Here is a 248,153-nt window from a genome sequence, read left to right on the forward strand (position 1 = left end):
ACCTGATCCAAACAGTAAGCCAATACTGAAGTGAAAATCTTATAATCTAAATTTAATAAAGATGTTGGATAACAATCAACTGATGTGTGACCTTTAAAAGGTTTTGGGATTGTTACAATTTTGGACTGTTGCCACATCTAGCAGAGGGGCACTTTGCAGTATGTCATTAAATAGCTTAGCAAAATGGACCGAGGAGGTCCATGAAGTAAAAAAAGTCTGTGAACCTGTTTGACACCAGAGTATCTTATGTTCAGGCTGTATATATGTGTGAATAAACCATATATCCTAAAGACACCACAGTCTCTGCTGACCTTCATTCCAAGGAAACCAAACCTGGATAAGTTCAGGAACCTCTGGAAGTCTCACACTCTGAGATTGGGGTGCACACAACCATATGTAGCAAATGGATCAATGGTATAAATTATATGCCATTGACTAAGTGAGAACATTCCAAGATGATGTAGCTTTCAGGCCAGGGCTTTTGGGTCCCAAATATGGACAAAGTACTAGTGAAGGATTTTGTTAATTAAAAAAGTTAGAGGCCTGCTGCTTTACTTTGCTGTACTGCCTAGAAATTCAGGGATTGTGCACATGATCCAGAGAGACCTATGTTAGATGCTCATAAACTTTGTCCGTGTCCAAGATCACAATTTGCCACACTTTAATTTAACCCCTCCACCCAGTATCAAATTTTGCAATCGACTCTTCTTTCTTAATGGGTGACACAGTTTATTACTCCTGTGGCTAGCTTCATGTGTGCAGTGGGGCTTACAGTGAGTGAGCATCACAACTGGCTCTTTGAACTAGTGGGAGCTTTAAAGCCATTTAAAGTGTGTGCAGGGTGGAGTGGTTAAGAAAATATGATGAAAGCCATACTGGACATGCAGAAGACCTTCTGCATACCTAAATGACTGACTATGTCACAGCTGTTTGTTTTCTGTGCTATCCAACTTTGGCTATAATCATAACATTTAGGTTAAAATCAGGAACAAAAGGCATTTACTGGCCCACAATAGTATAATTACTGACCTGCTCTTTACTGCATGCATGTCCATGTTCAACTGTTACTGTATAATTGTGAGAATCAAGAATGGTTATTAGCACTACCACTAGCTAAACTGGAGTGCTGCTGAAAAAAATATGACTGACTCATTTTCAGGATACACCCTTTTTTGGGAGTTAGATTGCATGGAATAAAGACTCAAGAGGATTGTGGGATTTCAGCTTTAGAGTTACAAAGGAAAAAAAGATTTCTGTTTACAATTAATTTTCAGTCTGGAACACTGAGAAAGATTGTAGATTCCTCCCCCCCGCCTTTACTTTTGTCCTGATGGCAACCCAAGGACAAATGTATTGCTTGTTAGCCAATCTAGCCATACACATACACAGACAATAAAAAAGCAGCAAAATAGGTACAGGCAGGTCCCGCTTATATGGCAGGTTCTGTTCCAGACCCCCGCCGTAAAGCGGAAATCGCCGTAAAGCGGAACACCATTGAATATAATGGGGTGTGTCGTGCGAAAATGAAGCAAAAATGCAGCAAAATGCCACAAAAGTGCAAAAATCGGCTTTAAAACGGGGAATGAAAGCCCCCGTATTAGTGGAACGCCGGTAAGCGAAGCGCCGGTAAGCAGGGCCCTACTGTACATACAAAATGCATTGGCATACTAAAATATGAAATACTAAATTATGAATATATAAAATTATACCATTAGAACTGGCTGACATATATTAATGCCCATGAGTCCCTCCTTATGCCCTCATATGCCAATAAAACCAAAGATTTATTGATATATTCTGAACCAACATACCCACTGAGTGACAAGCTGTTCCTCGTTGTACAATTGCCGTAGAGGTGGATCTGGGTACCCTGAAAACTTTAGATAAAGGCTTAATGTCATACTGATTCCAATACCACAATAACTAAATGGCTCCACGCAGGTGCTCCATACAACATCTGAAGGAGTATTCTAGCTTTATAAAGCTCTTACATGGCAGCCACCAGCTTCCTGCCTGATCCTACCGAGACAGAAAATAGCATTAGTAATTACATTGGCTGTCAAAGCTGTTGCTTTCTAATGTGCAGACCAAAATCTTTTAAATGTCATGCATAAATATTTACACATATCTATTTGTTCAAGCAGCTGCTTATCCAATTGCCATCAATATATCTTACTCCTTTCACCAAAACTAAGATTTTTGTTTAGGCATGCTTAACTGGTAAAGATTCTCTGGTGCAATAGGGACCTAAAGTCAACAAGGACATAGGAATTAACATACAGCTTGAGAATAACATTAATAGAGTGGCAGCCATGAAAGCCCTATTAACCTATCCGATTCATTCATAAGGTTTGAGCATGCCTAGAACTGTTTCCTTGCAATCTCTGTCTTTCAAATAGCAGAACAAATTCTACTGAGAGCAAGGAAGCAGTGTGTTAGCCAGCTTCTCTGAGCAACCAGCCTTTTTTCTTTGTTTAATTAAGAAGCCCCCTGGGCTGCACTCCTGCACAATATCTTTTTGAAATTATCTTTAAAATTATTTAGAACATGTTAACTATATATGAGTATGAGAAATGGGTCTATAGGTTGATATTTTCATGGAATTACCCTATTTGATTTTTGGTGTAAGAACGAAAGTACTCCAGATTTTCCAAATATAATTCTTTAAAAAAAACTTATAATTCAGTGAGGTCTTGCTGATTGGAAAGTGATTCTGAAACATTAAAACAATAGGGTTACTCTGATGTTTTTATGAAATAGCTAAATATCCATGCTGTGAGTTTGCAAAGCAGAAAAAGATTTGAGACACAAATTGAATTAGGGTGAGATTCAGATGTCTAAATTCTCACCTGAAATATATAATGCCAAGAAAGCACAGCTTGGAAAGATGCCTCTCACATCTAAAGTTAAAAAGAGTTTTTAGCTTTGCACAGCTTCAAACTATATCTACAGCAGTCCTTGAAGGAACGTACAAGAGAGTTCTCATGAAGACTGACAATTCCTACCTTAGTCAGTTGAAATACTGGACCTTTTCTTTCAAGGAAATAAAAGCAAATTTGGCTTTTATTTGGCTAGTAGTATACAATAGGTTGAGTCCAGACCTAGAGCTGATCCATACAATAAATGGGATGTAAGGCTGCAACTTACTTGGGAGTAAGCCTATTGAATCCAATTGAGTATGTATGTTCATATGTTAGTAAAAGTAATATACAAAATACCTTACATTAGGAACAATTGCTTCCAAAATGTGTACATTTGTCAAAGCCGCATACAAAATGTGTTTATTAGGAGGAATTCAAATTGAAATGGATTTGTTTTAAAAAAACAGCAAATTGCTGCAGAAATGTGTAGAACTGAATGTGTGAACCACTGAATTTAAGATTGGAAAAATTAGAAACAAAGAGAATTTAAAAAATTATCCATCCCTACTTCTGAGTAGACATGGATAGGATTGCACTGTAAATTAGCCATAGTCACCTAACTTAAGCTGCATTGATTTCAGTGGGCTGACTCCAGCATAATTTATGGATTCAAACCAATAATTCTAGAACTGGTTTTAGAAAAGCAAATGTTGTATGTGTGTAATAGCACTTGACTGAGTATTTTCTTACACTTTGACCAATAGATAGTTTAACCTGTTTTTTGATGTCTGAAAGATAATTCCCCAGAAAAAAATGGGCCTCTGGTTACAGTTTAACATTTTGAATGGAATCTGAATTAGGAATCGAAAGATCTGTCAATTTTGGTTCTCTCCGTTTCTCATTTTTGCAATCTTAAATTCAGTTCTCCACATTTCTGCAGCAAAAAAAATCCTCATGAAAATTCTCCAGCATTTTAGTGTGAATTTCTCCTAATAAACACATTTTTGTAAGCAGTTTTAATTTACACATTTTCACAAGCCATTTCTCGTTATATAATGCATCCTTGCATGTTATTTTCACTCAACATATATTCATTTTTATGCACACTTTATCCTAATATATGCATTTTTGTAAACATTTTTGGTTGGCGAATTGCATTGCAAAATTCAAAAAAAGTCCAACTTTGGAAGGATGGCTTTGTTTCAGTTCTCCTATTATGTTGGAAAGTGCAAATTTGATAACTTCGGCTTGAAATGTAAACTGAATTGAAATTCTCGTACATTCATAATCTGAATGCAGCAAGATGTTTCCCCATACCTTTGCATGACTTATCTATTTATTTATTGCAGGGTTTTAATTTAATTTAGCAAAGGTTAGATCTAGTTTATATTGGGCTCTTGTTACTGTAAGCACATATGTGATTTCAATCACATCTTCCTTTATTTCCAGTGTTCATTCTAAATCCATGAGGCACCTCAGTATATAAGCCATATTAAGTTTCAAAACCAGTGTGTATATGCCTAAAAGAAATGGCTTCATCATTGAGGAGCAAGGACTTCACCTTCATCAGAAAGTGGCAGATAGAAGGAGGAAGGCCCCTGAATGAGAAGCAGGGAAGTAGAAATCTCCCAGGGTGAGAGACTGGGGGAGGAAAGGAAAGCCGCCAGGTGAGAGCTGGGGTGGTCTGTCATTTTCTGAGAGTGAAGGTGGGGATTAAGAGCTACTTGTACATGTTTTAAATGTAAATTTCTATACTTTGCTCCTGATTTTTCCTTCTCTTATTTCTTAGGTTGTTGCTGTATTACATGTAGATAGATAAATAAATAAATAATAAAAAGTTTAGATAATAGCATGGTGATGGGGAGCTTTGTCACTCTTGCTAATGACATCAAAGACAATAATGAATTGGTGCCCATGATGTGTTTACAATCACAATAGCTATGGATAGGCTAGGTGGGAAGAATAGCACACCATCTGGGACTTGGGAAAATACGACATGCTTGCAACTTGATGGGATGTGATAAGGACTCCATGTTTGTTTGTTTGTTTGTTTTATTTAACGTACTTACATAGGGCAAAGCCCTCTGAACACAGCTGATAAAAGCCAATTCAAAACATAAAAATGAAAAAACAATTAAGCAATCTAATTTCAAAACAGCAGCAGTTTAAAACCCAGTTTACAGCTCTATGTAACAAGGATAACAATGGTGCATTTATTTTGCTAAAAGTGATTACTGGAAAGGCCTGTAGAAAGTGAATTAAATTATAGCTAACTAGGGATGAAATACTGAGCAGATCATTCTAGAGGTAAAGCTAAAGCATTTTAAAAATGTAATCTCTCTCAAGTAATCCACTCTATCATCTGTTTGCTCTGCGGTCTTCTGCATTGCCCACAGCTGCCTGCCTAAATATTTGGCAAACATCAGAAGGCCAAAGGAGTTGGTTATTCCCTTCTGTGAGCTGCAAACCACAAGTGTTCCACTAGAGCATGAAAGCAGACAAATTTGCCTTGGGCCCAAGCCATGTCGTCTATGGCACATTTTCAAGCCTGCAAATGCTTTTTCAAGTGTCCTGTCACAGGCTCCTGGAGGAACTCTTTTCAGTGTGGAATGGAAATGAAATCACCTGATTGTTTCCTCTGCTGTGTTACATATCATACAGCTGTTTCCTTTCATTATGCACGGAAGCAACTTTCAAGAGAGGCATTTCTTCTGAAAGCTTAGTAGTGAGGGAAATGGATCCTTCAGGAAGACAAAATCTTCACTCCAGTTTAACTCAGGCCAGGATTCTTCTTGGCAAAGAGAAGCTGAGGCTATGATTTTCAACAACCAGTTTTGTGAGTCTCAGCGTTTGAGGTCAGTGCCACATAGGTTACTAGATTACAAACTGGCCAGAAAAGTTTCTATTTTAGAAGAGAATTTAGTAAATAAATTAGTTGTAGACCACCACCCCACATTTGACACATCAGCATTATTAATTATTTATTGGATTTTTTAACCCGTCCTTCAACCTAAGGTCCCATGTTGTAAAAGCTAAAATGGCAACTGGTGGGGAGGAGGAGGAAAGAATACATTTATGTATTTATGTATCACCTAATACAAGATGCCTCCAGACATCTTACAATTTAGCCATAAATTTACAATGCCACAAATGCATTTTAAAGACACCATCAACAAAGTCCCAGTTCATACAAAAGCCTAAATAAACACAGAATCCCTGTTCAGAGAATAATAACTGCAGGGAAAACCACCAGCTGAAAAAATATGATAAACTCTAGCACAGCAATCCAACTGCCGGGAAGCCAGCAGGGGGGGGGGGGCGAGGCAGTGGAGGAGCTGGCGGAAAGCTCTGTTGGATCCCCCTCCTGCTCGGGAGCTGGTGGCCTGGCTCAATGCTGGCACCATTGGGAGGATTATGTATGAGTCGGCTGGGAAGTGCCAGCTCTGGCAAACAGGCTTTCCAGGGAGTAAGCGCTCCCCATAGACCTGAATTGGAATTTAAAACTTTTTTTTTACTCCATCCCTGCCACACCTCCAGAACACCCCATTTTCGGAGCCACATCTCTGCCACGGTGGCGAGGTAAGTTGGATTGTGCCCAAAGAGTCTCCTGAAAAAAACTCCTGAAAAAACCTTCCTTGGACCCAGAGGACTTTAACAACTATAGACCAGTGGCAAATGTTCCATTCTTGGGCAAGGTCTTGGAACGAGTGGTTGCTGACCAGCTCCAGGCGCTATTGGATGAAACCGATTATCTAGATCCATTTCATTCGGGTTTCAGACCTGGTTTTGGCACTGAGACGGCCTTGGTCACCCTGTGTGATGACCTATATCGGGAGAGAGACAGAGGGAGTGTAACTCTGTTGATTCTCCTTGATCTCTCAGCGGCTTTTGATACCATCGACCATGGTATCCTTCTGGAGAGACTTGCGGAGTTGGGAGTTGGAGGCACTGCTTGGCAGTGGTTCTGCTCCTACTTGGCGGGCCGTCTCCAGAAGATAATACTTGGGGAACATTGCTCGACCCCGTGGGTTCTCCAATATGGGGTCCCGCAGGGTTCGGTCTTGTCTCCCATGCTCTTTAATATCTATATGAAGCCGTTGGGTGCAGTCATCCAGAGTTTTGGAGTGCGTTGTCATCAGTACGCTGATGACACGCAGCTCTACTTCTCCTTTTCATCTTCTTCAGGTGAGGCGGTCGATGTGCTGAACCGTTGTCTGGACGCGACAATGGACTGGATGAGAACTAACAAACTGAGACTCAATCCGGATAAGACTGAGATGCTGCTGGTGGATGGTTTCTCTGGTCAGATGGTGGATACATACCCTGTCCTGGACGGGGTTACACTCCCCCTAAAGGATCAGGTTTGTAGTTTGGGAGTCGTTTTAGACTCTTCCCTATCACTCGAGGCCCATGTAGCCTCGGTGGCACGGAATGCATTTTACCAACTTCGGTTGGTAGCCCAGCTACGTCCCTATCTGAGTAAGGAGGACCTTACATCAGTGGTTCATGCTCTGGTAACCTCACGTTTGGACTACTGCAACGCGCTCTACGTAGGGCTACCTCTGAAGATGGTTCGGAAGCTACAGCTAGTGCAAAATACGGCGGCCAGACTGCTAACAAGAACTAAGCGGTCTGAGCATATAACACCTGTTCTGGCTCGCCTGCACTGGCTTCCAATATGCTACCGGGCCAGATTCAAAGTGTTGGTATTAACCTATAAAGCCTTATACGGCGTGGGACCATGATACCTGCAGGAACGCCTCTCCCGTTATGAACCTGCTCGTACACTACGGTCTACTACGAAGGCCCTCCTCCGGGTCCCGACCCATAGGGAGGCCCAGAGGGTAGTAACAAGATCTAGGGCCTTCTCAGTGGTGGCCCCCGAATTGTGGAATAGTCTCCCCGAGGAGGTATGCCTGGCGCCGACACTATTATCTTTTCGGCGCCAGGTTAAAACCTTTCTCTTCTCTGAGGCATTTTAATCTAAGTTATTTATGTAAATGTTGTAATTGGTATTTTAGATGATGTACTTTTATATTTGTTATATTGATCTTGTAATTTTATTATTGTATATGTTTCTATGTTTGCCGCCCAGAGAGCTGTTTGCTAGTCAGGCGCGATATAAGCTGAATAAAATAATAAATAAAAATAATAAAAACTACTAGACTCTCAATACTACTAAACTGCTAAAAGTTTGCACCTTGCCTTGCACCTAAAGAGTTGCAAAGTAATTAAAAACATTCTTAAAAAGATTAAAAACAGGAGTAGACTAAAAAGAGATCAAAACACATCAGCATAATGTGTGTCTGGATAGGCCTACCTAAATAGAAATGTTTTAAGCAGACTCCAAAAAGAATACAATGAAGGCGCCTGTCTGATATCAATAGGCAGGAAGTTTCAAAGTGTAGGTGCTGCCACACTAAAAGAACAATTTCTTACAAGTGAGGAGTGAGTATTATGTGGCACCTATAACAGTGCCAGTTTTGCAGATCAAAGATGTCAAGTGGGCACATATGGTCCCAAGCTATTAACACTTCCCTTTGCCCATCAGTTTTCCTCTGAATCTGCCCTCCAGGCCATTTCCCCACCAGCTGGGTTTGAGTCTGAGGGAAATATACTCAGTTGTGGGGAAAGAGATGTGGGAACGTGTGCTGGGGAAAATTGATGGGCAACCAAAGGGTTAAGTACCCTTTCCCAAACACTGATTGTCCTCTGCAAATGCCTTCTGCTTCATTCAGGTTACCCCTGCAAACAGGGGTTTGGGAACACCAAATAATGCCTAGCTCCACCCTAAAACCACAGACAAAGACAATTGGCCCCATGAACAAGTTAAGAAATAGTGGATGTTATTAATGGAACATACAATATGTAGTAAAAGTACAATACAATATGAAGTAAAAGTACTATTTTTTTTAAAAAAAGTGAAATAAATTACAACAATGGTACATAAAAACACATGCAAGATAGACTCATATTGTAGCAAAAAAATTACTGAAGTGAAAATTCAAAATTCCCCTTTGAAGTGGAATCTTAGATGAGAATATTATGGACTTGTTGATGAGATCTCCAGACTATACCTTGTTTCATTGCTTCATCAGAACCAGTTCAGAAATGAGGAGTTTCTCATATTTGGCAGTTGAAAATAACCCTCTGGCCTCCTATGTATCTCTTCCAAAACATGTGATTTTGTGGAAAATATGAATACAAACAATTTCATTAGACAGTTAGCTTGACTGCTCAATTTAATTGTGGAGGATGGATCAGATAGACTACCAATGTGAATTTAATAACCAATGTAAATCATCCAAAGTAAGTTAACCAGCCGAATTTCCAAAATGGGATTTATTGTTCCCCAGAAGTTGTAATATAAAATAATTTTCTAAATGTTATGAATTACCAATAGATAACTAAAGCTTTTGTATAAAAGTACTACCCTTCAACACAAATCCCAAAAGCGGCACTAGGCTGCTGCTTAGAAAACGTAACCAAGCAAAGGTATTATATAGGGTGATTGAAATCAGCTCTGATTCTATGTTATCCAGATTAAAAGTAGCAGCACATACATTTTCATTGGCTACTTACACATGCAAAAATGAATTATATACCCACAAACCTTTCAATTAGAAAACATGATCCTATCACTTGAGAAGAGCTTTATTGTGTACAATCCACTGAAAGCCAGGAAAATACTGAGACATTTAGAATAGGCAATTAGGAGACTTTCACTGTTTCTTTTGAGTGAGGGGGGGAAATCTACTTAATATTTGATCACCACTTTTCACCTAGTCTTTCATGCCTAATCTTAATTGAAGGCAAGGTGCTTATTCCTTCTCCATATTTGTGTCTGGCTCACACTTTCTTCATTCTGCTAAAAAGTAAGGAATGGGTTGCCCATTAGATATCATAGAATCATATGGAGGGAAAATACTATAAGATCGTCTTGACAGACTCCTTATCCTGTGTTAATACAGCAGGGTTGGGGAACCTATTACTCGGGAACCAAATTCAGTCCTCCAAGTCTTTCTATTTACACCTCAGAATTCTTCCTAGGCCATTGGTATCTTCCACTGCCTCAGAAGGTTGCCCATGAAGGAATGCAGCCCTTGGGCTAAAGAAGGTTCTCCACCTCTGTAATACAGAATAAAACTGTTCTATTAACTCTCCCAAAAATTAGTTCAAGCCAGCCTAGCACCCAGTTTAGTTGAGAACTTTGCCCCATGTTTAGGAACACTTTCTGTCTGTCCACAGAATCAGACAGACTGATACGCAAGTGGACATAGTGAGACAAAGAGGTTGCATATTCAAATTGTTTCTAAATAATGAATGAATGAAAAATATATTTAAATGTTTTAATTGTTTTTGTCAGTGGCCCTTTCTGAATGTTTTAAGTCCCTTTACCCCCCAGTATGGAATCAAATATTAGTTTGATGGGGAGTGGGGAGAGAGAATGTGAAGGTCCTTGGACTATTAATAAACTTGAACGTAAATGCTTCTCCATTAAAAAAGAACTCCTTTTACATGTGAAGCTGCTAGCATGCCAGAGAGATGGGTTCTACCTAGTTGTCTTTCTGGCATGCTAAATTTCCATGTACACACTTTTGTTGCTGGGGGCAGGGGAATTAATATTCAGACGTGCAATCAATCACCTTCAGACTGAAGTTGTACAGTCCAGAAACAATGTTATCACTTAATTCCACATATAGTGTTAAGTTGACCCCTAGATCAGGAATGGGGAATTTGTGGTCCTCCAGATATTAGACTACAACCATTGACCATGCTGACTGGGACTGATAGAAGTTGGAGTCCAACTATGTGTGGAGGGTCACAGGGTCCCCATCCCTATCCTAAATAGTATTAGAGACAGCAGCGTGAGTTGAGCCATAAAGAATGAAATTATATACTTATGGAGGTCTGAGTTGTCTTTCTTATATAGCTAGCAGAGATGTATTTTAAGAAGTTTAATTTTTCAGGTCTTTTTTCACTGAAACTTTTGGTTCTCCCATTAAACTATATCTGAGTAGAATTATAAAGTATTGAACAAATAGTCCAGTCACTAATATTTGTTCCAGTACATTTTCTTGAAATATCATTGCACGGCTGCACCAAATGTTCTCCTGTTTTGATCTTCAGGCTGAAAGTAGTGCATTTGGAGGAGCAAGGGAAAAATATTCCCCCATATTTTAATTATAAGGGTTTCCTCTTTTGAGGATCTTGATTGCTGCTGTTATTTATCTTAAACATGGCTCCTTTGGTGCCATTGTTACGAAGTGGCTTCTGCCTAGATTAATCATACCAGCAAATCCCAGACAATTCCAGAGACTATATAGTGTGTGGGATGACTCACAATGTTACACAGACGATAAAATTTGACTACATGCTGATGTCATCACAAGTAAGCTACATCACATTCAGGACACATTGCCTTCCCTCAAGTACATATCAGAAATTCAGGTTTGTGCAATTAAAGTAGATTAAAGCACTCTGTTGCCCTAGTGTAGGGACGGAAATTTTGATTCTCCCAGTTTCTCATTTTTCTGGTCTTACATTCAGTTACCCATATTTCTGCAGCAACCTGCGATTTTTAAAAAACAAATCCTCATGAATATTCTCCAGAACTTTAGTCTGAATTTTTCCTAATAAAGACATTATTTAGTTTTGACTAATGTACACATTTTGCAAGCAATTTCTCATCACATAATGCATTTTTGTATGTTACTTTCACTCAAATATTCATTTTATGCACACTTTTCTTTAAGATACACAATTTTGTAAACATTGGTTGGCAAACTGCATTGCAAGATTTGAATAGGTGCAAATTTTGAAGGATGGCTGTGTTTCAGTTCTCATATTGTTTCAGAAAGTGCCAATTCGAGAGATTCAATTTGAAATGTGAACTGAATTGAATTTCTTGCCCATCCCTACCTTAGTGCAACAAATCCACTTTAAAAACAATGGACTTATTGTAGTTACAAAAGTGATGGGGAAATACACTGAATTTGGGATGAATGTGTGGGATGAATGAATGTTTAACGGGAAGACATATAAACACTCTGCAAGGAAATTGGAATGAATGCTTACTGCTATATAACTGCCCTGTAAACAAATCAGAATGAATGCTCAACAAAGGCCAAACATAGCCTGACCTTGCATAAGCTTTGTGCAAGCAAATCAAGATGAATGCTCAATAAACAAGTCATCTGGAGCAGCTCTGAATAGGCAACAACCTCCAACTCCTTTTGAAGGTGTGTGAAGAAGGCCTCTGAAAAATTGCAAACAAGGGGGAGGGGCTTCCAGGAAAAAATGGATCACAAAATTATTCCCCTTTCAGCTCAATTGTACTACACCATTGTAGTGTCTTTGTTAAACCAGCAAAATGTGAAGAGAGGTTGTAGGGTTGTTCTAGGAATACCACTGATCCTATATGCCATATCCTAGACTCTTATTTGCTGGCACAGCAAGTCTCAGGATTGAACTGTTGGCAAAAGAGGATTTGTTCAAAATAAATTTGGCCCACAATGAATGAAAACAATGGTCAAGTCAGGAAGCAGAAAGTGAGAACCATCTATGCTGAGTGGAAACTGCCTGTTTTACTTTCTACCTAGTGAAAGACAGCTTTTCCCATCTCCTCTGTTTCTGAACTTGCAAAGTACATCAACAGAAGCTTAGTAATGCAGTAAAGGATGAATATATCATTATGATGGAGTAAGTAAATCCACTGTTGGAAGACAAAGCAAATGGTGATCATACAAAAGCAGCATAAGCTATCAAATGGCGACTCTGGATTACATGTGAAGCCATAAAGTGCAGAGAGAGAAAGAGAGAGAGAGTGCAAACATTTTATAATGCAGTCTTGTTTTTTTATTATTATAAAAAGGCTGTTACTAGATTTACATGTAGTAGGTTTTGGAATGTAATCCCAATTGGTATGAAAATTGTATTTCAGAGGCTAGATGCTACCATAAGCAGTACATTGCAGCTTTCCAATCTTTCTCACTAGTCATTATAAGACTTTGTAATCACACATGTTCTAACTGTACATATTTAATAGATAGAATAGGTATTTTAATACAATGTATGCTATCCAGGTTATTGCTGTACATCAAATTGTACTTTGCACCAGATTGACTAAAGGTGCTCTGCTTCCTTTTCTCTGAATTAAAGTTTTGTTCCAAGGAGCTTACAATCTGAAATTTGAGAATGAAGGAAGACTTTTACTATCAGAATTTAGTATCAGATCTTATTACTCATCTTTCATCCAACAATTTAAAAACAACAATTTAAAAATATATAATTAAAATCAGAGCTCGGAAAAGTTACTTTTTTGAACTACAGCTCCCATGAGCCCAATCCAGTGGCCATGCTGGCTGGGCTGATGGGGGTTGTAGTTTTAAAAAAGTAACTTTTCCAAGCTCTGATTAAAATCAGTTAAAAACAACCCAAACAACATCACAGAAAAAAGGGTGGGTCCTGAAAATATACATCGCAGGTGCTGAAGACCAGGGTAAAGAGGTATATCTTCAGCATTTGCCAAAAGTTGTACAATGAAGTTGCCAGACGCATCTCAGCAGGGAGGGAGTTCCACAGCTTAGGGCTGCCACAGATAATGCCCTCTCCAGGGCCACCCCCCTGAGAGTGGTGGAACTATCAAAAGGGCCCTCTCTGCTGATCTCAACACCAGAGAAGGTCTGTAGGGAAGGAGGCGGTCTTTCAGTTATTTGGGACCTAAGTTGTTGAGGGCTTTAAACACTAACTTGAGCACCTTGAACTGGGCTCAGAAACAAACTGGCAACCAATGCAGTTATTTTTAAGATAGGGGTTATATGAGTTCTAAAGGGAACCCCAGCCAGTAATTTGGCTGCTTCATTTTGGAGCAGTGGAAGTTTCCAAGTCGTCTAGGACTATGCAGAACTGTTCTTACTTCTAAAGGTTTGTTAGTCTTGTAAAAACTTTTGGATTTCCAAAAGTTCTTCTGAGCAAGAAGCAACCAAATTCAAATTGAGCAACTCTATCCCAGGTCACACCAGCGTTGCCCATTGCATGGAGTTTCTCTGTTGGCTCTGAAGACATCTTAGGTAGTTCATGTCGGTGAGAGGTAAATGCAGGTCTGGCTCCAGGCATGCCAGGGCACTTGGGCATCAGCTTGCCCTGGGCCCTGGCCTGTGTGTGTGTGGGCGCACGTGTGCGCACGTACGCACATGCACGCACCCAGCCCCCCACGTCCTCCACCTACCTGTCTGCTGTCTTTTACCATTGCCCTTAACGAAGATGGCGGCCGCGGTTTTCCTAAGGGGATGCCGCCTCCGCCACCATTCTTGTTGATGGCACACGTGTGTGCTACGTGCACACATCTTCAGTACCTTAGGGAAACCGTGGCCGCCATCTTCGTTAAGGGCAATGGGAAAAAACAGCAGACAGGTAGGTGAGAGGCGTGGGGGGGCAGATCGCAGAAGGGGAGCGGAGGGGCGGCTGAGGGGGCCCCTGTGGCTCCAGGGGCCATTGGACCAGTGCCCCACCTGGCCGCCCTTTAGAACTGGCTCTGGGTAAATGACACACACACACACAACATTGCTTGACCAACAACCTGAATGAATGTTTCTTTGAGAGCCTAGTGTGGGTGCTTGTATTGCTAGATGAAGAAACACACAAATTGCACTGTTTTTCCTCCAGCACAGCTGATGGGACTATATACACACAGCCTTGTCAGAAAATTGGCAAACATACCAAACCATCTGTCCATGAGAGGGTTGAAAAGGCTGGATTATTGCTCCCAAATCAAAGGTATTACTCCCAAATGCATCGTCCTGTTTTGCCATTTTTAAAGTAGGAATTCTGCAGACTTTTTTTTTTAAACTGTAGCTTCTGGAACCTATTCCTAGAATTCAGGGGACTGTAGAACTGATCTAGAATTCTCCTGCAGTGGACATAATTGGACTTGTGCTGAGGCCAGATGTGTCAGTGGGAAGTAGTGACTCCATCGATTCATATCAGCATGCCAGGTTTAATAAGGCACAGCACACTGTTGCTTACACACCCTCTTTTTCTTCAAAGAGAAATAGCATCCTTGAAGTGGTGGCAATGGGAGCCCAGGCTAAGCCTGTCTTGAAATCAACCTGGGCTTATGCAGGGGGAGGTGCTCTGATCTAGAAATACTGTGGACCTACTGGGGACTCCAGGCAATATGGTGGAATGGACCCAGATTATTCAGAGAAATAATCAGTGGAGCCTGTTGTCAATGCATTAAGTTAGGGAGGAAATGAAACTAGAAATTAGTAATGCAATATATTTAATTGAAGTTTTACTTGACAAAGAATTGGAGAATTAATGAAGACGTGGTTACACTTTACTAGATGTGGTTCTTATTCTAAATCTGATCCTTTTCTTCAGCAGATTTATACAGTTACTATTGATTAAGTATATGTTCAGCAAGCCTGAAATCTTTTACAAGCAGATTTTTTAGAAAAACAACAATGACATATGAATATTGAACTTCAGAAACTGAAATAGACTTAATGTATGGCATTCAATTACTCTGCTGTTCTGAGTGGAGGCACCAGGGCATATACGCTTTGTGCTTTTTAAAAGTATTATTCTCATTGCTATATGTAAAAATCTATTCTCATCAGCTGGATTCCCAAAGGGGTTTACAAACATGGAGTCTAGGTTTACAGGTGCTTTGAGAAATTCTTCTGCCATCTGTCAGAATTGGCTTTCTTCATTCGTACAACGGCCAGTTACATTCCCCGTGTGTTTTTCTAATTTGTAGTATGTGAATGATCTCATAAGACAAGCTTGGAACAATCTCTTTCATAGGACTCTGGTTTCCAAGCAGAAACCAGTAATCATCTGGGAACTGGAATTAATAGAACTTCTTTTCAGCTCTATTTGCCACTGCTTTGTATGCCAGAACTTTGTATGCACTTGGCACAAAAGTCTGGCTATCTGGTATCTTTTAGTTTGCTTCTCAAAACCGGTTCTCACCAAACCATCTTTGGTAAGTCTAATCCTATAGACTGATTCTGCGTTCCAACCTCAAGTATCTTTAGTTGGGAGCATATTGCCCATTCTGCTAGAGTAAAGAGACCTTGGACTGAATGTCTGGCAGGAGCTACTCATTAATGTACTCCATTACGGTACCCTAACCAACAGAAATGACAAAATATGCAACAAATCACATTGCTACCTTGTAACAACTCAAAATATAGCTAAAAACAAACAACTACATTTCATAATTCATTTCAACAGTATTTTGAGATATCAACAAAATAGCAGCAAATCACTCCATCAAGTACAATACAGGTATATCATCAAAAAATTAAGAACAACCAAGACCATATCAGCAAGAATACAAATACACACAATGCCACATAGTATGCAAAGATCAACTAAGCAGCTAGGTCACTTCCCCCCCCCCCCATCCTATTGGATCTATTTATCCACAGGATGGCTATGTTACCCAAACCTCTCTCATCTTGAGGACATAGTATTTGCTCCATAGATTCAGAATTTGCTAATTATTTTGGGATTGTTAGTGCCAGATCCGGAGACCATAACGAGTATTAAGAGCTCTGGAGAAGTGAGAGAATGTGGAACCAAGCCAGTTGCCACCCCTACCCTGCTACTTGCTGTGCTGTAAAAATACAATCCTGTTTACCTCACTTCCCTGAGGTACTTAAAGCCACAGGAATAATTTTTAGGTCTAGAACTGGCAACCTTCCCTTATTCTCCTTTGGATGGATCCAGTATTCTCATGAGTGGAATTCATCTCACAGCACACTCCCACTGGAGAAAACTATGGAGGCAATTTTTGCCGATTCCTGCTTTCATCTTCAACCCTTTGTACTTCCTAAGAAACTACTCTAGAGTGGCAGGTGGTGCAAGGAGGGAAGAACTGTATGGGAAAAAGGGAATTGACCAAAATTGCTCCTCCTCCTCCCTCTAGTGGATTCCAGTCCTTTCCATGAACAGAAGGAAACATTCCATTCATGGAAGGGCGAGTTTAGGTCTAGCCCTTTGTATGTCTGTTCTTTATTAGTTTGTTAAAGATACTCATGATCTACTAGTAAGGGAGAAGTCTCCCTCTCTCCCAAACATCAGCATAGTTCATTTGTGTGTGTGTCTGTGATGTGGGTGACTTGTATGCAAAGTATCTTGGATAAATGAATGGCGTCCTTGATAAGGAACTACCCCCTTCTTAGTCTTTATTGTAATATGCATGCTTCTCCATGCTTTCTCATTTAAAGAAAACTGGCATGTATTATTTTTGGAACCACTGTCATTTTGTAGGTGGTGAGCCCTTTGTTCTTTTTCTCTTTTCTGAAACTAAGCAAATCAAATCCAGTTAGCTGAGTTAATGATACATGCTAACTTTCAGAAGGTGGCCAAACCTTGTTCATATGGTTTTTGTCAGTGATTTCCGCTCATTAAGACAGTTTTCTCAGACATTCCTTCAAATGAAGGATACCTAGCCAGTGAGTCAGAACTTTGCCATATTTGGCCTTTTTCATTTATTTTCTCTCACCAGTGGCTGACAGTGTTTTATTCATACCACACAAATGTTAAAATTTTTTGTCAAGGGAAGACAGACTGAAACATGACTCATCCCAGCAGTCTGGGGTTTGGTTTTGCTGATGTCATTTTAGTCTTTCCAGTCCAAATCCCCAAAAGTTATAATCAATCAATCAGATGGTAATTCTGGTTCTGTTAAGCTAAAACAACCTTATATAAAGGGAAGGGACATTTTAGTGATCGAGCTGCTGAATTTTGCCTCACAGCCCTTTCACCCTCTTTCTGCCAAATTCCTCTCTCTTTACTAGGGTAACTTATATAACATATAATTACTTGGGAACTTGCAGCATTTTGCTATCCTACATAGGAACCAATGCTAAGTAGGAAAAAAGGCTGGTTCAGGACAGGGCCATAGTTTGTAAATTCAGTCAGGAGCTTCTGTTTTATATGAGTGCAGGGCCTAGGTTGCCTCCAGCTTTTAACAATGGTTTAATTTGAGCCAGAGATCACTGGGTGCTCAATCTGAAATGGTTTATAATGGCAACTCATCTTTGGAACAAATGAAGAAAGGACGAAAGAAAAAGACTTCACAGTTAAGTAATAAGAACCTGCCTTATGTGGGTTTCCATGTCTGCTGAACCTCAGCACTTCTCATAGTGGAAACTCAGCACTGCTGCCTAATATATATAGGTATCAGGTGTATATCTAGTGTCTGTGTCTTCCTAATAGCTATATTCTGACTAATAGCATATAGAATTTCTCTTGCAGATAGTGGTTGTTGTGTTAAATGTGGGTTTTTAAAATATTTTTCATTTACAACCCTACCCAACCTGCTTGGGTTACTAGATCAAAGGGGGTCCCTGCTGGTAAGACCCATATTAGTCCAGCATGCTTATTCACCCAGTGGCCAATCAGATGCACCTGGGGTTCCAGGTGCAATCCCCATCATCTCCAGATAGGGTTGGGAGAGACTCCTGCCTCAATCCCTGAAGAGCCACTGGCAGTCAGTGTAACGATACTGACTGAGATGGACCAATGGGCTGACTCAGTATAAAATGATAAAAAATGATAAATAAGATATTGTAAGAGTGTCTTTTTAAAGAAACAATCGCAAAGTATAGTCAGTAAAAGAAGGCATTTAGCATGTATCTGTCTGTGTCTTGGTTTCTGGATATCCCCCCTCTTCCTTGCAATTTGGGGCATCCTTTCCCCTCCCAGAGGAGCCAGTGTGGCGTAGTGGTTAGAGTGTCAGACTGCGACCTGGGAGACCAGGGTTTGAATCCCCACACAGCCATGGAGCTCACTGGGTGACCTTGGGCCAGTCACTGCCTCTTAGCCTCAGAGGAAGACAATGGTAAACCCCCTCTGAATACCGCTTACCATGAAAACCCTATTCATAGGGTCGCCATAAGTTGGGATCGACTTGAAGGCAGTCCATTTCCATTTTCCCCCTCCCAGCAAAGCAACTTCACAGATTGTAGACAGCTCAGTCTGCATCTGCTGCGTTTCTGTTCATAGAGACTGAGCTCTTTGCCAAAGACAATATTCATCTGCTTCTCTATAATTTACTACCTCACCAAAAGGCTTCCTGTAGTTATACAATGGGTGTGTTAAGCTGTGCACATTCTTTGGTACTTTCCCTTAGAATGCACAGGGTTTTTCTTTGGTTTTGTGCCACTTTTAGGTTTATTTGCAATACACCAGGGAAGTATTAACCAATCATAGTAAAAAAGAAAAAAATGAATTTCCGCAGCCAGTGCTTTGGATAAAAAGCTCAGCTATATTTCCCCCTAGCACCTGGTTTTTGTTATTTCACTGCCAGTGGGTTTTGCGTGACTGAATGTGTGCTTCACCAGCAACTTATTTTCTGGTCTTTCTCCTTCTCATCTGGTTAAGGATATGAAAGGAGGATGCTTACTTTCTTAAAATGAGAGGGTGGGGGTGTTATTTATTTTTTAACATGAAGTGATCGACTGGAGATGGATGATTGCTCAGTGACAGAGTTCCTGCTTTGCATGCAGCGGGTCTTGGGTTTAACCGCAGGCATTTCCTGTCAGAAAAGGATTAGGTAGCAGGTGATAGTGAAGACCATTGCTGAGATCCTGGAGAACTGCTGCCAGTCAGAGTAGACAATACTGGGCTAGATGGACAAATAGTCTGATCTGGCATAAGGCAGCATCCTATGTTTTGTTCAGCTGACTACACAATCATATAATAGAGCACTTCCCATATATGATCACTGTAAACTGCAGAAAGGATGGGTTGCTTGTTTGTTTACATGTTCCATACCAACAAGCTCCCTGGCTGGGTGTAGAAAACTGGTATAGGGAAAACTCCCTTAGGTGGAGTCAGACCATTGGTTCATTTAGCCCAGTGTTGTCTACAGTGATTTCCAGTGGCACTCCAGGGTTTCGGATGGAGATTGAAACAAGGACTGTCTGCGTGCAATGCAGATGCTCTACCACTGAGCTGTGGCCCTTTCCCCCCATAAGAGCAATGGCATAAGAATGTGAGAGAGGTTCCTCCAGTGTAAACATCTTTCTGATAGGTCCTGCCTCTTCCTGTTTGCAATTTTGATTGTTAGTATTTGTCATTATTTCTTGCTCAAGTCTAAACTGAGATCAGAGACTAGCGGGATGGTGTCACAGTAGTATGTTTGGTTCCCCCCTCCCCAAGATGAACTTCATGACAGCCAGAAAATGTAACAAACACAGCTTTTCACAATTTGGAGCTAGTGGGAGGTATCTAGTTGGCATCCCTATGCTGATGGAAGGTATCTATTAGTAGAACAGGGAGGGAGAAAATTTCCAGTGATTCTCCCTGTAGCCCCTGCTTTCTCAAATCTGCTCTGGAGGATTGGGGGAACCCTATGTGCAGATCTGGGGAGCACAGGGAGAAGAGGAATCACTGAAAAGTGTTCCATTGACAGGTGCTTTCCATTGGCGGAGGGATGCCACCTGGATGCCACCCAAAGTGATGGATAAAGAGTAATCTGTTGAGGTCATGCACCTTTTGAAGACAATTTCTTAAAGGATAAGGAAGCCACAGTATCTGAGAAATGTTATTCAGGTTTTAAGATCCATGCTCCAGTCACATTTCCAGGATTACTTCTGTGCACACACACACATTATTTTTGCATACTTTCCCCTCTTCCAATATTGTTCTGTAGTATAAATTAACAGATAGTAAATCTAATTATTGAAGCACTTAAAATGCACTTTACAGTCCAATCCTATGCATGTCTGTTCAGATATAACAAAGCAGTCCCAAATGGGGTGGGAGATTATATGGGGGGAACTATGTTACATTCCAAATCCTTCTGGGATGTAACAATGGCCAGGGTGGAAGGTGGGAAGATGGTTTCACTGAGGATTAAACTCCTTGGGGGATCTGTGGGACTGTGGATCTAATAGATTCAAAGGACTCCCCAAAAGCATATATTATTTTTCCTTAACTTGTTTTCCATGTCTTCCAATTTCAGTCATATTTCCTTCTCCTGACATTTATAAATCATGTACCTGTGTTTGTCAGGTGAAGCCCAACTCCATGGCTGACTTGCCATAATGACTGTCTCTGTGAAACTAAATGCCTATGATTTGGCATTTAGGTTCTTTCAGTTAGGGTTCTTTCAGTTTAAGCCCTTAGTTTCACCATAACCAACAGTTTATGTTTTTGAGAGCCACAATGGATCTCAGAGTTCTTGGGGAATTACGTGGGAACTTGGCCATCTTGCCACCTTCTAGCAAATCTTCTCTTGGCTCACCTTTCTTTCTAGTGTCAGTTGGCTGGAAGTATTTTTAAGGTACTTTACTGTTGCTGTGGGCCTCTGAATCATCTGCCACCTGATTTTTACCATTTTCATTATGTAATAAGATCTTGTATGTTGAGATTTTATACATCTAAAATCCAAGGCTGGAAGGGAGAGTCTAAGATGCCAACCATCTGCCATCAATGTGATGCTGTTTTCCCCATTTAACATTAATGTCATATTCATCAAGGCTTTTCACATCTGTATTAAACAATTACAAACTTTCCCCCTCTTGCAGTGTTTGATCTTTGACTGATGGAGAATATAAACCCTAATCTTGATCAATTCTCCTAAACACATCAAAGTTACATGGAAAGTTTGCGCTTTCAGTACTGAATCCTACTGCAACAGAGATGTGCGATAGATTTTTATGTTGATATACAATTATAGAAAATTAATAAACCTGGAAGTGTGATGTTACATTATAAATTATAATGGGCTCCTACTGAGAGAAAGGGTAGGATATAAATCTAATAAATAAATAAATAAATAATCTTCAACAGACAAATGAGCAAATATGCATTATCTGGAATTTCCTCCATGACTGGGTTGAAGGATTCCATTGATTAGTCTTAAAGAAATGTTTCATATGAAAAATAAATGCTTATTGATTGTGGGCTTACTGTAGTTTTCTAGGAACTTACTGTACTTGCAGGTCTCATACTTGTTCCAGTGAGAAATCGTTTGAACTTTGGATTAAAATATGTGATATATTTACTGCTTAGAAGTATTTGCTTTATTCTATCACACCATTTCAATAGAATGTTCTAACAAGAGCTCCTGATTCATCCTAGATGTCCATAAAATTACTTCTCCAGAAATACCAGAAGGGCAGGATTTGACCTTCCCACTATAGAAATTGGTTTTCTCTCGCTTCTATTTAAGCGCAATTGTTTCTGACTTAGGTTAAAATGGATTGTGAAAGTTGGCTTTCTGTTCACTACATTTAAGGTCCCTCCACTCCTAAACATTATCCAGCTAATTTACAACCAAATAGTTTTAGCTCATTTTATCTATCTGAACATTTTAGAAGTTTTAAAGCTAGTGAATGTGTTGGCTGGCTCCATTGAAAAGGATTGTGCATGAAGTGATCTGAACTTTCTGTGGGCTTTGATGTAGTGGTTCATCTACACATTTGAATCACCACTTGATGCTTTGGTGGTCAACTGAAGAACACGTAGAGATGCATCAGGAAATTGGTTTTTGTGAATTCCAGTATCAACTGACCTGATCTGCACCTTGCAGACTAGTTAACCACAAGCTTTCACACTTCTTGAATTTTCTGGTGCTTTAAAAATGTATCAAAATAGATTTAAAAATGCAGATACTGAGAGAATATATTTAGGAATGCTTATTTTGAGACAAAATGCATGTAAACATACACATTTATATGCAATTTTTGTAAGCTTTTATATATATTTGAGAATAGTGCAGAAATGGGATGGAATGGACTTATGAGTGAACATGTGCAAAAGTGACATAGACAGAAATAGATAGATTTGTCCTTCCCTAAAACTATACATAAGCGTGCCAGATGTAAGAATTGCCCTTCTAACACTCTTAAGACAAGAATGGGGAATCTTTGGCCCTCCTTGTTGGACTCTTAACTCCCATCATTCCTGACCATGGGCCATGCTGGCTGGGGCTGATGAGAGCTGAAGTCCAAAACATCTGGAGGACCATAGGTTCCCTATCTGTTCTCTAGGCCAAGGTTTTTAAGTTTCTTCATTAGTTAATTTTTATTTAGCTCTTGTTCAAAATATTTAAAAATTTGAAAAAGTTAATAAGAAGAAATTAGGCAACAAAAAGCAAAACTGATTCATAGCATAAAATTAAAATAAAACATCACGCTGAGCTCCCCCAAGCTGATTGAAAAATATGACCTGTTGCACTTTCTCTGGAGATTTGTTCCGCATACCATTTGGACCACAATGGAAAAGGCCCTCATTTCACATGTGAAAGTGGACTGAAGTAGGCAGGGAGAGATGCTCTATATGCAGGATCCAACCACTGAAGGGCTTTATAAGCAGACATCAGCACTTTGAACTGGACTCAAACTAAACAACAACTGCTGCAAATACTACAAAACTGGTATGCCAACATCTTCCTATGTTCCTTAGGAGGTGAGCAGTGGCAATTATAGCTAGATTGGACTGTAGTAGTTAATCTTTGGAAATCACAAGAGCATGGGTGATTAAGGCAAGATCTTCATTCTCTAGAAAAAGGTATAGCCACCTTAAATAGTACATTTTTTGAAAGATGGAGTACAAAACCTTATTTTTGTTTTTAAAAGATGGTCAGATATATTTATTATTATATATTAAATTTGTTTCCCACCCTTCCTCCCAGAAGAAGCCCAGGGCAGCAAACAAAACACTAAAAACACTTTAAAACATCTTAAAAACTGATTCTAATAACTGATCTTAATGTGCTTCTTGTCAGAGATGCCACCCATTACTTAAAAAGTAATACCTTGCATCCATTAGGTTAGCTCTTCCTCCTTATAACAACTCGTACACCGCCAAGGATATCAGTATTCCCCAGCAGCAGCATCTGCATCTTGTCTATGTTTAATTTCATTCTGTTAGCTACATCCAGTTGATGACAGCATCCAGATACAAGTTGCTCCCAGCTGTTTCAAAATAAAAATATAGACTTGGGTGTCATCGGCATATTGATGACACCATGCTGCAAAGCTCTGGACAATCTCACCCAGCAGCTTCAAATAGATATTAAACAAGATGGATGATAACACAGGACCACTGAGAAATGCTACATGATAGTCTTTGTGGGGTTGAATAGTTGTCTTAGAAGGCCACCCTTTGAGTCCACTCGGAAAGCATTAGGAGCAAGACAAATGATGAAACTGGCATAGCAAAATGCCATGGCTCTACACTGCACAAAGGGTGTAATTAAAGAACAATAGTAGAGCATATGTGTTGCACGCAGACTGTTCTAGATTCAATCCCTGGCATCTCCAGGCAGGGCTGGGAAAGATTCCTGTTAGGAATCATGGAGTCACTTCCAATGACTGTGGAACAGCAAGGCGCATCGGGCTCTTCACATGGTTGCCCCCGAGTGCCCTCTCCAGCATTGTGGAGCCCGGTTTGCACCTTGGTACACCAGTGAGCTATGGGCAATGAAATAGGCTGGACGACGGCTAGAGCACAAGTGGCGAAAGACGTGCTGTGAGGCTGATCGGGCACGAATAAAACATCATAACCGTGCCTACTGTGTGGCAGTCTGGGTTCAGGCCTGGTTATGGGACTGAATCAGACTTGGTCACCCTGAAGGATGACCTTTATCGGGAGAAGGACAGGGGGAGTGTAACCCTGTTATTCTTACTATCAGCAGCTTTTGATACCATTGACCATGGTATCCTTCTAGGCCGACTTGGTGAGATGGGTATTGGAGGCACTGTTTTACAGTGGTTCCAATCGTATCTCCAAGGTTGTTCTCAGAGAATAGCATTGGGTAACAGTCTTTTGCCCCCTGGCAGTTGTGCTGTGGGGTACCGCAGGGTACCATCTTGTCCCCCATGCTGTTTAACATCTATATGAAGCCCTTGGGAGCGGTCATCAGGAGATTTGGGGTGAGGTGTCAGCAGTATGCTGATGATACCCAGTTCTGTTTCTCTGTAACATCTGGATCAGGAGAGGCCGTGTAAGCCCTTGACAGCTGCCTGGACTTGGTGGTGGGCTGGATGAGGACCAATAAACTGAGTCTGAATCCTAGCAAGATGGAGGCACTGTGGGTTGGTGGTTCCCGAGTTCGGATTATAATTGGTAGTTGCCTGCTTTGGATCATAGAATCATAGAATAGTAGAGTTGGAATGGGCCTATAAGGCCATCGAGTCCAACCCCCTGCTCAATGCAGGAATCCAAATCAAAGCATTCCCAACAGATGCTGTCCAGCTACCTCTTGAATACTTCCAGTGTCGTACTCCCTCTGAAAGAGCAGGTCTGTAGTCTGGAGGTGCTCCTGGATCCATCTTTGTCGCTAGAGGCCCAGGTGACCTCAGTGGCTAGGAGTGCCTTTTACCAGCTTCGGCTGGTAAGACAGCTGCAGCAGTTTCTGGACTGGGATAGCCTGACCACTGTTGCCCACGCACTGGTAACCTCCAGGATGGATTACTGTAATGCGCTCTATGTTGGGCTGCCCTTGAGATTGGTCCAGAAGTTGCAGCTGGTGCAAAATGTGGCAGCAAGATTGCTCACTGGGGCAGGGTATCGCCAACATGTCACACCACTGCTGAGAATTGCACTGGCTGCACATTTGCTACCAGGCCAAGTTCAAGGTTCTAATTCTAGTTTTGGTGTACAAAGCCCTATATAGCTTGGGACCAAGACACCTGAAAGACAGTCTTATCCCTTATATACCCAGTCAATCATTGTGCTCTGCAGGTGAGGGCCTCCTGCAGATACCATCTTATCAGGAGGTCCATTCCGCACGACATAGGAAACGGACCTTAAGTGTGGCGGCACCTACCCTGTGAAATTCCCTCCCCTTAAATATTAGACAGGCGCCATCTCTGTTATCTTTTTGGTGCCTATTGAAGACTTTCCTCTTTCAACAAGCCTTTTAAGTTGAGACCTATCCCAGTCTGCATCTGTGTTGGAATTGCTTTTTAATATTTTCTTAAACTTTCTTTTTAAAAAAATGTTTTTAATCTTAGATGTTTTCATCTTTTTTTTAAGTAACATTTTTGAAGATGTTCTGTTTTAATGTGTTTTAAATTTGTTTTTATGATGTTTTAATGTTTTTAGTGCTTTTGTTTGCTGCCCTGGGCTCCTGCTGGGAGGAAGGGCGGGATATAAATCAAATAATAATAATAATAATAACAACAACAACAACAACAACAACAACAATAATAATATGTGTGGGTGGGATACAGAGGCCAGGAGGGGAGGAACTAAGACCTTGCCAGGATAACAGATGTAAAACCTGAAGATGCAGCTTTGCCACAAAAATAAAATAAAGCAACTGGAAACCAATCGTATTCCCAAATAACAGGAACTGATTAAGTAAGGGGTTGTCAACTTGGTGCTCTCTACATGTTGTTGGACCACAGCTCCCATCATTCCTGACCATTGGCCATGCTAGTTGGGGCTGCTGGGGGTTGTAGCCCAACAACATCTGGAAGGCACCATGTTGGATACCCCTAGTGTAATGAACCTTCAATAATAGTCAGCAGTTGAGAATTTCCCCCCAATTATTGCTCCATGTCTAATCTCATGTTCCTTGCCCCAGAAAGGAATGTCTACAATACTTTGTTGAAAAGACATGTTTGATCATTACAATTTAGAAATTTACTGGGATATAACAACAAGGAAATTTGATTCATTCACAGCAAACAACTCACATCAGTGAAAAACATGTCTGTTCTTCATTTGGGTCCCTAAATTTGAGCATAGAATGCTGAATGTCTTCTCTGAAGGATATGATTAAGTGAAATATTGCTTGGGAGACTGTTTATTATCTTGGATTTGGAGTCCCATCTTTCATTTTATGATTAAGTTAGGGATAGCTTCCTGAAAAGCACTCCTCTTGCTCTGAACTGATGATCCCTCGTGTGAGAACAGGCACTGCCGTTCACATTAACGTTGTGGAGGGGCAGTTCTGGATGGCCAACTGGATGCAGCCGGTGAAGTGACTTATTCATTATTTATTTATTTATATCCCTCCCTCCTAGTAGGAGCTCAGGACGGCAAACAAAAGCACTAAAAACACTCTAAAACATCACAAAAACAGATTTTAAGATATATTAAAACAAAACTTATTTAAAAACATGTTTTTAAACAAGCTAAAAATGGAGAATGTTCATTCTGTGCAAGCACTGCAGAATCCATCATGCTTTGGATTGGAGTGTATGTCTAAAACTGTAGGGTGGAAAGACTTATGTGCACCCCTACCTGTGAAATAGATACACTTCTGTTTCTGCAGTTGTGGCTTATCAGTGTCTGTATTACAAGCAGATATGTGTGTAAATCTCTTCAAACAATAAAGCCTTTTCCACAAATAATATCTGGTAAGAGTGGCTTGTAGCAAACAATGCATTTATAGCCTGTAGTTAACTAAGTTCTCTGCATTATGTAATGGGTACTCTCAAATCTATTCAACCCATTACTGCTACTCAAATAAGAAAAGTTTATATAATCCAGTTGAATGCTAAATATAAAACCATGATTGCAAGAGAAAAATGAACATTTTCTGATGTTGAGCATCATACTAATTTTATTGTATGTTAATACCTTCTCTATTATGACGGCATGGTGGAAATATTTATTAAATATGAGCATGGAGAAATGAGCAAACATTAGCTGTAATGAGTATTGGAACTGTCATACTTGCATATAATTCAGCAAAAGCTCTCCATATTGTCTGTCATGAATTGCTTAGATAAAAGAAATGCATTTATCAGATTCACATTTCACACAATGACAGACTCAGTGGTTTTTGAATAACACAAAATGAATTCAGCCACCCACTTGAACAATCTGAAAGTTAAATAATTTGTGATTGTCCTCTTAATCTTCAGTATTCCCTTTCTCCCAATTGCAGATTTTAGTTTGAATTGAGGATAGGATTTGAATTAGGTTACATCCCCACCAGACATTTAAAGTGTCCTCATACCATTTTAACAGGCATAGCTTCCATTAAGTATCCTGGGAAGTGTAGTTAGTTAAAAGGGTACTGGTAATTGTAGCTCTGTGATGGGTCACCTAACAAATCTTAATAAACTACAGTTTCCAGAATTCTTGGGGGGAAGCCATGACTTAAAATGGTATAAGAGTGCTTAAAATATATGATCTGGATGTGACTTTCATGGGGGAGGTGGGCACCACACATGGAAGCTTAATGGATTTTCCCCAGTTCTCCACTTTCTTGAGGTGGAAGAATCACACAAGTTGGGACTCTGCATACAGGTTTCTGCCATTAGGAAGAGTGAGTCAGCTGCCTTAGGCTGCTGATTTTGGGTGTTATGAACCTGGGGTCATGAAAGAGCCTTGATAGCTCTTGGGCTCCCTTTGGGAGGAAGGGCAGGGTATAAATTTAATAACAACAATAATATCTTCTGTGTGCAAGTTTCATTGGATTGGGCTGCATAACTTTACTTGCCTGCAAAAGTGAAATAGTCCTAAAATATGCTTCATCTTGAAGAATGTTCCAAAATTGGCCTCTGATGGAAATAGACTGCCTTCAGGTCGATCCCGACTTATGGCGACCCTATGAATAGGGTTTTCATGGTATTCAGAGGGGGTTTACCATTGCCTTCCTCTGAGGCTGAGAGGCAGTGACTGGCCCAAGGTCACCCAGTGAGCTCCATGGCTGTGTGGGGATTCAAACCCTTGTCTCCCAGGTCGTAGTCCAACACCTTAACCACTACACCACACTGGCTGATATAGGGCTATAAATAATGTGGAAGATTGTCACCAATCTATGCCCATTCTCTTTTGCACTGGGAAGAAGTGTTAGCAAGCAAGGAAAATACCCTCTGGATGGTGGCCTGTCCAGAAACAATGCATTCTCTATAAACTCTCCATATATATTTTAGTGGGAGCTGACTTTGTGTCTGCTAACCCCTTTTTTGAATTCAGTAAAGTTTTGGAATTCAATGCAGGCTTACGTGCAGAAGCTGATTGTGTGGGTGTGTACCAGCTTTTTAAAGCTTTCTTTGTGTTAGTGTGTTTTATTGTGTAATGCACTTCCACTGGCACAGAATACTAACTGAAAAAATGATAGTTTTATGTGAATACTTATGAAAATAGTAAATTGAATGCATGTGGAAACACTAATGCTGGGAAAAATGCCAAAGAACTTAAAAGGTCAAAGTTTGATCGCCTATTTCAAAGGAGATGACAAAGCAAGAACTCAGCTATTTTCTGGATTCAAAGTAGTAGAATGCACTGATTTATCCGTGTCAAGAGCATAAGCTGATGCACGCCATGGGCATTCAGATCAACAGGCAATTTGCTACTCTCTTTAGTAGACTGATGTTTGTACTCATGTCCAGAACTGATGTCTGCTTTGATAGATTTGACTCCACTGGCTTGTTTCCAAGGAGGCAAATGTAGTTTCAGCAGAGCTTGGAAAAGTTACTTTTTTGAACTGCAACTCCCATCAGTCCAGTCCAGTGGCCATGCTGGCTGGGGCTGATGGGAGTTGTAGTTCAAAAAAAGTAACTTTTCCAAGCTCTGAGTTTCAGTAAAATAAACTCATGATTATCAACATTTCTATATTCAGGAATACCTTCACACATCAACATTTATCTGCCAAGGACCTCCCTTACAGAATCTACCATGGAATCCCTGCATATTGCAAAGGATTCTTGTATTCACCCTCAAATGCACCCAATATTCTTGTGCAACTACAAATTTCAGGGGAAGAACAGTACTGCAGGTCAATAACTTCAGGAAGCTTTCCTGTCCTTATTGATCTTTCCAGTGAAAAACCCCTTAATTCATAGAATCATAGTTCATAGAATCGTCGAGTTGGAAGGGGCCTATAAGGCTATCAAAACCAATCCCCTGCTCAATACAGGAACCCAAATTAAAGCATACCTGATAGGTGCCTGTTCAGCTGCCTCTTGAATGCCTCCAGTGTTGGAGAGCCCACCACCTCCCTAGTTAATTGGGTATATTGCCGTATTGCTGTAGCAGTTAGGAAGTTTTTCCTGATGTTCAGTCAAAATCTTCCTGCAACTAGAGCCCATTATTCTGTGTCCTGCACTCTAGGATGATCGAGAAGAGATCCTGGCCCTCCTCTGTGTGGCAATCTTTCAAATACTTGAAGAGTGCTATCATATCTTCCCTCAGTCTTCTCTTCTCAAGGCTAAACATGTCCAGTCAGTCTCTCTTCATAGGGCTTTGTTTCCAGTCCCCTGATCATCCTTGCTGGCCTCCTCTGAACCTGTTCCAGTTTGTCTGCATCCTTCTTAAAGTGTCGTGTCCAGAATCGGACACAGTACTCAAGATGAGGCCTAACCAGTGTAGAGGGGGACCAATACTTCATGTGGTTTGGAAACTATACTTCTGTTAATGGAGCCTAAAATAGCATATGCATTTTTTGCAGCCACATCACACTGTTGACTCATATTGAACTTGTGATCAACAACAATACCAAGATCCTTCTCGTGTGTAGTATAGCTGAGCAAAGTATCCCCCATCTTATAACTGTGCATTTGGTTTCTTTTTCCTACTTTGCACTTATCCCTGTTAAATTTCATTCTGTTGTTTTCAGCCCAATGCTCCAGCCCAGTGTTTCCCAAACTTAGGCCCCCAGATGTTGTTGGACTACAACTCCCATCAGCCCCAGACGGCATGGCCAATGGTCAGGAATTATGAGAACTGTAGTCCAGCAACATCTGGGTGATGACTCAGAGCAAGCGTTTTTAAGAAAAACGCACAGAAGAGAAACTAAATTTTACAAGGCCTAGGGAAGTCACATGCTCACTGAAGCTTATCAGTAAATACGTGCTTGTAAGCTGCTGCTGTAATGGCGAACTTTAATGCAGATATGGGAGGAGAAATTAATGTGCCGTGTGCATAAGAAGAGGAGGGCATAGTTAGAAGATCAACCAATGGAAAGGTGACAAGTTGGCACTAAGAGGCCAATTAGAATGTGCCATGAATTTTTGCTTTGCAATGTATAAAAGTGTAGCACCCCCATAAGGGGTGTGCTTGTTTTGTGAATTATCGCCTTGCACCTCTTTCTGGCCAGAACGAAATAAACTTGTTGGACCCTTTAACCTGGGTGAGGTCATTTGGCTGTACTGCGCACCGGGCAACGAACCCATTTGGGAAACAACATGGGGACCCAAGGTTGGGAAAGGCTGCAGTCCAGCCTATCAACATCCCTTTGAAGTTTGTTTCTGTCTTCCAGGGTATTACGTATTCCTCCAATTTTGTATCATCTGCAGATTTGACAAGCAATTCCTGCACCTCCTCATCCAAGTCATTCATAAAAATGTTGAACAGCACTGGGCCCAGGACTGAGCCCTGCGGTACCCTGCTCGTTACCTCCCCCCCCAGTTTGAGAAGGAACCATTGATAAGCATTCTTTGAGTAGGATTCTGTAGCCAACTGTGGATCCACCTGATATTTGTCCCATCCAGCCCACATTAGCTAGCTTGCTAATCAGAATAGCATGGGGCACTTTGTTAAAAGCTTTCCTGAAGTTGAGATATATTATGTCCACAGCATTCCCACAGTGTATGAGGGAGGTTACCCAATGAAAAAATGAGATAAGATTAGGATTTGTTCTTGATAAATCCATATTGGTTTGTAGTAATCACTGCATTGTTTTCAAGGTGCTTACAGACTGACTGCTTTACAATCTGCTCCAGAATTTTCCCAGGGATCAATGTCAGGCTGACTGGTCTGTCAGGTTCCTCCTTTTTGCACTTTTTGAACATAGGGACAACATTAGCCCTCCTCCGTCATCTGGCACTTCACCCAATCCATGATTTTGCAAATATAATAGACAGTGGTTCCAATAGTTCTTCAGACAGTTCTTTCAATACTCTAGGATGCAGTTCATTGGGCCCTGCAGATCTGAACTCATTCAAAGTGATTAGGTATTCCTTGACCATTTGTCTATCAATTTCAAGCTACAATCCTGCCCCTTCAGCTTCATGTTTCCCAGGAGGGTCATAGACCCTCTTTTGGAAGAAGACTGAGCTAAAGTAGGAATTGAGCACTTCTGCCTTTTCTTTGTCATCTGTTATCATTTTGCCATCCTTATTGAGTGCCTGTACCACCGCTTCTTTTCTCTGTCTATAGATGTACCTGAAGAAAGCTTTTTTGTTGCTTTTGGCATCTCTCGCTAACCTCAACTCATTCTCAGCTTTAGCCTTCCTGACGTCATCCCTGCAATTCCATACTACCTATCTGTACTCTTCCTTTGTGGCCTGGCCTTCCTTCCACTTCCTGTATGTGTCCTTTTTTGTTTTCAGGTTATCTCTAAGCTTTCTGTGAAGCCACATTGGCTTCTTCTTCTGTCTTTCCCCCTTTTCTCCTTGACGGAATTGTTTGCCATTGTGTCTTTAGAATTTCCTCTAAATTCTAATTATTGTATTGGAATGGCCTGTTCTTCCACCTCCTGTACTTCTCTTTGCTGTTGTTGTCCCAGCGTTCTGTCTCTTTGTCCTCTATTATACTCTTCAGTGTGGCCACCCGCCATTCCAGGCCCCTCACTTTTTCTTCTAACAGTGCCACCAGCTTGCACTTGTTGCACGTGTATGCCATGTTTTTCTCAGCCAAGAAAACAAACATTGCACACACCCTGCAGGTCACCACCACTGGAGTGTCCTTCCTGTGCATAGTCTCTACTGCATTTTGTTTCGTTATTTTTACTTGTATTGGAATGGCCTGTGCTTTGTCCTGTCCTCTCGTAAATAGGAGAGTCCCACCGGTATGTGGTGCACCGTACAAGGAAAAAATTGTTTTTTTTAGGGACCTCCCGCGCCAAACTCTTCTGCCAAACTCCTGTTAGCTGTCCCTGTTCACTCACTCTGTTCGTTCCCTCTCTGAGAGCTGACTCGATCGTATATCCTCTGGACCAGCTGACATAGTTCCCTCTGCTCTGCTCAGGTAGGAGTCAGGAAACAGTCAGGAGTCACCAATCTTTTTGGACTGCTGGGCACATTTTCAAAGTGCTGTGTCACAAAATGGCTGCCATGGGGACATAGCATAAAACAACATAGTTGCCACAGGGGGTATGGCATGTCACAATATTAGAGAGAGTACAGTCATTGCTGCTCCCCCTCCGGACGATGTCACGTTGGTCCTGATCATGTAATATTGATCCCCCCCCAATGATGCTGTTGCTGTCTAATAACAGCAGAGAATATTTCCAAGTATCAGGAGAAATATACAAAGTGGCCACACCACATTCACTCTCTCCCTCACTTTCAGCACACACAAGCATTTACTGCACACATACAGACCACAGACAAATCTCTCTCCCTCTTTCTCTCACACACTTCACATATACAGAGCCACACATACATCGCTCCCTTTCTTTCTGCCCAAGTGCATCCCTCTCAGTCACAACCCCCCATATCATATTTGAGCACCCACACACATTCAGAAAAGGAAGTGCCTGCCATTAAAAATAAAAGATTTTTTTAAAACCTCACCCCCCCAACAAACAAAAAGAAAAAAAATGCACGAGGGGAGCCAACCTGGTGCTTGCAGTTTTCAGGACCCATGTCCCAGGTTATGGTCTGAAAGGTGCATGCTGAATAGGTCTGGTAAGTACCTGGAGGGGTGGCTGCATGGGAACCACATGTATGCTGCCTTAAGTTGCAGGATGTAAGAAAGTTGAGATATAAATATAAGAAAACAAATACATAAAACTGCTGAAATGCATTCATAACAATGATGCCCTGGATGCAAGTGTTGTGCGGAAATGTTTCTTTAAGATTTAAAGATTTAGTACTGTTATCTGCTTTGAGTGTCTCTGGGCTCAGCATACGAGCATTTGAAATAGGAATAGATTAAAGTGCCTTGGAGCAGATGTAGACTAGGGCATTTCCTCATATTTCAGTAGAGTATCTATATGTAGTAAGGATTAGGAACCAGGAATTCCAGCCAAGAGGCTGCTAGTTCCAGACAGAGTCCTGTTCATAGGTTCAAAGGGAGCTGCCTCATAGCCAGCAGTGCAGTGGCAAATTCAGAAGTGCAGGGTCCCTTCATGATAGTCACAGCCATGCCCCCCCTTTTGCTGTTGAGTTGAGAATGAGATCCTTGTTAATGTCTCCTCTCATAACAACAGACATCCCTAGGAGCCAATATGCATGGAAGAGGAGTCTTAGTGGCTGACTCACTTCCTTTCATTCTGATTGGGTCCAATCAGCAGGAAAGGACAACGAAGCATGTTAGAAGACTCTTCTCAGTGGCTAACATGCTCCCCTTCCATGCTGATTGGCTCATAGGATGCTGGAGACACAGGGACCCTGCTTCCAAAAACGTAGGGGGACTAAGACTCCCCCAAGACACTGGACAACTACACCCCTGCTCATACCAACCGATACTAGTTGTCGTTCTAGTCTAGTATTGTCTAGTCTGACCAGTAGCAGTTCTCCTAGGTCTCCACCAGCATGTGGGGGGTATCCAACACTACTACTCTGCTTGTGGAACGGAACTTCCTTTTCCTCTCCTCCCCACTGCAGACTCCTGTGCACCTTTAGAATCTGCTCAAGGAGATTGGGGGACCCTCTAAAGCAGATTTTGGGGGTGGAGGGGGAGGAGGAGAGGAAGGGAACGTTCTGCTGCCTGAGTGGAATTCCTCTTGTGCAGCATTGGATACATGTTTATTTATTTATTACATTTATATCCTGACCTTCCTTCAAAGGAGCCAGTGTCTTTCAAATCACCTGCTAGCTAATCATTTTAACAGGAGATGCCAGGGATTGAGCTTGGGAATTTCGATCACTGAACCACAGTACCTCCCCTGGCATCTCTTTCTCTAGAAATTAAGTATTTTATTATTATTATTAAATTTACATCCCACCTTTCCTCCCAAAGGAAGCCCAAAGTGGCACCCAGGGCTGATACCAGGCATGCCGGGGCCCTTGGGCCCCAGTGCGTGCTACGCGCGCGCATCCCTGCCATCAATCAAGATGGCAGCAGAGGCATCAGGCCCTTAGAGAAACCTCAACCGCCATCTTGGTTGATGGCAGACTTGCACCTGCAGCGCAACGGGCCCCGGCATGCTTGGCGCTGCCCTGGTGACCAGCATTTACTTCTAGAGGTAGGCGTAGCATGTTGCAGGTGGCTGTTGCTGGTCTGCATGGCAGTGGGGGGGGGTGCCTCGGAACTCCCTCCCATGACCCACTCGCAGATCATGGAAGCTACCGCTACCCACCCACCCTAAGGAGTGGACTTTCAGGGGCCCCTTGGGACCCAGGGGCCCTCGGCCAGGGCCCAACCTGACCAACCTCTGGCGCTAGCCCTGGCAGCACCAATGGGAGTTTTTTTGCTCTGAAAGTTGAGTGCTAGGTAGTGATAGCACTCATTCATCAGTTGAATAACTGAATAATGGTCACAGATCAACAAAAGGTGATACAAACAGAATAAACTACATAATCAGAATGCAAATAAATTCACAGAGGAGGAAAGGGAAGTTCTGATATAACTGTCCGCTTCCTAATTTAGAAAGAATTTAGCTACCTTGCCAGTAATATAGAAGGAGTAATCTCTTCTGCAAACTGTTAAGTAAAATTCTGCCTACAAATAACAGATGCCATTTTATTTGATTTAACAAACCATTTAGATTTGATTTGTCAAATATAAGTGTGACAAATATATAGTAATTTGTACTTTCATTTAGCCAAAACACCTCTAACAAATCTGCATGGTAACAATGTACCATATCATCGAGCCAAGATAAACAAGCATTTCTTCCATTTGCTACTGCTTCATGCGCATTAAAATTCCTGAATCCACCTAGAAATCTAGCATGATAAACATTCCTATTATGTAGTGGCATTCTTGCTGAAAACAATATTTTATTCAATGAGATTTTGCTACAAGGTATGTTAATTCTAATGTGTATTGAAAATACGCTTTCTAATTATGCAAGTCAGGTTTATAATTAATTGCAGCTGGTTTTTCTCATGCTCTTTTCCATTCCAAGAGGCTCATGTTTAAGCTTTGGAGGAAAAAAACCTGCTTCAAACATATGTGAGAGATTGTTCAGTGACAGGAGAAGCTGCAGCAGGCAGAAACTTCCCTTCCATAAACTCTAAAAGGTATAGGACCTCTCGGAGGGTGAGGCCTTTGCCTGCTTGAATCACAGACTTGATCATCTGGTGGTTTCATCTGTCCCTGTCAACAGTCCCTCCTGCCGCTTTCTGAGTTTCTTCTGAAGCCCCACTTTCTTCTTAGGTCCTCCTTTCTTCAAACCTGTGTCTCCATCATACCACATTCCCCTTCTTTTTTCAGTTCACTGAATTTTCCTCAGCTACCTGACTTTTGGCCTTGCCTCCCCACAACTCCTGCTCCAACATACACCTTGCCAACAGCATCTTCTCTCCTTAGGCATTGTGTAATGCTTCCCCATAGCCCCACTTCCATGGGCCCCTCCTTTCCTTAACTTCCTGTCTTCCTTGATGTTCTTTTCTACCTCTTTTCCTCAAGGCTCTGGCCACACCCACATCTGACATTTATTCCACTTTAAACAGTCATGTCTTCCTCCAAAGAATCTTGGGAAGTGTAGTTTGTGAAGGGTGCTGAGTGTTGTTAGAGAGTCCTATTCCCCAGACAGACCTCTAATGGCCAGAGTGGTTTAACAGTCAGCTCAGCCCCTCTTCCCAGATAATTCTGGGAATTGGAGCTCTGTGACGGTAATAATGGTCTCCTAACAACTCTCAGGACCTTTCACAAACTACACTTCCCAGGATTCTTTGGGGGAAGCCATGAGTATTTAATGTGGAATAAATGTCTGGTGTGGATGTGTCCTCTGTCTGCTTTTGCCTCAGTAATCTACACCCCATCCCTCAGCCACTCCGCCACTCTTTTACATTCCCTATCTCTTTGGATTTCTTTCACTTTCCAGTCCTTAGCCTGCCTCCTAACTCTCTCTGCTCCTAACCTCCCTATGAGGTTCTCCCAAAAAGTCTGACCTCGATTTTCCCCTCACAGAAGCATGATTATTCATCATACATATTATATCATTGAGCATTTCACAGCCCTGGTAGTTAGAATGATTGTGAATATCAGTACCTCAGGGTCAATCTATTCAAAATGCTTAATATATAGCATGCAGCTACATCTCTTTTTTCTTAAACTAATTATAGCTGCAGGGACCCTCCATTTGCTGTCAGGATCACAGTGTACAGAGAGGGGAGATGAGAGACCCCTAAAGCTCCTTGGATCCTTCATAGAATGGAGGACTGGCAGACCCACTGGAGGACACTTGGTTAGTATAGCTTGTGTTCTACAGGGTGGGTGGGAGAGGATGATTTCACCAGAATAGAGGTACTTCTTGGCTGGTTCTAATTCCTCATTTCCCTTGTTGGGGTCCCAGACAGAGGAGGGATCAGGAAAGTCAGGCACCACCTAATCCATTCTGGAGCAGGTTGCCTCTTCAGTAAGGATTAGTTCCAGTCTAAGTCGTTGGCTTTTTTCACTCCCCCCCCTCCTGATTGGAAATAGATGCCCTCTACCTTCCACTGACACAGCTGTTGGGACACACCCACACCCACACCCAGAAGCAAGATCCCAAGTTGTCCTCAGCCTTGTCATCACAGCTGGATCACTCACTGCCCCCCACTTCTGAGGGTCATCTTTCCCCAACCTTCCTTCCTAGGTTGAACTCCATACCCCATTTCTCTTTGCACTGCTGCTTAGAGTTCCCCAAGATTCCAGAGCTTCCCCCAATCCATTCCATGCACCTTTTCCCACATCCAGGACTCCCTCTTCTACCCCTTCTCCCTGGAATCAAACTTTCCTTTGCTCCCTCTTTTATTTCCTCTTTTATAGACCTGCCCACTTAGTAAGCTACAGCTGGAGCCTCTTCCACATGCCGGGCTGACTAGGGGGAGTGTGGTGTCCCGTGTTATCTCCTGTCATGGATGTCGTCCCCTGCTGATGTCCTGACATGGCCGTCATCAGGGCCAGCAGCTGTGTAGGCCTTTGCAGCCCCTCAAAACAGGGAGATTCCTATGTGATCAATAAAGCACTTTAAAATACTTAAGGCTTAAATGACTTGAAAGTTAGATTCTGAACCAGCTCCTTTTAGGTAAGATAAAAGTGAACTGTAGTTTAATTAACATAACATGTCCTTTTACCCACCCCCCTTTGATCAGCAGGCGACCACCAATGAGATAAGGTGTGTGACAGATTCATTCATTTGATTTGAATTGGCTCCAGCTACCTGGGTCTGAAGAAAAATAATAATCTGGGGTTTAACAGCACGCCATGCCTTGAATTTCTCCAATAAAAGATATAAGCTCTCCCCTTTATATATTATCCATCTAAAAGAGAATTCACAAGTAGAATGGACAGTGGGGCCATGCCTCCATGGATTGAGCATGTCTGAAAAGGGGAGCCCTATGTGTATTGTGAAATCTGGAAATCCAATTGCATAGAAGCCTCTGCCAGGGTAGGCTTCCCCTCTACCCCCAACACATGGATGTGGTGGTGGTGGGAGTTCTGTGAAGTTGGGAGCAGGGCCACTAGTGCAGCTGTGCTGCCACTTTCACTCGTGGAGCCTCTTTTTTGTCGATAATGTGTGAAGGATGCTAACTTTGCTTAATCCATGATCTGCTTCCTAGGGCTTGTCCAAATGACTGTATAATTTGCGATTTGATCGCTTTGTGTTATCTTTAAGTTTCCATGGTCCATATGATGTCATCCGTTTTCGCAGATGTAATCGCGTTTAAATCCGCATCTGCAGTATCACAAAAAATGCAATTTGCCATTTTAAACTGGGAATCATCCGCTTTGCCATTAGGCGCTCGGATGCAATACAGCGGACTTTACCGATGTGTAGGAGGTCCATGGGCGGTCCTTGGGTGGTTTGCCATGCCCCTTCCCCATTTCCATCCAATCCTGTATTTTCACTTGTGCGCATGTTCGCAAATAACGTGGGGAAAGCCCAGGAACACTGAATCAATCACAGCAATTGGATATACTGCACAGATGCGGAAATGCGCATTAGTGCAGAAGAAGCTACAACAGTTGAACCTAACAGGTAGTGGAGAAAGCTTGTGATTGCCAGCTTTTGTGCATATGCGTTAATACAATACTCTGAAAGGTTTCCCTTTTGCCATCATCCTGCCGCCGCCGTAATAGCTCAGGCTAGATCCTGTCAGTTAGTGTTCTGTAAGGTAAGATGGGTCCCTGGGCTCTTGCATCCCCCCCTCGCTCCCCCTCCAACCCACCAATCACCACCCTTTCCTAGCTAAGTAGTGTGGTGTGGCTGCTGCATCCCTCAACCCTTGGGAGCTGCATTGCGTTGCGCAGGAGAAGCTACAACAGTTGAACCTTACACATTGTAGGTAGTGGAGAATGCTTGTGACTGCCAGCCACTTGCCTCTGTCCACTTTTGTGCATATTCGTTAATACGATTTGCTAAAAGGTTTCCCTTTCCCCATCATCCAGCCTCCGCCGTGATAGTTGAGGCTACATCCACCGCCGCAAACCCATCCCAACACTGGTAGTGTGAGGACGGGCCAGGTGATTCCTCCCGGTGGCGGGGTGGCAGGAGCGTTTGCTCAGGTCAAAGGAGAAGGGGCCAAATGCTGCGGTCTGGGCAGGAAGGGGGCAGAGACCACTGCAGGCTGGGTAACAGCAAGACAGAGGGGTGTTGGTCGGGTGAATCCTCTGCATCCCGGCATGCCCCGCTGGATCCCTACTAAATGTTTTTGCCATCTTTTTCACTGTCTTTTAATTTCTTTTTCTTTTCACTGTCTTTTACTATTGCCACCAACCATGATGGCGGCTGCGGTTTCCCCAAGGGGACGAAGCCTCTGCCACCATCTTTGCTGATGTCAGAGATGCATGCTACCCAATGCTAGTGGGAAGAGGAAAAGACCAAGCAAGGCCACCAGGAAGGAAAACAAGGAGCACCCCTTAAGTCCAACAAGACCTTCTGCCCAGGCAAACACCACAAGGCAACAGCATTTTCATTTGCCACCGTCTCCTGACAACTGCATGTATTCCAGCGCCTCGTCTGACGATGAGACCATGATTGATGTGGAGAAATTCTCTTCAGTGTCACAAATCAGGCAACCTCCAAGTCCCATCGGTGGCAGTGTCAACAAATATTGCACTGAAGTGTGCGCATCACAGTTGGTGGCCCCATCAATCGCACCACTTACGTCTACCCCGTGCGACACAAAGTTGCACGCTAACATTAACACAGAGAATACCCCCTTGAATTAAAGCAAGTAAAAGTCCCCTTCCGTAACCTCAACGTTTTAACGGTGAAGTGCTTGTGCACCTTGAATCAAGTCCTCAGTGGCTTTCAACCGCTGGTCCATTCCAGCAATTGAAATGTTGCGCATTTCTTTGACGAGGTCCTTCACGACATTCAGTCTGTTCTCCAAGTGCTGTGCTGTTAAAGCAATGGAAACATTAGACGTTGAAGGTATAGCAATGCAAAATGCAAACAGTTTCCCTTCATAGGGACTTCAGGGAGTAGTAGTGCTTTTCCACTGTGTGGATGTTAGGAAAAGTTTGCGTAATGCAAATCTTTGGTAATATAAATAAAACTCACCTCTACTGAAAAATTTGCATTCCATAACTTGGATTCTGGACATGACATCATCAATTCCAGTGGTCTGTGTAGACGATGTCACCTGCTCAGTTTGTGTACACATGTCAACGAGGCTCACTGGTTGCTTCTTTGCAAGGATCTGGCCTTGTGGTGGGAATTCTCCTGCAATGTCACTAATACAGAGAGCATCATTTAATGTTCCACTCAAGCACAATCGATTGCATGCAATGCATTTTGTTTTCTGTGGTTTGTGGCTAGATATCCTTCACGATGATAGCAAGGTATGTCAAACCATATTTATTTTGGGTATGGCATGCATGCAATCCCAAGCTTTGTAGGGGAAGCTTAATTCTGTTTAGGTTTCACATTTCAGGGCAATGCATCAGGTCCTCAGCCGCTTGCTATGGCCTTCTATGACACCCACAGCTCCAAAATGTGTAGTATCCTTGTGCAGCACTGTTATTTCTGGGACAACAGTGCTCCTTCGGTCTATGCACATCTCCCCTGGACAAACTTGTGGCACGCCATATCCCCACATATTAAAAAATTGTTTGGGGTGGGATTTGCGTGGGCCATGCAACCCTGCCAACTTCCACAGCCATTGAAAGCCAGTACTATAGGAGCAGTTCACCATTGCACTGTTTGGTGTATGCAATGTTTGTGTACTATAACCCCTCCTTTTTTGGGATGCCATACTTTCTGAACACCCTCAGTGCTTCAATGTCTAGACATGACATAAATGAAATGGCCTCCCTGAAGAAGTTTCTCCCTGGTGCGCATTGTGTGTTTCTTCCACCTCCTCCTCTCCCGACGACAATGGTTCATGTGGTGGATGCACTGCAGGTTGACAAGGCAATTGTTAATACACAGAAGAATAAACCCTGTCATTACATTACATGCATTGGAAGGTATATCTGCTTGTGCTTGGCATAGCAGCAGGTAACAAACCCCCAGATAAATACCTATTGCCATGGTAACAAAATCATTCACTGTTTTCCCACAAATAGTTATTTGTTATTAATTGTACTTCTCACCGCATGAACATGTCAACAAACATCCAAACCAGCACAGGGGTCATTCTTGCAGAGCGGAACAGAAGCAGTTAAATGACCTGTTCTCTTAAAACTCAGGTAAAGCTATGTTATTGGACCTGCTGATATCACAGGCGCATATACACACCATATAGTTTTAAAAGTTAGCTTTATAAAGTTTGCTTACCAGCCGGGCGTCGATCCTGCCACGAGGGACGCCCCCCTTCCTTCCACAAGCTGTAGAGCTGTTTGAAGTAAGGTGGTCTTTTCTGGGGCGGGGGGTGTCCCTGGAATTTCTCCATGGCACAAAGAAGTCCGCTTTCAAGCACTTCAAGCATGAGCGCACCTGTGGGCCAGTGCCGGCTTCCCCAAGCTGACGTGCCACCACCCTAAAAATAGGTGCTGTCAGCAGGAAGGAGCTCCCCATCAACCGCTCGGCTTTCCTCACGTTCTTAATGCAAGAAAGCATAAGCAGTAGCTCCTCAGCTCGCCAATACCTCCCCTTACGCATGGCAGTGAGAGGCATTGCCGAAAGGCAGGCCAAAACAAACTTTATGCTGAGAAACACGCTGGGCGTGCAAAGCAAGAAACGCGTGTTTTGATGGGGTGTACGGGCCAGCCAGCACCATAGAGGCTGGCGCTCTACCGTCCTAGACAAGACACGTCGTTACTTTATTGCAGTTGCAACCAGTGGGATCACATGCAGTGTGTTCCCCCGGAAACTTTTATTTGGTAAAAGGCAAAGCAGCATACATGGCTGTTTAACAATATGTCAAGACTGGTGGTTTATCTTCCTAGACATGACACATTGTTACTGCTTTGGGGTGCATTGAGAAACACATGGAATCACAGGGCAGGTGGTTTGCGAAAAGGAAAAACCACATGCATTCTGTTTTGTGATATATCGCAAATACAGGAACAATGCAAAACTGCACTGGAGCCGAGGTCTGTGCTGGCGGGGATGGGGAGTACATATATGGAGAGAAAAACAGAGCGTGTGGGAGCGCTCAAAGAAGACTCTTGAAGGACAGCCTGCAAAAGGCTCAAATGAACGACCAGTTGAAGTGCAGAAGCTCCCTTGAAACCGTTCACTGTACGGTATGGTTACAGGCAGTCAAACACACACATAGGCACAGTGGCTGTTGTGCCATCCATCCTACAGCTGGCTTGCATATCGGCCCCCCCACGCCTCAGATGCTGAACAATGGATCTCTTCCCCCAAGCAGGCGGGCAGCCCCAGCCGCTGTCGCCGTCCTAGGAATGCCTCCCCACCCTGGACACGGTTACCATCCCTCTCCCCAAAGGACGGAGGGGGTGGTGTTTCACCCGTGAAGTAATCGTTAACCGTCGTGTGTATCTCCCAATAGCTTAATATGAGGAAAGAAGGCATTCGATTTAGCGCAATAGCATTCGATTTAACGCAATAGCGCAAATGTGAGCAAGAAGCACAAGTGCAGGATGCATACATTCAATTGAGCGCAATAGCGCAAATGTGATCAAGAAGCACAAGTACAGCAATTCTTTGCAGATAACTGGTTTTGAGGTTTATTTTACCACCGGGAACACTTGAAAGAGGAGCAAGGGGAAAGGAGGTAAAGGAAATATAGAGAACTAACATTGATCTAACATTGAGGGTGGGACATATTACTCAGACATTCATGTTGAAGGAAGAAATCCACTTTAAAATTGTTCTCCATTATAAAGCGAGTGATAGCAGCTCTAACCGCATTCCCCCTGCACGCATTCGTATTGTCATTTCTGTGGAACTGCTCCTCATATGCCGGAAGTTCCAACTCATCTGACACGTCTAAGTGCTCGTGGAGAATATGTCCCCTGCTCTTGCAAATGTTGTGTAGCACTACACAGGAAGTCACAACACTTACAAAATTTTCCTCTGCGACAGGTAGGCGTGCAGTAAGACGTCTCTACCTAGATTTTAAACGCCCAAAACTTCTTTCAACCACATTTCTGCAGCGGTTAAGATGGAGTTACAAGCCATCTGGAAGTTGTCCAGATGTCCCCCATAGGGCTTCATCAGCCAACGGTGCATTGGGTAGGCAACATCTGCAAGGATGAATGGAGGCACTTGAACCCCCCTGATTGTTGTTGTGGGGTTACCTGGGACGAACACCCCAGCATCCATTGCTTGAAAGATAGCTGAGTTGCGAAAAACGAAGGAGTCATGATTTTGCCCACTCCAGCCAACCTCAATGTTAATGAAACGACCAGTATGATCACAAGTCCCTTGCAGTAAAATCGAGTAAAAACCTTTGCAGTTGATATATTCCTTGCCCTGTCCCGCAGGAGCCATTATAGGGATGTGGCAACCATCAACAACACCAATCACCTGTGGAAATCCCATTCTCATGAAGCCGTCCATTACCTGAAAATTAACCAGAGGCACTTTAATGTAGTTGCGTTTTTTCGCTTTTGTGCAAACCAGACATACTAATAGTGACACATTTAAAATAGATACCTCCTGATGATTTCCAATATTGACAGTTCTTGAAAGAAGAACATGCTCTATAGCCAGGCAGACCTCCACCACAATGTCTCCCACGGTTGACTTCCCCAGTCCGAAGTTCACCGCTACCTCCCGGTAACACTCCATTGTTGCCAGCCACCAAACAGTCACAGCAACCCTCTTCTCCACTGGTATTGCATCTCACATATTGGTTCCCTGCCTTTCCAGATGGTGTCGAAGAAGGCCAGCTATTTCGTATAATGTTGCCCTCGTAATATGAAAGTTGGCGAGCCATAGATCATCATACCAGGATTGCAGAACTTTGCAGTCTCCCACCAGATTGCAGTCTCCCACCAGAATCTTGCATGATCTTGAACCCAAACTCTACGAGGGATATCTCGTTTTAAGGTGCTACGGGCCATGACAGCCAACTTCTTCCACAAAGGTGAACGCCATTTCTTTTCCTGGTTCTGCAGTTGCTTTCCCCTAAGAAGCAACAATCGATCGCGGCTTTCTTCTGATCTCACATCATCATTCTCCTCACCCACACTTTTTCGTGCCACCAACATGAATTGAAGGGCAACATCCGTCAGCTGAACAAGGCAGATATGCAATAGTTGCAGGTGGAGCTGTACAACAGCCAAAAACTCGGAAAACTCCATTGCGGCCACTACTACCAAACTGTCAGGAAATTCTAGAAATTCAAACTTTAGCGCTCTTGCGTTCAAGCGCAAGTGTGTGGGCTTCGGTGACAAGGGGGAGAGGAGCATATGTCATATTTTGCTGACCAATTGTATGATAGGGGGTGGTGTTACAGGAGGGGCTGGGAAAACAAGAACAGCTCGTGAGCATCAGTTTTTGCTGACCAATTGGATGCTAGTGGGTGGTGCTACAGGCGGGGCTGGGAAAACCCAAATAGCTTGTGTACGTTCTCCTGCTGCCCTGTGCAGGCGCAGAAACAGCGGGTTTTTTATATTGGGAAACAGCGAGTTAACAGGCGAGTGGGGACTTACAGATGACAACGCGAATATGGAAAACATGGATTATCCAGGTCAGTTTGGACGAGCCCCTATTTAGCATTTCACTGTTTCAATGTACAGGTGGCCATCCATTAGACCAAAACATACTTCTGACGTTTCCAGAAGCTTAATAATTATTTAACAATTCTGAGGCTCCTGGGTATATGATACATGTCTCTGGCTATTTCCTGGCCCTTTCACCATACCAGTGAGGGCCAGGATCTCTTCTTGATCATTCCAGAGTGCAGGACACAGAATAATGGGCTCAAGTTACAGGAAGTCAGATTTCGAATGAACATCAGGAAAAACTTCCTGTTAGAGCAGAACTATAATGGAACCTATTATCTAGGGAGGTGGTGGGCTCTCCAACACTGGAGGCATTCAAGAGGCAGCTAGACTGCGCCTTGTCAGGTATGCTTTAAGTTGGATTCCTGCATTGAGCAGGGGGTGGGACTTGATGGCCTTATAAGCCCCTTCCAACTCTACTATTCTGTGAATCTACACATTTAAGGAATGAAGGCTGAACTTCTCTGGCTATTTTCTGGCCCTTTCACCATATCCATTTAATAAAGAATAAAGGTTGAACTAGATGTTAGAAGGCAAAACATGGAGTTCCCAACCCTTGTGTTGACATCTTAAGGGAAGCAGGGGATGTCTGACCTTTCTTCTTATTTATTATTTATTTACTACATTTATACCCTGCCTTTCTTTTCATGATTGAAACTTCTTCAGTGTCCCTCTTGTCCCAGGGCAGTCCCCCCACTCCAAGCTGGTGTCAATCCCAAAATGTTGAGGAGCCTGTGGGACCAGTTTGGGGATAAATTATGTGAGTGGTTAAGCACTCCCTTGTGCCCACCAGTTATCTCTGAATTAAGGTGAGCCAGCAACAGATGGCACAGAATGATTTTGGGCTATTTTTGTGGCTTCCAAGGTGCCAAACAGTAGCCACATCATTATTTAAAGCACCTGGCTTCCAGCAAAGCATCCTGGGAACTGCAGTTTGATTAGGGTGCTGGGAATTGTAGCTCTGTGAGGGGTAAGCTACAGTGCCCAGGATTTTTTGGGGGAAAGCCATGTGCTTTATATGTACAGTGTGGATATAAATGGAGAACCATGGCACTGGATACAACCACTATAGGAAGCTGCCTTATAGTGAGTCAGACCTTTGGTCCATCTATATTGTCTCCACTGACTGGCAGCAGCAACAGATAAGCAACCCATCCTTCCTGCAGGTTACACTGAGTTTATAGGAAGTGCTCTATAATATGATTGTGTTGTTAGCTGACCAAAACATAGGATGCTGCCTTATACCAGATCAGACTATTTGTCCATTTAGCTCAGTATTGTCTACACTGACTGGCAGCACCTCTCCAGGGTTTCCGATGGGGAACATTCCCAGCCCTACTTAGAGAAGCTGGGGACTGAAACTGGCACTTCTGCATGAAAAGCAGGTGCTCTACCACTGAGCTCTGGCCCTTTCCCTATATAGGGAAACAGGCTTGCTGTTTGTGTTTTTGTGTCGTTTTGCGCAGCAACCTCAGAGCAGAGCAGTATAAACCAGTGAATACCTAAAATTTCAGCAGCAGTTAACACTTAAAGGCCAACAACCTTTTTCTCACTCACCCGCATGCCAAGTGGTAGAGAGGAGAATGGCACAGAAATGGGACCATATGAGGAACAGATATGACCACTTTACGCACTGGATTGCCCTACCACTATCGAGAGAGCGAGGACTGACAACTTTATGGTCACCTAGGCAGCCGTAGAGAATGCAGCAACCAGAGGGGCAGAGGAATAGTTAAAACTCCCCAGCAGTCATTAACAGTGATGGGGGCAAAGCCTCCACCCAGAAGCTTGGAGGGGGGTGGGTAGCTTCCCTTTCCCTGGCCCCTTACCATATAATGAGCGTTTTAGCATCTTGGCGTCCCTTCTCCTCCTTCCAAGAGTGTGACTAGTAGAATAATCTGCTCTCCGCCAAGTATGTTCTGCTCCCAGATCTTTTCCTGAACAACAGCAGGAAAAAAAAAAGGGGGGGGGAAGAAACAAAAAGGAAAGCTCCTCTAAAAAAAGGTGGATGTTAAAAAAAAATAGGGGGAAAAGTTTGAGGGGAGAGCGAAGCTAGTTCTGATTCGGTTGTTTACCATCAATCACGCTATTCCTTGCCAGGGACTGGATGATTATGAGCCCGAAGAAAGCGAAAGGGGGCAGGAAAAAAAGTGGAGGCAGCATTCTTCCTATTTAAAGCTGCATCACCGGGGGTGGGGGGGGAAGTGTTTGCAAGTTCTGCAAGAGCAAAGTGTGTTAAAAAAGGAAGCAAGGATCGGGCAACTGGCAGACTTTTCTTTTTTGCCTTGCGTGAGTGCTGAAAGGAAAAGAGTTGACTTCATGGTGTACAAATAATATTTTTACACTTTTTTGCACTTTTTCCTGCCCCAGGAGGAGGATATGCGTGTCTAATATTTAGACATGATGGCAACCTGGACCCAAAGAAGAACTTTTGTCACTCTGATTGCTTTTCTAGGATGTTTGGGAACAATACGGACGCAAGACGAGGAAGAGTTTGAGGGGGGTGAGTTTTTCCCCCCTTTTGTAGTGCTGAGTGTGGCTTGCATACGTTGAATAAAAGTGGATAGAGAAGCTCGCAATGCACAGATGACTGTGTGTGCGTGAGTGTGGGGTGTGCGTGTGTGTTAATACTGTGAAACGGGGGAAAAGAAGCGGAACAGTAGATAAGTGGGAGATGGAGTTGAAAAGCTGAAGATTCTTTGCCTTCTGAGCACTGTTCTGCAAACACAGAAGAAGTGAAGAGCAATGAAATGTAAAACAAAACAAAACCTGTGCAGGCATTACGAATAAATCCTGGTGTTGCTTGGCATTATCTCTCTGCAAGGCAGCGGAAAATTTTATTTTGTGTGTGTGTGTTTTGCAACAAAAGAAAGTGGTAGAGATGAAACTGTTGGAGATTCGCCTGAGCGTTCTGAGTGAAGGGAGGGAGAAGTAAACACAAGGACTTGGAAGGGTGGAGTCCTTATGCGCTGCCTGAAGTACATCTGTTTTATTCAATTCTTTGTTTGAGGGAATTACATAGAACTTATCTTTTTATCTGCCGTTCTCTTTTTTTAAGCGCGTGGGGGCAAAGAGAAAGCGGGTCTTTCCCCTGTTGCCAAGTGACTTGGCTTGATGGAATCCAGACTTCTTTGACATACTGTTTTCCCACCCGTCTGACTTTTGTGTTATCTCAACATTGGTATTTTGTTCCATGGTGTTAGAGAGGACAGGAAGTCAGGAAGCTTGGGTACTTGTCTTCGTGGCATGGGGATGGATTCACCGGCCTTTTCTTATCAATTAAAATGCAATGTTCTGGAGGCTTTCCTAATAGTTTTTGTTGCAACACCCAGTCAGGTCCAGCTGTCTTAATATATTTTGGCTATATAGAAGTATCACCTGCAAATTACTGGATTGGATTATTAAAACAGCATGGGTGGGGTACATAATTCTTTTTTTCCCTACAGCCCACAGTAAAACATTTGATATGTGATCCAAGTTTGAAACAAGTCAAAAGCTTTCCCCCTCTCTTTTCTGCAAAAGAAGACAAGCATTTTTTCAATTCTGTACATTGTGCAAGCAGACCCATAGAGGGGGCGCTTTATGCAATCTTCTCAGCAAGCTCAAAATGAGTGAGTGTGTGATTTGCACCAGGGTTTCAGACAGAATGATTGTGAAATGGGAAGGCAAGGCCACTGTGGTAACACATACTGCAATCCTAAGCAATCTGTACTCCGAAGTGTCATTAAGTTGAGTGGGTTTTACAGAGCAATCCTATGCATGTTTACCAGTGAGTAAGTTCCACTGTTTTCAGTAGGGTTGATTCCCTAGTAAGCATCCTTAGGAGTGCAACCACAACACCACTTTGCTGAAAGAAGAAAAGAGAACCTCAAGCACAAGATCTTAACTTCAAAGTAAATAAAAAAGCATGCTTCCAGCAAGAAGTCTGAAGGGTTAGGTTAGAACATGCCATTTGTCTGTTTATTTCTGTTATGGAAACCCTGGGGTGAGCCAGTGATGTTGCATTGCAACATATTTTCTAATGGATATTACATGCAGAGATTTCAAACTGAACAGATGAGGATGACTTATGGCATGACTATATCCTATTCAGTTATTGTCCCTTCTGCCTAATAGTTTTACTAAGTTTTGCTGCTGCATTTAAAATTGTATGAACCCCTTGAATTCAAGACCTTGATGAGCCCAGTTGTAATCTCGCTTTCAGTAGAAACACCAGCTTCTTTTGTGGTAGGGTTTATCTAATGACATGATCCACTATTCAGAAAGCATGTGTTTCATAAGTCATTGTAATAATTTTATTTAATGTGGGATTATACCCTGGCCAGCCAATGCATGGCATATTGACCAGCCAGCTGTTGAGTACTACTGATTCCCTAGCTGGCCACTTTTGCTGCTGCCTCTAGAGTATTATGTACTCCTCTAGGTGGTGTGGTGCCTAGAGCCAGCATTGAGAGTATACTCAAAGGAGAGCTCCCATAGGAAATGGAACCTGGAATCCCTAAAGCTTCCTCTTGACACACATAGGGCAAGGTTGGTTCTGAGTTTTTTTGGGGAGCTTCCTCTCTGCATGCTTTCAAAAGTGCCTGAAAGGGCTAAAGTAGAACAGAGTGTTCCCTTGGATCAGACAAGTTGTAAGATGCGCTGGCAAGCTTTTAAGTTGCTGAATCTTTCCTGACCTCTGCCCGTGCTTCTCAACTCTAGCTAGGCTAGCATCATTTTTTTCTGGACATTTATGTTCAATTTCATTTAAGCCATGAACAAAGTCTTTAGCCTTGGGAGGTGTCTTCACATTTGTGCCCACACAAAGCCTGTCAAGTTTGGTAACAGGACATAGGGCTCATCCAGATGACTGCAAAATGTGTGACACGCCCGCTATGTGTGTTCATTATTTTTCTGTTGTCCAAATGATGTCTCGTGCTGTTACGCATTTTCGCGGGTTAAATCCGCTCCTTGCAATACCGGCAAAAATGCGGGTATTGCAAAGAATCATCTGCTGTGCCTTCAGGAGGTAGGATGCAATACCGCGGACTTTACAGCTGATGGGCGGTTCTTGGGCATTTCCCCTTGCTCCTTCTCCTCATTCCAGCCAATCTCGTATCTGCACTTTTGCGCATGTGCGAGAATAAGCCCGGGAAAATTGAACCAATCATCACAATGGTGGGGTGTTGGGGGGGTGTCTGCAACTACTGTGCAGATGCATTTTATTTTTTGCCAGCCTGCAAACTGGGCTGCCGCTCTGGGTGAGATCTGCAATGCACAGCAAGGGAGAAAGGGGCTGCTAGTCAGTTTCATGCCTGCCTGGGGAAAGCTTTGTCAATTTCATTCTACTGGCTGGGGTTTTTGTTTCAAATCATTTCCCTGGGGGAAGGAAAGGGAGAAGGAGGGGTGTGTGACACATTTCTTGCTTTTTTTGAGAAATAAGTGCAAATGCCAGGTGTGTATCTCCTTAGAGACTGGAAAACCATAGAGAATGAAATTGACAAAGCTTTCCCAAGGCAGGTGAAACTGAGGAGCAGCCCCTTTCTTGTTTGTATTTGCGATATTTCGCTTAAAGGAATGTATGCTTTTCTGCCTTTATGGATATTTAAGGAGATACACATGCTGGCAATTGCACTTATTTCTCCAAAAAAGCATGAAACGTGTCACCCCCCTCCTTCTCCCTTTCCTTCCCACAGTGAAATGATTTGAAGCAAAAACCCCAGCCAGTAGAATGAAATTGACAAAGCTTTCTGGAGGCAGGCTGAAACCGACCACCGCCTCCTTCCCCCTTTCCTTCTGCGGGGAGAACTCCTTTACAGCCATATTGTGCTTCGTTGCAAAGGGGGAGAGGAGCATACATCATTTTTTTGCTGACCAATTGGTTGATAAGGGGAGGTTTTAGAGGCGGAGCTTGGAAAAAGCAAAAAGAATGTAGGGGTCTTACCGCTGCGTGTGCGGGTGCAAAAAAGCGGTTTTTTTAATTGGGAAAGAGCAAACTAAAAGGCAAAGTGAGGACTATCAGATGACAAACCGAATATGGAAACCGTGGATTATCCCGCTCCGTTTGGATAAGCCCCTAGATGTATTTATTTTATATGTCACCTTTCTGCCCATCAAGGTAGCTGACAGAAAAACAATAAAACAATTTAAAAATAATCAGAACCTTAAAAATATAAATGGGAAGGTCAATGTTAAATGGGCCCTGGCAGCAAGTTCCACTGCAGAAGTAGAAAGTATGCAGCTGTTTAAACACATAGACATTATAGAATGAAATGGTCTTTAAAAAGACCATGAGGTGCTAACCAAGATATCTTGTTCAAGAACTTGATCCTTCTTCTTTTAGTGATGGTGCGCTGAGAAATAGCACAGAAATGGTGTACATTGGAGGGTCTTTCCCTGGACTCAAGGTATGGTCAGGTTTGGACTGTTGCTTTACCTGAAAATTTAACTTGTTAATTTCAAAAAGCACAAAGATGCACAAAAACAGACAATTTCCCCATCACCTGGTATCCATTTATTCAGTTCATCAATTCATTGGAACAGAGGCAACGGTCACATGTGGAGAGACATGCTTGGATATTGATTTATATCCCAGATTATTTTTGGATGTTCCCTGCAATATTCTTGCAATTGTCTGTAATTGCCATGAGGTTGCTGGCTGGATGAACTTTGGGCAGAGAGTTCCACTTTGGAAAATATTTGCTCCCTTTCACCATCAGGCTGGCCCCAGAATGTTGAGGCACACAGGCTAGGGTATCCTCAGATGATTTTGGGACAATTCTTGATATTACACTAAATGCATGGCTGCCACTGAAAAGGCAGCCATGCCTCCAGCTCCCCCATCCAGTGTATTCATGCAGTATCCATGTTCTGGCATCATAGTATTGAGTTTCCCCACTTCTGCTCAACATCATTGGCTTGCACAGCCAGGAGCCTGTGACCTGTGGACATGGCTAAGTTCTGTACATCAGAGGTGGGGAACCTTTAGCCTGCAGAGCCTCCCCATTCTGTCTGCAGCATCCCCTTGCAGCAAGTCTTGCTTTTAAAAACCTTCCATTAGCTCCAATGGGAAGCTGTTTCCAAGCCTAATTGCTGTATGGGGGGGGGAGGATGGAGACTGCGGCTGGGAAAGGAAGGGCTGACCATTCCTTCCAGTACACTGTGATCCCCACAAATATCACTCCCCTCACTCAGGAAATTAGGCTCGAAAAAGCTCTTGCTCTGTGTGTGTGTGTGTGTGTGTGAGAGAGAGAGAGAATGGTTGTGTGTGCGAGTGAATGGATGGGCTGATATATGCTATATGTGAGAATTGATGATGATGATATACTGCTTACATGCTACAACAGCTTCTAAGTGGTTTACAAACATAAAATCAATTATAAAATCCATACATAATTAAAATACACAATAAAACAATTCCATTAAATATTAAAAATGCAGATATTTAAAATATACAATAAAACAAGCCTGTTAAAAAGCATAACAATCAAACAGTTAAAAAAGCAATGAACAGTTGGATCAAGAACTTCATATTCAGGAGAATGCTTGTCTAAACAGGTGTGTTTTCAAGAATTGATGGAATGCTGACGGAATGCCAGTACAAGTTGGTCCTGTCATATTTTAATAGGGAGGTCACTCCACAATACTGGTGCCACCAGTGAAAAAGCACACCTCCATGTTACCATAAGCTGATAATCATCAGACTGTGGCAAAACTAGCCAGGTTTCATTTGCTGATCTTAATGCCCTTACTAGGCAGCGGAGGGGAAAATGTTTTTTCAGGTGCTACGTGTATATGGGTGTTAGGTGTAGAGGTGAAAGAGTGGAAGTGGTCCCACCTACTGCTAGCATGTGGCCCCCGGGATGTTAGCCAGAATGGAATGTGGCCCTACAGTTGAAAATAGGTTCCCTGCCCCTGCTATATTATGTCAGGGATGTAGATCTATATGTGGAGGAACATTTTTGGTGGATGTTCATCATAACGCTTAGTTATGTTTACTGTAATGAAGAGCAGTGACTCATCAAAGTATAGGTACTCTCTTGAATGCTGTGGTGAAGGCTGTTGATGTAATATGGTTTTCAAGGTCAACACCAGTGCTTTGAATTACAGCTGGAATTAACTGGGAATCCAAGAATCTCTTGCAAAATATAACAAAGATCAGACATTTGTATGTAAAAAATGAAAACGTATTTTCAGTCATAAAATGCTGATTGTGGCAGGATCTTTGCAGGTTGCCACTTTGTTACTGGGTCCAAATTAGTGTTTAAAGCTCTAAAAGTCCCAAATATCTGAAAGACCGCCTCCTTCTCTACAGACCCTCTTGGGTATTGCGATCAGCAGAGGGGGCTCCTTTGCAGGGCCTGCGTCAAAGGGCGGTCAGGTTGGGCCCTGGCTGAGGGCCCCGCAGCCCACAGGCCCCCCTGTAGAGCCCCTCATTAGGGTGGGGGAGTAGCGTTCCCCTTCTGCGATCCTGCCGCAGATCACAGGGAGGGAGCTTTCAGGACACCCACCCATTTGCTCGTTCCACTTACCTCTCTCTCCTGTCTTCTGAGGCTGCGTGAGCTGTGCGCACAGGGTTGCCATCCACCAAGATGGCGGTGGAGGCTTTTTTAAGGGGCTGATGCTCCTACTGCCATCTTGGTTGATGGCAGGCATGTGCGCGTGTATGCTCGTAGCATACCACACCGCATACATGCCATTAACCAAGATGGCGGTGGGGACATCAGCCTCTTAGAGAAGCCTCCACTGCCATCTTGGTGGATGGCAGCCCTGTGTGCGCAGTACGTGCAGCAACAGAAGACAAGAGAGAGGTGAAACAGGCAGGAGACGTGCGTCCGGGGCAAGCTGGTGCCCAAGGGCCCAGTCATGCCTGGTGCTGGCCCTGCTCCTTTGGTAGTTCCACTGTTCTCTGTAGCTCGGGGTTGTTGCCTGGGAGAGGGCATTTTTTGTCAAGTTGTGGAACTCTCTCCCTACCAGCGTGCGTCTGGCAACTTCATCGTACAGTGTTAGGCAAATGCTGAACATGCACCCCTTTACCCTGTCCTTTGATACCTGAGATGTATATTTTTTAGGACCAACTCTATTTTGTGATTTTAGGTTGTTTTTAATGCTGTATTTTACAATTGTTGCAACCTGCCCTAGGATCTTTGGGCAAAGAGTGGGTAATAAATGATGACGATGATAATAATAATAGAAAATTTTTCTAGTCAATATTGTTCCTTTAAACAAAGTTACAGTATTCATGCTTATGCCAGCATTAGAAATAATTATGATATAATGAATATCATAGGTTTATGCCATTTATTATATCCCAGGCTATTGTATCTGGCAAGTGAAAGAGAAAACAGACATAAGCCATGGCCAGTAGTAGGTCAATCAGCCATCCAGTACTAGATTGTGTGATAGTATGAACAAAATTAATCAAATCGCTTTGAATTTGGCATAGAGTGAAATGCAGCTGAATCAGTTCATGCTCTGAGGTTGGATTAAGTATAGCCTGGAGACCCCAGTTCAACTGGAGGCCTTGCTTAAGGCAAAATGTTCTACAAGCTTCCCTTCTGTAAAAAGAATACAGAAATTACACTGAAACATTTGGCAAACTATTGCAATAGATCATGACTTTTACTAATGATTTCCAGATCCAACAAAGAGAAGCAGCAACAGTTGGAAAAATGTGCAATTCCTGCTTTTTCAACAATGACTCCTCTGAAGGATCTCTTTCCCATGGAAAATCATGATATAATATAACTAGGAATGTATTTTTAAAACAGTATGAAGCTAGTGTTGCTGGCACATGTGGGAAACAAAAAATTAATCCTATGCAAACCATATCTATGCAAACCATATCACAGGCCCCATGTCTTTCTGAACATTGGAACACAGGAAGCTCAGCCTTTTTATCCATCTCACCCGGTATTGTCTACTCTGACTGACAGCATTTCTAGAGAGAAGCAAGCTGTTTAAAGTTTTTACTTCCTTTTTTCTCTGTGTTGCTCGCTGTATGAAGAATCACTACATTGTTTGAAGGTGAATGAGGAGGCCAGTGGGCAGACAGTGCCATGTAGATGTCTGCAACTGGTCTTTCCAGTGGACTGTGACACCTGTCAGAACCAGTATCTATCTGGAGGCCTCTAACCAAATGGGTGCTTTTTAAAGGCTGCCTATGTGAACCTGTCCAAAGTCTGTATGACATGTTAGTGCAGTCTGACAGGATTTGATTTTTAAAAAATGTTGAGGTACCATATCATATTTTTTAAAATTCAAATCCTGTCAGACTGAACCTGTCATATAGACTTTGGACTGGTTTAAAAAATAATGTTGAGGCACCTTGTCATACCTCCTCTAGGATGCACACCTTAATGTGGTGAGGGAGTTTGAGAGTGTCGAAGAACCTGAGAGCAATGCAGTCAGGAGTATAGACCAAGAAGCCAGACTCCTAGCAGGGTCACCCAAGGCGGAATGAGACACCAGACTAAGGTGCATCCAGACTTGGAGGAAGGCAATGGTAAACCACCTCTGAATACCTCTTACCATGAAAACCCTATGAACAGAGTATCCAAAATGCAACCAGAGATAGTGCTGGAAGATGAGACCCCCCAGGTCAGAAGGCACTCACCGAGCTACTGGGGAAAAACAATGGACAAATATGAGTAGTGCTGTGACTATTGACGCAGCTGGGTCAAAGCCGAATGGAAGCCCAGGGGCTGATGCACACAGATGTGAAAGGAGCGTCCGGGGTTATACGACATACACAATAAGAACATGGAATGTGAGAAGCATGAATCAGGGACAGTTAGAAATTGTCAAGCAAGAAATAGAATACATCAACATTACAATGCTTTGCATGAGTGAATTAAAATGGATGGGAATGGGACAATCAGGCAACTATAAAATATTTTATGCAGGAAATGAGAAGTTAAGAAGAAACGGGGTTGCTTTAATAGTGAGAAGTGATGTAGCGAAAGCAATTAGGAGCTACAACACAAGGTCTGAGCGAGTTATATCAATGAGATTAAATGGGAAACCTATTAACATAACCATCATCCAAGTTTATGCTCCAACGTCAAATGCAGAAGAAGAAGAATTGAAGAGATTTTATGCAGAAGTACTGGAAGAAATTGATCACACACCAAAACAAGATATGATGATAATCATGGGGGACTGGAATGCAAAAGTAGAGAACAGGGAAGAACTAGGAATTGTGGGGAAATGGGGCCTAGGAGACAGAAATGAAGTAGGAGAAAGACTTATTGAATTCTGTGAAGCCAATCATTTGTTTCTTACAAACACATTTTTTGAGCAACCGAAAAGATGACTGTACACATGGACATCACCAGATATAGGAATCAAATTGATTATACAATTGGCAACAGAAGATGGAGAAGTTCCATACTTTGTGCAAAAACAAGACCAGGAGCAGACTGCGGTATAGATCATGAACTGGTCGTATTGAAAATCAGAGTAAAGCTAAAGAAGAACAAAGCAATCATAATGCCAAAATACAATTTAAATAACATCCCAGAAGAATATAAAGATCAAATAAGGAACAGATTTGAGGCTTTAAACTTAGTTGACAGAGAACCAGAAAACTATGGAGTGAAGTCAGAGACATGATCAGGGAAGAATGCACAAAGACAATACCTCTAGTTAAAAAGAGAGGAAGACCTCAATGGATGACTGAAGAAACTCTTAAAATGGTTAAAGAGAGAGGAAAGCAAAAGCAAAAGGAGATAGAAACATGGTCAGAACCCTAAATGCAACAATACAGCGACTAGTACGTAGAGACAAAGAAAACTATTACAATAGTTATTGTATAGAAATAGAAGAGGACAACAAAAGGGAAGAACAAGAGCCCTATTCCAAAAGATTAGAGAAATGAAAGGGAAATTTAAACTAAGAGTAGGGATGTTGAATAATCAACGGGAACACACTGACTGACCGAGATGAAATAAAAGGAAGATGGAAGCAATACACTGAAGAACTCTATAAAAGAGATGCAAGGATGACAGATTCATTCATGGAGGGACCGTATGATGAAGAACCAGAAATTTTAGAATGTGAGGTGAAAGCTGCTCTTAAAATACTTGGAAGAAACAAATCACCAGGAATAGATGGCATACCAGTAGAGTTGCTACAAGCTACTGAGACTGAATCTCAGTATTTGACAAACATTTATCAAGAAATATGGAAAACTAAACAATGGCCCACAGACTGGAAGTGTTCAATATACTTCCCAATTGCAAATAAAGGGGATCCCAGGGAATGCAGTGATTATTGCATTATTGCCTTAATATCCCATGCAAGTAAAGTAATGCTCAAGATTCTACAAAGGCTCTTACCATATATGGAGCAAGAAATGCCAGATGTCCAAGCTGGATTTAGAAAGGGAAGAGGCACCAGAGATCATATTGCAAACATACACTGGATAATGGAACAGAGCAAGGAATTTCAGAAGAAAATCACCCTGTGCTTTATAGATTACAGCAAAGCCTTTGACTGTGCAGATCATGAAAAACTATGGAATGCTTTAAAATAAGTGGGGGTGCCACAGCATCTGAAAGAGAGCCAGTGTGGTGTAGTGGTTAAGGTGCTGGACTATGACTTGGGAGACCGGGGTTCGATTCCCCAGACAGCCATGAAGCTCACTGGGTGACCTTGGGCCAGTCACTGCCTCTCAGCCTCAGAGGAAGGCAATGGTAAGCCCCCTCTGAATACTGCTTACCATGAAAACCCTATTCATAAGGTCGCCAAAAGTCAGAATCGACTTGAAGGCAGTACATTTACATTTTTACAGCATCTGATTGTCCTGATGCGCAACCTATACTCTGAAGAAGAGGCTACTGAAAGGACAGAATATGGAGAAACGGATTGGTTCCCAATTGGAAAGGGTGTGAGACGGAGTGTATTTTATCACCCAATTTATTTAATCTATATGCAGAACATATAATACGGAAAGCGGGATTGGACCAAGATGAAGGAGGTGTGAAATTTGGAGGGAGAAATATCAATAATTTTAAGATATGCAGATGATACCATACTACTAGCAGAAACCAGTAATGATTTAAAACGAATACTGATGAAAGTTAAAGAGGAAAGCCCAAAAGCAGGACTACAGCTGAATGTCAAGAAGACTAAAGTAATGACAACAGAAGATTTATGCAACTTTACAGGACAATGAGGACATTGAACTTGTCAAGGGTTATCAGTACCTCGGCACAGTCATTAACCAAAATGGAGACAATAGTCAAGAAATCAGAAGAAGGTTAGGACTAGGGAGGGCAGCTGTGAGAGAACTAGAAAACCTCCTCAAATGCAAAGATGTATCACTGAACACTAAAGTCAGGATCATTCAGACCATGGTATTCCCGATCTTTATGTATGTATGTGAAAGGTGGACAGTGAAAAAAGTGGATTAGAGAAAAATCAACTTATTTGAAATGTGGTGGTGGAGGAGAGCTTTGCGGATACCATGGACTGCGAAAAAGACAAATAATTGGGTGTTAGAACAAATTAAACCAGAACTATCATTAGAAGCTAAAATGATGAAACTGAGGTTATCATACTTTGGACACATCATGAGAAGACATGATTCATTAGAAAAGGCAATAATGCTGGGAAAAGCAGAAGGGAGTAGAAAAAGAGGAAGGCCAAACAACAGATGGATCGATTCCATAAAGGAACCCACAGATCGACTTGAAGGCACATGACAACAACAACAAACCTTGTAATATCCCCTTCATTCTATGGGGGGGGGGAAGAACAAACAAATTTTATATGCTCTGCTTTTCTGAAAGGGTACCATGCCATCCAATGCTTGCTTGGAAATTGACACATAATGGTTACCTGAAGCAAATAGCCAGCCCATAGAGTTTAGGTAGTGAATAAATACAGCAGAGGGGTGTTATATCAAGGAGCTTTCCCAAGCACAAGCAGTGAAACTGGTCATGTGAATTCACTCACCAAAGCTTGTGATTGACTGAAGCCAGGTTCTTCTCAGACACTAAATTTCTGTCGGCTTCTTGTTTCAACCTTGCAGGCCAATTGTACGTACTTTATTTCTTGCCTTGTCAAATTCTAACCACCCGTATTCAGACCAATTTTATTTTTTAAAAAATTAACTATGTTGGGTGGTATTCAATTGTAGTCCTACTCATAATAGACTCATTGAAATTAATAGACATGGCTGTCTTAGGGTCATTAATTGTAATGGGCCTTCTCTGAGTAGTACTTAGCTGACTTTACATCATTATTATGATGAAAAAAGAAAACGGGATGTAGAAAACAGAGGCTTCCCCATCTTAGGATCACCACCTCTTGCTTTAGCATATAAAGGGTATTTTATAATAGTGAGATAAGACAGGAGAGGAAAGTAGAGTAAGATGTGAATAACAGAGATCTATAGCACAATCCTGTACAGCAGGGGTGGGGGACTTGTGGCCCTCCAGATGTTTTTTGGCTAAGACTCTCATCATCCTTCACCATTGGCCACACTGGCTGGGACCCAGTTCAACAACATTTAGAGGGCTAAAGTACCTCTACATGCTTAGTTAGAAGTAAGTCCCACTCTGTTTAGAGGAGTTTGCACCCTGGTACTAAGTTCAGGAATGCAGGTTAATGTGGAGGACCAATACATGATTAGTCATTTAATGTATTGTTATTGTATTCTTACTGCAGAGGGTGGGAAAAGGTGCTTGTGGGATTTTCTGTCTCATGTGACTTTTCTTTGGGGGGAGGATGCGATTTGCCAGTCCCTGTCAGGGAGCAAGACATCTAGGGTTGGCTCTGGTATTTCTTTTGGGCTGGCCCTGATCATGAAAATCAAATCTATCCATATGCAGGCCTACACCTTATTTCTTCCTCACAGGATGATGTGGCGATGATCAAATTTGATGGTGGATGTTTTTGTGGCTATGGCAATGGAGACCCTGTAGTTGGTTGCAGTGGTTGGCTTGTGTATTGTTTAGTTGTACTGGTGGCACTGAAGTTTTAAATTATTTTTTATTGTAAGCCACCTTGGCATAGGTGATTAAGAAAAGTAGTTTACCGGGCCCAATTCAAGGTGTTGGTATTGACCTTTAAAACCCTATATGGTTTCAGCCCAGTTTATCTGAAGGACCGCCTCCAGTATCACCAATTAGGCCGCCTTACAAGATCAGCCACACAGGACCTCCTCTCGGTCCCACCGGTCAAAACAGCTAGGCTGGTGCGGACCAGGGAGAGGGCGTTCTTGGTTATGGCCCCCACCCTCTGGAATTCTCTCCCTTATGATCTTCAACATGCCTCCTCCCTGATGGGTTTTCGCCGAGCTCTTAAGACCTGGCTATTCAGGCAGGCCTATATAAATTTTGGGGTAGCTTAGCTTTTGATGTACTACTTGATGTTCTGATGTTAGTTTTAATGGATAATTGTGTTCTGGATTGTTATTGTATTTTATCATGTTACTGTAAGTCGCCTAGAGTGTCCGTTAATTCGGACAGATAGGTGACTAACAAATAAAATTTTATTATTATTTATTATTATTATTATTATTATAGAAATGTAATAATAATAGAAGATCATATGTTACCTATTCCTGATATTCTTGACAGAATATGGTGGCCTTTTTCATAATTTGTTCACATAGCAGAATATGTAATAAAATCAGTAAATGCTAGCAAAATAGTGAAATCTGATCCACCCCTCCCTCCAGTGATGACAATCCTACGTGGATCAAGAAGGAAAAAAGGAAGACTAATGGAAGAGACAAAATTGCAAGGTTTTTCATGCATCATTAATTTGGAAGAATACTGGTTATAAAATCAGGTTAAAATAAAAACTCCTTGCGCAATAAATGCCTTTAATAGGACTACAAGCAAAAGTAATGGTTACTTATGGGTTAAAGTTATTTCAGTTTACATCCTTAATAGATAAGCCTACAGTACAGAAAAATACAACCTTACAGTATTCACAGGAGTGCAATAAGTAGGCTATAATCAGATACCAGGACATGCTATAAAGAATAAGTCCAGGAAAACAAACCGAGATGGTCCAAGCCAGAAGACAGTGTCCCATGCTACTGAGGAAAGTAAAAGAATCCAGTTAGCCTCTACTCTGATTTCAGTGAAAATTATTTCCTTAACATTATAGTAGACCAATTTGAACATGGCTCTGTTTCCTTACTTCCTGTTTGGTGTGCAGGAAAAGGGGATCTGTGCAAATCCAGTGTATACACAGAAAGCATGAAGGAACTTTATGTCTATAACTATGTAGAGTCCCTTGTTACATGCACCAGGCACGATTGATGGGGATCATGGCTTGCCTAGCCTTCCTAATGTGCTCTTTGAGTGAGTGAGGTGGGTATCATTTGAACCCCCTAAAGATTCCAAAGGACTAGTTGTTTTAGTATGTTGCAGTGAAAAGGACAGAAGAGTCTATGTCACCTTAAAGGCAAACACCTTGCTTATGGCTAGTGCCCACTTCATCAGATTCTTAAAGTACTGTATTGTCCTCACTTGCCACCCTGGGCTCCTTTTTTGGAGGAAGGGTGGGATATAAATCTAATAAATAAATAAACTTTGGCAGATTAGGCTGCAGTCTCTTGCACATTTACTTGGAAGTATGTCCTGTTGAAAAGAGTGGGATTTACTAATGAATGAACCATTTGGGCTGAAATAAGGGGTTGTTGTTATGTGCCTTCAAGTCGATTACGACTTATGGCAACCCTATCAATCAGTGACCCCCAAGAGCATCTGTCATGAACCACCCTGTTCAGAACTTGTAAGTTCAGGTCTGTGGCTTCCTTTATGGAATCAATCCATCTCTTGTTTGGCCTTCCTCTTGTTCTACTCCCTTCTGTTTTCCCCAGTGTTATTCTCTTTTGTAGTGAATCGTGTCTTCTCATTATGTGTCCAAAGTATGATAACCTCAGTTTCATCATTTTAGCTTCTAGTGACAGTTCTGGTTTAATTTGTTCTAACACCCAATTATTTGTCTTTTTTGCAGTCCATGATATGTGCAAAGCTCTCCTCGAACACCACATTTCAAATGAGTTGATTTCTGTCTGATCTGCTTTTTTCACTGTCCAGCTTTCACATCCATACATACCGATTGGGAATACCATGGTCTGAATTATCCCGACTTCAGTGTTCAGTGATACATCTTTGCATTTGAGGACCTTTTCTAGTACTTTCATAGCTGCCCTCCCCGGTCCTAGCCTGCTTCTGATTTCTTGACTATTGTCTCCATTTTGGTTAATGACTGTGCCGAGGTATTGATAATCCTTGACAAGTTCAATGTCCTCGTTGTCAACTTTAAAGTTACATAACTCTTCTGTTGTCATTACTTTAGTCTTCTTGACGCTCAGCTGTAGTCCTCCTTTTGTGCTTTCCTCTTTAACTTTCATCAGCATTCATTTTAATTCATTACTGGTTTCTGCTAGTAGTATGGTATCATCTGCATAATTTAAATTATTAATATTTCTCGCTCCAATTTTCACATCTCTTTCATCTTGGTCCAATCCCACTTTCCATGCAATATGTTCTGCATATAGATTAAACAAATAGGGTAGATTTTTTTAAAAGACATAATGGGCTCAAGTTGCAGGAAGCCAGATTTCGATTGGACATCAGGAAGAACTTCCTGTTAGAGCCATACGACAATGGAACCAATTACCTGAAGAGGTAGTGGGCTATCCAACACTGGAGGCATTCAAGTGGCAGCTGGACAGCCATCTGTCGGGAATGCTTTGATTTGGATTCCTGCATTGAGGAGGGGGTTGGACTTGATGGTCTTATAGGCCCCTTCCAAGTCTACTATTCTATGATTCCATAGGTGATGGAGATTTATATTTATTTTATCTCATGCATATACCTAAGATGTTTTGGCTAATGCAAACATTACTCTTTTATATCTTGACGTTCCTTATATCCTTTCTTGCCTTAAATGTTGTTACTGTCCAAAAGTGTACATTAATTGGCAGCAGATATCTCACAAGATATTCCTAGATTTGTGGGATATATGCAACTGATTAATGTTCCCTTTTATTAGCATGTAATTTAGAACATAAGAAGAGCCATCTAGCCCAATTATATTGGGCCCTGCTGCAAAATGTCCTGTTCATATTATTTTCCATGCTAAAAATAATTAAATAAAAAAAATGCTGGAAAAATAAAACCTCTGCCAAAAAGCAGCTATTTGCCATTTGCCTACCTAGGAAAACCCAGCTCAGAGGTTGCGTCTGGTTTTAAGTATAATCCACCCAAATTTCCAGTTGAGCTAATTGAGCCACAGGACATTAAATGATTAACCATGATTGGGATTAGAACACCTAGCAGTGCTTGTTTTCACTCTCTTGGTTATTGAAATGATTAGACCACACAGGATCTGTTGCTTTATGAGACATCATTTATAATGTTTTCTTTTGTGGAACGTATGTGTTGGAGAGAGAGATGAAGGAGCTTCTGGATGCAAAAACCACTGTTTACAATGTGGCAACTTTAATGCAACTTGTACCATAAAAAGGGGTGATAAAAAAGGCACACCACTAGCCAACAAGCATCTGTCTAACACTAGATGTGTGTTTTGATCAATTTTTAAGTGGTTTTCTATGTGGCTGATGGTCAGATCCAGAGTGTACTAACTAGCAAAATAAATTCTGACAGAAGCACTGTTGCATGAATTGTTGTGCAAGAGATAGTGGGAGATATGTGACATTATTTATATTTAGATGAGCATGTATAAACTGCTTGATCATAAACTATCCAAGTGGTGTACATAGAAAGTACATTAAGTAAGAAAGTACATATAACAGTTTTAGAACATATTCACTAATAGGCAAAAAACCTTGCGGTTTAATAACGTACCTATAGCCCACAGATCTTTCTATCAAACTTTAAAAAGCAGGGAAACTGGGTAGCTGTAGGGAATGCACCAGGGGAGCAGGCCTGACCTCCTCTCTGAGATATTGTACCGCCCTACCTATTTGTCAAAATGCAAACACAATTTGGGTTGATGTTTCACAGTCCAACCCACTTCCTGTGTAGCTTGTAAGAATTTGGTAACATGTGCCTCTGAGCATATGGTGAGTGGTGGCAACACCTGCCATCTCGAGATGGAGAATTACATTTTTTGAATGTTTGTTGGTCTCCTTACTTTGCTTCTTTTCTGTGTTACTACTGTTTCTATAGAGAATCTAACCTAGAAAATTATATATATCTCATTATCCATCATGGAAATCTGTGTCAAATTTATTTTTATTAATTTCAAAGCCTTTTTATTGGTTGATGTCATATGATGGTGAAGACAGTCTTTTTTGTTTCAAACTGGAGGTTATGCTCTATTTCTATTTTGGGTGCATTAACAGATGAATTTGAAACTGCGGTTTGATGTAAAATCAGATGGATTACAATTTGTTGCTACTTAAGTAATGACTCTAGCTGTTGGAAAAAACAAACTTGGCCTGCTCAAGATGCATGTTTTCAGTCTGCTGTGCTTAAACTACTCCACTTAAGGCAAGGTGGGCATGGTCAATTAAAAACATAGAGCACACCTAGAATTTTGCTAGAATATATTTCACCTTCCTCTGTTTTATCTTGTGCAAACTGAGACACTCCTCATGTCCATTGTAAACGATTCTGCAGAACCAATGCTATTATTTCACAATTGTTTTTGGAGCTTTTTTTTTAGTGTTGCAAAGTGTTGCTGTACTTCATATATCCACAGAAACAGAAGCAAAAGAGAATGGTTTACTATAGGAAACTTCACTAAAATTGCAAAGTAAATCCAACATGTTTAAAGTGACTATCTGAACTATGTCAACTGTTTTAATATAGACGCGTACTCCCTGCTAAAACAAGATCAGCATAGCACATGTCTTGTTTCTGTTATTTGGGCTGACTGCAGGTGTTCCCACTACTCACCATATGCTCAGAGGCACATTACCAAATTCTTCCAAGCCACACAGGAAGTTAATATATCATTCAGCCTGCCACTTTTTGACACAGGTTCCTGTCTCTTTCAGATGCATATCTTGGAGATGCTATTTCTTTTGGTTATATGCTGATTGTTAATAGTATCAGATGTCACAATTCACATGTTACTTGCTTGGTTAACTATGTCTTCAGGCACATTAAGCAGTATTTAAATGAAAGTACAAGAGTGTTAGTATGAGATCTAGGTGATGGCAGAAAATTAAGGTTCATCAAGTGTTGTACGGCTTGCCTTTAATGTTTACTGTTATTTTAAAGAAAATAAGTTTACCTTGCAGCACCGTGATTTGCCAAAGTGAAATGTGTTGTGTTATGAAATGTATTGTTAAACTAATGTCTTACTTGGTCTTGAAGGAAAATAATCCCCCCCCACCAAAATAAAATGGAGACAGTGGTGAATTGAAACTAAGATTTTTTTTAAAAAAGTGATGTGTGGAGGTTCAGTGTTTTGGAGGTATGTGTGTTAGTGTTTTCTGATAGGGGTTGGAGTCACCTTGTGGGACTTCAAAGAGAGTGAAGACATTCTAGGTCTCTCCCTACCCAACAAGCATCCATGAGAGGATTCTTGCGTCTCCATATAAACATCAAACCATGGTTTGCAGTAATAAGTTAACACATAGCTTTTGCTTCCAGATGTACAAATTATAGTTAGCACTTCTTGTCTGCTTTCATTTACATGCATTCACTCCTGACACCATGGTGTAGTAGGCTCCAGAGGAAGAGCAGTGTCTTGTAGCCATGGTTTGTGAAGTAGGATATCATGCAAAGCCACTGTTTAGCACAAACTACGTTTTGTAAACCAACCTCAGCCATAATTTCTCTTTTTAGTTTGTTATCCTTATGCAAAGCATGATCTGCCTATTCATTGTTTTAACTCTAAACTATAGTTAAGCTATCTTGACCATGGTTTGGTGGGATATCTGAATTGAACCAGAGTTTGAGGAGTTCATATAACATGCCAGGGCTAAAGGTGCCAAAATGGCTGCTGTACAGTTGCCTTATGAGATACTCTATGGGGCACCAATTTGGTATCCCTACTTTAAAGGATCACTTGAAGGAATTCAATCCTTCTTCCTTAGACCTGTTTTTGGTATCCCAAGATGTGTTTCTGGAGCTACCCTTAATTTGGAGGCTGGCCTTAACTCTTTAAAATGCTTAGCTTGGATCTATGTCATTCAATTCTGGCTACGCTGCTGTCTTATGCTCACTCAAAACTCATTTACTTCTCAGGTAATGAGAGACCCTCTTAAACCATCTTGGACCAAGGTGGTGGTGGATAAAGTTGTTTCAGTTGGCCTTTCTCCTTCTGACTTGCTCTCTACGGAATTTGGTAGGGCCAAGGCGATTGTTAAACAGTGGCTAGTGGACATTGACATCCAAGAGCTTCTTGTAGCTGCTTTGGGCCCCTGTTCCGCTCAATCACTGGGTCTAACAGGTTTCCCTTGTAATGATGGGATGCTCTACCTAAGTTGGCTATCTGTACCTAAGTACAGGAGGGCATTTTCTTTGGAAGATTCAGCACTCTACCTTCTAAACTCTTGGAGGGTAGATACGACAAAACTCCAAGGAATAATACATGCTGCCCCTGTGATAATGCTGAAGTGGAGTCTGTTTTACATGTTCTGTTTAATTGTAGGTATTATGAAGGGGCCAGAAAAGATCTTTTATACCCCATTATGCAGTCCCTTCCAGGCTGCTCCCCTGAGTCTCTTCTGCCTGTTTTACTAGAGGGCTTTGACAAGGCAATTACCGTTCAAGTGGCCAAATTTCTGTACTTGGCCATTTTGACCAGACCCTGTAAGATTGTGAACTGTAATTACTTTTATCGTATTGTTTTAATGTCTGCCATAGCTCTGTCACCAAGTAGTCTCATGTTAATATTTTTATATTGTATTGTGGTCAGTTGACTGAAATAAATTTAATAATAATAATAAAAAGAGTACAAAATTAAGGCTTGATTTAAAGATCATAGTAGGGAATGGCTTTTTCAGTGGGGGCCACTGTAAAGCCTTTTCTTATTATGATGCTTCTGATATCTGAGATAATGTTTAATCCATCTGTGTTGCTTTGACTGCATGCTCACAATAAGGAACTTTTAAATATGGCCTCCAGGTGCTTAAAATTCCTCTCTGCCTGTCTTTAGTAGAATGTTGAAAGGCTTCAAAAGCCTCACTTTTGTACCTGTAAGAGACTATTAGATGGACCAGACTAATAGAGAGTTACCTTTTTTTTTTTAAAGTGTGATGAGGGGGGGTAATGGAGCCAATGGAGGTCAAGGCAAATTGAGATTAAGGGGATGGTGAGCGATGAGAAAATATTTTCCGAAAGAGAAATTCAAGGGATCTGATATAATGGGATGGCTGTGCTATTTATGGTGAATGGATTCATAGCCTAGGGTGATTCATGATTAATCAAAGTTAATGCCTCACAGCCTGGAACTAGAAGGGCATCTCTTTGTTGTTGTTGTTTGTTAATGGCATTATGGTATCCTAAAGAATCTTCATAGGAACAATGTTTAAGATGAATGCAGCATCTGCACAGTAAAAATGATGGAGGAGGATTTCCAGATGTTTAAATGCTTGTCTTGGCAAGGAGAAGGAATACTAAAACACATTATTGGCTGAATAAGAAAAAAGGAAGTGAAACACTGATGTACAAGGCACAGAGCTTAAAAGAGACTGGCACAATGAGCAGAATATGCAAAACAAAGGAACACATGCAGGGGTTAGGAGCCAGCAGAGTAATCTGTGTGCCCAGAATACATGGACTGTTACAGCTATAATTGATATTTGATAACAGAGAATCATTGCTAGTCTATCTTTAGTCACATCTTTCATTCGAGAATATAACCACAGGGGGATCTCAAAGACGCAGGCTTGGTCAAATGTCTCCTTACAGTTCATTCACACAGGATAATGCTGGTGCCAAGTCTTCTTCTGAGTGATTAATGCTTTGTGCTGAGGTAATGCTTACATGTGTAGATCTACAGTGTGATTAAGGATTGGCCGCAAACCAGGATATGTAGCCATGGTTTTAAGTGGGTTTGTTAACTCTGGTTTGCATTAACCATGACTGCTACTTCATGTTACACACAGAAGCATGTAACTGAGGCCTGACACCAGTTTTGAAAAAAGCCAGTTTAGGAAGGGGGAATTTAGAGTAGCGAAATTGCAGGAGAAAGTGGGTGTGCTTATCTTTCACTACTTGGTATTTCTCTGCTCCCAAATACCCCTAAAGTGGCTGCTTGCAGTGGGCTTCCAAAAGTATGTTTGCCCTAGCAAAGGGTTAAGCATCATCTGTCACCTTCACTTATCTAAATTCCTCTTTTCAAAGCAGGGTTTCATTAAAAACAAAAACACAGCTTCAGCACTCAGAGGCCAAACTTAATGGAGCAATGAATACAAAATGTACCTTCTGTACAACAGGCTAGTTTCTACAGCCACTCTTTCACCCTTTCTGTCCTCCATCCAGGCAAGCAAGAGCCATCATCAGATGTCAGGGGCACGTTCCAGCCAGGCCAAACAAACCAGAAGATGTGAAGCTAGGTTGGTGAGGGCTGTGACCTGGAGAAAGGTGTGGTTGGGGAGGGCATATAGCCTAGGGAGAGTTCCAAGGGCTGGAAAAAGAGGCCTGGATGGCTGCATTCCCCTGTCCCTTGAACCTGACGTTCCCCAGCCTTGCCTAAGGAGAATGAGATGGGGAGAAAACGAGATGATATAACTTATCTTTCCCTCCACAGTCACAGTTGCCAGATACCATACAGCCATTTCAACTTTCCCACCAACCTCAGTGCAGTACTATGACTAGACCAACTATAATGTATAGACTGATCAAGCTAGTCAAGCAGAAGAAGGAAGCTAAGGATGACTGAGCAGCATGGCTGGCTCAGGACTTGAAGAAGTTTGGCAAGGCTTTGCAGAAGGCTACTGACATTCAGTACAGTAGTCCAGCTAAGGGCAGGTCATGATTCCCATTTTTTTCTGGCCTTGCAGTAAACTAAAGCTAGCCCAGAGGTGATCTTCGATGCACCCCTCTTCTCCTGAGTGTTAGTTACCTTGGGTTTGTCTCATGATCAAAATGAACGGCCCATCTACAAAACTCCCACAACTCCATGGTGGCTTTCAAACCGCTGTTGGGCCAAGTCTCAGTTTCTACAGAAGCTCTGTTTTGCAGAGTCTCCAGTTTCCTGTTTGCACCATCAGGAGAAGCAAGAGGTATGAATCTGCCATGACCCTGCAATACAAGAGTAGAGGAATTTCTCAGTGAATGTTAACGAACTGGCTGGTTTCCTGCTTTTTGGTACTTTGTTTAACTTGACTCCAGAAGGTCTGGACTGAATTTCACCCTAAGGGCTACTTCAAACATTTCTGTGTGGGAAATGTGTCACATTTTTTCCCAACTGAGGGTTCTAACTAGATTATTGTCTAGGCACAGGTTATACAGTTTTTTTAAAAAATACTTAATGCATCCTTTTTATTCTCTCTTGCTCCCATATTTTGCTTTTTTTTCTTTGTGGAAAACTTTGAAGACTTTTATGTTTTCTGGAATTACGTGGGATAGTTTTCTAACCTACCCCCTGGGTTTAATGTAAATCCCAAGTGCCTGGTGATCTTGGGCTTCAAGCATTCAGCCTGGACATATCAGGGCTCAACTGGGGAGGGAGTGCATCAACTCCACCCTCTACACTGCTGCGTGCACCCTCTCCACTCCCAACCTTGGCTTGTTCAGTGTGAAGGTCTGAAGGGGGCTTGTAAGCATGTTCAGTTGCCTCTTCTGGGTTCCCTATTGCAAGGATGCTTGTAAAAATAATCTTAGATACTCACAATGACATTTCACTCTGTGATGTGTGCAGACTTCTCCGCCTACGGATAGCCTACTACTGTGTGGGTTGGGAGTTGGGAAACAGACGGTTTCAGCTTAGAATCTTGTAATGTGGCTTAATATTTACTGTACAGCACAATGCAATTTATTTTGGCAAAGTGGATTGACCAAAATGGAAGTATGCAAAGATATGTGGCAGCCATAAGATGATACTTAATAGTGGGAATTTCTGCTGCATTGCTTGATTACTTTGTTCCACAATGCACATCTTTGTAGAGGAAGTTTGCCAGTAATGACCAGTGTTGAATTTTTTTATGTTTACCTCATCCAGCAAGCAATTACAAAAATTATAGCAACCATAACAACAGAGTGTACATATAAACTATATGTTGCAGAAGACATATAAAGAGTTTGTGCAGCAGTCAAGCTCAAATTACAGAGTTGTAAAGTCTATATCTCATTTTCAAACATGCTACACCCTATGTTAAGCATTCCACAGATTGTACAGTCTGAGAACTAGGCAATGTCCAAGAGCTGTTAAGTAACTGGATAGTAAGGATGCATTTACATTGTTACTGAATGGCTGGAAATATTTGCACCATTCATGAGGGAAGCCCAAAGAAGCCTTTGTGGCATAGTGGGTAATGTTATGTTTGTGCCTTGGCGATCCAGCTTCAAACATCTGCTTACTGGAAGTCCCCTAGTGTCCCATTTTCTTTCAGCTATCTTTCTGTAGAACTAGGAATGACAGTGTATCACTGCAGTGGATATATGAATGAAATATGGAATACCAACTTTGTTACAGTTATGGAGCTTTGGCCAAGCTAGTGTACTGCAGGAGCAATTATGTAAGAAGGCATTATTTCCATTCCGGAATCACTTGAACTATACATTTGAAGTACTATTATACCACTTGAAACAGTGGAACCTAGAGGGGTTTAACAGTTAATCTCTCTTCCCAGGGAACTCTGGGAATTGTCATTCTGTGAGAGGAATAGAGATCTCCTAACAACTCTTGGCATCCTTAACAAAATACAGTTCCCAGGATTCTTTGGGGGAAGCCATGACTGTTTCAAGTGGTATGATAGTGCTTTAAAGAGCAGATGGGGTTTCTGACCCATGATAATCACATGTAGCTCTGTTTCTGTTCTGCTGCAGTTTGGCTTCATGCAAAAACATTATTCATCTTTCTGTCTGCTGTGGCAGAATTTAACATAATTATGTAATTAACTCTGTTATTACATTAATTCCACACCATTCATTTAAATGCAAAGGGCATTTGTTTAATGGAAACAAACTACAAATGGGGGGATTAGGTGTTGTTTGGATTGAAAACAACAGCAGCAGCTAATATTCACGATTGATTTCTTTTGTGGGCATGGGACAAAAAAGTGAACATCGGTAATTTCTGCTCCTGTTTCCATTTCCATTGGAATTCTATAAGGAAGCATTTGTGGTATGGAGGTCAAACAGGTGATGTGCTGAATAAAAGACCTCAGCCATGGCTCCTATAGTCCATATTGGCAATTTTCTGGTGGTTTTTATATGTCCTTCAAGACTTGCTCGTATTATATGAGCCAGACTTGGATCAGGTAAACAAGACCCAGGCATCATCCTGGTAGGGCAGGGCTTTTTCTTCTCCACTTTCTGTATTTCCAGGAATCAAGGAGAGGATGAAGTTTGTTTACTCTGCTTTGCCTGCCTCAGAATTTTTTGTCCCTAGATGATGAAATATCTTCATGCGCAGTTTACTAAGGCCACATCCACACTATACATTTAAAGCACTCTTATACCAGTCATGAATTCCCCCCCCCAAAGTATCCTGGGAACTGTAGTTTGTGAAGGGTGCTGAGAGTTGTTAGGAAACCCCACACAGAGCTACAGTTCCCAGCACTCTTAACAAATTCCACTTCCCAGGATTCTTTGGGGGAAGCCATGACCGTTAAAATAGTATGATTGCTTTAAATGTGCGATGTGGGTGTGACCTTGATTTTTTTTTTTAGTGTTTTAAACTGAAAGTGTAAGGGATGAGGGAGTTGATTCTCCAGAGCTTCTTGTAGCTAGACTCCAGAGTCTTACTTCCTGCACCCCTATCAGTGTTCTAGCATGTCCTTCAGCTAGGTATAATAAACTCCGTTGAGCCAAGGGACACATCTAGGCTTCAGTACCCACCTCAATACTGTCAGCTGATGCCATAAACCAGTCAGGATCCACCAGGCCCTATTAAAGCCTAACCTGAGTAAGCTAACTTGTAATTGGGAGAAATTGCTGGACAGACTTGTCTTTTCCTGCCTGCTCTAAAACCCGAACACCAGCTCATATTCAATGGCATCCATTGTCTCTGGCTCTTTCAATTTTGGTCTGCCTGCTCCAGAACTCTACAACCTGTTGTGGCCAGTGGCCAGAAATGCAGCGAGACAATTTTCATTGGGTGGGTAAAGACAAAAATGGGGGGGGAGGGAGAAGGGTTGGGACATCAGTCACTATAAAAGAGGCTTTTGGGGGGGAAGTTTTCATAGGTAAAGACAAAAATAAATCCCAATTTATGTATTTGAATTAGGAACTATGACTTGATAAGTTTACAAAAAAGCAAATCAATTTAAAACACAATATTTTCCACATACAAAATAGCCATGTAAACTAAATGACAGTGACTAGGAAGTAAATGTATATTGTGCAAGTCATCCTATGATAATGATCTGAACTGTTAATAAAGTCTAATGCACTGTGATTTCTCAGCAAACTTGCAAAGGAACTGTTCTCTTGAAATTCATTCAAATATGTTACTTTCAGAAGCCAATATAAGTTTTCTTTTCTCTGGTGAAGCATTGAACGCCTATATAGTGTCAGCACAGGTGTCAAAGTTGAGAATATATGTGTGGAAAGGCTTCCTTGTACAATTTTTTTTGGTTAATATTAATAATTATAATAGTTGTGTAATGCTTTCACAGTGTGACAGCCGTATATCATATGCAGAATCAATCATGGGAAGTTAATGAAAAATTTAACTAGTTACAGTTAAAAGTTAGCCATTTTTAACCTTTTAAACTAGTTAATTAACTAGTTAATTCCCATGGCTGTGCAGAACTAATATATGTAGTTTATACTGTATTCTATTAATTATGTTTTACTACTTTTCAGAAAAAAGGAACAGCCCACAGGATCTTTCCGTATAGTCCTGTATTCTGTTGCCAGCAGTGCAAGTGCAACACATGTAGCAATCTGCCTTTGTAGAAAGACTGTGTAAGGTGGAATTTGTGAGCAATGTACATTCTGGCTGTGTTCTGCTCATTTTTCAATCTTAAATTCAGTTCTCCATATTTCCATAGCAATTTGTATGTGTGTTAAATCCTCATGAAAATTTGTCAGCATTTGAGTGTGAATTTCTCCTGATAAACCCATTCTGATGTAGTTTTGACTAATATACATATTTTTGCAAGCAGTTTCCCTAATATAGATGATTTTGTATGTTGCTTTCAGTAAGATATGCATTTTATGCACACTTTCTTGTAATGTAATTTTTTTATGTAACGCATTTTTTATACATTACTTGGTTGGAGAATTGTATCACAACATTCAGAGAAGAATTTCATTTTATAGCTGTTTTTGATTTGTGCATTGGTTTGTGAAATGCAAATTAGGGAGTGTCTCATTAAAATGCAAACAAAATAAAATTCATTCCCCATCCCTACTGTATCAATTACCACCCCCCAGCACCTCAAAGAAGGGGAAGGGGTAGCTAACAGGGGACTGAGGGCCAAAAATGGGGGTTGTCTGCTACCTGGATGAGGGCACATGTGTTCATGGGCTTCCCCAGAGCCCACATTTTATCTCTGGAGAACGACCATGAAAAGTACATTTTCATACCCAGTAATAGTATGATTTTTTTTTAATCCAGTATTCAGCACTCACAGGAGGAAGATTATTCCCTTTGTACAAGTATAACATGTGGGATCCAAAGAGTTGCTTGCATGAATGGAAGATACTTCTGCTTGCGCAAGAAGGAAGTTTCCTGACTTCCACCAATTCCCCCCTCCACCTGCAGCCCTCATTCCACATTCCCACAGGAGTGGCTTTCAGGATGGTGAGAAGGCTCATTTGCTTAAGCAGAATGCCTCTTATGCTTCTCTGGATTCAAGTCAATAACCATGAGCAGTACTCTTTTGGTAAAAAATGAGGTGCCAGTACTCACATGTTGATAAAAAGTACTGTGGGTGCCAGCACATAATGGCTGGCATAGGCAGCAAAAATGAGGTGCCAGTACTATGTACTGGCGAGTACTGTCACAAAAAAGCCCTGACTGTGGGGTACCTAATCACATTTGAACAGTAATAAGCCTATTTTCCATTGCTACAATTGGCAGTGGGTTAAAAGGAGATGTTTTGTTGCATGTGGAAGTAAGCTCACAACAATCATTCTATTCCATCAGCTTGTGACCTGCATGTGCTATTTTCAGGTAAATCTTGGGAAAGTAGCCTGCTGCAAAAGATTGGCAACATGACTCAGTTTGAACTAAACTTCAGGCTTTATCCCATTTGAGAAGTACAAATATAAATGCATTGCTACTCGGAAGATACTGGTGCAAATGTCAATCTAAATGAGAAGAATTTATTTGATGTAATTATCTTCGTGCTACTTCAACATTCCCCGTGAAGACCTTTGCAATGAAATCTATGAGTTCCCACATGACATGTTACACCAGAAGTAGGGAATTAGATGTGCTTCCAATTGGCTTTTCTGTGTTCTCAGCTTCTGGTGGATTCCTGTCTGAACTATGGCTGCTTTCACACGTGGGGCTAATAGCGCTAGTTTAATGGATTAAAAATCTAGCGCTTCGTTCCGGATTTCAAAAATCCCTTCCACACTGCAGTACCAATTTAGCGGCATTTCACACAATGGTCTTTCATACGGCACTCTCACCTACCGCGGCTGTTAGAAGACTGCGTTTTTCCCCACCTTTTCTATTCAAAAGCTCTGCTGTTCCTTCTGCGTGGGGGGGTTTATAATAATAATAATAAATAATAAATTTAATTTATGTGTCGCCTATCTGGCCAATGGCCACTCTTTGAAAGAGGCGTGATCGCGATCAGCTGAGAGGTGTGGCAGCGCAGCAGCAGAGGCTCTGGTTGAGCACAGCAGCAGCAGCACAGGCTGAGTGAAGGCTGCATGCTGGGAGGGCTGTTGGTAAGGGCAGGAATGCACTGCATGCTGGGATGGCTGTCACATGAGCAGCGGCAGCTAGCGCAAAACTCCCGCAATCTTCCATGTCCCTGGCCTTGCTATCGGAATTTTTCTGGTATCATTTATTGCGGGAATTAGCGCTAAACTTCCACTATATTCCGCCAGAACTCCATTATGTCGTGTGAGAGCTCAAATTTTATGCGCAATTTAACAGGAAATAAATCGTCAGCATAACGGAATAAAGTGCAGTGTGAAAGCACCCTAGGTCTCCAGCTTCCTATCCACAATTACTGCTCTGGTGACCTCTTGGGAACTCCTCCGGCCACAAGGGCTTTCTCGATCACTTCAGTGGAAGGAAATAAACAGAGAAGCCTGCTTGAACGGGCACTCTGGATTGGCAGTGTCTATTCGTAATGAGGTGGCGTTTTTCCTGCTTAATGCTGTGCCATATTGATTGATAGATTATTATTTTTTACATTTGTTGGTGGGTAGGAAACACACCCCTCCCAAAGAGCAAATGGGAAAATCTTTGGACATTTTCAGGAGGAGGTTGCTACTTACGTAATCTTAAAAGGTGGCCAATGCTTCCTCCCTCCTCACTTGCTCTTACAAATTACCACCCTTCTATAGGCATGTGCCGCTCACAATGATGCAATCAAAACTCTCTGATCACTCGAAAGTTGAATTTAAGAACATTTGACTTTTTTAAAAAATGGGTAATTAGGATTCAAGGAGCCATCTTTTCCCCGTCAGATACATGGTTCGTCTACCATCACTGTCTACTCTTAATAGGTAGTGGCTGTTCAAGTTTTTAGGCAGAGGTCTATTTCTGCTCTCTGTGGTCTTTTACCTGGAGGTCCTGGGGCTGGCCCTGGGACTGGATATGTGCAAAGAATGTATTCTATCACTGAGTGATGCACTTCCCAGTTAGTAGTACTTAGGCTTGAGTCCTGTACCCCATGGGTCACCAATCTTTGTGAGCCAGTGGGCATATTCAGATTTTTTTTGAGAGAACCATAGGCTCCAGTCACAAAATGGCTACCATGGAGGATGTGGCATAACAATAAATTGATGCTCTGGGTTGTGGGGCATAACAAAAAATGGCTACCATATCTAAAAGTACAGAAAGAAGAGACAGGACCACAAAATGGTGCTGGCGTCCCCCCTTTCCTCATCAGCCACCCTGTCAATGAGGAAATGCTTGCTTATAGAGAGAAGCTCTTTTGCATTATCTCTGCTGCTTAGAAATGAAGGGAGGGGTATGCAGTCCTGTCATCCAGTGAAATGTGGGCAAGGGCCAGGTATAAGAAAACAAGTATCAAGCAAACGGAACACCTAAGCAATGAAAAGAAAATGCCACACAGCTCATGTCTTCACAGTTCAGCTGGCCCTATGTAACAGCCTGTTTATTTAAAAAAAAAAAGAATTGTAGGAGCAAAATTATGGTCATGATGTTACGTCCCAAGAGATCATTAAATTGTCCTAAAAATGTGTCTGTGCCAGATTTCTCTTATATAGACTTCAGTTTCCTTTCTGAGTGGAGAAGCATCTGGTCCTGCTCAGCCCCAACTGTGGTATCCTTCCTCCACATCAGCAGGGCAGGCTTCCAGCTTCAACTAGTCAATGTCATCTGTGTGCTTCTTGCAAATGTTTTGTTTAAACATGCCAGTAGAGCTGGATGTGAACGAAAGCCTTAGAACTCTGGACTGTTAAAAAACCGAGCATGGCTACAGATGTTACCGTATGAGGAGGACGAGAAGACCATGCAGCTTTTTTGTGATCTCTAAAGTGGAAGTTGCACATCAGTCGCTGTTAAGCGAAGCGCATGTTCTGAATACAATCAGTGCATGCAACACCCCGTGGGTGACATATCACACCTTGAGCGGCTGCAAACATATATTTCCATGCAAGTTAGAGTCCTAGCTAATCTGAACTGGTATGTGTGTTGATATTGGCCCTCGCTGGTAGATTTGGAAAGGAGGTTTCAAAGTGGCCTCTATCCTCGTTACATCCAGAAACATTTCTGATATTTCAGAGGGCTTGCTTGTTATTTGCTCAATATGTTGGGGGTAAATAGAAATTCTTCCAGCTATAAAAGCTGTAAGTTGTAGTTGGCTTGAGTGTACTAAATGGTTTTACATTTTCTCACACTAAAGCTGGTCACAATCAAATTTTTCATACATTAAGAAAACAACAAAAATATGCCATCACTGAAGGCAACTCACAAAAGGAGCAATCTTATCAAAACTTTAACACAAATGGAAATTACTGCATATACACTTCTCATATTAATACTATAATTGTGCTGGAGATCCCTGAATTTAGCCTGAAGGAAAGCCTTTGCAGTAGGGTGCCCGCTCCCAATAAAATCCTTTATCTTAAAAAGCCCTTTATCTGACCATCCCGAGTATTGGCCATATTTGTCCCAGTGGCAAAACTCAGGGTAATTTAGAAAGGGAATTGGGGGGGGGTGGAGATCTCCTAGTGCTGCTATTTCTTGCTATCTCTTCCACATCTGCACTGTGGTGTGCAAGAAATGGTTGGATATTTTATTTAAGATGGGTCTGCGACAAGTGCAAAAGGGACATTGCCTGCATAGATGGAATAGAGAGTTGGAGTTCTAGCTATTCCCATGGGATGACCTTTGAGCCACTGAAAATATGAATTAGGTGTTTCTGTTGGAAGAGGCCATAGCAGACGTTTAGATTGGGCATTCCCAGACTGCGCTTCTCTTGAGGCCTATACAATGCTGGGTTGCCCACCTTATTGTGTTTCCCTTTTTGTGTGAATCCATTAAGGAGAGTATGATATTTGTTGAACCAGTGATCAGAAATCTAGCCTCACGCCCTGACTGCAGGGTGCTGTTGTGGGGTAGCACATGGCCCCTGGCAGCAATGGGTAGGGGGATTACCCTCCTGCTTGCACTCCAGGTCTCACAGGATTGCCTAATCCTGTGAGCGATCCCACAAGAGCTCTAAGGGGGCTGGGGACAGGTCCAGGCCTATAAGTGGCTTCTGCCTTCCTGTTGCGAGCCTGTTTTTTTCCCACCTGGCCTCCCTTAGTTTTAGTGCATCACTGAGCTGTTCCTAAAAGGGTCACTGGTTGATGGGGCCAGATAGGAATTTAGGTTGAGTAATTGGTTGTTGTTTTTTGCCTATCCCTCAGTGACTGCTATACACTATGTTAGGCGTTCATTTGCTTTTGTCACAACTTGAGGTGGAGATGGCATTGGGCAGGATCAAACTTAAGAGGCTTAATAGCTCTCTTCTTACAAGACAGTGAATGTGGCCAAAGTTGATTTTTTCAGCACCTTGGACAGCTCCTTGAAAGTTTGGACTAAAACCCGGAGCAGATTCCACTGCTCCTCTGACATGGGGCCAGTAGTTGCCACTGCTTTCAATTGTGCCATAGCGTGGAACTGCTGCAGAGTCTGTTTCAGTGGAACTATGGTCTCTGTTAGTTCACTCAGCATCACCAAAAGATTGTTGGCAAATGTGGCTAACCTTACGCTTGGCCGGAACCCCCCCTTAATTATATTTGTTGTTATGTGCCTACAAGTTGACTTCAACTTATGGCGACCTTATGAATCACTGACCTCCAAGAGCATCTGTTGTGAACCACCCTGTTCAGATCTTGTAAGTTCAGGTCTGTGGCTTCCTTTATGGAATCAATCCATCTCTTGTTTGGCCTTCCTCTTTTTTATGGGATCTGATTTTAGAGGTCAATACCAAATTAATTAGCGCAAACAGGAAGGGTGAAAGGGGGCATCCATGCTTGATGCCTCTGCCTAGAAGTATGCTCTCATAGTCGATTTAATGTAGTCTTTACTATTTCCAGGGCAGAACAATTGATACTCACTTTACTCCAGCCTGGTGCGTGTGCACATATTGGGCACAGGTTCCTCTGCTTAGCCCTGCCAGCTTCCATCAACCTCCTGCTGGCCACCATCTGTGGAATGATGCTAGCATCCCCACCAGCAGCAGCCAGTGGAAAGCCCTGATCTGGACTGGATCACTGTGCCAGCTCTAGGGTGACACAGCCTGGTCCCTTAAGTTCCATACTTGCGACAGTGCATGGAAGGGCTATGGATGTGTCTGTGGCTCAATCACTCCATACAGCTCCACCAGGCAGATTGAAAACCATGTAATTATTAAAAGAAAACAACAACAAGGGCATGATTTAGTTACTGTACCTGCCACCTCCCCACTCTATTTCCTTGTCTATGCTGCTCCACTCATGGGGGTTTCCTGCCACTGACCTTCCATCAGCAGCTCTCCCACAAGTGGACAGCTGTAGTCGCAGTAGGGCTGGTTGTATAGAAAAGCAACTGCATCGGCCACCAAGTGGACAACGTATATTAAAGCAAATGTACAGTGTTTACTAAAGAGTGCATACTTTCAGGGAGAAGTGTGAAGTTCAGTTGGAAGAATGATACTGAAGAGTAATCTGAAGTATGTAGATTTCTTCTCTTACTGCCAAATTCCTAAACATATGCTACAAAAACAGAGCTATGAAATATCGCACAGGGAGTGCCATCTGTTTCAAATATAGAGTATTGGCATTTCTAGTAGCCTTTATTTATGTAAAGACACAGTGAGATTATAACCTTTTATGTGACTAAGTGGCCTCTGACACAGTAATTATTCTTATTCTTATTATTGATTTCTTACCCACCTTTCACCATGTGAAGTTCCATTATTATAATGGCATTGTTGTTGCTGTTGTTATATCCTCCCTGCAAGACTATATTTTTATGTACATAAACATAATATATTTAGTAAACTATTAGGGAACATCACATAAGTGCAATTTTGCTTTTTTCTGTAGCACTTCACATGGTATCTGTGGGAGCCACAATAGGAGTTTATGCCTCAAAGAAACATAGCTAGGATATGATATTCTCTATGGCAAAGATGGCTAACCTGTGGCACTCCAGATGTTGTCAGACTCCAACTCCCATCAGCCCCAGTCAGCATGGCCAATGGTCAGGGATGGTAGGAACTGTAGTCCAGCAACAGCTAGAGGGCAACAGGGTAGCCATCTTTGCTCTGTGGCATGCACTCTTAAACATGTGGTTTTAAGCACTGGCTGTTAACATTTTTAGTGTATACAGTAGACTCTTATGCAGCCATACCTGACCTGGTGCCTTTTTGATGTTGTTGAACTCCAACTCCCATTAGCCCCAACCAGCATGGATGATAGGAGCTGCAGTCTAACATCTGGAATGCACCATGTTAGGAAGGGCTCTAATAAAACATATGAAGCCTTCTATTCCATGAACAAATGATATGGGGAGAAACTCTGATTACTGATGGAATACTCCATGAACAGATACGCTCCATGAAAATTCTAGTGATCTGCAGCCTACATACAGTCAATAAGTGCTTTTTGGAAGATTAAGAGAAGAGATGGCCACTGGGAAAACACAGATTGCTAGTATATACTGTATTATGTGATGTCATAGCCATTTCCTGATCACTATGGAAATACATGTGCAACCAATTAAAGTTGTATTGCCAGCAAGAGAAGAGGGAACATTCCGAAATGGAAAGCTTGAACAACACAGACCAAAGGCAGGAGTCTGTGTTGCCAATAGAGCAAGTAAATTTGGATGATGTAACTGAACTGAATTGTTGATTGTCTGCTTTTGGAAGATGATCCTTAGTGACTAGTCTGGTTATTTTTTTTATGAAAAAGGCACACTTTTGAATACTGTTAGGAAAGCATGGTTGGATGAAGCAGCTAGTGCCAAAGAATGGCTGTTATTAAGACCACATTGTAATGTTTTTGTACATTTGTTAAATTTTAAAGAACAGTACATTAAATCCAGCCAAAGTGGAGGGAAATGTTCCCTCTAAGTCAACGTATCATGCATACATTAATATAGCAGTGACAATTAAGCACAGTTAGGGTACAATTCTAAGTCTAGGGGCAATTGCAGCTGAACGCAATTCAAAAGGAGCATTATATGGAGTATCTCAAGCGATGGGATAAGACTATTAGTCATAGCGACAACTATAGCCATAGCATTTGAGAAATAAGACAATATAAGTTTGTTATCCACCTTTTGACTGTTGGACTATTCCTGTCCTGTGAAGTAAACATTGCCAGTGAATATCTGTGAGAAAATATCTGTGAGAAACTTTTCTGTAAGCCTATATTTTATCATCTATGACTCAGCAACTTTGAGTGGAAGAGGAAGCCAACTTAATATCACCAAACAAGAGAACCGACACAGGACAGCTGCGTTGCTTTACTCCGGCCATTGCTTGGCTGGATTATATCAATGAGATTCTGTGGAAAACCTGCTCTTCTTCTGCTTCAGCTGATACTGGCTAACCATTACAGATTCAGGCCTCAAGAGATATCGCTGCTGGAGACTCCGTTGCTGTGGTCCATGCTGCCGCCATTGCTGCTGCCTGCCCGCTTACGCGCGGGGCGTTGTCATCTTCGCCGAGGTGCTGCGTTGCTGTCGGTGGACCTCGCTGTTGCGGACTGTGTTGCTGCCATCGCCGCCGCTGGTTGCGGGCGTCTTCATCATCGCTGAGGGCCGTGCCGTTGCCCAGGACACTATCACTGCGGCGTATATCTTTGCCACCTCGCCGCTTTCTTGCTCGCGTGTGGCGCTTCTGTTGCTGCTTGGGGCTGTGTTGCTGTCCTGGTGTCCTTGCTGCGGCTTGCCTTTGGATGGGACTTGAGACTGCCATCGCTGCTTGACGAGGATTAACTCATTTTAATGTTTGTTTGGGTGTGTGTGGGGGCTAATGTGGGGTGAATGATTGGTATGTTTGCTTGTTTGTGTGGTTTTGTGTATTTTTAACATGTGCCTGGGAGATAAGATTCCATCCTTCGTGGGGGGGCTCTCGGGGGCCCCGATTAACGTAGTGATGGGTAATGGGAGGTATGGCGTTAGGAGGAGAACAGGCCAGGTAAGGGGAACTCGTCCCAGACAAATTGTGTCTGTGCCTTGTTCTGGTTCTCCTCATATCCACAGGATTGCTGGTTGTCCTATCAGCCAGCTCTCGGATCTCCAAGTGCTGCTTTTGAATGCCAGGTCGGTACATAATAAAACCTCACTTGTCCATGATTTAATTCTGGAGGAGGGTGCTGACCTGGCATGTATAACCGAGACCTGGGTGGCTGATCAGGGAGGAGTTGCTCTTTCCCAGCTTTGTCCACCCGGGTATTTGGTTCAGCACTGTGGTAGATCTGAGGGCCGGGGAGGGGGGGTCGCTGTGGTCTATAGGAGTTCTTTCCCTCTCACCAAGCACCCTGTCCAGACGGCGACTGGTTTGGAATGTCTCCACCTTGTGTTGGGCCAGGGAGACAGACTAGGAATACTGTTGGTGTACCGTCCACCTTGCTGCCCAACAGCTTCCTTAGCTGAGCTGACAGAGATAGTCTCGGAGGTCCTTTTGAGGTCCCCTAGACTTTTGGTACTGGGGGATTTCAACGTCCATGCCGAGGCTGTCTTATCTGGCGCAGCTCAGGACTTCATTGCCTCCATGACAACAATGGGGCTGTCTCAATTTTCTACTGGCCCAACACATGTGTCGGGATATACTCTCGATTTGATCTTCGCCACTGGACATGGAGATGGTGATCTGATGGTGGGGTGTTTTTCATCTACCCCATTGTCATGGACAGATCACCACTTGCTGAGATTTAGACTTACAGCGGCTCTTTCCCTCTGCAAAGGTGGAGGATCTATTAAGTTGATCCGCTCCCAGAGCCGGATGGATCCTGTAGGTTTTCAGAGGGCTCTGGGAGATTTTCCGGCTGATAGGACTGGTGCTCCTGTCGAGGCCCTGGTCGCACTGTGGAATACGGAAATGACCCGGGCTATTGACACGATCGCCCCCGCGTGCCCCCTCCGCTGTAGAGCTCATACAGCTCCGTGGTATACCCCGGAGCTGAGAGCGATGAAACATGAGAGGAGGAGGCTGGAGTGCAGATGGAGGAAAACTCCCAGTGGATACAATCATGCCTTGGTAAGTGCCACCAATAAGTTGTATACAAAAGCAGTAAGGACAGCAAAGAAGCTCTATTTTGCTGCCTCTATTAGATCATCTTTAAGCCGCCCAGCGGAGCTTTTTAAAGTCGTGCGAGGGCTCTTACACTCTGGCCCCCACGATACTATGGAAACATCTGAGACCCGCTGTAATGAAATTGCTGGACACTTTCAAGATAAGATTGCATGTATCCGCAGGGACCTTGACTCTGATGTTGTGATAGATGAATCCATTGAAGTGTCCGGAGCAGGGCCTTGTCTTTCTTTATTGGATGAGTTTCAGTTGGTGCAGCTCGAGGAAGTGGACAAGGTGCTTGGAATGGTTCGGGCGACCACGTCTGTTCTGGATCCTTGCCCATCTTGGCTAGTGAAAGCTGGCAGGGCTGGAACCACCGGTTGGGCCAAGGAGGTGGTTAATGCCTCCTTGAGGGAGGGAGTGGTCCCTGGTAGCCTCAAGGAGGCAGTAGTGAGACCTCTTTTAAAGAAACCCTCCTTGGACCCAGATAATTTAAACAACTATAGACCGGTGGCGAATGTCCCTTTTCTGGGCAAGGTTTTGGAGCGGGTGGTTGCCAGCCAACTCCAGGCGCTCTTGGATGAAACCGATTATCTAGAGCCGTTTCAATCCGGTTTCAGGCCCGGTTTTGGCACCGAAACAGCCTTGGTCGCCCTGTATGATGACCTGTGTCGGGAGAGGGACAGGGGGAGTGTGACTCTGTTGATTCTCCTTGATCTCTCAGCGGCGTTTGATACCATCGACCATGGTATCCTTCTGAGGAGACTCGCGGAGTTGGGTGTCGGGGGCACTGCTTGGCAGTGGTTCCGCTCCTACTTCGCGGATCGTCACCAGAAGGTAGTGCTTGGGGAACATCACTCGACACCATGGACTCTCCATTGCGGAGTCCCTCAGGGGTCGGTTTTGTCCCCCATGCTTTTCAACATCTACATGCAGCCGCTGGGTGCAGTCATCAGGAGTTTTGGAGTGCGTTGCCATCAGTATGCTGATGACACGCAGCTCTATTTTTCCTTTTCATCTTCTTCAGGTGAGTCTGTTGATGTGCTGAACCGTTGCCTGACTGCAATAATGGACTGGATGAGAGCTAATAAACTGAGACTCAATCCAGACAAGACCGAGACATTGTTGGTGAATGCCTTCCCTGCTCAGATGGTGGATGTTTACCCTGTTCTGGATGGGGTTACACTCCCCCTGAAGGAACAGGTACGTAGTTTGGGGGTTCTTCTTGACTCTTCCCTGTCTCTCGAGGCCCAAGTGGCCTCGGTGGCATGGAATGCGTTTTACCATCTTCGTCTGGTAGCCCAACTACGCCCCTATCTGGACAGGGATGACCTCGCCTCCGTTGTTCACGCTCTGGTAACTTCAAGATTGGATTACTGTAATGCGCTCTACGCAGGGCTGCCCTTGAAGACAATTCGGAAGCTTCAGCTGGTGCAGAACGCAGCTGCCAGACTACTGACGAGGACCAGTCGGTCTTCGCATATAACACCTGTCTTGGCTCATCTGCACTGGCTTCCTATTTGCTTCCGGGCGAGATTCAAGGTGCTGGTTCTTACCTATAAAGCCTTACACGGCGTGGGACCTCAATACCTTGTGGAACGCCTCTCTTGATACGAACCTACCCGTTCACTTCGTTCAGAATCTAAGGCCCTCCTCCGGGTACCAACCCATCGGGAAGCCTGGAGGGTGGTTACTAGATCTAGGGCCTTTTCTGTGGTGGCCCCTGAGTTGTGGAACAGCCTCCCCGAAGAGGTACGCCTGGCGCCTACACTTTTATCTTTTCGGCGCCAGGTAAAGACCTTTTTATGCTCCCAGGCATTTTAATTTTCTTAACCATTTTAATCTTTTAATCCGTATTTTTAATTTTTGTCGTATTGTGTTTTTGTAGTGTTTTTTGTTGTTTGTTTGTATATGTTTTTATGATTTTTATTATGATATATTGTATTTTATCTTGTTTGTTCACCGCCCTGAGAGCTATTCTGCTAAGGGCGGTATATAAATTGAAATAATAAATAAATAAATAAAAATAACATACACATTTACCTGGGAATAAATTCCATTGAAATCAGTGGGACTTACTTCTAAGTAGACATGCCTGGAATTGCACTGTTAGTGGGATGGAGATGAATTATACAGCCACAAGAGTGGCTATATACTATACTCAGCGGGGATTTTTCACATTCCGCAATGTTAAATGGAAAATATCCCCCCATGCCATTCTGAGGCTTCCCATAAACTCATTTCCCAGAAAATGGCGTCCTGACAAGTAAGCTCCGTAACAGCTCCAGAGCTCTGAGGTTATATTGCCTATTTACTCCTTTTTGCCATCCCCTCTGAACCTTTCTTAGTCTCAGTCTTATCACAGACTCTTGATTAATGACTTTTGGCTCCTTGCCCTGTGCTGCATTTAGTGGAATTGTGTCGTCTTTTAAGAACCGACCTTTTATCAGCCAAGGCCGAAGCTTGAACGGCTAAATTCTCTCCTTCTGTTTTACTCATTGACTGTTTTATTTATTTTAATCTTATTTAACCTTTTTATTGTTTTGGCTGGACCATATTCCATGCAGTGATATTATTAGTTGCTTTTATCATTGTTTTACTTTGGAGAGACTCTGCACTTAAAGATACCCCACACTTAAAGGGATACACTCATCTCTAAACCCTCAATTATTCGTGCTAATTTTGGACTTTGAATGGCTTTGACGAGAAACCAAAGGAAGGATTTTGGGATCTCCCTTCAATCCCAACCTCTGAAGAAAAAACAGAATAAACAGGAAAAGAAAAAGGGAAAAGCTAAAGCTCCTAATCTACTGCATCTTCATACACACGTTACCAAATTCTTCCAAGCTACACAGCAAGTGGATTGGACTGTGAAAGACCAACCCAAATTGTGTTTGCATTTTGACAAATTTGTAGGGCAGTACAATATCTCAGAGAGGAGTTCAGGTCTCCTGCTCCCCTGGTGCATTCACTATAGCTGCCCAATTTCCCTGCTTTTTAAAGTTTGGTAGAAATATCTGTGGGCTATAGGTACATTCTTAAACCGCAAGGTTTTTTGCCTATTAGTGAATATTAATAATGAACATTAACCATTTAGACGTATTCTCTTGGGGGGGGATTTGCTATTGTAATAATACCAAGAAGGATGTATGCAAGTGTGTTCACCCCCCCATGGTCATTATGCAATTGATTTCAAATATTTAGTCAAGGCTATGTGCTTATACGTGTGTTGCTAATGCATTTAAACAATAACACTGCTAAAAGAGTATTGCAAATATAACAAATACTGCTTTTCATCACCCGATGCAATTTGTAGCATTGGGTATTTTTATGTGGCATGGTCCAGCCAAAGTTAAGCATTTTGGAGTAGAGTGGGACCAGGTGGCACTTTGTGTGTGTGTTTATAGATTAAGGAACTGGTCTCTGAATCATGCAGCAAGAATTTTTAAAGGAAGTGGGGACAACCAACTGCGTTCCTCTTCAGTCAGCAGAATGCCTTGACCCAGCGTTACTTTTGGAGTCCAATGAATTTTAAACTAAATGAGTTAAGTATGTTATTTTCCATAGACATCAATAAGGATTAAAAGTGATCAACATTGACTGGATCACGCTTAATAGGTTTGTGAGCCCAAATTGTAGTAGTAAAGGATAGGAATGGGTGAGAATTTTGATTCAGTTCTCATTTCAAGCAGAATTTATCAAATTCGCAATTTCTGGAACAATATGAGAACCAAAACACAGCCGTTCTTTGAAATTCGCATTTATTAGAATGTTGGGATGCCGTTCGCTAACTGAACAACATTTACACAAATGCATATATTAGGGGAAAGGATGCATTAAAATGAATATATGAGGGAACATAACATGCAAAAAGGCATGAAATGACGAGAAATGGCTTGCAAAAATGTGTACCTTTGTCAAAACTGCCTATAAAATGTGCTTATTTGGAGAAATTCGCACTAAAATGGTAGAGAATTTTCATGAGGATTTTTGTAAAAAAAATTGCAGATTGCTGCAGAAATGTAGAGCACTGAATTTAACATTGGAAAAATTAGCAACTGAGAGAACTGGAACAGACAGATACAGGATATAAACTGGATTTTGAGTGGAAGTGGGATAACAAGCTGCCAGGGCACACTGCTGTTTACAACAGTTTTGTAAGACTGATTGCTATGCAGCACCTAAAGCATTGGATAGGATCAGTTGAAACTCTGATTTGGCATCCTTGCATATAACTATTGAAGCATGAGCTGTATAAGGTAGAATGTTATGATACATCTGATGAAGTAAATAAAGCAAAAATAAATGCATCTCAATGTTCTACTAGTTCTCATATATCTTAAGCTTAAGGAAGGAGGTGAACACTAATACACACACACACACACACACACACACAAAGGTGGTTTTGAACTTACTTTTTTATTTGTATCCGAAAGACTTGTTTGCTTGCAGAAAGCTAAATTACATTTTTTTATGTTACATTTTCAAAATAATGAGAACATTTCCCACAGACTTAAAGTTGTTGCCTGGCTAATAGTGCTGAAGGCTCATTGCTTTAATTGCTCTAAAGTCCACATAAAACTGAATTCAGCTCAAAATTTGGGGTTCCAGTATTGCGGAATAAGGTGTTCTGAAAATGCAGGAAGATTGATCCAAAATCCTCATCGCTTTTTCAAGAATGCACTACATAAAGCGAATGTCAAGGGCATGTATAATCTTGATGGGCTGATGTATGACTCCCTATATAAACTGCTGCTAGTGAAGAATGTGGCACCTTGCCTCTTAATTGGGATAACTGCCTAACATTACATTGGCATCGATTCCCTGTTGTTTTCAGACTCAGTTCAATATGCTCATCTTGGCCTATAAAGCCAAGCTGGGCCTCCCATTAACTTACTACCTTCCCCCATACTACTTTTGAGCATCTCTTCCTGTTTGGACAAGAAAGACAAATAAACAAGCAATTCTAGTGGCTTTTCCATAACTGTGAATGATATATGCTGGCTTCTGAAATTTGTAAAAAAAAAAAGACAGGGCTTATCTACACGGGAGCATTAGTTCACATAAAAGACACTGTTTTTTACCTCTGTTTTCAGTTTGCATTGTCCACAGTAAGGGCTCAATTCTAGTTTCAAACATGTGCACTGGGATCAATCCCATTAGGTAGGGGCAGAGCAGCCTGAAGCTGATTGTTGCAGAGCAGCCAGAAGTTGCTTCTCAGCCCGCAGGAAACAATATGAACAAAGGGAGGAGGAGGGAGTGGGCATGGAGAGGGGAACGATTAACACACCCACCTAAAAGCATCAGAGCAAAGTGCCTACAAGGAGGAGCACAGCGCAGTTGAGACGTTTTTTTCATCCCCTTTTGTATTATCAGCGGATTGGGTTAGTACAGATTTACATGGGGAAGACTGCATTTTGTTGGCAGGTAACATCATGTGAACCAAGCAAATTAAAAAATGTGAGTAGCATCAAACATACACTAAACCACCATGTAGATGAGCCAAAGAATAATAATTCAGGGCAAATATTGGGCTTTTGATAATTCAGAATTCTTTTTTGAAAGATCTGATCACCTTACAAAGATCTGCTCTGTTTTCAGTGAATTGGCCACATGTTCTGCCAGCCAAGGATATTTTCTTTGTCATGCTTGCTTCCCAACAATGTATATTATGTCTTACTCAGGGATGGGGGAGAAATTTGGTTCAGTTTGCATTTTAATGCAAAACTATGTAATTTCTACTTTCAGAAACTACTTTCAGAAACAATACACGAACTGCAATGCAGCTATTATTTACAATTCAGACTCTAGTTCTCCAGCCAAGTAATGTGTACAAGACCATATCTGTACCTTACATTTAAAGCACTATTATACTACTTTAAACATTAATGGCTTCCCCCAAAGAATAATGGGAAATGTAGTTTGTTAAGGGTACTGAGAATAGTTAGGAGGCTCCAATTCTCCACACAGAGCTACAGTTTTCTGAGTGGTTTAACCATGGGTCATTCCAGTAGATTTCACCAGATTTGAATATAAGTGGGTGCTGCACCATTTAAAAAAATAAACAAAATCATTCCTACCCATATTAAGACACCAAAAACACAGTTAGAAAAATCTTGTGGCACCCCTGATTTACAAGAGGATCATCTACAAACTGGCACTGCAAGGGTTTGTGCTATCTATTAATTTTTCTGCTTCTATAAATGATATCAACTTCAACCATAAACCAATCAGTCATAACTTAGTCTAATATAGTTTAATTATGTACTGGTGATATTGAAATTAAGGGCCTTATGAAGGGGTCAAAGTTAGCACAATTCCTTTTCTATCTTTACTTCCTTGCTGCTCACCCTGTATTTGGTAAAAAGTAGTTAACAACTATATCAAAATGACATCCAGACTATGGTGAATAAAACCTTTTTTGGTTGAAACTGTGTTTTTGGTGTCTCAATATGGGTAGGAAATGTGTGTGTGTATATATGTGTATATATATGGTGCAGCAACCATCCCCTGGTGAAAGTATCTGGACTGATCCCAATCGATCCCTCTTCCCAGGGAACTGATGCAGAAATCTGGAGAACAGAATTTAAGATTGGAACAATGAGAAACAGAGAAACTGGAATTGACAGATTCATACATCCCTAATCTTACTACAATATTTGCACTATGAAATATTTTCCTGCTTTTGCATAAAACCATCACAGTATTGGCTGCGACATCATCTTTTATGATCTCATGAGATCCTGCTGTATTACTTCTATGCCAAGACCTATTTAATGTTCTTAAACTTCTCTTGAACAATTCACTCACATCTCATTCTGGATTCCATGAACAAAGAGTATTCCAGGAGCTGGAGCCTCTGTGAGCCACCTGATTGGCAGATTGCAAACACTCTTTGATCTATACTGTGTGAACACTTCAAATTCCAAGATGCAACGTGCCTGGGTATTTTCCAGGAGCGTCAGAAAATGAGGAATAGTAACAACTATTTGATTTATTTTTTGAAGTTGTATGCAGTCCCAAAACATATCATTGTCTGGGCAGCTTACTATAAATAGTAAGAAATCATGTAAAGCCTTGGACTGGGGTGTTTTGGGGCAGAAGCAGCTTTGGATCCACTGGATCCAAAGCCTTATAGATGCTTTAGCTGCGCCTGCCTAGAGTTGTTGCAGGGATCAATATGGAAACCCTCTCACCTTCTGCCCTGGTCTGCCTGAGCGGGAAGGGCTTCAGATGAGGCAGTGGTCATGCTGCTCCCCAGCCAGGGTTTGAATTGCTCTGCTGAGTAGTGATTAAAAAGAAAGAGGGAAGAGTTACTTGCTTGGTTTGCATTGGAAGGAAAAAGGTGTTGCTGAAACATGAGAATGAGGTAATTTATATATCTCTCATAGTTCGTGTGTTTAAAACTTGTCACTATTCACAACAGTAAGGTGTCCTGTTACATAATGTAATTAGGAACACTCCTCCTGATATCATAACTCCCTCTTCACTGTTTTTTTCTTTTCCTATTAAGCTTGCAGGTTGAACCTGTTTATGTGTTAACTTTTGCACTGTGTCCAGAGTTTTGAGGTGTTTATACATAGGGATCCAAAGGTGCCCTTTTGCTCACAGGAATCCTTCCATGAGTTGAAGGGTGCCTTTGGATCCTATTAGTGATACTACTGTTGCTGCTACATAACCTGTGCATAAACATGCCTTATTCAAAATACAGGGAATCTGAGAAGATGTTACAAAGTAATTTCTATGAAAGCTTCTGCCATAATAAAGGTCACATCCACACCATGCATTTAAAGCACATTTACAGTTCCCAGGATTCTTTGGGAGGGAAGCATGTGCTTTATATATGTGTTAAATGTGCTTCAAACGTATGGTATGGATGTGGCCAAAGTTGTTAGTCTTTTAAAGGTGATACAAGACTCTTTGTTCTTTGTTGCAACAGATTTTACACGACGGTTCCTCTGGAAATTATTACAAAGTAAGCAATTAGGGTTGAGAAATTTTAGCTTGTCCATAATGATGGGAATGCAGGTCACATTAAAGAAAATAATAAGCCCTGGACACAGCATCTGAAGAGATTTTGAACTGGGAGAGGATATATGGTTGACTGAATATATATTTGTACAGTGTGTTCTGTTTTCTCTCTAAACATACTTTGACTTACTGATATTTCTGGACCCTTTTTTGAACACAACTATTAGCCAGGCAGTAAGCTAGCATGTTAGTTCTATTTGGGCGTATGGAATACATTTTGCAATGATTTGACCTTGCCGAAAAGAATGGGGCAGCACATGAATCCTCTGCTATGGATTTCTTGCATCTATTGCCATATTAGGAGATTGGAACCAAATGTTTGTCTGTGCTTCAGCTGCATGAAATGGAGGTCATCCAGCATTAACTTTGTGTCTCAGAGTAAATCTGCTCATCACAACAAAGAAGTTTAAGTTTATACTGATAATTACTTTAATAACTGGGTAAGCTAAAATATTTTAATTGTGATTTATTGAGGGGAAATATAATTCTCCAACACAGTGTGAATCCTGAGTGCTTAACATCCACAATTTGGATCCAGTTTTGATGCAAATAGTTGAATACGAGGAACAAAGATAATTTACGTTCCTTCTTGGAAATCCACTGAGGATTCCGTGAAGACAATACCATTTAAAGTTTATCAACTGTTCCTAATATATGGCTATAAACATTGTAGTAAATGGTACAGCACTGTGATATTTGGGGTAAATGCTTAACGTTGAATGCCCCTCCCCCCATCATGTAGCTGATATATATGTTGATGTCTTCATAGGGATGGGCAAATCTGTCAATTTCGTTTTCTCATAGTTTCTCATTTTTCCCAATCTTAAATTCTCTACATTTCCACATCAGTTTGCAATTTATTTTTACAAATTCATTAGCAAATTTCTCCTAAATTTGTTTGCAAGCGCTTTTCACTAACGTAATGGATTTTTGTATGTTATCTTCACGAAGACAAGATTTTTTATCTACACTTTAGCCTGCTATACAGACGGGCCCCGCTTATACGGCAGGTCTGTTCCGGACTGCCGCCGAAAAGTGGAAACCGCCGAAAAGCAAAACCCATAGACAATAATGGTGCGTGTTGCACAAAAATGACGTGAAAATTGCGTGCGACGAGAAAAACCGACATAAAAGCGGAACAGGCGCCTTAAAGTGGGGACTTTCCGCATTTGCGCAACGCCGCATTAGCAGAACCCTGAAAAGCAAAGCGCCGTAAAGCGGGGCCCGCCTGTATGCATTTTTGTACACATTACTTGACTGCAGAACTGTATTGCAAAATTTTGAGAACTGCAAATTTTGAATGATAGCTTTGTTTTGGTTCTCATATTGCTTGGGGAAGTGCGAATTTGGTAGGTTCACCTTTAAATTTCTTCTCTATCCTTATGTCTTCATATATGAAACTCAGTGCTGTTAAGTTGAAATGTGGATTCTTTCTTCAGACAAAATGCTATATTAATTTTCCTGGAATGCATATCTTAATTAACTTAGTTAAAAGTAGATATGTGAAAATTTATTTATTTTTTATTTATTTTATTTCATTTTTAAACCGCCCATAGCGAATAGCTCTCTGGGCGGTGTACAAAAATCCTATGTAAAGGTCCCTACCCCCAACCCAAGCTGTGGATTTCTGTGAAAAATCCAATTATCTGTTCAAATGTTAGTGTCTTCTATTTGCACTGCCATTTTTCACTGTTGTGAGGTTTTTAATTTGCAGATGTAGGTCATCATAGGGGTTCATAAATTTAGAGGTGCATAAAAATTCTGCCCCATGCATATTCTCTTCTATGTAGCAGCTGATATTATAGGATTAGGTGAGATTCCAGAGGTGGTTTGATACAAAAAGTTTAATGAAGGCATTGCAAGAATTAGAAATATACTGGAGATATGTTGGATACATGCTGGATAAATTCAGGAGGGATATAAGTTGCAGTAAATGTGTCTGCAGTTTCGGTATGGTATTCACTTTGATTGGTGCAACTTTCCAAACACAGCTTTTGGGAGAATTAATCAGCATCTCTAGTTCAAAAACTGCTCACAAGGTTATCTACAGTAGTGTACTGGCAAACTCAGAAGTGCAGGGTCCCTTCATGATAGTCATGCCATGCCTTCTTCTAAGGTTATACAACCTCCTACAATTATACAATAAAATTAGCTTTCATTCTCTTATTTTCTTTGGAGGACTTTCCCTAACTGCTGTATTGCAATGATCAATGCAGACCTCCATGTGCTGCCTTTCAGCTAGATCTACACTTTTCTGTGCAACACATGGGCAAATGTACTAAGATGCTGTAAGGTAAGGAGCTTCCTTTCCTGAGTTTTGCTTCTTGTTTATCAGACTAAGAGTAACTCCATTTGGGCAGAGCGTATGAGGAAGCTTAAGCATGGAAATTCCTGAGCCTAACCTCTGGTGTTGGCTGTGACACACACTCACACACACTCACACACACATTGTGTGTGTGTGTGTGAGAGAGGTATATTCATTTTCATTTCACCTTATCATTCACAACATATATAGAACATATATCATATATAGAACTTAATTAAAAGATGAAACACCATCATACACACATTCTCCCTCTCCCCGTGAACATACTTTTCTCTTTTCCTCTCCTCCTCTCCTACTACTTCTGGCTGGAACAAAAGCACACATCTTTCTCCTCCCTGCCCCTCTTTTTTGCTGCTGGGTTGAGAATAAGATCCATGTTAACAAACAAACTGGAGGCCATGCAGCAGAGCGAGAGCGACAGAGACCTTCAGCCCAAGTTCTCCCTCTTTTTCTACTTTCCCTTGCTTGCTTGTTTGAGCTCTGTCATTGTCTCCACACTTCTCAGTCCTTCAGCGGAGAATGATCTTCAGAATGATCTATGAATCCTATCTCTATTCTTTAAGGGTCTGTGGATGTTGATAGGCAGTCTTAGATTAAATAAATGACAAGTGACAAAAACATAAAACTAAATAGCAGAGTAAAGCAAAATTCCAACTAAAATGCTATATAAAGTGTATGGGCAAACAAGACATCTATATGTATGCTCCCACTTTTCATTTGCAGTGATTGCAGGTCATATTTAAGCAGACAAACATTCACTGCTGTATCTCTGAATTCTAAAACAAAATTTGTTTGCAGTTGTTTATACTCATGTAAATGTAGGCATTTATTAAAGCTTGGACGTTCATTGTGACATACCTACCAGCAAAAAGCTTAATTTGCTGATAAATCATTCACATGGTTGGAGGACTTAGTTCTTCAGATTAACTTTCAGACAATTGGTGATATCCAACATCAGTCATACTCAGGGTAGATTCATTGAAATCAAGTCTGTTGGTTTCAGTGGGCCTACCCAGAGTGTGACTAACATTGGATATCACCCACTGAAAGTATTCTTCTGTAGAAAATAGTTCAGTGGCTGCCAGCAGTGATGTGTGTTTTCTGGAAAAAAATGAATCGGATTTTTTTGTTCAGTGGAGATCTGCTTTAGAATATTTATTTGACTTTTGAAGTATTGTTTATGAAATGTATGCCATGTTCATTTTAAGTGCTGAGTAACAGAGCAATCCAAAGTGGGCTCTGAAATAGCAAAGCAGAGATGAGAAGCAGATCCACCGTCACATCCTTAGCTCTGCTGGCCAGGGCAGGAGATGGGCATTTGTTTTCCTATTGTTTGCTACAGGTGCATCTGTGGATTCAGCATATTCAAAATCAGCTCTGCTCTGTCCCTGACCTGTCTGTGTAATGCCTCGTGTCGAGGCTCTATGTTTGCTACCACCAGAGGTGGTTTTCTATCGGCCAAACTTTCCACATCTATAACTGGGATCTTAGCAGTGGCAACAAACACTGTCCAACAAAAGAGGCCAGCAGACAGACACCTTTGCTGTATCCTAACCTCCTTCATCCGCAAGGTTTGAGATGTTAGTATTACTTCCCCAATATCTGAAACATTTTTTCCATAGGCAAAAGTGGTTTAATTGAAATACTTTATTTGGGGGGGAAATCAATAAATTGCTCTTAGGGTGGTTAAATATTGTACTTAAAAAATCCAGAGCTTGGCTAGAAATTATTTTTTATTGGAATGCTAGAAAACATTTCGAGAAATGACAATGGAAACTTCATAAAATGCCCCTACATTGTGTTTACTTACTGTTTTGGTCTATCTGTCTGTCTTAGTGCCATACCAAAAATGTCTTCTGTGTTTTTTTAACCATTCTCAATCAACTACTGATAAAAGAAATGACATTAGAAAATCAGTATGTGTGTATGAGTGAGAGAGTTTGGTGAAATTCTTATGGGTGGGGAACAGGATTTTTGTTGCACTTACATTATTATTTTCAAGTTGGTTGAGAGTTTTTGTAAGTGTCCATTCTTTCACTATACAAGTAATTTCTCTGGTAGTCTGCATTTTACAGCCTTCCCAGATGGCTGAAAAGTGACTTCTCCTCCAATGAGCTTTTCTGTAAGCACAGGAAAACAGCAATAGCTGATAGGGTGGTGGTGCTCATCTGTCCTCCTGACAGCTACGTTGCTGCTGCTTACAGGAAATCTGCCATGTGCCTAGCAAATGTTTATTGTTTTTTTTCCCCAGTGAAGTTTTTTTTTACTTTTAAAGAAGTTAGTGTGGAATTCTTTGTATAGATAAAAGGAAGGACTTCCCTTAAAAATCAGCAAATGGGCTGATCTCAGATGCTTAGTAGCCAGCCTCTGCAGCTGCCTGCACTTCAGTTAGTGCCCAGAGGAAGTCATAATGAAGCAGCTCCTCCCATGCGGCTTTTTCAGATCAGTGAGTTTGGGCAGCTGGGGAGACTGCAGAGCACTGGAGAAACGTTTAGTGGAATTAAACACACCCACTCTCTCCCCGTCAGTCTCTCTTTGTATGCAAAAGATCCCTCTGCTATTTTTGGACCTCCAGCGTCTTTTGTTCCTAGACACTGACAATGCTGAATTTACCCTACAAAAATAAAAAACAAACAAGTAGAATGGTTCTAGATAAGCCTTTTTATACTTTGCTTCTCTGGGAAGTCAAATTTAAAAGGCTATTTTTATAGCTTTTTTATAGCTATTTTTATAGTTGCTATAAAATATTTCACAAGGAAAGACGGTGCCCGGTCCAAAAAAAGGAAAATAATTTTAGGCCCGAAACAAGAACTTAAGAGTCTGAAGAGCCAGTGAACTCCAATATTTGCAAGAGTGCACCCATAATCATTTACCCTGTTATTGTCTGCAGTTTACTGTTTAGATTCTGGTTAGGCGACTTTCTGATCCACCTAGCTTAGCACTGATTTAACCATTTATATAGCCCAGGAAGGGAAGAGGGAGTATTTTTTTTAAAAATCAAAACTTAATTGTATTCCATTCTAATTCATACTGGTGGCTTTCTTCCATTAGAATAGCAGTGTCATTAAAAAAAGTGTCAATCTACTTAAAAAGTAAAGGTGTCCCTGCACTTATAGTGCGAGTCGTTTCTGACTCTTAGGGTGACGTCTTGCGACGTTTACTAGGCAGACCGTATATATGGGGTGGGATTGCCAGTTCCTTCCCCGGCCTTTCTGCTTACCTACCCATTAAGATTCATATACCTTAAGACAACTTTAATAATGTTCGTTATTCTACAGTGAAACCAATGGGAGTATTCAATTTGCTTAGAGCGGATGTGGGCAGCCCATAGGTCACATATGGCCCTCTAGGGTCTTTCCTGAAGCCCCCCAAATATCCTTCTGCTGCTGTCAGAAATATTACCATTTCTGAAAATGTGAAAAAATCTATAGAGGCTATGGATGGAAGATCAGCAGCTGGGATGTCTATCTCCGCCTTGAAAAGTTCATAGAGTTGAGGGAGGAAGTGGGAAGGGCGCAGCCTGCTGGGCATTTCTCTTTCTCCACACTGTCGTTGTCCACAGTGTGAAGGGAGTGACAGGCTTAAAGAGTATGAAAATAAATCAGGAGCACATTGCTTAAGGTGTCAGGCTTTCTGGGAACAAACAGGCGATGAGTCTCACAGAGAGGCAGTCTGTCTGGCAGGCTTAACTGAGGGGTACAGAAGTGACTACAGAACCACATGGTGGGTTTATTGATGATGATGATGTGTGTGTATGACACACACACACACAGAGAATGAATGAATGAATTCATGAACAGGAGAACAGAAGAACTCCAAAAGCAGAGAACTGCACCAATGCCATTTTTGTATTTATTTATGTTCATACTGAATCAAGACACAGTACACAGATCTCCTGTATAAAAATGCATATAGCTGAAACTAGAATTACCTGAAAGGCTTTATCTGGCAGTGAAAGAGAGAGGGGAAAGGTAGACATTAAAGCAGAATGTAATAGTTTTTTAAAAAAATTGTCATCCAGATCGCTGTGTTTTGAGATGTAGAGAACCATCACTACTTCACATCATTCAGCATCATTAGTGAGGGGTCTCCTGAAATGAGATTGGCACGACATATGCTTCCTTGAGCTCCTTGAAGGAAGGTTGAGATACAATATAAATGTGATAAAGAGGAGGAACCTGTAGCCCTCCAGATGTTGGCCTACAGCTCAATCCACCCTTGCCCATTGGCCATGCTAGCTGGGGCTGATGGGAGTTTGAGGGCCACAGATTCCCCATCTCTGTGATAACTAAATGCATTATATGGGGGAAGACAATGTTCAGTAGCAAATTAATGTTGGTCAGAAAAGCTTTTAACACTTTTCTTTTAGCAGTGGTGCTGTGATTGTAAGTGGTGCAGTGCAGCGCAATGGGGCTTAATCCCAGCAAAGTGGTATAATATATGTAAATAAATAATCTTTATTGCATGCTTAGCCATGGGCCATGTGCAAGAATACATGTTAAAACATACAAACATACATTGATACGTATCACCTTACAATTTACATTTCTTTGGGTGACTCATTCATGGGGGAGACACTCTTAACATAGGAATCTCTCATTTTTTGTGCTGCCATGGCAAAATTGGCAACCGCTAGTGATACATAATTACATTCATCCAATAAAAGCATTATAATCTTTTCCCTATCTGAATAAGGCATTAAAAGGTTTAAAAAAGTGGATAAAAATTTCCGCCTAGGATTGTCATAAAGTGGGCAATGGAGTATGTAGTGTGTAATGTCCTCTATTGCCATGCATTCAAAGATGCATAGACGTTGAGCCCCTGGTATGCCTCGATATCTGCCTTCCAAATAGGCCGATGACATAACTTGAAAGCGCAGAGCTGTAAAGGCTCTTCTAATGTGGGCTCTGTCAAGTGAGTCTAAATAATTTGCTAACGTGTGATTAAGTTTAATATGAGGGTACCATGTTGAAAACCGGGCCATCACAATTGAGGCTCGGTCCTGGGCTGCATCACATTCATAAATCCAATTGCGGAGAGCCATTTTGCTTAAGTCTAAAAGTTTATCTAATGTAAGGTCGTATTTTATGAGTACTGATTGATATTCCTTCGCCCAACCTCCCTTCGCCATTTGTTCCTGCCAACATTTCTTAGTCACAGATGTATTATTCATATTAAGAATTTGAAGAATAAGAATTTGAAGCCAGGACTTCCGGGAAGGGTGACTTAGCCTGTGCCTGCTTTTGAGACGGGCTCCTGCCTCAAAAGAAGCTTATTCAGATATATCAGTCAGTTTTTTCTTTTTTTTTGACTGATTAAACTTCTCCCGGGTAGGGAGAAACGAAGAGATTAACCTCAAAGCCTATTTTTGTTGGGACGACCAGATCTCATTAATTTATGGGACGAGGTCCAGCCGACGAAGGTGGGACGGATTTTCAACAGCAAGCTCTATCTGATAAAGCGAACGTTCACCTTATCTTCTAAGAGAGAACGCACTAACAGGCAAGCACCCTTCTTTCTATATTTTTCTTTTATTTGACTTAAATTGTTGCTGTTTAAAAGAGATTTGCCAGATTGATCGGTTTTTGACATCTCACTGGGGAGCCATAACTTCTCTCTGCTACGCACTAATTAATAGCTTATCTCTGTTTTTGTTGCAAAAAGCTGTCCTGGATTTGCATTCTAAAGATATACACAGAAGAGGGATTTCTATTCCAGATTTTTATTTTGAAGAATATTATATTGTCTGAGACTACTCTCTTTTTGGTCTATTTTTTTTTGACGAATCTGTTTCCTGACGACTGCCATTAATTGTTTCGATCCTGGGAACTGCATTTTGTTTACTTAACTATGGAGAGATAAGGCTGTCTGCTCTGTTTATACTGTGATGTCACCAAGTTTGGAGTATTAACCCAATTGTTGCTGAAATAAGAAGTGGTTTTCCTATATTTTTCTTTTAAAATGGCAATTAAGAAAGTGGCTGAGAATCTGGAAATAACTATGTTTCAGAAAATAATGGATGAGATTGAGATAACGAAACAAAACCTGCGACAGGGTTGTAAGGAGCTGAAAATTGAATTGAGTAAAATGACGCAGGAGATTAAAGATATAGGGGTCCCTGTGAGAGAGGTGACCCTGGAAGGGGTCCCTGTGAGAGAGGAGACCCCGGAGATTGGAACAAACGTGGAACAGGAAAAAGATTTGGAGTCTATGGACTTTAGAAATAAAATCTATTGTTTGGAGACACAGGAGATTAAAGACATAGGGGTCCTTGTGAGAGAGGAGACCCTGGAGACTGGAACAGGGGTCCCTGTGAGAGAGGAGACCCTGGAGACTGGAACAGGGGTCCCTGTGAGAGAGGAGACCCCGGAGATTGGAACAAACGTGGAACAGGAAAAAGATTTGGAGTCTATGGACTTTAGAAATAAAATCTATTGTTTGGAACTCAATGTTATCTCTGAAGAAATTAATGAAGATTCTAGAGATAAAGTTATCAATGGCATGGATAATCTTCTGGACTGGAATGATGTGATGGAGCCCAATATAGAGAAAATCTATGGAATTAACTGCAGCCATGTGACAATGGAAAAACTTTCAAGAGATGACCCAGTGTATTTTGAAAAAAAGAACAGAGATATGATTTTACAGCAGTATTTCAGCAACCTATTCAGAATGGATGGCAAGAAAATATTTGGGATAGAGGTAATTCCCATCAGACTCTTACTATATGACTATGGCTTTGACAGCAAGATTATTATGGAATACTGATAATGGAAGATTGGATACCGAAATTACTGGACTTAACAAGACTACTGAAGATGGAAGATGGAAAATGGAACTAATAGGGATAATAGAATAATGGCTACTGAAATTACTGAACCTAACAGATTCTGATGTGATGGATTAATTGAAATGTTTATTTTTACTATGGTTATGACAATAAGATTATCATAATTAGTAATGAGATGGATTAATCGATATGCTTATCTGGAAAAAAAAATTGATAGATATATTTCTTAAAGAATTGAAACCTCTCTTTGACTTTTTGTGGAAAGAATAAAGTAATGTTTATGAGATTTGATGATTAAGTAAGATAACTATTGGAGGAAAGTGATTTTATAATATGACTTAAGAGACAGGATTGTTATATATTATAGACTTATAACTGATCTGATCTTTGACAAATGGGAAGTCAATATTTTACTCTTTATTTTTTATTTTTTATTTTTATTTTTATTTTTATTTTTTTTATTTTTTGTTTAACTATTTTTGATTTTGTTTTTTGTCTTTGAATGTTTTATGATTTCGTCTTGTATGTTTTATGAAAATTTGAATAAAAATTATTGAAAAAAAAAAAAAAAAGAATTTGAAGCCAGTATCGTAGGTATGCCATATCTATACGTGCCCTTACTGAGGGGAGTCCCAGTTCAGCTCTCATGTGGGCAGCCGGAGTGCCCGGGGGGAGGCCTAACACTATCCTCATAAAGGCGTTCTGGGTGGGCTCCAAGGTGGATCTAGCGGCTGGGCCCCATAGTTCTGCGCTGTATAGTATCTTAGCTAAGATTTTAGCCTTTAATATTTTAATCATAGGGGGAATCAATTGGCCCCCTCGCGTGTAAAAAAAACTTTTTGGCTATACCTAGGGTGCGTGCGCCTGCTGTGGTCACTGCTTTTAACTGTGGGGTCCAGGAATGGTTATTTGTCAGCAATATGCCGAGATATTTATAGGAATTAACCTGTTCTATTGGGACCCCGTTTAGTGACCAGGAATTCTTTGCTTTCATATGTTTTCCACTCACCATGACCTTTGATTTAGAATGGTTTATCTTAAGTTTCTGGGACTGACAATACTCTTCCAATTTATGTAGCATTCTTTTAAGGCCTATTTTGGTTTGAGAACATAAAACCACGTCATCAGCGTATAGGAGGATGGAGATTTTTTCTATTCCAATAGAGGGTAGGAAGAAGGAGGGAGATGATAATGCATCCACTATGTCATTTATAAAAAAATTGAACAAAAATGGAGCTAATAGGCACCCCTGCTTTACTCCTCTGAATACGGGGATTTTCGTTGACAAGATGCCTTTGATCCCTTGTCGAACTTGGATGACGTTAGATTGGTAAAGGGCCCTGATCAACCATAGCAATCTTTGGTCTATGTTAGTACGGGCCAATTAATAATATATTAATTAATAATATATGTAGGCTAAACCAGTAAGATGCAAACAATAACTGGGTTTATTTCTTAGGTTCTTTCACACAGTTCTGTTTTGAATCCACCTTGGAACCACACCCTGAATGCACAGGCCCCAGGCATGCTCAGATCCAACTTTTCTAAAAAAAACACGTTACCTTTTTGGCCACTAGGTGGCAACCACATGAACATATTTTATAAGTGGGAATATTGGACTGCATCATAAATTTTGCAGTGCATTTAGGAGGGGCATGTCTTTCAATTTCAGAATGGATTGCCATTCATTTGCCTGTTGCAAAATGTCATTCATTTGCCTATTGCAAAAGTTTTAACTTTGCTTCCTTTCTAAACGAAGCAAAACAGGCTCACTTAACAAGATTATATTATGCCGATATTACAATCTCTTATTATTCATTATGCTTATAGCCCTTTTGTTGTGAAGAGTTCCTAACAATCTTTATTTTGACTTCACAAAATGCTTGCAACGCAGTTTACCCCATTTTATAGGCAGGAGCTAAGAGACAAATAATTTTCTCAGAGCCACTCTGACAATCCAGAAAAGGATTTAAAGCCAGGGCCCCACAGGGCCAGTTTTAACTCTGCTGCTTTTCACTGGCTCTGAGTTGGTTTCAGTGAGAGTGGGGAACTACACCTGGCCAGTGGGCTGGATCCTTATCTCCACCTCCAGTGGGCCAAGTTTGACAGGTGGGTGGGACCACCCAACTCTCAAAGCACCTGACGGTCCAAGGATGTCAGGTGACCCATTTTTGCCCAGGCTGATAGGCTCGCATAGCTCCTGCATGGTAATGCGCAAGCCCCAATGATCAGAGCTATGCAAGCCCCAACAAATCAGGTGATTGTCAGGTCCTGTGAGTATAACTTAGTTCGATACCTGAGAGGCTCTTGATTTTCCCTTGTGTTTTCTGGGGTTTTAGATATAAATGAAGCATAGCTGTTTATAATCTCAGTTATTCAGAAGTGTCTGGAGTTCAGGAGTCAAGGAAAGTTCACAGATAGTAAGGATGTAACCAACTGCTCTGGAATGTTCTGTTGATACCCACAATTGACCATGGGAGAGTTAGTGGGCGGAGAAAGGGGAACAGCTGAAAGTGATGATTCACCCACCAACTAAAAACCATTGAAGCAAACCGTCTGCAAAGACGTGTGGGGCGGAGTGGAGCTGTATTGTTCTAAACTTGTCAGCCGATTGGTTAGTACAGATTTATTTATTATTTGATTTATATCCCGCCCTTCCTCTCAGCAGGAGCCCAGGGGGAAAACTGCATGATAGCTTCTGTTTCTCAGTAACGTCATGTGAACCATGCAAATTAAAAAGAGATGTGAGTAGTACCAAACACACACTAAATCACTGTGTAGATTTAAAGGTCTCCTTCCTGCGTTATGTAGGAGGTTGTCGCCTGGAGAATGCAGTGATCGACGGTATATAAGAGGTAAGATGGTCTTTCAGAAGCATATTTTTTTAAACATCCTCAAGCATGAGCTAGCCTCTCCACTCCATGGTACTGGGCTTCCCCCTAGACCACTGCCACTTGGATCCTGTTTTTGGTAGGTGTCACAAATATATTTGGAAAATATGAGATAAAGCACAGCCAAGTGATGCTGTAGTGCATCTGCAGCCCCCACCCTCTGCCTTGGATTTATCCGATTGAACTCAGAAACATTACAGCATGGAAGAGGAAGGCAGGAGTGCAGCCTTGGCTCTTCATTCATGGGCCCTCCTGCTGTTACCTTTAGAACCTGTGCCTCACCTATATATCACATTGGCCACTGCTGCGTTACAGGAAAGCGGTCTGAAGATTGCAAACTCAAAAACTGCAGATGCAAGGCCCACATTTCTCTTGGAGTGATGGATTAATCACCTCTATACACATAATAAATTCACAAACAACCTTCCTGTATGTGTGTGTGGTTTGAAATAACATAGAACATTCCTACAGCCTATAATTTTAGGCTGGAAAATTCTTACCAAAATTAGCACAACAGTGTTTCATATGCAGAGTTTCTATGATCTCTTGGAGAACAAGCACACACACAAACACACACACATTCTAAACCAAACTGCAGTTCCTCCTTTGGTTGTCAAAAGCTTTACAAGAAGGAACTCTAGTAATGGAGGGTGGATGTGGCAGGAAGCTGCCACTTATATCCCCACAGAACGGCTCTCTTATTCTTCAAGAATAGAAATGCAACGTGGCACAAAGACCTATTTGTGTTTCAAAACTGGCATCTCTTGATGGATGGGTACAGAATTTGCACAAAAATGGTTATCATGGAGGGATTTCTTAAGGCAGCGAGCATTCTTTAGACTTGAGGACTGAAGTGTCTCATGGTTTCTGAAGAATGCTGCATTGTGGAAACCCTGACACCTTCATTTAGTTGCAGCAGGTTGTAGGCTTGTTTTTGTTTTATTTTAGGCCCACCATAGGTGGCAAGCCTAGCATAGCAAAACCCTGAAGTAAAATATGGTATTGTGAAATACATGCTATATGTCTCCTTCCTGACTCTACTATGAACATTTGTAAATGTGATTTTTTTTTTTTACTTTCGTTTTGCAAAATTGATTCTTGCAGTTCAGGGCCTTGGAGTATTGTGAGACAAGCCATGTGTGCATAGCTAAGTTGTGCCATAATCTTCTCACTCACTCCACAGACACCTCTTTTATAAATAGATACTTGTCACAAGGTCTCTGAGTTAGCTGTTGTTTTTGTTATAGAGTTGTCCAGTTTGAGTTAAACAGAATATAATATTTTAGAGACCACACTCCATATGACTCATTTTACAAACATTTAGAAGACATTATAAAAATTTTAAAATGTCATTATATTATATTATATCCTTAAACTTTGACATAATGCTATTAGTATTACTATATAGTATTATGTCAAAGTTTAAGGATATAATATAATGACAACATTTAAAATTTTTTATAATGTCTTTTAAATGTTTGTAAAATGAGTCATATGGAGTGTGGTCTCTAAAATATTATATTCTGTTTATGTTTAAGACCACAGTGTTGTCTCCACTATATTGATTTTGATAAGAATAATGCCCCAATATTTTGAATATTGAAAGGCTAAGGCCCGCTCCCAGATCACAAGGTTCCAATAAACCTGGAGGCGACGAAACAAGTATAGGTAAAATATGCCAAAGTTTATTAGTACACTTGCAAGTGGAGAAGCAGCCAAACTGGTTCTGCCTGCTGGACGCAGCCAGCCCCTTTTGTAGCAAGTAGATTATGACGTATAGAAAGTATAGCATAAGCCCCTACCCATTTCCCCGAAATCAGCCCATTTACAGGAAATCATATACGTGTGGTTTCGTTTTCTCCTCATGGAGGGCCCCTGTCTAGTTTCCATTTTCCTTATATGGTGTTGTTTTTCTTCTTTAGGTTAGGGCGTTGGTGGGGGTATAGGCGCCATTCTTTAACATAGGAATACAATGCCTAAGTAAGTTAAACATTATATTTTACTAGATAAGCTCTATCACACATCCTTTCTGATGTTGCAGGATTCCCTATAAGGGCAAACCTTTTTGGGTATTTTCCAGAATGATGTGGGCATCTATATCTTTTGATATGCTAATAAACAAATTTATTGTATTAAAATCATTTTCCACAATTTGAATCTGTTTTAATGTTTGTAGCTCCTGAAGAAGGACAAGTTCCAAAATGTGTCGAGCTCACAATAAATTTCATCTAGCACCAGAGCTTGTCTCTCTTTCCTGCCCTTTGTTTGGTGCTGTTCCCTTTTGTTTCTGCCATTGATCCATAAAAGGCCATCAATTATCCACCAAGATACTTAAATGCTTAGAGAGGCAGTTTCCTGTTCAGAGGCAGTATGCCTCTGAATGCCAAATGGTGAGGACAAACAACAAGGGAACACTGTGAGGATCATCTCACATTCTTATGTAACAACCAGACCACTTATGACTCGTTTCTCTGTATATACTGAAAATATTTCCTAAGGCTCTGTATGGATTCAAGTTCTTACTTATGCCAGCTCTTTTGGTCACAACATTTGCGTCTCATTGGAGTGAGTCCCACATCCCCCTAAGTCCTGAATCTGCCCACATTTTTCTCCTCGTGTGGATGGTGTCCTGCTTCTTTAGGGATCATGTTCAGGTATATACCACCAACATAGCCATGGTCTACTGCTGGTATAACTTCTCCTTGCCACCAGCACAATGGAATATAGTAGCAATTCTACACATGCTTTGTAAGCAGTAGCAATTGGTGGGGCAGCCCAAGGTGGCATTGCTCACCTGGCTTCCCAATGTGGAGGTTGCTGCTGGTGGCTGAGAGGGGGAGGCGGCAGGAAGTTTGGCTTGGTGCTAGTGCAGTGGCGGAACCAATCTGCTACTCCTTACACTGTGCCTCTACCGTGTCGACCTCTCCAGTGCCTCATCCCTCTCCCTTTCGGTTACCGGCAGTGATCTCCAACTGGGGAAGCCAGGTGAGCAACTCCGCCTCACTCCTCTCTGTCAACTGTTACTGCCAGTAAGTGTTAGCCAGGCACAGGCTCACACTGTTGTTCCATGGGCAGACTAACAGCACAGTCCAAACTTTCCTCCTTCCCTGCTAACAGGGCTTTATAAAGTGATGGGGTCACTGTTGCGCCTTCAGATCTGCTGCTCAATGTGGCCAGGGTGGAAGGTGGCCAGGGATGAACTAATCTGTCCATTTCGGTTTTTCTCGTTTTTCCAATCTTAAGTTCAGTTCTCCACATTTCCACATCAGCTTGCAATAAAAAAAAGTCCTCATGAAAATTCATCAGCATTTTAGTGCAAGTTTCTCCTAATATACACATTTTTGTATGCGATCGTGCCTAATACACACTTTTTTGCATTATATTTCCCCTTATATAATGGCTTTTTCTGTCATATTTTCATGTGTATAGGCACTTTTATGCACACTTTACTCATATATATGCATTTTGGTACTCTTTGCTTGGAGAGCTGCATTGCAAAATTTGGATAAGTGTGAATTTTGAAGGCTGGCTAGGCTTCAGTTCTCATATTGTTTCAGAAAGTGGAAATTTGGTAGATTCAACTTTAAATGCAAACTGAATCAGATTTCTCCCCTATCCCTAAAAGTGGGGGCAGTGGGATCATTGTGCAATGGCAGTGAAGTGAACACGTGATCAAATGGATCCTGGGCTGCCTTAGCCCTGCCCTCAAAACACCCCACTTTAGGGCTTTTGACCGGCTGCTGCTAATGAGGCTCCCAGATGTGTGGCAGTGGCTGGCAGGAGGCTGCCTTAGGTAGGAGAGCTGGATAGAGAAACGCCTCCATTCCAACCCCCATCCCTGTGTAAGAGGGCTTGGGTTGCTTTTTAAACTGTTATAGAACAGGACAGAATGTAGTGTTTCATCTCATTGATTTTTTTCATTGTTAATTTTCATATACGGTGTTGAAGGCACCTTCTCCCTGTCCCACTGCAATCTCAAAAGTCGAATCCACCAGGAGAGAAGAATGTTGACAATAGTTTTGGAGTGTGCAAAACATACGAAGTCTTTCTCAATTTCTTATGCACACAATCTGCTTTTCAGTTTTGTTGGCTAGTCTCTCTCTCTCCCCCACACCACATCACACCACATCACACCACATATACACACACACCTATTATGTTCTCCAGGCTAATGTTTATTCAGTGTTTTCCAAGCTTATCATTCCTTGAGTGAGAACTTGTTGGTAAGATGCAGGAATTGTTACTGCCAATTTTTAGAGCACAGTAAAGATTATGCGTATTTCAAAAAAGCTGACACAGCTTTACCTATAAAATAGCAGCCCAACACATCTGTTTTCTATAAGTTCTTTGTTATCTTTACTGTGGAGCTTAAACCATGATGTTATTTTTCCTGTCCTTTCACATATGACATTTAAGTCTAATTCAAATGCTCAGAAAAAGGACATGCTACAGAATTCTTGGGACTGTACTAGTTCAGAAAGCAAGTGGGGATTTATGCTCTCCCATCCCAAAATTCCCAGCATGTGGAAAGCCAGAGTTTTAGCCTGGATTTCTCCCTAAAAAACTAGCTGTATGCTTGCAGTTTCTAACACCAGGAATCATTCAAATAAGTGATCCCTCACATGCACTCTGAAACGATTCAGGCCTCATCTGTGCTATACATTTAAAGCATTATACCACTTTAAAGAGCCATGGGTTCCCCCAAAGAATCCTGGGAACTGTACTTTGTAAACAGTGCTGAGAGTTGTTAGAGGGCCCCTCTTCCCCTCACAGAGCTTCAGTTGTCAGAGTGGTTTAACAATCAATTCCTCTTCCCAGGGAAGTCTGGGAAGTGCAGCTCTGTGAGGGGATTAGGAGTCTCTTAGCAACTCTCAGCACCCTTAACAAACTAGTTCCCAGGATTCTTTGGGGGAACCCATGACTCTTTAAAATGGCATGATACTGCTTTAAATGTATAGTGCAGATGGGGCCATAGTCTCAGGAAATCTGTTCGATTTGTTTTTATTTCTTTTTAATATATGTTCTGTTTATTTGTTGGATTTATATACTGCCCTCAGCTAATTGGATCCTGGGGTGGTTTACAGAAAGAACCCCAAGTGTTTTCCTCCTGAATGTTGCAGTGGGAATTCCTTTTCGTTGTAATTTTTTTAATTTAATTTATGGGATTTCTATAAGTTTACAATAAAGTTTTACAATAAAGCCCTGGCTAACTTATAAAAATAAAATATACAACATTGCAATCAGTTTACAACAGAATAGTAAACATTTAAAATCAGTTAAAACATTTACACCGGCAGAATAGGATGGATTCTAAAAATAAGTATCTGTGTTGTCATAGGCCAGGGTAAAGAGGAGCATCTTCAGCAAACAAGGAAAGGTATACAGTGAAAGAATTAAGGGGAACTTTTGTGGGAAGGAAATTCCACAAGTAAAGGGCTGCCACAGATAATCAAATGTATGAAATGATACTGCTGATTTGATCACTAGACCTGGGAGACCAGGGTTCAAATCCCCACACAGCCATGAAGCTCACTGGGTGACCTTGGGCCAGTCACTGCCTCTCAGCCTCAGAGGAAGGCAGTGGTAAAACCATCTCTGAATTTCTCTTACTATGAAAATCCTATTCATAGGGTCGTCATAAGTCGGAATTGACTTGAAGGCAGTCCATTTCCATTTCCATTTTGTTCCTCAAAGGCAGAATTCATAACTTCTCATTGCTACTTCTCTCTCTCTCTCTCTAATTTTTTTGTGGGTAAGGGTCAGTTTTGCCAAATGACAAAAGAAGACAAAACAAGCTTTGTCTGTTCAGGAGTGGGGGCGGGTTTCAACCTTCTTCACTGGTGTAAGTAAAGGGGGCCTCTTTACTTTCTCCCATGGAAGTGAATGGCTGTCATTCACTTCCAAGAAAAAAAGTAAATCGGCACACTCAGGTAACACAACTGTGATGGTTGTGCCTGCTCCTCTCCCCTCCTGCCCTCCCAAGACACTGCACAGCCCTGCCTCTTTGACATGGAGGAATTACTACTATTATTTATTAATTTATATACTGCTTAAAGCCCAAACAGTTTCTAAGCCATTTACAAGTATTGAAAAAACACAAGCTTTAAAATTAATCCGTAATTAAAATGCACATTAAAATAATCCCATTAAAACATTACAATGTAAACATTAAAATAAAGAATTAAAAATTGCATTTAAACAACACGGTAATTACAGTAAAAACAACAGGAAAAAAATGCAGGAAAAACAACAAGACAATTCAGGTCGAGAGATCAAGGGAGTGCTGGCGTAAACACTTGTATCTTCAATATGCGTGTGTGTCCTTGTGTACAGGGCACAGAGAAGCATTAACCTCCATCTGACATATACTTGACCTTCTACCCCACCATAATAATGATGTAATATATAATAGTGGAAGCTGGTACCCATTGGGACTGGTAGGGCGGAACACTGGGAAAACAACAGTAGGTGGAGCCAGAGTCTATTACAGGTGGAGCCAACTAATTCTAGTTTCCTCCTTCCCCCCGCCCCCGCACATCCTCCTTCCTGCTAAGTTCTACAAAGGCAACACTAAACCTAAGGAGGAGGAAGCCAGCCAGTGCCAGCCCTTGGACTGGTTGTAAGGAAGAACGTAAGCGGGTGGGGGCTGGGTGAGGGCAGACTGAGGTTGGTGGGGCAATGCCCCATTCACTCTGATGGGCAACCCTCCACTGGTCTTGTGTATTTCCAGTTTAGCCTGCTCCTTGTCGCAGAATTGCATCGCAAACCTGTGATGGGGATTTCAAATAACAATGGAAGTGGGCTGATGCCTCTGGTGGTATGAATTGATGCATTTATTATGGTGTTGCCGGCATTCCGTTGATTGATGCTGGCTATTTCCTATGTATAGGTTAGGGGCTGACCTATATATTCATTTCTCCATCTGGAGATTCCTTCTATGTGACTACTGCTCCATGCTTGACCTGACCAGCCTGCCACATGGTTGTCATCACATGGAAAATACTCTTGCCTGTGCCAGAGGTTATTGGAAACAGCTGGCAGTGATGTGGTCATTCTTCAAAGGATTCAGTATGAGAAGAGTTTCTTCATTTGATGACCAGAGCATAGCAAAATCTGCAACATGCACGCTGTATTGCACCCTCCATCTGGGGGATGTGAAATGCAGACCATCCCTGATTTAGCAAATAAGGCAGATACGGTCATCATTTAGCACAACTGTTTTAGACCACATTCACCCCATACATTTATTCCACTATTATTCCACTTTAAACAGTCATGCTTACCCCAAAGAATCCTGGGAAGTGTAGTTTATGAAGGGTGCTGAGAGTTGTTAGGAGAAGGGGAAGGGATGTAACTTAGTGGTAGAGCATCCGCCTTGCATGCAGAAAGGTCCCAGGTTTAATCCCTGGCATCTCCAAGAAGGGCTGAGAGAGACTCCTGCCTAAAATTCTGGAGAGCTGCTGCCAGTCAGTGTAGACAATACTGAGCTAGATGGACCAATAGTCTGACTCAGTATAAGGCAGCTTCCTATGTTCTTGTTCCCCTCACAGAGCAACAGTTCCTGAGTTCTCTGGGAAGAGAGACTGACTATTAAACCACTCAGGGAATTGTAGCTGTGTGAGGAGAACAGGAATCTCCTAATAACTGTCAGAACCCTTCACACAGTACACCTTCCAAGATTCTTTGGGAAGCCATAACTGTTTAAAGTGGAATAATAGTGGAATAAATGTATGGTGTGAATGTGGCCTTATAAAATGGACCACAGGCTATTGCACAAGCTTCACGCTCCATTGCTCCCTGTTAAACATTCATATGTCTGAAAAGGGTCACTCTGAGCCAAACAAGGTAGCCTAAACAGGTGCCAGGGATCTATCTTCATTTTCCAAGGGACTTAGAGTTTGTCATTAAGGGCCAGAGTTAGGTGCTTGTTTAGTTATGATGCGTGTAGCTTATTTTCCCTTTAATAATTTCATGCACAGAGGAGCCAGATTGTTCCTGGAAAGGGAGCCTATGGGAAGGGGAGGTAAGGTAAGGCTTCTCTGTTCATCCCCCTCTCCTGTGCCCTCCATAGGTAATAGAGATGGGTGAGAATTTCAATTCAATTTGCATTTCAAGCCGGATTTATTAAATTCACACTTTCCAAAATAATATGAGAACTGAAGCACAGCCATCCTTTGAAATTTGCACTTATTCAAATTTTGTGATGCGCTTCTCCAATCAAACAACGTTTACAAAAATACATATATCAGGAGAAAGTGTGCATAAAAATTAATGTATGAGTGAAAATAGCCTGCAAAATTGTAGACACACTATAAACCTCTACTGGTATCCTACATCATAGGGTTGATGTGAGGACGTGGCAAACCAACCAAGTACTTTTACAATTTGTGTGCTCTATGCAAACAATAAGCAACAGAAGTCAGCCTCTGCACTTGCAAATTTAGCTCTTTGAAATACTCCTTTTACATTCATTGTTTATTAAAGATGTGGTGCTTCGTTTTAGTTTAAGCGATGTGTGACACACTGAAACCTTTGAAGCATTGCTCTGCAAGTGGTGCATATTAAAAGAGAAAACATAAACAGGAGAGTTAGTTCATGGACAGAGTGCATCATTTATTGGTAGATGCCTGTCAATTGTTAAAAAATTTCACCTAAAATCATGAAATTAATTGCTTCTATTATGTAGCAGGGTATGCCAGCAGGGATATAAATTAGTGATGTGCCATCTTGTTTTTAGAACGGGAGAATTTTTTTTAAATCAGTGGTGCCTAGTGGTCCTTGCTAGTGGTAGTACTCGAAACTAAGGCTGAGCTGAAAGTCTTATGGCAAAAATGTTAGGCCTGAATGGTTTTTTGGGTGGTGGTGGGGAGGGCAGTAGACTAAAACTGGAGGTGAAATCCCAGTCAATTTTGTTTCCCTTCTCAAATCTGAATGAACAAATTGCAATAATATTTAAATAGGAGCAGACAGTAACGAAACTTTCATTCTGTTCTTTCTGAGTGCTGTTTTCAAATATGCTTTTGTTCCCTCACACATTCTTATTTTCCTAGTGTTTTTCAGCCTGCTATTTCACCAGATAGAGAAAATTCAGGTGAGTAGAGCACTCACATCTTAACATGGATTATTTAAATACTGATATGCAAGTCAATCAATTTAGGAGCTTGTAGAAACTTTTTGGAGCCAGCCAGCAATCTGAGCTGCCATTTTACATATGCAGTTACCATCACTACACATTCCACATGTCCTGTCCTCTGTCATAACTGTGTGGAGTAGTAGAAGTGTGAGCACAGCTAGACGTGTGTAGCTACCCATGATTTCCATGATTGGAAATTCCATTTCTTTCCTAGAATTGGCATCCTCTTGTGAGCTTCTCATGATGTGGTAGAAGCTGAAGTCCTGGAGGTGTTCTTGGTTTTATAAGATAGTAAAAAAGCTCTTTTTTTTTTTAAAAAAGAAGAAGCTTGACACTACAAAAGCTGGGTTATCTTACAACAATTGTGTTTTGTTACTGTGCTCTCTGAAGACCTCAACATGGAAGAGTCCATCACAGAACTGTTCAATGAGAGATTTCTTTCAATGAAACAACAGTCCTCCTTGTGAATTCAAAGTGAATCCATGAAGAGGGCAGCGGGTTTGGTCAGACTAGCCTTTCTCTCACAGGACACTTTCACTCTTTATGCAAGAAAGTCTGAAGGCTTGTAAACACATTCTGACTGTATTATCAGGGTCCTGATTGCCTAGTAGAGGCTTCAAAGCACATTCATCCAAACACACTAATAAGCTCTCTTGAAACTTTCCTGCATTTATATCTTATTTATTTATTTGCCTATTTATAACCTGCACTTTCATAAAAATATATATCAAGGTGGTATACAACTTATAAAATCAGTAAAAAGCATGCATAAAAACATCACTGAAAAGGTCAGTAAAACATGAGTAAATACAGACTGGTTAAAAAAAGAAAATTCATATTGCAAAGGACTGTCTGAACAATATAGTTTTCACAAGATGCCTGAAAGGGAGGGATGGTTCCTGCTGAATCTCTACCAGTAGGGAGTTCCACAGGGCAGGGCCTGCCACACTAAAGGATTGGCCCCTAGTGAAGGCCAATTGAACCACCAGATGTGCCCCATCAGAGGATCTCAGTGATGGAGGAGGAGCATAAGGAACCAGATGTTCCTTAAGGCTAGTGCAGTGCATGCAGGATGGGAATATTGGAGGTAGGGCCAGCATGTGTCCCCACATCCCCTACACCCACACCTTCTTGAATGCCTGGATTGGGCTAAATGTATAGTGCAATCCTATACATCAGCCTTCACCAGCCTGGTGCCTTCTAGGTGTTGTTGGATTATGACTTTCATTAGCTTCAGCCAGCATGCCTGCAGTTATAGTTCAGCAACACCTGGAGGGCACCAGGCTGGCAAATACTGCTGTACATGTTTACCTAGAAGTCAGCCCCATTGAGCTCAATGGGATTTACTCCTAGGTAAGTGGGTATAGGATTACAGCCTCCATTGCTTAAACAGATAACATTAATGTAACTTCTGTCAGAACATTTTCTAGGGCTGTGCACAGACCCCCCCCAGCTTGCCTTGTGGCTCTGATCAGGTGGAGGGGAATCAGGTTGGTCCACCTTGGGTCGACTTGGGAAATCCCTACCCTGCCTCAGAGCCACTCCTGAATAAGTTGAGGAGGGTTAATGTTTAATTAGGATAAAAAAATCCCACCCTGATTAAACATGTGGCCAGGAGGGGGTGGGAAAGGAGATATTATAGGTCAATTCTGCATGTTGCTGGTTTGCAAGCAGCTTTCCTTCAGGGAGGCCTGATCTCGTGGGGCAGTACTGAGGCAAGATAGAGACACGTAGCGTTGGGCCTATCTTCATTTCTCAGTCTTTTTGTGGGTTTTCTGTCTGATGGCTGCCTCTTCTTTCTGCCTAGTGCCTCTGGATAGGCCTGATCTGGCCTTGGCCTTGGCTGAATCCGATACATCTCCCTAACATGATCTACTGTCTCTTGTAGCTGTTTCTCTTAAATACTACCAAGTGTGAATGCTGTAGCTGGCAAGGCTCAAATGCTTAGCAATGGAAGAGGTTGTCTCACCCTCTTCCACACTTATGTGAGAAGCCTCATGATTTTATAATGGATTAAACCAGTGGTTCCCACCTGGGGGCCGTAACCCCCAGGGGGGCTGCGAAGTAATCCAGAGGGGGATGTGAACAGTAAAGAAATGAATTTATTAATTTTTTAAAAAAACTCTTCACTCCCTGGATGCTGTCTGCTACTCACTGCTGCTGCAGACACCTCCCCCTTGCTACAGACTAGAGGGGAGGACATTTACTGAAGCACCAGAGCGTTTTTCAGGCGCACCAAGGACAGGCATCTGCCTATAAAAGATGTGGCAGACACCAAAGGAGGCTGAGGGTGGAGCTACCAGGAAGAAGAGGGGATTACAGTTGCTGACTCCTGTCTCCTCGCACTGCTGCTGCTGCTGCTGCTGACATCCTTACTGAGAATGAGAGGAGAGAGCTTTTTATGAAGAAAGAGAAGCAAGGCTGCAAGGAAAGGCTGCTTTCCCCCTTCCTTCATGGCAGCCAGCCTGCCTGCTCTTCTTGGCTCCTGCTTCGCTGCCACATCCATTAAAAAATTATTCTTATTTGTGAGGCCACCTAGATCTCACTTTGGCCTGGACAGAGCCAAAAAGAGGAAGCTCAGGACTTGCTCGCCCCCCATCTCTGAAGCTAAGTGTGTGTGTCAGCGTCCCCCCTTTCTTCCACCTGCATTCTGCCCTCCCTACCTCTCCAAGATGCTATGGCAGTTGAGGGCTTCCCCTCCTTGTGCCCAAATGCATGCATACCTGCAGATGCTTGTAGAAGGGACAGGTGTGTTTGTATGCTCTGATTTGTCTTCTACTCCATTCTCATTCCCCAAGTGCATGCTAACCAAGTAATCAGTTCTGATGATCATCCCAAGGCCTAAAAGCACTAACCCCCCTCCTCAGTCTATCCACCCTTTTGTCTTCACAATCTAGCATCCCCATCACTACTACATTGCTGCTTTTGTTATTATTATTATTATTATTATTATTAAAAAGCTCAGCAGGTTGGCTAAAGCTGAGGTCCACATACTGCAGTTGAAATTTATTTATTTATTTATTTGTTGCATTTATATCCCACCTTTCCTCCAAGTTGCTCAAGGTGATGCACGTAGTTCCCCCCCATTTTATCCTTACACCAACCCTGTGAGATAAGTCAGGCTGAGAGACTGTTTCTGGCCCAAGGTCACCCAGTGGGTTTCATGGCTGTGTAGGGATTTTAACCTGGATCTTAGTCCGACACTGAAACCCACTGGTGTTAGGAGACAGTACTGCACATCTTCAGAATGTGTGTGTATGTGTGTAATATCAATTTGATTGGATCTTTGCATTAAGAAAAGAAAGCAACACCTCCCTGTCTACAGGGAGCTTTTTATGGAAAGGGATATTTGGAGATATGATTTTGCTACACACCATTTTTTCAATTAACTGAGACTAAAATTATAATTAGCATCAGGGGGGTGATGAAATATTTTGAGCTTACAAAGGGGTCTCATAGTCATAAAGGTTGGGAACCAATGGATTAAACCAAATGGTTAGGGAGAAATATGGAATGCTACTAATAGACAGAAGGTTGCCTTTTGTGGAATGAAACTAGATGATAGATAAATCACAAAGCAGATTGTAGCTGGAGGTAATGACTGGTGATATGGTTTAAAGTGCATATCATTTCCTGCATTCTAAATCAGATATGGCTGTTTCATGTAGACTCTGCTTGATGTAGTGGATAAGTCCTTAATACTTGATCCCAAAGCAAGGAGCTACATGTTAATAATATGGGCTCCATAACCTAAACGGATTTTTTTCTTTCATTTCCTGTGTCCCAGAAATAGTAATCATAAAAGAAAAAGAATAATAACTGATACGCATGTGTCAAAAAACATTTCACAACCTTACGATTGTAAAAGAACAAAGGAAGCTGCCTTAGGCTGCATTGAGACAGCAGTTTATTCCATTTTTGCAACATTTCCTTACCTGATAATTTCTGCATTTTATTTGATCTTACCTGGGAGACCAGGGTTTGAATCTCCACACAGTCATGAAGTTCACTGGGTGACTTTGGGCCAGTCACTGCCTCTCAGCCTCAGAGGAAGGCAATGGTAAACCCCCTCTGAATACCGCTTACCATGAAAATCCTATTCATAGGTTTGCCATAAGTCGGAATTGACTTGAAGGCAGTCCATTTCCATTTTCACATGACATAAAAGCCACTTCTGGAAATCTAGCAGAATATAATGGAAGTTTAGCACTCATTCCTGTGTTAATTGCTTCCAGAAAAAAATCTGTTTGCCACTGCATTCACCCAGAAAATCATGGAAGTAAAGTGATGAAATCTGGGGCATACAGTTCTTTTCTGTTGTTTTCATGAAGGAATCGTGGAGGAACAGAAGGGTGTATGTGCGGCAAGGGTGGGGGAGTAGCAACATGTTCAGTGACATTCATTGTTGTGTCACAATAATTAGCAAGAATTACTTACTTATTCAGAAGGTGATAACCCATGGAAACATCCCCATCCATGGCCAGTCAGGATGGCATGAAAATAAAATCCTTTCTGGGCTCCAAAAGAGAGACTGTTGATAGCCTGGGTCAATCCTGATGTACAGTGTGAATGGGAGATGCTGCCTGCCTGACTAATTGAGGAGAAGCCATATAGGAAGAGGTCTACCCCAAATCCGGTTCCCAAATCTCATGATACCATGAAATCCCATGTGTCATGAGATTTCTAGATCCCCTTTTCCTCCTAGTCATCATGAGAGCTCTCCTGAAACACACCTCACCATGTGCTTCATCCACTCTTCAAGGGGTGGATGGGATCCATTAGCCCATGCTGCTTTGAAAGCATTGCATCGACCTAACAGGTGGTATCAATTCAAGTTCATTCTCTGTCTGCTATCTGCTGGTTTTACCAATCTGATTATTTTTCTCCTTCAAAAATATTGATATTAATATTGATGTTTTGAAAGGAAATACAAACAAATGAAAGGAATTACCAATATTTTGAAAGGAAATATTGATATCTGAAAGGAAATATCAATAAAGAAAAGGAAAGTGGCTTCGTCACCAGCACCACCTCCTCATTCTCCACTGTGACTGAGGCTGATCAGTTTTTACATTAGCAAGCAGAGACTGGCTGTTTTTCCTTTTGGAAAAGAAAGGAGGAAAGCAGCTTTCAGTACCTCTCATCTCCTACCTCCTTCTTGGCAAGTCTAGAGTTCTTAATGTACGTGAGACTCAGTATCTAGTCTTACCTTTGAATGGGTTAACACTACAGAGATTAGAAGTCAAGGCTAGAGAGTCTCGCATACATTAAGGACTGTCTAGAGCAACCTTTCCCAACCAGTGTGCCTCCAGATGTTGTTGGACCACAACTCCCATCAGCCTCAGCCAACATTGCCAATGGCTGAGGCTGATGAGAGTTGTGGTCGAACAACATCTGGAGGCACACCGGTTGGGAAAGGCTGCTCTAGAGACTCTAGGGCTAGGCTTGCCTTTTAATCTGTGTTATAGGCTTGGCTTGCTTCCTCCCACTTGGAGCTTGGATTATTCAAGTGGAGGGGTGGCAAAGAAAGAGAGCAAGAGAAACCTGTACTGCTGTGCTATGCTATACTAAAATAAATAAAAGAACAACATACTTGGGGGGGGGATCTGGTGTTGGGAAAGCTGCAAACAGGATTGCTCCACAAGAATGGAGAATATGTGGACCACTGAAAAATCCAGTGCTAAATCTGAATTCAGTGGAATTCTCACTAATCTCTAGCTGGAGTGCCTGTAGCACAGTGTCACCTTTTTCAACCCTACAGCCTCTAAGGTGAGGGGGGGGCTTTCATTCTATTAAAGTAGCCTTTGCTAGCCTGGTGCCCTCCAGATATTTTGGACTACAATTCCCATCAGTCCCTACCAGCCCAGTCACATTGGCTGGGGCTCATGGGAGTTGTAGTCCAAAACATCTGAAGATCACCAGGTTGGCAGAGGCTGCATTAAAGAATGCTCAAGAGGAGGAATGTTTCCAGCTGGGTCATCTGCATATTTCTCAGCAATAAGTGTGTGTGTGAGTGTGTGTGTGAGTGAGTGAGTGAGTGAGAGAGAGAGAGAGAGAGAGAGAGAGAGAATTGCAGCTTTTGATAAAAATAGGAGGTGTGTGTGTATTTTCTTCTGCTAACCCTCTATGTATGAGTGGGTAGAATGTTATACCAGGTAGCATTTTACATATCCTGTTTCAGCCTCATTGCTTTTTTATCCTCAGTGCCACACCCTGGAATGTCAAAACGCCTGCTCCTTGTCAGCATGAAAGCTAAACTTGCTGATTGTGAACTGGGCAAATCTGAGTAGGAAATCGGGAGTCTGGGTTTTCCTTCTTGGCATTGTTGCAGCTTTTCTTGCTGGTCTTTTCTTAATTTCCCACAGGCCCAGCATTACATTAGATGAATAGTTTTGCTGTGCAGTCAGCAAGTTATTCATGTGGCTTTTCCAGCTACAGCCCAAGCAAGCCCTGTAATTTGCTGTTTAGCTGAGCATGTTGGAGCTTGAATCAAAACCACCTTCTCTGTAAAGTAGGCAGAACTTTCTCATTATGAGTCCTTATTTTTAGAAAATGGGGATAAGGAGGGAAATGATCTAGGTCAAAACTTGAGCCCATTATGCGGAAATGAATTCTGGGAAAAACAGAGGCTAGTGTGCAGGTATTAGTTACTTTGTTTTTAAACTTGCCCTGAAGGCTCAGGATGGAAAAAAGAACCAAATAATTTTTAAAAGTTATTTTTAAAAAACATCGACCAGCTTCTAAAAAGACCCACTGACTGCAAATACTGTGCTAATAGTATTGTACGTTGATACAGAAAGTTACAGATAACTAGAGCTGCTTTAAATAATGATGATGTTACATATTGTCAACAATGTATATGACACTTTGCAGACTACTACATAGGGACCTTTCAGATGTTGTTGGATTGCAGCTTCTGTCATCCCTGACCATTGGCCAACAACATCTGGATGGCACCACATTGACTACCCCTGGACCAACCTAAGCAAAAGACAGATCCTTGCCCCGAGGAACCTGCAATGTAAATTGAGGCAGTGCAGCCTCACCTGAGGGAAAGAAGACAACAGATAGGTAGAAACTGAAGTGAACAGGAAACAGGGATCATTGGTATCACATGCTTAGGCTGGGACTAGGCCAACGTTTGAATGGAAGGTCTTGGTTTTGAGAAGAGTTTTGAAGAAAGGAAACTATCATCCGTGTAGTATTGCATAAGAAAATTGCGTGTATGTTCTATCATGTCTGAAGGATAGCACTGTTTATCCCAGTCTGTGTCTGTGTTAGAATTGCTGTTAATATGTGTTTTTAAATAATATGTTTTAACCCTTTCTAAAGATGTTTTTAAAGCTTTTATTTTTTTTTAAAAAAATGTTCTTAACGTTTTGTTTTAATGTACTTTAAGGTCTGATTTTATGATGTTTTAAAGTGTTTTTAGTGTTTCTGTTTGCCGCCCTGGGATCCTGCTGGGAGGAAGGGCGGGATATAAATAAATAAATGTTTGTTTTTCTGTAAGTATGTACATTGGGAAACTATGTACAGTGTTACCTACACTAGCTCTGTAGGATCTAGAAGAAAGGGGTTCCAAACCTGAGATGCAGCTGCTGAAAACATGTGTATTTGATACTCTTTTTTGGCAAATGGAGGGCACAAAGAGGCCATTCTCAGCTGTCTTAGACAGGGCCGGCGCCAGAGGGTGGCCAGGTTGGGCCCTGGCTGAGGGCCTCTGCAGCCCAGAGGAGCCCCTGGAGGGCCCCTCCTCAGGGTGGGAGGGTGGCACTCCCATTCTGTGATCTGTGGTAGCATCGGGTGCAGCAACCTGACCTTGCCGCACATCACAGAGAGGCAGCTCCCAGGCACTCCCCCAATACAGACAATGTATTCAACTCAATAAGCCCACCTGCACACCTCACCTGTCTTCTCAGTGTGAATGCCATCAGCCAAGATGGTGGCAGGGGATTCCCTAAGGAGCTAGTGCCCTCGCTGCCATCTTGGTTGATGGCAGGCATGCACACTATGTGCACATGCCATTCTCATGACATGAGAGGTAGATGGGGCACATGGGTGGGCTTATTAGCCCTGCGCTGCCTGTATGGGGGGATGTGTTGGGCTACAGCACTGTGGGTCCAGGCTGGTGCCCAAGAGCCCAGTCATGCCTGGTGCTGGCTCTGGTCTTACAGATTGTGATGGGACAAAGGGAAGGAGACATGCAAATGTTTACCTGTTGTCCATGTTTTCAGTATGCTGAAACGATGCAAAAATCTATGATTATTTTACAATTCAAATAGTTATTTTTACCGGTCAGATCTTTTCAGTTGTGCTTAATGTGAGCCACCACGCAGCCCCAGAAATATGTGAAGCTTAATATTATTTATGTTGCTATTTACTATAGCTCTCCTCCTCCCACTTTACGACTGTGACTCCTGTTATTAATTCTTCAGGGATGTTCTGGAATATAGATGGAATTTGAGTTATGGAATTATATCTAACTACCCTACAGCTGGAACATAATTCATCCTCCACCTAGGTTTATACAACACAGTTTACCATTGGAAGCTGAAACAATAAAGGGGGCATCTTGAATGCTTAATTTCACTTGAAGGTCTTTGTCTTGTCCTAACATTATTTCAGAAAAAGGTGCTGGGTTCTTCCCCCGCCTTCAGCTAAATTCAGCATATATCAAAATTCCACAGCACTCAAAGGCTGCGTACAAAGGATAACTTCTCAGAGTCTTGGGAATGGGGTATTGTACTACCCCCAGTTCAAATGAGTGTGCATGCACACTTTCAAGTTTTGTGCATCTGGTCATGATCTTGGGTCAAGCCAGTTTTACATGTTTTCTTTGCCAGGGAAGAGGAGCATGTTATAGATAACTATATGTGGGAAGATGACTTGGACAGCCACTTAGCCTTGAGTTTCTTAAAATCCTGGGACTCTGAACATTTTGGAAGTGGCTCAAAATCCCAAACTGAATGAGAATCAAACATGCTCTTCATGAGCTCCCTGTCAGAATGGGAAGAACCCTGATTGTATGCTGGAGTGAACGCCTCTCTGAATGACGACCTACTCATACCCTAGCGATTGTGCTTACTGTTGTGGTGGGATTAGCTTCTGTGGGCTTCTTTTTGTGTGTGATTTACAGCAGGGAGGGTGAACACCAGCGTCTTTGAACACTACCCCACTGCATCTTTTCACATCTTCCAGTGGTGGCTGGTGCCCATTGAGACTAATAGGGCAGAAAGCAGAGGGGTCCAATGACAGCCAGAGCCAGAGCCAATGACCGCCAGAGGCAGCTAATTCTAGTTTTGTCCCCACCCTCCTCCAAGCTGAGTTCTACAAGGAACAACACTGAGACTTACGAGGAAGCAGCAGAAAGGCAGTGCCACCTCTTGGACTGGTTGTAAGTAAGAAGACAGGCAGGTGGGGTGTGTGGTTAACACTAGTCTGAGGTTGGTGGGGCAGGGCTCCCCTTCACCCTAACGCAGCAGCCTCCACTGCTATGTTCCTAACCCATACAAAAAAGAAAAGAACAGAGCAGCTAAGTCTGGGAAAGAAGACGGAGAGGAACTTTCCACCCCCTGCCACTGTGTGGATTACTCACTTCCTCAGCAGGCCTGTCAGAGGCCTGCTTGGAGAGAAGATGTTCTTTGAGGTAATGCCTATGGGTAGCCCTGGAACCTATAAAATGGCAGCTGGTGACCTCTTGCAAAGCTGAGTTTATCTCTTGTTTTCGAGTGCCATTTCCTGTTACTGCATGTGTGTGTGCGTGTGTGGCTGCAACACAGCCATTTGCCACTTCAGCACTCTCCTTGCCCCCCCCCCGAGAAGAAGGGGAAGGGGATGCATTGGTGTGGTGTGGGTTGCTGCTTCAGTCAGGGCTGTGGAGTCGGAGTCGTGGAGTCAGAGTCGGGAGCAATTTTGGGTGGAGTCGGAGTCGGTAGAAATGTACCAACTCTGACTTCCAAATAAATTTTGATTGACAAGAAGCAATTTTGGGTGGAGTCGGAGTCGGAGAGTAGAAAAATAGAGGAGTCGGAGTCGGAGTCGAAGGCTTGGCGTACCGACTCCACAGCCCTGGCTTTAGTGCAGCCCTTTCTACTCATCTGTCCAGGAACTCCTGCATATCTGTCTCTAAACTCCAGCACAGAAAATTCTGGGTCCTGCTTTAGAACAGTGATGGGGAGCCTATGGCTCTGCATATATTGTTGGACTCCAACTCTCATCAGTCTCCAGCCAGCATGGCCGATGGTCAGGGAAGATGGGCGTGGTAGCCCAGCAACATCTGGAGGGCCACAGGTTCCCAGCCCTGCTATAGAGTATACTAAGCTTAAGCAGGACACCCCTAACGTATCTCTCAGTGAAATTAATAAAAATGGTTAATGGCAGAATAATCCTTTCTGGTGTTGATAGATCCTTATTTATCAGTTTCCAGAAGTCTTAGCAGCTGGATTCTCCCCTGCAACCTCTGGCTCAGGTGCATTGGTACTGCAGTAGAGTGGCAACAGGATTATGTGTGGTGTGTCCCATATTTTTGCCCATGTACATACACACAGTACATGTACAGAGGCTTGCTCTCTTATACAGCAGCTTTCACTTTGATTTATTTCTGCACTTCTGGCTTGTTATTCACAAAGATTAATTCACTGATGCTTATTACATGAAATTCAGAGGGGGGAAAGGTAAAATGTGTTACAGGCAGAGAAGAGTTCATAGAAAGCTAACAGAGTAATGCCTTTAAGATAAATTTGCTTCTCTCAAATTTGTTACTGTTTTCTTCTTTTAATATTTAAGAATATTTAATATATTTTAGACCAGCTGGTATAGCACAGTGGGGAGGAGAGCCTGGCTGGGAGTCCAGAGTCTGTGAGTTCAAATCCCTGCTCGAGTGTCCTGGGTGTCAAGGGCCAGCTAAAGATTACCCCACAGTGAGTGACTCAGGGGTTACGTGCCCTGCCACCTGTGCAGCCGTGGGCAAGCTGCATAGTCCCAAGGAGCCCAGTTGCCCCCCAGCTGGCAGTTGCGGACAAGGAAGGGGCTGGCTTGTGCAGCTGTGGCAAGCCGAGTAGGCCCTAGCCAGCTGGGGAGGACTAGACTCAGAGGGATGCAATGGTAAACCCCCTCTGAATACCGCTTACCATGAAAGCCATAAGCTATAAGTCGGGATCGACTTGAAGGCAGTCCATTTCCATTTTCCAATATATTTTAGAGTTTTTTTCCCTATCCTTTCTTAAGGACCACAACATTTATTTAGCTCATTTCATTCTTAACAGCAGCCTTGGTTGGTGGGCTGGACCGCGAGTGATTTCCTAGGACTTCACAACGAGCCATATGATTGCCAATGAATTTGTACCATTCTTTAGTTACACAATTACTCATTTCACATTTGCAATGAAACTTCATTGCAAATCTAGCCTGTTTATCTGTTAACTTGCCATATTAAAACAAGATAAAGATGGATGCAGTTAACTATTTCATGTCTGTAACCAATATTGAGCCTTGGTGGTTCTGGACAGAGGTTGTATGAATGTATCAAGCTGCCTTAAACCAAGTGAGGCCATTGGTCCACCTAGCTCACCCCCCTTTCTTTTTTCATTGCTCTCTCTTGTCCAGTCTCTCTCTGTTTCTTCTCCCCATGCCCCCATCTAATCTTTTCTGTTGACCCTTTTCACCTTCTCTCTCTCTGTTCTTTTTTTTATCCTTCAAGGAATTGCTCTTGAGAAGGGATAGGGAGAAATGCCCATGTCACTAGGAGGTCCGGTCTGTATCCTTTTACCTTATGAATGACAAATCAGTTGAACAGGTAAGGTGAAGGAAGAGAGATTCTTGCTTCTCAAGTGTGCCTAAGGCAGCCTTTCCCAACCAGTGTGCCTCCAGATGTTGTTGGACCACAACTCCCATCAGCCTCAGCCAGCATTGCCAGTGGTCAGGAAGATGGGAGTTGTGGTCCAACAACATCTGGAGGCACACTGGTTGGGAAAGGCTGGCCTAAGGAAACAATGATTTGATAGTCAGAAAGATCAGCTGTAGTAATTATCAGGGGATAGGGAATTTATGGCACTCCAGATGTTGCTGGGCTACAACTCCCATCCCCGCTGATCATTAGCCACATTGGCTTGTGCTGATGGTAGTTGCAGTCTAACAACAAATTTGGTTCCCCAATCCTGTTTTAGATAAAACAGAGTCTGGAAACAAGAGGGGCAGGAAAGAAGAGTCAGCATTGGCTTTACATAGGCCTAAAATTTCTCCCAGGAGCCCTGACACAAAAAAAGCATTTTCTTGCAAAAATGTCAGGATAAGTCAAAATGGACTGGAAGTGTGAATCAATGGGCATTTACAGTGATATATTTCCACACAAAATCAGTGGGACAGTACAAATATAGGTTGCATTGGGCATAAGTCTGGCTTCAAACAGGAGAGGTGGGTGGGATGATGCCATGGCACTGGCTTCCCAGCAGCTGCATCACTGCCAGGGTGTCAGCAGAGCAGGGAGCTAGCAAAGTTGGGATGGGATGGGTGAACTGGCAGAGCCAAACTGGAACTCCTGTTGGTGTGCCCACCAACACCAGCGCTGTCCCACCCCACTCCATTGGCTGCTTCTGGTTCCAAGCTGTGGGCATTTTACCAGTGCATGGGAAAACACCAAAATCCTTAAAGGGTACATGAAAATTTGCAAACACAATCTATATTTTACTTGATGGCTGCAGTCGAGCTAAAAAGGCTTGGACTCTCCTCCATCCCTGCTAATAAAATACTTGTATTATAAAGAACATACTGGAAGACTGGAGAATGTTCTCAGTAATAGAATCTGGGTTGTGTCCTCATCTCCTCCATTCCTCATATCCACAGCAATTTTGGTGACCGATGATTCAGTCATCTTGGTAAAAAGCCAATGAGTAGGTCCTGAGTGAATTTTCCAAGGTCAGCTTTGTTTGCCAGTACAACCATAAGACTCTGTTGCAATCTCTGTTTTGAGGAACGCATGCACACTTCTTATTTTCCTCAGAATCTCAGCAATGTTGATATTACATTTGCTCAAAGCAGTTCCTTTGGCAGGAAGTCATAATCAAAGACAAACCTCAATAAGTCCAAACAAGACTGACCTATTTTGGTTCACTGTGCAAAAAGATATTAGCTGGCTTTTTCTGCCACCTAGTGGTTGCACACTGAATTCTTTACTTTAGCTAATTGCAGAAATTTTCCATCAGTCTCAGCTCAGTCCCGGGAAATCAGTAACAATAAATCTGTTGTTTACAAAGGAAGCAGGAACTATTTTGCCAGTTGGAACAGCCTCATTAAAGAGAAATTGTGAGGTCATTATTATTCCCATTCATGCTCTGGAATTTTATTTAATATATTTATTTTAGTGCTCTTATTCCTTTACCTTTCCTTTTTTTCCCTTCTAGCTCCTGGTCTCTTGTAATTGAGGGAGACAAATTTTAGAACTATTTGGGCCTGGCAACCAAGAGGTTTTTTGTGTCTTTAAAATTTGTGAAGGGGGAAGGGAGAATTCCACCTTGTGGTTTTTCTCATTACAGAGTTGCAAGAACACCTGCACTTGGCTGAATTTCTCTTCTCCTAAAGATACAGAAGCAATCTCAGGGATTGAACCTGGCAACCCTAACCCCAGTAGGAGCACCAGATTTGCTTCAATGAGGCATCCATACAGTCCTGGCCTCGCCACCGCCTCTTCCTCCTGTTAAGTGTCAGCAATGTTTGCTGCTAGGAGGCTATTGTTAAGGCTCTGTCACACTGAATGAGCTGCTCCTGAAATTGAATATGCAATCCGAAGCTTTTCAAAAGTTTTGTCATTGAGGGAAGAGTGCTACTGACCAGGTGCATCTGAGGATGGCATGGCTTTAGGCATGTGTAGAGGGTCTTCCTCCTCTGTATGGTGTAATCACAGCTGTGGCTGAGAGGAAAAGCCATGGACAAAGAAATTTGGGACAGACTGGAAGGACTCTATTCAGGTGGCAACCTTACATAGAACTAAAAGGGGACTTTTATATCATCGTGATAGCTGGATTAGCACAATGGGGAGGAGAGCCTGGCTGGGAGTCCAGAGTCTGTGAGTTCAAATCCCTGCTCGTGTCTCCTGGGTGTCAAGGGCCAGCGAAAGATCACCCCCACAGTGAGTGGCTCAGGGGTTATGTGCCCTGCCACCTGTGCAGCTGTGGGCAAGCTACATAGTCGAAGGAGCCCAGTTGCCCCCCAGCTGCCAGTTGTGGACAAGAAAAGGGCTGGGTTGTGCAGCTGTGGCAAGCCAAGCAGGATTGGATGGGTCGGAGAAAGAGGCTGCTTTAGTATGTCAGACAGTGAATTATACCGTATGCATGAGGGAGAAGTGGATTGGAAATCTGTTCAGGACCCTTCCAAGCAGATTTAGTGCCACAAAGCAGTTGATACCTTTATTTCATGCTGATAATATTTCCTACTGAGATTGTGCAACAGGAACCATGAATTATCAGCTCATGTTAGGCATCAAACCTCAAAACATCCCAGGTTAGATGTTTTTTGTCCTGCAAGCAAAGAAGTGAGTGTGGGTAATGACACATCTGTTTCATTTCTCTATTCTTTGACAATTGGCAGAATAACGTTTCTTGAGTTAGGGTACAAACTGCAACACAGCTAATACCTTTCTTACTCTTCACATCTGACTTGAATTATGACAAATGGGTCAACTGATGCTCTACCATGCTTCATGATCTTCAGACATCCTTGCCTGTCTGTCTGTCTATGTGCCTAAGGGTACCACAAATATTATTTTAGTGGGAAGAGAATGGGAGTGGTCCTCAGGCTTTTGCATTCCCTTTGCCCACTTTTGTTTGTGTAAAAAGAACTGAATGCCTGAATTGAATGTTCATGTGATTTATTGAGCTTAGGAGCCTTTCAAATAATTAATGTAGTCTGGGTCTCTCCATTTTCAAGTCTGTGTTTTATGGTTGTGGTGAGTTTTCTTGTTGTGTATATGATACTTTTGATATAATGATTTTATGTCTTATTTTGTGCTTAAGTGTTTTTGTACTTCCTAGGGGCTGCTGCCCCTGTGTACTCCATGTGCAAACCTGCCACTCCAGGAATGGCAATCATGGGTTCTTCTACCTCCCTTGCCACCTCCTCCAGTGTCCCCAGGTATTGAAGCATGGCCACCACCTCACTTGTTTCACATGCCTAATGCCTGCCCATCACGCACCCACTTACACTTTGCAGTTGGTCACTCATACAAGACATCTGCCTTGCCATTGTCCAGCTGATTAGGGTGAGGAGGCAGTCTGCTGAGAGCAGCAGCATGGGAAGGAGGGACGCAGCAAGAAGCAGCAGGCAGCTGGCCTGGTAATCTGCTGCTGTTGCTGCTGCTGTAGCTGCTGATCTTGACAGTCTAGTAAGAGGAGTAGTGTGGGAAGGAGGGAGGTGGCGAGAAGCCAGCTTGGTAATCTGCTGCTGCAAATACTGATCTGGAGGCCGGCTGCTGCTTCTGGCTGCCTTTTTCCATCGTGTGCAAGCTTCTCCTGTTGATCCATCTCTTCAGTATAATTGACTGGGTGGCAGTGGCGACACTGTAGTTTGCAGCGTCACCTGTCTGTGGCAAAGCAAACTGCAGCATGATGACTTCTGAAGTTTTTATGTATATAGAAAAACCCCTGTTTGTAGAATGCTCTTTTCGGGAGGACACACGTTTGGCACCAACCTTAACATCATTTTGGCACCAGGCAACAACATTTTTCTTTTGTTGGGCATTTGGGAAGTACGAATGATATGGTATTGTTAAATCTGTTTTTAATATGTTCATGTGATTTTATTATTGCTTTTTTTTTACTTGGATTTAAATGGCTTTGTGACCTTTTCAGTGGAAATTGATGCATAAATTCAGTAAACCTAAACTTTACATTGTTTTTATACTCATTTATTGAAACCAGAGAGAAAATGTAGTAAATAAATAAATAAATAGACAAAGAGATGCTTTAAAGAGATTTCAGTGTCCCAGAGTTAAGGGAGATTCCATGTTCCAACAACAGCCCATGCTGGACTCCTGCTGGGAGGAAGGACAGGATATAAATCAAATAATAAATAAATAAACGGCCGAATCTCTTGGCTGGAATGTTCACTTCTCCCTGCAGTGTGATCAAGAGTTGGGTGGAGTAAAGGAGTGCATGAGACTAAGGCCAGTTTTCATTCTCTCCCAAGGAAGAATTACATGTTCTATTTGTATCTGATTTGAAAATAATAAGAGTTTCACATATTCCTTTATCTTAGTGTAAAGATACGTATGTGCAAGTGTGACAATATTTATAAGTGTATCCAAATAATACAGTTTAAGAACTGGTGCAGTTCAGAACTTAAAAGGCAGAAATTGTAAGCCTATCTCATGCAGTTTTGCAAGGCTTGTTTATATCTCTCACTTCCAATGCTTGCCAAGGAGTGCTGGTTGCGGTTGTGGTGTGCAGTACAATGAACTATTGGGAATGGCACAGGAGGACCCCCATGCTGATTCTGTCCTGCCACCAGTGCAGACAATAGCATCACATTCTCATCAGTGTGCTCCTACCCATACTCCAAGCTACAGTGCTGAGTCCATTCTCTTGATCCATTTCAGTTGGGATTCAGGGTTGGTACCTGGGTTTGGTACTGAAACTGCCTTGGTCGCCCTGTATGTTGACTCTGTCAATCCTCCTTGATCTTTCAGTAGCTTTTGATACTGTCGACCATGGTATCCTTCTGGGGTGACTAAGTTGGGTGTTGGGGCACCACATTGTGTTCGTTCCCTTCCTTCTTGATGGCTGGCTCCAGAAGGTGGTTCTTGCGAAGCATTCTTTGGCTCTGTGGGTTCTACAGTGTGGGGTTTTGCAGGGGTCGGTTCTGTCCCCTATCTACATGAAAATGCTGAGTGGGGTCATATGGAGCTTTGGAGTGTGTTGTCATCAGTATGCTGATGACATGCAGCTCTATATCTCCTTTTCATCTGCTGCAGGTGAGGAAGTAGATGTGCTGAACCAGTGCTTGGTTGTGATAATGGACTGGATGAGGGTCAGTAAACTGAAGCTTAATCCAGAAGACTAAGATGCTGTTGGTAGGTGGTTCCTCTGACCTGTTGAGTGGTGTGTGGCTTGCCCTAGATGGGGTCACACTCCCTCTGAATGGGTTTGTAGTTTGAGGTTTTTCCTGGACCTATTGTTGTTGCTTGAGGCATAGGTGGCCTCAGTGGAATGAAGCGCTTTCCATCACCTTAGGCTGATGGTCCAACTGTGACCCTGGCTGGACAGGGATAACAGTAATCTATGCTTTGGTAAACTCAAGGTTGGATTATTGCAATGTGCTTTCCATGGGGTGCCTTCTGGAATGCCTCTCCTGATATGAACCTGCCTGACTCTTAGATCTTCTGAAGCCTTCTACAGGTCCTCCCTCAGAGGGAGGCTTGGAGGGTGCTGACAAGGGAGAGGACCTTTTCAGTTGTGGCTCCTTTTCTGAGGAATATGTTCCCCAGTGAGATCTGCCTGATGCTTTCATTGACATCTTTTTGGTGCCAGGTGAAGACTCGCCCCTCCCCGGTGTTTGATAGACTAATGGTGTTTATATTAGTACGCTGCCAAAGCTTTCTGTGGCTATATAGGAGTGGTAGTTTTATTATTTTGTTTTATGGTATGATATATTTATTTTGGTTTTTAACAATGTGGAAAGTCGCTTGGAGACCTTTGCTTAATAAGTGACTCATAAATCTAATAAATAATAATGTTGCTGCTGCTGCTGATAAAAATTTGGACAGTTGTGTCAATGGGTTATATTCAAGTAAGTCTTACTCAGAGTAGATCCAGTGAACCTAAATTAGGCATGCTCATTAACTTTAATGAGTCTATTCCAAGTAGGACTAGTGCTGAATACCGCGCAGGTCCTTCATTTTCACATAATGTTAAACCATGTTTTAGTATTACATGCATGAAAGGGTTAACCTGAGCAAAGCCTTGGGCTTGCATGTTCCCCTCTCCTTCCACATCAGCAGGACTTTCCTGACATTGAACTTCACTTTCTCAGAATCCCAAATTTCCATTGCATATGATTTACCACAAAATCTAGTCATGGCTTATGGGTCATGAAGTTGGCTTGTTTAACCAGAGTTTGTTATAAACCACGACTCACGGTTCATATGTAACAGGAAGCCTGGATTCATTCCAGCATGTGCACATTTTGTGTTATGTGCAAACATGGCCAACCGTTCTGTGAAGAAGTGCATGAAACTCAGGAGAGGTGTTCATTTTGTTGCAAACTCTTTCTTGTGTGTAGTAGGCATGTGTTTTTATTAGCTTTTATTCATTTATTTTTTTTCTGTACAGTGCCATGCACATTGATGGTGCTCTATAAATAAATAAATAATAGTAAAATGAAGCCACTTACATTGCCTTCTGTTCTTTTTTCTTGTAGAACTAGATGCTGAAGAGGTTGCCTGCACGCAGAATGGCCAGTTGTATCTGAACAGAGATATCTGGAAACCATTACCATGCCAGATTTGTGTCTGTGACAATGGAGCCATTCTTTGTGATGAGATCCAATGTCATGACATGCTGGAATGTGAAAGTCCACAGGTTCCTCCTGGAGAGTGCTGTCCTGTGTGCCCAAACACAGCCCGAAATGGTTTTGAAGGGGCTATTGGTAAGACTGCTTGCCTCACCTAGGCTTACACAATTGCCTGAATCAATGTAGTACAGGAGATGGACACTTGTGCATCACAACCACACCTATAATGCTCATAACATAAGTAGTGGTACAGCTATATGCATTCATGATTCATGCAGTCTTTCCCCCTACAAAAATGGAAAAGAGGAGACCAAGTTAACTGACTGCATATAGAGATGGACAAACCCTATTTCTAGCTCATGTCAGTTTCACATTTGTTCACTTACAACTCCATTTTGTCCTGTTTCTGTATTAATTGGTGATTTTTTAAAAAACAAAACCAACTGGACAAACCTCCCAATTAAATATTTAAATACGTATTTTAAAATATATTTTCTCTCAGAAAATCCATTTCTAGATGGATCTGTTTCCCCCCTCAGAATATGTCTTTATATACATTGTGTTCTTTTAAGCTGAGAATGGTGTCAGAACCTTCAGGAAGTGCAAAAGCTAAGGGATAATTAAGTTTTGATCTGCACATTAGTCTGAGGTGTGTGGATCATGTCGATTCATACTAAAGTTCACAAAGATCAAATCCCTCAAGCAGACCTAGGTGGAGATATGGCCATGCACCACAGGTTATGTGTGAATATGGGAGGAGGATGCATAGGGTAGCATATGGCCAAAATAGGTTCAGTACCTCTTGAAAGTTCTAGCTTCTTGAAAGTTCGGACTAAAATCCAGAGTGGATTCACTGCCCCACTGATATTGGAGCCACCAGTCTCCATTGTGCCTATCCTCTCCACCATTCTGCTCTAGCAGCTGGACCTGTGTGCACTGTCTTGCATTGCTTCCATAGTACCCCCCCCCGAATTGCCATCCATTGTTCAATTCACTCTTTATGGGGATCCAAATGATATTACTGTCATATTGTAGTTACATTTTTTAATTTTCATATTGTAAAGCAAACTGGTACTGTTTTGGTATACAAATGAAGGAAACCAGCAATCAAAGCTTTGCTCTCCCCCCCCCCCCCGATAGAAACAGAAACTGACAATGGGAAATTATGAAAGGCTATTCAAGGACAATTACAAGGCTATTCTTTACTAATCCCTCAGCTGTGATCATCAGGAAAGAGCAAGGTCAGGACCTGCAATCAAGAAATGTTTAATTAACATTGAAATAACTTCTATTGAATGAGACTTACTCCTGAATAAACATTAAAGAAGGGCCTTGATGTTGGGGGAAGGCATTGTTAGATAATTTAGCACATAATTTTAATTCAATTTTCAGCCAGTTATAGAGAAGCAGCGCCTCAGCAGTTTAAGAATTCTAGTGTGAATGGATTCTAGTCAGACTACTGGCAGGAGCGGCAGTCATTTGTTCAGTGGGGAGAGTGGCAGTAGCAGATAGCATGGTGGGACAATGACCTCCTGGCAGCTGAGTTGCTGCTGTTTACTGGGAAGTAGAGGGGTGAGGCAGCAGGGACATCGACGCAATGCAAGTGCACTGGCAGAGTCAATCCGATGCTCCTCTTTGTGGTTTTGCACCATGCCAACCTCCTCCCTACCATTCCCTCACCCTCCTTGTAAGGAATAACGACTCAGCTATTGGGAGGTCAGAGAGTGGCAATGATCCACCATGGCATCTGCTATTGGGGAGTGGGCGGACTGAATCTAGTCTCCTGCCCCCTCATCCCCCCTCCTAAACATGTAATCATTTGCAGTAGGTATAGACCTGGCTCAGCTAGAGAACTGTGGCACAATATATATTTAAAACTCTTTTTTCCACTGTCAAGATTGAAAAACAAAACTGCCAACAGTTAGACTAAACCAATGCTATTTTCTTCCAAAATTCAAACCATACAATTTGTGTTTTTAAACAGGAAAGGTTTGTTGAACTTTTAAACTGCAGTTGTCTTGAAATAGTTCATTTCCTTTGTATGTCAAAAGAAATATAAACTGGATTTTTCACTCATTGTCAAAGGAGGAACCTATAGTGGAAGGAAATCTTTGAATTTCTGACCTTCCTTTATGCTGGAAGCAAGCCAGTCTCTGCTTAAGCATGTTTGACATGTGCTGAGTAATTTTACTGCAGAGTATGGTGACTTCTGAAAAAGTGTTCTAAAAAAGAATATATATTAATTCAGCTTTTAGATTACTGTTGATGACTTGGAGTGTGAACACAAGATGTGCAGCTGGCTGTTGTCATATTAACAAGATATGGCATGCTTGAATAAGCAGATGGATGGTACATGTCTGGAGTGCATTTAGGAGCTTTTAGGCCAAAGGCTGAGTATTTCATTCACACAAGCAGAAAGAAGATGATATCAAAGCTGCAGACTGCTTGAATGCTTTAGATATGCTAGTCTATGTCCCATCGAAGAATTTATTTTTATGTTAGGGTTTGACTTCACAACTGGCCATTTGCTAAAAATCAGTATGCATATTAGAAGTGATTGATGAAACATATTCTGCTAGCCAGCTGTAGTTGTTGTGAAGTCAGATAAAAATGATGATAGGACAGTATTTAGAAAAATATTTTTTGAATTATTTGTGCTTGCTGTCCAACTTTTGATTGCATGTAATAAAACAGTTAAATATAAATGCAAATTATCTACATCAAAGGAAGCTTTAGAGCAGGCCTGGTGCCTGCAGGCTGCCAGGTGGGACACTGGCTGAGGGACCCTGTGTGCTCCTGCTCCATGATCCCTGCCAGCATCAGGTCGCAGGGCACAACCAAATGGTGGTGCGGCTCGTAGAGTGGGAGCTCCACTCTCCCAAGCAACACTACTCCCGTGGGCACACACAGCTGGCACATGCTTAAATATGCCTGGTTGCTCCACCTCTTGCATTGCCTGCCATCACCCAAGATGGAGGTGAGGGTATGTTGATGTTCCCACTGCCATCTTGGATGACGGCAGGCATGTGTGCTGATGCTCTGACACAAGAGGTGGCATGACCAGCTGTATAAAAAGCCCATGGGTGGGAGCAGGGGTCCATAGTAGTCTGGTGCCCAAGGGCCATACATTCTGCTGCTGGCCCTGCTTTCAAGGATCAGCAAATGTTAGATTAAATATGCAGTCCTGTGGCCGCTTACTTGGAAGTAAGCCATACTGAACACAGTGGGACTTACCTGTAAGTAAACATACATTGGATTGTGCTCTGAGTGAGGATTGGTGGAGAACAGTTTTATTTACTGAATAAATGAAAGTTCATCTGTGAAATAAGCAAAATAAAATTCTGCATTCCTGAAATAGAAAGTATCTCTGCCCACATGATGCCTTAAGCAATTTCCCCTCATTCATAAAGCACATATTTATGTAACTGATAAAATTAATCATCTGTACACTAAATTATGAATAGTAGTGAGATGAATACTGTAGTATATGGTGGAAACTGAACTGCAGTGGAAGAGAAACAGCATTGATTGTGATGAAGACGGGTCAGAATGGAAATTGCTGCCTTCTTACATCCCTAGTCTTCTGTCTCTGTTCTTCCCTTTTCTATCAGTACCATTCAGCCCAATCAGTAGCATCTAGCCAGAGAATGTCAGAATCTCTCTCCTTCAGAGGACAAATTCATATTGTAATCCATCAATGAGAGCTTTCTTTTCCTTTTACCAATTGCAGCGCAGCATTTTTATTGGGCTTGTGACTGGGAAGGGAAGGGTTAAAACTTCATTTTGTGTACTGCAGTCCCAATGGAAATCCACCCCTGCACCTAGGATCAAATAATTTAAAAGAATTCCCTGACATATTCAAGTACTTGAAAGGTTGTCACACAGAGGAGGACCAGGATCTCTTCTCAATCATCCCAGGACATAGTGCAGGACACAGAATAATGGGCTCAAGTTTCAGGAAGCCAGATTTCAACTGAACATCAGGAAAAACTTCCTAACTGTTAGTGCAGAACAACAATGGAACGAATTACCTAGTGAGGTGGTAGGCTCTCCAGTACTGGAGACACTCAAGAGTTAGCTGGACAAACACCTGTCAGGTATGCCTTAAGTTGGATTCCTGCATTGAGCAGGGAGTTGAACTCAATGGCCTTATAGGCTCTTTCCAACTCTCGTATTCTATGATTCTCAGACTGCAAGCCAGACAATGTAACATGTAGTTAGGCCCTAAACAATATGAACACTGATGTTGAGCACTTTTTGTTCTAACTCCTATGGCATACTGTTCTCTGTGTGTGCTCAAATGATAGATCACACACATAAAGAAGATTCTGTAGCCTGTATGAGTAATGAGTATAATATCAAATATTATAAATGCTGGGTGTTCAGAATTTGACTTTACAAAACACATGACGGGGGAAGAACGTGCACAAGCATGCTAGCAGCTTCCATCACCTGACTGCATGTTTAGTAAAGTCATGTTCTGAATGCCTGAATAGGGTTCATGTAGCTCATAACTTTAGGTGTGGAAATCACTGTGTGTACAAGTGTTGGGAAGCCAACTGTACTAATTTATATTGTCTTGTTTTCCTTTTTCCAGGTAGAGGACGGAAGGTAAGCTTATTATTTTTATTTAGTTCCCTCTGTTAATCCATTAAATAAACCTCCATCCTTTATTGGGCCTGGTTGCAAAGCGTCATGATGATTTGTTGTTGTTGTTATGTGCCTTCAAGTCGACTATGACTTATGGCGACCTTATGAATCACCGACCTCCAACAGCATCTGTCGTGAACCACCCTGTTCAGAACTTGTAAATTCATGTCTGTGGCTTCCTTTATGGAATCAATCCATCTCTTGTTTGGCCTTCCTCTTTTTCTACTCCCTTCTGTTTTTCCCAGCATTATTGTCTTTTCTAGTGAATCCTGTCTTCTCATGATGTGTCCAAAGTATGATAACCTCAGTTTCATCATTTTAGCTTCTAGTGATAGTTCTGGTTTAATTTGTTCTAACACCCAATTCTTTATTTTTTTCGCAGTCCATAGTATGCACAAAGCTCTCCTCCAACACCACATTTCAAATGAGTTGATTTTTCTCCTATCCGCTTTTTTCACTGTCCAACTTTCACATCCATACATAGAGATCTGGAATACCATGGTCTGAATGATCCTGACTTTAGTGTTCAGTGATACATCTTTGCATTTGAGGCCCTTTTCTAGTTCTGTTATAGCCTTCTTCTGATTTCTTGACTATTGTCTCCATTTTGGTAAATGCCTGTGCCAAGGTATTGATAATCCTTGACAAGTTCAATGTCCTCATTGTCAACTTTACAGTTACATAATTTCAAGAAACTTCAAGGAACCATAAACACCACTTCTCTCACAAATTAATTAATGTGCAAGAGCAAATGTTTGAAAACTGCCAGAATCTTTCCGGCATTAGGTAGATACTAGGACTAGGCAGAACAAGTGAAGGGGGAAGAAAACCCCAACCCTGTGATGCAAGTTTTTCTGGTGCTAGTAGAAATATGATGTACTATTGCAGTCATAGTGCAGCATCAGACCTTTGGGAGGTCTGTTGCATGTGTGTCTGTAAACACACCAGGAAATCACAGCACATGGGCATAAGTCTTTACACATACCCAGACCACGTGACAGCATTCATTTTTATTTTATGTGCTGGTGTAGGAAATGTACATCCCATCCTTCAGTAAGTATTTTCAAGGCAGTTAATAATAAAACAGTTAAAATGATGTACCAGCACATCATATCAACATAATAAAAAGCAGGAGCAGTCATATAAAGTGAGCATTACAGAGCAGAATAAAAACCATGTTCAGCTGATACTTAAAAGGCCTGAGAATTAAAACAAATCGTCACCTGGTGCTGGAAGAAAATAAGCGGACATCCCTGGGAAGGGCATTACAAAGATGGGGTGCCGCAACGGTGAAGTCCCTTCCACCAGTCTCTAGATTTGTCCTATTTTAAAAAACAGTTCATTGTGTTTATTTAGGAGGCCCAAAACATTTCACTGGAACAACTCAGTCCAAAAGGATTGTGGTGGGGAGGGGGGGATTATGATAGTTCCTTTTCAACAAACACCTGTCTCTAGTTTTCTTCATGTTGAATGATAACCTTACCTTCTGTGATCATAGAAATATAACCTGTGCAGTGCAATCCTGTGCATGCTTACTTAGAAATACATCCCAATTTGTTCAATGGGTCTTGAAAATGTATATAGAGAATTGCAGCCTCAAAGTACTCTATCAAATAATTTCAGGAAATATACATGTAACTAGGGATGGAAAGATCTGTCCATTTTGGTTCTCTCTATTTCTCTTTTTCCTCCACTGACCTGAGAGAATGGGGGCAGGGGATCTGGAGGAAGCCCCAATGATGATCTCAATGCATGGGTAGATATATGCAGGAAAGGCATATATGGGACCTTAGATACCCAGGTCCTGAGTCAGGAGTGGGAAACCAATAGCCCTCCAGACGCTTGACTCTGACTTCTATCATCCCTGACCACTGGCCATGCTGGCTGGGGATGATGGGAGTCGAGGTCCAGCAACATCTGGGGGGGGGCACCAGGTTCCTCACCAGCTGAAACTGTGCTAGTAAAGATACATGTAAAAGAGGTTCTTTTCCCCTGTAGGCTGTGTGCTCTTTCTGGAGCACAGATGGATTGTTTTTGAAGGGGAGAAAGATAAGAATTAGAATGTCTGCCCCGGAAGTCTGCTGCCCCTACCAGAAGTCAGTGTTCTCTTGCAGCTCAGCTTTTCCCACCCATATCCATGATCAGACAATAGGAAACGGCACTGCTGGGCTAAAGGAGCCTAGCACTGATTTAGCACTGCCTTTAATGCTGAAAGATATATGAAGGTTTTCTAACAATCCAGGACCCCCACACACACTTTTTTTTGCTCTTGTGCAGTGTCACCATGTGTTTTATATGAAATGTGGAGTGCTGAAAAACACCTAGAGCAATCTTCGTCAATATTCTGCTGTCAGAGATAACTTTTTTTCCCTATCCTACAGGGTCAAAAAGGAGAACCTGGAGTTGTGCCAGTGGTAAGTTGTTGTTGGGTTTCTTTTGTTTCTGTTTTTCTTTTCGCTGACAACCACTTTTTATAGGATACAGAGTGGTATCCAATGCTAGCCCTACTCAGAGTAGACCCATTGAAGTTAATAAACATGACTAAACTTAGGATCATTAATTTCAGTGGATCTGCTCTGAGCAGGACTTAGTTGTATACAACCCATAGTATGTAAACCAATTTATTAAAAGCATGTTCATTCCAACTTATATTCCTCCCACGTGCCCACCCCTGAAGGTAGGTTACAATTAAATAATAACAGTTGTTCAGATAACAGCATACAGTTATCAGTAACTGGCCATGTAACAGTGTACACTGTAAAAATGTGGAAATTGCATGATTTTTACCCGTGTGTGTGCGTACATGGTATGTGTGTGTGCGTACATGGTATGTGTGTGTGCGCACGTGGTGTATAGATATGGGCTGAAATCCAACAGAGTTTGCTAGTGGAACAGATATTGTTGACAAAATGGGTTCCCCCTCCCCCCATCTCCACATGTACCCTCAGAATCTGTTTGGAAGTGTTGGGAGACCTTCTGGAACAGATTTGGGGAGGTGTAGGGTAATGTACGGGATAGGAGAGAAAGAGGAAGTCCTGTTGTATGGGCAGAAGCCCATTTGTGCAATGCTAGAAGTTGCCCACGATGAATAGTATTCAGTAATTGATTCAAAATAGTGTGATGATTTTATAGATTTGTTAGGAAGAAATTCTTCAGAATGAAAAAGCCTTGTGCAGATAGCTTGCATTAGTTTTGTGCGCTGTGCTGTTCTCAGAGCGGAATACATCTACTCTTAAATGTATCATCCTTGCTATTCCTGTGAGGTTGCAGGGGTGTGGTAGTAGTTCTATTCTGGGAGAAGAGTAGGGAGAAAAGACTTAGATAATGGCAGAGGCTTGGAGAAGACCTCCAGCATGTGGAGAAGTATATATACTTATGAGTGTGTCATTTACTTTTGTCCTTCCATTCTCCTCATGCTATTTAGCACAGGGAGCTCTCTGTTCCTGCAGAATTCAGTGTTAGAACTGTTCCAAACACTAGATAGCGAGCCTGGGTTTGTTACCACCAACTGAGAAGAGAGTTGATAGTGGGCTACAGCTAATCGCTGTTATCTCACAATTGTACTTGTATGATGTATAGTAAAATGCCTCCTGCCACATTTTCAGCTTTACATTTCGATTTGTCCTTAAAGTGTTTAAATGTACACCTAAAAAAAGAAATAGAAAAGAATAATAATGTGCAAATAGCCTCCCATCTGGAAGACTTCAAGACTCCCAAGAGCATCCTTTTGCTTTAGGAGAATCCAGGCATAAGGAATAAGCTGATTGAGTGGTGTCAGGGATCAGCATCATTGGGCATCTGCTGAGGCCCATGCTTTGGCCTAACTCTCCTTCCTCCTCGCTGGCACTGTCTGTTCACCTGTGCCCACTAAGCATTTGGGCAATGACAGAAGCAAAGAGAAACTATGATGGCGCAACTTGGTGGCACAATTTGAGCCCAGAAAGAAAGGGTAGCAACACTGATGATCATGATGATGGGGAGGGGAGCCTTGAGGGTATTGTGCCCAAGGGACCCCCAAAAAAGTGAGCAGATCTGACTGATATGTATGTGTTGTGGATTGAGTGAGAAATGTATGTCTGTGTAAAGGAGATGTGGAAAGTGAAAATAAATAGTTACCTAAAAGACCGCAATTGCCACAGCTTTTTACTGGTAGTATTTAATTTTCCTTTCCCCACTCTTGCTACTTCTGCAGAAAATCTGTGGAAATGTTAACAGAATCTGTCAGAAAGAGAGAGAAATTCTTGAAGATAATCATGAGGCACATTACCCTACAATAGATGATACACATTCCCAAATGCCGGTGTGCTGGTAAAGCTGATTTGTTCTCTTTCTGTAGGTTACAGGTATAAGAGGACGGCCTGGACCATCTGTAAGTGATCACTTACTTCAATATTCTTTAAAGAACCCTGAATATTCTCCCACTTTCTTATCTCTGGCAGCTGTTTTGATCTCTTCCTTTCCCAGCTGGATATTGCATCCTCCTTCTACTGCATGGTGAATACCCATGTTATAGATCTTATTCATGTGATTCTTACTGGCGGTTGTGCATAAAGTCTTTTGTATAAATTTCCCAATTTCTCTTCATTTCCTATTGCTCTTCCTTGAATTTAAACTTTGCATATAATATTTAGGAAACACTTTGCTTTTTCTGTGCTTTTCTGCGCCCATAGGGTCCCAAGTGCATGTTTACTTTTGCAGACACATGTGGGTGTTTGCATTGCGAACATGGGGTAGAGATAGAGTGAGGAATTACAGCAGAAGAGTGGCAGGTGGGGGAAAAGAGTAAAGCCCTCTATTTTTACCCCATGCTTCTGCGCTCCATATTGCTCCTTCCTGAAATGGCTTTTCTCTAACAACAGCTGCTGTCTGGGTTTCATTGTACTCATCTGCATGTAATATTTAGTCTCACCTTCAGTGGCAGTGGAAGATCTCAGATCCAGACTTTGGGGAAAAATAGCTTTCAGTGAGCATGCAAAAATTAAAACTATGGAAGACAGCTCAAAATGGTGACTCTTTTACCTTTCGCAATAACCAAGCTCTTCTACAATGGCAAATTGGTAATTTGTATGCATTTCTGCATGCAGTTTTCCTTGGTACATAAGCATTGATATACTACTTCCCATAGGCAGCTGGCTTCCCATAAGCATCTGGTTGGCTGCTTGTGGGCTTCCTGTGGGCATCTGGTTGGCCACTGTGAGAACAGGATGCATCAGTAGATGGGTCTTTGGCCTGATCCAGCAGGGCCTATGAATTTGTTCTACAACATTTGAAAACTTCATTTTGGGGTGCTGGCATTTTGTTCCCATGTGATGCAGAACCGGTGATCTTTGGGAAATTCTGCTTTTTTTTTTTTTTAAAAAAAGAAATGTCTCAATGATCTTTCTAAGTGAGGATAGGTCATAGTTTATGGAAGTGGTTTCTAAGCAGTCTGCTCTCAGAGAGAACTTTCTATCCTGACTTCTTTGCCAAGGAACTACTGTGCATGTGCCACAGAATTCAAGATTCTGGAGCAGATTCTATGGCACAATATCATTTCATGTGAGGTGCTGACGAGCTTTGTTGGGATTTACTGCTGTCCTGTATACTGAGAACAAGATGTGGAATATACCCAACGTTCTCCGGTGGTTCCGTATTGCAGCACAAGTAGTGCTGGGCAAGCTTATCTGCCGTTGCCAATATTCTCCCTGATCAACTCCTGAGAAGCTGTCAAGGAGCCCCAAGGGTTCCCTGCAGCAATCTGAAAACCACGATGGCAATGCAGTCAGGTAGAATACCAAAATGCACAGAGCTAAATGTAAGCGGCTTCGACTTTAACAAGAGAATCAATCCACATTTTGGGAAACAAATAATTATTTAAATTTAATTTTCAAACGGTGCTGCCATTATTACTCCTGTTATTTCAAAACAGTGTATGCGTCTATAATGGCTCTAATTGTTGGTCTAGGGGCCTCCAGGATCACAAGGACCAAGAGGAGATAGAGGACCAAAAGGAAGACCTGTAAGTTATTAAACATTCTTTAAAGAATCTAATTTAATACATTATGTGCTGTCCATTTGCAGGTGGTGAAAAGGTTTTATTTTTAAATCTTTATTGATACATTCAAATCAATACAAAGTCCATAACATTTTTTTATGTTCATTTACCGTAAAGGTAATGGTGTCGCCGCACTTATAGTGCGAGTCGTTTCCTACTCTTAGGGTGACGTCTTGTGACGTTTACTAGGCAGACCGTATATATGGGGTGGGATTGCCAGTTCCTTCCCCGGCCTTTCTTTACCCCCCCCCCCCAGCATATGCCGGGTACTCATTTTACCGACCACGGATGGATGGAAGGCTGAGTGGACCTCGACCCCTTTTACCAGAGATTCGACTTCCTCCTTCCGTTGGAATCGAACTCCGGCTGTGAGCAGAGCTTCAGCAGCGTTACTGCTGCTTACCACTCTGTGCCACGGAGGGTCCTTCATTTACCATAGCAAGAGTAAATGAAGTCCAATAAAAGAATATTAAGTCCATTTAGTAGATACATTGTCTTTCATCTATAAAATGCTAAACATGGAGGGGATAGGGTAAAATGAATGAAATTACATTGTAAGAATCACTTGAGGGGAGGAGCTGAGAAGAAATGCTTGCATATAATTCTAAATAAATTCACAGTGTTGTGGAATCCAAGAGTGGTGAGTTTGCTCTGTCATATGAGAAACAAAGGGCCACCAAATTGCAGCAAAGTCTTCTAGATTAGCTTTATCTCTCTGAACTTTCAGATGATGTGTGAGGTTTTCTGATACAGGAATAAAAATATCTTTTTTATCCCATTTGTTCAATATCATGTGCATCCTTAATCCCCCAAAGGCTGCCACAACTAGGCAAGTCCACCATAAATGAAAATAGGTGCCCTTCTCCCCACATTGGCGCCAACAAACCTGATTTGTTGTATACATGATATGAGCCATTCTCACAGGTGTATAATGCCACCTGTGTAATGTCTTTAATGAATTCTCTTAATATATGCTGACAATGATACAAGTAGTTTAGTAGTCCAGATAGAATTCAGGTCCCTTGGTCTATTTCCACACCTATATCAGCCTCTCACAAAGTTTTAATATTGAGGTTGAAGAAACCTTCAACCCCAATAAGAGAGAGTAGATGTGAGAATCTATACCCTTGTAAGAGGTTTGTAAGTGCGATCTCTTTGCATCTTATCAGAAATCAAATAATGAAGTTTCTGAATATCCAGCCATGTCACCATATTTCCTCTTAGGACCTCCTGAATTTGTACTTCTGACAGAGGAATTCCTTGGGGGGGGGAATCCTGTAGCTGACAAATATTTCTATTCTGCAATATTTTTCACAAAGCCTCTCAGCCCATAAAATAATAGGAGGGATTATGTACTATGGGAAGAAGAGAAGAAATTGCCAGGGACAGTCACTTCTGCCATCTCCTCCATACTGACAATGTACAAGACAAAAATGGATTATTAAGGTGTCTGAAAATTTGTCAAGAGAGAGGAAGCAGTAGAAAATGTGTATTTTTTACAGTTGAAAGTGTGCATTTCTGTATTGTTTCATGGTACATAAGTGCCTGACACAAATCAGAAAAAGTTAATGTGATGATATGGAATGTTCACGTTACAAACATTCCAGTTATCCAGGGAAAGAAGCTCTCAGAATGTTTGCAGTCCAGCTTCAGTAAGAGCTGGGAGGAAGTTGGCTGCATCATGGCTAGAGCTGTCTCGTTTTAAAATCTCTCCCAAGATAATCAATGAGGTACCTGCCAGATGGATGACAGCTCCCAACATCCCTGATCATTGACCATGCTGGCTGAGGCTGATGGGAGTTGTAGTCCAACAACATTTACAGACAGCAATTTGGCTACCCCTATTTGAGACAGGTGTAGCTTTGCAGGGCAGGGCGACTGGGATATGGACAAAACTAGGAAAGGTATGGGGGATTGAGTTCAGAGGCATGCTGTCTGAAGGAGAGGTACAGAGTAAACAATGGCCTAGGAGAGCAGTAGCCTGAGGAAAGAGGAGGAGAAGGAGGCTTGATCAAAAGGGCAGAAAAGTTAGGGAAGGAGTTAATGAAGGACAAGGTTCTGAAGAAACCTCACAGCGCTTAAGGTCATGATGGTGGTGCAAGCTGTAAGGGGGAGAAAGGGGAGACGAGAGTGTTAGGGAAGCTGACTAATAAACATGATGCCTAAAAGAAGCTGGACAAAGAAGCAGTGACTTGAAAAGATGAGTCCTGAGGAAACAATGGGTAATAGAGAGGTGAAGTTGAAACTAGGTGGCAAGAAGAAAAGTAGGAATGGGACACAACCCCATAGGACCTACAATCAGGAGGGAATGTGTAGTATAGGCAGGAAGGAAGCAGGCAAGGGAGAGTTGGTAGACTGGGGACTGTAGGCCAGGAAACAAGGGGACATAGGATTGCTAAGTCTACAGTCTGGACCTCGAGAAGGCTAACGTACCTTTCAGAGCTGCATAGAATGGGAATTTTGCCAGTTGTGGTTGTATTTTTATGAGCTGCAATTCTAAAGGAGGAATGAGGACCAAGATACAGTGTGTATAAGTGCGCATGTGTTCAGTGTCACATATTTATTTGAATGAACCATCCAGTTCCTTGGCTGAAGACACTTACAAATGTTTCTCAAATTTATTTTAGGCAATGAGTTAATGAGGAAGTAGTACAAGAATAGCAGTGTGTTTTAGTGCCATCTAGTGGCTCTCCTTAAGCATCTACTCAGTTATAAATATGCATTGCATTATGGGAGAAGTTGACATAAGAAGCAGCATGGCTAACGTCTAGCTAATACTCATTTTAAAAATCTCTTTATATTTTAAGGTATTGATCCATCAATGCAGCAAAAATACATTATTCTTCACTTTAAAGTCTTAACTCCATAGTATGATGTTCAACTTTATACATTGTGATATTATCCTGAACTGTAAAGTATTGAGGCACGTTCGCACATTAAACTGAATACAAGCACAAGTTGTCTCTTTACATGTAATAGTGTTTGTGTGAAAGAGTGTACACTTGTTAATTTGTACACCTCAATTGTGTACACAAGGACACAAACTGTATATTAAGTGAATGTAATGTATAAACACCCCTATGGTCATAAGGAAATACTGTGCAGCCTGTTCTTTAAATAAGCCCACTTGAAAAGCTTTTAAGAGATGTAACATTGTTCAGAGAAGACTAACACCAAATGTTCTGGCCATGAGGTCACACCTAAGCCTTATTTCACACCACAATATTATTATTATTATTATCTAAAATTTATTCGACGCCTATCTGGCAGGACAACCTGTCACTCTAGGCGACATACAAAGGAATAAAAATACAAAAACAACATCAAAATAAAAATCAACAGGTACATAATAAAAATACTGTTCACATAAGACCCCAAAAATCAGACCACCCCCTTAGCCACCTAACTGTGGCATGTTCATTCATCTGACTGTACAAAAAGCCATGTCTTCAACTGCCTCCAAAAACCCAATATCTGTGTATATGATGAAGATGTGGAGGGTAGGGGAGCACCACCTTGTTCCATCCCCGGTCAGTTACTGGAACATCAGAAGGTCAGAACAGCATAGCTTACACAGGGTTCCTGATTATGCATAGAAAACCTGTATATAAGCTTTGTTCTGATTTTCTGGATGAATGTGTAGAGGTCAGGGGATATGGCCCACTAGGAGTGAACCAACTTCTGTCCCCCATTTATATCCACAGATGTGTTTGTATGAACAGAGCTCTAATGTGTTTCCATATTCATCTGTAGCTTGGCTAATATTGGCTGTGGTGTAATTAGGGATGGGAGGAGCTGTCAGTTTTAGTTCTCTGTTTCTCATTTTTCCAATCTTAAATTCAGTTCTCCATCTTTCTGCAGCAATCTGCAAATTTTTAAATAAAAAAAGCCTCATGGAAATTCTAAAGCATTTTAGTATGAATTTCTCCTAATGAACACAGTTTATATGCAGTTTTGACTAATGTACATATTTTTGCAAGCAATTTATCCTAATATAATGCATTTTCCACAAATATATTCATTTTTATGCACACCTTCCCCTTATGTATATTTTTGTAAACATTGGTTGGTTGGAGAACTGCATTGCAAAATTCTCATTAATGTGAATTTTAAAGGATGGCTGTGTTTCGGTTCTCATTTTGTTTCAGAAAGTGTGAATTCACAGAAAGTGTGAAAGTGTGATAGATTCGACTTTAAATGCAAACTGAATCGAATTTCTCCCCCATCCATAGATGTAATATGCTGGCCCAACCAATATCAGTCACAAGTTGCCAATCTCTGTGGCAAAATCATTCTGAAAGATACAGCAAAGCAATCAATTCGGGTTAAAAAGCAGAGGGGCCCACTTACCTACTTTATTTTAAAGGGTGGGCCTCAGCCCCCAGTCTACCAAGTTTTTATTATTTTGGAGTTTCAGAATTTAACCTTTTACTTGTGTTAACAGAAAACAAAAGGACTGTTTAGCAATTAATTGTTTAATTTCATTTCAATGAAAACATGATACGCACACCTGCTACTGCAAACTCCAGAACACCACAGATTTAATTTTGTTTTTATGTTTATTTGGCTTGCCTGTTAGCCTGGATACTCAATGCTGAATGATGGCTCCTTGAGGAGCCACAATTTGACATAACGTGTTGGGTGCCTTTTTACATCTGCAGAAGCCTACCTTATTCTTTAGTTGGAATTCCACCCCTGGGTAATCTTTTTATAATATTTTTATATTATACAACAACAGCAGCCAAACATAAAACTTGCTTGGCCCTGTGCTACAAGCAAGGTGAAAATGAGGTGAAAAAAGTGAGGAGGAACCACAGCTGTAGTTCATATGAAGATGCCATCCCTTCCTACTGAAGATGCAGTTAGACAGCACTTATTTATTTTTTTCCTGGTCTCACATATTCAGCTACTAAGTGACTCATTCAAAGTCAAAATGGTAGAGCAATATCATAAATGAACAAGGCCATGAGGTGCATGAGCTTACTGAGTCACTTCAGATTTTATCCACACTTTTCTTCCCATTGTCTTCCAAACAGGCTGTTTTGCTTTTTAATATATGACTCGTGCAGATAAAGAAGCTATTATGTAAAATTATGTTGTTATAAATCTGAGATGGTGTCCCACAGAGCCCAAGACGCTCCTCTGAATTTGTGCCAGTATAAATTAAAATACACTGCTGTGCGTGGGTAAAGTCCAGTGTTGCTGTTCCGCTTGTGGTACAGCTTTGGAGCCAGCAGAAATGTCTGATAAACTAGAGAGAAAGGGAGGCAGTCTCTGCCGCTTCCTCCTGCAGCATCCTGTGCCCCCCCAATCTGTTTGAGAGGGTTGGGGAACTCTTTCAAACAGAGCAGAGGGTGATGCAGAAGGTTGCAGGGAAAACTGAAGAAAATCACTACCCCTCCTCTTATGTTGGTGATTGCCTCCATTCCATGAGCAGAACAAAATTCAGGAAAAAATGTTAAATAATCAAGTAGTATGAAATCCACTGTGTGCATTTCCTCATTTGATAAATTCAGTATCTTCATAAATTTTATCTTTTACATATTTGTGTCACATAATTTCCCATTCAATGATCAATAGTTCTTGGATCATCCTTTAATGCTACGGTCTCCTAGAATAATTTTGATTCTATATGGATAAGCTTTTTTATCAGAGAAAACACTACTGATAAAAAAAATCTGCCTGGGGAATGGGGGAGAGAGGCATCACCCTCTGCATGCCCAGTACCCTCCTAAATCTGTTCTGGAGGATACCCCAACCCTATGGCGCAGATTTAGAAGCGGTGTAAGGGGCTGCAAGGGGGAGAGAACTGGTGAAAATTGCCTTCTGCCCTCTCCATTGATGGATTCATTCCATCAGCAGACAGAAATAATTGGATGCTACCTTAATCTGTAGATTCAGAATTCTTCTAGGAGAAAAACTACTGGGGTAGACTGATAGCAAGGGCATAATCACCCATTTGAAGTTTTTGGCTTTTTTTTTTTTTTTAAAAAGATCATCAGTGCAAACATTCAATCCACCAGTACGTTGTTTTGCCAGGTTTTGTTGAAATGAATGGGAACTGTGCGGAAATAGAAGTTTACTAGTTTAACAGCAATTTCAAATCTTACAATTCCTGTCTTAAGGCTTCTGGAAATGCTTTGGTTTGGTTATGGCTTTGGTCATGTGAGGGTTGTAACATTTGGAATTATTGCCATATTGCTTTCATTGCACAGATATCTTCAGTAACAAAAGGACTTTCTGCATTTGTGGTACACATGTTGAATCTAAAGTCGGAAGTAGCTTATAAACTGTCAACTTCATTGGCCTGTTTTATGTTCTGTACGTAGCTGTATTAATGAATCCTATCTCTCTTTTTAGGGTGCACGTGGTCCTTCAGGAATGGATGGGGAACCAGGTATACCTGGACAACCTGGTGACCCTGGGCCTCCTGGACAACCTTCTACAGGGCCAGATGGCGTAGGCAGAGTAAGTTCTTTTTGTTTGCGACACTGTAAGAAAAGAAGTTCAGGATAGCATTGTACAGGATTTCAAACTTTCAAATTAAATGGAAAAGAACAAATTTTAATTTTTAGATTTGAGTTTAATTTGACATTTTGATGGAAATACAGTGTCACTATTTGATAACACACGCTCTTCAGCCCATGGCTGATTTTTAACCATCCAAAATCAAAATGTGAAATATTGCACCTGGAATTCAGGAAATGAATTTGGATATTATTGTATACAGAATTTTATTTCAGTTATTAATGATGACTGGTTGATTTAAAAAGAATTAGGAAATAGCTGAAGGTTCAGTTTTGTCCCAGTGGGAGGATGAACAGTTTCTCATTTTAAGACTCTTCTGGAAATTGCCTCAACTAAATCTCACATAGAGTAAAGATAGATAGGGATGGAGGAGGAATTAACTTTAGATGAATTTATATTTTATATACATAATTTGGAAGTTCCAACCTGATCAAGCTGTGCCTGCATTAGACGGCTTCTCACAGTGAATACCCCCTTATGTCTCAGCTTCTCTTACATTTTTTAAAAAGAGCCCGGCGAATTATATGCAGAATTCTTCACAAAATTATACACATAAATGCATATATTATATGTATAATATGTATAAAAGTATCAAGACCCATGTGGTACTATATTTCTGCATCATAATTTTATGTATTAATGTGTAAGTATTTTTATACTGTTATATGCGTCGCTGCACATTATCTGTTTAAGTGCTGGTTACTTTAGCAAACCTGGAGCATATATGCATACAATATGCATATGATATGTAATATCAGTATAATGAATATAGTCATGTCTATAATAAGTTATTCTTTTGTATTTTTAGCAGAACTAAATAAAAAAAATTGCTTCTGTTTGAGATCAAGGGGCAGGACAGGAATTAAAAAACCTGGTTTCCATGGTCAGCTTTGCCTCAGAGGACATGAAAGGCCACCCCACACTATGGTTCTCTTGCATCCGCATCAATGTTTTATCAATAATTTCAATGTCATTTTGGGTACGATTTATTTGCTTAAATCCAGTGCTTTTTTGTGATGGACCTCACCAGTGTGGAGTACCATACATCTTGTTTTGCTGCCCATGGCAGCCATTCTGTGCTGGAATCCATGACACTTTTATTAAGATATTGTACCAGCACCTCATTTTTACACCCCCCCAAACAGTACTGCTTAAGTCATTTATTTGTTAATTGCAAAACAGATCATACTCATAATTCTCATAATATATAAACATACATTAACAGTGTGAATCAAGATCTCCTAAACAAAATGATCTGCAATGTAAGACGTTGCCTCAGACTGCACATATTTGCGTTTGATGCTTTGTGTTGACTCTACATATAAAGGCATTTTATGTTACATATTTATTTTGATCAATTAAATGATGTGTGATTCAACAGTGGGCACTAGTTAACTCTTAGCATTTTATTTTGTACGTCCTGGTTGTACTTTATAATTACAATTAATCTTGAGATTTTTGCTTAAATGCCAGTGACTGTTTCAGGTAAAACCAGGAAATTCCTAGCTAATTTGTCAAATTAGGTAATGGAGGAAAACAGTTATTTAGCTTGAATTGGTCAGCTGTGGAGCTTAAAGGGCCTATCTTAAAAATTACAAACAGATCGGGTCTGGGTTAGATCGGATCTCTTTGATGAGAGCTGTCTGACTCCCTAGTTGTCATCCCAGAAGTAAAAGATGGACATTAAGGTAGTTTAAGTGCTGGTTACTTTGGGACACCAGCAGGATAGTGAGGGAGGCCTTAGCCCACCACTTCACATCTGTGCCTCACATTGACAAAACGGGTTGCTGGCCATCCTGCATTGCTTACATGTGAACAAGAACTGTATGCAGGTTCCCCAGAAAGAAGAACTTTGTTGTTGGGGGTTAAAAGAAGAGCTTATATGATAATAAAAATTATTTTGAACATGCCCACTCTCTCTCTCTACAACACTCCTAAGGTAATGTATGAGGCAGGGGTCTAAACAGAGGTCTATAGAAATGCAAGACAGACTTAGGTAAACTTTCCTGACCCTTTTTTTAATTAGGGAAAAGAATTGCAAAAATGCTGTGCTTTACACAATTACCTTACATGTGTAGTGGAAGGGGGGCAGTGCACCAGAGGTTTGCTAGCTAGATAATGTGTGAACCACATGCCATGTTGTCCAGGCCTTTGCCACATGGCAGGACTATCCCCCTGTCAAAATCTAGCTATGAATGATTGGTTACTTTTTATCTTATCCCAGTGTAGAACATTGGGAGAAACTCAAGATCAGTGGAAACCCAGAATGTCACATTCCGTTGGCATCACTGCAACTATTTCCTCACATTGATTATTATTCGTCTTCATAGTTTTTGGAGGCTGAAACTTGTGTGAGCACATGGACCTTGGTAGATGATGCAAATACAAGTGGTATGGGGCATGCCAGTGATCTGGCATCTTGTGCACTTCAGAAGATTACCATTTCTGACATTGAAATGCCAGTTGCCTTATGACTGCAGAATTTTTCTCTGGCATCCATTATGCCATCTATTTTACTTAGAAAGAGTGATGTGGTTCACTCATGAGCATAGTGTCAGTCAGAAAAGTCAGTTTGACAACATCTTTGCAATATTAGAGCTGATGCTTGTGTGAGTGTAAATGAGCAATGATTTACAGAGCAATCCTTTACATTTCTTCTCAGAAGTAAGTCCCATTGAATAGGGCTTACTCCCTGGTAAGCATTTTTAGGATTGCAGCCCTAAATATTTACATACATTGACATTTACCTCAGTCTCTTGTGATCTGCAGAAAGTTTAATTGGTGCTTGTTTAATTGTAAATTATTCCTTTTTAATTAAGGTTGACATTATTCTTGATCACTGCTTGTGTGGCATCTTTGAGAGAGCACAGGGCTATCCTTCTCATGGGCTTGGTAGATAACAGGGCAAGTTTAAAAAATAACTAGAGCCTGGGATAATTTAATTCATGCTCATTTCTCAAACTCTTGAAGCCCAAAGCTCAATAAGAGGATAAGACATTTTCATTTTAATTAAACTTGCTGTGCCTTTGGAAACAAATGAAATGTGATTGATGGGAGAATGAATTCTGAATGCAAATGATTAACAGACTTTGGAATTTATTTATTTCACAAAATTTATATACCAGTTGGTTGTAAGAAAACCTTTAAGCAGGAACCAGTGATCTTTAAGAAAAGTCTTAATATAACAAAGCTAAGGCTTCTGTCCAAAGGTCACTAAGACTGAAGGAAATCCTTTTGTTGATTTCAATACACTATTGATGTAATGCAGCCTTCCCCAGCCCGGTGCCCTCCAGATATTTGTTGGACTCCAATTCCCATCAGCCCCAACCAGCATGGCCAATGGTCAGGGATGATGGGAGTTGTAGACCAACAACATCTGGACAGTACCTGGTTCAGGAAGCCTGATGATAAATGTACAGGAATCACAGTGTGTTGAGTTACACAATTCTGAATAGAAATGATAAGTAGGGTTAAGTGAGTGCCTGATTTATCTGAAAGTGGGATCTTTCCATTCACTTGTGAGGATGGGTGGTAGGGTCAGAAGCCCTCTTCAAATCTCACTTTAAAAAATGCTGGAGACCAAAAAACTAGTAAACATTTTGTTCCCAACGAATGTTAGATTAGCAGTGAAATCCTATACATGTTTACTCAGTAGTAAGTCCCACTGTTAAATGGAGCTTAACCCCAAGTAAGCATCCAGAAGAACCTCCACTGTAAGTTCAAGAATGTAAATGCAACTGTAATGAGAAAGGGAAGCATGCAGCCATCACCCTCCCCATTTTTAAATATTTGCCAGATGAGGAATCAAATCAGAGAGGCATTGCATAATGCCATTTCCCTCTTCCATTGTCCTTCCACCCATTTTTTGTACCGGGTGCCTGGTTTTCTTCCTTATTTTTAATAAAGAGCTTCTTCTAACAACTTGTCTTTTTTGTGCATGGAGTATTTTAAGCCTCTTGGAAGCTGAAAGGTAACTAACATGTTTCTACAGGAGAAGCCCATTCCTTTTTGAAAGCACTGGGAAAGCTGCCATTAGCTTTAAAGTACTGAGACTCGCTACTGATCCAAGTCATTTTCAAGCTGTCGCTGAAAAAGTTTAGCCTCTATCATCTGCCAAGTTTTCAGAAATTATTCTTAAAATAAAAGTAAAGTAAATAACCCCCATCCCCTGGCCTTGACAGCAGAAATATCCTTCTAGGATTTACCTTGGGTCTAATGGTTAAACTTCTTATGTTGGCAGCCATTTACATCTCAGATGGCAGGCCTGGATGAAAAGTCTGGACTTGCTGGCCAAATGGGATTCATGCCTGGTGCTGTGGTAAGAATATTTATTTATTTATTTATTTATTTATTTATCAATCAATCAATTACAGGATTTTTGTACCACTTTTCCACTCAAAAAAATACAAAGTGGCTAATGTGAAGAATTTTAAAACAACAATCCAATAGAACAAGTGTGGGGAACCTTTGGCCCCCCTTTGGCTGCTGAACTACAATTCCCATCAGCCCCAGTAAGCATGGCCAATAGTTCAGTGAGGGTGAAAGGTTCCTTATACCTGCAAAAGAACTATTTAAGATACAATGGGTGATACCAACTAAGTCGTACTTAGCGGAAACTCATTGAAATCACAGTAAGCACATGTGAAACTGACATGGGTCAGAAACAGACTGCTCAGTCCATCCCTGTTTTCTTATGGTATGGATAAACATTCAGCCATGCAAGCTGTCAGCTTCAGTCATATAGCCCAAGCACAGGTTTACTACCATAGTGAGAACTAGGCCTCTGTGTGAGATCATTCTTTTATGATACAGAACACACATAGTAGCATGTTCTACATGCTCATATTGAAATATATTTGATTCCTTTCTTCAAAACCAATATGTTTAACAGGAGTTTCTTTTCCTCCCCAGGGTCCTGTGGGTCCACGAGGGCCTTCAGGTCTGCAAGGACAAACTGTAAGTGCTTTGGTCTAAGAGATGCATATATAATTGAAATAGATTGGTTGCATATAGATTGCAATGTTTACATGGATGAACTACAATGAGCTTTGGGAATGTGTCCTCTCCTTCTCCAGTGTGGCTGGCTGGGGATCAGAAGCTTTCATTTTCATTTTTTAATTAACTGCATTACATCTGAACTCCTAACTGCAGGTAAATATGATTAGTTGAGACAAGGCAGCTTCATAACCCAATGTATGAATGATGGCTTGTTTCAGTAAACCTTGGTTAAGAAGATTAACCACAGTTTGTCCAAGTTTGCGTGTAACAACAAACTGCAGTCAATCAAAAATGGAAGTGAAAGCTTCCAATCTCTTCCTCACAGCAATGGTTACTCATCAGATAACTCACAGATAGACTGTGGTTTATCATGATGTCTGAACACAACTGTTCTGTCAGTATGAAGACGTTTTGGGACATTGCAATTCTGAATAAGTTACTCAAAAAGGACTTTCTTCAGTGGGTCTGCTTTGCCTAATCCTTGCTCCATGACCAGCCAAGAAACAGAGTTTTATCAATGCCATCGTTTCATAATCATAAAAGTATTGGCTGCCAATTTTCTCACTACTGGGAACAGTGTTAGCCCTGATTTTGTTATGTACGTTTCTTTGTGCCTGCACTTACATTGCACTCTCTCTCTTCATGGCTCCTGCAGGCAATTTTCCATTCAGACATTGTCAACCCTGAGATGTGTTTAAAATGACACTGTCCATCCATTCTAGGTTGATGTTGTAACCGTTCAGTGAGTCGGAAATAGATTCATTGATTTTGTTGAAGTTTCCCTTCCAAACAAGTGTCTGAGGAATTGGCAGGCTAGACGATAACACTTGCATCAGTCATGTTTTTCGAAATAATTTTCTCATAATTTTGTCAGAGCACCTACTGATGCTTTGCAATTGTGATGCGTAAATCAGGATCTTGACTATCCTAGCTTTTTTGACTACTTAGACTTATTTTGTCTAGATGGTTTCCATTAATTGCTACATTGGATCTTTCTTTGTCTAACAGATTTCCAAAGTTTTAATATATATATTTATTCTGTTTTAGGGTGGTATAGGCCCACCAGGCCCTCCAGGTGAATTCGGAGACCCAGGATCAATGGTAAGATCAATTATGCTTATACCTATGCTAATGTTAAGGGAGCAGGGAGGAAAAATGTATTGAAATGGAATAATGCATTATAAGTTTTGATGGTGCCACCACTTTTGGGGAGGTTATATCAACCAAATTTGTGAAAACATTTCCTCTCAAGACAGTACAGTTTTGCTTACTATTTAATTTTTCAAATTGTTCTGGGGTTTGTTTTTTTGGTAGGTGTAATCAATATTATTTCTCTAAGGGCTGTTTAGTTTGTTAATTTAAGGATGTATCTTTTATTTTACTAGGGGCCAGCTGGTGTTCGTGGCCCAGAAGGCCCTCCAGGAAAACCTGGTGAAGATGTAAGTTTTAAAATGTTTTACCCTGGCAGATTGGCCAACAGTATGCTGATAGCAGAATTATGACATCACATAATATAATAAACATCTTAAAAAATATACAAAAACACAACAAAACCAGAACAAAGCCAGAGAACCCATAAATTGCTACTGCCACTCACAAACCAAAAACTTTCTTCAATAAGAGAGTGTTTACCAGTTCTTAAAAAGTTATCAAAGAACTAGTAAGTCAAGCTTCCTGAACTCCCTGGAGTTTCAAAAAGATAGAGACATTGTAGAGAAAGGCCTGGCCCCCTGTGTGGGTCTCCAAACCTCCCACTCCCCCCGCATGGGTTTCTAAACCTCCCCCTTCCCCCCATGTAGGTCTCCAAGCTTCCTCCTTCCCCCCACATGGGTCTCCAAGCCTCCTCCTACCTCAGTGCAGGTCTCTAAACCTCCCTCCACTTATGGCCTTGCTGCTGCTCACTCCCTTCCTCACTGGCCCCCGCTAGGCCTGGGCTCAGGCGAGCTGGACCTTGCCTGCTAGGCCTCACCTACTGCCCCTCTCATCATCACTGCTGCCGCTGTACCACTGCCATGCCACCATTGCTGCCAAAGTTGGCCTGTCTTTGCCCTCCTCAAGTGCCATGCTACCTGTGAACACTTCAGCGCAGGCATGCGCCTGCGCATAAGCATTTATAGATAGCATGATGCTTACAAAAATATAATAAGACATGGATTTCAACAGAGCAGGTTGGGAAACTTTTTTGCCTATGGGGCCACTCCACAGGCCAACCTTGAGAGGTGGGCAGGACAACCCGCCTGTCAATCACATGACAGCATAATTATGTCACATGATTGACAGGTGGGTTTTCCTGCTTATCTGTCAAAATCCCTTATTTGGGATTCCCAAGCACCTGACAGCTAGTTGGCTTCCTAGCACTTAGAAACCACTGTGCCAGGGGCAATGCCAGCTCTAACCTTCGTGCTTTGGGATGTGCTGAGCATAGGGCTGGCAAATGGGGGGTAGGGGAGAAAGAAGCACTTTGCTTGTGTGTGAGGGAGAAGTCCTTCTCACAGCTGATGTCTGAAAATAGCAGTCGTCCCCCCCCAAATCAGTGCCAAGCATAGGTACTGGCAAAGCCTTCTTTCTCCTCTTTCCAACAGCTGGTGTGTGTGATGTGGTGGGGGAGAAAGAAGCCTGCATTTTCCAGACATCAGATGAGCGAGGGAGGAAGTCCCTCTTGCAGCTAGTGCTTGCTGAATAAATGGATGTGCATGTTTTGGCCAGCACAGAATTGAACCCTGCCCTCCCTGCCCATCAACTGACACTGTGAATTATTGTCAGCTAACTGACAGATGGGCTGGTTTGAGGGAAATGGTTTTGGCCCATGGACTTGGAGGTTCCCCAGCCCTGAAATGGAGGTCTGCATCCAAGCTGCCGCTGGAAACGTTGAGAGACATCTTCTGCTAACAGCATGGCAGGCTCAAAGGAATAGAGAAATGCTCTGATTATACAAGCCAATGAGAGCTTTCCCCCCAATGCTAATTATTCTGTATGTATGTTTTTTTTTTACCAGGCTTGCAGCTGAGGAGGGAAGGCTCCCTTCCCCACTTGCTATGATGTTGATGACAATCCCCACCCCTAAGCATCTCATACTGGATTAAAAAAAGAAAACCAATGACATGATTGCTAATCACTAATGTGATGTCTAGTTAGGCCCTAGAGTGAGCTGTTCGTTTGTTATGTGTCTTACGTTCTTCTTATCATTAAAACGTTATGTTACATTAAGCTAGTGTGCATATATTAGTCATCAAAAGCAAGCCTTTCAAAGGACCTCCACATCTTTAACTTCAGTCATTGAAAAATGTTTTTAAGGGGGAAATGTAGATGTTTATGATGTCACACAGAACTGTTTAAACTCTCTTGTTATAGATTGTTTGCATGTGTGAACATGACCTATGGACAGCAAAATAAATCTTGACTTTCCAACTTCTTTATTGGTTTCCTCTTTTTAGGGTGAATCTGGCAGATCAGGACAGCCTGGTGAAGTTGGATTCCCAGGATCTGCAGTAAGTCCATTAGCATTTATGATCATCAAATCACAAGACTAAACTCCCAGATGGATCCTAGACGCTACTTATACAGTTTATGTAGCACCAACAAGTGTGCTTGAAAATATCAAGAAGCAGATGGAAGACAGTCCTTCCCCAGACTTGTTTGGCATTGAGAGTGTGCAACGCAGTTAGCGTTTTGCAACTCTGTTGAGGGTGATGGCATCATGAAATATAGATAAGGAGAGTGAAAAATCTTTTCTTTGATCCAAATGTAGTTATGAGCAACTAGTAGTTATGAGCAACTAGTGGAGAAGATATGCATCCCTTCCAACTGAGATCAAAAGATGGATCTAGTCATGATGGATCCAGCTACAATGGCTATATTCAACCTCCATTGTCAGAGGCAATATGCATCAGAATACCAGTTGCTGGGAATCACAAGTGGGTAGACTGCTGTTGCGCTCAGGACCTGCTTTTGGGCTTCCCATTAGCATCTGGTTGGCTACTGTGACAACAGGATGCTGTCCTAGATGGGCCATTGGCCTGATCTAGCAGGCTATTCTTACGTTCTTAAGATTCCAGTGGTGATGAAGCAGATGTATATGCACATATACATTGGCAATGAGTATGAAAGGCAGCTTATGCATACAGATCTTATTTGCTGGATCATTGGGGGGGGTCCAAAATGTCTCTCATACGTTAAGAACTGTTTCAGTAGGTTGTGTGCCTGGTGGCATGTGTGCACTGAAGAACAGTGGAAATGGATGAGTTGAGGGACCCCTGAAGCTCCTAGTCAAATAAATATCTGCAATAGTAATTGAAGGCCATACTTTTAAAGATGGAGTTGTTTGCCTGATATATAAGCTAAACAAAACTCTACACATCACTTTACATTGTGCTAAATTTACAAGGATATGGGAAACCCTGGTTACTTCAAGCATATCTTTTTAGTTACCATGATGTTTAAAAATTACTGTATATTTAAAGCCTTTCTTGTTATTCTTTTCTAAATCTTCCTAAAGCAACCATCATCCAAAACATTTTTTGTTAAAAAAAAAACCCAACCCTGGTCAAATCAATGGGAATTGCATAAAAAGATTCACTCTTTTTCAGATCTTAATGACTAATAATACATCTAAATCCACATCAGGCACCTATAAAAACAGTCTGGCCAAGTTGTGGTATTTTCTGGAAGTAAGTGGATTTGGTTGATTTTCTGCCCCAGGGAGAAATGAATAGAAAAAGTTAAACATCTTTTGAAGTCATGACATTTCAGTTTGAGTGACTGTTGATTGCTTTTTGGCTAGTGTTGTATAGGGAGACAGGTCACCTCTGAAGAAGGGCCCTGTGTCTCAGACCGCTGAAGTCAATATGTTCAACTCTGCAGGAAACTAATAGGCAATCACAGGTCGTCGTAGAGCACTGCTTTTCATCAGCTGTACTTCCTACAATTGTTTCTCTTTCTAGAGAACATCACTTACATTTTCCTTGCAAGTGAAATATTATTTCTGCATTACATCTCAGCCTGAAACAAAGATTCCTACTATAGAAAATTCAGGTGTGCATTATAGTCATGGCTTCTATAATCATCTCAGTATTTACCCTATCATTTAGCTGGCTCCACCCCTTCCCTTTTCTTTGTACCATCTCCTCTGCTTCCAGACCTCCACCTGTCATTTCCATGTATAACTCTTCTATGCAAGTATTAGTTTTAATTGCAGATATTATATTCAACATTTTGGTAGCATCTTTAGTGCAGTCCTCATCTCATTTGTCATAGAACAGTGGTTCCCAAACTCCCCCTCCCACAGACTACTTGAAAATTGCTGAAGGTCTTCATTGTCTGCTTCATGATTTTTCTGTCTGATGTAGCAATTGTAATGGGCTGTGCAAGATGCTGTATGATTTTTTTTTTAGTTTTATTGTTTTGAAAATTTATTTTATTTCACAAATATTCTTAACAACAACAAAAAAGAAATAATATCAGAATTTTGAACACACAGATTCCCTCCCTCCCTTCCAAGGGGATCCTTTTTTGTGTAATTCCTCCTTATATACAACCTTACAAGCACATTGTACAATGATACATATGGTAACAAAATGATAGAATAATCATTTAGACTGTCCATAGAGTGTTGTGTGGTTTTGGGACTTGACGAGTTAAGTTGCCTCCAGCTGTGAATGTCATAAATGGCCACCAATCTAAAGTGAGCTAATACAGATCTAGCGCTATCAACATAAAAATTTTTACAAACAATTTTTAGTCCCCCCTGATTTTCACCTATAAATAAATTTAACATTGCCAAGATTGATTTAAGATTGATTTTTTGGCTTGTTATCTTTATAATTTCTTCTTTTATACAAGACCAAAAACATTGCACTTTTGTACATTCCCACCATACATGTTTGTGTGAGCCCATTGCACCACACTTTCTCCAACAGTCGGAGGAGGAGGTTTTATATATTTGTGCTAATTTGAGTGGTGTCATGTACCATTTTTGTATTAGTTTTAGAGCTGTCTCATGAAATGTACCAGCTGTTGGTGTGTAGGGAAATTTTAACCACATCCCTTTCCATTCCTCTTCCTCTATTGTTATCCCCAACTCATGTTCCCAGTATGTTTTTAGAGACGCATCATTCCCCATAGCCTTCTCCAATAAAAACTTACATAATTTCAAAACTAGTCTCCTCTCATTTGATTCACATTGTAAAATGAACTTCTCTCCCACTGTCAACTCTCGAGTTCCTTGCGATCTGACCAATGGTTTTTTGACAAAGGAGCTAAGCTGGCGCCATAGGAGCCAAGAGAAACCTTTATCCCTTAGATGTTTTTTCCAAATATCTCTTGGGATTGGCTGCTTATTGAAATCTTGCAACCTGTAGATGTTAAAATCTAACAAGATTGCTTCATCCACTTGCCTATCTGGTCTAAAAAATCTGGGTGGGAGCAGATGGGAATCAATGGGGACAATCCTGAAAGTTTCCTTCCTGTATTTCCATATTGCACAAATCTGAGCTAGTGTTGAATGTGTGGCCCGTGTCCATGTTCTTCCTACCTTCTTGATAAATAGCGCTCCAGATACGTTGTTATAATGTTTTAACATGTTTTTTCCAATTGTACCCAATGACTTTCCATATTGGAATCCAGAAAGGAGAGGAGATGCCAGATCTGATATGCTTCGTAATAAAGACACAGATTTGGGACTCCCCACCCTCCATCTTTTGTCCCCCTGTACCTAAGATTTTTAGCTGTTCTAGGATTTTTAGACTTGAAAATAAAGAATTCTATTTTATGCTGCTAATGTTTCAAACAATTAAAAAGGATCATTACAGAAGAACATAAAATAAATATGTAAATTTAGGGAGCATATTAATTTTAATTCGCTCTATTCTAATGGAGAGAGACAAGGTCAATCGAGACCATCTCCATGGGTCTGCTTGGATCTTTTTCCATAATGGGACATAATTGTATTTAAAAGATTTAGTGAGATTTTTAACAATAATAATAATAATAATAATAATTTAATTTGTGGGTCGCCTATCTGGCCAATGGCCACTCTAGGCGACATACAATTTAACAACAATACATTACATCATAATAAAATACATCATAAAATACAATATAACAATAAAACAATAAAACAATTCCAGTACAGAGTAGTAGGCTATTCGTCGTAAAAATTTAACCCTCCCCGGAAGTCCCAAAGGCCTGTCTGAAGAGCCAGGTCTTCAAAGCTTGGCGGAATACATTCAGGGAAGGGGCATGCCAAAGGTCATACGGGAGGGAGTTCCAGAGAGTGGGGGCCGCCACTGAAAATGCCCTCTCTCTTGTCCCCGCCAACCTAGCTGTTTTAGTTGGTGGGATTGAGAGAAGGTCCTGTGTGGCTGATCTTGTTGGGCGGCATGGTTGGTGGCACTGGAGGCGCTCCATCAGGTAAACTGGGCCAAGACCGTATAGGGATTTAAAGGTTAATACCAACACCTTGAATTGGGCCCGGAAAATAACTGGAAGCCAGTGTAGGTCGAACAACACTGGAGTGATGTGTTCCCGGCGGCGACAGTTTGTAAGTAGTCGAGCCGCAGCATTTTGTATAAGTTGTAATTTCCAGACCGTTTTCAAGGGTAACCCCACGTAGAGCGCATTACTGTAATCCAACCGAGAGGTGACCAGGGCATGTACCACCAGTGGGAGCTGATGAACAGGAAGGTAGGGCTGCAGTCTACGAATGAGGTGTAATTGATATCAAGCTGCCCGGCTCACTGCCGAAATCTGAGCCTCCATGGACAGCTTGGAATCAAGAACAACCCCAAGGCTGCGGACCTGGTCCTTCAGGGGCAATTTCACCCCATCGAACACCAGGTCAACATCTCCCAACCTTCCCTTGTCTCCCACGAGTAGCACCTCAGTCTTATCAGGATTCAACTTCAGCCTGTTCCTTCCCATCCATCCACTCACGGATTCCAGGCACTTGGACATGGTCTCCACAGCTGACTCTGGTGAAGATTTAAACGAGAGATAGAGCTGAGTGTCATCCGCATATTGGTGACACTGCAGCCCAAATCTCCTGATGATTGTCCCCAGCGGCTTCATATAGATATTAAATAGCATGGGAGAGAGGATAGAGCCCTGTGGCACACCACAATTGAGAGGCCAAGGGTCTGAAACCTCCTCCCCCAATGCTACCTGTTGATGCCTATCGGAAAGAAAGGAATGGAACCACCGTAGTACAGTGCCTCCTATTCCCGATTCCTCCAGGCGATGTAAAAGGATACTGTGGTCGACAGTATCAAAAGCCGCTGAGAGATCGAGGAGGACAAGAAAGGTGAATTCTCCCCTATCTAATGCCCTCCTCATATCATCAACCAGAGCGACCAATGCTGTTTCAGTTCCATGTCCAGTCCTGAAACCCGATTGGTATGGATCCAAATAATCCGGACTCCCAGGTACCAAAAGTGGGAATAAACTAAAGGAATTCCAAGATCCCTCGAAAGGCGTCTTTGGGTATCTGGGGAGATATGGAAGAACAGTAGATCAGATTTTGTAAAATTTACCTTTAGAGCTGAGACTATTTCAAATTTCTTCAACTCTGACTTTACATGTGACATTGCTTCTGAAGGGTTAGAAATCATTAAAAGTAAATCATCAGCATATAAACTTAAATGTTCTTTCTTGCCTACTTTAACTCCCTTAATATCCTCATTAATCTTCAACCTACCTGCCAAAAGTTTTATAACCAAAGTGAATAATAAAGGGGATAAAGGGCAACCTTGTTTAGTGCCCACATTTAATTTTATCTCCCAGCTTTCCATATTATTGAATTGTAAATTGATGTGGATGATACATATATAGAATATAATACTTTATTAAATTTGGGGCCAAATTGGTATACATTTAATGAATTTAATGAAAGCTGCCAATTTACACTATCAAAGGCCTTACCTATATCAATTGCTAACAGGGGTAAGGATGATTGATTCATTTTACAATACTTCATAATACTGATCAATCTCCTAACTGGATCAGCTATATAACAACCAGGGATAAAACCATATTGATCGGGGTTCACTACTTTCTGAATTACTAATTTTAAACTATTGGCTAAAATAGTAGTAAAAATCGTATAATCCGTATTAAGTAGTGAAATTGGCCTATAAGAATCAGGGGAGGAGGGATCCTTGCCAGGTTTTAATAGTAGGGTTATATGTGATTAAGACCAAGTCGGGGGTAACCTAGAACCATCTAAAATCAAATTAAACAGATGTGTCATACTTAGCAGTAATATGTCTTTATATGGTTTACAGAAATTACCAGCATAGCCATCAGGCCCTGGAGCCTTATTTGGTTTCAGTCCTTTAATAACTTTGCTTATTTCCTCCTCTGTGATAGGAGCATTCAATAAGCTTCTTTCCTCTTCTGATAAACTAGGGAGGCCAGCAGTTGTCTGATATTCCTTTATCTCTCGGTTGTCTTTGACTTTGTGTTCATACAGTGGTTCAAAATAATTTGCCAGGGAATTCCGTATAGATGTATTGTCATAAACTGACTCATTCTGGCCTATTTCAAGAGTTCTGTTCTTTTTCTCTTTTTCACCCTGTTCACTAGAATCTTTGAGCTTTTTCCCATCCCCTTCATATTTCTGTTTAACATATAACATAGCATTGTAACATCTATGCCTGCTAAGGCCATTTCTGTTTTCTTCCTTTCCATTTCCCTTCTAATCCTCTGAGAACCTATCTGTTTGTAATCATTAATGAGTAAAGCCAATTCCTTTTCCAATCTATCCCTTTGTTTGTTTTTTGACACTTTTTATATAGGACCACTCACTAATGCAAATACCCCACGGCACAACCTTCATAGCCTCCTATCGGACTTCCTCTGTTATTTCTTGTGCTGCGTTGTCTTTAAAATAATTAGATAGATCTTCCCTAATTTCTTCCCTAGTCAATGATGAGGACAGAAGCAGTGGGTTAAGTCTCCAACCGCTACACCATGGTTCTCCCAACAAATCTGCTATAATCTGGCTTACAGGGGCATGATCTGTAACTTGAATTACCTCATATCCATTTTTTGTACCCAATTCAGCAAGGAGTCAGAGACCATGAGGGAATCTAGCCTTGAAAATGAGCCATGTGGCCTAGAATAAAAGGTATGGCTGAGTTCCCCAGGATTTATTTCAGACCAGACTTCCCTTAGATCTTCCTTTTGTAGCAAATTCATGAATTTTCTTGTTTGCTTTCCTGGTTTTGGGATTCTTCTTTCGCTACCAACTGCAATCCCACCTCTTTTTTCTTTTTTGTCTGCCCTCTTACCTCCCATCCCATGTAGATTTAAATTAGTGTCACCTCCCAAAATGACCTCTGCTTTTGTGAAACATTGTAGTTGTCCCAGAATTTTGTGGAAGAAATTTAACTGACCCATATTGGGTGCATAAGATGTGGCAAAGGTGACCAGTCTTGAGTTATTCAGTATCCCTTCTACAAATAAAAATCTCCCTTGGCTGTCTATCTTGCTTCTCTTTGGTTCAAAGAAAATGTCATCCTGAAACAATATTGCCACTCCCCTTGCCTTGCTACTATCTTTTGCCAGATACTTACATTTCCAATACAGTAGGGCCCTGCTTTTCGGCAGCCTGCTTTTCGGCATTCCGCTAATACGTCGGCTTTCAATTAGAGTAATTAGAGTAAGGCCCCACTCATACGGTGCTTGTTCCGCTTTTATGGTGTTTTTCGGGCATCGGGCTTCATTTTATTGACTGAGTTCTTTTTGGCAGGTTTCGCTTTTAGGTGGGGGTCTGGAACGTAACCTGCCGTATGAGTGGAGCCCTACTGTACATGCTATTAAAAAATCCACCTGTTGATTTGGCCGTATGTGTTTCTTGCAGCATTAACACTTTTGGTTTGAACTCCCGTATCAACTTATAAAGTCTGTGTCATTTAATTATTGTCCCTAAATCTTTTATATTCAGTGTAGTGATTTCTATTTCATTTGCCATAATATCCTTATCAGCTTTCGTCTTGATTTAATTTCTTGCCTTTCAAAGATGTTACCTACCCTTCCCCTTATACCAGTTAGTTTCCCCACTTCCCTCCTTACCTTCTTTAACACTATTTCCCTCCCCCCACCCCCTTTACTGAACACTAATTACAAATTGCAAGTGCACCTCGCCCCAAATATTAGGGCTTGGCAGCTATATAAGCGTATCTCTTTCCAACATATCTGAGCAAATTTTTTACTTTACTCAGCATCTTTAATTTTATATGCTAACTACCCCCTATCCAGAGGGTTTGTAACACGGGGGCTAAAATTAAATATTTTTTATAACTTTAGAACAGCTACTTACTGTAAATAGATTGTGTGGATACACTGACTTATTTCTTCATAAGTCTGCCATGATCGAGTAGGAGATTCCCATCGCCCCATTAACCATAACAACATTGTTTCAACCTACAAAGAGAGAGAGAAAAAATGAAAGGATTATCCAACATATACAGCACTTTGTCCCCATCTTTGCTCATCTTACTGCACTGTTTCCACTCTGCTGCAGTCTCAGTAGTTGCCCAGCTTCCTTAGAAGCAAAGTCTGAATTTTTTACAGTTGTCGGCCTCAACAGTGCCTGTTCGAAAGGTTCTGTGGTTTACGATACGGAAAGGGGGTGTTATAATTGCCTCTGGTAAGACTGCCTTGTTGTGGTCTGTATGGTTGCTTTCTACGTACCATTTCCCAGTCAGCACTGTCATCATCCGTATCCTCCCCACCACCATTCTCTCTGCTTATCTGCTTCTCACCGGGGCCTTCAGGGAGCTCTAGGTGTAGTTGCTTCAGTATGTCCGCTGCTTCTTTCCCAGTTGTGGCAGCGTAAATAGCACCCTTATGTGGAACCACAAGTCAGAAGGGAAAGCTCCAGTAATCACAGAGCATCTTCCTGCAACTTTAAAGTAAAAGGTCTCATCCGCCTTCACCTTTGTAGTGTCTCGGGGGCCAGGTCTTGTAGGACCAGAATAATGCTGTCTCCACATTTCACTGCCTCCAAGTCTCTCAAGTACTTGAGCAAGTTCTCTTTCTTGGTATGTTTTGCAAAGCAGACAATTACATCCCTGGGACTGTCTTTCCTTTTAGGGCCAAGTGCTCTGCATGCCCTCTTTAGAACTGCCTCCTTCAATGTAAAATCCATGAGGAGTGAATTCAGCCAATGTATTAAAAAGCCTTTGATGTTGTCTTTTTCCATTTCTTCTTCCAGGCCCTGAAAATGAAGATTTAATCTTTATTTATTTATTTATTAATTATTTGATTTATATCCCACCCTTCCTCCCAGCCAGGAGCCCTTCTGTTTCAGTTTTTCAAATCCCCCATCTTAAGTTTCATATTTTTGTGTTCAGTTTTTAACTTTTGAACTCTTTCCTCCTGAGCATTTAACTGGGATGCCATATTGGTGGTTGTTGATTCTGCCAATTCAATCCTGTTACGCAGCTCCCCTAACTTTGATTCTAATATTGTCGACCAGTAGTCAAGGATTTCTTGTTTAAAAGACTTAAATTGGTCAGCCATATCCTCTTTTGTAACTCTTGTGACCGCAACTGTGTAGCCAGACACCTCATCCATTTGCGCTCCTGTAGACACAGTAGCGGGAACCAGCACCATTTTTGTTTCATTGTTTGCTGATCTGACCGAGGTGGCCTTCTCTTTCTTCCTTGTTGTTGCAAAATATTGTGTAAGATCACTATTCTTATATCGGGGCAATCCTGTTGACATCGCCTGTCAGGGATCATTGAGGTTGGGTTCCGTGCTGTCTTTTATCACTCATTCTTCAGCTTGTTGGTCTAGGTCTAGGGCTTGGGAGCTCCCGCTCTATGCCGCCATCTTGAAGGCATCCAAGTTCTGCCCCCCTGCTGTAGATTTTTAACTGTATTTTTACAGACATGCTGTGGAACATCTGAACGAAACTCATGGACTACTGGTGGTCCACAGACCACAGTTTGGGAACCCCGCCATAGAACAATAAACCAAATTAAACTGAGGTATCTAGTTTGTATATAGCCAGTCTAAGTTGTAAGAACTTGGGTGTCTCTGTTTTCTCCTCACAAGCAAACCTATGAAAGAGGTTAAGCTGAGAGAAATTTGGCCAAATCTTGTGAATCCTTGTGAATCAGAGCTTGGAAAAGTTACTTTTTTGAACTACAACTCCCATTAGCCCAATCCAGTGGCCATGCTGGCTGGGGCTGATGGGAGTTGTAGTTCAAAAAAAGTAACTTTTCCAAGCTCTGCTCAGAATACAAGAATACAAGGGTTAGCTTCAGTAACTGTGTAGCCTTTAGCATATGGGATGCTTTTTAAAAACAATGATGCCAAATGTCCCAAGTATAAAAACAGTTTGTTTAGGAAAATAAAGAAAAAGGGAAGGCAACAATTACACCCACAGCTTTGCAAATAAAATGTAGCTGGTTACATGTTACCTGCTTGAGCAGAAACTTGGGCTCCAGAGCATGTGTAAAGTTCCTTGCAGGTTCTGAGAGAAAGCATATTTCATCACCTGGCTGGCTGGTTCAAAGAGACAAAGACTGAGGGTGAAGCCTCACATATTTATGGGATCCAGAGACCAGTAAACGTTGGTCCCTTGATGGTGATGGATTGTTGTTTGTTTATTTATTTATTTATTTATTAAATTTATATACCATCCCATAGCTGAAGCTCCCTGGGCGGTTCACAACAGACAATATCAAAATACAATAAAACACATATTTAAAACAATTCAAACAACATTAATAATGGGCTTCCTTAAAAATTTTTAAATTTAAAACGTTTATAACACATATTAAACACACATTAAAACACTTATTAAAATGCCTGGGAGAAGAGGAAGGTTTTAACCTGGCGCCGAAAAGATAGTAATGTTGGCGCCAGGCATACCTCATCAGGAAGACTATTCCACAATTTGGGGGCCACCACTGAGAAGGCCCTTTTTCTTGTTGCCACCCTCCGAGCTTCCCTTTGAGTAGGCACCCGGAGGAGGGTCTTCGATGTTGAGCGTAGTGTACAGGTAGGTTCATATCGGGAGATGTGTTCCACCAGATATTGTGGTCCCGCGCCATGTAAGGCTTTGTAGGTTAAAACCAGCACCTTGAACCGGGCCCGGAAACATATAGGCAGCCAATGCAAGCGGGCCAGAATTGGTGTTATATGTTCGGACCGCCTGGTCCCCGTTATCAGTCTGGCCGCTGCATTTTGCACGAGCTGCAGTTTCCGAACCGTCTTCAAAGGCAGCCCCACATAGAGCGCATTGCAGTAATCTAATTTAGAGGTTACCAGAGCATGGACAACTGAAGCGAGGTTCTCCCTATCCAGATAGGGGTGTAGTTGGGCCACCAAACGAAGTTGGTAAAAGGCACTCCGTGCCACCAAGGCTACCTGAGCCTCAAGTGACAGGGATGGTTCTAAAAGAACTCCCAAACTATGAACCTGCTCCTTCAGGGGGAGTGTAACCCCATCCAGAACAGGTTGAACATCCACCATCCGGTCGGGAGAACCCACTAACAGCATCTCAGTCTTGTCTGGATTGAGCCTCAGTTTATTAGCTCTCATCCAGTCCATTGTCGCAGCTAGGCAACGGTTCAGCACATTGACAGCCTCACCTGAAAAAGATGTAAAGGAGAAGTAGAGCTGCGTGTCATCAGCATACTGATGGCAACGCACTCCAAAACTCCTGATGACCGCACCCAGGGGCTTCATATAGATGTTAAAAAGCATGGGGGACAGAACTGACCCCTGCGGAACTCCATACTGGAGGACCCAGGGTGCTGAGCAGTGTTCCCCGAGTGCTACCTTCTGGAGACGACCCGCCAAGTAGGAGCGGAACCACTGCCAAGCAGTACCATCAACTCCCAAATCAGCGAGTCTCCCCAGAAGGATACCAAGCCGCTGAGAGATCAAGGAGAATCAACAGAGTCACACTCCCCCTGTCTTTTTCCCGACAAAGGTCATCATACAGGGCAACCAAGGCTGTCTCCGTGCCAAAACCGGGCCTAAAACCCAACTGAAATGGATCCAGATAATCGGTTTCATCCAAGAGTGTCTGAAGCTGGCCGGCAACCACTCATTCTAGGACCTTGCCCAGAAATGGGACATTTGCTACTGGCCTGTAATTATTAAGGTTTTCTGGGTCCAGGGACGATTTCTTCATAAGTGGTCTTACTACCGCCTCTTTCAGGCAGCTAGGGACCACTCCCTCTCGCAATGAGGCATTAGTCACTTCCCTGGCCCAGCCGGCAGTTCCAGCCGTGCTAGCTTTTATTAGCCAAGAGGGGCAAGGATCCAATCTAGAAGTGGTTGCATGCACCATTCCAAGCACCTTGTCAAAGTCCTCAATCTGTACCAACTGAAACTCATCCAAAAAATCAAGGCAAGACCGTGCTCTGGACACGTCATTCAATTCAACTGCTACAACATTGGAGTCCAAGTCCTGGCGGATGCAAAAGATTTTATCCTGGAAGTGCCTAGCAAATTCATTACAGTGGGCCTCAGATGATTCCACTGTGTCCCTAGGGCCAGAAAGCAATAGCCCTTGGACAATTTTAAAAAGCTCCGCTGGACGGCAGATGGATGATTTAATAGTGGCAGCTAAATATTGCTTTTTTGCTGCCCTCACCGCCCCTAAGTACAACTTAGTGTAGGCACTTACCAGTGCATGATTGCATCCATCAGGAGTTCGCCTCCATTTGCACTCCAGCCGTCTCCTATACTGTTTCATCGCTCTCAGCTCCAGAGTATACCATGGGGCTGTATGAGCTCTACACTTGTTGTTTGACCAAAATATGAGATACACTCAATCTATGATGGCCAATCAGAAATTTACTGAAAGGGTGCATCTACCTTCTTAACAACTCTATACTTACATGTCAAAAGAGCTGGTCAACGTTTGTGAGAAAAAGATTAACTCCAAAATGTATATGCAGGAATAAAACAGTGGATATCTGTCTATTCAGGGCTCACTGTGAGGGTGTGAAATCCCACACACTCTAGGTGGCACTGTTGAGCTACATCATAATATGATGCCATATGAAATAAAATGACAGAGGAAGCCCTTTTATTATCATGGAGGGCATCCTCACCTTTTTGACACTGTCTTCCTTTGGTGCAAAATGGCAGATTCAGAACAGAAGATTAATAGTGTTGTCATGCAAAACTAAAATCTCTTTTGGGTCTGCAGGCCTTAAAAAGATATTAGATTTATTTAAATAATGGTCACATATCTTTTTGACACTGACAATGAAAAGCCTACTGTTCTCTCTTGTGTAAAAAGACTCAGTGAGAATTCTTGTTTGTTTGTTTGGCATGTAAAAGGACGCTCTTCCACTTTACCTCCCCCCCCCCAAATTCTCTCTCTCTCTCTCTCTCTCTCTCTCTCTCTCTCTCTGAATGTGGAATTCTTTGCTAGATAGAGGCAAGGGGCAGAAGGTAGGTCAAGATCTACTGGTACATCTCAGAGAATCAGATATCTGACTGATTTGCGGTAGATAATTGTTTAATAATAACAACATTATGTATTTCCTCACCTAAATTAATGTGCTAAAATGAAGAGAGCTAATCATGATTGCAGTTTTGAGCATGACTGTGACCGCAGTTCAGTTTTGGTACTGAAAACAAATTCCTAAGCTCAGAATATGCTTTGAGGCACCCCGTTCTTGAATTCTAACTTTTTTTTTGGCACCTGGCACTGGTTGGTAGATCCTTGGGGGTCTGTTAAAAGACAAAGGACTTGCAACAAGACTGAAGTCTGCCCACCCCTGCTTTAGGTCAGGCTTGTATAGTATAACCATAGATGTATGGTACAATAGCATATATCACTGTTATTCAACCTTTGGTCCCCAGATGTTGCTGGACAAGTCTGACAACATCTAGGGACTCAAGGTTGAAGAACATATATCACATACTATAATTAGGTAGGGAAAGGAACACAGAACTAGCTACTGGGACATTGATCTTTATTACCTTATATAATATGAGACACTGCTATATTACCCATATTATTGTATTTCTTACTGTATGTAGTGAAATGTGACTTTAGGTTAGATGCACAGCAAAGAAAGAGTTAACTTTCTCTAGAGGATATTACACACCCTAGGGAGAGCTAGACTGATTCAGTTACTGGAGTTAGTTAGTCAGTGTTGTGTGTGTTGGGCGAGGTCTACCACAGAACAAGCTCAGATGTATTACTGTTTGAGAATTATTAAATAAAGAAGCTCTGTTTTATCTTCGGTCTCATCCTGATCAATATAACATGGTGTCAGAAGTTAAGAAATCCTCATGGTGACTCCAGCGTAGCAGAGCTCCTGGGACAACTGAACACACAAAAAAAGGAAAGCAATGGCAAAGTTTTCCCCACCAGAGGCCTTTGATTTCACCAGGCCTGCAGCATGGCCAGATTGGAAGCAGAGGCTTTCCGGATTCCGCATTGCTACAAAACTGAATGAAGAGAAGGAAGAAATTCAGGTATGCTCCTTGATTTATGCCACACGCCGGCAAGCAGAGCAGATATTTAAATCATTTGAGTTTACTGCTGCAGAGGACCAAGATTACTGTCTCCTAGTCCTGGGGAAATTTGATGAATATTTTGTGCCAAACAAAAATCTCATTCATGAGAGGACATGCTTTCACCAGAGAAATCAGAAACCAGGGGAATCTGCAGAGGCCTACATAAGATGGCTGCATGAGAAAGCTGATGTATGTCCTTTTGGGGACACCAGGAGTGAAATGCTCAGAAACCAATTGGTGGTGGGAATTTTGGATAAAAACCTGTCCCAGAAGCTGCAGATGGAATCCAATCTCACTTTGGAGAGGGCTGTGGAGATGATAAGAAACTCAGAGCTTATAAAAGGCCAGGTCCAAGACCAGGGTGCTTTGGAAGGGCTGCAGGAAATAGCCAAGATACCCCTGCAGAAATGGAAATCCCAAATTCCAAAATATCAGAAACAAATATACAGCCAAACATCTAATGCTGAAATAAAATCCCCTAGATGCACAAGATGTGGGAAAGGGCATACACAAAGAGCAGTTTGTCCTGCAAAGGCTGCAGAATGCCACAAATGTAAGAAGATAGGTCATTTGTGTGCTGCACTAGAATGGTGAATGAAACTGTGGAGCAGCAGAAAAGTCAAGAACAATTTTTTTCTGGGTCCAGTCATAGGGGTGGAAAATTCCACAGATCCTTGGGAAGTATTACAACAAATCACTGGGTTCGCAATAAAGTTTAAAATAGACACTGGTGCAGATGTCAGCATAATTTCTGAGTCTGTTTACAAGTCTTTTTCTAACCCGCCTAGTCTTCAGCAAACAACAGCAGTTTTAACTGGTTCTGGAGGACAGAATCTAAATTGCATGGGATATTTCATAGCAAGAACCTGCTATAGAGACAATGACTATGACTTTAAGGTCTATGTGATCTGTGCAAAGTCTAATAACCTCCTAAGCCAAGATGTTGCAACTATGATGAGATTGGTGCAACATTTAGATGAGCTTTCCACAGACATTCCTGACAGTTGGAACGTTGAAGACACCACCAGTACAGATAAGGCTCAAAGAAGGGGTACCATATGCATTCACACTGCCAGAACAATATCAGTTCCGCTGCTACCCAAAATAAAGGCAGAACTGGATAGAATGGTTCGCTGTGGAGTCATAGAACCTGTCACAGAACCTACTGATTAGTGCACGCCAATAGTTCCAGTACCAAAAAAGGACACAACAGTAAGCATATGTGTGGCTCTAAAACAACTAAATAAAGCTGTCAATCGGGAAAAGTACATTCCTCCTACTGCAGATGATATCCTGCCACAGTGAGCTGGTGCCCGCATATTTTCATTGTGTGATGCTCAAGTGGATTCTGGCAGATCTGCCTAGCTACTGACACTGCTATATTGACTACATTCATCACTCCATTTGGGAGATACTTCTTCAAGAGATTGCCATTTGGAATTTCAAGTGCACCTGAGCTGTTTCAGAGAGAAATGTCAGAGCTGTTACAACACTTGGAAGGCATTTCTGTGTTCATGGATGATATGTTGGTTTATGGCCACAATGGCAGGACATGATGGAAGATTGGCCAAAGTCTTAGCAACAGTAAAGGTAGCAGGGTTAAGACTCAACAACAGCAAATGCATCTTATGCCAGAAAGACCTTACATATCTTGGACACTGCATAAATGAGCATGGTGCGAGTCCAGATCCTAAGAAAGTAGAAGCCATTTCCACAATCAAACCTCCAGACTCAATCACAGGACTGAAAAGATTTTTGGGCATGGTACATTATTTAGGATGCTTCTCGCCAAATTTGGCAAAGAAACTATACCCATTAAATACACGTTTGAAAGCAGACAGCACATGGTGCTGGCGTCCAAGCCAAGAAAAGGCCTTCTCAACAGTGAAAAAACTCTTAACAGAGGCTCCAGTACTCGCTTACTGTGAAGTTAACCGGCAGACCATAGTGAGTGCTGATGCCAGCAGTTATGGCCTGGGAGGAGTACTACTCCAAAATCATGATGGAGAGTTGAAACCAGTGGCCTATTGCTCAAGAACATTAACACAAGCTGAGACCCAATATGCTCAGATAGAAAAGGAATGTCTAGCTGCTGTGTGAGCTTGTGAAAATTCTCAAAATATCTCTATGAGCTAGAATCATTTACACTCTGTACAGACCATAAACCCTTGATGCTACTGATAAATTGCAAAGACCTGGATCGAGCACCAATACAATGTCAGCGACTCCTTTTACGCATGATGAGGTACAATTCTCAAGCAGAATACAGACAAGGCAAGACTCTTGTAGCAGACACATTGTCAAGAAATCCACTGGAAACTCCAGACCCTGAAACAACCCAGTTAGTTGAGGAAATCAAAGTCTATGTAAATTTTCTACAATCTTCTAAACCAATATCTACCACACTCCTTCAATGCATTCAAGCAGCTACCAGCACTGACCCAGACCTTTCAACAGTGGTGAAATTTGTCAGAACTGGTTGGCCATTGTACATGTCTGAAGTGACAACTACCCTTAAACCTTTCTTTGCAGAGAAGGGAAGCCTTACAGAGTTGGAAGGAACAGTCATATTTGGTGATAGAATTGTCATTCCTGCTACAATGCAACAGGAAATGTTGAAAAAACTCCATGAAGGTAATCTAGGAATCACTAAGTGCAGAGAACGTGCAAGAATGGCTCTTTGGTGACCATGAATAGGGTAAGACCTCAAGGCAATGACAGGAAACTGTGAATTTTGCCAGAGAAATAAACCTTCACAATGGAAGGAACCACTCGTTACCACTCCATTGCCAGATAGACCATGGAAGAGTAGGAGCAGACCATGGAAGAGAGTGGGAGCAGAATTAGTCGCAATAGACTACTTTTCCAGATACATAGAGATTGCATACGTGCCTGATTCAACAAGCTCTACTGTTATCAGTTGTCTGAAGAATATCTTTGCCAGATGGGGATGCCCAAATGAACTAGTAACAGATAATGGACCGCAATTTTCAGGGAAAAAGTTTACTTTGTTTACAAAGAAATACGAATTTTGTCACATTACAGCCAATCCCCATTACCCACAAGCCAATGGGGAAGCAGAGAGAGAAGTACAAACTGTGTCTTATGTCTGGAAGATTGCTTCCTAGCACTGCTAACCTACAGAGCAACACCTATCAATGCAATGAAGTGCAGTCCTGCACAACTGATAATGGGAAGACAATTAAGAACACCAGTTCCAACTTTAAAGCAAATTTGTGTCCCTAAGTGGCCTGATTTGGCAAAATTCCATGTCACAGACAACATGGCTAAAAGCAACTACAAATATTACTACGACAGACGTTATGTAGTGAAGACACTTCCAAAATTACAACCTGGTTCACAAGTAAGACTGAAACTGGACGACCAGAAAGGATGGTCTGAACCAGCAACTGTCCAGAGCCAAAGATCTTATATTGTCACTACCAACAGTGGAACATTCCAAAGGAACAGGAGACATCTACAGTTGGTTCCCAAACCACAACCAATTTCACAACAAAGTGAGGATTCAGAGGCAGAAATACCAGAAGAGCAGAATTTATTGCCCGAACAATCTCTAAAGACTGAGAACAAAGAACTGACAAATTCTTGTGAGCAAGCATCACCTGCCAAAGACAGCCTATCTCTTGAGAGTCGGAAGAGTGTGACATCCAGAGAAAGAGTAATGCTAAAACCAGAACGTTATAGAGACTAAATGTTATTCTACACAATGTTTGCTGATAGAAAAAAATAAATAAGTTAGAACTCAAAGAAAGCGAAATGTAGTGAAATGTGTCTTTATGTTAGATGCACAGCAAAGAAAGAGTTAACTTTCTCTAGAGGTTATTACACACCCTAGGGGGAGTGAGACTGATTCAGTTACTGGAGTTAGTTAGTCAGTGTTGTGTGTGTTGGGTGAGGCCTAGTACAGAACAAGCTCAGATGTATTACTGTTTGAGAATTATTAAATAAAGAAGCTCTATTTTATCCTCGGTCTCATCCTGGTCAGTATAACACTGTACATGGTAAGAAATGGGCTCTACACTTCAATTGGCATCTTTGGGGTCATAGCTCAGTGGCAGCATGTAAAATGGTACCAAGTTCAATCTAGGACACCTCCCAGTAGGGCTGGGTAAGACCACTGTCAGAAACCCTGGAGAACTGGTGCCAGTCAGTGTAAGGAATACTGAGCCACATGGACCAACGGTCTTACTTGGTATATAGCAAATTCATACATCTATGTAACTGTGAGTTGTTTCCTCTTGTTTCAGGGTGCTCGAGGTTTCCCTGGTGCACCTGGTCTTCCAGGTTTAAAGGGCCATAGGGTAAGTGTGACCTTGTCTGATTTCCCATTCAACTTTACTTTTTTTGCTACATTTTTAAAAATCTATTCATCTTTTATTCTTCTTTGGTTTGAATATATCTTCACAGGGACATAAAGGACTTGAGGGCCCTAAAGGTGAAATTGGAGCTATTGGATCTAAGGTAATAGTTTGTTTTTGGTTTTATAGGGAAATTGCATGTTTCTATTGTCAGGAATTTATAATGGTAAAAATCTCATGCATAAGGTAACAAGGAATTTTGAAGCAACAAAGCTTGATAGCTAGTGTTGCCCATCCTACAGTAGGCAGTCTCTCCACTGTCCTTGGTAGTATTCAATGCTAATCCTACTCAGAGCAGACAAAAGTTTATTAATTTCAGTGAGTCTCCTCTGAGTAGGTTGAATACAACCCTTTATTAATGTGTTGAGGAATAGCTTTGTTGCTCACTTTTGCCCTCTCCATTTCCTGAGAAACGGTCATGCAGTTTCTCCCTTCCCCGCCCCGTTTTGTCCCTCTTCCACCTCTCACCCTCAGCTTAGCTTTCTTCAATGAAACACCATGGAACTAATTCTTGCTGAACAGGAAGTGTTGTTAAAAAAATGTCTTTAAAATCTGTTTTGCATGTTACGGTTGGTGATAGTAGAAGCTGCTTGAAACGGCCTCTGCACCGTGGCTGCTTTACTACAGCACCCATAATGCATAAAGCAGTTTGGCTGGTGAACTGTTCCACCATGTGAAGAATTTCCATGCCACGTACAAACATAGCTGGCAGCCGGGTTGAAACTCGTCATTCACAGAGGGCAATTCACATTATGAATTGTTCTAAATGTGTATTATGAGTGCCATGGGGAGTGGCATCAAGTGGCTTTCATGTAGCCATTGTGAAGTATAGGCTATTCTTAGGCATTGGTCTACGCTATTTCCTTTACACACTGAAAGAAAAACAGAGCAAAATAGTGCAGTTCTGTAATGTAATGAATTACCATTACTTCTTTATAATATCAGAGGGCATTCCTTGACCCATGAGTGAAGAAGTTGCTGTTATCACCTTTCAATGGGTAGATTGGCCACAGTTGTCCCAAGCAGGCTTCCAGCATGGGAATTTTGAGAATGTGTGAGAGCACCTTATCTGGACCCATTTGTTGTAGAATCCAAGTTTGCAGCTTGCTGGTATTTGGAACGCAAATGGTTTTCTTCATTTGCCACCACTGACAGGGAAACTGTTGCATGGCGCAGTGGCTTTACTTTGCTGTCGAAACATAAGGGACAAAGCAAATACATGCTTCAGATGAACAGTATGCTCTCAGGATAGTTAAAAACAACCATGGTTCTGATCTACCCCAAAGCAACAGCACTATATTTATGCGTAAAGTTTTCACAATGGTATGACTATGTTATCATCTGAGACTATTTAGATATCCCTGTCTTTTGAATATAGTTTTATTTAACATTTTGATGTATTGAATGTATAGGGTGAACTTGGTCCACCAGGTCAGATGGGTCCAACAGGTCCTTTGGTGAGTATCGTTTGTATTATTTACAGTCCCTATTTCTCTCCTCCTCCCCAATGCCACTGCCCTGAATGCCTTACTATTGCTGTATGATAGCAAACACAGATCCAGTCTAATTGTTGAAGAAATACCTTAATTTTTTGTTAGTCTTCTCTAATGCTATTTGACTGTGTAATCCTGTGCATGTTTACTGAGAATTAAGTTTCATTGAGTTCCATTTTATTTCTCAGTAAATGCATTTAGGATTGAAGCCTGAGTGTCCTCGATTACAGGAAAAATTGTATGTCAAGCAAACATGCTTAGAGACTCCTTTCAGACTGTCTCTCTGAAATGCGGGAAGGTTGGGGTGTAACTGGCTATCGTGGTCCTCTCCCCCTACATGGATAAAAATTCAGAGAGAGAGAGAGAGAGAGAGAGAGAGAGAGAGAGAGAGAGAGAGAGAGAGAGAGAGAGAGAGAGAGTTCTCGTCATTCTCTGTTGTGAAGTTTTATGTTGCTCTCCTTTTCTATGTATGTAAAGATATTCTAATATAATGTAGGCCTCAAAAACAAGCTGTTTCAATGACCAATATTATTTCAATTAAAAGGATTAGTTGAGGAATCAACATATCCAAGATCTCTCTCTCTCTCTCTCTCTCTCCCTGTGATTGTGTATCTGAAGCTATGATTGCAGCCTATTTACTTTTAAGTTATAATTAGCATAGAGAAAGAGTAGGGAACCTGTGGCTTCCAGACATTGTTGGAATATGACTTCTATCGTCACTGGCAATTGGCCATACTGGCTGGGGCTGATGAAAACTGGAGTCCAGCAACATCTGGAGGGCCACAGGCTACCCACCTCTGACATAGAGTAACAAATATTTACATTATCCAACAATACTTGCTCATGCCAGTAACTCTCTTTCATGCATGTATACCCACTCAGATCAATATGTCTGGTTTATTTCCTTACTGTAGTCATTAATAAATCCACTATGCATAGAACATGGTGAATGGAATTGTCTTTCCTGACCTTGGAAATCTACAATATCTTGTCTAGGAATTGATCTGTGGTGTTACCTGCTGGATACTGTAATATTTATAACTCTTGTGGCTTACTGTGGCTGACTGTTGTTTAACATATTAATGCTGTTTCTGTTGTAACTTAAAAAAGTAGGGGAAAACACATTAAAGTAATAAAATAAAATAAAGAAAGCATGTGATCCAGAAAAGGGATATATCATGTACGGCCCTTCATCCACAACAACTGTTGTGGAACATAATTGCATATTATATTTGGGGAGCTTATAAACAGGAAATGATCTCCACTTCCCGTTTAACTTTGGCTTCCTATAATGCTTTTGTTTCCTGCTTTATTGGCTCTAGGGTCCCAGAGGGATGGCAGGAGAAAGAGGGCGACTTGGACCACAGGGTGCTCCAGTAAGTGGTTATTTATAATGAAATAATCCCAACAGAACCCAATATAACTAATCTAATTCCTGCTGTCTAAACCTCTCCCCCTTTTGCTTCTCAGTTTAAACCTGCACACTTGTGTAAATCTGCTTCTTTAGAGTTTCTCTACAACCTGAACAGTTTTTTAAATTGCTTTCTAGTTCCATAATGTAAACAGAGAACAGTGATGATGCTTGATGGAGACAATTGCCTATGTGTACAGTCAGCTGAAAATAGTCTGGAAAAGACTGAAGGGGCAGCTTCAACTCTCTGTGGACCCTGGGCAAGAAAGTTAGAATGGGCTTCTCATCTCCCATGTCCCTCCCCCCAAAAAGTGCCACCCAGAGAATAATAGGGAACATCCTGTCACATACAAACCACTTTTCCCATTCACGTACACTTCCAACTAAACATCTATATCTGGGGGAGTCAACACAATTTCATCCAGGTGTTGCTGGACTTCAACTCCCATCAGTCCCAGCCAGCATGGCAAAGGTCAGGAATGATGGGAGGTGTAGTCCTGAAACTTCTGAAGGGCAACAGATTCCTCATCCATGCTGCAGAGGTGTAGAGATAATAGTATTACAAATATAAGTGGCAGGCTTCCATATTGTCACTTGCCATGGCAAGTGTGCCACCATCCTCTCGTGAGCATGATGAGTCTCAGCCTTCCTCCAAACCATGGAGCTGCAGAGGTGGCCGGGGATCAACCTGGCCATTGAACTACAATCCCTACCTCCTGGGGGGAAAGGTGTGAGTTGTTTGGCAGCTGCATTGTTGAGGCTTCCACAGCATTTCAGCTGCACTGTGGCTAAACCAGCAAATTATTCTTTCATGTTCCAGAGCAGGAAAGGGTACGAAGGTCTTCCTTGGCCATGTAGTGGTCAAACCAGAAACCACCACCCCCGCCCCTTCCAGCTCCAGCTAGAGTGGTGAGGAAGCAGAGGATTGTCCCACTCGCTGTCTTTGCACAGAGCTGCAGCACAATGTCTGTGAGAAAGTGGGGGGGAGGTCCTGGTGGTGAACGTAATTTTCCAGTTTGGCTAAATGATGGAACCCTGATAAGTGAGAAAAATGTAAAAGTGTTTATAAAAATATTAAATTGGAATTGGCACCACTCTGTTTTCTCATACTGCCCTGCTGTTAGGATGGCTACAGGCTTTGTCCTAGAGCTGCAGTCATATTCCCCTTGGAGTTTTCCCAAGCCTTCCCAACCTTCCATTCTCTTGCTTTTGTTTTTTACTTAGGGGGCTCGTGGTTCTCATGGTATGCCAGGGAAGCCAGGGCCAATAGTAAGTATATCTCTCTTCCATCTTTCTTTGATTCCCCTACCCAGTTGTTTGTTCTTCATTTGCTTCCATTCAGGTCCCATTTCTTTTATGTGAGATGGAGAAAAGAACATGGATCATTTGCAGTTTGTAGTATCATCACAGCATTGTTCGTTGTGACTATTTAGCACTGCACTTTGGAAAAATGAACTTCCTAGGTTGCATCCATCTAAGCACAAGTGTCACAAGTGTGAAAGGCAGCAGTTTTTTGGGTTTTTTTTGCTGTGCTTCAACATAAGCAGGAAGACCCTTAGGTCTGGCAATGGCATAGAGCCAGGTAGGCCTACACTTATGACTGCTTCTCCGGAACTAGGCTCTTGCCTGCTTCTTATCAGGCAAAGTCACATAAAGATGCAAGGGGTCTGTTTGTGTACTGTCATGTGCACCAGAGTGGTGTTATTTGTATTTTGTGTCCCACTTGCTACAAAGGTTAATCACCACTGAGTTAAGGTCAATAATTCTGAATCAATTTCTGGAGAGATGACATTCTGCCTATTACAATAAAATATTTGTCATCCATTCTAATACAGAGTATATCCCCACGTGATCGCTAAGAAGGGAGCCTTGTCCTGAAGCCCATAGTTTAACCAAGAGCTCAATGTAAGAGCAAGAAGCCATTATTGTTGTGAATTCAAAATGGCCTGTCCAATTTGCTTCCAGTCCAAAATGGCCAAATGCAATTCTAATAATAGTATTGCAGCAGATAAGAACTGGGAGTGAGTCTTGATAAGTACTTTTCACATTTCATAGCATAGCATAGAGTAAAGTTGGCTCATAACAGAGTTGCTAATCTATTTTACTGTTTAGGTTTTTAACATAAAAGGAAGGCTTTTATCTATTTTTTAAACTTTTTGTTAATTAAGCTCATGCCAATTTACATATATATATCTTTCTAGACAGAGTCAGAAGAACCTATTCAATAAGACTTGAATCAATCTTTGTATTTGCTTTCAAACAAGATAAAGAACAGTTTCCCCACATTTCAGTATCACAAATGAATTCTACTTGTCACAGACATTCCAGGCAGTATTTAGAAGAATTATCCATCTCCAGTAAAAGGGCAGCTAACATTCCTTCATAATGAGAAGACATGATTCACTAGAAAAGACAATCATGCTGGGAAAAACAGAAAGGAGTAGAAAAAAAGGAAGGCCAAACAGGAGGTGGATTGATTCCATAAAGGAAACCACAGACACTTCCGGGAAGGGTGACTTAGCCTGTGCCTGCTTTTGAGACGGGCTCCTGCCTCAAAAGAAGCTTATTCAGATATATCAGTCAGTTTTTTCTTTTTTTTTTGACTGATTAAACTTCTCCCGGGTAGGGAGAAACGAAGAGATTAACCTCAAAGCCTATTTTTGTTGGGACGACCAGATCTCATTAATTTATGGGACGAGGTCCAGCCGACGAAAGTGGGACGGATTTTTAACAGCAAGCTCTATCTGATAAAGCGAACGTTCACCTTATCTTCTAAGAGAGAACGCATTAACAGGCAAGCACCCTTCTTTCTATATTTTTCTTTTACTTGACTTAAATTGTTGCTGTTTAAAAGAGATTTGCCAGATTGATCAGTTTTTGACATCTCACTGGGGAGCCATAACTTCTCTCTGCTACGCACTAATTAATAGCTTATCTCTGTTTTTGTTGCAAAAAGCTGTCCTGGATTTGCATTCTAAAGATATACACAGAAGAGGGATTTCTATTCCAGATTTTTATTTTGAAAAATACTATACTGTTTTGAGACTACTCTCTTTTTGGTCTATTTTATTTTGACGAATCTGTTTCTTGACGATTGCCATTAATTGTTTCGATCCTGGGAACTGCATTTTGTTTACTTAACTATTGGAGAGATAAGGCTGTCTGCTCTGTTTATACTGTGATGTCACCAAGTTTGGAGTATTAACCCAATTGTTGCTGAAATAAGAAGTGGTTTTCCTATATTTTTCTTTTAAAATGGCAATTAAGAAAGTGGCTGAAAATCTGGAAATAACTATGTTTCAGAAAATAATGGATGAGATTGAGATAATGAAAATTGAATTGAGTAAAATGAAGCAGGAGATTAAAGATATAAGGGTCCCTGTGAGAGAGGTGACCCTGGAAGGGGTCCCTGTGAGAGAGGAGACCCCGGAGATTGGAACAGGGGTCCCTGTGAGAGAGGCGACCCTGGAGACTGGAATAGGGGTCCCTGTGAGAGAGGAGATCCCGGAGATTGGAACCAACGTGGAACAGGAACAAGATTTGGAGTCTATGGACTTTAGAAATAAAATCTATTGTTTGGAACTCAATGTTATCTCTGAAGAAATGAATGAAGACTCTAGAGATAAAGTTATCAATGGCATGGATAATCTTCTGGACTGGAATGATGTGATGGAGCCCAATATAGAGAAAATCTATGGAATTATCTGCAGCCATGTGACAATGGAAAAACTTTTAAGAGATGACCCAGTGTATTTTGAAAAAAAGAACAGAGATATGATTTTACAGCAGTATTTCAGCAACCTATTCAGAATGGATGGCAAGAAAATATTTGGGATAGAGGTAATCCCCATCAGACTCTTACTATATGACTATGGCTTTGACAGCAAGATTATTATGGAATACTGATAATGGAAGATTGGATATTGAAATTACTGGACTTAACAGGACTACTGAAGATGGAAGATGGAAAATGGAACTAATAGAGATAATAGAACAATGGCTACTGAAATTATTGAACCTAACAGATTCTGATGTGATGGATTAATTGAAATGTTTATTTTGACTATGGTTATGACAATAAGATTATCATAATTAGTAATGAGATGGATTAATCGATATGCTTATCTGGAAAAAAAAATTGATAGATATATTTCTTAAAGAATTGAAACCTCTCTTTGACTTTTTGTGGAAAGAATAAAGTAATGTTTATGAGATTTGATGATTAAGTAAGATAACTACTGGAGGAAAGTGATTTTATAATATGACTTAAGAGACAGGATTGTTATATATTATAGACTTATAACTGATTTGATCTTTGACAAATGGGAAGTCAATATTTTACTCTTTATTTTTTATTTTTGTTTTTTTTTTTTTCTTTTTTTCTTTTTGTTTAACTATTTTTGATTTTGTTTTTTGTCTTTGAATGTTTTATGATTTTGTCTTGTATGTTTTATGAAAATCTGAATAAAAATTATTGAAAAAAAAAAAAACATAAAGGAAACCACAGACCTGAACTTACAGGATCTGAACAGGGTGGTTCATGACAGATGCTCTTGGAGGTCACTGATTCATAGAGTCTCCATAAGTCGTAGTCGACTTGAAGGCACATAACAACAACTGCAACAAAAGCATTCCTTACAATGTGGTAAACATTGATATAGCAACAACAATATGCAGATAAAGTGCATAGCCAACCTGGTGCCCTCCAGATGCTGTTGGGCCCCAAAACCCATCAGCTCCACCAGCATAGCCTGTGATCAAGGATGATGTGAGTTGCAATTAAAAACATCTGGAGGGCACAGGTTGGCTACCCCTACTGTAAGCTAACTTCCTTCAGACATTATCTTGTCCCAAACCAAGTTCACCTGTGTGCAGTTGTTACAATGGATGTGGATACAGCTCTTCTACAGGACAGGAAAATTCTGATTGGCTCAGGATCCCCCGTGAATGGAGGAATACTACTATTTATTATTGATTATTATTTACTTATTAATTTTATATCCTGCCCTTCCACCCAGTAGGTATAGGATCTGCTTGTTGGTGCCTGTTTGATTGCATTTCACCAGGCAGTTCCATCCCGAGTTAGTCATTTATCCTTTGCTTTTACCAGTCAGATTTTTCCCGCTCCTGAAAAATAACAATATTATTAATGTTTTCCTTTTGGAAAGTAAAGGAAAAGAAAGCGGCTTTCCCTCCCCCATTGTACACCCACCCAAACCCCTCCCCTTTCCCCAGTTTTGGGAAAAGCTGGGGTAACTCACAGCATTCAGGATTGGTCCACAAAGATAGCAACCTAAGGACTATCAAGAAGTCCGATGATGTTCAATTTTAGCAAAATTCTTGCCCATCCTGAACAGCCAGTATAGGGTGTGGCTGGAGGGTGCATTGGCTGGAGGGTGCCAGGGTAATGGGAATAACTCCCCTTGCTTCCAACATGAATCAGTCCCAAACTACTGGATAGCCATTTAATTAATTACTGATTGGACCTACAAACATATGTAGCGCTGCTTGATGGGTCTCCTTGGGCTAGCAAATGGCCTGTGATGCCTGTTGGCACGTATAATCCTTTATCCACCTAGGGATATACATACATATACATACAAGCACTTAGTCTTGCTGTAGCATTTATTGGGACACTTCCTCATTGTCCTCCTTTGCCTTCGTCACTTGCACACTCTGGTATATTTGTGCATTTGAGAGAAAGGTGATGGGGACATTCTCTGGTAAAAACTCTTGCAGGCACTGAAATGTCTAGACCAGGGGTTCCCAAACTATGGTCTGTGCACCACCAGTGGTCCACAAGCTTCATTCAACTGGTCCGTGACATGTCTACATTAAATGCTCATATTGAGTTTGAATTTTATTTTATTGCTTCTTTTATTTCTTATATTGTATTTCATTGAATTGCAATTTGCATTTCATATTCCAGGCGCCATTTGAGTAAGCCCACCAATCACTAATGCTCAGGGTACAGATGGTAGGATAATGCTTGCTCGACAATCATGACTTTAGTAGTTCTTGGGGGGGGGGAAGCCTTCTTAAAGCAACAAGCAAATAAACTAGAATATAACAGCAATAAAATAAAATAAACAATCCTCACAATTATTTTTAAAAATTGTCATTCTAGATGAAATGCAACTGTTTCTAACGTTTGTTAAAGCTAAGTCTGCATGTCATCTAGTTGGCAGAAAATATTTGGTATATTCCTTAACAATATCTGGAGGGAACTACAAGACCATGATTACACATGTGCGTATGGGATTTGAAAAATGTGGCTGGGATTCATGAGCAATAGAACCAGCATAAAGAGGGTTGCTCTGAATTTCCCTTGAAACAAGAGAGGGAATTGGTAGAATAAAATTCATAGCACAATATAATGAGTTATAATTAATAAATACATGGAAGAAGGGAAACCTGCAACCCTTCAGGTTTCCAGCCATCCCATTCGATGCACCCCCTTCCAGTTTTCTGCTTTCCCTTCCCTAACAGTCAGCCAGCACTCTGCGACTACTGAATCTGTTCAGGTCTCACTGGGCAGTTTCAAGGTATTTCCCCCCCCCTTTAGGGTTTTTTTTTTTTTGTACTTCCACTGACCTTGGATTTTCCTCAAATGTGCTGATGCCTTTTTCTTGTATATAAGGACTGGCACTCAGAGAACTGAATTCACTGTTAATATATATGACAAGCCAAGAAAATTCAATACAAGGCCACATGCCAAATTATGTTCTAATAATTAATTACTTCTGAAACAAATCATTCTTACTAAGATTGCCAGGAGAAGTGTCGTTTATATAAGACATTACTTTACAATGTGTGTGCATCTTGTACTTCAAGAGAGTGCCAAGGCAGCAAATAGGAGAGTAAAAGAAATCACTGGGGAGTGGTGAACACATTGAAGTGATAGGGGATGTTTATGACTGCTGTGTGCTGCTGCCCGAAGATTGTCTAGACAATCTATCTTTTCAGCATAGCCAAAGAAACATAAAAATATTACACAAGCCAGTAGAAATCTTTTCATTGTATATCAAGCCAGAAGATCTTGGTAATTCTGTTGAAGTACATGACAAAGAGCTATCCCAGTGTTCCCAGACAGAAATTAAATTTTCTGCAAGAGGAATGACCAGCCAGATGGCAAGCTGGATGGCTTGCAGTTGACTACTTCCATTCAGGTAAAATCTAGAGACACAGTTCACATGTGCATGGATGACACCTGATTTTGCCCATGAAGGTCAGAATGGAATCCATTTTAAAGTGTTATGTTTGAGGAAATGCAAAGTCACATGAAATTTCTGTTTATGGTATTTGATCCATGAGTGCTCATTAAGAAAAAAAGTTATGCTTTTATTGGTGCTTTATTTTGATAGGATGATACTACATACCTTTCAAATTTTAAACGTTAAACTTGGTTCATCTTTGTAACAAAGCTGAGGAATTTTATTTTTTTTATTATTTTGGGGGTTGTATTGATATTTCATGTGTTAACAAAATTATAGTTACAGCCAAATATTTCTGGAGCACAGTAAACCAGATCCTCCCACCATCAGATTGCATATTTATTGAGTCAGCTCTCAGTTTTGAAGATTTCATAGATCGGATGATGATCCCAGGGCTGGCTTGTGCTTAATTTTCTCAAAATGTGAAATTATGACAATGGGGCTCCATTAGAACATGATGGCAGAGGTGTAAGAAAAAATGACTCATGATGTGTCCCAGGCTGCTGGTGTCTTTGTTAAGCTGGACTCTGATCCACTACACGTACTGTGTTAGCATGCCCAAAACAGCACCTGCTTGGGCCAAAGATCCCTGGTATGCTAATGCTGCATGCATAGCAGCTGAGGGCCTAGCTGAAATTAGAATGCAAAGCTGCAAAGAATGCATGACACTATTCTCTCCATACATGCACGCACCCTTTTATGCTCCTGATAAAGAGCTTTGATGAGTAATTTTTCATTTCATCCTAATAAAACTACTGGCTTCTGTGACTTTTGGATTTTCCCTAGCATAGACATTCATTCCCACTCAAAATTCAATTTTCTCTATAGTAAGTGAATATTCATTGAAATGAAGATTGGCACTTGCCTAGTATTTTCAAAGCTCTCGGTTGTAGTTTGCTGCCCTGGAGTTCTATCAGAGATTGATCATTCCTTGTGAAGAACATTTCTTGGCATGAAACAGAATAGGTTCCTTTGGAGGGTGGATTGGAAGCTTGCTGACCAGGGCTCCTTCTGGGTAGAAGGGCGGGATGTAAATTTAATAAATAAACTAATAGAATAGAAGCTGCATGCTGATCAATCAGCCACATTCTGTCACACTGGAAAACCATTGGAAAAATCCTGCCTTTTCCAGAAAACCCTGTCTTTCCAGAAGAAAGGAAAATACATGGTTAGCCATTCTTTTCTATGCATGTTGCCACTTTAAACTGCCTTCTAAACTCAGAATATGTTTCCCACTAGCTTCATATTGTTTGATAATAAGATGAATATATGCTCACGTATGCTCACTATATTCCTGTTGTAGGGTCCCCTCGGTTTAGCTGGTTCATCAGGTTTTCCAGGCATACCTGGCATGAAGGTAAGTCACATTTTTGTTTGATTCTGTTAGGGAAATGTTTCTCCATTTTTATGGACTGTACTCTCCAATATGCATATTCAGGTTTTGGAAAAGGGGGCAAACTCTCATAAACCCCAATTCTAGGAGTGTTTACTCAGGAGTAACTCCCAATGATTCAAAATCAGCCATGTCTTAGTTGATTACTTGATTCAGAAATTAACTTTCTTCATTTTTGCCAGATCCTGTCTAACTGTGGCCTCATTGCTTACAGGGTTTGTACTATTCTTGTGGCTGGCTGTTGTTATAAGGAAGATCCAGCAGTAGATTCTTTGGGAAAACAGTGTTGCAGAGAGGCTGCTTAGTCACTACTTGATGTCTGGATTCTAGTCACTATAAGATTGGAAGTGGGCTTGGGGGGCATTATCAGTACCCCTCATATCACGCAGAGAGTACCAGCTGAACTGGGAGATTCCTGATTTGTTTGAATGTGGGATTATCTTTGACCTTTGACCTGAAGAGTGAAGAGAGTGGGGAGCAATGAGAAGGCTAAAAGCTAACTCCCAATGTCACCATGGCTAGAATCTCCGGGGCCCAGTAGCGAACACTCCCAGAGTTGGTATGGATAGTTTGGAACAGATAACATGGGAAGGGCGTCTAATGATATTATATCTTCTTTATAATGGAGAAGGGCCATAGCTCAGTGGTAGAGCATCTGCCTTGCATGTAGAAGGTCCCAGATTCAATCTCTGGTATCTCAAGATAGGGATGGAAACACTTGAGAGCTGCTGCCAATCAGTGTAGACAATACTGAGCTAGATGGGCCAATGGTCTGACTCAGCGTAAGGCAGCCTCCTATGTTCTTATCCTCAGAAGTTTCCAAAATTTCCATGGATATTAGAAGACCTCTTAATTTCCATTTCATGAGTGAAAAAATTCAGCTAGATGGACTAGTAGTGCTCAGTATAAGGCACCTTCCTATGTTCCACCTAGCTAATGTATATGATTTTTAGCTCAGTTAAATATCATCACTATTTCTGTTGGCTTTTAAACATAACTTTATGTCATTAAATAAGCTCTGGCTTTGTATGCATTCTTTTAAAGCTTATATTGATTGATTGATTTGTAAGAAATCTTGAAAGCTATAAACAAAAAAGATGTAAAAATGTCTAACTAAAATGTCAGCAAAAATAGAATTTCTGTCCTCTTGGTTTGGAATAGCTGGGTAGAGTGCCCTTCTCAGAGGCAACTCATGTAGTGTGCAATGCTATAGGTGTTTACACTGGGCTGAGGGGAGTTCGGATATGACAGATCTCTGGCTGAGCTGACTGGATCGCAGCTCAGCCAGGCTATGCCAGCATAAATTCCTCAACCCAGCTCAGTGTATGGCTCAGCTGGCAAAATCCCACCTCTCCCAGCTCAGCCAGGGCTTAGATAGCTCAGCTGAGACCAGCGTTAGTCACCAAAAGGGGCAATCCAGTGGGGGGCAGGACAGATGGGAGGGGGACTTACACAGTATCCTATATCTGTTCAGCTTAGTCACGTGACCTCCATACCTGGCGAAAGTTGAGCCAGGGAAAAGGGTGGTCTAAGTTACAGCACACAATAGATCTGTTTGTTGCTGCTTTTATTTCCTTTCCGTTAGTGTCTGTTGTCTGAGCCGGCATTCTCCCCTCCCAAGGGCTTCTGAATGGAGTTAGGATCTGACTTACTTTAAGCTGGCGTAACTTCAACCGGCTGAAGTTTCGCTGGCTTCCTCTCTGTAGGATGGCTCTGTTACTGTTTGGCCATTGCTTAGCATGAATATGTGAGCATAAAGGCTCCGAAAGAGGAGATTGTGACTGCTTTGCTCCTCCTTGGTCATTCTGCTGCTGCGCTGCATTGATCTAAGCCATTGTTTGGCATTACGTGTCATCCAAACCTGAGTTTGTGGTTTAGCTGTCTCCAGACTAACCATGAATTGTAACCCAGGTTTGTCCTAATGAGACTGGGTTCGGATGACGTGCTAAGCCAAATCATGGCTTAGCTCAGTGCAGCAGCAGACTATGAGGGAGGAGCAAAGCAGCTGCAGTCTCTGCCCGGGAGCCTGCACGCTCGTACATTTGGACTAAGCCATGTTCTGGTTTAACGTGGTGTGCAAACCAGGCCAGTGTATGGGAACAGGGATTAACCTCTATTTTCCTTCTTAGCCTGCAGACAAAGAGAAATAGCACTCAACTCCCCACTGAAATGACTGTGCAAACAGTAAAGTACTTTACTGCAGAAGTTAATGTAGGGGCAGGCTGTTTGAACTGATACATATGAATATATCCGAGGATAACATGAAATATCTGAGTTCTAAGTTTGTTGTTTTACAAGGCTTATGTTTTGTTTTTTTAAAGACTGTGAATGTGGTGTTGTTTAGCTGGATAGATCTGGTTGCAGCATCCCTTAGGAAATGGAAACAGCTGGAAGTGCAGTTCATTTTAATAGATGTTGGCAATGCACCTGCGGTTCTGTGCCTGCAGAAAAAGCCATACAGCCAGGTTTTCTCATTTATAAGCAGTCCTGTTCTCATGCGAGCTCATCTTCTCCCATGCTTGACATTAATTTTTAAAAAAACCTACAAGAGAGGTCATTTCACTCAAAGAATTACAATAGTGAAAACACACCGTTACCTTTAACATGATGAGGGTATTGGTTTTAGTTATTATTTATAATTAATCATTTACAATTTAATAATTATGTTATTACTTCCTTGTCTGTTTGACCTCAAAGTACAACCAATGGCAGACTATTTTTTCTCAGTGTTTTTAGTGATGTTTTAAACCTTGTCTATATTTAAGAATAGGTCTATAGCAAAGCAGAATTCTTCATAGACTAAGGAGGATTTCAAGAAAGTACTGAGATCTTATCAATTACTGTGACATCATATTTGCAGTGAAATTTTACTTTTGTTTCCCTGTCCTATTCACATTCAAGCTGCCAGTAGCAGGCTGCGGGGTGAGGTGGCAGCACTCACCTGACTCACCCCTCCTTTTTCCACTGGTCACCCACCCACTTTCTGGGTTGCAACCTGGCAACTGTAATAGGGGTTGACCACCTTCCTCAGGTGGGATTAACAGATGCTTGCCTGAATCTTAAAAGCTTTATAATGGGAACAATGTTCTCAGATTTCCCAGCACCCCCCTCTACTTTGGTACTAGAGCAAGACATCCAGTCTCCACCCACCTCTTCCCTACAGTATGTGTACAAAAGAGAAAGTATACTGAAGTAACTCTGTGGAATGGTGGAGATTGAGCTGCTGAATCTTTTCTCTGTCCTGAACTCCTTAAAGTCTCAGCAGAGCAAACATCTGGTAACCATGTTCTTGGAGACAGTATTAGGACTAATCAGTCTAGCAGATGTTTTATGTTGTGTTTACAGTTGGCAGTATTCACTAAACAATCATTAGTCAATGCAGTCATTTAAAGGATTAAATAATAATCCTTTTAATGGATGGGGAGGAAATAGGGCCAGGGCTAAACAATGTAAACATGTGAAGGAACTTGGGGAAAGGAAGCTTTTTGGGTTTGGTTTTGTTTTTTAAAACCCACATGGGTTAAGTTCCTCTGTTTTATAAATCAATAGAATGATACCAAATTACATTAAGGGACACATCAGACATATGTAATGTGTCTTCTACTAATTTACAGCAATTAACATGATTTGAATTTTATTTTTATGAATGTGATAGGTGATAGTGCCATAATGCGCTTCTATAATACCTTTATTACATGGATTCTATAATATCTTTATTTGGAAGTGCTCATTTCACTATACCTGGAAAACTGGAATTTTGGGAAGTTGGATATTTTTTTAAAGAAAAAAATAGTTACAAAGGTACAACACAACACAATTCAATAAAAAACTTAAGAACTTTATTGATACCCATTTATAGGATTTGTATACTCTAAGCTCAGACAAGATGTTGTCAGCAGTGATTGGGAGGAGTATCCAATTGGCTCTGCTGGTGCAGCCACGCAGTCCCAACCTCATTGCTGACCTGCCTCGTCTTATCCACACCTGGGTAAGATGCAGCAACATCAGTGTCAGGAGGGTGGCTTTGGGGCTCTGCCCCACCACACCAGCTGCAACTGGATACAGGTGTGAATGGGCTAGACCAGCCTTTCCCAACCAGTGTGCCTCCAAATATTGTTGGACCACAACTCCCATCAGCCTCAGCCAGCATTGCCAATGGCCAGGAAAGATGGGAATTGTGGTCCAACAACATCTTGGAGGCACACTGGTTGGGAAAGGTTGGGTAGACTCTTGGTCTGATTCAGTGACAGTCTCTTTACAGTTTAATTCCAGAGGCATCAGTTGTTGATAGTATTTTTCACTTAATGGTGATGGTTTCACATAATGGTGATGGTTAGTATTAATAAACAATTTCCTCTCCCACTCCCCTTCTGATGTGAAACTTCAGGGTGAAGCTGGTCCAACAGGAGCACGTGGTCCAGAAGGCCCTCAGGGATCAAGAGGTGAAACAGGGCTGCAGGGTCCGGCAGGAACATCTGGTCTTCCTGTAAGTTCATCAGAGTTTCATCACCTAAGAGTGTGAGCCATACATTCCTTCTTTTATAAGAGTCTTCATTCTCATTGAGGTGGTGAAACTATGCCTAAGCCTCCTACTGCTGGATTGCAGGTGGAGACTCGCATTGAATCTTCCTCTAAATAAATAAAAAATAAATAAATAAAAAACCCTCCATATGAAAACTAGCTTGCCAGCAATAAGACATGATGGTGAGGATGATTGCCATTTATAGACTGCTTACTGTCTGGAGATCTTGAAGCAATTTAATACACGCACCCCCCACCCCCACATATACGTACATACATAAAAACAAAAAAAATACATAAACACTATTCATATCCATAAACATAGCATCATAATGAAATGAGAGAGCATTGTAAGGCAGCATAAGGTAAAATCCCAACCAACATAAATATACTGCTCATGCAACCACTCACCCAGTCTCACTGTCACCGTCTATTTCTCACAGCCACTACAGTCATTCACTACCTTCCACATTAACCCCATCAACCAACATACACAAACGACTCACACTCAACAGTGTTACAACCGACATACAAGGGATTGCTGCCCAGTATACACATGTAAGATACTGTCCCCATCTAAGTACTAATGGGCTCATGCGCCATGCCTACTGGATCATCTAATATTCGTCTCCTATCTCTCACCTGGGAGAGACCCAGTTCTATATCAGAGCAAGCTCTCGCCCTGATGGTGAATGTTTCTTTATGATATCTTGATTTCTATATAGAGGAAAATGTGCGTGCATGTGTGTGGAAGTGCATTCACTTATATGAGTGCTCATGTGTAGTTTGAAGTGGTACAGCCCAGATACAGGTTTACCACCTCAGTGAGAACCAGGCCATGACTCCTCTGATGTATCACTGAATGCATAGCCACCAACCTTTTTGGGCCTGTGGGCACGCTTGCAATCAGGAGAAACTGCCGTAGGCCCTATTCAAACCACTGGCTACAACAAAATGCTTCTTTTAAGCCTACTTTGAGTGGAGGAGGGGTGAGTCAAGGCCTGTGCAGGCATATGTGCATCTGTGGGTGCCACAATAATGATTTCTGATTTATTGAGAATTAATTATCTGTGATGGGTAGCTTAAGATGTCCAACTTAGCATTCAGATTCTCCCAAATGTATTTTTAACAGGGAAGCCATCTTGTTCACATTGACTTTGTGGCTAGCAATAATTGCACATGAAATCCTATAGTCTCTTAAGATGTTAGCAATTACCTTGCTGAAATTGCGTAGACATTGGATTGGGTCTAGTCTTCTCCTTCTGTGGGTGGAAATGTTCCTTCCATGGATGGAAGATTTATGATGCATTAGTGGAGGATCCTATTGATACAGGAAGTGACTTCTGTCCCTCCCCCTACAGCCCCCAGGGCCACCTCCCGCACTGCTTTGAAGGGTTCCATTTGGCACTAATTTTGCCATAGTTTCAGCACCAGAGAAAGATGTTTTTGTTTTCTCAGGTGTTTTGACAGCATCAATGGTCGCATGTTTGTCTTGTTTTGGTATTCATCTTAGGTTGAGGGGGATGATTATGATAGGAGCGAACCCTTCTATGACATTACATTCTGAATATGTTTTAAACACACGTGTGTGGTTTTTATTATTGCATTTTTACTTTGGTTGTAAATCACTTCATGACAGTGGGAAGTGATACATAAATTTAGCAAACCTAAACCTACCCCCCCAACATTCTGGAACAGTGTGGAAGATGGTTGTGGGGCTGCAAGGGAAGGGGGGAATATGCAAAAGTCACATCCCACGCACTCCACTGGCAGGAGCGAATTCTGGCTCCAAGATATGTATGTGGGTTTCCAAGGTTCTAAAGAAGTCCACCATGCTGTGTCCAATTAATCAAGGTTGTTGTGGCTAATGCACATCACTGTCTTGTGTGACTAAAAGGTAGTTGGTTATGATACACAAATGATATGTGCCAATAAGTATTAGCCCATGGCTGACTGCCTTTGATTTCATTTAAAGCTCCACGTCTGTATTCAGTGTAAGGAATACTGAAAGCTCCATTCTTCAGAGATGTAGACACAATGCACAACAAGTGAACATTTGCACATTTCCCTTTTTCTGTCTGTTGTTGAAAGACGGTGCACACGAATGGCAAATTTTGTTGTCAGTGATGATGTAATTTTGCTACTTTTAGGGTGCCGTTGGTACAGATGGTTCCACAGGTGCTAAAGGGCCAACAGTAAGTGATCGTATCAAACATACACATATACCTGTTAAGATGGTCCCTTCACTTCTGTATGTGTTGTCAACCATATGTATATATATCTTGTAGGGATCTCCAGGTACTTCCGGGCCACCTGGCTCACCAGGTCCTCTTGGTTCTCCAGGACCACAAGGCAGCACAGGTTCTCCTGGCATCCGAGGGCAAATGGTAATGATATCATTCTCACACTGAAATTGGTACAGTAGTCAAAAGGACACTAATGTTGGTAGCGTCAGCATAGTGCCTAGAGTAATCAACATTAAAGAAGTGATATAGATTGGTTTCAATCATTCTTAGACATACTCCTGTCACGGCTGAGCCATTATCAGCAATCAGAGGGGAGCCTGGAGCCAGAAGCCAGAAATGGTGCTAGAGAGTTGGAGCTGAGGAGCAAGCCAGGTGTCAAAGCTGAGGAACAGAGCCAAACATAGGAGATGAGGAATGCATAAAAGAACACCAGAGCCAGGAAGGCCATTGCTTCTCAACCAAACAGGAAACCTCTTACAGCCTTTCTTGTCTGAGAGGGCCCAATGGCCAGCTTGAATGAGTGGAGCCAGTCCAGAGCCTATGAATGCTCTGCTATCTAGGGACATAGTTCTGTGATTCACCACATGGGGGCAGTAGCATGCAGAGCCAAAGGCTGCTGACGCCAGTCTATGTGGTTCATGACAATTCCCCATTATTTGTTGGCACAACTTTCCAAGACCATTGCCAAAACAGCTATATGTTCACTTTGGGGGACCCTACAAAATGACTAAGATACATCTGCTAGTGTGTAAAATAACATAAGAGCCTTAATTTAGATGTTAGCTTTAAATGGAGAAAACATTAGACATACTGTACATTTACTACAGTGATGTCTCAGCCATAATGTCATTGCTACTGCACCACTAAGGTTATGTGGACAGTAAGGCAGATATAAGGAAGAATTCACATAAATCATTGTACTATCAGTTTATTTATTTTTGTACTTCTTTTTTAATTAAAAGAAAACTAATGTATCAGACACATGATGTTTTCCAGCATTAAATATTGCCACTAGTAAGTGTCCTCACTATCATGTCTGACAAACCCAACATTACTGATTATTGTTTCAATAAATGATTTTTACTTTCAGGGAGATCCTGGTGTGCCAGGGTTCAAAGGAGAAGCAGGTCCTAAAGGTGAACCTGTAAGTCGTCAAAATTTATAATCTAGACACCACACTTAATTCTCCCTCTTTCAAAATAACACATTTTCAACCTCTTATTCATTTCTATCTCTAACCTGCGGCGTAGTCACACAGTCTTTTTCTGGCTGTTTTTTTCCTTTTATTGACTTTCTCATTAAGGCAAAGAAATGTACTTCTTGGTTTTAAAGAAACAATATTAAACTTAATCTTGCAATCTTTTTGGCTTCAAGGATCCCACTCTGCTTAAAGGGATAATTCCAAGATTTTTTTAAAAAAGAAAAATACCCCATAATCTCTCTCTGATTATCTTAAATAGCTTGTAATATAATATACAGTTCCAAGTCATTAACAACAGAGGTGTCATTAACTTGGAAGCCTTCAGTTACTTATGTCCTTCCCATAATATTAAACAAAAAGGATTTTATGAGCAGAACCCAATCCCAAATATGTATCTATCCTTCACATTTGTGTCCTACTCTTCTTCCAAAGAACTGAGGGTAGCATACACAGTTATAATCTTTTGCAAAGTTGGTTTGATTAACTGATTTATAGGGGATTGCCCAAGAACACCTGAGATCTTTGTGGGCTTTGTGAACAGGTCTCACTAGTCCAATGTACTGTTCACTCTCAGTAGCATGTAAATGTTCTGAATCTCTGCTTCACTATCAAAGTTAATTTCCAAACCAATATAGTTGGAATTGTTCTGTAGAGAAATGATTAGTGGAAGGATTTAGGAATTGGCCCTCATTGTTTACAAATGTTTTCTATTTGTTTGATATATGATGCACTGAGTTTTGAAAATGCAGATTATTCATTTAGTTTGTGTATAAAGAAACACCATTTTTTCTAAAATGAACATTTATGTATACATCATACAAATGAGTAATTATATAATTCATTTCCTCTAATGCTCTTTGGCCAGTGGTCCAGAATTGCTAGATCATTAGAATTTACACAACCAAGCAAACAATCGTAAGGTATTATTACAGAAATGCTGTCCATTTAGGCATCCGTCTTCATGAAACTGTAGTTGCTGATGATGAAACAGAAAAAAGAAGTGACAGCATTTTAAACACACAGCCATTGCTGTCTGTCTTGTGTGCATGATTATGTGAATTAAAAATGGATACATTTTACAAATGGAAATGTTTTTTCTCTAGGGCCCACATGGCCCTCAGGGCTCGATTGGCCCCATTGGTGAAGAAGGGAAAAGAGGTCCTCGTGGTGATCCAGGATCAGTTGGCCCTCTTGGAGCTGTGGGAGAAAGGGTAAGTATCACAGAAAAAACTAAACAAAAGCACAGTAGTTTTGTCTGAGGCCTGTTCAAGGAAAGCTCCATTTTTTTTGTTCCTGAGGTGCAAAATCCATCGCTGTGTACACATTATATATTTAACGTACATGGCTTCCTTCAAAGAGCCCTGGGAACTGTAGTTCAGGGTGCTGAGAATTGTAGCTCTGAAGCCATCATCTGCATGCCATCAGAGAGGGGCATGGCCATATCTCCATAGGAAGAAAGTTTTACAGAGAAGGCCCTATCCTGCATCACCACATAGTGAGCCATGCTCTCCGAAGGGACCATAAGATGAGCCCCTCCTACACAGGCCACAGTGCCCTACCTGGCAGATATGGGGTTAGACTCTGCATCAAGTAATTGCGTCCTGAGTACCTTGAATTGGACCTGATATCAAATAGACAGGCAGTGCAGTGCACATATGATTGATGGTATATGATCTCTTTTTGCTGCGCCCCTTACAACAAATCTGCACTGACTGCATCTTCTAGACTGTCCTCAAGAGTAGTTCCATGAAGAGCACTTTGCAGTAATCCAGTCAGGAGGTTACAAGAGCTTGAATCACAGTAGCCAGGTTATCTCTGCCCAGGAAGGGCTGTAGCTGGTGAACCAGCCATAACTGGAAGTAAGCACTTCTTGAACCGGGCCATCTGGGCCTCAAATGATAATGCGAAATGCTATATATGGATTTCAAACAATGCAGATTAATCAGAAAATGAGACTTAATAGACTTATGGGTGAACACACATGCAAAAGTGACACAGTGTGGAAACAGACTGATTCATTCATTCATTTTCATAGGATAGATTCTGATCCAGTTGTCATGTGGTAGAATGGAGGACTAAGTCTCCCAATCCCCCTCCCAAGAAGCTGATCTGCACAATTGCTATGTGTGTACAGCCCCAGCAGTTGGATTGCTGGTGGAATCACATGCACCATTACATATTTGCAGCATGTACACTTTCTCATCTAGCTGTTTACTTGGAAGTCAGCTTCTGTAAGTGCATGGCCCTTTGTAAATTCAGAGCATGAGAACGTAACCAGCAGGAGTGTTTAAATTATGTAATGGCAGAAGATCAAAGAACTGACACAAATTCATTAGTAGCAATAAAAGTTGTGTTAGGCACACTCTGAAAGAGAAATATAATACCTGATGTCATAGAATGGCTGCATAAGATTATGTACATACTAGAAATGGGGGAAAATAACAATCATCAGATTGGACATGAATGTGGTAATTCATTTCTAATGAGTAATTAATTTTTGAAACAATTGTCTTGAAGCTTTGCAATTGCCAAATTACAGGTGATCAGTGTCTTACATTTGTTCAGTCTGTAGAAATGTAACTTTGAATATTGCAAGCATTATTTGAATATTGCAAGCATGTTACCTGTTTCTAAAAAATAAAAGGCATAACTTTGATTCTGTAGGGCCCTCCTGGAAATCGTGGCTTCCCAGGTTCCGATGGGTTGCCAGGACCAAAGGTAAGTTGGCATGAAAAGCTACAGTGGAGCTGTACAGAAATGGGAAACTGAAGTAAACAGACAAAGGTACTTTATAACTAGAGGCAGGGTCCATGGAAATGCTGCATTGACATGATGGAATTCTGTGAAATTTGTCCAGCAAATTTCAGCAAGTCCCCATTTTCAATGAACGCCTCTGGTGTCTGCAGTATGTATGCTAGCGTTCATTGGTATTTGCCTATCTATTTAATTTTGCTTCAGGAAACTTTTATTCTGTTGTTCCATTGGCTGATAGGATTTCTGAGGAAAATGAATCAATTTGAAATAAATTCTGGATGGGTTTTGTAAAATTCCTCTTATGGTATGATTGAGAGATGACTTACAGAAATAAAATCCAGTGATATATGTATATATAAACACCCCCTTCTAATTACACCTGATCCACCACTGACTAATATGACTTTGATTTTCTTTGCAGGGAGCTCAAGGAGAACGTGGTCCTGCAGGGGCTTCGGGCCCAAAAGGAAGTCAAGGTGATCCCGGTCGTACTGGTGAACCTGGCCTCCCAGGTGCCAGGGTAAGGAAATAATCAGACATACGTCTATGTTTAACACTTCCAAAAAACAGAGGTGAATGGTCAGTTTAGTAAGTCTAAAGTCTAGACTGATTTGAGAGGGCACACCAGCATTTTTGCTGGTAAAATTCACTAGGCATTATATGAGTTGTTTCATTAATGAAAGTCTGTCAAGTGAACAGAAAAAAGTGTTTGTGGGAGAATTGGGAACATCGTATAGATACAATAGATTTCTTTAAAAATGATTAGTCTTTCGAGCTGTTTGGAGGCAATGCAAATGTTAGTTTTTTTATAGATCACAACAAATGAAACAGTGGCAGGTGATATCCATAACTTAAATAATGTGGTAATATTAAGGAAATGTCTAAATGCACCTTATGAATATATGTGATTTTGGGCTGAATCTTGCAGTCAAGTGCTAAACTGAGCATTGTTTTGTAATATCTTCCTTTTATAGGGTCTTACAGGGAATCCAGGTGTTTCAGGTCCAGAAGGAAAACCTGGACCTTTGGTAAGTACATTTAGAAATATATGGGGAGAATGGGGAAGGGCAGAGCAATCCAAATGCTGGGAAGCCGGCGTAGAAGGAACTGGTGGAAAGCTCCATAGGACCTCTCCCGCTCAGGAGCTGCTGGCCTGGCTGAACGCTGGTTGCATCGGGAGTGGCACGCACGAGCAGGCTGGGAAGCACCGGCTCTGACAAACTGGCCTCCCGGGGAGTAAGCGCTCCCCATAGGCCACAATGGGAAATAAATAACATTATTTTCTGTGCTGGTCTTTTGGCCAGTGGAGTTTTGTGGGGAGATCAGGACCCAGGGGAGAGTTCTGAATGTGAGGAGGAATGTGATACCCCTGCCATCCCTCCCCTCCCCTCCTCGTTTTCAGGGCTTCTGCCAGCTTCTGCTGGCCCTCCATCCACCATGGTGGCTGTCCCTGGTGGAGCTCCTGCAGTGCCAGCAGGCTCCTGGCAGTGCCATGGTTCAGCCGTGGTGGAGCCCGGCTCAGCCAGGAGCTTACCGGCACAGCAAGGGATCCGCAGCATCCAACTCACCCCAGCCCAGCAGAAAGGTGAGTTGGATTGCGCCCTTAGTCGACTCTCCTGTAGACTTCCAGTTGGGTCATGCTTTACACATGCTTGATGTGGTTACGCTAAAGTTCTCAGGCCGAAGGTGCTTTCAGATGCAGGGCTTAATATTGCAAATTGGTCATTTAGAAATTGCAAACAGGTTGCTGGCAACAGTGTGATGGTTTTTTTTAAAAAAAACTTATTGGATTTTCTGTAAAAAGGGTAAATCTGGATTAAATGGTGAAAAAATATTGGCTGGCATTTTGATGCTGGCAATGCCATGTGGATTGTGCAAAGAAGGGATCATGCTTGAGTTGCACTGATCCCACAAATACCACATGTCTGGAAGCATCCTAAAAGAGTAGGATATAATAATAATAATAATAATAATAATAATAATAATAATAATAATAATAATAATAATAATAATAATAATAATAATAATAGAAGGTGAGACGTTAATCCTTCCATATTGGACTAGACTCATCAGGTATTGTAGACATTATTATTTCTTGTTAATGCTACTTTCTTTCCACCCTCCTCAAGGAGGCTGGGGCTGATGGGAGCTGGAGTCGAACAGCATCTGGAAGGCCACAGGTTTCCCATCCCTGCTTTATAGACATGGGCTAACCTATGTTATGAATGTAGAATCTGCCCTTTACTTGTCAACTCCACAACTTGCATTAGATAAGTTACTGCATTCAGATTCAGTGGATCTTTCCACATTCCTAATTCCCTAAGGACACTGAATTCTGCAACCAAAGTGCAGATGACTTTCTACACGGAAAAAATAGACCAAATATATTTTAATATTCAGAATTAAGTGCTTAATTTTCTTGTAGGGTGCTCCAGGAGAAGATGGTCGACCAGGCCCAGCAGGTTCAATAGGAATTCGAGGTCAGCCAGGCAGCATGGGTCTCCCTGGGCCAAAAGGAAGTAGTGTAAGTATCATGTCCAACAATTTACTCTGATTTATAAAGCTGGATATATTTTGACTTATACTACTACTACTAATGCAAACATAAATAATATTCTCCTTTTTTTGCCAATTAGGGTGACCCTGGAAAACCTGGTGAAGCAGGCAATGCTGGTGTCTCAGGGCAAAGAGTGAGTATTTTGGCATTTCTCATTGTCTAAGACCACAATATTTCTGTGTGTCACACACACATATGCATGTGTGTTCACCAAATCAATTTTCTTTTATTATATGATTTTAGGGAGCTCCTGGTAAAGATGGTGAAGTTGGCCCTGCTGGTCCTGTTGGTCCACCTGTAAGTTTCCAAGCAAAAATAACTAAATAAACTCATTGTGGTGTGATTTGAACTATTTGTCCATACATCCCCATGGGTATATGTCCATTTCAATGATACATTCATTCATCCATTTTAAAAAGCGTGGAAGGATCATGAGATTAGACATCCATGAATATGAATATATGTGCAGAATTGTAGTATAGGGTGGAATGAAGAGGCATAGGACTGCTGAACTGGAGGACAAAGACTGCAAATATATTATGCAAAATATTTAAAATATCAGTAGGGAAGCCTGTTTCAAGCCCCTTGAAATATTGTCAAGAATTGTGGGTTTGTTTTTCAATTTGAGATAGGAGAGCAGGTGTCTCATTTTATTCTTGTTATTGACTCCTGCCACAGAAGCAATATATTTTAGGGTTTTGCACAGAAAAAAAGATTTGCTTTGAACTCCAAATCAATGCTTCAAAAAATAGACTAATTTTGTCCAAAGCACTTCAGAGGCCTCCCAGTTCAATTTGGATCCAAATCTCAGTGTGGAAAAACGTTTTTTTGTGCCTCCTCTATTTGCAGTTATGGGAAAATTAAAAAAGGCTATAACTTTTGTTTTGATTTGACAGAATTGGATGGAATGTGCAGGCATAGTTTGCCTCTCCTGAGTGGACAAAGCTTGCCAAATTACAGATAAATATGTCCAAGGGTTTTTGTTTGGCACCCTTGCATTTTTTTTCAGTAACTGTTTATAACTTTTTATTTTTTTGGAGAGAATTAGATTAACTCTGTAGGCTTACTAGCCCAATCCAAGATGATAAACCCTGCCAAGTTTCAGAAGGATAGCTGTAGTGGTTTTCCTGAAAGAGCATCCTTCAGAGATTTGGGGTGGTTAAAAATGATTAACAAACTCCCCCACTATTTTGTGGGCAATTTGTATAAAAATAGCATACATCATTGAGGTGCCCCTAGTTAACAAACTTTCCAAATTACAAATACGTTGATCCAGAGGGTTTTGTGCTAGGCACCTTTAAAGTTGTTTTTGTGCAGGGGGGGAAGAACTAAAAGGGATGTGGTTTCTTTCCTGTGGTTTTGTGAGGAATAATGTTATAATGAAAATAGCATACATTGTAGATATACCCCTAGTAATTTAACCTGCAAAATTTCAGAAGGGTGGCTGCAGGGTCTAGGAAGTTATTATAAATGGAGGTGGGGTGCAGCTTCAGTCCTGTATTCTACTTAATTGGCTCAGAGTCACAGAAACAAAATACAATGCTGGCTTGATACGAGTGGATATCTGGGCATGTGGGCTTGAATATTTTCTAAGCAAGTAGAACTAGCAAAGAGCACAAAACAGACAATAACCAGGTGATACATTGCATCAACACCCTTCCCCCAAAGTGCTATGACTGGACAGCCCTGGTGAAATCCTATTCTTTGATTAGAAGCCAGACCTGTCAATCACAAAAGAGCTCTCAGCACCCTGACATTTTCCTCATATAGCAAGCTTGGGGATTAATGTTTCAGTTTTTCCAAACACTTTGTACAGTTTTCAGCATCTGAATTGTGCTGAATTACTTCAGAGACCTCCACTTCCATTTAGGGTACTTGGCTTTGAGAAGCCCTGAACCTGCTTGAAGTGGCCCGCTGTGGCTCTTGATTTGGGATTTGTCCAGATCCGATGCACACAACCAGGCTAGGTTCAAGCCCTGAAAACTTGGGTTCAGGATACCTTAAGGACCTCCTGAGCTCTTATGTCACAGCTTGATATATCACTGAGATCACCCAGAGGAGTGCTGCTAGTTGTCCCCCGTGTTGCAGATGCCCAATTGATCTCAATCAGAAGTTGGGCATTTAGTGTTACCAGTTCCATGCTATGGAACGCTCTTCCAGCAGTGATTCGGCAGGCATCCTCAGTTTTGACTTTCAGGTGCCTCTTGAAGATTTGTTTTGTGCTGACAGGCCTATGCAGCTGTATAAAATGTTTTTGAGTAGCCAGTCATTTCCATAATTATTTTGTATTGCTTTAAATATTTTTGTGTTGTTTTACCTCACCCTGATGTTTTACAAGAGGACAGTACATACTTTTATAAATAAATATAAATAATAAATATACTTGGAACAAAGGACATTTTAAAGGAATTGTTCTCTTGCCATTCATTTTTACCAAACGAATGCTTGAAATAATTTGGATAAGAGTGAAAGATAAGTGAATGCATCAACAGGCCAATATTAGCTTCCCTCTCCCCCTTGTTTTTGTAAATTGAAGCAGCTTGAATTATTGGCAAAAATTGCTTACACGCTAAACTATGAGAAACAGTTAGCAAAGAATAGTATGTTCCTATTAACACATTCAGGAAAAGAATATGATGGTACAGAATGAACCCCCCCCCACTATAGAATGTAATAATTTGTTTATTTTTAGGGGCCAGCAGGAGAAAGAGGAGAACAAGGTCCCCCAGGTCCTACAGGTTTTCAGGCAAGTATTTTTCACATATATTTTAAATTTAACCTGTCCCGCTTTAAGGACTTTTGGATGCATATTGTACTGAACAACAATACAGTGAAAACGTGGACTTCTTAACCTCAGTCATGGTAAATACTTTACTCAGTCATGGTGAAGGGCTTATGTTACTTCCAGAAATTATTGGAAAATATCTAATAAGGGCAATATTCACAGCAGAGAAGTAAATACTTCTATGGATTTCTTCATTATATCCATTTGGGATGGAATCACCTAGAAGGATTCTCAACTGATCATATACATTTGCAATGGGATATAGGAAAGAAGGTGTCTTCACTCCCATGTAGGACCTTATAGTCGGGTTGTCAACCAAGTAAAGAATTTCTAGAATGAAAGGGCATCTTTCATTTTCTTCATTATTTCTCATATGTAAATAGAAAATGACAAAACTAGCCAAAAAAAAAATGCTGTTAAATCACAGTTCAACTCTTTACAATTTGTCCTCATTGATAGAAATTGACACTCACTGATAACTAAACTGACAGTGGGGAACCTTTGGTCCATGAGCCTAGTTAGGCCTGCCAGGTCTCCCAGTTTGGTCTGTAAGGCCATTTTGGGCTGGCCATGCCCACCTGTCACTTACCTGATCTTAGGCATGGGACAGGAAAATATGTGGTTGCAAAGGAACAGGAAACCTTAGAGTCCATTCCCAATTGTTCTTTGGAGCACTGACTTGCATTTAGTACTATTTAAATTTGGTCCAGAATGCAAGCCTTGCTGTTTTTCGGTGGGATCAAATCCACCTATCATCATTCATATGACATTAGATAATTGACATATGGGCAGCCCCCTCACCTGTCAAATATAGCCCACAGAGGGTTGGCCACTATTTGATCCAGTGCTCCTGGTGAAAGTGATTTCCCAGTCCTGAATTAAACTGATAACACTTTGGAACCTATAATGAAAAATGTTAACTTTCATATCCTGTGAAGAGGAGGTACTTTGCCAAAAATGGAACAATCTTTTCAGTTTTAATTTGTAATGCAGGTAAAGTTCCATATCACCACTACTGCACACAAGCATCTTTCTTAGTTCAGGTTACCCATGATTGCTTTATTATATTCAATTTTAAATGCTGGAGGCAATCCTTCCATTATGTTCTTCTACATATACACTGACATTTCTGTTTATTTTTCCCATAGGGATTACCTGGGCCTCCAGGTCCTCCAGGGGAGGGGGGAAAGCCAGGTGATCAGGTAATTGCTTTTTAATTTGTAATTCACAAGTTTTGTTGCTTTGTAAAACTATCTCCCATGTTTACAATATGAACAACTGGCCCGCACAACAGCTATTTCCAGAAAGAGACATTGTACATTGGGGTGACCTGGTGAAAAGGGAGAATTTCCTCATATAATAAATAATTAACTTGGCCAGTTCCAGACTATCTACCCTTCTGTCATTCAGTTTTTACAGGTAGACCAACCATGTCATTATCAACATCTTTTGTGGCTTAGTAGTGCTTTCCCCAGTATTTTTTGTCCTTTCTCAGACTATAGAAATTCTGAATAACTGTTGTTGAAGACATGAATGGAACAGTAAGTGTAGATAATTTTTAGTGCAATTTTTGAGGCTTCTGCTGCCTAAGGAATTATTGCCTGTTTCCTTGCCACCAAAGACCCTGATAACTCCTGTTGCCAGGGGCAGAGGGGAGGGGAGGAATCTATCTGACTCTAAAATCTTGAACTTGGCCCGGTAGCAAATGGGCAGCCAGTGCAATTCTTTCAAGAACGAGGTGACGTGTTGCCGATACCCTGGCCCAGTGAGCAGTCTTGCCCCGCATTTTGCACAAGCTGCATATCTGGACCAACCTTAAGGGCAGCCCCACATAGAGCGCATTACAGTAACCCAGCCTGGAGGTTACCAGTGCGTGGACAACAGTGGTCAGGCTATCCCAGTCCAGAAACGGCCGCAGCTGTTTACCAACCAAAGCTGGTAAAAGGCACTCCTAGCCACTGAGGTCACCTAGACCTCTAGTGACAAAGATAGATCCAAGAGCACCCCCAGACTATAGACCTGCTCTTTCAGAGGGAGTACAACCCCATCCAAAGCAGGCAACTGACCAATTATTTGAACTCAGGAACCACCAATCCACAGTGTCTCCATCTTGCTAGGATTCAGACTCAGTTTATTGGCCCTCATCCAGTCCACCACCAAGTCCAGGCAGCAGTCCAGGCCCTGCATGGCCTCTTCTGAATCAGATGTTACAGAGAAACAGAGCTGGGTATCGTCAGTGTACTGCTGACACCTCACCCCAAATCTCCTGATGACCACTCCCAAGGACTTCATATACATGTTAAACAGCATTTGGGACAAGATGGTACCCTGCAGTACCCCACAGCACAACTGCCAGGGGCCCAAAAGACAATCACCCAATGCTTTTGTCTGAAAATGACCTTGGAGATAGGATCGGAACCACTGAAAAACTGTGTCTCCAATACCGATCTCACCAAGTTGGCCCAGAAGGATACCATGGTCAATGGTATCAGAAGCTGCTGAGAGATCAAGTAAGAGTAACAGGGTTGCACTCCCTCTGTCCTTCTCCTGATAAAGATCATCCATTAGGGCAACCAAGGCCGATTCAGTCCCATAACCAGGCCTGAACCCAGACTGGGATGGGTCAAGATAATCTGTTTCATCCAAGAGTACTTGCAATTACTGTGCCACAGCCCTCTCAATCACCTTCCTTATGAAGGGGGTATTTGCGACCTGTCTGCAATTGTCACATATTAAAGGGTCCAGGATGGGCTTTTTCAGGAAGGGATGGATCACCGCCTCTTTCAGAGTGGCTGGAGCCACTCCCTTCTGCAATGATGCGCTGACCGCACCCTGGATCCACTTGGTCAACCCCCCTCAGCAAGCTTTAAAAGCCAAGAAGAGCAAGGGTTGAGAGAACATGTTGCTGGCCACATCATCGCAAGCATCTTGTCTACGTCATCAGGCGGCATCAACTGAAACCGTTCCCAAGAAGTTGCAGCAGATGTTGCACTGGGGACTACAGTAGATGTGGATGGGGCATCAAGTTTGCTACGGAGGCAAGCAGCTTTACCCTCAAGCGCCTTGCAAACAATTCACAGTGGGCCTCCGAAGGGTCTAAAACTCCTTTTCCTCGAGGTGATGTCAACAGACTCTTGACAATACGGAAAAGCTTCACTGGATGGCTACCTGAGGATGCGATGGAGGCAGAGAAGTGGTCCTTCTTCGCCGTCCTCACCGCAACACAGTAGGCACAGTTATGATGTTTTAATCAGCCTCACAGTGCATCTTTCGCCACTTGTGCTCTAGCCGTCATCCAACCTGTTTCATTGCCTTAGTTCACTGGTGTACCAAGGTGCAAACCGGGCTCCACAATTCCAGAGAGGGCGCTTGGGGGCAACCGTGTCAAGAGCCCGATATGCCTTGCTGTTCCACAGCATGACAAGGGCTTCAACAGGGTCACTTCTATCTACTGGGAACTCCCCTAGGCATTCAGGAATCCAGTGGATTCCATTAGTCTCCAGGGGCAGACCTAGTTTACTGTCTCCTTGGCCTGACACCAGGTGCAGGCCCTCACAGCCAGCTCCGAGACAGAGTGGTTTCCTGGTGACAGAGATGGAAGTTCTATAGACCACAGCAACTCCTCCCCACATCCCTGCAGCCCGTGGTGGTGTTGCACCAAGTATCCAGGTGGGCAAAGTTGGGTCACATCAACTCCTCCCAGCTCACCCATCCAGGACTCAGTAATGCACACCAAATCGGCGCCTTCATTCACAATCAAATCATGGATGAGAGTGGTCTTACTTTGTACCGATCTGGTGATAAGCAACACACACAGGCCAGTGGGCACAGCAGATGAGCAACAAGGAACCCATCCATGAGAGTAGTGGGAATGAGGAACAAGGCATAGATAGCCTTGCCCTCATCTTTTATGGCAGTTCACCTCCCCATGGCTATACTTTCCTCTACCCATGATCACCGGAATTGGGGTGGCATCACCCATGTTCTTCCTTACTAAGGCTCCTCCTAAATACCTGATATAGACCGAACAAGAGCCCACCAACAAAACCTACCTGAACCAGTTATCCCAGTATGCCTCTGAGAGAATTGGGAACAGTCAGACCCACTCAATATCTTTCGCACAGGGCACATCTACTTCCCCCACTGTCTCACACCCAGGGAGGGCCTGCCTTCTGCCACTTACAGACTCTCACTCTGAAGGCATCTGATGACTTTCTCCTTTCATTCAGTTCACTGCACAGGCTCTCACCCTGGGGATGGGGCCAATCATGTGGCTTTTTCCCAACCCTTTGTCACCCCTGATCCCAGCTGTGTGGCAACAACTGTGTGCTAAACTGCCTGTCCAGTTAGCCATGTACATCTGGTTGCAGGCCTTTAAACATTACAGCAGCAGTGCGGAGTTAACCCGCCGGGTTAACTTCTGCCGGGCCTTGAAGACCTGGCTCTTCAGGCAGGCTTTTGGGGTGGGTTAGATTTTATCTTTTTAATTGTTTTTAGATTTTTAATGCCTACGTATTGTATGCCTATGTTGTACGTTGCCCAGAGTGGCTGGACAGCCAGCCAGATGGGCGACTAATAAATAAATAAATAAAATAAAATAAATAAATAAATAAATAAAAACCCACAGAGTACCATCTCCCACGGTGCTGCTGTAACATCTAAAGGAAACCTAATTAGCAAGTGGTTTGTGCAACAGCGACAAATTCCTAATCCTTTTCTTGGCTGGTATATTTTTACCATGGACAACTTCACTTCAAAGTGCTTGTATAAATAATGAAGATTAGCAGAAATGAAGAGTTGCCCTGGATTTATCAGTATATAGCAGTCAATAATGATTTAATTTCTCCCCCTTATAGGGTGTTCCTGGGGATCCTGGACTTCTCGGTCCTTTAGGTCCAAGGGTAAGTTTTGTGTTTGTTTTTGTTCTGACACTGTTAAGCATAGTTTCTTGATACAGTGAAAATAGGAAACTATTGTGAATGGAACATTTCCTTGTCTGTTTGGTCACTCAAATGAAAGGTACAGCAGGATATGGTCATCTGAATGTGGTCATTGTGCTTTCTGTTTGTTTATTTGTCTATATGCTTACATGGCTAGTTACATTTCTATGCCATTCTTCCACCATGGAGCTCAAAGCAGTACACATGCAGCTCCACTTCCGAGGTGATCTTCCATTCAGGTACAAGCTAGGCCTAGATGTGCTTAGTTTTACAGATGAAAGTGTATCAGGTGGCAGCAGACCATTCTCTGTAGCCCAGGGCAGGTGTCACAGTTGCAACTGGCAATAACACTTCAGCAACTCATGGCAATTGTGAGGAATTAGTTGGCTTACCATTTGTGTGGTGTATAAGACATTTGCACAAAAAGATTATTCTTTAAATTGTTTTTTGCACAACTCACACCTAATGTATGCAGAATCTGTTCTCCTTGTCCTGCTGCAATAATTATGAACGCTTCAGCCATCACATCCATAGTGACTAGATATTTTCAATCTGTCTGTTTCCAGGGTGAACGTGGCAATCCAGGTGAGAGAGGAAATCCAGGAGCACCAGGTCTTCAGGGAGAAAAAGGGATGGCTGGAGGTCAAGGCCCTGATGGTCCAAAGGTCAGTTTAGTTCACCTAGTTAAAATTGAATAAGGGGCAAACCAGTATGGAGAAGCCACCTTCTTATGTTCTGGTAAAATCCAGCAAGATGGTGGTCAAACAACAATCTTATCAAAGTTTAGTAAGTGACTGAACTGAGAACACACAGCAAAATGTGTATTAAGGGTCCATTAAAGTGGTTCAATGTACATTCCTTTCATGTAATTGCATTTGTAGCGTGTAAGTCTTGCCTGTTGTGTGTTTGGTGTAGATACGGGTGTTCTTTAGTGTTGCACAGTCAACCAGAATTAGCTACTGTTGCTTTGCAAATAAGCCTTCGTTGTCTGTGACACAAATATAGTCAAAAAGATAAAAGAACTGTCTCCCTTCTAGTTTGCAGGAGTTCTCCTATTTGATCAGCTGAGGCTGTACTTACTCACTAGACCGTCTACAAGCCTGGATTAAAGAGTTCAGCTGTAATGAAAAGAAGGCAGCTGGAGCCTATTAATATCATAGTAATTATTTGTGACATCATCCAGCCAAACACACATCACCAGCCATATCTTGTGATCTTCTGTTTATAGACTACTAATCAGGCAGTAAAACCAGGATGTTTTTCAACCCTGGTGCGTTGCCATTTGTGGCTAGTGGACTTCATCCTCCTTGGTGGGTCATAGGTTGGGAAGGCCTGGACTAGATCTAGGTTTAGGAGAAATTTGCACGTGTCAGAATCCCAACAAAGAGATTGAGAGGAGCGGAAAATGAGGAAAAAAACCCCTATCAGCTCCCATTATCAATAAGAATGATCCATCAAAAAGATACACAAATAATAAGAATCTAGAAAGCATTAAGCAGGAAAATATAGCACCAAAATGAAAACGCTGTAGCTCATGGTAGAGCATCTACTTTGCATGCAGAGAGTCCCAGGTTCAATCCCCAGCATGGCCAGGTAGGTCTGGGAGAGACTCCTGTTGAAAACTTGGAGAGCTGCTGCCAGTCAGTGTAGACACTTCTGTGCCTGAGGGACCAATGGTCTGACTCAGCATAAGGCAGCTTCCTATGTTCTTAACCCCGTAAGTTTCCATAATTTCCATAGATATAAGAAGACCTCTTTATTTCCATATCATGAGTGAAAAAACCCTCAATTTCCTTTATTCACTGCAGGGTAATCCAGGCCCCTCTGGAACTCCTGGGGATCAAGGGCCTCCAGGCCTTCAGGGTATGCCTGGAGAGAGAGGTATTGCTGGAACTCCTGGTCCCAAAGGTGATAGGGTAAGCCTTTCCCCCCATCATTTCTCCTTCAAGTATTAGTTTTTGCTCAGTTATCCTGTATCTTGTTTGTCATCCTTTGGAAACAACTTGATTTTAATGCTTTTCTCAGGGCAGCATAGGAGAGAAGGGAAGTGAAGGCACAGCTGGCAATGATGGTGCAAGAGTGAGTCAATTATCTATTTCTCTTCTTGTGTTCCCCCCACATGGTAATATACTTGAGAATCTTCTTTGGAAACTAACACAGTCGGGAATTCATAGCAATAAGGAATCTACAACTAGCCACATGGCAATGTGGCAATGTGGTTTGATATCAAACTGGAGTTGATATTGGGGGTGAGGTGACCGATTGAGACAAATAGCTCCTTTCATTTCTGGTCCCTTCATGCTATAGTCATCTTATTTTAAAAGTATAACATGCAGAGCTTGGAAAAGTTACTTTTTTGAACTACAACTCCCATCAGCCCTAGCCAGCATGGCCACTGGATTGGGCTGATGGGAGTTGTAGTTCAAAAAAGTAACTTTTCCAAGCTCTGATAACATGCTGTTTGAAGGTGCCCATCATAATAGCACCAGAATCAATTTTACTTTAGATTTCAAGCCGTTAGCATACTATAAGTCAGTGCCTGAGAGTAACTCAAATTAGGGGTTTCTAAGTAGGTGTCAGGATGTTATTGCTATCAGTTGGTCAATGGTTTTCACAATTTATGGTATGCATCTTCTTGCAGACATCTAATATATTCCCTTATCTTTGCACTGCAGTTCAGCCTCACTTTATACTGAAAACTCCAAAGAATGCCTTTCCTTGCCTAAGGACTATGGCAAAGTCAAAAACTTTATGCATAAACCTACATCCCCCCCCCAAGAATCACATAAAAACGTTTCTTGAAACACTCACTCTTTCAGTAGTCAAGCTGTCTATCTTCTGCAAACTAGTGCACGTAGCGCCCAAATTTGCCAAAGGATTGTGAATATACTGCATGCTAAATGCAATGACCATAACTAGCAATGGCTGCTAATCATGGTGTGTCTATGCTACCTGCAAGGTTGGAGGCAGTATGCCCTTGAACACTCTTTCTTGGGAACTACAACTGGCGAGGGCCTGCTTGCGGGCTTTCCATGGTCATCTGGTTGGCCGCTGTGAGAACAGGATGCTTTACTGGATGGATCCCTAGCCTGATCCAGCAGAGTTCTTATGTTCTAATCTAGCATATAGATTAATGTATGCTTAATCTGTTGAAATTGGTGGGCTGAGGTGCGCCTTCCTCTATTTTCTGGATTGTGGGATCAGTGAAGAATGAATTTTGGAATCGAGGAGAGCAAGAGCAGGCAAATGCGACATGTTGTACAAGTAAGCCTTTAAATGCAGTATTCTGAAATACTTCTCTTACTGTAATGCATTGTTATTTAATAGGGTCTCCCAGGTCCGTTAGGACCAGCTGGCCCTGCAGGTCCCACTGGTGAAAAGGTAAAAGGATTTTGGTAAATTTGTCAACTTTTTTTTGATATTATATTACTTTTTATCTATTCTAGGCTATGTACAATAATGTATTATACACTTTTTTAAAAGGGGGAACCTGGCCCTCGAGGTTTAGTGGGACCTGCAGGCTCTCGTGGAAATCCTGTAAGTAATCCTCTAATATTTGAATTCTCATTAGTATTTTTCTTGTGCATTTGTTTTTCATTGTAAATGTCTGTCCCTGGGTCCAGTTTCCTCCTCCTGCTTCTGTCCTGTGTTTACTCTCCCCGCCCCCTCTTCTCTCCTGCACTTACTTAGTTCCTTCTGTTTAAAAATCTTGACCCAGCATTCTCTGTGTGCTAAGCTTCACTTCTATTGCTAACTACGAGTCTGTGTTAGGCTCGTGATTATATGCCCCCATAGTTTTGAGTCCCCTTGTTCTTCTATTTAATTAATCTAAAAATGGATTTATTAGCTAAATAAATATGTGTATGTGAATATACACATTTTAAGCCCTATGGTAACACTTAAAATGCTTTGCTATAAAATAAGTAATTGCTTTGTGTGTGGAAAACCCACCTTTACTTATAGTACATGGGAATAACTCGCACCATGGCAGTTACCTTCGTGGTCTTTGACTATAGGGAATAAATATAGGCTTGTAGGTGGCCTTTTGAACTTTCTGGGTTTATTTCCTAAACTGTCCATAACTGTACTATTAGTTTCTCTTAGAAAACAAATGCTGCATCTAACGTAGGTATGGAGTATAACGTAGATCATTCCTGTTTGTTCATGTCACTACAGTACAGAAACATGCATTTTATGTCTTTCGAAGCAAGCCTTTTTGAACCTTTTCCTTCCCTAAATTCCATGCTCAGGGTTCCCGTGGTGAAAATGGCCCAACTGGTCCAGTTGGTTTTGCTGGTCCTCCGGTATGTGAATCTTATAATAAGCTTATTTTAATCACTAACTGTTATTATATTGACATTAGCTTTCACACAATCAGATGTTAAACTGTTTTAAAAGATTCTTAAAACATGAGTCATATGCTGGCATTTTAAAAAAATAACTCAGATAAGTAGCAAATGCAGGTCTTTAAACATTTTGCTGATAACAGGATTTTAAAGCTTTACATGGTTCCATATTTATTTTCTTGCATTTTTGCATGGGGTTGTATCCAGTGATAGTTATACAGAGCAGTCTCATTGAAGCAAATAGACTTGGCTAGTTAAGTCCATTGATTTCACTGGATCTACTCTGAGCATGAATTATTTGGATACAACCCTTTGACTTAAAGAGAGGAATATAATGCCGTCCTTTGACGTATATAGCATAAATTCACATCAGAGACGGTAACAACATAAAGGAACTAGATCAAAATAGTGAAAAAACTCTTAGATTTTTTTAAAGATAAGTCCAATTAATTTGTAAAATAATTGCTAGCATGTATAGATTTATTTTGCATATATTGTGATTGTGCAACCCATCAGGGTTGTCTGGAATACTTGGTAGTACTGAAAAATGTTTTTATTCCAGTGATTCCTAAAATTTGGTGCTTCCTTGTGATAGATAAGCTCTTGCCTGAAACCTTGGAGGCACACGGTCATTCAATGCAGACAGTACAGTGTTAGATGGACCAATTGTCTGACTCAATGTAAGGCAGCTTGCTATGCTCCAATGTAATGTAAATACTTTAAATGGAACAAATAAACTTTGCTGTAGTATGAGCTGTACAAACTGGGAACCTTTTGAAGGTCTCCAGCTTGATATGCCCTAATGTTAATATATCCTGTTAATGTTTACAGGGCCCTGATGGTCAACCAGGTGTGAAAGGTGAACCCGGAGAGCCTGGGCAGAAAGGAGATGCTGGATCTCCAGGACCTCAAGGTCTTGCAGGGTCTCATGGTCCACCAGTAAGTAAAAGCAGCACTAGATAGACAACACCGGATTTCTGTTCATTTCAGTAACTGAACGTTAACTTTGTGTTCTTGTTTCCATTCAGGGTCCTTCTGGGGTTCCTGGACTAAAAGGAGGCCGTGGTACTAAAGGACCCCCTGTAAGTAGATCAACTTTCTGTGAATTAGATGTCGCCTAAAGCTTTAAGGCTGCTGCCCATTTGAAACTGCCTGCTAAACTCTCTCTCTCTCTCTCTCTCTCTCTCTCTCTCTCTCTCTCTCTCCCTGTGTGTGTGTGTGTGTGTGTGTGTGTGTGTGCGCGTGTGTGTGTGTATCAATTTGTGTTTCACTCATGATGATGAAATTGAATATATAAGGATGCTTCTTTTATAGATAAAGTGCAAAAGTTTTGCCAAGCCCTGTACATGCCTGTTTATTTCTAGGGTGCTACAGGATTCCCTGGATCTGCTGGAAGAGTAGGACCCCCAGGACCTACTGTAAGTTGAAATGTTTTTCTGAGATTATTAAATAAAAATCTCATTCATAAACATACATTCTAAATTAATACAAATTAATTACTACAAATCAAGGGTGATATCCAATGTTAGTCATATTGTCTATTGATTTTAACAGGTCTACTCTTAGTATGACTAATGTTAGAAAGCGCCCCAAGTTATTTTGGTATCAGCAATCTGACCCCATCTTACCATTTTGTTTAGCCAAGATATCAGGGTGGTGTAGTGGGTAGAGTATTAAATTTAAATTGGAGAGCCTGTGCTCTTTGATCCTTCTACAGCTGGCTACTTTGGGCAAGTCGCTGTCTCTCACACACAGGATTGCTGTGAAGATAAAAGGGTGGGTGGGTTTTCCACACACATGCTTCTTTGAGTTTCTTGGAGACAAGATCAAAATGTGATAAATAATTGGCTATCACTAGGCCATATGAACTATTTCCAATCCCCAACTGGAGTAAGGTATTATTAGTGCAAGAAACCATCTCAAAATAACTTGAACTGCTTTGCTACTGTCTGTAGTTTGGATCATGTATCTCATATGGATGGGAAGAAAAAGTTGAAGGCGACATACTACCCCTTCCTTAAGTGAATTTTAATTTGGATGCAGTGTGTGTTGGGGAGCAGATGTTGCATTTCATTACCTAGTTCAGGAAAGAAAGAGAAAAGATGGCTACGTATTAAGGTTGTATGCAGAATTTGAAAGCTGCAACACATTTTTTTTTTAAATGAAGTTTAAGTGGGCTTCTGGGCTGTGGTCTAAATTGGGCAGGGCACTGAGTTTTAGCCCTGACCTAACTGTAACCTGCTGGGTCCCATAAGAAATTGATTATTTATTATAATAAAGTATTTATTACAATTAGTTGATTAATTAGTGGAAAAGTGGAGTAGAATTAATGCTAGAAATAAATAATAAATAAACCTTCCTGAAGCCAAGCAGGACTAGGTCCGTTTAGTGCCGACAGTTGGGGAACCCTTCATACACCTCCTTGAGTTCTATGGAAGGATAGATGCGATATCAATGTAATAAATAAAGCAACCAATGTGTCTTTTGGGCCAGTTCTAATGTGAACTTACATTTCTAGGGAGCTCCTGGTCCAGCTGGGCCTATTGGTGAACCAGGCAAAGAAGGTCCTCCAGGTCTTCGTGGAGATCCTGGTGCTCATGGTCGAGTAGGAGATCGAGGGCCAGCAGGGCCTCCTGGCAGTCCTGGAGATAAAGGAGACTCAGGAGAAGATGGACAATCTGTAATTTGGAGTGGTGTTGGGGAGGGTTATATCTTTGCGACAGAAGTAACAAAGCTTTTCTTTCAAAAATGTTTGTGTTTGTTGGTTTGAAATATTCAGTTGTTTGGCTTTTTTGAACAAGATTAACACCAGGGAACATTTTATAAGTGCAATAAAATTCTCATGCCTGGGAGGCACAAGATATACATCAGTTTACCCACCATTCTGTGCCACAGCTGCCATTCTCTTCTCTTGACCTCTCTAATGGTCCTTTTCCCTCAGCAGCCACAACTTCGTTTCCCCCATTATTTTTTCCTATCCTGTGTCAAAGGCTGAGCAACATCCGATTCATCCCCAGCCTTCCATATAACACTCTTAATTTGGGCTCTCATTCCCTTTACCAAAATGGCTCTTTTGTTCTCAGGGTGTGTTTGGGAATGAGGTAAAGGGAAGCACTGATAACACCCATCAATCAAATGCCAACTCTTTTTTTAACATTATGCTTGACCTTCAAACTATTTCTCATAAGTCACATGTGGCAAGCAGATTGAAAACTTTTGTATCAATTCATATCCTATTCAAGCTGGGATTTCCAGTGGCATTATGAATCTTAATTTTTGCATCTTGTTCTACCTTTTTTATTTAGTACCTACTTCCAGTGGGTACTTTTCAACTTCACTGAACACAAAAAAATAAGTTGTTCACTTCAGGTAAACATATATCTTAGAGGTTGCTACTTATACATTCTAGGGTCCTGATGGTCCCCCAGGTCCTGCTGGAACTACTGGCCAGAGAGGTATTGTGGGTATGCCAGGTCAACGTGGAGAAAGGGGCATGCCTGGGCTACCGGGACCTGCTGTGAGTATAACCAGAGTTGGTATTTCAAAGCATGATCTGAGATTCTTATTTGTAGTTTGTAAGATTTGGATTATGTTAGCTTTTAGTTTGACAGATGCTCTTGGAGGTCGCTGATTCATAGGGTCGCCATAAGTCGTAATCGACTTGAAGGCACATAACAACAACAAGCTTTTAGTTTCTCATACCATAGTGTTGGTTACAAGAACAACTCAAAGTTCTGAATGACAGACATGGCAATTATTCTTAATGCTGCATCAATACCCATTTAGTGTCTGAAGACAGTTTTGCAGTATACATTTTCAATGGCCTTCACTGTGGATATATTTCTTTTCATTTTAGGGCACACCAGGAAAACAAGGCCCAACAGGTCCACCAGGGGATAAAGGTCCTTCAGGCCCACTAGGCCCTCCAGGTGCTCCTGGTCCAGTGGGTGAAGCAGGCCCAGAAGTAAGTGGCCTTTTCTAGGCTACAGTAATATAAGAATATATATTAGCGATGTTTGATTTATTTATTTATTTTATTTATTTAATTACATTTCTAGACCGCCCTATAGCAGAAAGCTCTCAGGGCGGTGTACAACAAATAAAATCACAATTAAAATATGAGCAAGTGTGGAAAATATATATATATATAGTACAATTATAAAACATTAATAAAATTGCCATTGAGATTAAATTAAGATCATATTAAGTTTAAAATGTTAAATTAAAATATTTAAAAATTTACAAAATTTAAAAAGCCTGGGCGAAAAGGTAAGTTTTTACCTGGCGCCGAAAAGATAACAGAGAAGGCGCCAGGCGTATCTCGTCTGGGAGGGCATTCCATAGTTCGGGGGCCACCACCGAGAAGGCCCTAGATCTAGTTGTTGATCTCCGGGCCTCTTTATGGGTTGGGACCCGGAGAAGGGCCTTCGACGTCGAGCGTAGTGAACGGGTAGGTACATAGCAAGAGAGGCGCTCCATCAGGTATTGCGGTCCGATGCCGTTTAGGGCTTTATAGGTAAGAACCAACACTTTGAATCTGGCCCGGAAACATATCGGTAGCCAGTGCAGCTGCGCCAGGACAGGTGTTATATGGTCAAATTTCTTTGTCCCAGTGAGAACTCTGGCCGCAGCATTTTGCACTAGCTGAAGTTTCCGAACCGTCTTCATAGGTAGCCCCACGTAGAGTGCATTACAGTAGTCCAATCTAGAGGTTACCATAGCATGGATAACTGAGGCAAGATGCTCCTTGCTCAAATAGGGTCGTAGTTGGGCTACCAGCCGGAGCTGGTAGAATGCATTCCGTGCCACCGAGGCTACCTGAGCCTCAAGTGACAGAAGCGGATCTAATAAGACCCCCAAACTACGTACCTGTTCCTTTAGGGGGAGTGTAACCCCATCTAGGACAGGTCGAACGTCAACCATCTGGGCAGAGGGTCCTCCCACCAACAGCATCTCAGTCTTGTTAGGATTGAGTTTCAGTTTATTAGCTCTCATCCAGCCCATTATCGCGGCCAGGCAGCGGTCTAGTACATCAACAGCCTCACCTGAGGAAGATGAAAAGGAGTAGTAGAGCTGCGTATCATCAGCATATTGCTGGAAACGCACTCCAAAACTCCTGATGACCTCACCCAGCGGCTTCATATAGATATTAAAAAGCATGGGGGACAGAACTGAACCCTGCGGGACCCCATATTGGAGTACCCAGGGACTCGAGTAATGTTCCCCCAGCATCACCTTCTGGAGACGATTCCCGAGATAGGAGCAGAGCCACCGCCAAGCAGTGCCTCCCACTCCTAAATCCGTAAGTCGCTCCAGAAGGATACCATGGTCGATGGTATCAAACGCCGCTGAGAGATCAAGGAGAACCAACAGAGTTACACTCCCTCTGTCTTTCTCCCGACAGAGGTCATCATACAGGGCGACCAAGGCCGTTTCTGTACCAAACCCCGGCCGAAAGCCCGATTGAAATGGGTCTAGATAATCAGTTTCATCCAAGAGAGCCTGGAGTTGGCGAGCGACCACACGCTCTAGAACCTTGCCCAGGAATGGGACATTTGCTACTGGCCTATAGTTGTCCAAATTATCAGGGTCCAAGGAGGATTTTTTTAGGAGCGGTCTCACCACCGCCTGTTTCAGGCAGGGTGGGACCACTCCCTCTCGTAAAGAGGCATTAATCACCTCCTTGGCCCAGCCGGCTGTTCCATTCCTGCTAGCTTTTATTAGCCATGAGGGGCAAGGATCCAGAGCAGAAGTATATTATATTGATATATATTACTATGTAGCATAGCAAGTAATTGTTATGATGAAATACCTGAACTCATAGAAATGTATATAGATCTCATGTTTAAGCTTTAATCAGCCAAGAGCTCCACAGATGAAGTGATGCATAATTTAAAACAACAGTAATACATAAAACTATTAAGATAAAAACAGAGCAGCGGAAGAACAATAGGAGATAATGTTATAAATACAGATGCTAAAAGGCCTGAGCATATGAAAAAGTCTTTACCTGGTGGTGAAAAATATGGGGTTTGGTGCCAGACATACTTCCCTGGAAAGAAGATTCCAAAGCTGAGGGACCACAACTGAAAGGCCGTCTCAGAGGTTGGCACCCACCTAACTTCTGAAAGTGGGAGAAACAAAGAATACTCAATGGCTATGGGCTCAAGCCATTTAGCTCTTTAAAAGTTGAGACTGGCAACTTGAATTGGATTCAGAAATGAAGAGAGAGTCTGTGTGGCTGTTTTAAAACAGGCAGACTTGATCCATGTTGAGCAGTTTTCATGAAGTGAATAATATGAATATTTTTCTTTGATAAGAAACTATCAAAACACAAATCCTTATGGCTGTGTTTGTATGCTTCTGCCTCCAAACTTCGTACTACTAACTGTAGTTTTCAAATCATGTTCGAGGACACCACACTGTTTAAGACATAATCAATGCCACAGTTAATGTATGGCTTTACTATTCACTCATCTCAAAATGCAGGGTCCAGCTGGTAATGATGGCACTCCAGGACGAGATGGAGCTGTTGGAGAAAGGGTAAGAATAATGCAAAATATGATATGGAACAGGTTATCAACTCTCTTGTTTTCTATTATATCATGTCTTACATGTCCTTAGGCTAGGTCACAATCAGCAGTCTTTTTTTTTTTTTTTTAGTTTTGAAATATTTAATTTATTTTTAATAACACTTATGTACAACTAATTGCCAGTCTAACAACTGGAGCAAGGTTATTCATTGCTCAACTATGGAAAGAAAAAAGAGTTCCTGCCTTAAAAGAATGGTTACATCAGATATGGGGGATTGCCCTGATGACCATTTTATCAGATTATTTTATCAGAGAAAAATATCTGGAATAACAAAATCAATGATAACATGGTCCCATACAATTCTTTCCCAACCCTATGATTTTGCATCTTTAATATACTCCCAATAAAGATATTTTTCTTTAACATACAGTTCCAACTCTTTATTTTTGTCCAGATGTAGTAAATAACTGGGGGAATGGGAATGGCTGTGACTAAATATTTTTGATATCTTCTTTTTTTTTTTTACAATAATTTTTATTCAAATTTTCATAAAACATAGAAAACAAAATCATAAAACATTCAAAGACAAAAAACAAAACAAAACAAAAATGATTAAACAAAAAAAATAAAATAAAATGTTGACTTCCCATTTGTCACATATCAAATCAGTTATAGGTCTACAATATATAACAATCCTGTCTCTTAAATCATATTATAAAATCACTTTCCTCCAGTAGTTATCTTAATTAATCATCAAATCTCATAAACATTACTTTATTCTTTCCACAAAAAGTCAAAGAGAGGTTTCAATTCTTTAAGAAATATATCTATCAATTTTTCTCCAAATAAACATGTCAATTAATCCATCTCGTTAATAATTATAATAATCTTATTGTCATAACCATAGTCCAAATAAACATTTCGATTAATCCATCTCATCAGAATCTGTTAGGTCCAATAATTTCAATAGCCATTATTCCATTATCCCTATTAGTTCCATCTTCCATCTTCAATAGTCCTGTTAAGTCCAGTAATTTCAGTGTCCAATCTTCCATTATCAGTATTCCATAATAATCTTGCTGTTGTAGCCATAGTCATATAATAAGAGTCTGATGGGAATTTCCTCTATCCCAAATATTTTCTTGCCATCCATTCTGAATAAGTTGCTGAAATACTGTTGTAAAGTCATATCTGTGTTCTTCTTTTTTACAAAATGCACTGGCTCATCTCTTAAGAGTTTTTCCATTGTCACATGGCTGCAGTTAATTCCATAGATTTTCTCTATATCAAGCTCCATCACATCATTCCAGTCCAGAAGATTATCCAAGCCATTGATAACTTTATCTCTAATATCTTCATTAATTTCTTCAGAGATAATGTTAAATTCCAAACAGTAGATTTTATTTCTAAAATCCATAAACTCCAGATCTTTTTCCAATTCCACATTTGTTCCAATCTCCAGGGCTTGTATCTTCCCTTTATTTTTTCTTTTCTCATCTCTGATCTCATTCTCCTCTCTCACAGGGTCCCCTATTTCTTTAAGCTCCTGCGTCATTTTGCTCAGTTCAATTTTCAGCTCCTTACTACCCTGTCGCAGGGTTTGTTTCGTTATCTCAATCTCATCCATTATTTTCTGAAACATAATTACTTCCAGATTCTCAGCCACTTTCTTGATTGCCATTTTTAAAACCACAAAAACAAAGCAAAACAAAAATAAAGAAGAACCACTTCTTATTTCAGCAACAATTGGGTTAATATTCCAGGCTTGATGACATCACAGTATAAACAGAGCAACCTGCCTTATCTCTCTTGTGCAAGAATGCAAAACAAATTTAGTTCCCAGCATCAAAACAGTTAGTGGCGTCGTGAAGAAGCAGATTCGTCAAAATAAAATAGACCAAAAAGAGAATAGTCCCAGACAATATAATATTCCTCGGAATAGAAATCAGGAATAGAAATCCCTCTTCTGTTTATTATCTTTAGAATGCACTTCCAGGACAGCTTTTTGCGACAGAAACAGAGATAAGCTGTTAATTTCGTGAATAACAGAGAAGAGCTATATCTCACCCAGAAGTTGTCCAAAGCCGATCAATCTGACAAATCTCCTTTTGCTGCAACAATTTAAACCAAGTAAAAAAAATAATAGAAAGAAGGGTGCTTGCCTGTTAGTCCGTTCTCTCTTTGAAGAAAAGATAAACGTATCGCTTAAGCAGATAGAGCTTGTTAGAAAGTCCGTCCGGCATTGTTGGCTGGACCTTATCTCATAAATTAATGAAATCCAGTCCTCCCAACAAAAACAGGCTTTGAGGTTGATCTCTACGTTTCTCCCTGCCCGGGAGAAATTTCATCAGTCAAAAAAAAAAATGTTCTGACTGATTTATATCTGAATAAGCTTCTTTTGAGGCGGGAGCCCGTCCCAAAAGCAGGCACAAGCGAAGTCACCCTTCCCGGAAGTCCACAATCAGCAGTCTTAATTGGAATTAACTGTTGCAAGAGAAGCCAGTTTCAAAGCTGAAGAACTTCAAATGAGAAAGTGTGTAGTCAAGAACACAAATTTGAAAGTTCATTATTGGGTTATCTAAGCATAATTCTAGTAGGGTCAGGTAAAGTCATTATATATTCTCCCCAAGGTATTGGATGCTATCAGTCACCACAAAATTGTCAGTCTCACTTGAGCATAAAAGCGACCAGTGATTTTCTTTGTTGTACAAGGACTGCCAGAAATTGGGGTGTAGTGATGGATTTAAAGACAACTCATGCCAAATGTAGTTTATACATCTCACTGTTCACATAACCTCAGCACTCATTTTTGTGACTAAACCAGCTTTCTGCATGGGGGCATATATGTTGCCCGTGTGGGTATGGGTTGTCAGTTTAGGGGGCAGATTTTCTATTTGAAGTGAGGAGAGTGATTCTCCTACAATTTCTGTGTAAGAAATTGCTTTTAATATAGTGTAAGGCACATGAAATTAATGCAAGAGGGATCTGCAACAAGATGTTGCAGTGTGGAGTTTCTTGTTCAGATTTCTAACCAACCAGCCATGCCCCCGGGCTACTCCAATCCGTTTCCTTTTTCTCCATTACTTTCCCAACAGACACTCAGCATTCCATGGCTATTGAAAAGGACTATTCCTCACTGGAATATTTGGGAACTCACCTCTTAGAATTGCCCCCTGAATTCATGTGGGTTTTCTGAAGCCTCCTTATCCCTCAGCCTTGTGTGTAGATGGTGCTGTTATGGTTACATAATGATTGGCACTCGGAGAATGAGTTTGCTATATTTATTTATTTATTTATTTATTGGATTTTTATACCGCCCGACTAGCAACAGCTCTCTGGGCGGTGAACAACAAAAATACAATAAAATCACACAGTATAGTACTGCAGCACACATATAAAAATAAAACAATCTAAAAAACAGTTACAGCAAAATTTAAAATTAAATGAACTTAAATTAAATTAAAATGCCTCAGAAAAGAGGAAGGTTTTAACTTGGCGCCGAAAGGATAACAATGTCGGCGCCAAGCGAACCTCCTTGGGGAGACTGTTCCACAATTCGGGGGCCACCACTGAGAAGGCCCTAGATCTTGTCACCACCCTCCGGGCCTCCCTATGAGTCGGAACCCGGAGGAGGGCCTTCGTAGTAGACCGTAGTGTACGGGCGGGTTCGTATCGGGAGAGGCGTTCCAACAGGTATCATGGTCCTGTGCCGTATAAGGCTTTATAGGTTAATACCAACACTTTGAATCTGGCCCGGAAGCATATTGGCAGCCAGTGCAGGCGAGCCAGAACAGGTGTTATGTGCTCGGACCTCTTGGTCCTTGTTAACAATCTGGCCGCCGCATTTTGCACTAGCTGTAGCTTCCGAACTGTCTTCAAAGGTAGCCCTACGTAGAGCGCATTGCAGTAGTCCAGACGCGAGGTTACCAGAGCATGTACAACTGATGTAAGGTCCTCCTTACTCAGATAGGGACGTAGCTGGGCTACCAATCGAAGTTGGTAGAATGCATTCCATGCCACCGAGGCTACTTGAGCCTCGAGTGAGAGGGAAGAGTCTAAAAAGACTCCCAGACTACGAACCTGCTCCTTTTGGGGGAGTGTAACCCCATCCAGGACAGGGCATATATCCACCATCCGATCAGAGAAACCATGCACCAACAGCATCTCAGTCTTGTCAGGATTGAGCCTCAGTTTGTTAGCTCTCATCCAGTCCATTGTCGCAGCCAGGCAACGGTTCAGCACATCAACAGCCTCACCTGAAGAGGATGAAAAGGAGAAGTAGAGCTGCGTGTCATCAGCATACTGGTGACAACGCACTCCAAAACTCCTGATGACCGCACCTAACGGCTTCATGTAGATGTTAAAAAGCATGGGAGACAAAACCGACCCCTGTGGGACCCCACATTGGAGAGCCCATGGTGTCGAGCAATGTTCCCCCAGCACTACCTTCTGGAGATGACCCGCCAAGTAGGAGCGGAACCACTGCCAAGCAGTACCTCCAACTCCCAACTCGGCGAGCCTCTCCAGAAGGATACCATGGTCGATGGTATCAAAAGCCGATGAGAGATCAAGGAGAATCAACAGAGTTACACTCCCTCTGTCTCTCTCCCGGCATAGGTCATCAAACAGGGCGACCAAGGCCGTCTCAGTGGCAAAACCAGGCCTAAAGCCCGACTGAAATGGATCTCGATAATCGGTTTCATCCAATAGCGCCTGGAGCTGGCCAGCAACCACTCGTTCCAAGATCTTGCCCAGGAATGGAACGTTCGCTACTGGTCTGTAGCTGTTGAAATTTCCTGGGTCCAAGGAAGGTTTTTTCAGGAGTGGTCTCACCACCGCCTCTTTCAGACAGCCAGGGACCACTCCCTCTCGTAAGGAGGCATTTATCACTTCCTTGGCCCAGCCAACTGTTCCAACCCTGCTAGTTTTTATTAGCCAGGAGGGGCAAGGATCCAGTACCGAAGTGGTTGCACGTACCTGTCCAAGCACCTTGTCCACGTCCTCGAGCTGAACCAACTGAAACTCATCCAACAAAACATGACAAGGCTGTGCTCCGGACACCTTGTTAGAGTCAACCGCTATAAAATGGGAGTCTAAGTCCCGGCGGATGCATGAGATCTTATGCTGGAAGTGCTCAGCAAACTCATTACAGTGGGCCACCGATGATTCTATCGTGTCCTGTGGGCCTGGATAGAGTAGCCCACGGACAACTCTAAAAAGCTCCGCTGGGCGGCAGAGGGATGACTTAATAGTGGCAGCGAAATGTTGTTTTTTCGCCGCCCTCACCGCTCCTACATATAGCTTGGTAGAAGCACAAACCAGCTCATAATTGCATCCATCGGGAGTTCGTCTCCATCTCCTCTCAAGCCGCCTCCTATCTTTCATCGCTCTCAGCTTTGGAGTATACCAAGGAGCTGTATGAGCTCTACACAGGAGAGGGCGCGCAGGAGCGATTGTGTCATGATTGAATATTTGCAATCAATTTTATTTCAGGGTGATCGTGGTGAACCTGGACCTGCAGGTCTTCCTGGTTCTTCAGGTGCTCCGGGCACTCCAGGCCCAGTTGGATCTCCAGGGGACGCAGGACAAAGAGGTGAAACAGTAAGTATGGACATTTCCTTTCATCTTAGCAATGTTAATCTTGCCAGTTAGATTTGCTAGTACAGAGCTGAGCGCTTATCAGGCAATCAAGCTCCTAGTTCCACCCACCCTTCTTCATAAATGAGCTTCATACTAGAAGGAAGCCAGCTGTGAGGTCTGGTCATAGAGGGAGAAGACATCAATATGGTAGCTCTCTACTGGCCGGTAGGCTTGCTGTTGAAATCTCTCAGATTGTGCCTGGAGTTACATGGTTGTCAGTACTGACTGTAGTTTCACCTTGGAGATTGCTAATGAAACTAATGAGTTAATTACATTAATCATGAATAAATTAATGAACCAATTTTTCATTTCTCTGTAGGGCTCTCGGGGTCCAATGGGTCCTTCTGGTCGTGCTGGAAAACGAGGTTTGCCTGTATGTTGCACATGAATTCTTTTCAACTGGCTATGAATGAGTTAATTTAGAAAAAATACTAGACAATTTTATTTATTTCAGTTTTTTAAAAATTAATTTCAGTTTAAAAGTAGTTAATACAAAAACTAAAGGAACTTTTCTGTTTCACCAACCTAATTTAAGTAACCCATTACTTAACCAAATCTCTATACAACCAATCTGGGATCAGCCTTCATATGACACATGCCTTTACTGTAGATTTAAAAATGAGTTCAGCAAGTAAACACTGGGTTTATATTTGCATTTTTAAGCTGAATTTGACTAAAGCTTATGAAAGCTAAATCAATAGCAAAAGTATATGTAATTCTTTTCCAACTCTTCCACCACTTGATTAGCCCAGTCAGCAGACAAATGTTCTTAGGTGTATTTCTCTGCAAAGTTTTAAGCTAACAGACGTAACCAGAAGCTAGAAATTCTATTCCCTTCTTAATACAGAGACAAAAAGTGGAGGCAGTCTAGACAGGTAAAACTTCACATTGATTTAACTCTTACGATAAATCAAACATTTCAAGTTCCAATACTTACTTACATATATTTATATACCGCTTCATACTAAAACATTCTCTAAGCAGTTTACAATATAATTACAAATGCTACAGTATTAAATATGTATGCAATATAAAAACAATAAAATCCCAGAAAAGCAAAACCAGGCAGCACATTCTAAGAACGTCCAAAGAGTCTGGGATCTTTGGATCTTAGCCAATACACAAGCCACTGGGCTCCGCTCTGAGGCAAGGCTGATCACAAATCAGGGGGAAGCTTCCTCAAGAGGAGCTCCTACTTAATACTTAATACCTAATCACATACTAGATTTTTATTATACAGTCTTGCAAGGTGGGTTGTGGGGGTACATATTGCTACTATGGGATGTTCTGGGAGAAGGTTCTTTAGAATTATATGTTTTGGATACAATCCAATTATGCACCTGATGTTCCAGTGATTTCAGTGGGAGAGATTTAAGCACGTGGCTGTCAAAATCCATGAGACTGAAGAGTGCTTAATTTTGGCTGGATTATTTCTTTTCTTCCTACTTGTAGGGTCCCCAGGGTCCTCAAGGTGACAAAGGTGACAATGGAGATCGAGGAGACAGGGGACAAAAGGGTCACCGAGGTTTCACTGGCCTTCAAGGCCTCCCTGGACCTCCCGTAAGTCATTGCCTATATTTTTGTCTTTATTCTTAGTCAAAGATTCCGCTACCTGACCTGGAGGCCTGCATGTGCACTGTAGTGTACATGGAGCTACTCTGCACATGTGCTTCCTGTTAATTTCAATGGAAGCCCCTCACACACTGCAATTAATAAGGAGCCTCTTGTGGACAGTGTGCTCTGTTTGCTTCTCAGAATCCCCACCTTCCAAGGAGGTTGGCTGAATCTTGCAAATAAGTCCACAAAAGTTACTAACCAACACAGTATTTTTGTATTGATCTGTCTGCCCACGCCACCAAAATGCAATAGTATTTTCCACTTTACAAATCCCCCCCCATACAAAACACTTCCCATTTGTCTGGGTTACAGTGGGTTGTAGTCAACTAAATCGTACTCAGCATAGACCTATTGAAATTAATGAACTTATGTTAGTCATGTCTATTAACTTCACTGGGTCTATTCTGAGTAGGACTAGTGTTGAATACCACCCAATGTTGTTCAGATAATTCTGCTTTTGCATTCTTTTATAGGGAATTGTGTTTATTTATTTACATACCAGGGGTTGTATTCAGTGTTAATAGTACACAGAGCAAACCCTCTGACATTAACGAACCTGAATGTCTGGATATCTGAATTTTGCAATGCAGTCCTCCAACCAACCATTGTTTACAAAAATGCATAAGTTAGGGGAAATGTGCATAAAAAAGAATATATGAGTGAAAATATCAAACAAAAATGTATTATATTATGTACAAAAATGTGTACATTAGTCAAAACTACCTACAAAAATGTGTTTATTAGGAGACATATCACACTGAAATGCTGGAGAATTTTCATGAGGCTTTGTTTTTAAACTAAAAAGATATCAAATTGCCACAGAAATGTGGAGAACTGAATTGAAGATTAGGGAAAATAAGAAGCAGAGAGAACCGAAGTTGACAAATCTTTCCATCCCTAGTCTACTCTGAGCATAATTTAGTTAGTTGGAACCCAAAATGTCTTCCCTGCCCATCTCTTCCCTGACCTGTCCCAGGCTGGGTTACAGCAATATAATCCTACAATTATAAAATCAAGTAAGCTCCAAAGGAAAACAGAGGTGTATATCTGAAACATTAAAGTGGTCCACAGTTCCTTGTAGAACCTTGAATATGAATACAGCATGGGAGTATCAAAATCATTTGTTCTCCTCTGCTGAGATAAAGAGATAGCTCTTCATAACAGTGACTTCCTGCTCAAGCATAGGGACTGGCCAGTTTTCTTTTAATGGGGAGGGTCAGAAGCTGCTGCTTATCATGTTGATGGACACATTGCTACTGTGTCACATGTAGAAATCCTGAGACTTTAGTGAATCATTGTGACCCTTCCAGTTGGAACTGTTTCATATATTCTCACACAGACTTCATGCTCGTAAACAGGCATGCTTTCTTCTTTAAAGATATCACAATGTTAACTGTGGATAGTATTGGAGAATCACTCTGATTATTTCTCCGTAGGGTCCTATCGGTGAACAAGGCAGTTCTGGGATTCCAGGTCCATTTGGCCCTAGAGTGAGTACACCAGATATGAAAAACAATATGGAAACAATTATAATTTTTGTTGGAAGTTTGCTGTTGTGCAGATGGTGTTTTGTTGATTTCAGAGCAAATGAACTTTGCATGGGGATTACAATGTACTTTCATTAAGTAAGGTTATGCTTGAGGCAGTTCATCCTCCCCAGTTCTCTTGCATGTGGAATTCCAAATGTAATATAGGATTTGGCAAATATGTTACCTTGCAGAGGATCTTGGTGTTCAATCCCAAATAACAAGGTTCTATCCCTCAAAGTTATTGAAATGTTTGGAAATGTTCACGTACACATTGAATGGAGTCCAAGGAGCAAATTGTGTGTGCCTTGTGTGCTGATATGTGCTTCTCTAATGGCCTTTAGTTATGTTTCCCTGTTCACAGTCTACAATGTTTTCCATTACTTCCGGTATCACTTTGGCTGTCTCCCTGTTCCTTGCAAAGAGAATTTCATATTTTGCACATAGGCAAAGCCCAGATAGGTGGAACAGATTTTTATGCCTTATTCACTTCCAGGTTAGATTTTATTTCTTTACTTGTGGCATTTATAGGCTGCCCTATAACAAAGAGCTCTCAAGGTTGCTTACAATAAAACAATAAAAATAACCATAAATGATGATGCAGTATTAAATTGGACTAAGGGTCAAATTAAGCAGTGTGTCTGTGTGCCTTTAAATTCAGGGATTTTCTAAACATAAATTTTCAGCAAGGGGAGGCCCAGTCTGGATTGGGACCTTAGCATAGTTCCAATTTGGATCACCCCCCCCCCAACAACTGCAGTTTTCATAGGGAAAAAAGCTCCCTTTAAAACAAATGGTAGCTGCTTTCCTGAGGAAATTGCTGGCATGGATGGGTAGATCATTGTGAATTCAGTCCATAGTGGGTGGCAAAGGGTTAGAGCCCTCTATCCCCCAGATATCACCCCCCATTATGGAAATATGTGTAAAAAACCCCAAAAGTTAAGGGCTAATGTATCATCTATCTTGATCCCCAAATAGATTTAAAAGGCCTGGGGGGGGAAAGACTTCTGGCACTGAAATGACAATAAAGACACTCACTCTAGGGTGGGCATTTCTAAAACTGGATGCCAATGCCAAAAAGGTCCTTTCAGTATCATCCTCTCCCCAGACCTAACCTGGCAGTAATACCCAGAGTACAGCCTCTGTAAAATAATTCAAAGTCCAGGTAGGTACATATGAGGAAAGACAATCTTTCACGTATTCTGGTCCCAAGCAATGAAAGACCTTAATGGACAACATCATCCATTTTCCTCTACAGTGGCCCATTGGGAATCGTGCATGTCATGATGTAGCATCATTCTTAGGAGCATCACTGGAAAATAACATGGTGGCTCAGTGTCCCCCCCCCCAGGATGCCTCTGGCAACAACTGTCACAACATAGCATCATGTATTTTTTATCTGGAAGCCGCCATGAGTTCCAGTTTTGGAAAAATGGCGGGGTATAAATAAAGACAATAATAATAATAATAATAGCTAGGGGGTCATTGAGAAGGAAAATACCCACAAATTGCATCAAAGTAAAATTGTTATTTTTTTTAAAGAAGTGTGTGTGTATGTTTTATATGGAATGTTTCAACTTTGTATACTTTATATTTGTATCATATTTAATATTTTTTGAGAAAGGGGGGTAGGCTCCCTGTCTCCTTGTTTCCACAAGAAATTCAACGTGACTAACAACAGAAAAACAGCAAGAGTTATAAAATATAATATAAAACAACCCCCAATTCAATCAAATCATAAATATTGGCATAAAAACCAGGGCCCCCAAAACAATTACAACACAGCCATCAGGATTCAACTTTCAAAATGCCAAAAAAGAGGAAACATTCATTCAAAGCCCTTTTTAAATTGCCTTCACTACCCATCTAAAACAGCACAATGATGGGGCCTGATCCACCTTGCTTAGCAAAGCATTTCACAAGGTAGGCACTGCTATAGAAAAAGGCCTACCTGGTCATTACCAAGCATGCCTCATGGTGTTGACGGATTTGGAACATTCTTGGCTGGTTAGTCAATCCTATCTGCTTCAGTGCGACTAGGACCAAAGTTCAGTGGTAGAGCTTTGCATGCAGAAGGTTCCAGGTTCAATCCCCAGCATCCCCAGATAGGGCTGGGAGAGAACCCTGCTGAAACCCTGGAGAGCTGCCAGTCAGTGTAGATAATACTGAGCTAGATTGATTAATGGTCTGACTTGGTAGAAGTCAGCTTCCTATGTTCCTAAATATCTTTGCAAGAAACACTTAAACCAGGAAGTGTCCTGTAAATCCCACATTCCAGAAGCAGCTGTCTGTGTGGTCAGCATCAGTTCACACCTGCATCAGAACAGTCATCCAGCCTCCACTTAATGGAGAGGATGCACATGAAGCATGGCCAAATAGCTGTTGTACACAACGACAGCCAGATTGTGGAGGGCCATAGAAAAACCAGAAGTATAATTCTGCGGCTGAAGGAGGGGGGAGGGGAAGCTGTGGTTAAATTTAATAAATAGTGTTAATGTTATCAATGTGTAAATTCTCTCCCAATGCCAGGGCCCTCCAGGTCCAGTTGGACCTTCAGGTAAAGAAGGAAATCCTGGACCACCTGGGCCTCTTGGACCTCCTGGAGTGAGAGGAACTTTAGGAGAAGCAGGACCTGAGGTAAATAATGGGTATTTTAGGTGGTGGGGAGCTCTATTGTAGCATTGGGAATTTTGTTGCTTTGAAAGGCGGATGACTCTGCTTTAGCCCAAGAGGAAATATTGATGCATTAAAGTATTTGTTGTTGTTGTTAATAGTAATAATTAATAATAATGATAAAAATTATATCCCTTCCTTCCTCCCAGAAGGAGCCCAGGGCAGCAAACCAAAACACTAAAAACACTCTAAACCATCTTAAAAACAGACTTTAAAATATATTAAAACAAAACATCTTTAAAAACATATTAAAGCAAAACATCTGTTAAAAAAAGCTTTAAAAAAGCTTTAACCACATCTTAAAAAGTATTTGTTGTGATGCTTTTAAGTCAGTTTCAAGAGTTGCTTGAAATTGGATTGATTTGTTATGAATTGCTTTGAGTGCTTATGGCAGAAAAGTCAGTTATTAATTAACAGCACGATCCTATACATTTTTAATCAAAAGTAAGGCCCATTGAGTTTAATGGGACTAACTCCCAGGTAAGTGTGTTTACTATACATTGTACATTAGCTTTCCCAACCTGGTTCCCTCCAGATGTTTAGGACTACAACTCTCACCAACCCCAGCCAGCATGGATGCGTTAGCTGATAGGAGCAGTATTCAAAAACATCTGGAGAGTACCAGATTGTGGAGGCCATTTATATAGGATTACACTGTTAGGGATTCTTCAGACAATCATTCTGTGTCACAATACTTGTCCAGTTGGTGCTCAGTTATAAAATGTTTTCTTTTTGTTAACAGTGCAATAATTCTCCCTCCATCATTGCAGCTAGCAAATCTACTGCAGTTTGGAGAGCCAACAACACATTAGTTGTTGCTATTTAGTTGCTATTTAGCTAGAATACCACTCCTTGGTACCTTGTGTTCCAGATATTTAATTGTGTCATCATGAGAGGGGTTTCTGACTGCTTTTACCTTTAGGGTCCACCAGGTGATCCAGGTCCTGCAGGCCCCCCAGGTCCCCCAGGCCACCTCACAGCTGCACTTGGTGACATTATGGGACATTATGATGATGCTCTAGCTGATCCACCACCAGAGTTCAGTGAAGATGAAGCTGCCCCAGATGACAGCAATAAAACAGACCCAGGAGTCCATGCTACACTGAAGTCCCTGAGTAGCCAAATTGAAACTATGCGCAGTCCTGACGGATCAAAGAAACACCCAGCACGTACCTGTGATGATCTGAGGCTGTGCCATCCATCTAAAAAGAGTGGTAGGTATATATATTGCTAAATGTCTGTAAGCAAGTTTGAATATTTCAGCTCCCATGTGGAGGCTTCCCAAAAGCAACACTGTACATAACATACATACTGTAATTTTTAAAAACTCGTGCCTCCTCTCCAACTGTGTGCAGCACAGCAACTGATGTAGAATTAAAACTCAACTACTTCTGCAGTCTGATGCAGTCTGATGCAGCGCTGAAGGGTCTTAAACAGAAGTGCAAACCTATCAATGTCTGTGAGTCTTAGCATCAATTCCTCTTTCTCTTTACCCCACATGCTCAGTACATCTGCATCAGAGTGTAGAAGAAACTGGGTTTTAATCAGCCTTCCATATGGTAGCCATAGCATAAGAAAATGTGATCCACAGAGAAGAAGCAAACCAGAATAGTGGTTCATAAGACAAGAATGTTTAAGAATTGCTAGCGCAGGTGATAAGAGTAGAAATTTCAGTTTCTCTTTGAGCTTTCCTGTTTTGTCTTTTCAGGAGAATATTGGATTGATCCTAATCAGGGTTGCGTGGAAGATGCTATCAAAGTATTCTGCAATACGGAAACAGGAGAAACTTGTATATCAGCCAACCCAGCTAGTATCCCACTCAAAACATGGTGGACTAGTAGATCATCTGATCTAAAGCCTGTATGGTATGGACTTGACATGAATAGAGGTTCACAGGTAAATAAATTTACTTTTGAGGGGACTCGCCTCATAATTTTCTTTTGGAGGGCTTTAGTAATAAATTCCATGATGAAAAGATTATTCTAAATATAGCTGAATTGAAGAACGAGTATCCACTTAGCTGTTAATTCATCAGATTTTTAAAAACGTATTTTATTTATTTATTAAATAGCTTACTGGCCATTCTGCAGCCAAAGCTCTCAGTGCAGCTTACAGATTAGAACCATGAGAACAATTGAATAATGTACAGTAAAAACAAATTACAAAGTACAGCAAAGTTTAATCAAATACCAGTATAAAAACAACAGATGCAGAGTAAATAGACAATATATTATGGGTTCATTTGTTTCTAAAGTTATTGTTGTTATTTCTTCGCTTTATTCACCATGAGGTCCCAGGGTGGGTTACAGTTTTAAAATACAGTATTAAAATTAGTTAAAACAAATTATAATCAAGAGACTAGGGTGGTCCTAAAATACATCTCTCATGTGTCAAAAGCCAGGGTAAAAAGATACGTCTTCAGCATATGACAAAAGCTACATAATGAAGGTGCCAGATGCACCTCAGCTTAGGGGCTACCACAGAGAATGTGATTCCCCCAAACTTCTGAAGGTGGTGGAACTACCAAGAGGGTCTCCTCTGCCGACAATACCCAGGAGGTTCTGTAGGGAAGGAGCTGTTCTTCAGATATTAAGTTGAACATCATGTGTAGCAAATTGTCACGAATATACTTCAGCTGAATTGCATTCATATTTTAGGGGTGTGGGGGGGGAGACACTGCTTTATGTTCTAGGGTTGCAGAAATTAATGTTCTCTTTGTCGTACCATTGCAGTTTGTTTATGGAGATAGTAAGTCCCCCAACACTGCTGTCACTCAGATGACTTTCCTCCGCTTACTGTCCAAAGAAGCCTCTCAGAATATCACCTACCGTTGCAAGAACAGTATAGGGTACATGGACGACCAAGCCAAGAATCTGAAGAAAGCTGTGGTCCTGAAGGGAGCTAATGACCTTGAGATTAAAGCTGAAGGAAACAGCCGCTTTAGATACACTGTCCTTCATGACAGCTGCACTGTAAGTTGGCATGGTGGGAGGGGTTTGGGGGGGAGGGACTTTTCAGCACTGAATTCAGAATGAGGCATAGAGTAAAAGTGGGGTATTACTACAGATTTCTCTCAGTAAGAGAAGATCTCCATGGCTTAAATGAGAAGGGGAATGGCAGAAGAAAATGGGATCACAGCCAGTCACAGTCTATAATTCCCATTCACAACCAGGAGCAAGGAATGCCCTGTGCATGTATTTGTCTTCAGAGCCAAATGGCAATTAAAAAGCGGGGACAGCTTAATTTATGTTGTGCAGTTGTAAAGATGCTACACCCATCCAGAGGTTCAGACAGCACCAGCTGGCCATTTTATCTGCTTGCAAAGCTTGCTAAATATAGAAACTTAGGGAGCTCCCTCATACCAAGTCAAACCTTTGGTCCATCTAGGTCAGTGCACTGCCTTCAAGTCGATTCCGACTTATGGCGACCCTATGAATAGGGTTTTCATGAGGCTGAGAGGCAGTGACTGGCCCAAGGCCGCCCAGTGAGCTTCATGGATGTGTGGGGATTCGAACCCTGGTCTCCCAGGCCGTAGTCCAACACCTTAACCACTACACCACACTGTTTACACTGACTGCAGTTTCAGAAAATAGGCTTTGTGTGCAAAGCATGTGCTCTGCCACTGTGCCACAGTTCCTCTTTTGGTCAGGTGCATTGTAGCAGCTATAGTGCGTGAACCAGTCGGTCCATGAATGTAACATATAATTGTAAAGGATTTTGTCTTGTATTCAGTGTAGTGCTAAGTAACTAGTTCAGCTTGTGCAATGGAACTTTCCCATTCTCTCCTGCCCTTGCACGCCCCCTAAATCTGTTCTGGGGTTTTCCCCACCATCTGGAACAGATTTGGGGTGGGTGTGGGGCACGCACAGGGGAAGGGGGGAAGTCCCATTGTACAAGTGTAAATTCTTGCGCTGACAGAGTGAGTGCATTGGATCCCACCCTATCTATACTAATCAGCAAGCACTCCTCTGGGACATGTCTACTTAGACATCACTGAGCTCAATGAGAATTATGCCAAGATTACTGCCAAAATCAGCTGTCAGAGACTGGATTTAGTCCCTCCACACTTCCGTACTGAGTAGCTGATTGGTATTCAGAGTCACTACTGATGGCTATGCATGTGCATCTTCAGTTGCTGCATGCAACAGCTTTGAGCTGGTCGATGTTTATTCACTATACCTAGCATAGCACATGTTCATTGGCTAGGCCTAGTTTTCTTCATGATAGCAGGGGATTTGATCAAGAGCCTTGAGTCTTTTCTCTCTCTCTCTCTCTCTCTCTCTCTCTCTTTTGTTTTTCTCCTTCCAGAAACGCAATGGAAATGTGGGCAGAACAGTCTTTGAATACAAAACACAGAATGTGGCACGCTTACCTATTGTTGATATCGCTCCAGTGGACATTGGAAGTGCAGACCAAGAGTTTGGAACAGAGATTGGGCCAGTTTGTTTTGTGTAACAAAATAGAGAAAAAAGTAAATAAATAAAAAAGGGAAAAATCATAACGTATTCACAAGCATTGGGAACAACAGCAGCAGAACACAAGAACAGACTGAGTGAAGTTAATCCTGAGACTCTTGAAGTAATGGCTGATATCGGGATCAGCATTGTATATAAAAGTTCTTTCTAATTCCCTGGCCTTCCTTAGGATATTTATTTTACTTACTTACAAATCTTCAGTCTAATTGTCCCAAGTCAACATTTTAATGAAGTAATAGGACTAAAAGGACAAATGACCACCCTTTGATGCAAAAATATCTAACGTGTTTTTTAATTATAAATAATGATGATGATTATGTTTTTATCCGGGGTTTCTGCTCAGCTTAAAATGGATGTAATTCGTATGATGCAAGGGTATTCTAAACAGATGGATATATGTAAAACATTCAGGGGTCCACCCAGTCAAAACTCTGCTGCACCAGATTGATGCACTAGCATCATAGATTGTGACATTGATTTGTATTAGAAGCCAGCAGCCCAAGAACTGGTTGGTTAGTTTAAATTAATATGTGAAATTGGCCCCTGCCTCATCTGTTGGCGTTTATTGATTCCTTAGGTTAGCCAAGTCACAGTGCTGTGGTGAAGGAAGAAGCCACACTTGGTGGAATTCTCCCTTCTTGGTTACTCTTAAAGGTACAGGAGCCCTCTTAGGGTCTAGACACAGGAAACCCTAAGACTCCTATGCTCACAGTCCCAAAGTCTCCACAGCTCCCTTACCTCTGCATTTCCTTCTTGCTGTTACTACAAGGCAGCAACTCCTGTCCACCTTGCCCTCATCCCTCACTTTCTCGTCGGACATCTTTCATTCACTTCATGCCTCCACCCCCTCTCATTTCTGCAAGTCCCTGCTTTTCAGCCCATGCCATTGAACTCCCTTATCTGCCTTTTTCTTTTCAGTCCGCAATAAACTCTGCTCCCGGGCTTGGTAGCCTAAGGAAATCCCCTGCCTCCTGGGGGATCTCTTTCTACTTAGCTTTCGTCACCCTACACCCTGTCCCTAGGGCTCATGTGAAAGTTTTCCACATACTTCCACATACTTCATTTTCTTTACAGAACCAGAAATGTTCACAAGATTCCACTGGTGGCAATTTCACTCAATGGAATGTTCCAGAATATAACATCAGGGTAGCTCAACAAAACACATTGCTGGAGATTTCACTACCACTTCCAACTCTCTTACACTATGGATTGCAAGGATGCAGTATAGGTTCTGCACAGGAGGAAGAGCGGGATATACATCAAATAATGAATAAATAATAAAAATAGAAAATTGAAAATCTTTGTTTCAGCTTGGCTCCCAGTTTCAACAGCCAGCCGTGGTAGGTGTTCAGTACACATTTGAAAGTATTTTGAAAGAAAGTTAATGCCTACTTAACTGAGAGTAACTTTCCAATAGTACTTATGTGCTTCCTGCAAGGGCTAATTTCACATATTACTTTCCCTGATTCTTTTGTTTGTACCCTTCTGGAATGTCATAGAAAATAGACAAAGATGAGCGAGGCTATAATTTCCAAATGGTTAAAATCTGATGCAATTGACAAATGCAAATACAGCTGATCAAGCTCCTTGAAAGCTTGCAAACCACTGGTGTGTGTCAGACGCTTTCACACTGTAATGAGATATTAGAAATACTAATAAGAATTTGGCTGGGGAGGGGGTTGGTTGCCTATCTAATGAGCAACCTTTAATGAGCAATTACCTCTCAGAAGTTATAGACAGTGATTATGATTTTGTTGCAAAGTCAAAACTCCTGAATGGTTTTGGTGACATCAGGATTTCCCTACTGCCTCAAGTGTATTGTCCAGTTATGTGTGTTGTCATTTATTCCCATATATTAATCCAAAGCAAAGTATTAGTAATAAAGATTAGAGACATACTGTTGCTGAGATACACTTTTGCTCAACAACTGGTCATGCATCACCAGAAATTCTGACTTACCTGCCTTGACAGATCAGGGCAAACAAATGGTCCATCATTTCTTAGCATGAGCTACCTCATCTCTAGAAGCTGGGATGCATTTAACAATCTAGTGTTTGTTCTAGATACGACAAGGTGCTATGCTTCTGTTATAATTCCAAGAATGGAGATAGGCAGGGCAATATAATATTATGAAATAAAATGTTTTTTTTTTTTAAGGGAATGGTGCTAAACTGGTTTCTGTAAAATCCTGAGAAAATAAAAGACTGTTGCCATCAACTTCTTTTTTTTGTTAGTAGAATTTAGTATTAGATTTCTGATGTCTGGGGAAAACTGTGTGTTTCCCCCCTTCTGGTTATACCATATACAGAATGCATACTTTTTTACATAGGGCATGTGGATACAAACCTATTAAGGTCTGTTTCTTTGTTGAAGAACTATGCTCTCCTGCTCCATGTTTTGTTTCTTTTGAAAATAAACACACAAAAAGAAAGAAAAGCCATACACATAGCTTTATTCATGTATCTTTGCAAAGCATTTAATTAAATACAACTTTCTTGTTGAGTAGTGGCTTCCTTTGTCTACAGAATCCTTTGGACAATATCAGTCCATTTCTGGGGAAGGAAAACAGGATTGCGTAGTATTTGTGTGTGTGTGTGTATGTGTGTGTGTGTGTGTGTGTGACGAGAGTATGCATACTATGCCACCTGCGATTTTAAAAAATGTAGCACCCGAAGTATTTTCTAAATTAAATTGTAAAGGAATTATTTTTTAGTGATATATGTTTATGACAATGCTTAAAAACTAAATACAAATAATAATCCAAGTGAGTGCCACTGAATGCAAATCTGGAAACTCAGGCTTTGGAACTCTGGAAATTCAAACATTTTTAACGGTTGCTAAATAAAAAATTGTGATAAACTCAGTGTGTCAGTTTAAATTACATGGGATATCTCAGGGAAGACAAACGAATCTCCCCTGTAGTTAGGGATGGAGGAGAAATTTGATTTGGTTCACGTCTAAAGGGAAACCCACCGAATCCACACTTTCCAAAACAATACATGGACTGAAACACAGACATCCTCTGGAATTTGTATTTCACCAGATTCTGCAATGCAATTCTCCAGCCAAGTAACAAGTACAAAAATGCATATACTGGTGTAAAGTGTGATAGAAATGTATATAGTAGTGAAAATGACATAACAAAAATGCATTGCATTTTGCTTTGCAAACATGTATATTAGACAGAATTGCAATCAGAAATGTGCATATTAGGAAAAATTAACACTAACGTGCTGATGAATTTTTACAAATCACAAAGTAATGTGGAGAATGAACTTAATGGAAAAATGAGAAACTGAGAGAAACAGAAACTGACAGATTTGTCCATCCTTACTGGTAGCAGGAAACAGGTTCAAAGCAAACTGCTCTACTTCCAAAATCAAATCCCCTAGCATTTCACATTTAAATGTATGTATATATGGATGCTTTAACCCCTGGCCAGCAGTTGTTGGTACCCAATCCACAGCTGTTGAGCTCATGCCAGCCCAGGCAGAAGGTGGATACACATTAAAAAATGGTCCATAGTGTACCAGCTCCCAGACTGGTGCAGTATAGAGGCCTGGATCAGGTCTGCTGAGAGCAGCAGGGCCTGCACAGAATCCCATGGATCCTTTCCTGGTCTAGCACCCCCAAATAGCCTGTTACAGGGGATTCACTGGCTACCATTGGTGGGGTTGTTGCCGGCAGTAGCTTTTGCCTGCCGTTTGGATGGCTGCATTGGTTCACTCCTTGCTGTCAGAGTTCCCTACCAATAGCGGAACTGGGCAAGGCTGGGCAGAGGGGTACCTCCACTCCAAGCCTCCTCCAGCAGGGCAGACTGGAGGTTTGGAACATTCTGCCCATTATATGCTACCATCAGGTATATTTGAAGGTTCATGGTGGCTAAGCAAGCTGCTATAGGCTGTATCATTCAAGCTGTTGTTGTTGGGATTCCGAGCATTGCAGCTAACTTTATCTGGAGTCCTTAATTTGTCGTCGTGCTCTGATCCACAAACCAATATGGATTTTGTCATGAAATGTACAGGACTGAATTCTCTGCTCCATTTCCAGTATTAACAGTTATGTAACCACCAGCACGAAGTGGTAAGTATTTGCCATAGGGAATGAGTTTGCGCAGCATTGACTTTACAAACACTAGACTCCATCCCTATTCATGGTTTAGTAACCACATCCAAACATCTCAAAAAATTGAGGATCAATGAAAAAGAGGAGGGGAGAACAGTGATTTACAGAGCAATCTTAAGTGGGGTTTAAGAGAAGTAAAGCGGTGGATCCTCTGTCACATCCTAAGCAAATGGTGCCAGCTTGTGGTACCCGTGGTGGTAAGTGGGCATTTTTCTCATTGTTTTGCTGTACCAGCTCCAGACTGGCATAGCAGAGGAACCGTATCAGGAAAGCCCTGCAAGAAGCACAGTTCCACCATTTTAAAATACTGCCTTAGGCTGAGGTATCATTATTATTACACCCTAACTACACTTTCTAAACCTTGATACCCAGTGTACTAGGAACAAAATGGTGGTGAAAGCAATACTTCCCCCCCCTCGACAGAATCAAATGACGATTAGGGCAGTCATGCTTCAGTGATAGACCCTTTTTGATGCGTTGTATATTTTCAAGCAATGAAGAAGATCCAATTTAAAAAAAAACCTCAGTCCCTTCTGAACTCCAGTGCAGCTGTATCTGAATGTGCTGGGTGAAGGGAAAGGACGAATGTTTATAGGTGATCAGCATAATGCATGCTTCATGTCACTAGCAATGCCCACCTGTTACATCTCAAGCAATCTCACTCATATTGTTAGAAAGAAATGCAGAAATGCAGATTACAAAGAACAAGCAAGCCACTATAGTAGTCTGCAGTACAATGGAAGTTAAGACTCACTGGGCCAATGTTTGTGGTGTCATGCTGACCTCCCTGTCAAGTGAAAGTTAATGCCTTTCCACAGGTCGAAGAATACAGAAATAATAATAATAATAATAATAAATTTAATTTCTTCGTCGCCTATCTGGCCAATGGCCACTCTAGGCGACTTACAAAATTATTAAAATACAATTAATAAAATACAGTAATACAATAAAAACAATAGATCTACAACAACAATATTAAAACTGGGTAGGAGGCATTACAATTATATCGATTAACCCTCCCCGGATACCCCGAAGGCCTGCTGAAAAAGCCAAGTCTTTAAGGCTTTCCGAAATACATTTAGGGAAGAGGCATGCCGGAGATCTTGTGGGAGGGAGTTCCAAAGAGTGGGGGCCGCCACTGAGAATGCCCTCTCTCTTGTACCTGCCAATCTGGCTGTTTTTGTTGGCGGGATTGAGAGAAGGCCCTGTGTGGCCGATCTTGTCGGGCGGCATAATTGGTGGCGTTGAAGGCGCTCCGTGAGATAAACTGGGCCGAAACCGTATAGGGATTTAAAGGTCAATACCAACACCTTGAATTGGGCCCGGAAAACAACTGGAAGCCAGTGTAGGTCGAACAACACTGGTGTGATGTGATCTCGGCGGCGACTATTCGTAAGTAGTCAAGCCGCCGCATTTTGTATCAGTTGTAATTTCCGGACCGTTTTCAAGGGTAACCCCACGTAGAGCACATTACAGTAGTCCAAACGAGAGGTGATCAGGGTGTGTACCACCAGTGGGAGCTGATGAACAGGAAGGTAGGGTTGCAGCCTTCGTATGAGGTGTAGTTGGTACCAGGCTGCCCGGCTCACTGCCGAAATCTGAGCCTCCATGGACAGCCTGGAATCAAGCACAACCCCAAGGCTGCGGACCTGGTCCTTTAGGGGTAAACTCACCCCATTGAACTTCAGGTCATGTCACCCAACCTTCTCTTGTCCTCCACAAGTAGTACCTCGGTTTTATCAGGGTTCAACTTCAGCTTGTTCCTTCCCATCCATCCACTCACGGATTCCAGGCAGTTGGACAAGGTCTCCACAGCCAACTCTGGTGAAGATTTAAATGAGAGATAGAGCTGAGTGTCATCCGCATATTGATGACACTGCAGCCCAAATCTCCTGATGATTGCTCCCAGCGGCTTCATATAGATGTTAAATAGCATGGGAGAGAGGATAGAGCCCTGTGGCACACCACAATTGAGAGGCCAAGGGTCTGATACCTCCTCCCCCAACGCTACCTGTTGGTACCTGTCGGAGAGAAAGGAATGGAACCACTGTAATACAGTGCCTCCAATTCCCAATCCCTCCAGGCGAAGCAGAAGGATACTGTGGTTGACAGTATCAAAAGCCGCTGAGAGATCGAGGAGGACAAGAAAGGTGGATTCTCCCCTATCTAATGCCCTCCTCAAATCATCAACCAGAGCGACCAAGGCTGTTTCAGTTCCGTGACCAGTCCTGAAACCCGATTGGTATGGATCTAAATAATCCGTTTCATCCAAGTGTGCTGACAACTGGTTGGCCACCACTCGCTCAATGACCTTGCCCAGAAATGGTAGATTTGAAATTGGGCGGAAGTTATCTAACACTTGGGGATCCAAGGAGGGCTTCTTTAAGATGGGCTTTACAATTGCCTCCTTGAAGGCTGATGGCATCACACCCTCTTTCAAGGATGCGTTTACCACCGCTTTGATCCCCTCGCCCAATTTCTCTCTGCAGCTCACAAGGAGCCACGAAGGGCAAGGATCAGTAAGACAAGTGGTTGGCTTCACAGATGAAAGCACCTTGTCCACTTCCTCAGAAGGGAGAAGCCGAAACCGATCCCAATTTACCGGCTTGCAACTGGCCAACTCTGGTTCATCGACTGTGTTCACGGCGCGCGGGATCGAGCTCCGTAAGTGTTCGATTTTATCAGCGAAGTGTTTTGCTAATAGGTCACAAGAGGCCTTTGACTGTTCCAAGGGTTCCTGAGCAACTGGACCGACCAGGCTTCGGACCACCTGGAACAGCCTCCTGGGACAACACTCTGCAGACGCAATAGAGGCAGCAAAGAAAGCCTTCTTTCCTACCTTTATTGCCACTTGGTAGGCAGCTACTGCTGCTCTAACCTGTGTCCGGACATCTTCGGAGCGGGATTTCTGCCACCGGCGCTCTAGTCGTCTCACCTCCTGTCTCAAGCTACTCAACCGCGGTGTATACCATGGAGCTAGCTGAGTTCTATTCAGGGGGAGAGGACGTTTTGGAGCCACCTGGTCTAATGCCCTGGTGATCCCCACATTCCACTCCTTCACCAGGGTTTCGACCGGGCGACCTTCAGCAGGTTCCAATTCCCCAAGCGCAGTCAGGAATCCATCCGGATCCATCAGGCATCTGGGGCGGACCATTTTAGTAGGTCCTTCACCCCTGCGGAGGGGGCATGGCAACGAGAAGTCCATATTTACCAGGTAGTGGTCTGACCATGACACAGGAGTGGCATGAATCACTCCCAACTTCAGACCACTTCTCTCCTCTCCCAGGACAAATACTAGGTCGAGAGCATGACCGGCTACATGGGTGGGCCCAGTATTACTTAGGTACAGTTCCCAGGAAGCCATGGTTTCCAGGAAATCCCGAGGGGCTCCTATGAGAGCGGCCTCAGCATGCACGTTAAAGTCACCCAGCACTACCAGCTCTGGGGACAATGCCCGTACAGCCGAGACCACCTCTAGCACCTCGGCCAGAGAATCTGCTGTGCAGCGGGGTGGGCGGTACACCAGCAAGATCCCTAAACTGCCCTTCGGGCCCAACCTCCAGTACATGCAATCAACAATTTGAGTCCTATGGAGGGGAGGTCTGGCAAAAACCAAGGACTCTCGATAGATGACTGCCACACCCCCTCCCCGCCTTCCCACCCTTGGCTGCTGTTCATCCAAGACAAGCCTGACTGCGTATCCAATGTCTGTGTGAAAGAAGAATTATTTGCACATGAAAGGTCTCGGATGCAATCCTTGGCATGTCCTGGGAAAGGCTCCTCTATGAAACTCCGGAGAGCCACTGCCAGTCACTGTGGACGATACTGAGCTAGATGGACCAATAGGCCAGCTCGGTATAAGGCAGCTTCCTATGAGAAAGTATGCATGGCCATTGTATCAATTGACCCTGGTGGTCTGAATGTACTAGCACAGGCCTCCACCCTTTCATGGGAGAATGCCCCTTAGACAAACATCTTTCTGCTTTGGGGTGGGAGCCCTCATATACGTCTATCTGAAACTTTCCCTAATAATCCATAGTTCTCCCTTTAGCAGCAGTGGCTAATCTTTAGCCCTCCAGATGTTGCTGAACTACAACTTCCATCAGCCGCAGCCAGCCACTGGGCATGACCATAGTCAAGGATGACAGGAGCTATAGTTCAGCAACCACTCTGCCTTGGAGCTGGCTTTGAGGGCCTGCACTTGGTGTTGGGCCAAGGAGACGGTAAATGAGGGTTGTTGTTGGTGTACCGTCCACCCTGCTCCCCGGCAGCGTCACTGACCAAGCTGGCTTATGCCATCTCGGCTGTGGTATTGGAAGAGCCCAGAATGATATTCTTGGGTGATTTCAATGTCCATATTGAGGCTGCCTCTACTGTTCTGACTTGGGACTTCATGGCCTCCATGATGACTATTGGGATGTCTCAAGTTGTCACTGGTCCAACACATAGGGCCGGGCACACACTTGACTTGGTTGGATGGGGTGGTCTGGAGATGGGGGGTGGTCAGACCACTCCCTGGTGAAGTTTAGACTTATGGCTCCAATCCTTCCCTGCAGGGGTTGTGGACATATTAAGATGGTCCACCCCCAGAGACTAATGGAATCCACTGGATTCCTAAATGCCCTGGGGGAGTTCCCAGTAGATAGAGCAAGACGGTGAATCTGTTGAAGCCCTGGAACACTGAGGTGCATTGGGCTCTTAACAGGGTTGCCCCTGAGTGCCATCTCTGGCATTGTGGAGCCTGGTTTGCATCTTGGTATACCAGTGAACTAAGGGCAATGAAACAGGCTGGATGATGTCTAGAGTGCAAGTACTGAAAGACATGCTGTGAGGCTGATTGGGCACGAGTAAAATATCATAACTGTGCCTACTGTGTGGCAGTGAGGGCAGCGAAGAAGGCCCATGTCTTTGCCTCCATCGCATTCTCAAGTAGCTGCCCAGTGGAGCTTTTTTGTATTGTCAGGGGTCTATTGACATCAACTCTGGGAAATAGTGTTTTAGACCCTTCAGAGGCCCACTGTTCGTTATTTGCAAGGCACTTTGAGGGAAAAGTTACTTGCCTCCATAGTAATCTTGATGCCCCATCCACATTTACTGTAGTCCCCAGTGAGTTGTCCGGTGGGTCAGTTTCAGTTGATGGTGCCTAATGTCATGGACAAGGTGCTTGTGATGATGTGGCCAGCAACATGGTATAGGGTGTATAATTGAGTGGATCCAGGGTGTGGTCAATGCATCTTTGCAGAAGGGAGTGGTTGCAGCTGCCCTGAAATAGATGGTGATCTGACTGCACCTGAAAAAGCCCATCATGGATTCATTGGTTTGTGACCACTACTGCCCTGTTGCAAATACCCATTTTTTAGGGAAGGTGATTGAGAGGGTTGTTGTGCAGCAATTGCAAGTACTCTTGGCTGAAACAGATTATCCTGACCCATTCCTATCTGATTTCAGGCCTGGTTATGCGACTGAATTGGCCTTGATTGCTCTGATGGATGACTTTTGTCAGGAGGACAGGGGGAGTGTGACCCTGTTACTCTTACTTTATCTTTCAGCGGCTTTTGATACTATTGACCATGGTATCCTTCTGAACTGACTTAGTGAGATGGGTATTGAAGGCACTGTTTTACAGTGGTTCCAATCCTACCTCCAGGGTTGTTTTCAGAGAATAGCATTGGGTGATTGTCTTTTGGCCCCTGGCAGTTGTGCTGGAGGGTGCTGGAGGGTATCATCTTGTCCCCAATGCTGTTTAACATCTATACAAAGCCCTTGGGAGCAGTCATCAGAAGATTTAGGGCTAGGTGTCAGCAGTATGCTGATGATACCCAGTTCTGTTTCTCTGTACCATCTCAATCAGGAGAGGTGGTGCAAGCCATGGACCATTGCCTGGACTCAGTGGTAGGCTGGATGACTACCAATAAACTGAGTCTGAATCGTAGCAAGAAGGAGACGCTGTTGGTTGGTAGTTCCTGAGTTTGGACAATTGGTCAGTTGCCTGCTTTGGACAGGGTCATACTCCCCCTGAAAGAGCAGGTTCATAGTTTGTGGGTGTTCCTGGATCTATCCTTGCTGTTAGAGGCCCAGATGACCTCAGTGGCTAGGAGTGTCTTTTACAAGCTTCAGATGGTGAGACAACTGTGGCCGTTTCTGGACCAGGATAGCCTGACCACTGTTGTCCATGCACTAGTAACCTCCAGGGTAGATTACTGTAGAGCACTCTATGTGGGGCTGCTCTTGAGGTTGGTCCGGAGGCTTCAGCTGGTGCAAATACAGCATCATGACTGCTTACTGGGGCAATGTATTGCCAACATGTCACCCCGTTTCTGAAATAATTGCGCTGGTTGCCCATTAGCTACTGGACCAAGTTCAAGGTTCTAGTTTTGGTGTACTATACAGCTTGGGACCAGGATATCTGAAAGATCATCTTATCCCTTAAATACCCAGTCAATCACTGCACTCTGCAGGTGAGGGCCTCCTGCAAGTACCATTTTATCAGGAGATCCATTCCACATAGGGTTGCTAGGTCTCTGGTTTTTGCCCAGAGACTCCAGATTTTTGCGGTCTTCTCTGGGTCTCCGGGTGAGTCACCTTAATCTCCGGACTCTCAGCTTTCATTTAAAAATTTTTTTTCTAGGTGGTCTGGTACACGAGATATACATCGAAGTGTCAGCTGCCCCCCTCAACTTCTATTATATGAGCTCATTGCTGGCTGCCCTAACCTTGCCCTTTCAGGTTTGTAGCCAATAAGTGAAATCAGGGTTGTGATTGATAAGGGAATTGTTGATCTCCAGGCAGTAGCTAGACCCCATTGCAAATCCAGAAAACTTGTTTTTTCCTGCTTATCTGAAAATCTCATAAATTGATTATGTATGTATCATTCAGTTTCTCTCTCTCTTGTGTCCAGGAGTCAAACAAATTTAAATTTTCTTGGGCTGTTGAAGAGGGCAGTGTTTTGAAAACCTTCCCAATATGAAGCTTTAATCCAATATTTGCTTTTCTGGGAGTAAAGCTGCAATGCTAATTCCACATACTCAGAGTAAATGCCATTGAATTCAATAGGACTTACTTTTGAGTAGACATGGTTAAGAATGTGCTGTAAATTAATAGAACTTTTGAGTGAACATAGCAATTGTGCTTGTGTTGTAAATCTTTCTCCCTCCAATCCTATTTTTAAAGCAATTAGTCAGGGCTTACTTGGGTATCACTGTGTTTATTATGTAAGAAACTAATAATGATTTAATTTTTTAAAAAATATTCTGCAATGACCAACTGGTTTTGTCAATAAACTATTATGTGGAGTGTATGTATTTTTACACATCCAGCGTGTGTGTGTGTATGGAGTCTTTCCAACAACCCTGTGAGGTAGTGTTGCTGATTGAAAACCAAGGCAGCTCACAACAAGAAATAAATCCCTTTAAAATCCAATAACCATAAAAACAAGTATAAACAGGTGCAAAACAGCTTAAAGTGGCATGATTCTGAATTTTGGGTTGGGTGAGTGAAGTTCCTTGTCACTTGAGATTGCAGTTCTGTGCAGGCTTTCCTATTTGAGTAAGCCCCACTGAATACATTGGGACTTGCTTCTGAGGAAACAAACATAAGACTGCACTATAAATATCTTTACAGGTTGTGCAAATAATAAACATCTTTGACAGTCATGCTTATATAAATATTTCTTCATACTATGTCCCAATAAGTATCTGTTATCACACTGTGGTTGTACATTATTATTTCCTCTACATTTTAAGTGTGCTCTTCTTCCTTAGGGTGGCCATGGTTCCCCTCTGTTGTTTTCATCCTAAGGGGCAGATAGGCTGAGACATGAAGTCCCATGGTCACCCAGTAAATTTTATAGCTCATTCCCATTTTCAAAAATTAATTAAAATGATTTACATGCAGGCAAAGTTTATTAAGTAGATCCACACAATACATTTAAAGCACATCCAACTCGCATTTAAAGTGCATGACTTCCCTTAAAGAATCCTGGGAAGTGTAGTTTCCCCCTCACAGTTATAGTTCCCACCATCCTTAACAAACTACAGTTCCCATGTTTCTGTGGTGGGATTCATGTGCTTCAAATGTGCATTGGATGTGCTTTAAATGAATGGTATGGATCTGCCCTAGGTATGATGTGCATCCATTAGTGAATTGAAAAGAACAATTTTAAAAGATACTTTTTTAAACAGGGAAAGTGTTGTAGCTCAGTGGGGAGCATATGGTTTGCATGCAAAGGTCCAAACTTCAATCTCTGGACTAGACTATTGCCTGGAATCCCGGAGACCCAATGCTAGTCCATGTCATCAGTACTCAGCTACATGGTACCAAGTGGCCTGACTCAGTATAATAAGATTCCTTTGTTCCTAAAAGTGGAAAGAGACCTAAGGGCCACAGTGACTCTGAAATTTATTTATGTATTTTATTTACAACATTTATATACCTCTTTATTGTAAAAAATCTCAAAGCAGTTTGTAGAAGGAATTAAAACAATAAAATTATTGGCAAAAAATTAAAGACAGGTATTTAAAAACATTCAAAATACTAAAACCAACAATGAGTTAAAAACAGATAAAAACACAATAGCTTATACATGCTTGGGTAGGCTTACCTAAACAGAAATGTTTTTAGAAGGTGCTGAAAAAGAGTACAATGAAGGCATCTGTCTAATGTCAATAGGCAGGGAATTCCAAAGCATAGGTGTTGCCACACTAAAGGACTGATTTCTTACAAGACCAGAATAAGTACTATGTGGCACCCATAACATGGAAAGCACACCTTGAACTTGGCCTGGTAACAAATCAGCAACCAGTGCAGATTTCAGAGCAGAGGTGTTATGTGCTGATAGGGTCTCACTCATGTCAGCAATTGTACCACAGCATTCTGCACTAACTGCAGCCTCCAGGTCAGGTTGTGCTGAATGGGGATTTCTGTGATCTTGGCTGACTGGCTGCTAGGGTTTTTTTTAGTTTTGGTTTTTGGTCAGGAATCCTGACTGGTTGTTTTCTGTTTTGTTGTGGTTGGTATGCTATTGCATTTAGGAAATCATCACTGTCTTTTCTTTTTCTTTTTCCATTTGCATTTCATTTACCTTTAACCTCACTCCCTTACATCCATAGAAGCAACAGCAGTGGTTCCATGTGCTCAGCTCAACCCCCTTAAACCCACTGATGATGCACCTTGAGGGTGGAGGGGCAGGAGAACAAACAATTGGATCTGGGGCTGCCTGTTGCCATGGCATGGTGGTGGTGGCACAGAGCCATTCAATGTGCTGGAGGTGTTTTGCCTCTTGTCCAGGATGGGGAAACCTGTGGTCCTTCAGATATTTTTGGACCACAATGCCCACCATCCCAGAGCATTGGCCATGCTGGGAGCTGGAATCCAACAACATGGAGGGCCATGGGTCCCCCATCCCTGATCTAGTCCATTGAGACAAGTACCAGATAGCAGTGCAGCAGGGGTTAGACATCCCTAATCTTAGATAGCCAAAATGGGAAAGTGCAGACAAGGGAAAGAAGCTTGTTCCTGACAAATCAACATTTTTAGAATGCGTAACATGCCATAGCCAGACCTGCAGATATCCTTGCTCATGGTCCGGAGTGTTGCAGTGCATATGCCAGTTGCCTGTGTCACCCATGCTGTTGGTCACAGATCATTGCATAGATCTAGGCCAGCCTTCCCCTCAATCTGGTGCCCTCCAGGTTGGAGTACAACTCCCACCATCCAACAATTGGTCATGTTGGCTACGGCTGATGGAAGTTGGAACCCAAGACTTGGAGTGCACCAGGTTGAGGGGAAGGCTGGCCTGGGTTGTATAGTGTCTGCATGAACGCAAAATATATTTTCTTGAAGGAAATCATACTAACTGGCAGCTGAATTTTTTCAATTTTCAAGGATGACCCCCCCAAAGAATAATGATGACTTATCACCCCAAATCCCTCTCCTTTTGCCTTTATCCGATCTCAACTGAAATGTTTAAATACACAAAGCCACGCTTGTTCTTC

General features: G+C 41.7%; 2 protein-coding genes across 3 annotated transcripts; one reads left to right on the forward strand and one right to left on the reverse strand.

The window, feature by feature from the left end:
- Positions 1-42,993: 42,993 nt before the first annotated feature.
- LOC133376326 (uncharacterized) lies at positions 42,994-47,136 on the reverse strand. Of its 2 annotated transcripts, XM_061608232.1 has the most exons (3): positions 46,811-47,136; positions 43,909-44,382; positions 42,994-43,815 (listed from the first exon to the last, which is right to left on the reverse strand). In XM_061608232.1, the coding sequence occupies exons 2-3, from the start codon at positions 44,041-44,043 to the stop codon at positions 43,369-43,371; spliced, it is 582 nt and encodes a 193-aa protein (XP_061464216.1). In that variant the 5' UTR covers positions 44,044-44,382; positions 46,811-47,136; the 3' UTR covers positions 42,994-43,368. The 2 variants fall into 2 exon arrangements, 1 of the variants encoding a protein (XP_061464216.1); XR_009760454.1 differs by lacking the exon at positions 43,909-44,382.
- On the forward strand, positions 46,965-236,253 carry COL5A2 (collagen type V alpha 2 chain). Its single transcript, XM_061608231.1, has 54 exons — positions 46,965-47,484; positions 130,530-130,757; positions 135,220-135,233; positions 137,654-137,686; positions 139,609-139,641; positions 141,217-141,270; positions 147,667-147,774; positions 152,075-152,152; positions 152,746-152,790; positions 153,880-153,933; positions 154,218-154,271; positions 156,267-156,320; positions 174,600-174,653; positions 174,760-174,813; positions 176,123-176,167; positions 177,526-177,579; positions 178,839-178,883; positions 186,132-186,185; positions 190,609-190,707; positions 192,893-192,937; positions 193,031-193,129; positions 194,079-194,132; positions 195,293-195,400; positions 196,854-196,907; positions 197,365-197,463; positions 197,918-197,971; positions 199,369-199,467; positions 199,580-199,633; positions 199,744-199,797; positions 202,193-202,246; positions 203,434-203,487; positions 207,142-207,186; positions 207,792-207,890; positions 209,034-209,141; positions 209,251-209,304; positions 210,553-210,606; positions 210,709-210,762; positions 211,476-211,529; positions 212,403-212,510; positions 212,600-212,653; positions 212,936-212,989; positions 214,090-214,251; positions 214,981-215,088; positions 215,428-215,535; positions 218,061-218,114; positions 223,599-223,706; positions 224,065-224,118; positions 225,198-225,305; positions 226,799-226,852; positions 229,418-229,525; positions 230,484-230,775; positions 231,270-231,457; positions 232,294-232,533; positions 233,870-236,253. Exons 1-54 carry the CDS (start codon positions 47,382-47,384, stop codon positions 234,014-234,016), a joined length of 4,506 nt encoding a protein of 1,501 aa, XP_061464215.1. The 5' UTR covers positions 46,965-47,381; the 3' UTR covers positions 234,017-236,253.
- The last annotated feature ends 11,900 nt before the right edge of the window (positions 236,254-248,153 follow it).

The sequence above is a fragment of the Rhineura floridana genome, chromosome 2 (genome assembly GCF_030035675.1).
Source record: "Rhineura floridana isolate rRhiFlo1 chromosome 2, rRhiFlo1.hap2, whole genome shotgun sequence".
Lineage (NCBI taxonomy): Eukaryota > Metazoa > Chordata > Lepidosauria > Squamata > Rhineuridae > Rhineura > Rhineura floridana.

Coding starts and splice junctions, on each gene's coding strand:
- LOC133376326 (XM_061608232.1), bottom strand. CDS start 44,043: ATGGAGTGTTACCGGGAGGTAGCGGTGAACTTCGGACTGGGGAAGTCA. Junction 43,816..43,908: donor ATATTGGAAATCATCAGGAG/GTATCTATTTTA, acceptor GTTAATTTTCAG/GTAATGGACGGCTTCATGAG.
- COL5A2 (XM_061608231.1), top strand. CDS start 47,382: ATGATGGCAACCTGGACCCAAAGAAGAACTTTTGTCACTCTGATTGCT. Junction 199,798..202,192: donor CTGGTCCTGTTGGTCCACCT/GTAAGTTTCCAA, acceptor GTTTATTTTTAG/GGGCCAGCAGGAGAAAGAGG. Junction 212,654..212,935: donor GTGGTACTAAAGGACCCCCT/GTAAGTAGATCA, acceptor GTTTATTTCTAG/GGTGCTACAGGATTCCCTGG.